At 38.0% G+C, this 288,358-nt stretch overlaps 6 protein-coding genes across 8 annotated transcripts; 4 read left to right on the top strand and 2 right to left on the bottom strand.

The window, feature by feature from the left end:
• Positions 1-2,962: 2,962 nt before the first annotated feature.
• On the bottom strand, positions 2,963-46,489 carry TK2 (thymidine kinase 2). Its single transcript, XM_003758387.4, has 10 exons — positions 46,066-46,489; positions 41,398-41,435; positions 35,189-35,263; positions 26,220-26,273; positions 21,083-21,172; positions 18,699-18,772; positions 11,713-11,801; positions 10,899-10,978; positions 7,144-7,224; positions 2,963-3,473 (listed from the first exon to the last, which is right to left on the bottom strand). Exons 1-10 carry the CDS (start codon positions 46,259-46,261, stop codon positions 3,375-3,377), a joined length of 876 nt encoding a protein of 291 aa, XP_003758435.1. The 5' UTR covers positions 46,262-46,489; the 3' UTR covers positions 2,963-3,374.
• Positions 46,490-55,701: 9,212 nt separating this feature from the next.
• On the top strand, positions 55,702-71,097 carry LOC100922176 (chemokine-like factor). 2 transcript variants are annotated; one of them, XM_012540875.2, is made up of 4 exons: positions 55,702-55,909; positions 64,295-64,453; positions 68,248-68,343; positions 70,375-71,097. In XM_012540875.2, the coding sequence occupies exons 1-4, from the start codon at positions 55,820-55,822 to the stop codon at positions 70,612-70,614; spliced, it is 585 nt and encodes a 194-aa protein (XP_012396329.1). In that variant the 5' UTR covers positions 55,702-55,819; the 3' UTR covers positions 70,615-71,097. The 2 variants fall into 2 exon arrangements, with proteins under 2 accessions (XP_012396329.1, XP_003759139.1); XM_003759091.3 differs by having other exon boundaries at positions 70,338-71,097.
• Positions 71,098-76,763: 5,666 nt separating this feature from the next.
• On the top strand, positions 76,764-98,195 carry LOC100921916 (CKLF-like MARVEL transmembrane domain-containing protein 1). Its single transcript, XM_031950330.1, has 4 exons — positions 76,764-77,022; positions 79,630-79,788; positions 87,072-87,170; positions 97,867-98,195. The coding sequence occupies exons 1-4, from the start codon at positions 76,885-76,887 to the stop codon at positions 98,110-98,112; spliced, it is 642 nt and encodes a 213-aa protein (XP_031806190.1). The 5' UTR covers positions 76,764-76,884; the 3' UTR covers positions 98,113-98,195.
• Positions 98,196-101,968: 3,773 nt separating this feature from the next.
• On the top strand, positions 101,969-112,730 carry CMTM2 (CKLF like MARVEL transmembrane domain containing 2). Its single transcript, XM_031950329.1, has 4 exons — positions 101,969-102,247; positions 105,740-105,901; positions 109,036-109,140; positions 112,056-112,730. Exons 1-4 carry the CDS (start codon positions 102,101-102,103, stop codon positions 112,191-112,193), a joined length of 552 nt encoding a protein of 183 aa, XP_031806189.1. The 5' UTR covers positions 101,969-102,100; the 3' UTR covers positions 112,194-112,730.
• Positions 112,731-131,154: 18,424 nt separating this feature from the next.
• On the top strand, positions 131,155-166,016 carry CMTM3 (CKLF like MARVEL transmembrane domain containing 3). Its single transcript, XM_003758982.4, has 5 exons — positions 131,155-131,336; positions 154,063-154,218; positions 159,806-159,901; positions 162,395-162,515; positions 163,705-166,016. Exons 1-5 carry the CDS (start codon positions 131,208-131,210, stop codon positions 163,731-163,733), a joined length of 531 nt encoding a protein of 176 aa, XP_003759030.1. The 5' UTR covers positions 131,155-131,207; the 3' UTR covers positions 163,734-166,016.
• Positions 166,017-167,728: 1,712 nt separating this feature from the next.
• CMTM4 (CKLF like MARVEL transmembrane domain containing 4) lies at positions 167,729-252,184 on the bottom strand. 2 transcript variants are annotated; one of them, XR_004231660.1, is made up of 5 exons: positions 251,665-252,184; positions 200,469-200,645; positions 180,572-180,670; positions 176,977-177,921; positions 167,729-170,460 (listed from the first exon to the last, which is right to left on the bottom strand). XR_004231660.1 is itself a non-coding variant. In XM_031950328.1 (4 exons), the coding sequence occupies exons 1-4, from the start codon at positions 251,848-251,850 to the stop codon at positions 177,757-177,759; spliced, it is 627 nt and encodes a 208-aa protein (XP_031806188.1). In that variant the 5' UTR covers positions 251,851-252,184; the 3' UTR covers positions 167,863-177,756. The 2 variants fall into 2 exon arrangements, 1 of the variants encoding a protein (XP_031806188.1); XM_031950328.1 differs by having other exon boundaries at positions 167,863-177,921.
• Positions 252,185-288,358: the final 36,174 nt, after the last annotated feature.

Genomic DNA, 288,358 nt, shown 5'->3' with positions numbered 1-288,358 from the left:
CCTAACAAGAAAACAGGCCCATGGAAGATAAGATCCCACAGATGACCTTGGTGCACTTAAGTCCAGAACTATCCTAACTACCAGGGTCCTTAGGACCAGACTGTTGTTACATGTTATGTTAAGAGAAAACATGTCTTCTCCAACAGGATTTTTAAAAACATATGGGCTCATTACACTTTCCAAAACAGCTTCTTACTTTGCCATTACATTGGGGGAAAAAAAAAGCCATCATAATAATAGCTTGCATTTGCATAGCACTATATTCCTCAAGTCCTTTGGTCCTCACAAGTTGTCAGGTACACAGTAGGATAGTTCTTATTCACCACTTTAAAGATAAAGGGGTAGATGAGGCTGACATAAAAAGTAACTTTCATCCCACGTTCCAATTGAGATGTGACAGAACCAGATGATGTTGCCAGGTCTCTCGAGGTGCCAGATCCAATGCTGTTACAACTATGACCCCGCCAACTTTCACGTGGAGATGAAATCTTAAGTGTTTTATTATGATTTATTTCCTGTGGTCCTGCAACAGAAGATTAGTGCAGTACAAGACAGCCTGGAGAAGGGAAAACTCTAGAGGCATGAGAAGTGCCTTCAAGCTCATTTGAGATCCTGTCATGGGGAAGAGAGATTAAACTTACTCTGTTTGGCCCCAGAGACAGAAGCAGGAGCAAGAGGTGGACATTTCAGAGAAGCAAATTTCTGAACCTGAGCTCAGGAAAAATCCCTAATGAGGAGAGCCATCCAAAAGTGGAGTGAATTGCCTGGGAGGTAGTGGGTTCCCCTTCACTTGAGAGCGACAAAGAGACTTGCTGAGTGTGTTACAGAGGGAATTTGTTTTTTCAGATGTAGACTAGACTACATGGGCCTCCGAGATCCTTTCCAACTCTGAAATTCTATAATTCTCAATTTGTAACCCAAACTTTTGGGTTTTACAGATAAGAAACTGAGACCTGGAGAGGGAAAATTACTTTCCTCAAGTCAGAAAGTGAGTTAGTGGTAGGGTCAAAGCTCCTGATTCCTGTCCCAATCCTCTTTCCAAAGTCATCCCTCTAGAATAAAGAAAAGAACAAATCATTTGAACAAGCTCAAAGCCATTTAAAAGCAGTGGAGGAATACAAGTTGAAACAAGCCTGAGGTTTCACTTCACACCTTGCAAATTGGTAAAGATGACAAAAGGTGGGAAGATAGGAAGGCTAATACTTTGTTGGTGAAGCTGTAAATCAGTACAATCATTTTAGAAAATGATTGATCTAGAGATTCTCTTACTAAGTTTATTCTTCAAGGAAGATATGGATAAGAAGGAAGTTCCCACAAAATATTTACAGCAGCATTTTCTGTAAGAATTGGAAACAAACTAGATGCTCAATAACTGGGGAAAAGAAATTGTGGCACATGAATGTCATAAAATATGACTATTCTCTAAGAAATGATGAATGTAATGAATACAAAGAAGCGTGAAAAAACCTAAATGGCTGCTGGGTGAAATAAGCAGAGCCAAAAAAAAAAAAAAAAAAATACTTACAATATAAATAAAAATAACTTTCACAAAAGTGAAAGTTGTAAAATTACAAAAAATAAATAACCCAAGAGAAGACACCTTCAACTCAAGTTATTTGCAAAGAAAGCTACCGTATTGTACATTGCACATATTTTCTGATTTTTTTTCATTATACGGCTCAATTATGCTGAAGTTTTTCCTACTTTTTTCTTTGAAGAAATGCTATTTTGTGGGAAGACTCTGGGGTGGGAGGAACTAGGGGAGGGCTCCTAGAAATTACAGTAATGTAAAAAAAGACATTAATAAAAATATATTTTTAAAAATATAAGCAATGGAGCAAGGGATTCCTTAGAGGTCATGGAGTCTTGTGGTATTGCTCCCAACTTTAGGCTTGAGGTAAGACCTAAAAGGATACAAGGTAGTCAATAAGAGGGGAATGAAGTCCCAGCTATCCTGTTCTTTCCTCAACATTTAATATACCCAAATGAAAAGAGTAATTTTTCTCAAAATGAAAAATAACATGTTTGAATATCACAGAAAATTTGCAATGGCATCACAGAGACAGTACTAGAAAGGCCCTCAGAAACCAATTGGTCTAATTTCCTGTCTGTCAGTTAAAAACAGTGACTTCAGACTCAAATGTCTATATGAAGTATGTATCCATTCCTATTTGCTAACATTCTAAGTCTTTTTCTCTTCACTGAGGATCCTAAAACCAATTCCAATTCCATTTATTTGAGCCAAAAAGCCAAATGGCTTGCGTCCAAGTATAATGGGGTACAAGCAGTCCAAAGGGCAGGCCTGTGGATTTGAGATCTATGCTTTAGGGCACCCCAGACTGTCATCTCTTCTCTCCTTGAACATGAGCTGTAAGAAAGGCTGCCATTCAGAAAATAAAGCCTTCGCGCTCATAAAAGTTACATGATTTCACGCCAATACAAGTAAGCTGCATTTCAGACCCAGACCCTTGATGGAGTTCAAAACAGGATATAACACCATTAATATTTAATGAGACCAAACACAACATTGATTTGCAGAAACAACAAAAAAATCCAACAATTGTTTATTCCCTTCAATAACTTGGCAAACAAAATTACCAGACAACAATGACACTTGGCTCCATTCAGTCTCCGACTTTCTTTCTATAAATACAAGCTCCCATTCCCATGCTCACAACAAAAGGCTGGACTATCCAGTTGTCAGGAGGATCTGACTCTACCACTGCAGCTATTCCTAGGTCATCAAAAGTTTGGATTTGGACAGTAAAGGACAGAAAGTCAACTATTATACCTCCTACAATTGAGCTACGCAGCAGAAAAAAATCATTCCAAATCTTCAATAATGGCAATGACTATATATGCTTGTGGAGGCTGATGAATTTAATTAGATGATGAATGACATTCAACTTCAATTAGGATTAATTGGTCCAAATTTGCTAGCGCAGCACTCGTCAGCAGTCAGTTAAATGGCCTGCCACATAGTTATGCTAAGTGATTTTTTTTTTTTTTTTTTTTTTTTTTGCTAAAAAGCTCAGGCAGGTCACATCGAAAAATCAGATGGATCACATCAATAGGCTCCATGGTAGACACTCGAGTAATAGAAGAACACCATCAAATGTACTGAAGACATACATATATACACAAACCTGTGTATCTATGTATACTCCAATAATTAGTATATTGAAGACATATATACATATACATGTACATGCATTTCATGTATGTTATAGCATGTTGAATGTGTATGTATATACATTTACTTTAATAATTTGTGATAGAAAATTCACTTGAGTGTACCTTAAAAAGTTATTCCTCATGGCTAAACTGACAGACCCTGATAGGCTACTACTACAATCACATAAGTTTTCCTGATTCTATAAGTGATGTTTCATATCCCCTGCAGTTAATATTTGGTCCCGGTTTTTCTCATAGAGTTCCAGCATCGTCTGTGTGTCCTGGTTGGCCTCAATTACCTAAAAAAGAAGCAAAAAAGAAGGTAGTTGATGAAATTCATTTCTATAATTAGCCAGAGGACCACTCTTCGAAAGAGGAAGAGGTGGATTGTTGCTTTACCACTGAGATTCAAATAAAGGAAGTGGTCAGACCCATCCCAGCACGCAGGAGTAAATTCTATGGATCCCAGAAGGACAAAGCTAGAAGGGACTTCTGAGACTATCTCAGCCAATCCTTATATTTTATAGATGATGTTATAACATTAGACTGTGAGCTCCTCAAGAGCAGGGATTGTCTTTTGTCTTTATTCGTATCCCCAGCACTCAGCCTGATGCCTGACATCATTAGTGCTTAATAAATATTTACAGACTGAATGAGCAACTGACAGAATGGTTCCCAAACTTGGGTCCATTCTCTACCCTCTTTTAGGCCCTGCTCACTAATCCTAGAATTGTGGCTCTTAGGTTTTTTCCGTGGCATAGACTCAGCACCTAACCCTGTGACAATCCAGTGAAATCTATGGACCCACTCCCAGAATAGTGTTTTTAAATGCATAAGAAAACTATGTAAGATTACAAAAGAGAACAATTATATTGGAATAGTTATTAAAGTGTATGTGTGTGTATGTACATATATATATGTATATATATATATGTACATACACACACACACACACATATATATGTAGGTATATTTAAAGTTCATGGGCTCCAAGTTAAGAATTCTTGCTCTAGAGTCAAATATAATATCTCACTTATCTGGAAGTAATTTAATTTAGCAACCTCATCCACATAGAATGTACTGTTTTTTCAGTCATTTCAATCATATCTGATTCTCCACGACTCCATTTGGAGTTTTCTTGGCAAAGATACTGGAATTGTTTTCCATTTCCTTTTCCAGCCCATTTTACAGATGAGGAAACTGAGGCAAACAGGGTAAAGTGATTTGCTCAGGATCACACAGATACGAAGTATCTGAGGCCAGATTTGAACTCATGAGTCCTCAGTTTTTCCCCAGCACTCTGTGAACTATGACACCCCATTGTGGTCCATGAAATATATAGCCAGGAGCAAAAAGGGCCCCCTGAGGCGTCTAATCAGATGTCTCCAAGAATGTAAATTAAGTTCATGCAATTCACAGAAGAATTTTTCTGGCCCTTGTCCAATCTACTGGCTTGTTTTAGAAAGGACTCTAACAAGTTAGGATAAAACTAGCATCTTCAGTCACAGGGGATGGCAGATACACACTTGTGAGGAAGACAACTGGAAGAAATGGAGAGTGGCCAAAAATGACCAGGAACAGCTGCCATTCGTGTTATTCTTGACATATTAAAGGCTGAGATGTGAAGGGGACACACACAGCTTGACAGCTCCTATGACCATCACTGGACATGCCCCAGAACAGTAACTAATGCTCCTTATGATGGCAGGAATCTTCAAAAAAAGTATGAATTTTGTTTTGTGTCCTCTGGGCTTTACAGGAAGCCTGCCATTCTCAGGGTTAAAATAAAAAGTGTTTTTGTTATCTGGACAATTCACTTTAGCATGGTGAGTGCTGCAGGTACATCTGAAGAGAGAGAACCTGGGTTCAAATCCCAGTTCTGACATTTACTTCCACTTATAGTGAAGGAAACAGACCTTCATTTCCTTAACTTGAGAAAAAGCAGGGCTGGATTAAAGGACTTTCTAGGTCCTTTACAGATCTATTAGCTCTAGTTATCATTTCCTGGAAAAGCTGAATAAAATACCATCAGTACTTTTCTTCCATGAGTTTAAAAGTATAATTATTTCAGCTTTCTCCCTCCTGCCTACACACAAAAAGAAGAACTACTAGTAGTAATGGTGGTGGTTAGTACTAGAATAGGAGTACTAGGTAGTGGTGGTGGTGGTAGAAGTAATAGTAGTAAAGGTGATGTCAGTAGTAATAATATTAATGATAGTAGTAGAAGTAGTGATGGTGGTGATAGTGGTAGTAGTAGTAATAGTGGTGGTGGTGGTTAGTACTAGAGTAATTGTACTAGGTAGTAGTAATAGTACCAGGTCATCATAATAGTAGTAGTAGTAATAATGCTGTGGTAGTAATAGTAACAGTTAGTAGCAGTAGTAGTAGTACAGGTAGTAGTTGTAATGGTGCTTAGTAGTAGTGTAGTAGTGGTAATGGTAGTAGTGATGATGATCAGTAGTAGAGTAATAGTACTAGATAGTAGTAGCTGATCATCATAATGTACTAGTAGTAGTACTAGTAGTGGTTAGTAGTAGTAGTGTGTTGGTAATAATAGTAATCACAGTGACGGTGGTGGTAATGGTAGTAGTGATGGTGGTTAGTAATAGAGTAGTAGTACTGAGTAAGAGTAGTAGTTGATCATCATAATGTACTAATAGTAATACTAGTAGTAGTTAATTATAGTAGTTGTGTTGGTAATAACAGTAATAGTAATTGTGGGGGTAGGGATGGTAATGGTAGTAGTGGTAGTAGTGGTGATGGTTAAGTAGTAGAGTAATAGCACTAGGTAGGAGTAGTAGCTGATCATCATAATGTACTCGTAGTAGTACTAGTGGTGATTAGTAGTAGTTGTTGTGTTGGAAATAATAGTAACAGTAGTGGTGATGGTGGTGGTAATAGTAGTAGTTGTGGTAACAGCAGTAGTAATAAACACTTATAGAGAACCTTAAGGTTTGCAAAGCATTCTTCACACTTTATCATATCTATTCACACAACAATCCTGGAAGGCAAGTGTTATTATTATTCTCATTTTACAGAAGAGGAAACAGAGGGAGATATAGATTAAATATCTCGTCCAGGATCACATAGATTGTGCCTGAGGCAGAATTTGAACTGATCCCCAATCTGGTGCTTTATCCACAGAAGCACCTCACTTAGATGCCTGTGCTTCTCTCTGGGCTTTTTTCTTCTCTTTCTCTATTTTCCTCTCTATTCCTTCCCTTCCCCCTCTCCTCCTTTTTCTTCTTTCTTCCCTTTTCTGTGTGTGTGTGTATATACGTAATGTGTAGATACATACAAACACACCACACACACACACCTCTCTGGGTTTCCATTTTTTCAGGCATCAAACGGGCATAGTATTTGTCCTACCTCCCTAACAAGGCTGCTGTGAGAACCAGACATATTTAATATCATGGATGTAAGGCTGGAAGGGACCTTAGAAGTCTTGAAAAACAATATCCTAATTTTTAGAGATAAGGAAGTTGAGCCCCAGAGAGGGTACGTGATTTTTCCCAAGAACATACAACGATGCTGAGATTTAAACACAGATTTTCTAATTCCAAATCCAGTGTTCCGAAGTGTTTTGTAACTCCAAAAAGCACTACAGAAATGCCTGCTGTCACCACCTTTCTCCTCATCCGTAAAATGTGGATGGTCACACCTGTACCATTTACATCAAGAGACAAGCACCCGGAAGGTCCTTTAAGAATGTTAGAAATGTGAGTTACTGCTACTATTACCCTCCCGGAAGAATCCAGCCATGTTCCCCTGAGAAGAAAGTTGAGGAGTCCTGTTTAGAACCAGGTAATGTTAACTCCTCTTGTAAACTAACTCTTGAGGTTCCACGACTTCCCAGCCCCTAACAGATGGCTAGTGCCTCATTCCAGCTCATAGCATGATGAGTGTCTTTCTGGAAAGCCCCAGACAGCCTGCTGTTCTTGTGAGGACTGGGGTAAACATACTTACCAGAACAGGAGAGGGCACTTTGAAAAGGGTTTGCTTAATGAGCCACTCCTCATACAGCTGGTGGATGGCTTCCAAATATTCCTGTAAAGTCATTCAAACACACAGAGCTATGGTGAAATCTCTACATCAACAAAATCTCCTTCAGCACTCCAACTCTGGCCATCAAAGGGGACGGTCAAATACAGCTACCAGGCTTGGAACTAAGGCTTGTAACGAAAAATGGCAGATTCACAACTGAGAAGTTTGGCCAGCAGAACAACATACAGAAGTCATTGTACTGTGGGCATCTGGAAACGCTCCCAGATCCTCAGCCCATCTATACCTTCCCCTCAAGGCTTCACCTAAGCACTTGGTTGTGCAACAATCTGATGCATCTATCACATGTTATTGTAAATTAGTTACTAGTTACATGCATTGAATCTCCATGGGCCAAGACTTGGTATAACAGAAAGTAGCTGGAAGTGGAGTCAGAAAACCCATGTCTGAATCCCAGATCTGTCACTTAGTGCCTATGAGACTTTCAAAAAATCAGTTAATTCCTCTGGGTCTCAGTTTCCTCATCTGTAGACTGTGAGGGATTCAATTAGATGGTTCTTAAGGTATCGTCATCTTTAAATGTTTAATCTGTCAGATCTCAACTTTGTATTTCTCTATCCTAACATAATTCTCTAAACACAGTAGCTGCTTTAAAAAGGTTTGTTGAATGAATGATAAAAAAAAAGAACACTTTACTTGAAGTCAGAAAAATGGGATGGCAGCCTCACTATTTACTTAGTAGCTGTGTGACCTTGGATTTCATTCTCTGAAACTGAGGGCGGCTCCCTCTCGGAGCCTCAGTATATTCCTCTGATCAGAGATTTTGTAGCTGAAAAGGATCTCAGAGGAAATGTATTCTGACTCCCTCATTTTACAGATATGGAGACTGAGACCCAAAGATCATAGAGGGAGATCACATAGACATCACATCCTGGTGTTTTAACTTCAAACCCAATGCTCCTCTCTCCACATGTGATGCTGCTTCTTGAAGTCCCGACCTCCTTCCCCACCCACCTTCTGAAGATCAATTCAGTCTAATCCAGTAAGCCTTTATTAAGCTTATGCTGTTTTCAAGGAATTGTGCTTGTTGTTTGGGATTCAGAGACAAGATGGGAAAGAGATTCTCAAAGATCCTTTTGGAAGGATATAACATAAAGACAGAGAAGTATGCAAGTGGCCGTTTGAGGAGAGAGAAGGATTACTGACAACTCAATGGATCAGGAAACTGATTTATGAGCTATATCTGGAAGGAGGTTAAGAATTCTAAGAGGCAAAGACAGGAAGAAAGAACATTTTGTACTTAGAGGCAGCTTGTGCAAGAACATGGAGGTGGGAGATGAAATCTCGCTGAAACGAGAATATGTGCAAGGATCAGGCAGAACCACGTGTGCAAATTTCTCTGCAAACATAAAGCACTAGATAAATGTAGGCCACATTTATTATGCGCTGTATTAAGTTACACCGATACATCAAGTTAGATATTTTTCCACCAAGCATCTTGATCTCATTTCATTAGCGCAAACTTCTGCTTCCCTAGCTGTCGCAATTCAGTTTCAAGCCAGAATGACATGAGACTCCCATCTGTCTTGCAGCTTTGACTCTTACCTCTCCAGCAGCAGCTGGTCTCCTGCCTGGCCTCTCCTCTCTCCCAGAAGACCACTGCCTCTCTGTGGCCAGCTCACCCCAACCCTTCATCCTTCCTGCCAGCAAACCAGTCACCTTCACGGCGACTCTCACGGAGGCAAAGAAGGAAGCTCTCCTGCATTCCATTAGGCCTCTGAATGTTTGGCAGCCGTGGCAATTTCCTAACCAGAATCTTGGAACAGGACCACTACAAGAGCCCATACGATCGCTGTTTCTGTTGTTCGCACGACTAATTATTTTCCTAATGTTGAACCAGCCTTTTATCCCTGGAATGAATCCAACTGGGTCACAGCAAGTAATTTGGGGGCCATATTGCTAAAGTCTCTTTATTAGGATATTAGCTGAAATTTTTACTTCAGTGTAGAAGAATCATCAAGCCTCAGAGCTAGGTAAAACTTAGAATCTAATCTAATTGTCTGCCTGAGGCATCAATCCCCTCCCTAGCCATCCCTTTCTTTTCTGAACATCCAAAAAGACAGATACCACTCTGTTCCTTCATTGTTGTAATAAGGAATATGTTGAGAAACCATAAAACCTTGATTTTTAATCACTAGATGGCATAATAAAAATTGCCTTTTCGTTCACTCTTAATAGCAATAGCTAGTTTTTATATAACACTTAAAGCTGCAAAATGCTTTACATTCTACCATGTCATTTGATTCTTAGAATAACCCTGTAATGTAGGCACTGCTATTGTCCTCAGGCAGAGAAATGACGTGCCTTGGCCAAGATCACCCCCGAGGCAGAATGAGAGCTTGGACCCCAAGTCCAGGGCTCCGTTCATTCATTCCAGAGTAACTGGCTTCTTTCTTGAACCAACTTTCAGGAATGGTAACTGATCTCCCAGAGGGAAGTGCCAGATCTTGGGTTTTCAGACACATGAACAGCTAAGAAAATGCCCGCTATAAGCCTACAGGAGAGTTGGACTCTGCAGGTGCAGCTCTACTTTATAATATGATACCACTATGATCAAAATTCATGGTGATTGCACTTAACTGTCTTCCTGTACAGTGTGTCTGTGTTAGGGCCTTACTATTCTTGTAAACCATAGAGCCCCATAAAGGCAGAATCCATCATAATAACCCTTTAACCAGCCCCCAGTACAGAGCAGGGATCCCTGCACACAGCAGAAGTCTAATAAGCATTTGCTGCTGGATTGGTCTCTAATAGCAATAGTTTCTCCTTCAAGAAGTGACCTTTCCTTACTGAGTCCTACAGACCCAGGAGAAATTAAGGGTTGACAGCAGCAGTGACACTGGTTTAGCTAAACCAATGTTCTTATATATAAAGTTCCCACTTCATAATTAGTAGGGGTAGTAAAGAGACAGCAAATTAATTTGATAATTATTGAGCACTTACTGTGTGCAGAGCACCATGCTAGCACTGGGGAAGGAATAGTGCTTTGTCAGACATGATTCCTGCCCTCAGGGGATTTGGAATCTAGGGAGAGGTCTAGAGGAAGGAATTGCATAAATATGCAAGACATTAATTTTGCAATCATTATAGTGCAAAACAAGCTCTAAAAAGGAAATAAGAACAGAGAAGAAAAGCAGAGCTTTCTTCCCATGTCTCATCACGATGGGAGTTCTCAAAAGTGATGTAAGGAGAGGGGAAGTTCTAGAAGGGCCAACAACCAACATCTCTCAGGCACGTAAGCATACTGGGAGCTAGGCAGGAAGAGGCACAAAGTTGAGGTAAGACACAGAAGGAAAGAGAGATAAGACTAGAATGGCAGGTCGGCATGTCGGACTGTAGAATGTGTTGAAAACCAGGAAGAAGAAAGGCTTTTGTAGATCCACTAACAGACTGGATAACTCGGTTAGGGGACCAGTCTTGGTAAGTCTGGAGATGCACAGTGATTAATTTTTTTCTAGCCACAGCAACTGCTGAAGACTCTCTATGAAGGCAAGCAGGGACAGGAATCTCCATGCATGGACAGTAATCTGCACCACAAACTCTCTGATCCTTGAATTATTACAGTAAAGGGGGAGAAGAAGGGGAAGCAGCAAAGGCACAAATAATAAGGCTGGAGGAAAGAAGGGGCTTGACTCTGAATACAGAAAGGGTTTCCTTACCAGTGGAATGATTTTTTCCTCCTCCCTGCATCTCATCTTCAATCTTTCGTAACAAATCTCAGGAGAGGTCCGGAGATAAACTGCCATTAGGAAACAATATTTGAATGTGCAATCACTGGGAAGAGTTTTACAACACAGTTATTGAAAAACTGCCTTTGACTTCTGTATGCAAAAGCTGATTAGTGAATGGCAAAAAACTAAAGAAATGGGAGCTAGAATAATCATCACTAAAATTCCTACATTATGGGGCTGACTTTGTCCACAAGCTTAATAAGAAGCAGCACTTTAAGGTTTGCAAAGTGCTTTGCAAAATATGATCTAAATTTGACCTTCTCAAGGCAGACAAAGCTTTAAATTACTTGCCCAGGGCATAGATAAATGTAAATATTTGCTTATACAATTAGGTCCTAATCAGTGTGAATAATGAATGCTCTGAAGTATATATTTAATTGTATATATTCAAATTCAACTATGTGAAGTTATAATTATATAAAATATGGTCTCTGGTTCCAGAACTCATTGCTCCATAGCTATTCTTTTATCTTCCTCCTATTAACTTTCTATCAAATTCAGTGTTTTTTCTACTCTACTAACTCTAAGCTCTTCCATTAGATCATGAGCTTCTCAAAGGGAGAGGGATGTCTTTTGTCTTTTTTTCTATTCCCACAGTGTCAGGCATCCAGGAGGAAAATAATAAATGCTAACTATCTCTAGCCAACACCTCTCTCCAAGAGCTTCAGCATGGAAAAAGAAATTTCAAAGCAATAAAGATTTTATTTAGGCTAGCCACAGGTCAGGTAGACACACTGCTTACCTATCAAATCGACTGAAACATCGATGTTCTTCACAATCCAGTCAAACCATTCAGATAAGACCACGTAATCCACTTCAGGCATCTTGCCACTGAAAGGAGAAAAGCAATCGTCACTGTTCTCCTCCTCCATGCCACAAGGTGCCCCATAATACCCCAAGTATCAAAAACCATTGGGGCTGGCCAGTCCATGCCAGCTCTTTGCATCAGTTGACCTTCTCTCTCACCTGCCTCTTCATCAAGCAATCTTTTGTCTCCTTCAGGACTCAATTCAAACATCATGGCCTACATGATGAACTTCCCCAATCCCCCTCCCTGCTGCTGCCTCCCTCTCAATTTTAATTTCTATATATTCCATATATACTTCCTCTATTTACATGTCATCTCTCTAGTCAGAACAAAAGCTCCTGAGGAAGAACTATTTCATTTATTTTCCTTGTGTACCCAGAATCTTCCAAGATGTTTGACATATAGTAGGTGTTTAATGAATGTTTCTTGATTGATTGTATTGAGAGAGAGAGAGAGACAGACAGACAGAGACAAAGACAGACACAGAGATAGAGAGACAGAGAGTGGGGAGGGAGGGAGGGAGAGATAAAGAGAGTGGGGAGGGAAAGAGGGGGAGAGAGACAGAGACAGAGTAGGGAGGGAGGGAGACAGAGAGACAGAGGGGGGGAGGGAAGAAGGGAGAGAGAGAGAGAACATGTACATGCCTTGGGTATCCCCTCAGAAGTTCCTATGGTGATGGAATGGCACTATCTACCATTTCTCTGGGACAACTTTTGTTTCTCTGATCCTATGTACTTCTGTCTCCTTGTTCTTTCTCTTTTCTCTGCAATCTTTGATCTTGTGAATCATCATTTTTGCAATATCTTTATAAGAGGTCATATCCTCCATCAGTGAATGTTCCCCAAGACTCTGTCCTGAACCCTTTTCTCTATACTGTTTTACTAGGTGATTCCACTGGCTTCCACAAGTTCAATTATCTCTATAATGATTCCCAGATCTAGAGACCCAAATTTGGTCTCTTTCCTGAATTATAGGATTATACCATCAACTACCCACCTTTTGGACATGCTCTGTAAGCATCATAAACTCAATATTAGCAAAACAGAACTCATATCTTTCTTTCCAACCCTCCCAACTTCCCCTAGTATTATCAAAGATAGCACTATCCTGATATCCCCAGTCACCAAGCTCACAGCCCTGTTGTCATCCTTAATACCCCACTCCCATTCACCCAATATAACTGGTGAGTTGACAGGTTTTGTTATTTCTATCCCCTCCTCTCTACTCACACAACTGGATACATCCTTTTCACTATTATAATAGCCTTCTATCTGGTCTCTTTGCCTCAATTCTCTGCCCGTTCAACTCCATTCACCACAAAATGAGCAAAGTGATTATTTCCCTGCTCATTTCCCTGCTTATTCCCCTGCTCAAGGAGCTTAGGTGGCTCACTATTATCTCTTGGATTGATTATAGAAAAAAAAATAAATAAAAATTAAGTCCCTTGTTTGGTATATGAGGCTCTTCACAATCTGGACTAATCTTACATCTTTTTCCTCTCCATGAACTCTACCATTCAGTGACACTGGCCTAATTATTATTCCTTATACAAAACACTCTTATCTCCCATATTTATGCCTTTGTAATGACTGATCCTCAGCCCTAGAATGCTATATCTCCTTCCCTCTACTCTGGCCCTGCTGCAGCTACTGCCTTCACGTTTAAGATTATCCCTCTATCTACTCTGTACATTTCTTGAATGTATCCAGGTATTTATGTTATCTCAATAAATCACCATTTAGATAGTGAGTTCCCTAAGAGCTGAGGCAATTTTTGCCTTTCCTTGTATCCCCAATAGCTTAGCATAGTGCCTGGCACATAGCCAATGCTTAATAAGTATTTGATTGACAGATTATTAGAAAATTGAACCACAGGATGACAAAAGTAAAAGGGACCTTTGAACATAAAATGTCAAGAGTTAGAAAAGGGCCTTAGAACAGAAAATATCAGAACATAAAATCACAAAATGTCAAAACCAAAAGAGACCTCAGAAAACAAATGTGGGAGCAGGAAGGAATCATAGAAGCAGAATGTCAAGACGTACAGTAAAACACAGTATGTCAGAGCTAGACAAACCTTACAACAAAAGATGTTGAAACACAGAACCATAGAATATCAGAGCTAGAGAGAACCTTGGAGGTTATGTAACCTATCCCCCCTTCATTTTACAGAAGAGAAAATGTGGCCCAGGAGAGGAGTGACTCCCCCGTGGTTGCAAAGCTTTGAAATGGTACATTCGAATCTCCCGGCTCCTTGAAATCAAAGGTCAACCCTATGGTGATTAGCAGAAAGTCAGCACTTGGCATCTTAAAAGAGTTTTCCTAATCATTTTATCTGAGAATGCTTTTCCCCAAAGCAAGGACAGAAATGGAGGGGAAACACAAAAATCACTGATGTACCACATATGCCATCTTGTGGCTACTAACAAGTCACTGTTTTCCTAGAATAGATGTTAACTAAAAAAAAAATAATAATCTAATGACGAGAAAAAAGATTTAAATCAAACTAAATTTATGTCACATTGGTTTGCCCTTAACACTTCACTCTCCTCCACCAAGAAAAAAATTCTGAGAAGATATAAAACCATTCTGAACTAGAGAAACTATTATCGTAAGCTCTTATTTTCTTAGGTCTTATTCCTCGTTCAGCAAAAAAGATACATTTATTAAAAGAACTGAACATCTGAACCAATATTTTCAATATTACTATGATTACAATTAAATTACAACTGACTCAAAAGCATCCATGTTCCAATAGGTTTCTATTGATAGACCAACAGGTCTATCAGATATGGATTAGCCAAAAGCCTCTGTCATTCAACAGATATTCCTTAAGTGTTTGTTCTATGCAGAACAGAGAAATACAAAAATGATGTACAACATAGTCCTTTATGGACTTAAGGAAATTATAATCTAGTAAGGGGACCTGGATTGTACACAAGGATAAGACAAGGTAGAATATGAAGGGGACAAAGGAGAATGCAGACAAAGGAAAATCTGAGCAGGGAGGAAGCCAAGAAATTTCATGAAGGAGGTAGCACCTGAGTAGAGCCTTAGTATCCTATGAAGAGGTCTTACAGATCCCCTCATTGTAAGAACAAAGATTTAGGACAATAGATTTAGAGCTAGAAGGAACTTTAATCCAAACCCTTTGTTCTATAGATGAGGAAACTGAGACCAAAATAGATTAAGTTGCTGGTTCAAGGTTACACAGACAACAGAGTGGCAAAGAACCATAGAGATCATCTAATCCAATCCCTACATTTTGCAAATAAGTAAACTGAGGTCCATAAAGAAGGAACTGCTCCTTTACTCATAATTACCTGGCTCCTAAATTGCAGAGCCCAGATTAAAACTCAAGTCCTCCAAATCTCAAAATCCAATTTTCTTTTCATTGAGCGGCATCCATAACCAATGTTGGAACAAAACCAGTCTTTAATAAATGTAATTAATTCCCTCTTCCAGACTGAGTTGTCATTTAATAATCAGGTTCATCAAAAAGAAAAGATAAAAACCAATTATTATAAGTAACATGGATGGATTATTGTCCATGTTTTCTAAGATTACAAATCCTAACCACTATCAAATCCTGTTGCATGAACTCAAAAAAGCAAACAGAAGGTCCCCAAAATCAGAAGGAAAAAAAAAGTAACCTCAGTATTTTTGTTATTTTCAGTCATATCTGACTCTCAGTGACCCTTTTGGAGGTTTCCTGGGCAAAGACACTGGAGTGGTTTGCCATTTCCTTCTCCAGCTCATTTTATAGATGAAGAAAGTGAGACAAACAGGGTGAACCCCAGGGACCCACAGCTAGAAGTGTCTGAGGCTGAATTTGAATTCAGGAAAATGAATCTTCCCAACTCCACTTATCTGTCCAACCTTGGTATGCTACAATCCAAAAAACTGCATTGGATAAGGTGTCATTTTCAAATGCCCTGGACTGATACCCAAAATACCAAAGCTTCAAGAAAATGATCATTTATCTTGGGTTAAAAGATTATTTTTAGTTGTCACCGAATGGCAAACATGGAGAGCCTGAATCAAAGGAATTAATCAATAATCCAAAAATGTTACTGCAGTCAATAGGTTCAGCCTTCCAATCTAGCAAAACTCAAACCAGAGCCATGAGTGAATAGCAAAATGCATTCGTTGACATTTTAGGTCTTTTCTTTTCTATGTCATGAAAAAGAATGAGACAGTCAAAAGACAGCCGCAGCAAGCTGCTGGGAAGAAAAGCAGAATGAGAATTAGGAGAAGTGAGCTCTCATTCTGACTGACAATAATAAGCTGGTGACAGTGGGTAAAGCACTCTCCCAGGTTGGGTCTCAGCTTCCTCCTATCTGAAATGAGATGATTTACAAGATCTCCTTCAACTCCAACAAGAGCCAATGCATTAAGGATCTCTTCTAAGCCCGGAAGTCTACAATTCTATGATTCTAAATGTAAAGTCTTACATAATCTACAGCTAGACATCCTAAGTGAACAAGAATAAACAATGAAGATTGTGTCTAATGATAATAACAATTGACACTGCAATGCCACTTTTAAGAAATAACACACTCTCCTCATGATAAATCCTCTGAAGTAGATTTGTATTATTACCATTTTATAGCTGAAAGAACTAAGCCTCTGAGACATTAAGGAATTTTCCCACATTCACAAAGATGCTTAATAAACCATCTGAGGTGGGATATGAATCCAGTTCTCCTGACTATAAGTCTAAGGATCTATCCACTAGGATTTCATGATGTGCTAGATGACAGAAGTTGATAGACTGAGTCTAACATGATGTAACTTAATAAAGGTGATAAAGTCTGAAGGGCTTATGGGGAAGAAAGATAGGACTGGTTCTATTTGGACCCAAACGGTGGTCCTGTGACTAGAAGTTACAGGGTGACAGACTGTGGCTCAGAAAATAAAAAATTCTGAGTTGAAAGGAAGCTTGGAGGCCATCTGGTCCTACCTGCTCCTGGAGAAGACAAGACCCCACCACCCCATTCCCGACCTCCCCCCCAAACCCCATCCAATCCTCCAGGAGGTAACTGATAAATTGGTTAACTTGCCTTTGCTTAAAGTAAGATGGCCCTCACCATCCCTCCAGGAAGCTATCATTTGGAGCCAGACCTTAGAAAGTCCATTCTGACATCCAGCCAAAATTTTCTGGACTGTAATTTCCTCCTAATCCTAACTTCTGAGGTCAAATAGACCAAGACAAATCCTCCTCTTTGTTCCTGCTTTTAAAGTCCTTTTCTGTTCTCTGTCTCCTCTGCAAGAGGTTTGATCAAGGAGGAAGTTTCTATCCACTAGAGCTATTTGTTCAGCAGAGAATGGACTTCCTAAGAAAGAAAGTGGAGATCCCCGATTTCACTAAGAACTTCAGGTAGAAAGGAAGCAGCTGCCCATCATAGATGGCACTGAAGGGCTCTTGCTCCAGGCTGACGCTGGTCTCAGTGACTTTGGTGGGACTTTACAAATCGAAGAACCTAGATCTAAGTTGAATACTAGCCTGTTTTGAGAACTGCTCTCTTTTCTTCAAGAATTGATTAGCAATTTCAGGGAATCACATGGTCCATGAAAACAGGTTATTAATCAGGCAACAAGGATTTATTTATTAAGCACTTACTACATTCCAGGTACGATGCTAAGTCCTAGGGATGCAAGAAAGATGGAAACAAAATAACTACTCTCCAGGAGCTCTCATTCAAATGGGAGAGATAATATACACATTATGGATACAAGTAAGGGAGATGCAGGGCAATTAATCTCAGAGGGCAATGACTAGCATTAAGGAAAGACTAGGAAAGACTTCCTGGAGAAGGTGGGATGTTGGCCGAGGCATCAAGAAAGCCAGGAAGCAAAGATGAGAAGGGAGAGGATTCCGAGTATGGAGGACTATAATTAGAAGGGACCTTTAAGATTATCAATCTCTCATCTTAAAAAAGAGGAAACATGGGTCCAAATGAGGGAAGTATTTTCAAAGTTCATAGGATCCTAGTATTTCAGAGTTGGAAGGATTCTTATAGGTGACCTAGTCCAAGAGTTCTTAACTTGGGGACCAGAGACTGACCCTCCAAGGATAGAAAGATTTCATGGAGTCCATGAAACTGTATGGGTTTAAAAAAAAGCAAAAAAAAAAAAAACTCATACCATATTTCTTTTTACTCACCTCTAACTAAATTCAACAAATCCTTCAATTATTTAAAAATATGAATCTGAGAAGTCCACAGGCTTTGCCAGACTGCCAATTTTGGTCCATGATCCCAAAAAAGTAAAGAACCCCTTATCTAGTTCAACCTCTTACTTTATAGAGGGAAAGAAGTCCAGGAGCTAGATGTTGCTGAACCAGGATCACCCAGGTTTGATAGGTGGAAAAATCTGGGATTTGGACATAAGTTTTAGGATTCTACAGTCAAAGTTCTTTAGAATATATCATGGAAGTATAGGGATTAAAACACTAGGGCTTTAACGTTGTCATCTCTTGTCTTAGATTTTGAGGTTAAAGAAGTTCCACCAGCCTTTCCAAAGCAAATTAACTTAATGTTAGAGATCACCCTTAATTCTACATATGAAGAATGTGAAGGTCAGAGATGGGAAGTGGGTTTCCTATGATGATAGAGTGAGTAAGTAGCAGAATAGGGGTTGGAACATAGCACTTCTGACTTCAAATACAGATTTTTACTTGACCAAAGTCTCACAGACAAGTAAACAGCCCAGGTAGGATTTGAACCCAGATCTTCTGATAATAAAAAAAGTTCTCTTTCCACTATAGCTAAGACAAATCATTGTTTTAGATGAAAATTATAGTCAGAACCACACATCCCATAGATACTCAATAAATTTGTTGAATTAATGAAGAGGAAAACAGTTTAACAAAAATTACTCAATGGTTATTTTTAAAAATCAGTAAGCCAAGAACTATACCTTTTATACAAATTTTCTACAAAAATATACTTGGCACTGTGAATTGACCGCTCCATCATCCGCAGTGATGAAATCTACAGGGGAAAAAAAAGTGGCTCACTAGTTTGTATTTGATGTGGACAAATACTATGAAACACATAGAAATCATTTCTCTTCATTCTCTATTCTATATGTCCCACTGTTATATTTGGAAGTTAAGGTAAAATGAGAGACAATCATCCTAGCACGATCAATTTATTAGTTAAACTAGCAATAATTAATAAATAGGGCCTCGCATTGATCAAATACCTCAAAGTCAAACTTCTTACTAGCCTTCACACTATTTGGAGGAATACAGAGAGGTAGGAAGGTGGGGAAGACAATAAAATTGGCTATAAGGTAGACAGCATCTATGCCCAGAAAAAGAACTCTGGGAGATGACTAAAAACCATTACATTGAATTCCCAATCCCTATATTTATGCACACCTGCATTTTTGATTTCCTTCACAAGCTAATTGTACAATATTTCAGAGTCTGATTCTTTTTGTACAGCAAAATAACGTTTTGGTCATGTATACTTATTGTGTATCTAATTTATATTTTAATATATTTAACATCTACTGGTCATCCTGCCATCTAGGGAAGGGGGTGGGGAGGTAAGAGGTGAAAAATTGGAACAAGAGGTTTGGCAATTGTTAATGCTGTAAAGTTACCCATGCATATATCCTGTAAATAAAAGGCTATTAAATTAAAAAAATAAATAAATAAATAAATAAAAATTTAAAAAAAAAAAAAAAAAAAGGTAGACAGCATCAACTGGCTAGTACCCACATAGAACTCATAACCACCTCTCTCCAATAATTAAGAAATGTTCACTATTTTATGGGATACATCTGCCTGTCTCTTGTAATCTATGCTAAGAAATCAGAACTACCAGACTTGTCTCCTTGGAAGAGATAAAAATTCCCCTAATTGCACAAGGTCAGGCAAGGACAGACATCTTTTGGGGATGGTAACAAGTTAACTTGCAATTTTAAATTAACTCAGAGGGCAAGTTGAATTCCTGAACTCAACTGAAAGACATAGAAAAGTAGCTTTATGCAGATGCAGACTCAATCATAAAATTAATACATCATAAAATCAATTACAATATTGTTTGCTACTTTGTACAAATTGTACAAACAATATAGTAGAAATTTGAGATAATATCAACTTTGATCTTTTCACACCTCTGAGCAAGACCCTTATTGTCTCCACCCTCTTGTCTCTGGATGGTAATTTTCTCTTCATCAACATCAGATTTCCCCAAGATGGTAGTTAATGACGTAATGGGTTTCCCAAGGATTTCCATTTTCATGGTTGAAGAAACTGACTTCAATGGAAACCACCTTTCATACTCCATAGAGGAAGTGGAGGAGGTGATTTCCTTTCCTACTTCTAGCTTTCTCTGTAACCTTAGATCCACTGCAGCTCAGTGTTCCAATATACTGCTCAGCTCTGACATTTCCTGCTCAAACGAACGTTCCAACTCTGTCATTTTATGTTCTAAGGTTCCCTCCAGGTCTGACTTTCTCTGTCTTTTGACCCCTTCCAAAAACATTATCTATATTAATTAATAAATGTGAAAGACAGAGAAATCACCTCCTTCTACTTTCTCCAAGGACTATCTTTGAGTTTTTCTTCTTCAACATTCCTGGAACTTTAAGAAATATTACTTGAGAAAAGTGAAATTCAGATTTGCAAAAACAAATAAAGGATTTATTTTCCAAGGACACATATATGAGCCTGTACCTTACTACTCTAAGTATTAATTATTATAAAGGAGCAATTAACCCAACCATGGGAAGAATCATTCACATTCATTCTTTAGCATGGATAATGTTCTTCAACAGGGTCAAAAGACAGAGAAAGTCAAAGCTGAAGGGGACCTTAGAACACAGAATGTCAAAACTGGAAAGTTCCTTTGATCAGAAAATGTCAGAACTGAGCAGTAGAAGAGATAAAAAAGGACTCTAAGATAAGGGAGAAAGCTAGAAGTAGGAAAAGAAATCACCTCCCTCCACTTTCTCATTTTTCAGATGAGGAAACTGAGGCCCCCCCCAAAAAAAGATAGGACCTGGCTTAATATAACTAATAGGACCAGAACTAGAACTAAGATCTTCTTTCCAGTCTAATGGGCAGACTTTCTATTATACTTTGGTGTAACCCAACCAACTACATGTAAAAATTTCTTTCTCCTTAAAAAAAAAAATGAAAATAAAAGTTCCCTAAAAGCTTATTCTTAAAGAGTTCTACTTAAATTTATAGGGAAAAAAAGCAAATAAAAGAAATAAAGAAAGAGAAGGGACGGAGGGAGAGAAAGAAAGAAGAGGGATGGAGGGAAAATTAAGCATGTGAAAACCACCTGAGGCCTGGTATGCTGGTCCAGCATGGTAAGCTGCACATAAGTCTGAAAGGTTATTCCCCATCTTGAGGCATCCTGATACATCAAGCCCTAGAAGAGAAAGGAAGACAAAGATTTCAATTGTATTATGGGTTAAAAAAAAAAAAAAAAAAAAAAAAAAGACAAGTCCCCAGAATCTAGGGCAGAACAGAACCACACTCCCTTGAGATTTTACAAGGAAGGAAACTAAAATAGGAGAAATGTGTCCACCAAAGTCATATAGCCAGCAAGGAAGAGAGCTAGAAAATAAAGCCATATCCTGACTCCAAATCCAAAGCTCATCCCATGGCTGTAGATGAGTCTTTCCTCTCCTGAGAGAGGTAAAAATGACCTAATAACTGTGGTTTTTCCAACTTTTTGTTCTCCTCCCTTTTTACGTTCTTATCCACCTAAATAAGCTGTTGTATGTGTGAGTGATATGGAAAGAGCACCAGGCTTGGAATTAGGAAGGCTCTTGTTCATGAGTTCAAATCTAGCCTTAGACAATTATTAGCTGTGTGACCCTGGACAAGTCACTTAACATTATTTTGTCTCAATTTCCTCATCTGTCAAACAAACTGGAGGAGAAAATGGCAAACCACTCTAGTATCTTTCCCAAGTAGGATCACAAAGAGTTGGACATAACCAAACAACAATCTACTTATACTTACTATAAGAAATTAAAACTGATAAAAATGTATTGATTCATCAAAAATTATAATAAACGCAATATGTTAATATAACTAACTTGTTAATGAAAAACAAGTATACTTTCCAAAATAAAAAGGTTGGTGAGAAGACTGATATTCTTTTTACATATTTTTGTAAATTTACTTGCAATCTATTTTAATGGAAGACAGCTGAATTCTCAAACTGCTTCTGCATTCAATCTGTTGCGATATGCTGTTTTGGTCGGAATATGCAAAGAAAATCCAGCCTCACACAGACAAGCAATCAGAAAAAGGAATATTTTAATAGACAATTAATGTCTTAATAATATCATGATGATAATTTTTGAACTAGAAGCCCCCAAAAGGATCCTGAGGACTTCCAGGGGGTCTGTAGACCATGCTTTGAGAATCACTGTGATAGGAAGAGAAGAGCCAGAGCCAGAGAATTCTGCAGCAGAAGACACACAGGCATACTGTTGCATATGAAAGAAAAGATAAGATCTTCTTTGGGGGAGATCTATAACAAACAGATCCAAATATTGGAATAGACTTGAATCCTCTTCTTGTTATTGTTCAGTCCTGTCGCTTCATAATCCCATTTGGGGATTTCTTGGCAAAGATACTACAGTGGTTTACCATTTCCTTCTCCAGCTCATTTTATAGATGAAGAAACTGAGGAAAATGGGGAAATGATATGCCCAGGGTTACACAGCTAGGAAGTTTTTAAGGCTGGATTTGAATTGAGGAAAATGAATTTTCCTGACTCCTAGTCTAGATTCTATACACTGCACCTAGATCTGATGTTCATAAATATACCCCCTCCCTCTCTCCCTACATATACCTCTTTAAAATCAACTACACAAACAAGAGAACTTTACGGATCTGCACACATACATTGTATCTAGGATATACTATAACATATTTAACATGTATAAGACTGCCTGCCATCTAGGGGAGGGGGTGGAGGAAAGGATGGGAAAAATTGGAATAGAAGTGAGTGCAAGGGATAATATTGCAAAAAAATTACTCATGCATATGTACTGTCATTAAAAAGTTATAATTTTAAAAGTGGGGAAGAAAAAAAATGGAAGGAATACTGCCCTATCCAAGTTATATAACTTGTGTTCTACTGTTGCATATGTCACTTACTGAACTATGATCTTGGGCAGAGTACTTATGCTTAGTTTTCCCATCTAGAAAACAGAACATTGGGTGAGGATGATCTTTAATTGGGTCAAGCTCCTATAATATTATTCTATGACTAAACTATAATGTAACATTAAAATTATTTTAATGCAAAGAAAAAAAAAATCAACTGCACAAGACTGATGTATAAAATCAACTGTAAGCCCCTAGCAGTGAACTCCTGACTTCTCTGGAAACTTCCTGGAGTACTGCTTTTAATTTTTTTGTCTAGGACTTTTAATCATCTTGGAAACTGCTTTTACCTGACGTATTTGAATATAATGAATATATTTTTATTACAGAGAATTTTTTAAAACAATTGCATATAAACAAGATGGGAGAGTTAGGGTTGGATAGGCATTAACAATAACAACAATAATAATAACAGTTAATATTTACATGACCTTTTAAGACTTGCGAGTTGCCTTACATAGACAATGATAGCCAACATTTATATAGCAAACACTTTACAAAGTGCTTTACCTATTTTACTCTATTTGCTCTCCTCATAATAGTCTTGTGAGGTGGGTGCTATTATTTCCATTTTACGGATGAGGAAACCAAGAATGACAGGAGTTAAGTGACTTACTCAGGTTCACACAACTAGTCTCTGAGGCAGAACATGAACTCGGGTCCATTACTCCTCCTCGCCCCCCACCCCCACCCCAGCATAATTTGTCCATCTATAAAATGAGAGGTCCCATTCAGCTCAAAGATCTCATGACTTTATATTGTATTTTCTTCAGAGGCCATATGCTAAGGGGGCCACTGGCTACTTTTAGAATATCCAAAAGAAGATAATAAAACAAAGAAGTGACTCTAAACCATGATATAAATATGAGGTAGAGCTAGCAAGCTATTAGAACTGAGAACAGTGAGAAGAGTATAGGAATAAGCAGGCTTCTGCTCCATACAAAGGAAAATAATAATGACAGTTGCCCAAAACAGAATGGATCACCTCAAAAAGCAGTGACTCCCCCATCACTGAAGGTCATCAAGCAGGGGTTTAATGAATGTTTTTTTCAGGGCTTCTGTAAAGAAGCTTCTTGATCAAGGAGGGGATGGACAATATTGTGGATTCTTAACCTGCAGACTATGAGCTAGTTTTTTTTAAAAAATATATATTTTGATAACTGTATTTCAATACAATTAGTTTTTCTTGCAATCTATACTTAGTTGTATACATTTAAAAATGGAAAAAGGGCCAATGGGTTTTCTCATATATTGCTAAAGGGGTCTAGGATACAAGCAAGGAGAAGAACATCCCACTTCAAATGATCTCTCAAGACCTATCCAAATCTAAGATTCTATTACTATTCAAACCCTAACTTAATAATAATAAAGGCCCACATTTCTATCATATTTTAAAATAGATTTTTCTCAAGACAACTCAGGGACTCCCATTTTCAGATGAGAAAATTCAAATTAAGTGACTAGCCCAAGTCACTCAGCTATAAAGCAGTGATACATTTCTGTAATAGGTTGAGGGTCAGACTAGACGATCCCTGAGGATCCTTTTGATTCTACAATTCTAATTGCACAGCAACAGTCATCAGATACAATATTCTATGATGATTCTTGATTATATAAAACAAGGTGGGGAAGGATCTGAAAATGAAAATAACCTTTCCCCAAACACCATAGGACCAAGACTATTCAGTGACTAGAAAATACTTAACTGGGCTGAAAGGAATAGACAGGGCAGAAGTCAGAGAAAGAAAGACTTGGTGAATTCAATTAGAGAGACAATCTTCCCTTCGTAATTGCCAGCCAGTAACCATCCAATGGTTTTCTGGTAGTAAGCCCAAAGGAAGAAAGTCTGCGAGTCTCTGTCTCTCTCTCTGTCCCAGTTCTTCAGCTCCCTGTCACCAAGGCAACACAGGAAGGATTGGTTCTGGCTTCCTTGGAAAAATTTTCCCTCTACATAGCCCTCTCAGAGACTCCAACTGTTAGAGCCAACCACGGGATCAGAGAATTTTAAAGCTAAAAGAGATCTAAGAATACTAGAGTTATATGGTACCTTATATAAAACCTGAGAACCACAAGGTACTTTTAAAACAGAATATTGGAATTAAAAGGGTCTTAAGGGCTCCAAGGCACATTTGAACACAGAACTTTGGAGCTATAAGGGACTTCAGAACACAGAATGTTCAAGCCCAAAGGGCTTTTAGAAAATAAAATGTCATGAGCAATATCAGAACAAGAATTTCTTTTGTTTTCCATGGGGAGGGGGGAGGCAAGGAGGGAAAGAAGGAAGATTTTTGGTCATTAAAAAAAATTTAAATAAAAAACTGTCAAAGCTGAAAGTGATATTAGAATATAGCATGTCAGTGCTAGCCCATATCTCAGTGATTATCCATCTTATCATCTTGCTGTACAGATAAGACTAGGTCCATAGAGATGACTGAACTTGCTCAAAGTTTTACAGAAAAATGTTAAAATCTCCTTCATTTAAAAAAAAATAATAATAAAAACCTAAGCCTCGGAGTTTTGAACTTCACCTTCTTCAGGCCAGCAATCTCCCACAAAATCCATGATTCTCTATTAAGAAAGATGAATTGGGAGGCAGCTAGATCACATAGTAGGTAAAGCACCAGCCTGGAGACAAGAGGACCTGAGTTCAAATCCAACCTCGGACACTTGATACTTACTAGCTATACGACCCAGAACAAGTCACTTAACCCCAACTGCCTCACCCCCCATATCCCCCCAAAAAAGACAATTATGGATTCTAACTCACATTATCTCTTAATAAGCAACTAATAACAGCTGTAAAAGTTTTGCAAAGTAACTGGGTTTTGTTGGGGGTTTGGGGGAGTTGTTTGTTTTTTTAATAAATATGATCTCATTTTATCCTCACAACAACCCTGCAAAGGAGAGTGACTATTATTATTGCCATTTCACAGAGGAGGCAACTGAAGCAGAGAAAGGTTAAGTGACCTGCCCAGGATCACACAACTAGTTAAGTGCCCGAGGCCAGATCTAACCTGATTCTAGGTCCAGTGTTCAAACTGACTTGCTGCCACCTAATTGCAAACAGGAAACCACGGTCTTCCAAAGTGTGCAGCTAATTTCACTTCCTGCCCTTCCCATCACTCCTGACATCCCCAAATTAATCATGGGTAGAATCTTGCCTCTATATGATTCCACTGATATTTTCATTCAGACATCTTCATAGTGTCTTGAGGCACAGCCATGAAAAATGACTATGACCGAGATGCTCCAGCCTCCAGGCTAGCAGGCACCCCCCACAGTTCACTCACCAGAGGATTGTGGCCACGGACATTTCTCCATTTAGACACGGGCTCTGTCAAAACCTGGAAAATGAAAAACAGAAATCAAGGATCACCAAAAAAAAAAAAAAAAAAAAAAATCACAGATCTGAAAAGGCATGACAGAATATTAAGTATATTATATATATGTAATAATATATATTAAGTAAGTATATATTTTATATATGCTTGTGCATTAAGGTCTATGGGTTTTAGTACAAGAAATGTTCACACCCAGAGCAAAGAATATTAGAGCCAGTAGGGACTTTAGGGACTCAACCCCTCATTTTAGAAGAGGAAGAACTGAGACCCAGAGAAGGGAAGAGGAAGAATGAGTAGCCAAATCCAGGCTCTTCCTCTCATACAGTCTTTCCTTTCAGTGTATCTGGGCTTCTGTATCTTCATTTTGTCCATCTATGCCATACAAGAGCAGACATCCACTTGGGAAGGATGCCCTGAGTGCCCTGTCCTGGCTAGGCGCCAATCAAGACAGAGGAGAAATGGTCTCAAGGAGTTTACCACCTTAGCAGGGGTGCATCTGATCCCCACAGAAACAGACTACAACTGTAGAGTCAGTTAACACCATTTCATTCACCAAGCAGTCAGCCAATGCGTTTGATACTCAAGGAATTATCATAATAATCCTAGAGATATAAACAAAACAGTGCCTGACCTCAAGGAGCTTATATTGTCCTGGAGTAATAATTCTTCCTCCCGATGAGCAGAACTGGCATGTTCCCACTCCCAGCTGACCACACTAGAGACTTCAGGGAATTTCCAGTGAGAGACTCTTACTTCAGTCTCAATGGGACAGCTCCTTCACACTGTATTGTCTGGTCTCTGTCATCCTATGGACACATTCTCTCGTTCTAGTTTTGTTATTGACTCGGAGAAATAGATTTCTTTGCTTAGAAAACACCACATTAAGATTTTTGGAACACCTTGTATATCGTGCTACAGTATCTCTACCTTCAATCATGTAGCACCAATTTGGATTACATCATATATAATAGACACACAGATCTGCAGCTGGGAAGAATCAGAAAGGACATGAGACCAAGCCCTACTCTTTCCCTCTTGAATTTAGTACAGAAGAGGAGCAGTTTGCACATCTCTGGTTCTCTTTGAGAATGAATGTCAATAACTGTCCACTAGTCTCCCTATAAATGTTAAAGTGAAACATTTACAAAACAGAATTCAAATTCTCTCTCTCTCTCTAAAGTTTCCCCCATTTCTAAATTTTTCCTGTCTCAGATTCAACAATTCAGTGTAATCTTTGATCCTTCACACTCCCTCACTCTCCATATTCAATCAATTGTCCAATCTGTGAATCAGTTACATCAAACTCAAATGGAAATGAATTCCTATGGCACCATATTGTTTTTTGTTGTTATTCAGGCATGTCCTTCATGATCTTCATGATAGACCAGAGGCCCATTTATCCTCTACTAACTCTTCAAGTCTCTTCAAGTTCATGTTAAACGTTTCCATGATCCCATCTATCCATCTTATCCTCTGCCATCCCTTTCTCCTTTTGCCTTCAATCTTTCCCATCAGTCTTTTCCAATCAGTCCTATCTTGTCATTATGAGGAGAAGTAAGTAATGTCCATCCAACTTGACTAGAAAGATAAATTTGGGCCAGTTATTGAGAAAATTTAATATACTATTATATTAATAACTAATTATTAATTCTGATACACCCTTTTATCCCTCACATGCTCCCTACCTAACCAGAAAATCTAATTTCTGTTTCAAGCATAAACAGAATCTATTCTAGATAAGCCTTTGCTTGAGGGAAGAACCCTCCTCTTCTTGATCCCCTCCCATAGAGTTTCTTGCAATCCAGGAAAAAACTAGCCAGTAAGGTCTGGATGGAAATAGTTTCCCCTATACAGAAGCCTTTAGGCTGCTGAGTCTCATGATCAAGCCATATTCTCACTAGGAAGAGCTGAAGACTTTTAGCTCATCTTTATTAAATCTTTAACAATTAGGGCTGAGTTAATTTCTCTTGTCAGAGGATTTCCCTTTTAGAAGGTACACATTTGATTTAAGGCATTTCAAGGAGAATCTTGATAACCTTGGTTATAGAGTAAACTGATCATCAGTTTACTGATTATTAGCTAGTCTAATTAATAAACTGATTATCAGTTACCCAGAAACTCTGTCTCTTGGGGGATTTTATTCATCACATTATGAAGGCTAAATAGAGGAGTTTAAATTTTTTCCTTGAGACAACAGGGAACCCCCTGGGAGGGGAAATACATGATTAAATGTATATTTAAAGAAAATAAATCTGACAGTACATAGAAGAGACTATGGTGGTGAGACAACTGTGACAGGGAGACCGATCCAGAAACTGATTTCGTAATCCAAGTGAGGTGAAGTAATGAGGTCCTAAACTAAGTTGGTAGCTATGTGTGTGAGTAGGGATAACGACTCACATACAAGGGAAGTCATGGAAATAGAAACAGAAAAACTTGAAAATTAACTGAACATATATGGTGAGGGGGAATGTGCAGTCAAAAATAGAGGGAAAGCTACAAACCTAAGGAAGCATAATGACGTTGGGAAGAAATTTGACTTAGGGGAAAAAATGAGTTCCATTTAAGATACATAAAGTTTAAGATTTTGAAATGTCTAATAGGCAATGGGTTTTGATTTGAAATGTCCAATAGGTAATCCAGCTTGAAGGTAATCCACCATAGACAATTGGTGACACAAGACTGAAGCTCAAAAAAGAGACTGCAATTATAGATACAAACATACATATATACACTGATAAATAGATATAGATGACAGGGAGATGGTAGAGAGATAAGTAACGGAGATAGAGGTTCTATCTCCCTATATAAATATATAGATACTACACACATATTCACATATACATAATGTATCTATATTTATCATCTATATCTATTGCATATATAGCTATATCTGTGAGTTATATGAAACCCATTAAACATTAAACAGATGTACTGAGAGAAGGCCCAGCTCAAAATCATAGGACATACCTATAGTTAGGATGCATGATATGGATAGTGAGCCAGCAAAGAAGATGAAGAAGGAATACTGACAGGTAGGAAAATTAGGAGAAACCAGTGTCAGAGAAACCTAGAGAGGAGAGAATATCCAGAAGGCACGGAATATCAACAATGTCAAATGAAATCAGTAAATTGAGATGAACAATGACTGAGAAAATGCCATCAAATTTAGCAATCAAGAGACTGCTGAAGCAATTTTTCATATGACGATTGATAGCTTTGCCTTCTTTAACAACTTCCCGTTCATATCCTTTGACCATTTATCAATTGGGGAATTGATTTGATAGAGTTGAGAAATGAAGCCTTTATCCAAGATATTTATTGCAAATTTCCCCTCTAGTTTTGTGCTTTCCTTTTAATTTGGGCATTTGTTTTGTTAGTGCAAAACCTTTTTAATTTTACATAATCAAAGTTACCTATTTTATATTTTGTAATGTCCTCTATATTTTCTTTGGTCCTAAATTCTTCCCTTATCCATAGATCCAACAAATAAACAATTCCATGCTCTTCTTTACTTTGTATGTTTTGTATCGACTTATTTGTGTACTTATTTGTACTCCACACCCCCCTCCAGTAAGTTCCTTGAGAGTTGGGACAGCTGTACCTTTGCTCTTGTATGCCCAATACCAAGCACAGTGCCTGACTCACCACTGAAACATACATACATTAATGAATTTTACAAATTAGAAAACTGAAGCCCATTAACTTGTTCAAAGTTCTAAAATAAGCTGTAACATAATTCAAGCTCCTCCCACTCTAAACCTGCTGTGCCCAGAGCACAACAGATAGCAATGTGAATGATTAGGCTGCCATTATGCCTCCCCTAAGGGGATGGAATTCATCTTCAAGTTTTCCTTCCTTTCCTCCTTTAGTATTTTACTGGGCACGACATACACCTACTGAGATCAGAAATATTGTGAGTCAATGACTATTTATCCCATTAGGATACAGTGCCTTTTAAAGTACCAGTTACTGTAGTCATACTCAGGAATATTTCTTGGGAATGGCCTCAGGCTTTGCCATTAATATATCTCCCAGGAGAACTCTGCCTCTCACTGTGCTCTAGTCTCAGTGTAGCACAAGGAGAGTTGACTAGCTGAATTGTAGCTGGCAGCAATCTTTAGCAACAGGTTTTCTAGCTCCTTTCCCCTGGGGAATAATGAATAAATAAAGTACTTTTTATTTTTTCTAGTGTCTATCAAATAGGGCTGGAATAGAGTAGAAATGGAGATAGCAAGGAAAGAACAGTCTACAAGCATCTGTTCATTAAGGCTTACTATGTGCCAAGCAGCGTACAAAAAGAAGTAAATGGTCCCTGCCCTCAAGGAGTTTACAATTTAGCAAGGGAGACAACATGCAGACAAACATGATCAAAGCAAACTATATAGAAAATAATTAACAGAGGGAAGGTACTGGAATCAGAAGGGCTCCTACAGAAAGCGAGTAGAAGATGGGATTTTAGGGAGGACTTGAAGGAAGTCAGAGAGGTCAGTACTCAGAGGGGAGAAGGGGGAGTGTTCCAGGCATGGAGGACAACCAGAGAAAATGCTTGGAGTGGAAGGATGGGGGAGACTGGAAGCAGGAGGACCACTGTGAATAATCCATATAATACATAAAAAACTGAACTTTTTAGCAGCGATGTGAGTGGAGCAGGAAACATATACCAAGGATGTTTTCAAGGTTTAAAAAAAAAAGAAAGAAAGAAAAAGAAAATGAGACAACAAATTGGCCAGGAGGAATGAGTGTGGATTCAAACTCCCAGAGTTTGAATTTCTCTGGATAACTGGAAAGATTGGAGTCCCTCACACTAAAAGTGAAGGACTAGGGAGAGCAAGAAGAAGATGATGAGTTCTGGAACATGGGTTTGAATACCAGCTCGTGAGGCTATTACATATTACTCTTGGCTTTCAAGGGTCTCAGTTTCTTTATAGTAATACTACTGAGGTTAAAATGGATAGAATGCTGAACCTGGAGGCAGGAAAGCCCAAGTTCAAATATGGCTTCAGACTCTTACAAGCTGTCTGACCCTGAGAAAGTTAGCCTCTGTTCTGCTTGTTTCTTCTTTTGGAAAATGAGGATAATATGGGGTTAGGTACACTGCACCTCCGTGATGTGGAAAATCTGCATCAAATGTTTTGACTCTCCCTTCGTACCAGAAAAGAAGTCTGAATTTTTTCCTTTTTCTTTTGTTTACAGTACCTTATTATAAAATTCAGATTAAGTATTTGGTCATATTTTAACTTTTAAAAAAGAGATTGTGCATTTTTATGGTATTAAAAGATAAAATATGTTGATACTATGAAAAACTCTGCAACTATTTTGTGCATTTCTGAGTTTTAAAAATTTTTATATGTCATCAGCAGGCCTTCAAGTGTCATCTGTGGCTTCCACAAAACTCCTAAAAACTTCCCCTTTAATTTCTTATGCTGACCTATGATATATTAAAATCTAGATGGTCAAATCATGATGTGGAAAAGATAACCCTGTCTCCCAGAAATGTCCATGAGTATAAAAAAAGAAATTTTATAAAGTATTCTGAAAATCTTAAACCACCAAGAGATATTAGCTATTATCTGTAAAATGAGGGGGTTTGACTCATTGGCTTTTGAGATCCCTGCCAGTTCTAGATCTGTGATCCTACAAATTCCTCAAGCAAAGCAAGAAGTGAGAGCAGAGATTAAACATCCTTGTTTTTCAATAGTTTGGGGATATTTTTTTTGGAGAGAGTAAAGTTCTGGAGCTGTAATTTCATCCATGGGGAGAATTCCTCTGACACAAAAGAACAATTCACTAGTAGACTGGGGCCTTAAAGGACTAACTGCTTTGTGAGTCAGAGGGGTCTACCCTGGCTTGAACTCAGGGCTTCCTGATGCTGAAAGCTGGCTCTCTATTCCCTACATATCCCAGATTCTTAGCCCACAGCCCCAGAAAAAATTCACATTTACTGTTACATTCACAAAGCAGAGCCAGAGAATTCTCTCCTTCGAGTGTCAGGGTGGCCATCATTGGGGTTTTACAAGGTACAGTATTGTCCAGTTGGGAGGGAGGAGGATGGGTAGAGCTCAGGATCTAAATTCTTCTACTTACTATCTGTGTAACTCTGGGCAATAACTTCCTCCTACTAGGTCTCAGTTTCCCTCATTTTCTAAGTAAAGTTGTGGGGGCTAGTGAATTGATATCTAAAATTCTTCCAGCTCTACTGTTCTATAATCCCACAGCCAAGAATAACAAAAAGCCCACTGGATGAGAGTGTGGAGGGAATTTATTTTGTGCTGGGGAAGAAAAGTATCCATATTGAAGAAATCACAGATCCACTGAAGTCTTCAAAGAATGTAAGTCACTTCACCACCATTTGCCTTAGTTTCCTCAACTGTAAAATGGGGATGATAAATAGCACCTGTATGCCAAGAATGTTGTGAAGATCAAATGAGATAATTGTAAAACACTCATCATAGTAAATAGTAAAGTACATAGTAAACTAGTTATATGCATACATATATATATATTACATAGTTTACTATATAGTTTCTATAAACATGTAAACATCCTATATAATTTATATAAACACATAAACTATGTAGTTATACCTACTATAGTTATATATACTACATAGTTTTGATGTAAACTGTCCCCCGATTTTGGGGTGTTATAAAGGCCCTGAATCAAAACCCCTCCCAGCCTTTGGGAGGGGCCCCACCCTTCTGTTTATAGGAGAAACTCCCAGATAAGTAATCTCCTCCTCAGGGGCATAATCACCATCCTCGGTTGAAAGGTCCCCAGCTCTGGGACAAAAAAAAACCCAAATAAAATCAAATGCTGTGTGCCCAAACCTTTGCAAATAATCCTAACAGAATTTTGCCCACTAAGAAAACTGTTTTCTTACTGTAATAAACCCACTTTTTGCCACAAACCTCACACCTGCATTCACTGGGCTTTGCAAATTCTTTCACAAAACCTGAGGACTGGCTAGGGCAAGAGTTCTCAAACTATGGCCCGCGGGACAGATAGGCAGCTGAGGACGATGATCCCCCTCACCCAGGGCTATGAAGTTTCTTTATTTAAAGGCCCTCAAAACAAAGTTTTTGTTTTTACTGTAGTCCGGCCCTCCAACAGTCTGAGGGACAGTGAACTGGCCCCCTATTTTAAAAGTTTGAGGACCCCTGGTCTAGAGGATCTTTCAACCCTCATTTCTCACACCTCAATAGTTTAACTATATAGTGTCTATAAACATGTAAATATCTCCTATATCGTTTCTATAAACATGTAAAAATGTCCTATATAATTTATATAAACTAAATTATTATACCTACTATATAGTTATATATACTACATACTTTACTATATATCTATAAACATGTAAATATTTCCTATATAATTTATATAAACATATAAACTATGTAGTTACAGGTACCTCATAGTTTACTATATAGTTCTATATAGTTTCTATAAACATGTCCTAAATAATTTATATAAACTATGTAGTATATATAAACCATAGTAGTTATACATACTATAGTTATATATACTACATAGTTTACAATAGTTTCTACACACATGTAAATATTTCCTATATAATTTATATGAACATATAAACCATGTAGTGATACATGCTATATGGTTTATAAATAATCTATATTTATATAGTAAAATATAGAAACATTAGTTATTATAATTGTTATTAAAATAACACCACCTACCCTCCTTGGATTGTTGTAAGGATCTGATGAGGTTAATATTTATAAGTACTTTGCAAAACCTTAAAACACTACATAAATTCTAGTTACTGTTATGTCATTTTTTCCCTTCCAAGGTGACAGATCCCTTGAAATTTACACACAAACCCTTTGGAGATTCATGGACCCAAAATTAAGAACTCCTGATTTAGACAAAGTGCTATTAGAAATCTGAGGACGGAGAAATTACATTCACCTGTGGGGAATGGGGAAAGGGTCAGGAAGGCTTCATAGAAGAGGAGCCTCAAAGAAAAGGAGGGAAACCAACAGGTGGAGATGGAGGAGAGCCTAATCCAGCTTTTGGGAAGAAGGTACAAGCAAAAACCAAGAGGCAGGAGACAGTGAGATAAGAATGGGGACAGGAAGCAGCATAGTTTGACTAGAATGCAGAATGTCTCGAGATTTCAATGATGATTATAATAATAAAAGCCTTCAAGACAGAGCCCTAGCAGAAAAGATCTAGGAAACAGGCCAAGGCAGCTTTCATCCCTGTTGCTTTGTCTGCTGTTGGACTAAAGATTATTTCAGCAAACCTACAGAAGATGAATTCCTGTTTTAATGCTTTGTGGCTGATTACAAAAACAAATTATTTTATCCATCTATAGAACAGTCCATAGAATGTTAAACATTTTTTAAATAGCAGGAGACTTGTCCCAAGACATATTTCTATCTGAACCTTTGAACATGATAAAAATGAGATAACAAAATAATAATGATAAAATAACCAACGATTTAGTCCCAGCTAAAATCCCATCTTCTACAGGAAGCCTTTCCCAAGTTCTCTTGAATCTAATACCTTCAATTTGTTAATTATTTTGTCTTATATTGTATAAATTGTTTGTACATATTGGTTTTCTTGTTGTCTCCACCATTATATTGAAAGCTCTTTGAAGGCAGGGGTTGTCTGTTGTCTCTTTTTGTATTCCCAGGGCTCAGCACAGTGCCAGTCCGGTAGTAGGTACTTAATAAATGCTTACTGACTAATTATAATGCTAACAACAGTAGTTCACATTTATGGGGCTTGAAGGGTTTTTTTGGAAAAGTTCTATGAAAGACCCTGAATGCTAGATCCTAACTAGACCTTGGAAAACCAGGATGCTTTCCCAGTTGCCTCATCCCATTAGACTCTCTCAGCTCTCTCTAATACTTCTTATACAACTTGACACAGTATTTCTGAATCAATACCTCAATGTCGGTCATCTTAGAAAAGTAGTCCAGGCATGTTGTTTTTCCACTCGCGATATTACCTTCGATACAGATCTGATGAGAGATAAATTGTTATTAGATATTAGACCCAGAAACCATCATGGGGACGGATGGGAAATAGAACCATGGGGTCAACTCTAACTATAAATAACAACTTTAACTTCAGTCGTTTAAGAATTCCTGATTTCCTCAGGGTTCCTACTCTTTCCATGGAAGCAGACAGAAATCCTTTCAGGGTTCAGAGATTGCCATGAGCTGATGTTAAAAATTGTCCACTTGTGGCCAGCCCTTTAGTGATGAGCCTTCCCGTTCTTAGACAGTCTGGTCCTCAGATCAAAGACATACCTGGTCCATCCATGGGCTTTTCCCACGTGGTAGTGATGCGGGAAAGATTCCAATCTTTGATTCCCAACCCCCCTAGCTAATGTAAATTACCCTTTGACTCACAAATCCTAGTCCCTTTGAATTCCAATAGAAGGTCCGGACCTATCCCAGCCCCACCCGGATCTGAGCCAACTTTGGGGCTACACCCCAAAGCCCCTCGAACTAAGTCTCCGACTTAAAAGGACCACACTGGGAACCCCTCTTTGCAGAGATTGCAAACATGGTCGCCATGTGAGGACCCTCTGTCCACTGGACCCTCTGTCCAGTGCCCTCCTTATCTCTACCTTCACCTATCTCCTACTTCTAAACTCAATAATAAACCTCTTTTATTAATCTAGTTCTCTGGGCTAATAAATGCTTTTATTGGGAATCCGCGCCGCTTCTAGACCTCATGTACCGCCGATCCTTGCGCCGAATCTAAGGGGGTTGCAGGGGAACTCTGTTTGACTCCCTGTACCCCAAACCTGCCACTAGACCTAACTAAACCCTAATTTCATTTAGGTATCCCAAATGTAGGCCTCAACACATGTGGTCTACACCTCAACATTTGGTTCCCTGACCGGGAACACCGGAAGCTAGATAATTTGGCAACCAAACCGAACCCCAACCTTTTTGGGGCACTCAGAACCAATCTGGGTTTTGAGCTGTTCAGGCAATATTCTTCTGGGAAAAATCTGTGTTCTTTCTTTCGTCTCTCTCTCTCTCTCTCTCTAAAGATAGTGGGGAGAATATCTGCGTTCCGTCTCACCCTATTTGACTTTCAGGTGAAAAAGGCCTCTATTCTTACCAGGCAATCCGGAACTCTGGATAAGGTAAAAGACTTTTTTCTTTCCTAATCTTGCAGTGGACGCCCAACGCCCTCGGGTCGGGCTTGGGTCGTTGGTGGGAGCTCTAAGCTCTGGCACAATTCTTGAGGGATTGCTGCGGTTTGACAAAAGGCTTCTTTTGTTCTCTCTCTGTCTCTAAGAGATAGGAGAGAGGCTGCAAGGATTTGGAAAACTAAAAGTTTTTTTCCTGCCCACAATCTAGACACTCCCCTGCCTCTAAAATCTTTCCTGGAGCAGATTCTTTACTTGAGGAAACTCCCTCTGTCCAAATCCTTTAGGAAAGAAGTCTGTCTTTCCTGTCTGTGCTTTTCTCAACCTCTCTAGACTTGTAACCTGTGTCCCTCAGGCTCAGGGAACCCGGGGGCTATAGAATATGCATACTGTCTAGAGTTAAGTGAGGAGCTATTGAAGTGGAGATCACACCCACTCCTATTACACCACACCCGCTCCTAGCACACTTCTCCTCTACCTTGCCCTTAATGATGGTGACCCTCTGAGGAGGTTTTTCACCTAGGCAAGCCCACCACATCACCCTTCTATCACGGGGGACGGCTCAAAGTCTCGAGCTAATTTGAGCTTGCTGGCACACTCCGGGAGTCTTGGGGAAATTAGTTGCCTACGAGACGTCGTAGGGACGAAATCCTGGTTTTTCTTTGGCAAACGGCCTTCTAGGAGGCCCTTTGTGACACCTTCTAGAGACGTCTAGGAAAAAGTCTTGGGGTTTGCAATGAATTGGCTTCCCTCCCTCATCCTTGGAGATTTTAAGCTGTGTCAATGCACTAGGTTTGAGAAAAATGCCTTAATCTCAATACCTGAATTCTGAATAGATTAGCTGAATTCCAATCTCTCTAGGGACAAGTCCATCCTTTAAAGTGCTTTTTTCTTTCTAATCCTGGGACTGATTAACACTTGTGCCCTCAGGCAAAAGCGGTGAGCCAAAACACACCCAGCACACTTGTCTCTTAAAGTTGAAAAACTGAACCTATTGAAACCTAGGATCCACCCACCACCTCAACTTTTTCGAGGTCCAAAACTCATGTTTCTTCCACTCTGCTGCTAAAACCTGTTTGTTGGTTTCCCTTTACCTCCAACCTGAGACTCTCAGCTCTTTTCTTCTCAGGGCAACTTCTGCCTCATCGGAGCAGAAGCGCCTTTTAATACAAATCTCTCCCAGACTTAGGCCTGTAGGTGCCCCGGAAACTGTCCGAGGAGACCCCAGTCTCTGTCCTGAGTTCGAGCAGGAGGAACACTGGAGAAACTGCGTCACACCACAGGGGCTGAATTGATCTCCGGCATCCTGCTCCCCGGTAGGGAACTGGGGTCTGGCCCTGTTTCCCCTTTTATCCCAGGACAATCCCAACACCTCAGGGGCCGGTAAACTGGGTTGGCAGTGCTGAGATACCTTACACTCCCTCTGACCCCTTCTACCCCTCCCCCATAAGAGTGGGAAAAGTGGGGGGAAGGCTCAAGGTCTTTGCTTATTAAGGAACCAACTCTTTTAAGGCAGCACAGTTAAAAGATTTCTAAGAGCTTAAATTGCATTCTTATCTTGACTAGAGATATAGGCCTCTAGCCTACCTTGACTTCTTAGTCCACATCCTTTAATACCAACCCCAGGAGAAATTAGCTTTCCTGGAAATTAAGAATGAAAGGGCTAAACTCTAGGCTACTTAACACTTTTACTATAGACAAATAATCTTTTGCTCCCAGCATTTTCTCCTACTTCTCCTTGTTAGATGGGTTCTTACAGGCAGCCTGATGCATTTCCTGCTGCATCTCCATCCTGGATGACACCCCGGTTTTAACCTGCTCCAGAGATCTGGGCTTCAATCTTTGGACTCACAACTGCCCTTCAGCCTGGAGAACATGGGACAACTGACTGGGAACAACTGACCGGGACAAGCACCCCTTAAATGCCCTGCTGTCATCCCCAAGTCCCATACCTCACGCCTCACCTCCTGGCATGAACCCCAAATCTCTACGACCCTTGCCAGCTCGAAGCAGTTAAGAGATCAGCGGCCCTTTTCCCACATGCCTTTGGAGGTGACTGCTTGAGGGGGGGATGAAGAGGGGACCCCTGAACTTGGAAAATCCTGGAAGGAGAAAATCTTCAATTCTGTCTCAATAACTGACTTTGCCCCATGTCTTTTTCCTTAAATGAATTTAAGTTCCAACTGCTTGAGGAATGATGCGGGAAAGATTCAATCTTTGATTCCCAACCCCAGCTAATGTAAATTACCCTTTGACTCACAAATCCTGGTCCTTTGAATTCCAATAGAAGGTCCGGACCTATCCAGCCCACCGGATCTAGAGCCAACTTTGGGGCTATACCCCAAAGCCCCTCGAACTAAGTCTCTGACTTAAAAGGACCACACTGGAAACCCTCTTTGCAGAGATTGCAAACATGGTCACCATGTGAGGACCCTCTGTCCACTGGACCCTCTGTCCAGTGCCCTCCTTATCTCTACCTTCACCTATCTCCTACTTCTAAACTCATAAATAAACCTCTTTTATTAATCTAGCTCTCTGGGCTAATAAATGCTTTTATTGGGAATCCGCGCCGCTTCTAGACCTCATATACCGCCGAATCTAAGGGGGTTGCAGGGGAACTCTGTTTGACTCCCTGTACCCCAAACCTGCCACTAGACCTAACTAAACCCTAATTTCATTTAGGTATCCCAAATGTAGACCTCAACACATGTGGTCTACACCTCAACAGTAGGACGGACCCAAGCTAGTGCTGTGCTACCGTGGCCTTCTTGCACCCAGGGTCAGAATGGGAGAGGGGCTTACAAGAGTAACAATAACTATCATGCAATGAATATACTGTCACTGAAATATTAGTAAGCAAATAATGCATTTGTTTTCACAGACAAACATAAGCAAACAACAACCCTGGGAGATAGTTGCTGTTATTTTAATAATGATAAGCAAACCCAGGTTTGTATTTACATTGATTTATTCATGGGTTTAAATCCTCAGAATGCCCCCTGGGAAAGAGTTAGGAGAGAAATAGGATGATAATGCTGCTGCAGATGTTAACTGTTAATAACTCCCAGAGATTTTAAAGCCCTTTATCACCTGGTAGCTTCCATTCTTCTTCGACTTTACTCTCCTCCATGTGCCTTAGTAACAGTAACAATGACACTGGCCTCTTTCTAATTTTTTTACACAAGACATTCCATCTCCTGACTGCATTTTCACTGGCTGTCTCCCGGGCCAAAAACGCTTCCCCCTCCCCCCTCACCTCTTTCTGCCTCCAGGTTTTCTACTAGTCCTTCCTAAAATCGTATCTTGTACCAAAAAAACCTTTCCCAGTCTCCCTTAATCAACCCAATTGCTTCAAATTTAAATTAAATTTTTTCAAAATGGAAAAATCGCTAAAGCACCAGCATCAGGAGGATCCGAGTTTAAATCTGATCTCAGACACTTAAATCTTAGACCCTAGTTAAATTACTTAATCCTAATTGTCTCCAAACTTGGAAAAAAAAAAAAAAGGGAGGCGGGGCAGGGCAATTCTTTACCCCTCTGTGATTATCCCAATTTATCCTATTTCTCTCTTGTTTACACTTAGTTATATGAATGTTGTTTCCTCCATTAAATTATAGACTCTTAAAATCAGGAGAGTCTTTGCCTTGCTGTGTAATCCCAATGCTAATCCCATTATTTGGCAAACAGTAGGAATTTAATAAATGCTTATTGACCTGACTTAACCTACAAGACTTAAGGTTACAAGATATTTTCTTCATAACAACCCTGACAGGCAGACAGTGTGAAAGGATTATGACCTCCATTTTTGAAAATGGAGAAATTGGGGCTCAAAGGGGAGTAAGGATCCTATAGGATCACAGATTTCAAGCTAAAAGAGTTCCTAGTCCAACCCTTTCATTTTTCTGGATGAGCCTCAATGTCAGTTTGTCATCAGCAGATCAAGGCTTATTGCCAGGGTGTACTGCTTCCCAACCCTTATGTGCTTTCTGCCTTTTGAGAAAGACAAAGGTGAAAAATAACTCAAGTATCAAAGCAGCTCTGCTATAAGGTCAGAATATGAGGGTATTAGTAGTGGCAATAATAATCCTGGCTAGGATTTATGTATCACTATGAGGTTTGCAAAGTGTTTTACAAATACCTCACTATTCTCACAACTCTGTAAGGCAGATGCCCATTTGGCAAATGGGGAAATTGAGGCTTAGGTCAAATTAACTTGACCAGAACCACATAGTTAATAAGATTCATTCTCTCTCTCTCTCTTTTTTTTTTTTTTGGAGGAAATCAGAGTTGTGATCTGCCAAGGGTCATACAACTAGTAAGTATCAAAGGATGGATTTGAATTCAGGTCCTCCCCACTCTGTTATATTACCTAGCTGCCTCACTAGTAAACTTTAGAGAGAAGATCTGACCTCTGGACTTCCTCAATTCAAGTCTTACTGTTCTAATCAACTGCCTCTAATACAAGATGTCAATTCCACAAAGTCTTAAAAAGTAAATCTCGTGCTTCATCAAATATTTTTATAATCTTTTTCATGAGCATGACATTTAAACTTGGACAATCTGGTTCCTGCTCACATTTCTAAGCTCATTTTACATTATTATGCTCCAGACAAATTGACACAAACAGTTCACTTCTCCTTGCATGGTCTCCTGTTTGGAATGTATTCTCTGTTCACCTCCACCTTTGAGAATCCTTCAGAGCTTCCTAAGGGAAGTTGGACCCCAATTCCTACCCAACCTCTGCCCTCATTAAAGTTCTCCCCCCTCCTTAAATTCTCTAGGATTTACTTCTCAGTGTTTACTTTGTATTTCCTTCAATATAATTACAAGGTCCTGGATGGCAAAGCCTTTCTTGTTTGTATCTCTGCATCTCTTCTACACAGTGGACGAGTAATAAATGTATGTTACCTTGAATTACAGTCGTAAAAATCTCAAGATAAAACACAGACCTTACCATAGAAGGTGTGCATATAAATAAGTACTTACCAGTGACTTTCGGTCCCTTTCATTTTTCTCATGTTTATCTAAAAAAGAAAAAAAAAGGGGGGGGGGGCCATTATTGAAATAGTTATTTCAAGGAGGCTAAATATCACTGTATTGGGGTTTATCCTATTATTTCATGAACTAACTCTACATGAAATGAGATAGCTAAGTGATGCAGTGGTTAGAGCACTGGTACTGGATTCAGGAGAACCTGAGTTTAAATACAGCCTTAAACACCCACAGCCTTGTAGTCATGCTTGTCTCAATTTCCTTATCTATAAAATGAGCTAGAGAAGGAAAAAGCAAACCATTCTAGTAATTTTGCCAAGAAAATCCCAAATGGGGTTAATAAATGACTGATTGAAATGGGGACTGAAATAACTGAACAACACAAAAAAGAATATGGGAATTTTATATCCGAAGACCCTTATTCAAATCCAGGCTCTGCCACTGTATGAATGCAATCAAATCACTTAGAATCCCTCAGAGTCACTGTTTCCTCATTGTAAAATTTGTAAAAATGTGTGCCCTCGCTCACAAAAAAAACCAACTGCTGAAAGCAGAGAGAATATTTTATAAACTTTAAAATGCAATGGAGCTATCGTAAAGAACTCTGGGCTGGAAGTCAAAAGATTAGGGACCAAATCAGCCTATGTGCCTGTGAGCAAGCCATTTAACACTCGTGGATCTCAGTTTCTTTATCTGAAAAATGAGTATAATATTTGCCATCAGGAAAATGCTCTGCAAGTTGCAAAGATCTTCATAAGTCAACATGAACTATTATTATCATGTATTATGGAAATATTAGACTTTGAAAGACAGTGGAGGATAGAAGGGCCTACAGTGCCATGGTCCTTGGGTCACAGAGAGTTGGACATGACAACAACAAATTATGAAAGTAATAATAACAAAATTCACTTCCCTAACCAAAATCTTGGAAAAAATAGGTAAAACTATATATGGCCTTCCATGTTCCAGCATGGCCTTCTTGTTTTTGTTTGACTCTGTCACCCCATTTGGAGTTTTCTGGGCAGAGATACCACAGTGATTTGCCATTTCCTTCTCCAGCTCATTTTACAGATGAGGAAACTGAGGCAAACAGGGTGAAGTGACTCACCGGGGTCACACAGCTAAGAAGTGTCTGAAGCTGGCACTCTTAAGTACTATGCCACCAAGTACTTTGCAATGCTTAGCAGCTTAGGAGGAAAGGTTACTTCTGAGGACTCCCTGACCCATGGAAAACTTTTGAAGCCAGAATTTAAACAGACCAGTGACTGAAGCAAAAAAAATGCTTGAAAAGAAAGAGAAGCATGGAAATAATCCTAAAAGACTGCCAAATGGTGATTAATTACAATCCATCTGGCTCCAGGAATACTGGACCATGAAACACAGCTTAATGGAAATAACAGTGATTTGGATTCCCAGAACTCAGACTCAAATGTTGGTTCTACTACTTACTAGCTGTGTGTTGGGCAAGTCATTTGATCTCCCTCAATCTCATTTTCTTCACAGATAAAATGAAGGTGTTAGACTATATGAGACCAAAATCCCCTCCTCTCTCCCCACTTAGAGGCTGAGGATCATGGATATAGAATGTCATTATCAATATTCTTTTTGGGGGTAATTTTGCTTAGCTGTTTTTCTTAAGTATAAAGGAGAGTTCAATGGAGTCTTTGTATTAGGAAATAACTAGACTGCAAAAAATATAAGACATCCAAAAAGCTTTTTAAAAAAATACAAATAAACTAAGGAGAGTTTTACGATTCAATAAACATTTATTAAGTACTTACTGTGTGCAAGGACCCATTCTAGGCACTGGAAATACAAAACTATATATTCAAGCTATATTACTCTTCTCTTCAAATTAGATAGTATTTGGAAAGTGCTTAGTACAGTGCCTGGCACACCTTCACCCAATTCGATTCAATAAGTGAACTTTTGAGTGGAGAAAACAAAACAAAAAAAAAAAAGTAATTATGCTTATATTTACGTGATTTTAATTTTTACAAAAAGCTTTACATACATCATATCATAAAAAAATTAAGTAGATAAAACAGTTATTATATTATTATCCCCATTTTATAGATGGGGAAAATGAGGCTCAGAGAGGAAAAATAACAGCCAAAATAATATAAATAGCATATAAAAGAGTTGGGACTCAAGCTCAGCAGTCACACTGTAAATACTGTATAGTGTCATGTGTACCACACAGTAGTCATTTTAAACCAAAGTGAAATTTGTTTAAGATAGGAAAGTCATCTTCAAGCTTGTGACTACTTAGGCAAGCAATGAGATATATTCAAAAGGGCACTGGGACAAAAATCAGATAATTGGGCTACCAGCCCCATCTTTACCACTTAGAACTTTGGAAAACTGAACCACATTTTGTCATCTGTGAAGTCTGCTTTACAATTAGAAGAAAACAAAAACAGAAGAAGGCATCAGGTATATCTAATAAATTTTTTCTGAAATATTTAGAGAAGGTATGGACAAGAATTGAGGAGGATAAAAAGACAAGGAAGGATGGCTATGTACACTCAAAAGGGTGCATCCTGACCAATGGAACTACTATAATCTAAGTAATTTGGCCTAGATACAACAGGAAATGGGTTCTATGTTAGGCATCAGACACTTAGGAATTGTGTGATTCTGGGAAAATAACTTAACCTCTGCTTGCCTCAGTCTTTTCAACCGTAATATAGGAATTACAAATGCATCTACCTCCCAGAATTGTTCTAAGAGTCAAATGAAATAATATTTGTAAACTTAGCAGAGCACCTGGCACATAACAAACACCATATAAATGCATATTTTCTTCTTTCTCTCTCTGTAACCATGGACAAATCATAAAACCTCAGCCTCCTATCACCATCAATAAAAACAGGAAGAAAGGATTGCACGTTCCCTAAGGTTCCTTGCAACACTAAGATTTTACATTCATCATAATACTAATGGCTACTATTTTCATAGTGCTTTAAGATTTGTGAACCACTTTCTGATGGGGTACAGCTTCTAGGCAAAATATAGCAGTAATCCTGAGTCCCCTGACCTTAGAGTTCTATTGTTCTTATAATCTGTCTGTCAATGATTCTAAAATCTCCTAGCTTTAGGAAAACTATAGTATAGTCCTACAAACATTGCTGACTGTCAGCTAAACAAGGAGGTGGTCAGTGATAACCAAGCTCCTGAGATAATAGTAAATAGACTACCCTTCAAACCTACCTGTAAACCAGGGGTCCTCAAACTACGGCCTGGGCCAGATGTGGCAGCTGAGGACAATTATGCCCCTCACCCAGGGTTATGAAGTTTAAGGCCCACAAAACAATAGTTTTTGTTTTTACTATAGTCCGGCCCTCCAACAGTCTGAGGGACAGTGAACTGACCCCCTATTTAAAAAGTTTGAGGACCCCTGCTGTAAGCCATAAAATTAGCAAATAAGTAACATAAAGCTTTGGTCTCTATAACTTCTATAAATTTTTCTTCTTGCTCCTGGTTCTTTGCTAAATCTTTTTGGAACTTAGCCCACTTCAATTAGTTTTACTTTTGTGTTTTTTCCCCCCCATTCTCCATGCTTTGTGGTGTCTCCCCTAACTTTTCCTCCTTACAGCTAACTTTTAGGGTGCAAAGTCCCTTTCAGGATTTAGCCTGCCAGCTAAAGATACACCCCAACCTCATGGGGTGCTCCCTTTCTACTGGGTAATTGTAAGTTCCACTGAGGAGCTTGTCTTTCATATGCTCTTCCACTCGATTTCATATTTACTATTCCCGGTGTCTGTTATATCCCTTCCTTTGGTCCGTAACCTATTCCCAATAACCTAATAAAATCTACTTTTAGCCAAAGACAATAGCCATTGTGAATTCTTCACATGACCGGACTCCAACTTTAGGTGCCTACCATCATCTGGTGCCAAACCCTACATCAGAGATCACATCACGTTCTATATTCTTTTCATCCAAATAAAAGCGCCCTTAAGTAGGTTTCTACAAACTATAGCCCAGGTTAAACGACTTTTCTGAATTAGACGTCTCAAGGAGGATTGGAACTCTTTCATTCTAAGGGTGCTTTCACCTCTGGCACGCTACACTCCCACTCAAAGGATGCCCGTCCTAGCGTTTCTTATAACACTAACATTCTATTTGCTGCCGATTTATATTCCAATGTCCTTTTACATCTGTGTACCAAGTACTACATCACATATCCTAAGGGCCCTTCAAGCTCTAACAAGCCTCGTTTCCAGTTTTTTTACAGCTCCAACATTCCGTGTTCTAACACTGGATTTCCAAGTGCCTTCTCCCTGAGACAACCCTAGATGTTTTAAGGGCCCTCCCAGCTCCAACCAGGCATGTTCTACAGTTTCTCACAGCGCTAACGTTCTACATCCTGACCTCTCTTATACCCGACACTCTGCTGTTGTAACGACTTAACAATCGGCGTTTCCAGGTTCCTTACGTCTCTAATATTCTCTATTGTAACGTCTCTTATATCTGTGACACTCTAATCCTGCTTCCCGTGCGCTCATTTCTTACAGCTCTATGACGTTCTACGTTCTAACAATGTGTTCGACTGGCCCTCTCCACCTCCAAATCCCCAAAGCAGAGAAAGCCTGGCTTCTTCCTTAGGCCAGAAGGGGGAAGGAAGGTTACAAAGAGCAAAACAAACAGGGGGTTTACCCATGGGCCAACCCCGGGACGGAGCGGGCTGCAGCTGCCCCTCGGAGCCCGAAGCCATTGTCAGCCCCGGGGGACGGAGGTGCTGATGCCGGACCAGAGAGGCCAGGAGGCAGAGCCTTCCGCCGCCCGGAGCAGGTGCCAGTCCGGGTCCACGGGGCTTCAGCAGTAAGCGGACCCACGCGCGCACCGGCACCATGGGGCCCTGGCAGTGCGGCCAGCACCGCGGAGACAAGCTGCCGGCCTTCGGTGCTTCTGCAACCGTCTCCTGACGCCGGCTTGGCTTCCTGCGAGGGGCTGGCGGCGGATGCCGCAAAGGACCCAGCCCTCGAATGGCAGTGGCCCTCCGGCCGAGAGGCGGGCCTTTAAGGCCGCACCTCCCTATTTCATCAGCTGGAGAAAATCAAGCCCAGACTTGCCTGCCACCCGGAACTCTATAGTTGCTTTTTTTTTTTATTCCCACCTAAAAATCACGGGAGATGCTTAGCTCCTTACGGTTATACCTGGTTATGTAAATTCAATAGAAAAAGCCAAAGACAGAGAATTAAAGGAACGCATTTAGGATCCTAACTCCTCTACTCACTGCCCCGCCCCCGGCGGAGTTTTGCTGCGTCTTTCAGGGCTGAACTACATCCGACGTTTTTAAACGTAATTACGTTACGGATCCCTTCTGCAGCCTGACGCAGAATATGGATTCCTTTTTAGGCTCCTAATAAATGCTTGTTCACTATGAAGAACACTGTTTTTAAATGCATAAAATAAAAGAGAGCATTGCAAAGGAGAATCGAGTCAACAAACATGTATTAAGTTCTTTCCATACAAAGCAGGCATTGTGCTAAACCCTGGGGATACGAAGAAAGGCAAAACAGTCCCTGTCTCACATAATGGGGGCGGGGGTGAGAATAAAGTGGGAAAGATTATAATAAAATATAGTTATCAATTTTTTTAAGCCACCCAAGCTCGGGGCAGTTAGGTGGCGCAGTGGATAGAGCACCAGTCCTGAAGTCAGGACAGACGCTTAATTCTGCCTAGCTGTGTGACCCTGAGCAAGTCACTTAACCCCAATTGCCTCAGGGGAAAAAAACAACAACAACAACAACAACAACAACAACAAAAATACCCAAGTTCAAGTTCTAGAGATCTTTGATTCTTTTATCCTAAGAGGTAGGATTTCCAAAGACAGAAGTAGGACTGAAGCCCAGCCTTCTGACTTAGAATAAACCAATCTGATAAAATTAGTCACTCCCAAAACATTTACGAATAGGAACTTTTCACAAGTTGGCACAGTCAAAATAAGCATGCATTTGTATGCAAAGTCCTGTGCTAGACATTAAGAATTCCAAAGTTTAAATAGAACACAGTCCCAATTTTATAGTAGTTCTTTTCCAAGCAAAGAACTAGGGGTACCTGTCAACTGAGAAGCAGCTGATCAACTTGTGAGATGTGAATGTAAACGGAATATTGTTGTGCTATAAGAAATGAGGAAATTGACAGTTTCGTAGAACTCTAGGAAATATGAAATGATGCAAAGTGAAATCAACAGAACTAGGAGAATAAGCTATTCAATTAAAGCAACATTATAAAGAAAAACAACTTTGAAATACGTGAGGGCTTTCAACAATATAAATGACTGGACAGAGATCTGATAATGAAGTAAGTTACTTGCTGACAGAGAGGTGATGGACCCAAGTTGCAAAATGAGACATAACATTTTTGGACCTGGCAAATATGGGCATCTATTTTGCTTTGTGATGCTTATATGTTACAAAGGCTTTGTTCTTTTGATGGGGAAGAGAGAGAAAAATCATTTGAGTATTCTTTTTAAAGAATTAAATAAGATTTTCCTCATTGGTAGAGAATATTAAATGCTCTGTCCCTGCATTAAGGCCAACATTGTCTAAAGCTAAGGAGAAAAGATATCCTTTTGATTTTGGATTCCTGTTTCAAGATATCCAAGTCCATATTTTCCTCAGAAAGCTCTTTAAAGACAGAGAAAGACTCTGGGAAGAATCTAACGTGTAGATGGCCTAATACTTTTCTAATTTCCTTATTATCCCCAGATTACCCTACTAGAGAATTGGAATCTGTCTGCCATGTAGAAATAGATTCCAAAAATAGATCTATTCATATCTTCAAACTACATTTAAACAAAACTATACAGGTACACATAACCTACAGGGCCGTCTTACACACATACACATACACACATATCTACACACACACACCCTGCCCTTAAAAAGAAAAGCAAGTTATATATAATAGAGTTCGACAGTTTCATATATTATGACACTTTACATAGTAGGTAACAGCTACCAAAGTAAATCTACCACAATGCAGAAATGATGGAGATAACAAAAATTTAGGTTTTATTATGCCTAAGCATAGGTTCAAGATTCAGAAAACAAAGATTAGAATTCTAAAAATGCTTTTGAGAAAAAATTACATCAGAATGGCAAAAAAGTATTCCTTTACATATTGCAGTCTCATACATTCTCTTTGGCAATAAAAGTTTTTAAAAATAGATTTATAATGCCATGCTCCTTTAATGTAAAAGTTGAACAAACCTAGTTAAGCAGAGTTGTGATCTCATATATCCCTAAAGGAAACAAACATAGTTAAATAGATTCTATAGTCAGTTATAGAAATAAATAAATTAAGTCAGGATAGAGATTAAACTACTTGCAGGGGTCCTCAAACTATGGCCCGCCGGCCAGATGCAGCAGCTGAGGACGATTATCCCCCTTACTCAGGGATATGAAGTTTCTTTATTTAAAGGCCCACAAAACAAAGTTTTTGTTGTTACTATAGTCCGGCCCTCCAACAGTCTGAGGGACAGTGAACTGGCCCCCTATTTAAAAAGTTTGAGGACCCCTGAATCTTTTAGAGGGATCATAATGGGATGATTAAGGGGGAAGAATGAATTGTCATGTCAACAAGATAACTAAGAAATTGGGGACAGTTGAGATTCTTTTTCAAAGAATATATTTTGAGAAGGTCAAACTTCCCTTTGGCTTCTATCTGAGGAATAACAGTCTTTCCCTAATACTATTATTCCATCTGTGGGATTTTAGTTAGGTGAAATTTAAAAAAAAACAAGTTTTCAATTAACCAAAAGTCAAAGGAGAAGTAGCCTTAACCCCATAATAAATGTTAATAATAAAAACTAATAAAAGGAAACAAAAAATCAAAAATTCTTATCACACTTATACAATCTTCTTGACTTTTCAAAGCAGAATTAGGTCTGGCGAGTCTTCTAGATCTTTGTCAAGAAAATGCAGACTCTAATGCTTCCCCTTTGCCATCTTGACTCCCACCCCCCAATCCTCTTCTTCTCTTCCACTATGCATGTTGGTTAAATTCAGAATAATTCAGAAAATTAAATAAATTTTAAAAGAGAAAAAGAAAATTATCTGTGAAATATAAGAACTCTAATCAATGCAATAACCAACCAGAACTTTAAAGTTTTGATAAGGATGTTATCTACTGACAGAGGGGTGATGATCCAAACGTGCAGAATAAAACATACATTTTTGGACAGGACAAATATTTGAGTGTATTTTGCTTGAATATTATTATTTGTTAAGAGACTTGTGGGTTGTTATTTTTCCCCTGCATTTTGAGAGAGCAGGGTTTGGGAAATAGGAAAACTAGACAAAACAAACAAAAAACATGGGATGTTAGTTATACTCTAGTGTGTTGGCAATAAAGGAGGGGAGGGTTATCACTGAACTATTTAAAATGTTCAGAAGGAAACACTGACAAGCAGAAAAAAATTTTAAATTTGATAAATTTATTCACTTAAAAATAAATTATTGTTCCTGGGTTTTGCACTTTCATAATTTTCCCTAGTATCCCTCCCTACCTTTGGAAAAACAACCCATATAAGAAAAAGTATTTTTTAAATTGAGAGAGAGGGGGGAGTGACAAGGGAAATCAGCATATCAATCAACATAGTGAAAAAGTTGGGGTTTTGGCCTAAGAGAAAGATGGCCAAATGACAATTCTTTTATTAAAATATTGGCATCATAGCTGTACCAGACCTAAAACTATTTTATAAAGTAGCAGTCATCAAAATCATTTGGTACTGGCTTAGAAACAGAGACTGGGGCAGCTAGGTGGTGCAGTGGATAGAGCACCAGCCCTGAAGTCAGGAGGACCTGAGTTCAAATTTGGCCTCAGACGCTTAACACTGCTTAGCTGTATGACCCTGGGCAAGTCACTTAACCCTAATTGCTTCAGAAAAAAAAAAAAACACAAAAAAACAGGGTAGCTGATTAGTGGAATAGGTTAGTTTATAAGGCACATAGTCAAACACTATAGTAACTCCAAAGATCCCAGCTTCTATTTCACAAAAATTGCTGGCAAAATTGGAAACTAGTATAGCAGAAATTAGGTACTGACCAACACCTAATACTCTTTAACAAGATAAGGTCAAAATGGGTTTATGATTTGGACATAAAGCATGATACTATAAGCAAATTAGAAGAACCAACACATCTGTAGAGAAGAAAGGAATTTATAGTCAAAGAAGAACTAGAGAACATTATGAAATGCAAAATGGATAATTTTGATTATATTAAGTTAAAAAGGTTTTGTATAAACAGAACCAATGCAGACAAGATGGGGAAAGAATTCTGATAAAGGCCTCATTTCTCAAATATATAGAGAATTGACTCATATTTATAAGAATACAAGACATTCTCCAGTTGATAAATGATCAAAGGATATGAACAGACAATTTTCAGATGAAGAAATTAAAACCATTCCTAGTCATATGAAAAAATGCTCTATATCACTATTGATAAAAGAAATGCAAATTAAGACAACTCTGAGGTACCACTACACACCCCTCAGATGGGCTAAATTGGCAGGAAAAGATAATGATAAATGTTGGAAGGGATGTGGGAAAATTGGGACAGTTGGTGAAGTTATGAATTGATCCAATCAATCTGGAGAAAATTTTGAAACTATGCCCAAAAGTCTATTGAAATGTGCATACCCTTTGATCCAGCAATATCTCATCTGGGACTGTATTCCAAAGAGATCATTAAAAAGGGAAAAAAACTCACATGTGCCAAAATGTTTATAGCAGCCCTTTTTGTAGTGGCAAGGAATTGGAAATTGAGTTGATGCCCATCAGTTGGAGAATGACTGAATAAATCATGATATATGAATGTTATGGAATATTATTGTTCTATAAGAAATGATCACCAGGATGATTTCAGAAAGGCCTGGAGAGACTTACATGAACTGAGTGAGTGGGGGAAGGGAGGGAGAAAATTTTTTCAACACAAGGTTTTGTAAAAATGAATGTTGAAAACTATCTTTGAATATATTTTGAAATAAAAAGTTATTTTTAAATGGCATTATTAATAAAGCAATTTATTGAGAAAAAAAATAAAAAGTTGGAAAGCATATACAATATTCAACATCAACAATAAATCAGCCTGACAGGAGTCTTTCTTCTAAACTAAAGCCCAAGGAGGACAATGACTTCCTTGGAATCATGGAGCAAGTTTTGGGAGAAGTAACATGTATGCACAGAAAAAGATACAAAATGTATACAATTTAATTACAATGTTATCTCCTACACATAAACTTACTTAGTGTGTCATGATCAAATAGTTTTTAATGATATGGAATAAAATACAAAATAAATGCATTAAAGTCCTGTCAGTTGTATCCATCTTCTTCCAAGTTATTTGATGGGTAAATTTTCTCCTAAGCATATACTAAAGTTGATAAAGAAAAGGAATCTGGAGAGGGCAATCCATTTTATTTATATTAGTCTCATAAATTAAAAACAAAATAAGGAATATGGATTCCCTTCCCACCTTACAAGATGCCAGATTTCAATTAGTACTGGGCAGTGCTGATGTGGGTCCAATTCTCCCAGTCTGCATTGGCCTGAATACTCCAGCATCCTGCCTGAACCTGCTGCTCAGGTCACAAAAGCCTTGGGTCAATCTTAACCTCCTTTACTGAAAACTTCCTCTTGCTCTTCTTAGAGGAAGAGTTAAAAAAAGAAAAAAGAGAGACCCCCAAAGCACAGCCATCACTTTTTTTTACCCTATTGTGTTGGTTTTCGATTCTGCTGGTAGGAAGGAACAAAGGAAGGGAGGGAGGGAAGAAGGGAAGGAGTGAGGGAGGGAGAAAGGGAAGGAAGGAAGGAGGGAGGGAGGAAGAAAAAGAGGAAGGAAGGAAGGAAGGAAGGAAGGAAGGAAGGAAGGAAGGAAGAAAGAAGGAAGGAAGGAAGGAAGGAAGAAGGAAGGAAGGAAGGAGGGAGGGAGGGAAGGAAGGAGGGAAGGAAGGAAGGAAGGAGGGAGGGAAGGAGGGAGGGAAGGAAGGAAGGAAGGAGGGAGGGAAGGAGGGAGGGAAGGAGGGAGGGAGGGAAGGAGGGAGGAAGGAAGGAGGGAGGGAAGGAGGGAGGGAGGGAAGGAGGGAGGGAAGGAGGGAAGGAGGGAAGGAAGGAGGGAAGGAGGAGGAAGGAAGGAGGGAAGGAGGGAGGAAGGAGGGAAGGAAGGAGGGAAGGAAGGAGGGAAGGAAGGAAGGAGGGAGGAAGGCGAAGGAGGGAGGGAATGAGGGAAGGAAGGAGGGAAGGAAGGAGGAGGGAAGGAGGGAGGGAAGGAGGAAGAGGAGGGAGGGAAGGAGGGAGGGAAGAAGGGAGGGAAGGAGGGAGGGAAGGAGGAGGGAAGGAAGGAAGGGAAGGAGGGAGGGAAGGAAGGAGGGAAGGAAGGAAGGAAGGAGGGAGGGAAGGAAGGAAGGAAGGAAGGAAGGAGGGAAGGAAGGAGGGAGGAAGGAAGGGAAGGAAGGAAGGAAGGAAAAAGAGATCTTGAGGATAATTGGGGGCGACAAGCAATTTTCTTCCTCAACTGAGATCATCAAGAGTTGTTCTATCAGTTTCTATATACCTTTTTCTTGAGTCTAGAGAATCTCCACAAAAGAAGAGGTTAATGTAGCTTCTCCCAATTATACAAAAAGGTTTACTAACAAGGAAAATAATGGAGAAAAGAAGTAGAAAGAAGGTGAACTGGTACTACCAGTTACACTGAACTACAAGTTAAATTATATGTAAAGATGTATATGTGTTTTTCACGTCCATGGAAGGTATTCCCAATGTCAACTAAATAAAAATTCTTCTGTAATGGCTAAGGAAGCAACTTAGAAATGACGGGCATATTGAAGTACCTCCTTCTTTATAATATCCCAAGTTCTTGTATTTTTAGAAGTTATTTTCCTTTACATTATTGTGTTCATTTAGCATCTTGTTCTCTTGATACTACTTACTTCATTTTTGCAACAGTTCATAAAAATCTCAAATTTCTCTGAATTTCTTATAATCACTACTTTATAATATTGCATTATAGTCACATTCTGCAATTTGTTTAGACATTTCTCAGTCATAGGCTCTTTTTTTTTTTTTCAGATCTTTGGTAGCACTAGAAATATTTTAGCATATATGTTTTGACTTTCTTGTGGTATATATCTAGTAGTGGTGAATCAAATTTAGTGATTTTAAGCAATTTTACATTGTTTTCCACAATGATTAGCTTAATTTAGAGTTCCAATCATACTGTATTAGCATGCCTATATTTTCAGAGCCTTGCCAATGACTACTTCTTTCATCATTTTTTTCCAATTTACCAGATTTGAAGTAAAATCATAGGGTTTTTCAAAATTGTATTTTTCTTATAATTAGTGATTTGACTAATTTTTTTTATAAGATTGGTGATTATTTGCATTTCTTCTTTGAAAATTACTCATGTTCTATAACCGTTTTTCTTTTGGGAATGCTCTTGGGTCAATTCCCTCTCTATCTTGGTTATTAGATCTTCCTCAGGAGATTTGCATGTTAAAAAATTTTTCTTAATCAAGAGTATTTTTCTTTTAATACTAACTAAATTGCTTTTTTATGCAAAAGATTTTAATTTTACACAACCAAATTGCTTTATATTTCATGGCTGTTTCAATGCCTGGTTTATTTAAGAATACTTTTTATAATCAGTTTTGACAAGATACATGACATGAAAGCTTATCTTTAAGTCAAATTGGAACTTAGAATTTTATTTGCTTTAATATAGTGAGCTACTAAACTGTCTTCCCATTTTCCCAGCAGCTGTTGTTGAACAGAACAATTGTGTTCCTGGGTTTAATGAACACTGAGTTACTATGTTCAAGAATCATGTTTATCTAGTCTTCTATTCTTGATGATATAAATCCTGTTCCTGATGATTTAATTCTCTTTTTAAACAATTACCAAATAGTTCTGATGATTATTGATTTGTAATATTGTTTGAGATTTGTTCATGATAAGCCCACTTGAATTCAGATTTTTTTTTGAAATTTTTTCATTTGAGAATCTAAGCCTTTTTTCTCCAAATTAATTTAATTAATTCTGTTATTTTTTTTTATTTCTATAAAATAATTCCTTTGTGATTTAAATAGCTGTTATAGGAGCTCTAAATGTAACACAGTGGAGCTTTTACAAAAGCATATTTAATTCCAAAGACATAACTATAAATATGCAAATATATTCCCTCCCATACATGAGAGACATAATCTCCCTTGCCTTTTTGTACCATCTTAGTCTCTGGTGTTATTAGTGAAATCTGTAATGATTGGGGGGGAAAAAGCCCATCCAAGATATATTAACAATTAACATATGCAGAGGTATGTGAGTGTCTACAAACCAAAGCTATTCCCCAATGTCCATCAGTCGGGGAATGGCTGAAGAAATTGTGGTCTATAAATGTAATGGAATTCTATTGTACTTTAAGAAATGAGAAACAGGCTGATTTCAGAAAATCTGGAAAGATTTACAGGAATTGATGTTCATTTCACAAAAGTGAAGTGAGCAGAACCAAGAGCACATTGTATACTGTGTATACCAGTTATGATAGATTTAACTCTTCTCAGCAATTGATCCAAGACAATTCCAAAAGACATGGAATGAAAAATGCGAATCCATATTCAGAGAAAGAACTATACAGTCAGAATGTAGATTGAAGCAAACTATTTTCATTAAATAAATTTTATTTTTCTTTCTAGTGGCTTTCCCCTTTTATCTGATTCTTCTTTCATAACAAAACCAATATGGAAATATGCTTAATATGATCACATGTTATAGGCTATATAGGATTGCTTGCTGTCTTGGGGGGGAGGTAGAAGAGAGGGAGAAAAACTGGACCTCAGAATCTTGCAAAAATGAACGTTAAACCCTATTTTGATATGGAATTATGGGAGAAATGAAATACTATTAAATGAGGGCGGGATTATTTCCCAATAAACAATTGGTCAAGATGGTCGACGGGAAGCCCTCAATAGTGTGTGGTGAAACAGGGGAGACAGCTCTCAAGAGGACTTGGAGGAAAACACGAGGCAGGACCGAGACCATGGGAAGCAAGCGCTAGCGTAGGGAGTGAGACAGGGAGAGAAAGGTTTGAGGGAGTCTCGAGACAGGCCCGCGTGGGCAGTGAGGTCAGGGAAGCGGTCCTCCATAGTTCTGAAGCTCCCGGCGGCATCACGAGGCAAGGAAGGCGGGAGTCTCTAGGCGGTAAGCGTGCGCAGTGAGGCTCTGGGAGGCAGTGTCCTGAGGCGGGAAAGGTGGGCACGCGGCGGTTTAGAGTGGGGGGTACGGAGGGGCAGCGCGCGGCTATTGCCGTTAACTAAAGCGAAAAGCGGGTGGGGTGCCCCGGAGCAGAGTCGGAGGAAGCCTAGGAGGGGGAGCTGGCCGAGCTGGCTAGTGCTCGCTTGGGTCATGGAATCCCAGATTAACTCCGACGAGGAGAGGAGGACTGTGTGGGGCTTCTTGGTCTCCATCAAGGGCATAGTGAAGATGATACGGCTGGTGAGGGGGAAGCCTGGCCTGGGGAGAGGGTGGCCAGAAGTCGGACACTTGGGTGAGGGGCCTCGGGGCAGGTACATTCCACCCTTAGTTCTGGGGCTAGATTAGACCAGGCCCAGGTGTATTGGAAAATGGACCGAAACGGTGTGGATGATTAGAATGTTTTGAGTCAGTAAGATGATGGTTGTACAATTTGAGATTAACTTGAAATATCCTGAAAATAGTCTTATATTTAAGGAAGTTGAGACCTTAAGATGTTAATAATAATCAGGTGTGACTATGAAGTATTATAACAGATTTTCTGCTTTTCATTAGACAGATTTTACTGAGCACTTGTCACGTGCTAGACAATGTGGGTGTTACAAAAATGAGACCAAGCCCCTGACCTCTGGGAATTTCCAATCCAGTAGGAAGCATCTATCCAGATTATATAAATATTTAAGATAGAATTAATAAGTACCATTGGGAAGTAAAAAGTGCTGTGGGACTTCCAAAGAAGAGGTCATCAGCTCCAGCTGGGGGCACCAGGAAAGGCATCATGGAGTCTTGAAGTAATATTAATACTAATCTAAGCTCACCTTTTTTAATTCTAATGTTTACAAAGCCTTTTTTCCCCATATCTCTGTATGTTAGGTTCATCAAATATTATCTGCATTTTGTAGACGAGAAAGCTGAAGCTCATAGTTGAAGTGATTTGCTCATATTCATAAAGATAGTAAATAGCAGAGATAACATTCAGACCCTTTGGAGAGAGTTGTCTTGAGAATTCTGGTTTGAGGTGATGAGGAAAGTGGAAATAGAAAATGGAAAGGAATATGATTGGTAGGAGAGGGATGAAAGACTATTCTAAGGCCTCCCACAAAATCAAGGGAGAATGATGGTGCTGTTGATGACCTAAAGAAGTCAAAAGGAAGATGTAAGGAAGGGAAGGGAAGAAACTAAAAATAATGAGTTGTCTTTGAAAATGTTGGATTTGAGATTTTGGTGCCATGATCCTATATTTTATGTTTTGTTATTTACTGTACATGAACAGATTTTTCTATTGTGAACCTGGATTCTAGTAAACCACTCCCTGAAGGGATGAGTCTTGGGAAATTGATCATTGACCTGAACACTAAAAGAAGGCAGGGAGAACCTGTTGGGCCCGAGAAAGGTATCTTTTGTTGTTGTTGTTGTTGTTGTTGGCCCCAGAGTATTTGTTTTTTCACCCAAGCCATTGAAATGGAAGCCAAGAAAAATCATAGAAAGAAGTCCTTGGAAGGCATCTAGAAGGGTCTCTGTTGAACAGCTAAAGGAAACAAGTTTTGGGGAACTCGTGCTCATAGTTTCTTTGAGCTATACTAGTCCCTCACCAACACTTAGCAGAGATCCAATTAATTTGCATTTACATAAATTACTAATTACCATGTTCTGTATTAAGTATAGGAGATACTAAGAAAAAAAAATAGTCCCTGACCTCAAGGAGTTTACATTTTAATGAGGGAGACCACAAAGCAGTGTATGGAGAAAACATCCTGGAAGCCAAAAATGAGCCAGAGCAAGTCATACTCTTTCTGTGTTTTAGAGGAAATTTCCTTATCCAGAAGCTCCATGTATCAATGAAATTGCACATCCCATTCTTTTCTCCATTACAGAGTAATTGGACTTGTGTGGAACAGGTGTAAGACTCCCTTTCCCAAATTAACTAATCAGAGACATCTTCAGGTACAAAGAGAAAGCATTTATTTAATCCCTGCAGGGAAAGACCCAAACACACAGCTGGGAGCCATTCCAGCTCCTGGAACCTGGCCAGTTTCCAGCTTGCCAAGATTTAAAAAGTAAAAGACCCCCAGCCTTTTCATTGAATAGACTAAAAGGACATAACCATCCTTGACCACTGGTCACTAATGTTGTCTGCTTCCTGTGGGTCACGTAACTTCACTAACTTTCTGCATCCCAGAGTTCAAGGCTGGGAATAGGGATCATATGACTTAGGCCTAGTCTCATAAACTTGAGAAAACTTCATCCAATCAATCCCATTCTGAAGGTAACCTTAAAAAAGAAGATGCTAAGACTAGGGGAAGCAGGAAAGGCCTTGTAGAGAAGGTGGCACTTGAGGTAAATCTTGAAGGAAGTCAAGGATTCTAAGAGGAGGAATAGAGAGTGAGTATTCCAAGCATAGAGGATAGCCAGTGCAAAGGGGAGAAGTCTGTGAGAAGCAAAAGTATGTCTGTACCTTTGACTGCATGGAGAGGAATAATGTGTAAGAACACTAAAAAGAAAAAAAGATTCCCTCCTTGTGGCTAGCTTAAATGTGAAGCAGTGGAATTTCTATTTGATCCTAAAGATTCTACATTCTAATGCAGAAGACCAAACAGTTGTAAATTTATAGATCATAAATATAAAATAATTTTAATCACAGTAGTTAAATAGATAGTAGGAGAGGCTAAGAGGTAATAGATATTTTTAAAAAAGAATGCCCATACTGATGGGAACTCTAAACCAGATTATTCACAGGAATAGCTAAAACAAGCCCATTCTTGTTCCTATTATCAGTCATCATCAGGTCAGTTTTCTCAGACTTGTCTTGTTGGCATATTTAAGACAATCTCAATATCTCATTATATTCTCTAAGCCTTATCCTCTCCTCCTCCTCTCTTTGAGTCTCTTTTAAAAGTCATCACACACACACACACACACACACACACACACACACACACACACACGAGCCAGTTGCTTAATCAATATGACTCTGCCTTACTAAATTGTATTTGGTTAATGGCAAACCTTTGTAATCTGTGATGGATGTCTATGTGTCATTCATGGTTGTTCTATGTCACTAACCACTATCCTCTCCCAAATCCTCATTGTGTTTTATGAGAACATTTACTGCTGAGGGGTGATTATAGTACAGTATTACAAGGTTTTCAATTGTGACATCAGATTTAGAAAGAAGCCTCCGATTCTGCTGAGCTTCAGGCAATTTGGTGCATTTTCCTAAAGACTATACAACCATTTGCTGGAAAAAACTTATTTCTAGATTTCCCATTAAATACAAAATAGATGTTGAGTTTAACTTTTCATTGGATTGTAATGGTCCCAGGTAACTTGAAAGAATAGTCTGTTGTTCTTTAGAATATTCATTTTGTGTTTCTAAAATATTCTATAGCACCACATTAAGCTTTTGTTAATTGCAGATGTATCAAAACCTTTACCAAGGCTTTTCAATGCTCCTAACTTGGGAGACACTGGCTTTTCTGATTATGATTGATAATAGGAACAGGATGGGCTCATTTTAGCAATTCCTGAGAATAAGCTGGTTTACAATTCTCATTAATGCCAACTGAAGTTTTTTAAGTTGGAGAAGGAGTAGTGTTAGTATCAGACCTGTGCTTTAGAATATCACTTTGGCATCTATGTGGAGGATGGATTGGAATGGAGAGAGACCTGAAGGCTTTTGAAACAGCTAATTAGATCACCAGGTGAAATAATAAAAAAAAAAAAGAAAGAAAGAAAACCCAGGACAGAGCCATGGACAGAGGACAAGAAAACCCAGGACAAAACCAGGACAGAGATACTCAGGCATAACATGGCCAATGATCCAGCAGAAGAGAAAGAATAGTTGTCAAGAAAAGTGCTAAAAATGAACAGTCACAGAAACCTGAAATGAAAGAGTATCTAGGACATAACAGTCTCATATGATAATTAAGAAAAGGCCATTACATCTGGCAATCAAGATATAATTGATAAATTTGGAAAGATGGAGTCAGAAGCCAGACTGCACAGGCTTTAGAAACATGAGAGGAGAGGAAGTGGATACACCTTTTTTCTGCTTTTTTCAGAGTTTAACTGAGGAGAAACAATCACCAAAATATATCTAGTGTGTTTGTTGTTATTTTAGGATTAGAGAGACATGGGCATGCTTTTAGGAGAATAAAAGAAACCAGGAGATGGGGAAAGTTTAAAGATTAAAGAAGGGATGATTAGCGAGAGCAATAGGCTAAAGAGGTTAAGAAGAAATGTTATCGAAGTTGGATGTAATAGGAGTTAGCTTTGGCTAGCATGAGAGCTACTTCTCCCATCAGAGACTGGATGATGTCAGGAAAATGTGAGGAAACATCTTAGTGAATGTCCTCAGTTTAAAAGGTTTGTGAGATAAGCAGTCCTTAAACTCTCAGTTAGGTTTGAGGCAAGTCATTTAACTTCTCGGAGCCTCAGCTTCCTTAGTTTTAAAATGAGGGATTTGAACTAGATAGCCTCTAAGATCTCTTAAGTTATAAATCTAAGATGCAGTAATCTTAAATTACAGAAGTGAAAATTGAACCTATAAGGAGATGGGATCACCAAGAGAATTTGGAGAGAAAGTGAGTTTACAGGACTTGGGGTACAGCAGAAAGATGATCTTTCAAAAGAGAAGAGACCAAGATCCTAGATTATCTGTTTAACATGTTTGTAACATTCCTCTCATCTGGCTTGTTATTTTAATGCTTTGTAGGTTTCCTTGTAGTGCTTAACAGTTAAAACACCAGAAAGAAATCCAGAGAATTTTAATTATTTTTACACACACACACACACACACACACAATTTTTAGAAAGCAGGACAGAGAAGGGGGAAAGCCTTAATCTAAAACCAATCTATGTTTTCTCCTACACCAAAGGAAAGGTGACAGCATCAAGAAACTAGAGAAGGAAACCATTGGGCCAAGTCCAGGGCTGACAGACGCAAGAGATATATTAGTCTTAAAGACCCATAGTCCCACAGTGATGATGAAAAGAGGCAAATGTAAATGTCAAACAAGCAGTTGAGGTAGCAAGTCTGGAGCTTTGGATTAGAGAAGCAGATTTTGAGGAATTGTAAGAGAGCCAGAATTGTGGGTCCAGAAGCCAGATTAAGCATTTAAAGTAGTTGAGTTCTAGAATGCAAATGTGTAGTATTTTTAAAGGATTTTGACTCTCTACATAGTTCTAAGGGATATCCATTAGTGTTAAAAGAATAGAAAAATTATCAGTGTGTTTTTAGGATAGTAATTTATAACACTTGACAGGTACTTCCATAATGCTATAGTGAAGCAGATAGTATAACTATAACCACCATTTTACAGCTTTATAGTCTAATCATCTTACTCATGGTCACAGGTAACTAGAAGTACATGTTGAAAACAGAAGCCAAACTCAATTCTCTTTGACACAAGCCCAAATGTACTAGCTTCCATGATACCATAATAGTGATAATATATCTAAAAATAATAATGAGCATCTTTATATTAAATAAGTGTAGCATTTCTCAAATTATTTGGTCTCAGAACCCCTTTATACTGTCAAAATTTTATTACTGAGGACTCATATAGGTGATAGCTATTTGCCATATTAGAAATTAAAATGGAAAGTTTGTAATTTTTATTAATTCATTTAAAATAATATTGATGACCCATTATATGTTAGCAAAAATAACATTTTATGAAAAAATACTCTCTTCCAAAACAAAATTTAGTGAAAATTTCAGCTTTACATTTTTATAAATTTCTTTGCTATCTTAATAAATAGCTGTATTCTCTAATCTGCATTGTCTGTTGTAATATGTTGTCAGACATGCATGAAGAAAATCCAATCTCACATAAATACATAATTGAAAAAGGGAGATGTATTTTAATAATTTTTTCAGGTAATTGTAGATACTCTCCTTTGATGCTAATTGATCAAAACTTGATAAGTGTCAGTTATTTAAAGATTAGTTGCAATATGGAAGATGAAATCTTAGTGTATTTTTCATATCTTACATTAAACTTCATTGATTTATCTTGAACTTTAATGAATTATTTACTCATGCATAATTCTGAAACATCTTGCATTGGTTATTTGTAAAAAAAAAAAAAAAGAAAAAAAAAAAAGAAAGAAAGAAAGAAAAAAGAAAAAAAGAAAGAAAAATTGTCCACTGAGTTTTTAAGATTTCCCAAATAATGACACATTTCATTATATCACATGTATATCACATTTGTTACAATCACTACCAATCTCTTCAAAAAAGTCTTTTTAAGTACAGTGGCACCTCAGCACTTCTTTGTCCCAAAACTCATTGAATTTATATACTACACAGTTTGATGGAAAAAAAAAACGGGGGGTAGCTTCAGCATTTGACAGTTGCTCAGCATTCATCCACACTTGGTGGTTGTCTTGGTTGAGCAGTGGGGATCTGAGGTTGTACAAGCATACTGCCCAAACACCCCTACTGCCTTCAGCTGTGGGCATCTCCTCCCCAGGGAATGCAGTGGTGTGTAGGCCCATCAGGTTAGAGCCCCCGATATTGAAGTTGGCAGGTTCTGGGACAGTTCTGCAGGATGATGTGCCTGAAGCATATAGTATCCTAACTGCCAAAACAGTAGTACTGGAAGGGTCATCGAATGGCCAGTGTGTTCAGCAGGGAGAGAAATAGCCGCAGCAGCAGTGATGGTGCAAGTAGCTGCAGTGGAGCCCAGGTAGAAGCAACAGGAGGGGACCCCGGACTCCTGGCAGTCCTAAGCCTGGGCAGAGGCCAGAGCCCTGAGCAGGGCAGGGTGTGGGACCATAGTTTCTGCCTCCATATCCAGGCCTCCTCTTTCCTTATCCCATCCTACCTGGAAAAGAAGCTTGGAGGATTTGAGAGGGAAAAGAGTATAAAGGAAGTGGCTCCTCAGAAAATGAGTAGTTAAGAAGGGAAGAGCTTGGATGAGTTGGGCTGGACTTTTTTCTACAATTGGAAACCCCACTTTTCCTTTGGGGCATTGGATGGGGAGAAATGTTAGGCTACAAGCTGGAGATTTATTCCTCATGGGAAAAATTCGCTTGACACTTGTTTTTGCCATTTATTGTGCTTTCTTGAACCAATTAACAATGAGAGTACTGAGATACCAATTATTTAGGAAACTCAAGTTTATGATGATGCATCCAAGTTTTCTAAAATTCCAGTTTTTTCTTGAAAGCTCAAATTTTGTCATTGGCAACAAATTCTCTCAATTTTTTTCTTTGAAGTGACAGGTGTACTTCATTTCTGAGAAAATATCTACCAGATAGCAAAAGTCTGAATAACTAAAGTTTATCTCAGCACTTCTTTGTCCCAAAACTCATTGAATTCATATACTACACGGTTTGATGAAAAAAAAAGGGGGGGAGGAGCTTCAGCATTTGACAGTTGCTCAGCATTCATCCACACTTGGTGGTTGTCTTGGTTGAGCAGTGGGGATCTGAGATTGTACAGGGATACTGCCCAAACACCCCTACTGCCTTCAGCTGTGGGCATCTCCTCCCCAGGGAATGCAGTGGTGTGTAGGCCCATCAGGTTAGAGCCCCCGATATTGAGGTTGGCAGGTTCTGGGACAGTTCTGCAGGATGATGTGCCTGAAGCATATAGTATCCTAGCTGCCAAAACAGTAGTACTGGAAGAGTCATCGAATGGCCAGTATGTTCAGCAGGGAGAGAAATAACCACAGTGGATAGAGCACTGTGCCTACTGTCAGCAAGACCTGAGTTCACATCCAGTCTCAAGACACTTAGTAGCTGTGTAACCCCAAGCAAATCACTCTAATCTCTGTTTGCTTCAGTTTCCTCAACTGTATAATGGGGAAAATAACAGTACCTACTTTGCAGAGAAGTATTTGTTACTGCTGAGCACATAGTACATGTTAATACTTTTCCTCACCTCCATCCCTCCATTTACATGTCTGCACATTTCTCCATTTGTAAGGCAAAAGTACAATTCTTCAGATTAAAAAGTAATTCAGTCTCTGTGTTCCCAGCTAAATCTAATACATAGGTCATGTTGCCTCTGAAAACACTATATGCTTATAGAAGAATGAGATTGAAAAAAGCAAATCATATCTTATTATTATAAAAAATTTTTACTTCACAGACCCCTGGAGAAGTCTGAGATCATACTCTGAAAACTGCTGGCATAATAACTAGAGATGTGACCTTAGAAAACCTGAATTCAAGCAGCGCCTCAAACCCTGGGTAAATCACTTAATCAGTGTTCCAGGCAATCTGCTTTGTCCGAGTTTCCACATTGAGAGGTTCCCACATAAATGAAAGAAAGGTCAGTGTTTCCCCACACTCCCACTCCCAATGTACATGTGTGTTTAAATTTATAAAAATTTATAGTGTAGCAGGAATTTCCCCATTGGGGAATGGGTGTGAGTGTTGTAGATTAAAGAGAGGAAGAAGAATTGAGGAAGCAAAGAGCTGGGGAGGAAAAAAAGGAAAAAATTATAAAGGGCACAGATACTAGAGGACTTTGCCTCATCAAGGAAAAGAAGAAATAAATCTTAATACTTCATAATCACACCTCTTGCTTATGTATTTAGAAAGCAATCATAGTTAGAAATGTTTGCAACTTGAAACAAAATTATATTGAAGTAAATCCTTTTTTTTTTCTTACAGGTTTTGATTATAGTAGCCTTGATCATATATATTGTTGCTCAAGCCCCTGAAACATACATAGTAATCACAACTTTGGAAGCCATCACTGTGTTTTTTTTCGTAATATTATATTTACTAAGACTTGACCTAGTGTTGAAATTTTTGTTTTGGCCTTTGCTCGTAAGTGTGCATTTTTTATAATGAATTTTTTTTCTATATAAGGTCTTTATTGTATAATCCCCATTCTTTAATATTAAAGCCTTTTTTAGCCCAGGCCAGTGGATTACTCTCTCTACTTTCTTTCATAAAGTTCTATTACACAGCTATGCTATATATACTCTTTAACCTATTCATAGAATGGTCTTGGGAGAATTGGCCAGTAGGAGTACCTCTAACCTGGTTCCTCTGGGTCTTATCCCACTTAGTATCCGGGTTGGCTTCAGGTAACTCTGCACTTATTTTCAGAGATGCATAATTCAAGTGTAGCATATGATAGATATTTGGCCAGAGAAGAGAACACAGGCAATTCTGTAAAATTCTTATCTTAAACTCAGAGGCAAAAAAAAAAAAAAAAAAAAATAGTCCTAATGGAATACAATATAGCACAAAATGCTAGTTAAAATAGGAAGAAAAGGGGCAGCTAAATGGTGCAGTGGATAGAGTACTAGCCCTGAAGTCAGTAAAACAAATCATGCATTGATCATATCTCAAAATACATATCTGTACATCAAGTCTTATCACATCTCTTGTCAGGAATAGGGTAGCAACTGGTGTGAAGATCGCGTATTTTAAAATCAGCCAGAGTCAGGAATTCAGGTTAGGGGGAAATCGTCAGTCTTTATTCTCAGTGAAGAAAGATTGGAAGTGGAAGGGAATCGGCAATAGCAATGTGTGCAGCTGAGTCAAGAAGCTAGCTAGACCAGCAGCCACACAACCAGCAGCTAGGAGTATGGAACCCAGGCTCAATCTCTCCCAGCTTCTCTTCCTGTCTCTCTCTGCCTCCACCCACCAAAATCATCATTTCCTATACAATACATCAGGACTTGCATGGAGAGTGGGCGGGGCCATTCTTTATCCAATCATGTATATTAATAGAGTATAGCCCAATTACTATTTAGCCTCACGTAAATGGGACCTCAGTGCATCAACTCAAACCTCAGCCCATTACAACTGGAATTGGTCCTCCAGAGTTATATAGCTCATCATTGCATTGAATAGTAATCTCAGTGTTTTTCTTTACACTGTTATAGTTTTGTATAAATTGTTCAGTTCTACACATTTCATACACATCTTCCCAGTTTCTCTGACTCCATCCCTCTTGACACTTTTTAAACAATTCCAAAATATTGGTAGGCAAAGGCAAGAACCAAAATGTTTTATTATATTCATCATAATTTTTTTTCATCTAGCCCCCTGTTGATGGACATCAACCATATTCTTTAAAAAGTATTTTCTTCTATGATGTCACTCTACCTAGTATATAACTCCTACAGATTTGTGTAGCCGTAGAAAGAGAAAAACTGTAGTAGAGAAGCCTATTCTAAAAGATGACAATTAACTCCATTGGTCAAGCTGATCTATGAGTGAACCTCAGACACTCAAGAACCCAGATAACTTATGATGCAGATTAGCCTCAAGCAGACCTGACCTAGGTAAAGTTATTTTTTAATATCGCCTTCACCTTTTGAGCACCCAAACTTCAGATCCTGTTTCTGCACCCCTACTCGTGCTTATTTTAGACAGCAGTATCACCACAGTAACATGTTCTGATCTCTTTTCTGCAATCTAATCTGATAATTGCTGAGGGCAAGGAGCTGCACCCAGATATAGAAACAGATTTTAAAAGGGCCAGGGCCACTTGGCAGCAAAGAGTAAGCATTTGTCTTGTATTTGCATTTCTTGCCAGTTCAAAGGAGAAATTATTAAGCACTGCTGATGGTCTTGTGGAACTACAGGGATCTGATAGGGCCTGATAAGGCCACCGAAGAGCTGACTCTTGGTGGGACAGCTGAAGAAGTCAATTGCACAAACGTCCCATTTCTTTTTTTTCTTTTTTTTAATAACTATAACTTTTTATTGACAGAACCCATGCCTGGGTAATTTTTTACAACATTATCCCTTGTATTCACTTCTGTTCCGACTTTTCCCCTCCTTCCCTCCATCCCCTCCCCCAGATGGCAAGCAGTCCTATACATGTTAAATATGACACAGTATATCCTAGATACAATAGATATGTGCAGAACCAAAGAGTTCTCTTGTTGCACAGGGAGAATTGGATTCAGAAGGTAAAAATAACCCGGGAAGAAGAACCAAAATGCAAACAGTTTACATTCATTTTTCAGTGTTCTTTCTTTGGGTGTAGCTGCTTCTGTCCATCATTGATCAATTGAAACTGATTTAGATCTTCTCTTTGTCAAAGAAAATCCACTTCCATCAGAATACATCCTCATACAGTATCGTTGTTGAGGTATATAATATCCTGGTTCTGTTCCTTTCACTTAGCATCAGTCCATGTAAGTCTTTCCAGGCCTCTCTGTATTCATCCTGCTGGTCATTTCTTACAGAACAATACCATTCCATAGCATTCATATACCACAATTTATCCAACCATTCTCCAATTGATGGGCATCCATTCATTTTCCAGCTTCTGGCCACTACAAACAGGGCTGCCACAAACGTTTTGGCACATACGGGTCCCTTTCCCTTCTTTAGTATCTCCTTGGGGTATAAGCTATAGTAGCACTTCTGGGTCAAAGGGTATGCACAGTTTGATAACTTTTTGGGCATAATTCCAGATTGCTCTCCAGAATGGTTGGATTCATTCACAATTCCATCAACAATGCATCAGTGTCTCAGTTTTCCCACATCCCCTCCAACATTCATCATTATTTTTTCCTGTCATCTTAGCCAATCTGACAGGTGTGGAGTGGTATCTCAGAGTTGTCTTAATTTGCATTTCTTTGATTAATAATGACAAAAGTCCCATTTCTTGAAATTTACATTCACTGAAACCAAATATTATAGTTCATATCACATTGGGTTGTTGTTTATCCAAATGTCATGACTTGCAATCTTACCAGGAATAATGGCATATATGACAATTCAGTTATTGCATTTGGCAGGATGAATATTGACTGAGGATTTTGTTTTGTGCAAATTGTCCCACAGCAAAATAATTCAGAGGATCCTAGATGTAGGACTGGAGGGGCCTTTAAAGCCAAGAAGTACTTATTAAATACCTAACATAGGCCCAGCAGTACTATGGTAAGCCCCAGCTTTAAAAGCCAGCTAGGCCAACCCTTCATTATTGGTGAGGAGAACCTCAGGAGGTCATGCAGGGCAGGTGGCAATAATGAGATTTGAACTCACACCCTCTGGCTAACTCTACATGCTCTTTCCACTAAACCATCTTACCTCATTATTTAAGTTAGAACATATGTCATTCATGAGTATTTCCCTGCACCTACAGTACCTAAATACTGAGCATTGCTGACGTACCCCCAGAGCCTCTCTGTCCTATCTAAAATATCTCACCCATGGTTTGTGCTCAGGATTAGTAACTGACTCAACTATGGTAGAGAAAAATAAGGACCTCCGGGTGTCAATCTGAGCCACAGATAAAGGGCACCTCATTTCTCATCACTGACATTTCTACAACACAGCAGGATTGAAGTACACTTTAAGATTAGCAAAGCACTTCATACATATCTCATTTGACCTTCACAATGATCTCATAAAGTAACTAGTTAGGGTTTTGTCATCCCCAGTCCACAAGTGAAGAAACTTGAGCCTTGGAGAAGTGACTTGCAAATAGTTGCCTAGTTAAACCATGGAGGTTCAACCCAATTCTGACACCCAAATTTCTTTCCATATTGCCTTTCTTTCTTAGACTTTATTATATTGATTCTAAAGACTTATTTTTTTGCCAGCCTCAGTTTTCAGGAAAATCTGACTTCTCTATGTTGTGTTTTCAGGACATTATAAACTCACTAATGACCATAGTGTTCCTTATGATCGTGTCTGTTTTGTCATTGATACCAGAAACTAAAATACAGATTGCTGTTGCAGGGGTAAGTAGAAGTCTTGTTAGCTTCACTCCCTAAGTGAATTGATGTCAATAAAATTCTGATTGAATAGGTAATGGTATCAGTTGTGTGCCCAGAATTGGAGTATCATTTTACACTAAAACTGGAGGACCATTTACTTGTGAAAGTATACTATAAATGGATTCCTTCACATTAATGTAGGAATTCCATATCTGTAAGGGCCATATAGCTGAACTGTCTTAATAGTTCTTATGTTATGATATATATTTCTCTCAAGATTTGCACAGAAATAAGGTCATAGAATCTCACATTTAGAAGGAACCCACAGAAGTCATCTGATCTAACCCTTATCCTGAACTTAACTGCTATCATTTCCAGTGAGTGGTCACCCAATTTATGCTTAAACATTCCCAGTGATATGAACCCATACCTTATCTTCCACAATCAAAAAATCTGCTTCCCTATTACCTCATTAGCTAGTCCTAATGCCACTTTTATATGTTAACTTTTTAGACATTTGAGGGCAATCTGCATGTATCTCCTAAACTACTATTTTTCCAGTCTTCTTCTCAAGTTAAAAATCCCCAATTCTTTCATAGGCCTGGAAAATCAACTTCTGGAATGGAAAGAACACAGAATGTATAGTCACTGTGATTGGATTTTAATTCTATCTGTGCCATTTACTAGCACAGTTTCCTCATCTTTTAAATGAAAGGAGTAGGACTTGATGACTAATAAAAGTCCCTTCCAACTCTTTAGGTCTATTATCCTGTAATCACTCATCTCTCACTTATCAATCTCTAATTTAGAGGAAGAAATAAAAGTTTTTCACATTTTTAGTCCAAAAAAAAGTCTGCAGAGTTTTTGCATGGAACCATTTTTGTCCTCTTCAAAAAGCTATGGTGAGCCAGGTTAGGAAGTTTGCCTGTCCTCATTGCAAACCCAAGTATTCCAATTACTTAGAATGGCATCATGTTCAGAAGAAAGAATAGAATATGGAGGATAGAGAGAGGAGTGATTTTTCTTTGTTAAAATAAACTCTCAGGAGTATTTTTAACAGTATCCTCCTCTATATAGATTTGATCCTTTGCTTGGTCTTTATGGCATCTTTAGTCTTAAAGGTTTTTCATTAAGACACTAGTTGCCATCAGCTTGTTCCTCAAGAGCATTCTGGACAACATTAAAATATTTAATATAAATAAATTATATTTTTCAGGAACCTTAAAAGGAATCCTAAAAATGTTATTTCCCCTGAGTAGATGCAACTCAGTTTGTGACATCTATAGCTCAATATGTATATACATTCCATGCAACTTCCCTAGATTGAGCTGGTTTCCTTTTACCCATCTCATTAAAAGAATGGTGTCTCTGGAGGAAGTACCAGACTGGATGGTAGGAACCTGGATTATATTTTAGCTCAACCACAAATATACTGTGTGAATTTGAGTAAATCATTTTCCTTTTATGGAACTTAGTTTCCCCATTTGTCAAATGAGGCTAGATGTTAAGCGTCCTTCCTGCTTTAATATTTCATGATTCCACTACAATCAAGATGTTAAGCAATAAACACAATCATACGATGCTAAGCACTCATGAATTTATACAATGCTCTATAGAAATAGACTCCTTGGCTCTAATATACAGGTAACACATGGAAGACAGGTAAATATTTTTTCAGGCCTTTTCTGAATAACTAGCCCTTCTCTCATTTTCCAAATAGTTACTAGAGAAAGTTTTTTGAAAATAACTTTGTTTTTCATTTGCCAGCATTTATTTTCTCTTCCTATGTACTGGAAAAACTTTGGACAAAAGGGAGGTCTTTGACAGAGATGACAATAAGGAGAAAGAGGGGTTAGATTAAGCTTTATTTAAGCTCTCTACCAGTATACATTTAAGCAAAGGAGTTAACCTAAAGATCTAGATTGTGATTATGAAGATTTTGTTAAAAATTACAAGGGGGAATGGGAAATTATTTTCTTCCATGAATGATTAAAAGTAATAACTTTTTTTTAAAACAGATCCTTGGAATTGTGGCAACTGTGTTTACTGTTGCAGATGCTGCTCTCATCTACAGAAAGCTCATGTTTAATCCAAGTGGTCCCTATGAGAAAAGGCGCACTCACGAAAAAAAGCGACGTTCTCGTCACTCTCGCCACTCTCATCATAGCTATCACCCTCGTCTTTCTCAGGAAAAAGATGAAGACTTGTAATTTTGTTTCTTCTAAGTTCAAATATATTTCTGTGTCTTTCATATTTTCTCTAAAGTGTGAAATTGGGAAAAGGGGGAAAAAGTAAAATAAGGAAGAATTTCTAGTGGACAAATTCTGGAAACAGAGGAAGATTGGTAATGTGTCTGCCTTTAGAGGTGGAAGAACAGGATGGACTCAATTCTGTGATCCTGGTTCCATCTGAATGGCAGATGGCTTGGCCTTGATAGTTGGCTGCTTTCCTCTATAAAACCAAGGAGTTGGATTAAGTCATCACTAAGATCCTTACTTGCTTTGAACCCTGTAAATTGCCAGTCTCTTCCCAGTCTAGGGTATTGGGTTGTCTAAAAACTATTAGAATCCAAAATTGGATAAGGCAAGGTTTAAGAATTGCATTAAACTTTTGCAGCTTATTCGACATGATGAACCATAGAGTCTTCCAACTGGAAGGAACCTTAGTGGTCATCTATACAACACTCCTGTTATATAGGAAAAAAATAGGCCTGTCAAAAAAAATCCCTGCCTACTGTGAAAGTTTTCTTGCATTAAAAATAAATGCATTTATAAAAAAGAGTCTTGAAAATTCTTGGGTAGTACCCTATCTTTTCTATCCCTAGTCCTGCTTCTGTACTACACAGATGTGCTTATACTCTCCTTGCAAATACTGAATTGGTAAAGTTTTTTTATGCAGATAGTAACAGAAGACATATAGCAGTTTAAAGTCTGCAAATCAGTTTACATACATTGTTACAAGATCTTGGGTCAAGTTAGAGAATGTAGCTGTAGGAAAGAGTAAAGAATTGATAAAGGGGGAATATAAAATCTATGGGAGTTGGGGAAAGCAGAGAATCACATGGTCTCAACAGGCTGATTTCAAGGCAGCAACTCTGCAGTTGCCCATAGCTAGAGGAATTCAACTTCCACAGGTCTAAAACTATAGTTACTGAAGCTGACCCTCATGACCACAGAGGAGAATAGGATCATGAAGAAAAGCAGATGATGAAGTGGACAGAAAAAAGTCCCCCTCTCCCATCCTGTTATCCCCTGAAGGTTCTGGAGCTGTTGGGAATGTTAAAAAGAGAAATATGGCAGAAACCTCAGTGGCTTCTGATGACTGAAGATACCACAGTTTATCTTATGAAGAAGAGCAGGCCTGAGGTAACGCGTCTAATTGGAAAGGAGAAGAAACAGAGACTTAAGTGCCCAGTACAGCTCTCTCTTGGACAAGCACCCAGGGCATTCTGCTAAGTGCTGGGGACACAGAGACAAAAACATCCCCCGAAGACTTGTGTGAACTGATGAAGAATGAAGTGAGCTGAACCAAGGAAATAATTTATGCAGCAACTACATTCTCATAAAGGAAAACAACTTGGAAAGACTTAGAATTCTAATCCATGCAGTATCAGGTTACCAATCCAAAAATGATGAGCATGCTCACAACTTGCTTAAGTTCTAGGTATAGAAAGAGATGTCTTCATACTACCATGTTTGAATTTGTTTTGTTTGGGTACTTTGAGGGAGAGGAGAGAGCAAACGGGCACAGAGGGAGTGAGAGAGATGGGGGAAAAGCCTAAGTGAAATATTTTAACATAGATACAAAAGACATTTCAGAAAGGGACAGACGAGCAAGGCAGAGATGGTTAAATCTGATATATGCTTTTTAAAAACCAAGTTAATACAGAATTCCAAGAATACAGATTTATAATTTCATAGATAAGCCCCCTTTTTTATTTGTGTATTGAAACATTTGTATGTAGTATTCGTCAAATTCACAAAGTATTTTTTAAAGAACAGTCACTTCAGGTAGTGTACTCTACTACTAGTTAAATCAGCAATTCCATGTGTGTAAAAAAGCAACAGGTTCAGCCTGTTTAGCTTATTTATACAAGGTTGTGTATATGTATGTGTGTGTATAATGAATGAAATGTGAAAAGAATTAGATGACTATAAAATGCTATTAAAAAGCAAGGTATTATTAACCAGTCTATTAATCATTCAAAAAGCCAAAAATTAATTCAAAATCAAATATTTAATGAATTCAAGGTGTAGTGCTTGCTTGTGTTATATTGTGTGACTTCACTGCAGCCTTGGTTCTGAATATACAACATGCACACTTTGTACTGCATATGCGTGAACACTGCCAGAAACACCTTGGCTTAGATTTAAGATGAGGATACATAAAAATTTCTTGGACAGAAAGGGGTCATAAATGGGAAAAGTTTTAAAAGTCCTGAAATAGATTAGGTACACAAGATACAGTAGTAAATGATCTTAGTAACCTAGTGTTTGATAAACTCAAAGACTCCAGTTCTTTGAGATAAGAATTCACTATTTGACAAAAACTGCTAGGAAAACTGGAAAACAATAAGACATAAACTCTCACACCAGTACCAAGCTAAGGTCAAAATGGATGCACGATTTAAAGGATGACCCTGGAAGCAAATTAGAATAAGGAATAATCTACCTATTAGATCTATGAGGAAGGAAAGAATTCATGACCAAATAAAAAAAAGTATTAAGAAATGGAAACTAGATAATTTTGATTATATTAAAAAAGTTTTGTATAAAAACCAATGTAGCTGAGATTAGAAGAAAAGCAAAAAGCTAGGAAACAATATTTACCGCAAATGACAAAGACTTCATTTCTCAAATATAGAGAAATGAGTTAAATTTATAAGGAGTATATGTCTTCTCCCAATAGATTAAGATCAAAGGATGTGAACAGGCAATTTTCAGAAGAAATCGAAGTTATCTATAGGCATTTAAAGATGTGCTCTAAATCACTTCTGATTAAAGAAATGCAAATTAAAACAACTCAGGTACTACATCTATTGGGTTGGCTAATATGATAAAAAGAAAGAAAATTATAAATGTTGGAAAGGATGTGAGAAATACATTTATGGAGTTGTGGGCTGATCCAACCATTATGGAGAATAATTTAGAACTATGCCCAAGGGCAACCAAACTGCATATTTTTTGATTCAGCAATGCCACTACTAGTCTGTATCCCAAAGAGATCATAAAAAAGGGAAAAGGATCTATATGTACAAAAATATTTTTAGCAACTCTTCTTGTAGTGGCAAAATATTGGAAATTGAGAGGATGCCCATCAGTTGGGGAGTGAGTGAACATTATGTAGTATGAATGTAATGGAACACTATTGTGCAATAAGAAATGAACAAATTTCAGAAAAACCTGTACAAACTGATGCAAAGTGAAATGAGCTGAACTAGGAAAACACTACTCAGTATCAGCAACATTGTATGAAGACCAGCTATGAGTGACTTGGATCTTATCAGCAACACAGTGATGCAAGATAAGTACAAAAACTCATGAAGAAAAATGCTATCCATATCCAGATAAAAACTGATGGCTTCTGAATTCAGATTAAAGCATATTATTTTCAAAGGGATTTTCCCTTTTGATCTGTTTCTGCTTTTATAACTGTGAATAATATGGAAATATTTTTACATGATCACACATGTATAATCTTTATCAAATTGCTTACTATTCTCAGAAGCAGAGGGAAGGGGAGTGAGGAAAGGAGAAAAATTTAGAATCTAAAAATCTTGTAAAAATGAATGCTAAGGGGCAGTTAGATGGGTCAGTAGATAGAGCACCAGCCCTGAAATCAGGAGGACTTGAGTTCAAATCTGACCTCAGACACTTAATACTTCCTTGCTGTGTGACTCTGGGCAAGTCACTTAACCCCAGTTCCTTCAGGGGGGAAAAAATGAATGCTAAAAATTGCCCTGACATGTAATTGGGAGAAAAATAAAATATTTTTTTAAAAGAGACTATTGAAATATTTCAGGTTAAAAGGTAATGAGGGCCTACATCAGGTGACATCTATGTGTCTCCAGGATAAGCCATATACAAGAAAGATATTTAAAAACAGGAGGAAAAATAAGATTTGGCCACACCAATGACTTACCAATAGGATCAAATATAAATTTCCTTATTTGACACTTAAAGGCCTTCCTAACCCATCAACTTCCAATCCTTCCAGCCTTCTTACAACTTCCTTTCTATGAATTCTAGGATCAAGCCACACTGCACTACTTAGAACTCAAATATGACACTTCATCTTCCATTGTTCTGCCTTTGCACTGACTGCCTTCTGTCTTGAAAGGTTCCACCCTCTCAGCTCCATCTGTTAAGTTTCCCTGTCTTTCTTCAAGACTCAGCTCAATAGAACCCAAGAGAACCTTGTACACAGTAATAAGATTTTGTGATGATCAACTATGATGGACTTGACTCTTCTCACCAATGTGATGATTCAAGGCAATTCCAATAGACTTGGGATAGAAAATGCCATCTTCATGTAAAGAGAGAACTATGGAGACTGAACATGGATCAAAACATAATATTTTCACTTTTTGTTTCTCATCATTTTTTCCCTTTGGGTTTGATTTTTCTTGCACAACAAGACAAATATGGAAATATGATTAAAAGAATTGCAATATATTGGTCTACCTGCCATCTAGGGGAGGGGTGGGGGGACGGAGGGGAAAAATTGGAACCAAAGGTTTTCCAACTGTCAATGCTGAAAAATTACCCATGTAATATCTTGTAAATAAAAAGCTATAATAAAAAAAAATAAAAAAAGAATTGCAAATATTTAACCTATATCAGATTATTTTATGTCCTGGAAAAGAGGGAGGTAAGGGAGAAAATTTAGAACGTAGTCTTTTAGAAAAAAAATAGTTTTTTTTATTTTTCAAAATACATGAAAATATAGTTTTCAACATTCACCCTTACAAAACTTTGTGTTCCAAAATTTTCTCTGTCTCTCTTCCTCCCCCCCTCACCTAGACATCAAGAAATCCCATATAGCTTATACATGTGCAATTCTTCTAAACACTGGAATATAAAGTCTTACAAAAATAAATGTTAAAAACTATCTTTACATATATTTGGAAAATAAAATACTATTGAAAAAGGTTTAAAAGACTCAGCTCAAATCCCATTTATGCCAAAAGCCTTTCCTGCTCAGCTTCCTAAGGCCTTTTCCCTTCACATTACCCTGAGATGCTCTATATATGTATCCTACTTACCTAGGTCTTTACATAGCATCTCCACTATTAGAATGTGAGCTCCTTGAAAATAGGCTTTTTTTTAAATTTTACTTCTATTTGGAAGGGGGAGGACTTTATGTTCCTAAAGCTTAGTACGATGCCAGGTGCATTTGTTGTTCATTCATTCAGTTGTGTCCAACATTATGTGATCCCATGGACTTTTGTCCATGAGATTTTTTTTTTTTTTTGACAAGAATACTGGAATAGTCTGTCCCTTTCTCCAGTTGTCCCCATTTTACAGAGGAAAAACTGATGTAATGAGGAGTTAAGTGATTTGCTCGGGATGACACAGCTATAGTAAATCATTGAAGCCAGATTTGAACTCAGATTTTTTTCTGACTCTAACCCAATTGCTCTATCCACTGCACCACTTAACTGGACTACTTGGCAGATAAAAGGTGCTTTATAAACGTTTGTTGACTGGCCAATTGAAACATAATCCTGGCTGTGTGAACTTGGTCAAGTAAAAATCTCTCAGTGTTCTTAGTATCTCTATAAATCTCAGAGATCTTTACAGAGCTGTCAACCTGCCTTTGAAGTTTCTGCATGTGAGAATTTCCTATACCAATGAAATCAAAGATCAGAGTTCCATTCCTGATTTAGACACTGTTATGACTTTGAACAATCATTTAATTACTTGGGCCTCAGTTTCCTGCTCTGTAAATTTCAGAATTGGGTTTCAAAGCTTCTAAGATCCCTTCCAGCTCTTAAAACTCAGGTCTCACAGTAATATATAAATCTCCAGATGTGGAAAGACCCTTAAAAATCTAGTATGAAAGAAAAAACAAACAAATTAATTAATTTTTAAAAAAACATTTAAAAAAAAACCTGAAAAAGCAATATGGTAGGTAGTTTGAGGGTCTGAGTTCTAGTCTCATCTCTGACATACATATATATGTGTATGTGTGTGTGTGTGTATGAACTTATCCCCTATTACCTTGGGCTATTCATATCTCAGTTACTTTGAGTCTAAATACATCCTTAATGTTGTATACACATGAGTATACACAAATACACAGTGATCAAATCACTGAGCCAGTTCTGGGTTTTATGGAAGCCTAGGTGAGTTCTAGGGGTTGCATTAGGGGCAGTGGGAAGAAGCAGTCCGAAAGCACCGAGATGAGAGAGCGAGGCAGGGGTGACGCGGCCAGTGCCAGGATGCAGCCGTTAGTGGGGCGCGGGGAAGAGTGCTGCTGCTGGGGGGACCCAGTGCCTCTCACTCATTACGGCTCCCGGACTGGTGGCCCCAAGCTGGGCCCGACTCCACTCCCACCGCCACCATGGACAAACTCAAATGGTCCAAGGGACTCAGGATAAGACTGCGGGCCGAGGGGCGACTGAAAGTGCACCCCAAGATGGCCATAGAGGCAGTCCATTACCTAGTTTCCGGGTCCGGCATGTTGAAGATCAGCAGGCTGGTGAGTGCCCGACTCTAGGAGTCCATCGGCTCCACCCTGCCCCGCCCCGCTCCGCCCTGAGGCGCCCCGGCTGGGATAGGTAGGGGGGGTGAGGGTGGGGGGCGCTGAGGCGAGGAAAGATAGAGGAGGATGGGGAAAAAGAGGGAGCGGATCAGACAGCACTAGATACTAGAAGATCTGCAAAAGGAAATTATCGATCAATTTTGAGAGTAAGAACTAGGGGGGGACATCATAGATCATCTGATCCGGTCGCCCCATTTTGTAAATGGGGAAATCAAGACCCTGAGAAGGAAAGGACTGGCTTCCGATTCCATAGCTAGTAAACTAGTGGCTGAGTCTTTGAGGTGCTGATGGGATATCCAGGTGGAGCTGTCCAGCAGGAAGGTGGAAATAATGGGCTGATCTCTGGGGAGATTAAAGCTGTATATGTATATTTCCACTTGTCATCTCTTTCTTTGAATGAATATTAGCATCCTCTTTCATGGGTCCAAATTAATCCATCATTTCCTACAAGACAGCAATATTTCAATTCAATCACATCCCATCTAAGAGATTGTCTATAAAAACTCCCCACCACCACCATCAACGTTGTGCATTCTTTCTATTCTTGGCTATGTTGGTTTTACTTATACAAGAAAAATTTAATTTAATATTATGTATATAATATCATTTTATACTTCAATAATGCTTTCACCTTATAATATAGTTTAAGGTCTGATACTGAGGAATCTCCTTCCTTTACATCTTTTTTCTCTAGTTTCTTTGAAATTTCTGACCTTGTGGGGGGGGGGGGGGGAAGAGGTGAAAAATTGGAACAAGAGGTTTGGCAATTGTTAATGCTGTAAAGTTACCCATGTATATATCCTGTAAATAAAAGGCTATTAAATAAAAAATATATATATATATAAAAAAGAAATTTCTGACCTTTTCTTCTTCCAAATAACCTTTGTTATTATTTTTCATAACATAGTAAGATAATTTTCTGGTAACTTAAATAGGATGTCATTGAACAAATTAAATAAAATTGTCATGTTTATTGACACATTTATTTATTGCCTTTACCTACCCATAAACAATAAATAGTATTCTAGTTATTTAGATTTGACTTTATTTGTCATAAAAAGTGTTTTATATTTATGTTCATATATTTCCTGTGTTTGTTTGGACAGGTATACTGTCAGGTATTTTACTTGTCTAGTTATGTTAAATGATCGAAAACAATATTGAATGATATTGCTGACCCATAGTGTAGTTTCTCTTTTTTTCTCTTTTGATTAGATCTATTTTAGCTTTAATTTTGCCTGAGATCATGATAACTACTATCCCTGCTTTTTTTTAACATAATAAATTCTTTTTCTGCCTTTTATTTTATCTTTTTGTATTTCCTAAAAGCAACATGTTGTGGAATTCATATTTTCTGTTATGGGTAAATTCATCCCATTCACATTCTAAGCTATAATTGTTCGTTATATCTATTTCTCCTTATTTTTCTTTACCATCCTTCTCATTCTACTTACCCTATCCCTCCTCACTCTTCTACCTTACTTCTTTCTATGGACTACTTTGACCTATTCTTAACCTATTCTCCCCCCAACCTCATCACCTTGCCCTCATTTTTTTCCAAATTTAGAAGATTTTTATACCCATTTAGATTTATATGTTGTTCTCTCTTTAATCCATTTCCAATGAGAGTAAGTGTCCATGAAATTCTTGAAAAATAAGGAAGATAAAAGAACATAGTTCATTTTAAATTTTGCTAGCATTAAAAATGATAAATTCTTATTTTATGCCCACTTTGAAGAAAGAATGAGTTCACTGAACATATTTGAAGGAAACCAATAGACTACTAAACACTATATATATAATTTATGCACAATAACCAAAGAACCATGTAGCCACAAACTCTTAAGCTGGAAAAAGAGTCTTAGAACAGACTATAAAATATCGTAACAGAAAGGAATCTTATTGAGCCTCTCAAGTCATAAGGCACAGTAGGAAGAACTGTGGACTTAGAAATGGGCATATACAGGGCTGAGTCCAGACATGTATAAATTGTGATCCTGGGCAGTCACTTCATTTCTCCTTCATCTCATTTTTTTATTCTGGGCTAAAGAACAGCATTTGTCTAATGGGACCATGGTCCCATGGTCAAATGAGGTCATATAGATCAAGTGCTTTTCAAATCTTCAAGCATAACCAAAAGGTCAACTGCTGGCATAGAATCCAACCACCTCATGTTGTCAGTGAAGAAACTGAGGTCCCAGAGGTAAAGAGACTTGCTCAAGTTTTTGCCATAAGGTTTTATTATGATTGAATTGGCGTAAATTAAGTTAATTTAATTTAAATTCTGGGAGGAAAACAGTACAAGTGTTGTGACACTATTTTACAAATGAAGACATCATAGAGAGGTGAAGGAAAGGGCCCAAGCTGGGAAATTTGGCCCTTCAGGTTAAAGCCAAAGGCTTTTCATCAGTCCCATGTTCCATCCACTTCCCAATGGCACCCAAACTATTAACTGTGTTTGGAGACAATTTTGATTCAATCCCACATGTCAGATTGGGGCTGTTGGTAACAATAAGTTTAAATGAAATCTCTCTTCTCTTACAGCTTTTTGTCCTGGGAGCAGCCATCAGCTTTATCATCGCACCAGCCCATGAATCCTACATAGCCATCCTGCTACTGGAATGCTGCATAGTTCTGTCATTCATTATAATATATGTGTTAGGTCTACACCACTTGTTAGTGTGCATATTATGGCCGGCATTTGTAAGTGTTCGTTATCTATAGTTAAAATGTAAAGTCTACAATTCAATAAGGCTTTGACTATTAATTGAGCCCTATTCTCAGGAGGTCCTACCACTGTCTCTCTGTGTCCCTTTTGTTGTGCTTTGTCCTTTCTCTCCTGTCCCTCAAAGATGCAAGACTCAGCTAGAGTTTCTAAGGGAGTCTCCTCTAGAATCTAGGAGAGGTTATAACAGGATACATAGGAAGGTTCTTATGTCCAAGATGAACATATCCAAACTCACTTAGGACATGGAGGAAGTGGAAAAAATCAAATATCATAGGAGGAAAAGTGATAAAGTTGAAGTTAGATGTTCTGGGTTAAAATACTGACTTAATCATTGCATTGACTCTATGACAACAGGAAAATTGTTTTTCCTAAGCTTTAGCTTCCTGTTATATGAAGTGGGGATAATTATATTTGCCCTGTTAATCATGCTGATTTAACATATCAGCATTTGATTTAACAAATATGTGGCAAACATGTACAATGAACAAGGCTTTATACTCAGGTCAGGAAATACTCATCTTTCAATATATTATATCAATATTCTACATCAATGGAAATTGTGATCTTACTGATAGAGGGTATTCCCTCCATGGTTTCAAATTGCAAATCATACAATCATTCTCATCTTATGTGATTCCAGTTAAGTCAAGAAACTTTTATCAAGTGCTTCCTGTGTATCAGACATTGAACTAAACACTGGGTATTTAAAGAAAGGCAAGAGAGTGCTCTCAAGAATTCTTATTTATAAGTCAGGAGATGATATGCAAACAGCTCTCTGTACAAACAAGGATAAATTGAAAGTAACCTCAAAGACAAAATACTCAACATTAAACATAATTTAGGAAAATAATTTTATTAAAGAAAATAACAACATACCAAAATTTGGGTGATGCAGCCAAAGCAGTATTTGGAGGGAAATTTATATTTTTAAACTCTTCCATCAAGAAAAGAGAGAAAGAAGAGATTGAAGACTTAGATATGCTTTGACTGCATGCAACTCAAAAAAAAACTTAGAAAAGCAACAAATTAAAAATGTTTTGCATAAATAAAATTAATGTAACTAAAAGTAGAAAGAAAATAAGTAGGGAGGGAAATTGTCATAGCAAGTTTCTCTGATAATGATTTCATTTTTAAGATGTATTGGTTACAAATTTACAAGAATAAAAGCTATTTCCCCAATTGATAAATGGTCAAAGAATATGAATAGGCAGTTCAGAGGAAGAAATCCAAACTATCAATAGCCCTATTGAAAAAAATGCTCTAAATTACTAATAGTTAGAGAAATGCAAATTAGATACATGAAATTGACTGAAATGACAAAAAAGGAAAATGACAAATGCTAGAGAGGTTGTCAGAAAGCAGATATACTAAAGTACTGTTGGTGAGCTGTGAACTAGTCCAACCATTCTAGAAAGCAAAAATCTATAAAATTGTGCATACCTTTTGATCCAGAAATGTCCTATTCGGTCTATGGCTCAAAAACAGAAAGCAAAAAAGGACTCATATGTACAAAAATATTTATAACAGCTCTTTTTGTGGCAGCAAAGAATTGGAAACAGAGGCTGCCTATCAACACAAACCAATAGTCCTCCAAACAACTTTAAAATAACGCTTCAAATAAAATTTTGGAATAGCCAAGTCAACAAAACTTCAGGGTGAGACATTTCTCCAGTCTAAGATAACTTAAGAAGTCAGTAAGTCTGTGGCTTCAAGGTAGAGGCTTGTCCATAGCCGCCGCCACCTCTGCAACAACAGCAGCTTCAATATCTCTCAATCCAGAGACAGTATGGGAGTCAAATAACTGGTCAGAAAGAAATTACAGGGTATCCTTTGCTGGCACTGAGTTTTAGCTATTGCTTCTTGCAGTTCTGAGGAGGAGAGGACTGATAGTCATTCATAAGAGAGCAGGGGCCCTAGGGTCCTTCATGGGTAAAGACCAGAGTACAAATCATTAAAGCAATAACCATACCTCTCCCAGGATCGCACCACCTTGAAAACATCAAAGGTGTTGATCAAAGGTTTGCTTGCAGACCACCCAAAACTAATTGCAAAGATAGAAGTACCAAAAAAATCTTGAAGTTAAGGATTGCCATCCCAAAGTAAGCAGAGCCCACCTTTAAAATAAAGTCAAAGGTAGCTTGGAAAAAATGAGCAGACAACAAAAAAAGGGACCATAAAATCTGGTGGTGAGGAAGACCAAGATATTCACAAGAGGATGACAAGATAAAAAAAGTTACAAAGCCTCAAAAATTGATGCTAATTGGACCCAAATCCAAAAAGTTTCCTGAAAGAGTTAAGAGATAAAAATGGTAAACAATTGGGAAAAGAAATGAGAATGATGCAAGAAAATAATGAAAAGAAAATTAACAGCTTAATCAAAGAGACACACACACATAATACACAAAGGTACTGAGGAAAATAATATCTTAAACAACTGGCCAAATGGGAAAAAAAGAGGCATAAAATCTGACTGAAGAAAATAATTCCTTAAAAAACAGAACTGGGCAAGTGGAAGCTAATGACTCCATGAGAAAACAAGAAACAAAACAAAGTAAAAAGAATCCTCATCAGAAAAACAACCAACCTGGAAAATAGATAAGGAGAGATAAATGAAAGTCTTGACCAAAGAAAGAACCTGAACATCATCTTTCAAGAAATTATCAAGGAAAACTTCCCTGATAACACAGAACTAGATGATTAAACAGATATTGAAAGAATCCACCAATCAGCTCCCAGAAGAAATATCAAAAATTCCCAGGAATATTATAGCCAAATTTCAGAGCTCCCAAATAAAGAAGAAAATATTGTAAGCAACCAGAAAGAAACAAGTCATATATCACAAGATCATACAACATCTTGTGGCTTCCAAGTTAAATGATTAGAAGCCTTGAAACATATTCTAGAAAACAAAGGAGCTAGGATTACAAGCTAAAATAATTTACCCAGCAAAACAAAGGGGGAAATGGATATATAATTGAATAGAGTGCTTTCAAGAATTTTTAAAATTCATTTGAAAAAACAGAAAAAAAAGAATAGAAAAAGAATACAAAACAAAATAAAGCAAAGCCAAAGAGAAGATGTCATGTGCCCCCAGAACATCAGAGAGGATTCAAAATATATTACAAGTTACCAGATCAAGAAAATATATGTATTAGTAGAAGAAATTATATTCATAAATGTCCATTTTTCTTTACTTCCTTGTAAATTGTTCTCTTGTCCTCTGTTGTGCACTTTATTTACTTTATTCTTTTTTCCCCCTTTCAACTCCCTCAACTACCCCCAAGCAAGTTACAATTAAGAAAAGATATATTTATATATATGTAGATATATACATACATACACCCTCCCACACACACACACACACACATATCTTTGCTATTCCTGCTGACTGCTTTAATTCTGCTCCTTAACTTGCCTTGCTATTACTTCACCTCCCTCCCACCCATAGATCCCTTCTTTGTCTTCTTCCCTCATCCTTTGCTTCCCCATCCACTAATCTCGCCTTATTTCTTTATAGATTGTGGAGGGTACTATACCCTTCGTGATATATATCTAGATATATATCATTGCCTATTGAAGCCATTTCCCAATGTGAGTAGGTTTTTATAACTTTGAGCCCTTCTTCCCCCTCTAATGCCTCTGTTTATTCTTCCTCTGCACCTCATTTGCATAACATGATTACTATTTTTACCTTAAATCTGCTAGTTTTTCTTTTGAGCTAACCTCTTGTTGATATGAATTTCAAACATATAATATCCATTTCCCATGTTAAAAAAACATAAACAATTAAACAGTTTGTCCATGTTGAGTTCCTTAAAACTGATCTTTGATATTGTCTCTTATGTGTTAAATTTTCTGTTAAGTTCAGGTTTGGTTGAAAGAAAGTCCTGAAAATCTGCAAGTTCATTAAATGTCCATTTTTCTCATTTAAAATTATACATAATTTTGCTGGATGTGATATTTTTGACCCCAGGCTTAGTCATTTTAATTGTTAGATATGATTCCTGAACCTGCGATCTTTTATTGTAGCTCCTCATAAGTCTTATACAATGCTAATTGTAGCTCCAGCATATTTGAATTGGTTTTTTTTTCTTATTTCTTGCAAAATTTTCTCTTTGATTTGGAGGTTTTGAAATTTGGTAATGATATTCTGTGTTTTCTACAAAGGATCTCTATGAGGTAGTAATCAGTGGGTTTTTGTCTTTCTACTTTCCCTTCTTGTCTATCACTCCAGGACAGTTTTCTTGGATTATTTTCTATATTATTGTGTCAAGATTCTTTTTTTGGTCAGAACTTTCTGGCAATTCAATTATCTGATGTTTTCTCTTCTTGATCTGTTCTCTAGATCTGTCATTTTTATGTTTCATATTCTGTTCTATTTTCTCATACTTTTTACTCTGTTTTGTTATTTCGTGGTCTTTCATAGCTTTTGTGGCTTCTCCTTGTCCAATTCTCATTTTCAAAGAATTATTTTCATCTCTGAGACTCTATAATTCATCTTGGTTTTCTTGGATGGTTTTTATTTTATTTTATTTTATTAATTTTTCCTCAATGTCTCTCATTTGATTTTTAAATTCTTTTTTGGGTTCTTCTATAAATTCTCTTTGGGCAGGCAGCCATTTCATATTACTCTTTGGGGCAGAAGCTTTTTTATTCACTTCAGTGTCCTCCTCTGAAGACGAATTCCAGTCTTCCCTGTTCCCATAATATATATTAATGGTGGGGTTCTTTCTTCTTTGCAGGTTCATTTTTTCAATAAGATGTATTAATGTAATTGTGGGGTAGGAAATGGTGCCTCAAGCTTCTCTTCAGTTCTCCACTCTGACCAGGAGCCCCAAAGCAAGAGCTCCATCCTCCTGCAAGTGCCCACAGTCAGCAGCATCCCTGCCGCACTGCTTCTGCACTCACTGGGTGCTGGTTCCTTCTTTCTTCAGCTGCATCTCAGCAGCACAGCTGAGCCTGGCATTACCAATTAGCTGAGGTTTGGAAGTTCACTCCATCTTCCCAGACTCAAACTCCAACTGGACAAAATAGTCTAGGAGATGAAAGTATCTGTGGTTCCTGCTGAGGCCCCAGCCACACCCTGCTAGCCCAAGCGTTCCCAGTTGGTGTTTCTGCAGAGCTAACCCAGAGGTATTTGAACTTCAGACAGGTTAATCCCCAGGCTGGGGTCTTCCTTCAGATATTCTTGGGTTGTATCAGGACCCAAAGGTTCTGTCTCAAGTCTTCTTGATTTTTCACCGGTCTATGTTTGCCCTGAGGCACAAATTTGTTCTATTTGTAAGGGAAATTAGGAGAGCTTGAAATTTATCAACCTATATCTTATATATGAAATTTATCAACCTATATCAACCATCTTCCCAGAATCCACTTTCAAGAATTTCTGATAAAAAGATCAGAGCTGGACAGAAAATTTTACATGAAAGTATAATCATGAAGGACTTATAAAGTTAAACTATTTATTTATATTTTTATGTGGGAAGATGATACATGTAACTCCCAAGAACTTTATCATTATTAGGATAGTTAAAAGGAATTTATGTAGAGTTTGTAAGTATGAATCCATTATTAAAATGCTCTCCAAAAAATAAAGGTACAAGAAGGAGGGATGTACTGGGAGAAGGGGAAGGGAGAGGCAGAATGGGAAAACTTTTCCCATATAAAAGAAGCATGCAAAGAAAACTTTTTACAATAAAGGAGAAAAGAAAGAGAGGCAATGCTTGAACCTTAGTCTTATCAGAATTGGTTCAAAGAGAGAATACACACAGAGAACTGTGTATAGAAATATTGCAAGGGGATAAAGGAAAGGGGGAAGAGGATGATAAAAGGCAGGACAGATTAAGGGAGGCAGTGGTTAAAAGCAAAACAGACTTTTCCGGAAGGACAGGATTAAAAAAAGAGAAGAAACAGAAGAAAATAATATAGAAGGAAATAGTAATCAAAATTGTGAATGTGAATGTGATGAACTCATCCATAAAACACAGGCAGATAGAGGAATGGATTAGAAACCAAAATCCAACAATAGATTGTTCACAAAAGACAGATATGAAATAGATGAACACACACAGTTAACATAAAAGGACTGAAGCAGAATCTAATATGCTTCAGTTGAAATATAAAAGGCAAGGGTAGCAAGCAGTCATGATCTTAGGCAAAGAAAAAGCAAAAGTAGACAAAACACAAGGTAAGTCACTTTTTGATAAAATGTACCATAAACAATGAAGTAATAACAATGTTGAAAGCACTTTTCTTAGATAGAAGGTTTAATTTCTCAAATATGTAGGGAACTGAGTCAAATTTTAAAACTTGACATTCCCCAAATGAAAAATGGTCAAAAAAAATATAAACAGGCAGTTTTCAGAAGAAATCAAAGCTACCTATGGTCATATAAAAATGCTCTAAATTATTATTGGAGAAATGCAAATTAAAGCAACTAAGATTACTACTTCCATACCCATCAGAAATGATAAACACTAGAAGGGATGAGAGAAAAAATAGGTACACTAATGAATTGTTGCTGGAGTAGTCAACTGGTCCAACCATTCTAGAGAATAATTTGTGTATGCCCTTTGACCCAGAAATACTACTTACAGGTGTATTCCAAAGAATGAAAGAAAAAGAAAGACATATATACAAAAATATAGTAGTTCTTTTTGTGGTGACAAAGAATTAGAAATTGAGGGGATGCTCATAAATTGTGGAATGTGTAATGGTGAAGACTGAAGGAATATTATTGTGCTATAAGAAATAATGAGGGGGGTGATTTCAGAAAAACAGGGCAAGACCTATATGCACTATACAAAATGAAGTGAGAAGAATCAGGAAATCATTTTGCAAAAGTAACAGCTATATTGTAATGATCAACTGTTGTGAAAGACTAGACTATCAATATAATGATATAAAACAATTCCAAAATACTTGTTAAAAAAATTCTATCTATCTCTAGAGAACAAATTGATGAAACTGAAGTATAATTTTCTCTATTCTTGCTTTTTTGAAATATGGCTAAAACAGAAATATATTTTGTATGATTTCACATGTATAATTGACATCACATCATTTGCCTTCCCAGTGGATGGGAAAGGGAGGGAGAGAATTTGGAATTCAATTTTTAAAAAAATTTAAAATAAATAAAATTGGAGGAAAACTACCAAAGTGACTCTCAGGTGGTGAATCTGAGTGATTGGAATGATGGTAGTGTCCAGTAATAGATCTTTACCTACCTAGTAAAAAGTCTGTTATCTTCTTTGCATTGCAGGATATTTTGAACTGTTTACTTACTGCGGGTTTCCTTATAATTGTTGGCATCCTGGTTCTCTGGGAAGAGGGAACAGATGAGTACATCATAAGTGGAGCAGTAAGTAGAGAACTCCTGACTTTCTCTATATTCGATGAGAATTCAAATCATTTTGGGGGAAAAAGTTAATACTAATCTTTTATCTTTAATCTTTGTCACTTTTTCTAAATAAGCTAAATTCTGGGAGGCATATTGAATGGAAATGTAGCCTCAATCAATCATGTAACAAGTACAAAGAAGTACTCTACTCACAAGGAATTGGGGTTCTAATGCGAGAAACAAGTACTTATAAAATATAAATAGGTGAATAATATAAATATATACTATGTTGTTAAAACATAATGTGGTTTGGGAGCAGGGGTTTAGGGTGTATTCAGAGAAGACCAGTACCTCTGGTATGAGGGCTGCTGAGCCATTACAAGGCTACTTTTCCCCTTGGTGTCCAGCTAACTCACCCAACACTCACCTGTGGCTCCAAAAGCTATAGGGTCATCATCTCACTGGAAACAGCAGTAGAATAAGATAGTTCCATGAGTATCTGAACAGCCCTTTTTAAGGATGGCACTTTCTAGAAGGGGCTAGGAAAAATGCCCTAAAAATTGTCTGTTTTACCCAATCTTGGCTTGCTTACCATAGCAGGTGTAGATCCCACCCTGTAGTCAACACACACACACTGAGTCAGAGAGAGAGAGAGAGAGAGAGAGAGAGAGAGAGAGAGAGAGAGAGAAGGAGAAGAAGGAGGGAGGAGGAGGAGGAGGAGGAGGAGCAGGAAGAGGGAAGAGGAGGAGCAAGAGAAAGGGGAGGAGGAGGGAGAGGAAGGAGAGGAGGAGGATGAGGAGGAGAGAGGAGGAGAGAGAGAGAGAGAGAGAACAAAAAGTTTTGCAAGGATGACTTCATTTTCACCATGAGAACATGGAATATGTATATGCTTATAGACAACATGAAATCCAGCAAACCTAATACAATAAAACTTTGTGAATGTACCCTCACAGCTAACATTGGTATTTAATAGATTATGTATGTCATTGTAAGAAGAAGGGATAGACAGAATGTGAAAGTGATGAAGGCAATGAAGCAGAGTGCTGGACTGATCATACACTTATCCTCTCCAAGTGAAACATTCACATTCAACAAAAGAAGTAACCCCAAGACAAGACTACCAGGAGAGTTAATGACAACAGATTTGAGCACTTCTCTGAGGGAGAATAGTTTGTTACTAAGTTGGAAGGAAAACTGAGGCAACACATGGTTGGAAACAGTAGAGCAGAAAAGGAGTGGGTAGCTTTCAGAGATCTGATGTTGTACAGTACTCCATTTACTTCTCTGGGTCAGGACATTCACAAACATCAAGATTGGTTTGATGAAAATGACAGGGAAATTCAGAAGTTGTGAAACAGAGAGAGACAGACAGACAGAAACAGAAACAGAGACAGAGACAGAACTTCACAGGATTTACCAACAGTGTAGTTCCTCAATCTCAGTCCTCATTTATAAAATGAATTAGAAAAGAAAATGGCAAACACTCCAGTATTTTTGCCAAGAAAACCTCATATAAGCTCAAGAAGAGTTAAGACTGGACTGAACAACAATAGCACAATGACAAGACCTGGAGGAAAATTACTTTGACAGTACTGTGTGGTTTGAGCTAGAGAGATGAGGGACCTGAGCCAGATAGATCAGTCCAGAGAGTGTTGTAAGGGCAGAGGAGATGAGAACATGAACTTAGATGGTGGAAGAATTATGTGTGGTAACTGAATATCTACAATGAAAACTGAGTGAGGAGCTGAAGATAATGCCAGAGTTACCAGCCTAAAAGGCTTGACTCATCTCTTTATATCTCAGTTTCTTCAACTACAAAATGGGGATAATATCACCATCCCAAGAATGGTTATGAGAATGAAATAGGATAATATTTCTAAAATGTTTAGCACAGTGCCTGGAATGTGGTAGTTACTTAATAAATGCTTATTCTTTTCCTCTTCCCTTCCCCCTTCAATAGAAATAGGAAAGTTTGGAGGAAGGAGGATTTTGAGGAAAAGAGAATGAGTTCAGCTTTGGACTTGTTGGATTTGAGATGTCACAAGGACATCTAGTCTGAAATGCCTTAGAACTCAAGGAAGAGACTTGATATTGATATATATATCGGTATATTTCTACACACAGAAATATAATTTTGTGTATGTGTTTAAATATGAATTATCTGCATAGAGATGATAGTTAAACCCATGGGGACTGATGAACAAGGTTACTAAGAGAATGTAGAAAGGGAAAAGGAGGACCCAAATATACTTGGGAGAACATTCACTCCTTTAGAATGATAAACCAGCAAAAGAGATTAGTAATAAAACCAGGTCAGAGACCCAGGAAAGAGAATTTTCACAGGAACCCAGAGAGTGGAGGGTGTATCAAAAGAGAACATGGTCAAGAGTGCCAAATGCAACAAATTATTTAAGAAGCATAAAAATTGAGAAAAGACCATCAGATTTGGAAATCAAGAAATCATTGATAACTGTGTAGACAGTAATTTCAATTGAGCAATAAGGCAAAAAGTCATATTGCAAAGAATTGAGGTATGAATGAGAGCTTAACAAGTGGAGGCAATGGATATAGAAGGCTTTTTTAAGGAGTTTGACTAAGAGAGGAAAGAGTTTAGAGAAATAGTTTGAAGTCAGTCAATTAGTATTTAATTTTTATTCAATATTTCATTTTTCCCTTATATGTAAAACAAATTTTAAAAAATTTTTTAAACTTTTCAAATTCTAAATTCTCTCTTTCCCTTCTTTTCCTCCTTTTCCCCACGGAAAAGACAAACAATTTGATATAAGTTATACATGTACAGTTTTGCAAAACATATTTCCATTCATCTAGTATTTATTAAATGTCTGCTAAGGGCCAAACATTATAATAAGCACTGGAGACAAAAAGCATAAAATTATCCCTATTTTCAAGAGTGGGGAGACAACACATAAATAGTTATGTACAAACAGGATATAAACAAGGTAAGTTGAAGGTAATATTGGAGGGAAGGCATTAAGATTAAAAAGGGCTGGGAAAGGCTTCAATTGAGACTTAAAGGAAGTCAGAGAAGTTATGATGAGGAGAAAAGGAGGAAGAAAAAGAGTTTCAGAAAGCTTGAGAGACAATCAGTAAAAATACTTGGAGTTGGGAAGAGTGGCTTGTTGAAGGAAGACAGTGTCATTGGCTCACAGAGCACATGGCAAGAAGAGTGTCAGGGTATAAGAGGAATGAAAAGAGAGGAAAAAGTCTAGTCATGGAAGATTTTGAAAGTCATGGAGGTCTGGACTTCTCAAAATTCACAGCACTTCCAAAACTGAATATGTCCTACCTAAGATCAGGGAAAAAAACAAACACAAATGAGGGAACTCAAATGCAGAGTGCTCATCGAAAAGAAGGATGACATAGTAAGTTTTGTGTTTAAGGAGGATCAGTTTGACAGCTAAATGAAAGATAGACTGAAGTGGTTAGAAACAAGGCAGGGATACCAAAGAGCAGAATGATATAATAGCCCAAGTGTGAGGTGAAGAGGGCATGCAGCAGGGTGGTGATAGTGTGAGAGGAAAGAAGGGGGCTGATTCAGAAGGGTTACAGAAGCAGAAATGATAGGACTTCACAGTTCATTGAATATGTGAGGTAAAAGAGAGTAAAAAGGATGATATCTAGGTTTCTAGACTGGGAGATATGTGGTATGCTCCACATTAATGAGAAAATTAAGATGTCTATGAAACATCCAGTTCAAAATGTCTAATGGGGCACTGGAGATACAAGACTGGGGGCCAGGTTAAAGATTAGCTGGACAAATCTAAGAATTATATGCATAGAGATGAGAGTTGAATTCGTGAGAACTGATGAGATCACCAAGTGAAATAGGATAAAGGGATAAGAGAAGAGAAAGAAAACAGAGCACTTTGAAACAACCACAGTTAGTGGATGTGAACTGGATGAAGACCCAGTAAAAGTGAAAGAGAAGTGGTCAGATAGGTAGGAGGAGAACGAAGAAAAAGCTGTATCATAAAAACCTAGAAAGCTGAGAATGTGAAAGAGATGAGGGTGATCAAAAGTGTCACATCCTTCCAAAAGGCCAAGATGAACAAGATTAGGGGGAAAAGTAGATTGGGCAACTAGATTTTAACACTGTAATATTTGTAACATTGGAGGAAATGGCTAAAGTTGAATATCCAAGTTGGTAGCAGATTGTAGAAAATTAAAGAGTTGTAAGAAAACAAAATGAAAGCACTATTCAAGGCAGTGTTCTCAAGGAGTTTAGACCAAAAGGAAGGATATTAGATGATGGCTGCATCAAATGAAGGATTTTTGAGGATGGGAAGACATTAGTGTGTTGGTAGATAATAGGAAAGCAATCATTAGATAAGGAGAGATCAAAGTTAAATAAAAGAGTGAGAATGATAATGCAATCTACTAGAGAAATGAGATGGACTAAGATCATATATGTATGTAGAGGGACTTACCTTGGAAAGGGAAAAGGACATCGCATTATGTGAGACAGGGATGAAGGAAGAGACACTAGTGAATAATGTGAGATAAAAAGAATGGGACAATTGTCTCAATTTTTTCAAGCAAGGTCTACAGTTGAGAGGATTGAGAGCCATGAGAGATTTGAGAATGAATGAAAAGGTTTTGAAAAAGACTCTGTGGTGAATGAAAGTGCATCAATTAGAGAAATATTAAAAGGCCCATTTTCTTTTATATTTTCAGTCTTTTGACACTGCTTTAATAATTCTTGTTGCTTCATGGAATCCTTGACTTCTATTTGGTTCATTCTGATTTTCAAGAAAATTGTTGCTTGAGCAAGACTTTATATTCCTTATTCCAAGCTATTGTTCCCTTTTTCAAGTTTTTCTCCCATAGTTCTCATTTCTTTTCCAATTTGTTTCCTTCAAGCACTTTCATTTCATTTAGAAAAAAAAAACATTTCTTAACTTCTTTGTAAATTTTTCATCTCTTCTAGGTATTCTAGATGAATTTTTGTCCAAGCTCTATTTTTTCTCTAAGGTTCATTTGGAGTCATCTTGGGGGGGAGAGGGAGGCTTGTTTCTTGAGTGGCTCTGTAGCCATGATAGTCCATTATAGTGTGGTGCTTTATTTTTTTAATTTGTTCATTCTTCTAACCTATTTCCTGCTCAGGTTGGATGTTAGGGTGAGACTTGACCTCACTTTTTTGGTGAAAGTCTGAGCTAGTTAGTCCTGATGCTGTCTTCATGGAGTGTTGTGTTGTATTATTCCAGAATCTCAGTGATAAGATGGATACGTGCAAGTTTTCAGTGTTGTCAAAGTAGTCTGATGTAGGGTAAAAAATCTAATTGCTGCCCCTCTGGTCTTAACTTTGCAAGTTCCTGACCTAGCTTTGGGTCTAAAGAAGAGCAGACAACCTCTATTAACCAGCTGGAAATCTGTTGGTTCATTCAGAGTGGCAAAATTCTAGACTTCTTTTGGCCTGGGATTCCTGTCCTCTGTAGTGATTCCTGTCCTCTGTAGTCTGGGTTTGATGCTAGAAATGACACTCTAATCTATGCATGGAGTCTGAGCCATACCAATGACAGTTTATAAACATTCTTCTTTCTTGTGCAGCAAACCCCATGCGATTCAAGAGCTATCCCCCAACATGTGATAATAGTATGTTACTGTGTGACTTGAAAGAAGATAGAATAAACATTTCTAGCTTCTTCATCTTTCTCCAGTGGAGATTTTAATTCCTGATAGAAAGGGAATCAGGAAGTTGAGACCAGAAATTGATCCCTGTGAAGATAGCACAGGTAGAAAGTTAGAACTATATCTATCTGTTCCTTTAAATAAAAAAATAAAAAAGCCAAGGCAAGCCTTCTTAAACTTTTTCCACTCACAACCCATTTTTACCCCAGAAATTTTCATACTATCCTAGAAAATATAGATATATAAAACAGATATACAAATCAGACATTTAATGATAATGACAAAGAAATTTATTTTAAAACAATTCTTTAGTATACATATAATTTTACCATTTATTAAAGATAATCAAATTTGCATACTAATGAGATGGATGTGCTTGTTTATTTTTACATAAATAATTAAAAGTTGGCAGAATATTTGATACTGCAAGGCATAGAACATTTAGAAAACTTTTACTGCAGTCAAATTTTTTGCAATCCCCATGTTCAGTTATATGAACTCCATATGAGGTTGCAACCCATAGTTTAAGAAGCTTTGATCTAAGGGATATAATTTTCTGGTTCAATCTATAGTCTGATAACTGTTTTATTAATAGAGAAGAAGCAGGACCCCAATATTTATAAATCTCAATCATTATCCAAGAAGCTTATTAATTCAAATTGAATCATTTTGGCAATCAAATTGATGGCAAAACAGAAATCTGAGAAAGTATATATAGAATATATACCAGACAATACAGAATGAAGGAGCTTTTCCACTAAGAAGAGGCAACTTAGCTCAACTGAGAAAGAGTCCTAGATCTCATTTAAAGGGAATTTTCCCAAAGTGTCTAGTCTAACAAGCTGGAGACAGGCTCAGGTGGGAACTACTAGCTCCTCTCATGGCTTCTTTCCAGTCTCTTCCTTCAGTAACCTGAAGTGGAATGAGTTTCTTTCATCTTCTCTGTCAAAGCTGATATCTGAAGAAATCAAAATGACTTTTGAGCATGAAGAAGAATGAAGATCTCCTTCTATCCCAATCTCTCCAACTCTGCATGGCATCTGGTGCAGATGTAAGGCATTGACCTCCAAAGCCAATGGGCTCTGGTACTGAGGCTACACTTGGTACCCCACCCAGGACCTCCTTGGTACACCCCCCCCCCAGGGTCTCCTTTCTCCCTAACACTAGCACTGTGCTCAGGGTCCCTTCTCTCTCTGCCATGGATCTGGGATTCAGAGGTGATAAAGCTTCTAGTTTGCACCTGTCCCCATTACACTGTCCCCTTTTGGCTCTTCTTGCCCTACAGCACATAGATCCCTAGATGGTAGAACACTTACAGGTATTGAGCTCTTAGCCTGACCTGGTTCCCAGTGTCCATAGACCTCTCTTGTCTATGTTCCTATGCTGAAGTAGATTTGACAAATGATTCATGGTGACGTTTTCAGGATTTTCCCTTTTGGATTCAGTCTGGTTGCCTTTTCTAGATGGGAAAGAGTTTTGGAGCCTGGAGAAATTTTGTGGATATATTATTTCCACCCATTCTGTCATCCCTCTGCCTCCCTCAGTGTGGGCCCATTTGAAGGGATGATCTAGTAAAGGATTTGGAGGGTTTTTTTGTTTGTTTGTTTTTAAGGATGGGAGAGATTCAGAGGTGTCTAAATGTAATAGGGAAACAAATCAGTAGCTAAGGAGAAGTTATAGGTTAGAAAACAAGAAGATTGCAATTGAGGCTGCAATCTGCTAGAAAAGACAAAAAGGTATGTAATCAAGAACATATGTAGCTATATTGGCCCAGGAACAAACTTGAGTCTGTTTTCCAAAAACCAGCCCAGCTACATATGGAGAGTTTCATATGTTGAGGGCTGGCTACTTGGTAGATTAATCAGGAATGGAATGCTATATCCCAGAAAAAGGGGTAGAGGGCACTGAGTCACACCATTTTTAGACAATCTATGAAACTTCACTTGACTGCTGATAATCTAAATGTGAGAGCCTTGTCCAAGGACCATGATAGACATCTTACTAGAGGACCTCAATCGTGTCTTTCTTGACCTGATACAAATGAAACCAGTAAGTAGGAGGAAGTTGCAGCTAAATGGAAGAATGAATGAATGAATGAATGAAGCATTAAGCACTTACTATATGCAAAACACTGTGCTAAGTATAAGGGAATATAGACAGAAAAGTAAAATAGTGCATGCTGTCATAGAGCATGTAATCCTTCCCCTGACTCTAAAGGTTAGAGACTCTCTTGAGGAGTAAGAAGGCAGCTATTTATCATCAGGATAACATTTAAAAAAAAAAAAAAAAAAAGGTCTGTGGTATGCTGGGAGGTTTGAATCCAAGATATAATAGAAAACTTCCAAAGACCTGTCAAAATGAATGACTGCCACACTCTTGGCTGGTAATCCATAAAATCAATCATAAAAGATAGCCAGAAAGGACATAGAAAGCAATGGAAAAGATTATCAAGTCACCTTCTCTAATTTCTGTTTATCAGTTTGAATAAATAGTTTATTTTGCTGAATAAATGGCTGTATCTGATGGTCTTCATAAAACTGGAATTTGTGGGAAAGATGTCATACTTTTGGGTATATTGCTTAGAGTCTTTTTCCTCCTGTTCAAGGAATATAATCAGAAGAGAGGCTTGCACTAAAAATTAATTTCCCTAGACTACTAATATTTAGATAAGTAGCTAGATATAATTCTAGCCAGAGGAAAGCAGATTAGACAGTGTCTTGGGACCAAACTACTGCTCCCTTCATAGCAGGAATGATGTCTTTCTTAGAAAAGGGTGACTGAAGAAGGCTCTAGTGATATCTATTCTTGCCTCTCTGAAAGCCATCTTTAGAGAGAACAGTGTTGAAACATATAACCTATGTGGGGCCCACACATTTATGCTACACAAAGTAAAAATCATGATTCCTGCCCTCAAGAAGTTTAAAGTCTAATGAGAGATAGCATGAGAATATTTATGTACATACACAGTATAAATGGAAGGTAATCTCAAAGGGGATGCTCTAGAACTAAGGGAGACCAAGAAAGGCCTCAATCAGAATTCAATTAATGTCTAATTGTATGTAAAGAACTATATACCAGGTACTGGAGTGCAAGCATGAATGAATGAATGAAATTGTATATACTGGCAATGAGCCATTCCTCCATAAGGTAAGATTAAGTATGAGTGTAATCTTTTGCACTATATAAACCAATGCACCCAAATAAAGGAAAGAAATAGATGAAAAACGCTGAATCACTTACTTCCCTGATAAAAAGTCTGACATTCAGAATATAGAGAGAGTCAAAAAAATGCAAAAGCTATCTCCAGTGGTCAAATATGGACAAATCATACATTATCAGCTATCTCCTAAAAATTTAGATTTTCTAATTTAAAAAAAGTTGAAATATTTTGAGATTCTACCTGATGGCCATCAAATTGGCAAAGGCAATCCCCTTTCTACCACTTACTAGGTATATTCCTTTGGAAAAGTTATTGAATTTTTTTTTCCTTTAATCTCAATTTTTTTTTGGGGGGGGGGGGGAGGGGGCTGAGGCATTTGGCAGCTAGGAAGTGTTAAGTGTCTGAGGTCACATTTGAATTCAGATTCTCCTGATTTCAGGGCTAGTGCTCTATCCACTGCGCCACCTAGCTGTCCTAATCTTAGTTTTCTTAACGGTAAAGGGATGATTTAAAAATGTCCCTTCTACCTCTTAAATCTCCTATGAGCCTCATAGGACATAATTCAGTGCTTCTACATCTGTTGCTAAACAGTCATACCACTGCTGGAGGTGTAATTTAGAACATCCCTTTGGAAAAGTAATGTGGAATGATAGAATAAGAGAGTCAAAAATGCAAATATCTTTTGAACTAATGATCCCAGTACTAACACTATGGCCTAAAGAGATTATTACCTAGAAAAACAGACTACTCATACAAAAACATTACTAGCAATCCTATTTATAATGATTCCAAACTGGAAATAAACTAGTTGTCCATAAAATGGCTCAGTGTTAAATAAATTTGTGTGTGTGTGTGCATCATGTAACTATTCCCAATGACAACCAATTTGTTTCTACTTTGAGATTGTTACAAATATGTAATTATGTGTGTGTATGTGTATATATGTATGTGTACGCATATACACGTCTGTATATGCATGTGTGTATCTAAATAAGCACATGCACAATACATATACACTCATTTGTGAGAGGCAACATGGTGGATTTGAAGTCAGAAAACTGCTACTGTGTAATCAAGGGCAGAAAAGTAATTTTTCTAATTCTCAGTTTCTTCATATATATAAAAAAATGATGAGAAATATGAGAAGATTAACATGAAGTAATGCTCTATGAAGAAAGCATAATCAAAACAAAAACACATTGACTGAAACAATATAGCAATGAATACAGGTTATATAAATGTAGAGAAAGTCCAAGGACCATGAAATAAAGACAAAATCGGATGCTTGGTTTTAAAGCCAATATGCAAATCTTTTGGGATTGTAACTAGTTTCTAGACAAATGTACAATGATTTTCATTATTGAGGTTCTTTTGTTTAATCATTTTCATTATTCCATTTTCTTTGTTTAGGTTCTGGTTTGCATATGTAAATATCAACACTTATAGCCAATCCCAATATATTTCCTATTGATTATTTCATTTCTTCCAATGTCCAGTTGCATTTTGGTCTTTCAAACTAGTTTCCTACCCAGTTTAATACCTTTGATTGATTAAATAAGGGTATTGTCACCTGATAAAAGTGTCAGGATATAAAATGTCTATTTACTTTAAGTGGGGATGGAATAGGGTATTTGATTCAATTAATACTCATCCTTACAACAAGAAAAATAATTAATATAAATAAAGATGAGGGGATTAAAAAAGAAGATTCTAAGATCTCTGCCAATTCCCAAAATCTTAAATCTCTGAAATGCCAAATCCAGTGATCTTCCTAACTTTCTATATTAAAGTTTTCATCTCAGAAGTATGGTTTCCATCAAGTGCTTATATTCCACAAGATTCCAAATGTTACCTGAGTCACTTAGCAATATACAGCAATACCTTCTTTTTGTCTTTTTCCTCTTCCAGGCTTGCTGTTTTATGGCCGCGGGTCTATGTATCCTTGAGGTGTCTTGCCAGGGAGGCAGCATATGGTATAAGAGATGGAAGGAAGCGGTGAAAGAGAAGATGTTAGCAGTAAACGATGTAAAAAAAGAGTCTTCCGAGTTAGCCAAAGAGAAGGCAGTGGCAGAAGAATTAGTGGCAAAGGCAGTGGCGGAGGCAGCAGCAACAGTCAGGCAAACACCACCAAAAAAACCTGCATCAGCAAAGTGAACAGAGCAGCCCTCCAAGATTGTCAATTTTCAGAACTCTGGTTCATTACGCTTAATAATCAGTGCTCACAAAGCATAAGAACATTTTTGTCCTTGATTCTTTCTTTCTTTCCAGAAAGATTTCCACTTGATTCTAGAAAGAATAGTTTCTGATTAGGGAAGAGTTTTCAGTAGGTGGAAAGAAGAGAGGGGAAATGAAAATATTTGCAGTATAGTGGATAGACTATATTGATTTTAGGAATCAGAAGATTGGTGTGGCTCTTGAACTTAACTATTTGAGGGGCTTAGAACCAACTGCTTAATTTTTCTGGACTTTGGTTTCCTCATTTGCAAAATGGCAAAACGAAGAGGGATGGTCAGCTAAAAAGCAGCTGAATGTCTTCTATTTAGGGCCATAAAAAGCTACAGGATACCTCAAAAGAGTATCTGGTACACTCTGTTCATTTTGTTGATGGAAAAACTGAGAGCCGGAGATAGGAAATGACTGTGTACAGAAAAAGATTTTGAACCCGGGTCCTCCCATCCCAAATTCAGGGAACTTCTACTACAAGGCCTTTCCAAATCATCATCTATTAGTACAGAGCAGAAGGGTAGTATGAATAAGACCACAAGAATATGCTGATAGTTTGTATTAAGATTTTTGCATAGCTTTTTACAGTTTATCCCATCCTTACAATAAATACAAATTCAACTATAATTTCCCCCACTTGACATAGACCCAGAGAAATAAAATCCTTATAGTCACACAGCTATTTAGTATCAAGAAAGCAGAATTTGTATTCACATCTCCCTTGAGTCTTAAGTCCAGAACTCTTTTAACAGCACGATATCATAGTCACATCGATGGGATTAATGAAAAATCAACTACGAAATTCTAAGACTAAATCTGGAGGACCCCTTGTAAGGATGAAAGATTCTGCTCTGATTATAACAATATGGGATGGAAGAATGTCTGAGAGAATACTGATATTGAAGAAAAAGGGGCTGTCCATGCATGTCAGCATGGGTGTATATGTATAGATTTATTAGAGTTCACTGGGTTAATTCGTCTTTGGCAGCAAGAGGACTGAATAGTAGATCCTTGTTTACCAGGTATAGAAGAAAAAATAATACATAGTGTAAGAGATGACCTAGGATCACAGGCAGATTTCCTTTTGTTTTTCCTTCAGTAGTATTTTATTTTTCCAAATACATATAAAACTAGTTTTCAACATTCATTTTTGTAAGATTTTGTGTCCCAAATTTTTCTCCCTTCCCCTAGCCCCAAGACATTTAGCAATCTGATATAGGTTAAACATGTGATGGATCTCTTTTAAACATATTTCCCATATTTGTTATATTGCATGTGCAGATTTTCTGATAAGATGGGAATTTTTTTTTCTGTTTACATGAATTCAAGATAACATATTTAACTGTAGAATCCTAAATTGAGACTGACATACATACCTTTTAAAGGCTCAAATACCCTCTAGGCTGTGCTTTTTAGATATTCCAAGCAATAAAATCTAGTGAAATCAATAAGCTTTTACTATTACTATGTGCCAGGCACTTTGCTAAGCACTGGGGATACAGAGGCAAAGAAATCAGCCTCTCTTCCCTACAGGTCACATAATGCAAGAGACAATGTGCAGACAAGCTAGATTGTAAATGGGAGAAATGGGAGGCACTTTAAGGGGAATCAGGAAATGCTTTTTACAAAGAGGATTTTGGCAGGCATCTGAAGGAAGTCAGAGAAGCTAGAAGGAAGCAAATGCAGTCAGACTGTGCTTTAAGAAAAGCAAGCTGATAAGTGAAATGATCAGAACCAGGAAATCATTACACACAGCAACAGCAAAATTATATGATGATCAATTCTGATGGACGTGGCTCTCAACAAATGATTCAGGCCAATTCCAATGGTCTTGTGATGAAGAGAGCCATCTACACCCAGAGAGAGAACTGTGGGGACTGAGGGGTGGATCACAATATGGTATTTTCACTCATTTTGTTATTGTTTGCACTTGGTTTTCTTATTTTTTTTTTCTTTTTGAGCTGATTTTTCTTGTGCACTGTGATATTTGTGGAAATATAGAAAGGAATTGCGCATGTTTAAAAAGATATAGCTGGACATCAGCTTGAAGAGAGGCTGCTAGTAGAAAAAAATTTTAAAAAACAAGCTGAGTGAAGAATGAACCTGAGAAAAGCAGGCAGATCAACAATGAACTAAAAACTCCAAGGGAAACAAATATCCTCCTGACTTAGCTCCTCCTAGATAAAGCAGCTAAGAATGAGGGAACTTGCCACTGAAAAGCCTATGCAGGCACCAAAAAAGCATCAGAGAAAAGGGCCACGGGTACTGAGGGTAATGCAAAGCTGCTGCCTCCTGGCCATTTGTGGTGGCTGAGACTTATTCCTCTGCTCACACCCCGTTAAGGAAGTTAAGATGAGCAAACAAGAGCAAAAGGCATTTTGTAAAGCATTTGAAAAAGGGTATGTAGTATGAGTGAGACTATTCTGGGGGGTTCTGCATCTCTGTCTCCCCCCACATGAGGCAGCACTGCTTGGGGATGGGGTGGGTAGTAGACCCAAAACAGGAGGATGAAGCCCACAGGACTAGGAGCTGAAAGGGATTCATTTCAGTCCCTTTGAAGAAACACGAGGCAGTTTGGTGTCTCCTCCTCCCCCCACCCCCATTTCACAGATCAATCAAATACTAAATAAGCTTGTGTCAAGCCTTGCACTAGATCCTGGGGAAACACAAAAGTGAAACTGCTGCTTCCATTAAGGGCATGGACCCGCTCAGTCCCACTCCTCATGATCCCGTCTGGGGGTTTTCTTGGCGAAGATTGGAGCGGTTTTCCATTTCCTCCTCCGGCGCATCTGACAGATGAGAAAACGGAGGCAAGCAGGGTTAAGCGTCCGGGGGCACACAGCCAGTGTGCGGCAGGATTTGCCCTCTGGGTTCCTGACTCTAGGTCTGACTCTATCCCCTGCCGCTGGAGCTATGGGGGGAGCCGCCTAGACCACATACGCAGTCAGGGAAACCCGTGTGATGACAGCAGTTATAAAGCGCCTTCAACTTTTCCAAGTTTACAAATGTTACTTGTTTTTCACAACCGTGTGAGGGAGGTGCCGGGCTACTTCTGTTTCACTGCGGAGGAACGGTGACTCGCCCAGGATGGCAAAGCTAGTAAGGGCAGAGGGGCTGGTGTCGCCTCGCAAAGGAGGGACCCCAACAGCTGGGGGGCGGTCCCTGCGCCCTGGGAAGCAGGGGAGGCTTGGGGCTCCAAGGAAGGGTTCCAAGAGGCACAAGGGAGGACGGCAGTCAAGAAGTCTGGGGGAGAGGAGGCGGTGACAGCCCCAAGGTCAGGCGGCATGCCTGGGGCAGAGCCCAGGGTTCCAGGGCTGGCCACAGGAAGGGACCCCTTCCAAGTCCCAGGCTCCGAGTGGTGAGGCCCCGAGGCCGGGGCGGGCTGTGGGAATGAAGGGCCCCAGAAGGGACCCCGGGTAGCTTTCACGGAGAAACACAAGGGCCCCCCCGGGGGCGGGGGGGGGGGGGGGGGGGGTCTGCACCGAGGAGCACGGTGGGGGGTTGGGGGAGGGGTAACATTGCACAAAGGCGCACTGACGCCCCAGGGTTAGGGAATGCATTGCACGGAGGCACATCTCAGGGTTGGGGGGACTTTGAATGGAGGAGCATGGGGGTCTCAAGGTTGGACGGGAACGTTGCCCAGAGGCGCACCAGGGTTCCCGTGAGGGGGAGGGGTTGCTGAGGCGCTCGGAGGTCCGAGGCCGGGTGGGGGGAGCCTTGAACGGAGGCGCGCGGGAGGCCCAGGGCAGGGGGCGCGCAGGGGATGCCGGGCAGCAAGCGTTTCCACGGAGACGCGCCCCGCGACCACAGAACGGAATGGCGCGGGGGCAGCAGGCCGTTGGGGGCCCGACTCCGCAAAGAAGGCGTCTTGGGACGGGGCCGCTAGCGGCCCGGAGTCCGGCCCCGCCCGCCGCTCGTAATGTCGACCCCGGAGATAAACGCCTCGGAGCCTCCTTCGGCTCCAACGCATAAAGTGGGCTTCGCCAAATACAGATGGGAATGCAAGCAAAGCTCCTACAACTACTTCATCAAAACCGGTTCCGGGGATTTAAAAGTGCTGTCTGTGGTGAGACCCGGCCCAGAGCTGGGGGCCAGGGGCCGAGGGGCTGGGAACCCCGGCCTGAGGGAGTCAAGCCAGAGGCCTCAGGAGACGGGGAGGCAGGCCCTCCAAATCCGGGGACTCTGTGGACAGGCCTGGGGGCGGGGCCTCGCAACCTTGGCAGTCTGTGGATAGGTGTGAGGGAGGGGCCTCTGCCCTGGAGGCGGAGCCGATCAATCTGGGAAGGTACGGATAGGACTGGGGGCGGGGCCTCGCAACCTTGGCAGTCTGTGGATAGGTGTGAGGGAGGGGCCTCTGCTCTGGAGGCGGAGCCTATCAATCTGGGAAGCTACGGATAGGACTGGGGGCGGGGACTCCGGGGACTCTGTAGATAGGTATGGAGGCGGGGCCTCGCAACCTTAGCAGCTGTCTGTGGATAGGTGCGAGGGAGGGGCCTCTGCCCTGGAGGCGGAGCCGATCAGTCTGGGAAGGTACGGATAGGACTGGGGGCGGGGCCTCGCAACCTTGGGAGTCTGTGGATAGGTGCGAAGGAGGGACCTCTGGCCTGGAGGCGGAGCCGATCAATTTGGGAGGGTGTGTAGAGGCGGGGAGTGGGGGAGGGAGGGACTCTGGTCTTGGGGCGGGGCTTCTCAGCCTAGGGACTCTATAGATAGGTCTGGAGGCGGGGCCGCTCAACCTGAGGAGTCTGTGGTTGGGACCACAGCCTGGGCATCACCGCCTTGGGAGTGTCTGCAGCCGGATGGGAAAAGAGAAGCTGCGGTGGGGGTGACAGATCCTGTGCAGGAGCCAGAAGAGACGGCTCCAGCTCCAGATCATCCCCTGGGAGAATCATTTAGGGACCTGGCTCTTTCCACTCTCTCAGACATGGGCCCCAGCTGAGAGAAATGCAAATAATCTGTCCTACTCATAACAGTTGTGGCTCCAAAACAGGATGTCGGCCTCCAGATGTGGCCTGGCTATGCAAGAGAACATGAGGATCCCTCATCCTAATGCCCCAAATAGCATTAGCTTCTCCCCTCCCTTTACTCCCAAGACAAATCTCTCCACAAACATCTTTTTCTACTGAAAGTACTACCACGGTTCTGGTTGTGAGGGATGTAGAAGACCCTTACCCAAAATGACTACTCAGAGATCACTCAGTAGAAGGCAGAAAAGTTATTTATTGAAAACCTCTGGAGGATGAGCCGTCCCATCGCAAGATAAGAAAGAGAAAGCTCGCGGTAGGAGGGCTAAAGAAGTAGTAAAGATACATAGCTTTTATACAAGAAATTACATCACAAGTAAAAGAGCATTGAGAAGGGGAGGGGGAGGCATCTAATTGGTTGTTGCTATTTGGGGAGATTGGAATGGAAGGTTTCTGTTTCCCCGAAATCTCCTGATTTCGGGGAAACAGAAAGTCAGGCTTAATCAAGCAGACAGTGGTCCAGCTAATAGAGTAAATATCGATAAATGGCAAATACCAATAAATGTCATCAGCTCAGGTTAAGTAAACATGTTTCTAGCTGGCCAAGGCTCAAGTAGATATGAGCCTGCACATATTATACAGGTCATAGGGTAAACACAGAAATAATAAAAATAAAATACAGAAAAAGAATTCATACATCCCTCTAAGTTCTTCACCTTATCTCTTTCTATTCCATACATGGTCATCTGGGTGCAACACCTGGGAGTCATCCTTGATTCCTTCCTGCAGTATCCAATCAGCTTTGTAAAGACCGCCTCACCATCTTGGATGGGTGTCCCTTTCCCTTCCCTCATACAACTCAAGTCACCTAGACTCCTAGTGTCACTCCCCCATGATTCCTTTTGTGGCTATTGCAACAACCTGCTGATGGGCTTGCCTGCTTCCCACTTCAACCATCCTCCCCTAGAGTTGTCAAAATGGTCCGAGGATGTCATCTACCTCCTCGTCCCCCTTCAGTAAACACCAGTAACTCCTTATGTCCTTCAGGGTCAAATCTAAATTCTCTGTTTGGCTTTCAGAGCCCTTAATAACCCTCTCTTCTCCCTCTCCCCCCTTTTCCAATTTCCTTACACCATACATAGACTCTTACTCTGTGATCCAGTGACACTAGCCTCCTCGATGTTCCTAGCATAAGATACTCCATTTATTTGGTGAGGGAGGGCAGGGAGAGGAGGGAAGCAATCAGGGTTTAGTGACTTACTCAGGATCACACAGCTAATAAGTGTCTGAGCTTGGATTTGAACTCAAGTCCTTCCTGCATTAAATGCTTATTTATGGGATTAAGACAAAGTCTTGAACAAGTAAATCCCATGTTGGAACATCTTCAGTGTTAACCTCGTGTCAACCTCGTGACAACCTCATGAACTCCAAATTAAGTAAAACAGACCCGTCAAAAAGGCCCTGCAAGGGCAGCTCCATGTTAGAAATGGGCATGCCCAGAGAAATCCAGGAGACACTACGATAAAACACAATATCCAAGCCACCCAATCTATCACTGAAAGTTCCATAATGTCGTTCTCACTAATCTAGCTAGACAGATTTTGATTCTCCTCCCTTCCTGTATCTTATTTTCTAGTGCACTAATTGTTCCCTGTACTCAATTGGTCAGCTGCCCCAGGCTATCCCCTATGTCTGAAATGCATTCTTGCCTCACTTACACCTCTTAGAATCTCTTCATTTCTTCAAGAGTTCACTAAGATGCCATATCCTACCTTACAAGCTTTACAAGCCCTTCCCTAGCTCTCCAAATTAAGTACTCTCTTCCTCCAGAAATTATTTTGCATTTATTTACCCACACTGTATCCCCCAGAAGAATGTAAACTCCTTGAGAGCAAAACCTATCTTTTTTCCATCTTTGTATCCTTAGCCACCAGCATCAAGCTCTGCAGATCATAAGTGAATAATAAACATTTATTGGATTAAACTGGATGTCACTCTGTAGGCTCATTTTAAGCTTGCAGTCTATTAAAAATCTTAGCTTTTTTTCTGACAATTTATCTGGCAAGCCTCTCTTTTTTTCTTGAGCAACTGATTTTTTTAAAATATATAAGATGTGCACTTTATTCCTAATAGCTTTTTGTTGTTGAATTGAATCAAAATTGATCTTGATTAAAATTCTACTCCAAAATTTCCTTATGGAGTTAGGATCCCAGAATTCTACTCCAAAATTTCCTTATGGAGTTAGGATTCCAAGGGGTGCCAAAGGAAGTGCAAGTTCTAAAAGAATCCACCAAGTGACAGACCTTTGAGGACCAGCCTAGTTAATTGTGAAGATAATCACTGCTTTGTTAGTTCCTGGATGATGAGGAGGAGAGGGGAAGAAACATTCCAACTATGGAAAAAGATGTGTTGAGGTTGTGTCAGAGAAGGGAGGGGCCAGAGGAATGAAATTACAATTGCTTGGAATATTGAAGTAAATGTCACTCCAATTTAGATTAGGACTCTATTGTCCACCATATTCCATATTTTTTGATGACTGGATAAAATCTTGACAAATTGGTAACTAAATGATGCTCTATTATTTTATATTTCAGATATTATTGATAGTGTCATTTATCTTGATGAAAGAAACCCAAACAGCCAATGTGTTCGTTCCAGTGGTCTTAATGATAGAGTCCTTCCTCTTTTTTTTCTTCATTTTTGCTAATGTCCTGGCATTCCCAAGATATTTAACAAAGCTGATCTGGCCCATTTTTGTAAGTGTTTATTTTTGTAATTTCAATTTAAGTCTTTGTGGATACATATACATAACAGACATGTAAACTTTGGGAAAATGTTCACTGAATTGAATTCAGAGGGTAATAGAACATAGGGGATGGTACTTCATCTTTTTGGTGTCCTGGGCCCCTTTGGCAGTTTGGACTACAGATTCCTTTTAAGAATAATATTTTTAAATGCACAAAATAAAGTTCTTAATTATATTGAACAATAGTTCTCAAAATGGTGTTTTTAAAAAAGTAAGAGTCATGTTAAGAACACCTGATTTAGTTCTGGGATCCCTTTTCACCTGATAAATTTTTATGTAACTCCTGAGTATTTAAGTATATAAAATAGATATATAAATCAAACATTTACTGATAACAAATTATAATTTCATGACTTCCACATTCAGTTGTGAGACTCCATATGGAGTCAAGACCCGCATCTTAAGTTGGGATCTAGTCAAATGCTCTCATTTAACAGATGAGGAAACTAGTCCCAGTTTTCTGGGTCAGTGAGTTGCCAACAGTCAAACAGGTAGTTAAATAGCAAAATGGGATTAAAAGCCAAGATTCCAAATGTGATAGTCTTACCACTATGCCATAGATTGAATTAGATCCTCTACTGTTCTATGATCTATATTGGGTTTGCTGTCCAATTTCCTTGGCTCTCTTTTCTCTATTAGAGTTGAACTCTATATGCTTTACCTATTTGTGCCCACTATACACCTCTATTCTTTTGCCCCCTGGTCATTTACTATTTTGATTCCATGTTTTAATATTTATGCCAAATGGAAAAATCCCAGAGGAAAAAGCCATAGACTGATGGATCATGAAATCATAGGTTTATATCTGGAAGGGACTAAATCTAACCTCCCTTTACAGGAAACAAAACTAATAATAATGATAATATCAAGTCTCAGGGTTTGCAACACACTTTACAAATATTATTTCAAAAGAAATTGAGTGACTTGCCTAGTTTCACATGGCTAATAAGTGCCTAAGGCAGTATTTGAACTCAAGTCTTCCTATTTCCAAGTCCAATACTATGTGGTGTTATCTACTTGCCTCAAAAGAAGGGATTTTACCAACTTTACTCTAGAGGTAAGCAGCAGAGTCAGCTAAAACTATTCACTCTTCCTTTCAGCTCAATTCTCCATCTGTTCTATTGTTCCAGTTTTACACCTAATTAGCCATGGAACTCTGTGCAAATGGGAAGCCATAAGGGTTTTAATTTTGCTCCCTATGTTCCCCTATTCTAAACTTCTTTGTTACTATTGAAGGCACCACCATCCTCCCAGTTTAAAATCTGTCATCCTTGACTCTTCACTATCTCTATCCCCCATATCCAAGCTTTGGCCAAGGATTGGCCATTCTACCTTTGTAGCTTTCCTTCTCTCCTCTTACTTTGCTCCCACCCTGGTATAGGCCCACGTCATTTCACACCTGGACTACTGCAATAGTCTGCTACCTCAAATATCTTTCCCCCATCACATCCTTGATTCAGTTGTCATATTATCTTAAAACAGATCTGACAACATCCATCTCTGTGTCTTTCTGTCGTTGTCTGTCTGTCTGTCTGTCTCTCTCTCTCTCTCTCTCTCACACACACACACACACACACACACACACACATTCGCAGAACAAAACATTTCATCTCCCAACTCTGGGCATTTTCCCTGGTTGTGTCCCTCCTCATCTCTGCTTGTTTTCCTTTAGATCCCAGCTCAAATCTCACAGGACAACTTTCTAGATCTTCCTTAATTTTGATGGAATCTATTCATCACAATGCTTGAAACTTAGTAGGTACTTTAATCAATGCTTACTGATTGAATGACTTGTATAATGGAAGAATCACTGACTTTGATTTAATAGACTATATGTGTAATTACTGACTCTACTAACAACTAGTGATATGGACAAGCCCCTTAATCCATGCGTGCCTCTGTTTATTTGTCAAATTGGAGGTTCAATTAAGTGATTTCTATAATTCAGTAGAAAGTTACCTGATCATTAAAAGTGGGATAATAATCCTTGTATTATCTATCTACTTAATAGGAATATTGTGAGAAAAGCATTTTGTAAAGTAAGTTATGATTACTAAAAAACAACAACTTTGCTTTTGGGGGGAAAATGGATTTGATTAAGAAAACAAAAGTTTTCATGAAGATAAATTAGAGGTAATATCCAATGAAAAGCTCTGGGTGGAGAGGCGATCTCCTACAGAAGGTGACATTTGAGCTATATTGAAGAAAATCAGAAGGTAGAGGTGAGGAGGGAGAATATTCCAAGAATGAGTTGGGACATGGACAGTCATGTTCAAGGAACTAAAAACAGACCAGTGTATCTAGATCAGACAGTAATTGGAGGGGAATGAATTGTAAAGAGAAAAAGGAAGGAGTCAGATTGTGAAGAGTTTTTAAATTCACACCAAACTTTTTATATGTGATCTTGGAGGTAATATAAAGCAACTAGTTATTATTGAGTTAGAGAGATGAGAAAATCAGATCTGCACTTTAGGAAAAAATATATCCGAAGATGAGCAGAGGATAGACTGGAGTAGAGAGCCCAGATATGAGATGATGAAAGGCTACAGCAGTGATGGCTGAATGAGTGGAGAGAATGGGATGTACAAGAGAGATGTCTGTCAAGGTAGAAACAAGCCTCAAAACTGACTAAAAATGTGAAGTGATTATAAAAGAGCAATCAAGGATGACCTCAAGACTAGGAGCCTGAGTGATTGGAAGATAATGGCCTCAAAGGCAAATAGGGAAACTGGAAAGAGAAATGTAGTTTGGGGAAAGATAAGTTCAATTTTGAGCCTATCAAGTTCAAGATGTCGAATCATCATTCAGTTGGAAGAACATTTACTATGGACTTACCATGAGAATTAATTCACAGAAGTTGATAATACCAAATTAGGAAGTATGGTGGAGAAGAAAAGAGGGACCAGGACAAACCCTTAAGAGAAACCCATAGTTTTAATTTTGCCTTTGTATGCTCAGTGTGTAGCTTGGTGCCCAACACATAGTTATTGAGTTGCATTGCAATCAATCCTTAGTCAACCATAGTATTTTTATGATACTCCGTCAGCATTCAGTGTTGATTATTTTTCTATTCTGCTTTTTTAGGACATGCTCAATGACTTTTTTGCATTTATATACCTTGCATATGTTGGTTTCTATTCAATAATTTACCCACCAGCCACCTTGGAGAAATTATACTGGCAAGTAGTTGTAAGTAAATTATTTTTAAGCTTCATTTCTACATTAAATTTGTATTTCAGTCCTATGGGAAAATGTCTACATTCTGTCCTGTTGTAGGAGAAGTAGCTATTTTTTGAATGGGCAGTGTGATGTTAAATTAGTGCCACTCATTTCAGCCATGTGAATAAGTTTTAAAATAAGTAAACTGTACCAGTTTCTCCTGCCCATTTCAGACCTGATAATTGGCTTCTCCAAGTGAGTTTAGGTGTTAACTCTGCATTCTTGCTAGAGAGGGGACAAAAGAAAGAAACTGATGCACATGGTAAATAGGTCCCAAAGAGATTTGTTAAAGAATTGTATTAATAACTAGCTAAAGACAGGTATAATGCTATGGACCTTCAGGAGTGGTAGGATGGCAGCTCCAAAAATGGCTTCCTAGCTTCCTTTTTTAGAAGGAAAAGCCTCATGTCTGATATGTGCCCTTCTTCGTGAGGGCTCTAGGATCCTAATTGGTGGGGAGCAAAGTGTTATCTATTGTTTCTGATGCTAGCCTACCCTTTGGGATCTTTGGCTGGAATAATTGATTGGCTGAGATAAGAATATAGAATTAGAATGTTTGCCAATTTACTATTGGTTGGCTACCTAGGGAATATAGCTGTCTTATCTATGATCCTAAGCAACGTGGGACCATTTGGGTCTAGATACTCTAATTTGTTTTTTGTTTTTTGTTGTTGTTTGTTGTTTTTTAATTATTTTTTTATATAGCTTTTTATTTACAAGATATATGCATGGGTAATTTTTTAGCATTGACAATTGCAAAACCTTTTGTTACAATTTTTCCCCTCCTTCCCTCCACTCCCTCCCCCAGATGGCAGGTTGACCAATACATGTTATATATGTTAAAGTATATGTTAAATACAATATATGTATACATATCCATACAGTTATTTTGCTGTACAAAAAGAATCAGACTTTGGTAGACTCTAATTGGTAAAATTATTATTGGAAGCTCAGGAATAAATCTCAAATGGTTTTTAGGGCAAAAGCAAAATAAAATAGGAAGTCATAAAACTACCTCAGCCCATAGAAAAGTAGATAATATGGTCCCAAGTCTTCCTAAGGAGTTCTGGAAGTATCCAGGGTACATTCTTCCATCATTGTCTCAAATGGGAATAAAAGACCTTCAAAGAAGAGAGCTCTTTTCTTTGAGATCCAATCTATAAATGATTACTCATATTTTATAGGGTAACTTAAATACACTTTCATTATATAAGGAGAAAAAATTATTAATATAGCTAGCTATAGGGGATTTAGTGTAGGGTAGAACCAAGATGGTAGAATAGTATCAGCCAAACTCTACCCCAGAACTGCTCCACACAGATAAAATGCAGCAGATCATATTCTGATCAGAAATCCAAGAAGAGAAAATTACAGCAAATCATTTTTCTAAGCCAGATTAATAAAGGGAGACAGAGGGGTCTATAGACATTGGGGACAAAGGTCTATTCAAGAACAAGGAGGGGCCCTGCTGCAAAGCCTTAGGAAGCTTAGGAAGCACAAGAGGCTTGACCTCGTACAGCATCCAGGAAAAAACAGATGCCAACTGGCAGCTCTGTCACTTACTGTGAAGTCTAAGTCCCAGATTCAAAATGAAGAGGGGACTTGTACCTACAGAGTAGCACCCCAGGGTGAGAAGTGAGCCAGTCACCAGTACCCTAGATCATGTACTGATCAAGGAACAAGCTTGGAAGCAAGCAGCAGCTGCATGGCTGGGACCCCAGGAGTAGAGTAGCATCTCATTTCCAGTCTCTTCTTTACTCCAAAGTCTGTATTGGAATAATCAGAGCAGAAATCCCAGACCAAAGAGAAGTCTGCAGTTCTGTTCCTTTGAATCAGCAGAGCTTCCTGGATATCTAAAAGTGTTTTGAGTCCAGCAACAATCTTACTAAAACACCAAATGGAGTAGGCCCACAGACTCAATTCCAGGTCAATAACTCTCAGAGCTGAAACTAAGGCCATTCAGGAGCACTGAAAGCTTACAGGGCCTGCAAGGACATTCTGAATTTCTGAAATAACACAACACTCAATTCAGGAAAAGAGAAAGCAGCAAGACTCTCAGGGACACAAGCTTGGCCCAGACATTACCTCTGGAAGGGAGCATTGACTGGCCCTAATATAAAGTACTAAGTTAGGAAATGTACTAGAAGAATTAGAAAACTGAAAAATAATCCCATCATAAAAAGCAAAACAAAAAACAAAAACTTACTCCCAAAACCTACCCAAAAAATGCTTCAAAAACAAAAAGTGAAAAAAGAAAAGCTTCAAAGTAAAACACAGATTGGCTACAAGTTCAACTAGAGTTCCTAGATGTGATTACATATTTTTTCTAATTTAAAAAGAATTTTAAGTGTTTTTATAAATAAAATGAGGGTTTTAGAAGAAAAAGTAGGAAAGGAAATGAGAGTTATGGAAGAAAGAATTGGAAACAGACTTAAGAACTTGGCATAATAGGTATAAAACTTCTTCCAAGCAAGAAACTCCCTGAAAATTAGAAAAGACATAAGATAATGAGTTCCCGAGAAGGCAAGAAGTTTTAAAACAAAGTTTAAAAGACAAGAAGAAAAAAGATCAGAAGAAAATGTAGCATAACCATAGCAGAATCAAATAATTTACATATAACAATGATATTGTAAAAAAAAAAAAAAAACTGTGGAAGATATAACTATGATCAACAAAACGACCAACTACAATTTCAAAAAACTTATAACACAAGCTATCCCCTTTCAGACACTTCCCCCCATTGCCTTACCAAAAAATACTTATAGGGTTATATCAGTTTTGGGGGGCTAATAGACATGGATGCTTCTAAATGTCAAGAAATGGGAGGGGAAATATGTTGGTACCACTGTGAATGACTAAAATAACGGCAGTACTTTTCTTTGCAGGGACTCATACTTTCTGTTGCCTTCTTGTCTATACTAGATGTTATTTTACAAGGCCGGCATTTTTTGGATTGGAGGACAAAAACTGGAATAAAGTACAAAAGTGACTCTGCAACCAGATCGAAGTCTCTGGACACTTAAAATCTCATAAAAAGCACAAATATGTATCATTTTTCTTTTTACTAGGATGATTTTCTTTTCCACTAAAATTCCCATTTTGACATTTTCATGGCAAAGCGCTTTCCCAAAAAATAAAGAATGTATAAAAGTCTTTCCCAGAGGAATACCAATTTTAGCCTTACCAAATACAGTTCTCTTCTAATACCTCACCTTGGCATAGACAGGAATAGTCCTGGGTTCTCTGAGGCCAAAACAGCAGAATTCATTTTAAGTGCTTTATAAATGATTCTTGTCTACCTGCCTGCAGGCTCTACCAGATTGAGGCAGTCTTGAATTTGGGCCTGGTAATACCACATCTGTCATCAAGACACAAGACCTGCTGTTCAGAAGTACGTAACACTATGATAGCTTCAGGATAACAGAAATTTGGTTCACAGTAATTCACTGGAACATTTGCCGAGTCAAAAATTGTGACCTGTATTAGGGGATGGGAGGCCTAAACTCAAGGGATCAGATCCTTGAAGAACTGAAATATCAAATAAAAAAATTCAGCTGGAAGAATCTTTTGGTTTCTTATAGGACATATTTTGTACTCATTTATTAACCTTAATTGTCAGACCTTGGAAGGGATCTTAGAATATAGAACACAAACCATTAAGATAGATAAACCATTGGTTAATTTGATTTTTTAAAAAGACCAAAGTATCAGAAGTATCAGATGAAAAGGGTGAATTTACAAAGAAACTATCATTAGGAAATTGTCCCTAATTACATGCCAATATATCTGAATCTAAGCAAAATTGACAAATATTTACAAAAATATAACTTGTTCAGATTAATAGAAGAAATAGAATATATAACTTCATATGGAATCTACAGCTAGTATTTAAATTTTTTTGCATTATTTGGGGAACATGGTTTATTTTTGCTGTTTTAGTTCTTCCTGGTTTAGGTAACACCATATTTGTGGCCCAAAAGTAATTTGGAAGGACTCATTCACCTATTTTTTCAAATAGTTTCTATAGTATTGGAATTGTTCTTTAAATGTTTGGAGTTCATTTGTGAACCTAGCTGATCCTGGAAATTTTTTCTGACGAGTTTATTGATGGCTTGTTCAATTTTTTTTTTTCTAAGATGAAGTTATACCAAGATAAGACCAAAATGAGTACATGATTTACACACAAAGGGTGAATAAGAAAATGAGGAGAGCAAGGAATAGTTTACCTGTCAGATCAATGGTAAAGGGAGGAATTTAAGATGAAACAAGAGAGCATTACAAAATGTAAAATGGATAATTTTGAATTGTTAAATTTAAAAGGTTTTGCATCAAGTCAATGCAGCCAAGATTAGAAGGGAAGCAGAAATGTGAGAAAAAATTTTTATAGCCAGTGTCTCTGATAAAGGCCTCATTTCTCAACTATATAGAGATTTGAATCAAATTTATAAGAATATGAATCATTCCCCAGTTGATAAATGGTCAAAGGATAAGTACAGGCAGTTTTCTGATTAAAAAATCAAAGCTGTCTATAGATACATTTTTTAAAATGCTATAAATCATTGATCAGAGAAATGCAAATTAATACAACCATTTTAGAGAAAAAGAGGTAGAAGGGAAAGAAAATTTGGAACTCAAAATTATTACCAAAATGTATGTTAGAATATCTAAAACAATGTTAGAACTGGGGGGGGTGGGGAACTTTAGAACACTGAATATTTGGTCATAGAATATAGAAATAGAAGGAATTTTAGAACAACACAAAATGGCAGAAAATTAGAATAGTAGACCACATACAGAACATAGAATGGTAGAATTTGAAAGGATTTTGGGACTACATAAAATGTTAGGACATAGAACACACACAGAATGGTAAAACATAGAATGATGGACAGAGAATTCTATGTTCTCTAAAACATAGAATCTTTTAGAGTAGATTGTAAAGTGTAAATGGATCTTAAAATACAGAATATTAGATTATAAGATATAAAATGTTAGAACATAGGATGGTAAAGCACAGAATATTAGAGAAAGAATCTGGAAAAACATTCAACCAAATAAATGTAGAGCCACAAAAAGACATTAGAACATAAGATATATTATTAACACAACATGGAAATTCATAAAGAGAAAGAACCTAAGACTGCCCTTAAAATGTTATTTAAAAAAAAAAAAAAAAAAACTCCGAGAAATCATTTAGTCCAATGTCACACATTTTATAGAAAAGGAAACTGAGACTCAAGGAAAGGAATTTAACCTAGTGCAATGTTATCCAGGCAGAACCAAGGGTAAATTTTAAATCTGACTCTTTGAGAAGTCACCATTCAGTAAACTGTGATCTATGTCCAAATAACAATAGTAAAACTTATATCAGGACAGCTAATTGGTATAGTGGATAGAGCACCAGCCCTGAAGTCAGGAAGACCTGAGTTCAAATCTGACCTCAGACATTTACTACTTCCTAACTCTGTGACCCTGGGCAAATCACTTACCCCAATTGCATTAGCCAAAAAAAAAAAAAAAAAAATCAATTTAATTGACAAAGTTCTAACGAAAGACTTTGAGGTTGTAAGTCAGGCACTTCACTTGAAGTATTTCCCAAATATTCTGATAACTGACCATCATTCATTAATTCTACAAATATTTATCTAGTTCAACTAAAGTGCATTAACACCATGCTAATTACTGTGTGAGAGATGTAAACAAAATATAATTCTTGGGCTCACAATCTAGTAAATTTATGAACATTTTGAGACTTCCCAAGGTCTTCCTCTCTGCCACATTTTCTATCTTCTTCCATGTCCCCACATTCCTTATTACAATAACAGGCAACTGAGTGTCTATAAGACTTAGAATCAAGAATATTTAACTTCTTCTGGAAAGTCCTCCATGAACTCAAGCAAAATGAAATGTGTACAAAGTAATAGCAATTTTATAGAATGGTCAACTGGGAATTTGCTGTTCTCAGCAGTGCAATGATCCATGACTATTCTGAAGGGCTTATCCATATTATCCATACCCAGGGAAAGAACTGATTGTCTCTGAAAACAGATTGAAGTATACTTTTAAAAATTTTATTTTCGAGGGGTTTTTGAGGAAAATCTATATTTTCTTTCACAACATGACTTTTATAGAAATGTTTTATATAATGTTTTTGTATATTCACAGGTGTCTTAATGGAGGGTGGGAGTGAGGAGGACGAGAGAGAATCGAAAACTCAAAGTTTAAAAACAAATGTAAAAGAATTGTTTTTCATATAACTGAGGAAAATAAAAATATTAAATATTTTAATGCCTAGGCTTTGAATCTAGCCTCAGATGCTTACAAGTTAAGTGACCCTAAGCCCAAGTCACCTATCCTCTTGAAGCCTGTTTCCTTGCCTGTAATTTTTGTTTTTTAAATCAGGTTTTCTTTGTAATTCTATGTCTTAAAAACATGACTCTGAGAATGGCTTCTCCAGACTGTCAAAAAGTCCAGGATGTTAAAGTTTTAGGATCTTAGGTGTAGACAATATTGTCTACATATTTTAAAACCCTAATCATGTCTGTTAAATGACATATTGAAATAGAAGTATTTACTTCCCTTATTCATGTTGAAATAGGATAGGGAAAGATATGAGATTTATATATTGATGTGCAGAGGTTCAAATTTCCAGATTACCATATTGAAGTTTGGAGGGAGACTTTAGGTGGGGATGAGATGAGAGAAATGATTGTCATTGGAGCTGGACTTGTTTGATCACTATATGAAAAATTGGAAGTTGACTTTGGAATTAAAACTTATAGGCTCCCATGAGATACCCCTGAGCTTTGCTACAGTGAAGTGATGTAGTAGAGAGAGCTGGGTCTGGAACTCAGGAAGTTGTGAGTTCAAATCTGGTCTCAAACATTTATTAGCAAGTCACTTAACCACTGTCTGCCTCAGCTTCAATTATAAAATAAAGGTAATAATAGCACCCACCTACATCCCTAAGATGAATATGAGGATTAAATGAAATGATATTTGTAAAATGTTTAGCACAGTTCCTGGCACATAGTAGATGCTGAATCAATGTTTATTTCTTTTTCTCTATTCCTGTACCAGGAGGTAAACCTGATTGGCTGAAATGGCAGCTGTGGGCAATGCTGTTGAACAGACCAGCAACAGACACTGCCAAACTCTTTTCAGCAATGAGATGATTCAGGCCAATTCCAAAAGATTTGTGATATAGAGAACCATGGAGACTTCTGTCTATGGGGGCTGAATATAGTCACAACATAGTATTTCTACCTTTTTTGTTGTTTGCCACAAAGTGGGGAAGATTTATTCCCCCCCCCCCCATTTCTTTTTCCCTGCTTTTTTTGTCATGGTCCTTAATCCAAATGTGGCATCCTCCCTCCTCTTCCCTTCCCTCTCCCCCTTCCTGCCATGCACACTGAGCACACATGTGTCCATTCAATTCTTTTCCAAAGATCTGTGGGTATGGTGATTCAGGAATTTCCTTCCATTTCCATCCCCATCAAAAAGAAAAACAAATCTAAAGTTAAGATTTTCACCCAGTTACAAGTACATGAAAAGAATTAATCAACAAGCAAAATGAAATGGAACATTACTCAAAATGTCTAATATAAGGAGCAGGTAGGTGGCTCAGTGGATAGAATGCCAGCTCAGGAGTTCAAATCCAACCTCAAACCTTTGACATGTATTAGCTGTTAACCCTGATTTCCTTACCCCCTAAAAAAAAGTTTTATGTAAACTGTCATCTACAAATAGCTTTAGAGCCCCATTCCTCTCTCTGGTCACAACTCCTGTTATTCACAAGATGCTCAGACAGAGGAGCTGGGTTAAATCCTGTCTTATATACTTTGGGAGAGATACTAAGCAAGTCACTTGTTATTTTGGGGAGGTAGAGTTTCCTAATTTTAAAACATAAATTATTCCTACTAGGAGTTTTCTAATCCAAGGCATTTCCTAACCTCTTTGGTGACCTATGGGGAAACCTTAAGATTTTAAGGAGGTTATGCTATGTATGCAACAGAAAAGCTGAGGCTGAGAAGAAGGGGCTCATGGACAGATCACTAGACTGGAGTTGGGAAGACCTGTAATGGGCTGAGTCTTGAGTTGATGCACTGAGGTCCCAAGCACATGAGGCTAAATAGTAATTGGACTATACTCTATTAATATACATGATTGGATAAAGAATGGTCCCTGCCCACTCTCTGTGCAAGTCCTGATGTGTTGTATAGGAAATGATAATTTTGGTGGGTGGAGGCACAGGGGCAAGAAGAGAGGCTGGGAGAGATTGCTGGCTGGGTTCTATTCTGGTGGCTGCTGGTCTCATAGCTTCTGGTCTAGCTAGCTTCTTGACTCAGTTCTCTTTTACCTCTGATCCCCTTCTACCTCTGATTCTTCATCATCTCTGCTAAGAATAAAGATTGACGATCTTCCCCTAACCTGAATTCCTGACTCCAGATGATTTTAAAATACGCGGTCATCACAAAGACCTAAGAAAAGCCTCAGACTTTTCCTAGCTGTATGATCCTGAACAAGTCACTTAATCTCTATCTGCCTCAGTTTCCATGGAGATAAATATAGCACAACAGTTTGTTATGATAAAATGTCTACAAATTGCTTAGCATGGTTTCTGGCACCTAGAAGGCATGTAATATGTGCTTGTTGCTCACCTTGTGGGCAATTTACCCTTTCACTGTCATCCCAGGCACAGGAAATGGTTCAGACTGTCATTATTTAAGCAACCCATATGTCGTTCCTCTGAAAACTATTCCACATCCTGCCTACCTGCCTGGTCCCCAGATCTGAACACATTCCCTCCTCACCTTTGCTTATAGAAACCCTAATTTCTCTCAAGTCCTAGCTTAACTGACATGTCTACACAAGGGCTACACTTGATTTGTCTCTATTGATAATGTCCTCCTCTCTCCTCATATACACATCAGAAATTACCTTAGACACCTTATACCTTATACACTTAGAAATTACCTTATTTTCTGTATATTTTACATTTATTTCTCTGTTCACAAATGATTCCCTCCAATAGAATATAGGCTCTAGAAGGACAGATGTAGAGGGCTGGAACTATGCCCTGAGATAGGGACTGCGGAGAACTTGAGGCTAACTATTGATTGGACAATACTCTATGGGCATATGCTTGGAAAATGGTCCTTTCCACTATCCTGTGCTGGCTCAATGATTGGTGTATAGAGGATTGTAGGAGAGACTAGGGGGTGGAGAAAAGCTAGCCAGGGACACACTCTCAGAGGGAGATAAGGGAGAAGGCCCTTGTGGAGATTCTGCCTCCATCCTCTTCATTTCTACCCCTAAAGACCAAGAATAAAGACAGACTTTTGCTTATCCTGACTCTGGCTGATTCTAAGGTATCCTGGGTGCTGGCGCAGTCGTTACATTTGGCACTCAAGTGGGGGAACTAAGGACCCTAATTTCACTAAAGAAGTCTCCGGTGACCAGGAAACAGGGTGAATATGTAAATAGACAAACAGGGAACTTAACTTTATTAAGGGCTAAACTAGTAACCTTTTCTAGCTACAATGGAGCAGATATTGGGAAAAGATCCAGCCCCAGTCCCAGCCCCAGCCCCAGCCCCATACCCACCCCTGCCCCAAGCAGACACTATAGAAAGCATGCTTAAGCTGATCAAGGGACAAAGATTAATTGTAACTTGGTTGCAGATGGCTAGATTGTTATGTACATTAGAATGCATGTCCCCTTGGTTCTTAAAGGAAGAAGAGATAGGACTGGATAATTGGAAGCTGGTAGGAGAGCAATTATGCAAATACTACAATGATTCAATTTCCAAGGAGACATTCTATACATACAACATAATACAATTGGCCTTTAAAAATTCTGCTAGTTATGGAAGAAAGAAAAATTCTAAAAATGGCCAGATGAGGAAGTGTGAGGAAAATGAGGAGGACAAAGGAGGGATTAACAGTGATATCACCAGAGGACATGAGGAGTTGAATGAGAATGAAGGGCATGGTGAAGGGAGTGGTGATTCTCACTCTCACAGAGCAGCTTCAACCCCACCTACACCAGAACTGGTTCTTGACATGCCCCCATCAACTTCACCTTCCTGGGTGGAGGGGGAAGGAGTAGTGGGAGGAGCTGTGACACCACCAGCACCACCCCCCCCTCCCCCCCAGCAATCACCCCCTCCTATAACTAGATTGCAAAAGGTAGTAGTTAAAGCCAGGGAAGAAGGTCAGAATTTAAGTGACTTGCAAATGGAAATGTATCCAGTGATTCAAGAGTTTGACTCTTCAGATCAAGAAAGTAGAAGACACGCTCCTTTTGATATAGAAATCCTCAAATACCTGAAAAAGGCTTGCACTCTTTATGGGGCTACATTAGCTTATGTTAAGGTGTTACTACAAAATTTGGCTTATGAAGTCTTAACCCCTAGGGACTGGAAATCTATAGCAAGGACATGCTTAGAACCTGGACAAAACTTGTGGCTTTCTGAATATAGTGAGCTCTGTAGGATACAAGCCCAACAAAATAGTCAAAGTGGACTTAATCCTCCAATCACCTATGACCAACTAACAGGTGTAGGTTTTTATGCAGAAATTTCAGTACAGATTAATTACCCCTTAGCAGCAAATGGGCAAATTGCTGCTGCTGCTATCAAAGCATGGACTTCACTTCCCAAAAAGAATGACAAGGGTGAAGCCTTCACAAAATTAACACAAGGGCCAAATGAACCCTTTGCTGATTTTGTGGGACGTCTGTAGACTGCTATCGTACAAACTAATGGTGAAAATGCAGTAACAGACATTATGATAAGGCAACTTGCTAAGGAAAATGCTAATGAGTTTTGCAGAAGAATTATACTAGGACTGCGCAAGGATGCTCTGTTAGAGGAGTTCATAAGATTCTATGCCACAATGGGCACAAATGCCTTTTATAGCCAGGCTATGGTGCAGACTTCCCAAGATCCCAACATGGGAAGACAGGGTCCCTTCTTGCAAGGGACTTCCAGAGAGACTCGTCAATGCTTTCAGTGTGGTAAAGTAGGGCATCTGAAAGTTCAATGTTGGCTCTAAAACAGGGTGGGAGAACAAACATCTTTCATGTCCAAAATGCAACAGAGGCTTCCATTGGGCTGCAGAATGTAGACTGATTCAGGGAATGGGATGAGGGGCTCAGCCCCAGGGCCCCAGGCAGAAAACACTTGGGGCATGATGGCAGCCAATGGTGCACCCAGAGAGTGCCTAGAAGTCCAGTACCCAGACATGACCAATCAGGCAGGAAGCCATATGATGGGAGAAGGGGATTACACAATCAATCAGTCAGGAAGCAATCTGATGGGAGAAAGGGATTACAATTGGGGAGAATACAGTTGTATGCAGCTGGGACAACTGAGATACCCCCTGGAGAGGTGAAATCTGTTCCTCTCCAGCCTATGGATCCCTTGCCTCCAGGCACAGTAGGCTTGACCATTTCACCTCCTTTTTGTACGTACAAAACAGTGTCCATCCACACACTGATGTGGGAAACTGGGAAATGTGTAGATAATATCCCAGTCACTAATACAGGTAGACAATGTGTGACTTATCACCCAGGAGAAGTAGTAGCATCAGGTTTACTCATACAGAATCCTAATAAGCAACCTGGTGATAGTCACCCAGATTCTGACTCCAGACCACAAAATCCAGGAATATACCGGACAGCAGCTGTGACAGCTGACCATCCTATACTCATTATCTATATAAATGGCCTACCATTAGAAGGATTGGTAGACACTGGTGCAAATCATACAGTCATTAGAGGTGCCAGTTGGCCTAGTCACTGGCCAAAGATTAAGGCAGACACTTACATGTGTGGTGTAGGATGATCAATAGCAGCTGAAGTTAGTGCTACTCCTATGAGATGGACTTTTGAAGGTGAAATAGGAGTTTTTACTCCTTTTATAGTTGAAAATATTCCCATCAACGTGTAGGGAAGAGATATTTTACAACAATTAGGATTAAAAATGAGTACTTCAGTTTTTTAGGCAGAGCTGCTGTTGAAGACCTGCCAACACTTTCACCTGTTCATATCCAATGGAAAACTGATACACCAGTGTAGATAGAACAGTGGCCCTTAACTAGCGATAAAATTCAGGCCTTATTAGATATAGTACAGGAGCAACTTGACCAAGGACACTTACAACCTTCTCTAAGTCCTTGGAATTCCCCTGTATTTGTTGTAAAAAAAAAAAAAAAAGAAAAGAAAAGAAAGAAAGAAAGAAAGAAAGAAAGAAAGAAAGAAAGAAAGAAAGAAAGAAAGAAAAAGAAATCTGGAAAATGGAGGATTTTGACTGATTTAAGAAAGGTAAAAGAACATATAGAAACTATGGGAACTCTTCAGCCTGGGTTCCATCTCCTACTCATTTGCCTAGAGAATGGCCTCTTTGCGTTATAGACATTAGGGATTGTTTCTATTCTATCCCTCTGGATAAGGAGGATATGAAAAGATTTGCCTTTTCAGTGCCCAGCGTTAACTTAGCTGAACCTTATAAATGATATGAATGGGCAGTTTTGCCACAGGGAATGAAAAACAGCCCCACATGTGTCAAATGTATGTTGCTGCTGCTCTTGCTTCAGTAAGAAAAACATTTCCAAAAGTTATGTTGTTACATTACATGGATGATATATTAGGATGTGCACCTGAGGAGCAAATGTTAGAAACATGTCTACAAAAGACCATAGAAACACTAAAGAATTACAAATTGTACATAGCTCCAGAAAAAAATTCAAAGGCATGCTCCTTTTCAATATTTAGGATATGAAGTATACCCTAAGGTGCTTATAGTACAAAAACTGTCCTTAAGAACAGAGAAGCTAAACACCTTAAATGACTTTCAGAAAGTGATAGGAGATATCCAATGAATGCGTCCAGTGTTAGGCTTAACTACCTATCATTTGCAACCATTATATGACATTTTAAGGGGAGACAGTGCTTTAAACTCACCACGCCTGCTAAAAAAAAAAAAAAAAAAAAAAAAAAAAAAAGCTAAAAAGGCTTTGAGAGAAGTTGAACTGGCTTTATCTAATGTAGTTGAAAGAAACACTCAAAAACCCTTGGAAATATCAGTTTTTGCTACAAAAGAGGCACCCATAGCAGTCCTTCATCAAGGAGACAGTGTGATAGAGTAGGTGAACCTCCCAGCACAACCAGAGCAAAGCTTTACTCCTTACCCAGTGCTTGTGGCTAGAATTTTATTAAAGGCCATTAGGCAAGCAGTACAATTATCTGGGATAAGACCTGACAAGATATACACCTTTTATACTAATGCACAAATTAATGTATGCTGTGAAACCATCCCAGATTGGCAAATTTTATTGGCTATGGCTCCAAATTTTACACATGGGTCTTCATTAAAGATAACCAGACTATTACATAATTGGCAATGGATTCTTGAAGAGAAGGTTTCTAAAGTTCCTCTTAAAGGACCAACTATCTTTACAGATGCATCCAAACATAATATTTGTGCTATATACTCTTGTGACTTAACTATAAAGAGAGTAGGCAAAACTGAGTCAGTCCATTCAGCAGAATAAATTGTATGCAATCATTCTAGCTCTTACTTATTATCCAGGAGATGTAAATATAATATCTGATTCAGCCTATTCAGTAGGTGTGGTACAAAGAATTGCCACAGCTCAAATAAAATTTGTAGCCTCTAATATATATCACTTCTTCAAGGAACTTCAAGAGCAAGTGAGAAAGCATCCAGGTAAGATTTATATTTTGCATGTCCTCTCTCATAGTGAACTTCCAGGTCCCATTTTTGATGGTAATTCAAAGGCAGATCACCTTCTAACTATGCTGGCCAATACTCCTTTATTTCAAGAAGCCCAAGACTCTCATTCTAAATATCATCAGGCTGCTTGAGCTTTACTTTTGCAATTTGGAATAACAAGAGAGGAAGCTAGGAGCATAGTAAAAGCCTGTACAGCTTGCCTTCCTTTCCATGTGACCCATTATAAATCTTTTGGTCGTCTGTCTTTTATCCATGTTGTGGTAGATACTTTTTCAGGATTCACTTTTGCAATACCAGCAGCAAAAGAGATGGCCCAAGTGGTCACTGAATTCCTTATACAAGCATTTGCAATTATGGGTGTGCCACAAGCCATAAAAACAGACAATGGCCCTGCTTATACTTCTAAACATTTTGCACACTTTTGTGCACAGTATAAGATTTTACACACCACCAGCATACCCTTTAATCCTCAAGGGCAGGCAACAGTAGAGAGGAGAAACAGAGACATTAAGAGGCTCCTCCAAAAACAAAAGAAAGGGGGAGCCACAGGTAACCCTTGAGAACTTCTAAATTTAGCTCTTTATACAATTAATTTCTTGATTTTTGACAAAGATGCACTGGCTCCGGCAGACAGGTTTTATAACCTACCGGAAGGGCAGTGTCCAGTGCGAGCAGCTCCACTATCTTTAGATAATCGCCAGGTGATGTGGAGAGATCTAGAAAGTGGTGACTGGAAGGGACCAGATAGGCTAACTGCTTGGGGGAGAGGGTTTGCTTGTATCTCTACAGGTAGAGAAGGAATCAGATGGGTGCCAACGAGCCGTATTCACCTTGTCCATTGCAGAGAGAGGGAGCAGACCCTTGAAACAAAGGAGAAGACCCAAGAAATATCAGGTGGTTCTGTTGCTGATTGTGCTCACCACTGAAAGAACGTGGCAGTTATGGCATTTGACTCATGGACATCAAAGATTGTTGGACTTCAAAACCCTCAGGAATCATTGGATTCTCTGAGACATGATAAAATTGTTGTAGGACTTGAAAACTCTCAGGAATCATTGGATTCTCTGAGACATGATAAGATTGTTGTCAGACTTCAAAACCCTCAGGAATCATTGGATTCTCTGAGATATGATAAGACTGTTGTAGGACTTCATCATTGGATTTTCTGAGAAATGATAAGACTGTTGCAGGACCTCAAAATCTGCAGGAATCATTGGATTCCCCTAAGACATGAAAAGACTGTTGCAGGACTTCAAAAACTTATGGGGATCATTGGATTCTCTAACATATAAAAAGACAGTTGCAGGACTTCAAAATTTGCAGCAATCATTGGATTCCCTAACACATAAAAAGACTTGTTGCAGGACTTCAAAAACTTGCGGGGATCATTGGATTCCCTGACACATGAAGTAATGGACAATAGATTGGTTTTGGACTATTTCTTGGCTGCTAAAGAAGGTGTATGTGTGACTGTTGTTTACATATCTTCCTTCTAGGACTTCTGGAAATCTTTTATAATACCATATTGATTTATATTGTTTGTTATATCACTACTTGCATGTACAATTCATGTCTGTTGCACCACATCGAGCCTGCACTGAATGAGGGGAAAGTCATCACTAATAGCCTGTGCGTTATTGCTATGTGCTTGTGATACCTCCCATGCTGATGGGTTTGTGCATAATAAGACCCTTCAGCGCAGAAACCCGCTAGCAACCCCCACTTCCCTTTGGTGCTTTTCATCTCCCTTCCTGAGATGTCAGGGAGGGTGTGATCATCTCCTTTTTAGTGCTTTCACCTTCCTTCCCTGAGAAGTCAGGGGGGTCGTGATCACCTCCTTTTTGGTGTTTTCACCTCTTTTCCTGAGAAGTCAAGGAGGGCATGATCACCTCCTTTTGGGGGCTCTCACCTCCCTGAGAAGTCAGGGATGGCATGACCACCTGTGTTTTAAAACAAAAAAAGCAGGAGATGTAGAGGGCTGGAACTATGCACTGAGATAGGAACTGCGGAGCGCTTGAGGCTAACTACTGATTGGACAATACTCTGTGGGCATATGCTTGGAAAATAGTCCTTTCCACTATCCGTACTGGCTCAATGATTGGTGTATAGAGGATTGTAGGAGGGACTAGGAGGTGGAGAAAAGCTAGCCAGGGACACACTCTCGGCAGTAGATGAGGGAGAAGGTGGTCGCAGAGATTCTCTTCCATCCCCTTCACTCTTACCCCTAAAGATCAAGAATAAAGACGGACTTTTCCTTATCCTGACTCCGGCTGATTCTGAAGTATCCTGGGTGCTGGCACAGTCGTTACAGACAGGAATTATTTTATTTTTTGGTCTTCATCCTCAAACTCCTTGCATTATTTGATAGTTATCTCCCCCCTCCTATTAAGACAATCCCTTCTCTCTGAATTTTCATGATGGTGCTCTCTTGATTTTTCACTTACTTTGCTTGACTTCTCATGCTTCTTTGTCAAATCAATATCTTTCTTATACCCCTTGTGAATGTATTCCAATTCTCTGTTCTGGATCTTCTTCTCTCTGCACTTTATCTTGTTGACCTCATCAACTAGCATAGGTTTAAGGATCATTTCTGTTTATGGATCCCCAATCTACATATTCAGCATTTGCGTATTGGTCATTTCCATTCAATTGTCCCAATAGGCATCTCAGCTTAACATGGCCAACACAGAATATCTATCTTTTCATTCTAATTTCTGAACTTCCCTATTTTTGTGGAGGGCATCATTTTCCTTCCAGTCACCCATATTGGCAACCTCAGAGTTATTCCCAACTCCGCATTTAACATAATCCCAGTCTCCTTGATTTTACTCCCATCACATCTTTCTACTCATGTTTACCATACCAGACTCTCACCACTTCTCACCAAGACTACGGCAGTAGCCTCCTAATTTATCTCCCTGCCTCCTTGTTCCAATCCATCTTCCACATAGCTGCCAAAGTGATATTCCAAAATCATAAGTCTGTGTCACTCCACTACTCATTAAACTCCACTAGCTCCCTATTACCCACAAATAAAAAGCCAGTATTTGACATTTAAAGCTCTTTACAACCTGGATCCAACTTATCATTTTATTATAATAAAGATTTAATATGTATTATATTTATTGGAAATTATTCCTCTTTATTATAAGTTACTCCTCTTCATGAATGCTATAGTTCAGATAAATGACCTTCTTATCATTCATTACACATGGTATTCTGTTTCCCATTTCTATGCTTTTGCCTAGTCTGTTCACTATGTCTAGAATTCATTACTGTCTGCCTCCAAGAATCCCCAGATTCCTTCACAGATGAGTACAAACACTACCTCCAAGAAAGCTTTTCTGAGCTCCTCAAGTTCTATTTTCCCCCATTCTTCCCCTTCTGCCAAAATGATATTGATTTTGTATATTCATATTTAGCAGAGAGTAGCAGACTTGGCTGAGATCACAGTGCTCGTGACCTGTGCCACCCGATGCCATTGTGGTTTATCCTCCACAAATCTATCATGGTTTGTCCAGATCTGCTGTCCCAGTTCAGACTTTTATTACCCCTTCCCTGGAATATTGCAATGGTCTAGAGTTTACTGTCTTCCTAATAGGGGAATTAAGCTCCCTCATGCTTCATTTCACTCCCTGCCTCAGATTGCCAAGGAAAAGTGCCATGTATATAAATAGTCTCAAAGTTTAGAGTTCTCCCTAGCAAGAGGTGGAGAGGGAAGGAGAGGGAAGTAGCCAATGTACAAATATGAATCAGTTATAGAACAAAAGAGTTCACTCCCACACAGAAAACAAAACTCAAAGTAGTAAAGAATCACAAAATGACTTGAACATAATCCAGAACTTCTCATTTTTCCAATCAGTTGTGAGCATAATATTCAAATCCCTTTGGTTTGAAATCTTTACAAGATTTCCAATTAACTATTTTACATCTAACCTCTACCCAGCATAATCCGATCAGACTTCAAGCAGGTTTTTCTCTCCAGAAGTCTTACTTTCTCTCTGATGAAGACAAGAGTCTCTCCAAGTTGCTGCATGGCCCTGTGATTTTCTGCTCTGAGGATTTTTTAGGGCTCAAGAAATCAATGCTATAGAAACAATCAAATCAGACCAGCAAAGACCAGCAGGATTCCCAGCATCAGTCTGGCTAATGGAGTCCCCATCCCACATAGAGAATGATGGCCCCTTCATCATCAGGCTGGGGTAGAGAAAGGGCCTCCTTTTCCACTCCTGGCGGAAATTCCATTTTCCTTTCTGGAGAGCAAAAGGCAATCCAGATTTTTCATCAGTTTTTTTTTTTCTGGTCCAGCAACTAAATAATCAACCTACTGGTAGTTATACCTATCCAGAAGCAGGTATAGTTATGTCAATTAGAGAATGATCAAGTTTCTATGTGGTTCCCCATGGGCAGTTCTTAAGTCCTGTTATGCTCATGCTGCCTTCCTTGAGCAAATATGAGCTTCTTAAACACAGAAAATGTTTCGGTTTCATTTTTATATTGCTAATACTTTGCACAAAGTTAATATTGAATCAACAAGTATTTATCAAATACCTACTATGTGCCAGGTCCTGGAATATAGTAGATGCTTATTAAATACTTGTTGACTGTTGAGTGGATGATAGAAGACATAAAAGGAAGTTGTTGTGGACCAGACTTGAGTCAGAACCAGGTTCTGGTTCTGAATTAGAAAGAAGTAAGACACAAACACAAAAGGAAGTTTGCTTAGTCACAGTATGGAAAAGCTGATATTCAGTAAGAATATAGAGCTGAATCTGAGAGAGACAGCCCCTTTCATCTCCATCTGAAAATAAGCCTAGTTAGGAGAGTGTGTTGATTTACAAAGAAATGGGGTCAGCTCAATTTTCATAAGTCCAACAAGGAATTCCCCTTTCTCAGATCCATCTACCTTATCGGGCCCTGTGTATCTCATTTTAACTGGACATTTCCATTCATCCAGAGTGAAGATGAACTGGGGGTTTGGAGATAGGATGGGAAAAAGAATTTGTTTCTAAGATAAATTTTATGGATGATTATAAAAGTCTTTCTCTTCCCTACCCTGGAAAAGTTGAAAATTGAAGCCCTGTGCTTTAAAACTCCACACCTACCTCATCTTTATCTGTCAAAATTCTTCATCTTTTAAGGTCTATCTCAAATACCATCTACTCTTCCAGGAAGCCTTTCTGATCCCCCTTCCCCTCCGGGAAGTATTACTGTCTCATCTGAATTCAGTACTTTGCTAATAATTTTCTTTTCATTTATCACGTTTTTTGGTATTATAGTTATTATATATCCATTAGCCTTACCTTACTAAACTACTTGAGGCCAAGGATTCTATTTTACTTATTGTTGTACCTCATATAAAAATAGCCACTTAATAGCTGTTGAATGAATCCACAAGACTCAGTTATCTTTCAGGTAAGATGAAGAAGCAATTATGCCCTACCTCTATCCTCCTTTTTTTTCTGTTGTTCTAAGAAACTCAACTTTGTTGTTACATTAGCACAGTAGTTTCTAGTTAGTGGTTTGGGGTTTTCAACAATGATTCAAGAGACTTGATCTAAAAATCCTTGAAGAGCACCTTAAGTAGTACATAATTGTTCAAGTATATAGCAAATATATATTTTTAATATTTATTTATTTATTTTATTATAATAACTTTTTATTGACAGAACCCATGCCAGGGTAATTTTTTTACAACATTATCTCTTGCACTCACTTCTGTTCCGATTTTTCCCCTCCCACCCTTCACCCCCTCCCCTAGATGGCAAGCAGTCCTATATATGTTGAATATATCGTAGTATATCCTAGATACAATGTATGTGTGCAGAACCAGTTTTCTTGTTGTACAGGGAGAATTGGATTCAGAAGGTAAAAATAACCCAGGAAGAAAAACAAAAATAGCAAATATATTTTTCCTTGGTGACAAGTATACACGTGTTTTATAATTCTATAATGTAAATTTTAATTTGGCTCTTTCATGGGTACAACTTATTATTGTTATTATGAACACTTGATGAATACTAAAATGAGATAAACAAAAAATAAGCTTTAAAAAAATCTTGAATATTAGGGGCCAATCAGTCAATATGTATTAATTAAGCATATACTATATGGCAGACATTGTGCTAAGTGCTGGGGGCACAAATACACACAAAAAAGACATCTGCTCTCAAAGAACTTATAATCAAATGGAGGAGACAACAACACATACACAGAAGCTTTAAAAGAGTGAAGAGGGGGAAAAAATGGTACAGAGTAAAAGAGAATGAGGAAGAAGCAGAAAGGAGTGCAACCAACTAGAAAATAAAGAGATGACTAGGCAACCTCCTTAAACAGAAGTTTTGGCAAAAGCTGTCCACTTTGCCAAAGGATTGAGTAATCCTTTATTTAGAGGGGTCCCTGGAGCAGAGGGGATTGATGAGTTGATTCCTAAGGCTGAAGTGAGCTTGCAGGGGGATGAGGTTCTTTATAAATATATATTAAATTACTCCAGGCAGGGGGAAGAGTCACCATATTTTTATTGTTGAAAGAACACATAGAACAAAAAACATTCAATATCATTGCATTAGTATAATTTAAAAAAAAAAAAAAAAGGATATAAACTCTTTGAAGAAAGGGAGTACTTTTTCTCCTATCTTTTTGGCCCTAACCTGGATACTACCTGACACATAGTAGGCACTTAATAAATGATCATTGACCACCTAAGGATAGGATCAAACTCTGAGGATGTGATGCTCTATTGGCTTGGGTGGGCTATAAGTTTTAAAAGATGGGTAGGAATTTGGCCAGCAGACAGGTAGAGAAGGGTCATGCATAAAGACAATGAAGTTAGAAAGCATTGGATAAGCTTTGGGGAGGATGGATGGAGAATATGTGAAATTATAAGATCATAGGATGGTTGGATTTAGAGTTGGAAAGCATTTATATATTTTTCAGATGAGAAAAATGAGATTTATAGCTGGGAAGTGACTTGCCCTCAGGCTACACAGATAGTAAGTAGCAAAGTCAGAATTTAAAACTATGTCTGTTGACTTTAAATCCTAGGCTTTAGTAATCCTTACAAGTAGAATAATGTAAGAGTTTGAATTTTCCTGGGTAGGTAACAGGAAGTCACTCAGCAAAGGAATAACATGACCAGATATATACATAAAGTTCATCTGCCAACAGAATGAAGGGTGTGAGCAGGGTACAAGATGAAGGCACAGAGTAAAAGTTATAGGTGATAAATGGGAGCTTATTGCAAGGTGAGGGTGTCCCAGAGGAGAGGACAGGTGGGAGAGATATCCCCGAAGGGGGGGGAAGACAAACAGAGACAGAGAGAGAGACAAACACATACAGACACAGAGAAACACAGAGAGACAGAGACACACACACAGAGTCAAACCCACAGAGAAACACATCGAAAGAGACAGAGACAGAGACAGTATCAGAGACAGACACACAGAGATGGACACACACAGAGAGATAGAAAGAGACAGGGAGAGAGATAGAGACAGAGGCAGAGAGACAGACACAGAGAAACACACAAAGACAGAGACAGACACACAGAGATACAGATAGACACAGAGAAACACAAAGAGGAACAAGACAGAGACAGACACAGAGAAACACAGACAGAGACAGACACACAGAGATACAGACAGACACAGAGAAACACATACAAAGAGGGACAAGACAGAAACAGACACACAGAGAAACAGTATCAGACACAGATACTATCAGAGACAGTATCAGAGACAGAAAGACAGAGACAGACATACACAGAGATAGAAAGAGACAGGGAGAGAGATAGAGACAGACACCCAGAGACAGACACAGACACACAGAGACGCACACACAAAGATAGAGACAGAGAGAGACACAGAGAAACACACACGAAGAGGAACAAGAGACAGACACACAGAGAAATAGAGACAGACAGACAAACCTACACAGAGAAGCGGAGAGAAAAGACAAGGAGACAAAGACCGAGCCAGACAGACAGAGCAGTCCCTCAACCTAACAGTCCATTGAAGATTAAAGGAGCCAAAAGAGACGGCGGTCGGGAGAGAAGAGGGGAGGACGAGTGGGGATGGGGGTCTGGGAAGAGGGCGGGAGCCTCGGCCCCTGAGGGCTCTCCTCCCACTTGTAGTGGAACTCTTAGATCTCTCTCCCTTCTCGCTTTTCTCCCCCCCTCCCTCCTCCTCGCGTTTCCGCAGTGTCATGATTTCCGTTTCCCTCAAAGAAAGAAGGGTAAGGGGGACGAGAAGGAGAGAGGGCTCCCAATCCTGCAGCTTCCATGTGGCCCCCAGCCGACCCCGAGCCCGCCGGCGCCCCGGATGGCCCCCAAACCCAGAGCCTGAGAGCTCTGCTCCCTACGCGGGAGTTCTTGTGCTCCCGTAAGGGCCGGCTTCTGCTGGGAGAATCGGTAAGTAAGGAGGCGCTCCCCACCCCGCACCCCAGAGGGGTTCTGGGGCCTCCCACACAGGACCTGAACAGAGACACTCTGGTGAGTCTGGCACAGCGCCAGAGCAGCCGCGCCTACCTCGCCCCATCCCGAGTCCCGCACCCGGCCGGGATGACCTGAATGAACCCACACCGGGGTTCGGAGACCGGGAGCGGGGAGGCGGTTAGCCGGGAGCTCAGGGGGCTGGGGTTCGGATGCATCCCTAGAATCCACAGGCCAGCCTGGCAAGTCTGGGGCTGATCCACACTGGCGGCCAGATCCCGGACTTCTGCTCAAAGTCTGGCAACTGACATCAGGGCTCCAAAGTGCTGGGGAAGTCCGGGTCTGGCAGCTCCTGGACCTTCAGAACTTCTACCCGTCGGAGAACATAGACTGTCAGTGTTGGTTAGGAACTTTGGTCCCTAGAGTGCTAGAGCTGGGAGGATCCTTAGAACATAAGATACTCTCCTTAGAAAGAAGATAGTCGCATTGGTAGCCAAGGTAGGGCTAGAATTCAGGTCTCAGCTTTTAGAATGGTTCTGCGACAGGTCATCAGCCATTAACTGTCCATGGCTGAACCTACTCTTTTATAGATGCCAGTAGCATCCTGAACTAGGACCGGAAAAATGCATCCAATGGCCTTAGGGCTGGAGGTCTGGGGGAAGCCAATATTATAGTGTTCCTAGAGATCTGATCCAAGTAACTCTCCCCATTCACATTGACCCTAGGAGACTGAAGATTTCCTGCATAAGACAGAAATATATGTCTGATGTCTACTCCCTTTGTGAAATAAATCCGGGATAGAATGGGGAGAGTGAAAGGTAAAGACTGAGAGAAGGTAGTCTTTTGTCAATAGCAGCCTCTCTGGTTTGAGACCCTGCGCTGGATCAGAGTGGGGATCAAAAATCTCTCTCAGGTATGACATTTCATGAGTGTAAACTGCAAAGTCGAACATAGCCCAATCCTCATTCCTAGCTTCTACTCATTTGTCAAAAAAAGTCTGTGCTTGGGAGGGACCTGCTTGTTCTCTTTTTAATCAATCTTAAAGGTGATCTTAGGGGGTAGCAAGATAGCATAGTGGAGAGAGCACTGGCCTTGCAATCAGAAGGACCTGAACTCAAATGTGGCCTCAGATACTTACTAGCTATGTGACTGAGCAAGTCACTTAAGCCTGATAGCTTCAAAAGGAAAAAAAAAAAGCGACTCTAGTAACCACGACACTGCCTCCAAAAGATCTGTCCCAATCCTCCCAGAAAATCATTTTCACAAGAGGCATTGTGCAGCACTGGTGAGAAAGTTGGCTTCACCCCCAGGAAAATCAGGATTTAAATACCACCTTTGAACATTTTTGCTGTGTGACTCTCACTTGACCTCTCAGAGATCTAGGCAATTCTCTAAATTCCTAAATTTCTGAGAAGATGCTGACCTGCACTAGTGGAGTGAGTGATGTCATCCAGGAGTTTCTTTCACCAGGAAATCATAGGTCCAGTCTCTACTTCTATCCTTATGTTTTCATAGAATCCTAAAATTTCAAGGACATGAGGGCATTTAGTTCAATCTCTGAACAGAAATCTCATGGATAGCATCCCTAATAATAAAGATTCTGTCTAATAATCTTACTAAAGATAGTAAGAACTTAACCATCTTCGAAGGCAGACCATCCGACTTTTGGACTCCTCTGGCCAAGAAAGAGGATCTGCAGTAGAAAGAATACTGGTTTTAGACAAGGTGACTTGGGTTTAAATCACTGTCTTGTTCTACTTTGTGGAGTAATTTGGGGATTATTTTTTCATCTGTAAAAACAGGGGCTTTGGACTCAATTCTCTCAAAGATCTCTTCCACACCTGAAAATTTATGACTAATTTTCTAAAAGGGTAACCCCTTTAGCAGAGAACCCCTCTTTTGCCCACGACTTCTGAAGCTGTGGTCCTCCCCAGTCCTTCCAGTTATATTGTTCCTCTACTTCCTAGACTTAGCTCCATGCCTTTGATGTTCCAGCTGTACCTGATGAAGTCTTTTGCAATTGATAAAGGGCAAGGCTCTTCTTTGCTGCTGTACACAATTTAACTTTATCACCAGATCCTATCCATCCACACTTCAGAAATGACTAGATTGTGCCCTTTCAGGCATTTAAGATTATATTTCCTGTAATGTCAAATGAGCACTCCCCTCCTCCCTCCTGCCACCTTCCCTCTTGCTACATACTCTTTTGCCACTTTCCTCCTTGTCTCCCCCTTTATTACCCTCCCCCCTTTGCCATCCTCCCCTCCTGCTACCCACCCCTTTGCCACTTTCCTTCTTGTTAGTTCCATCCCTTGCCAGGCTTTCTCCTTGCTTACCCTTCCCTCCCCTGTCACACACACACACACACACACACACACACACACACACACACAGCCTAGTTCCATAAAGGTGAAATGTGGGCTCACATCCCTCCTCCCTTCCTCCCTCCTCTCCCAGGGCTTTGAAAGAAGAACTGCTGCCAAATTTCTCCTCCTTAACACATCTGGTTTTTGTTCAGTGAAGTCACCATAAGCCACTATACTTCTCCGCCTGCTAGAGCCACCCCTTCCCCACCCCCTTTAGAAGGCAGCACATGTCCCACAATCCCTATGGAGGAAAAGCAGAAATGCTAAGGCAACTGTTTCCTTTATGGGACAACTGCCTGTCATTCTATGACTATCAGAGAGGAACTGTGGTACGGAGCAAAGAACTTTAGCTGAGAATGGCAAATCTGGGTTCAGATCTGCACTTAGCCCTGCCTGGACTCCTGTGAGAGGGTCGCCTCCATCATTGGAACTCAGTTTTCTCCTTGTGAGTTGAGGTGAAGTGGGAGGGGGCTAAATTGGTCAAGGGTACAGAGCACCTTCCAAACATTTCTTATTGAATCCCCACTTTCTGCATAAGTATTATCATTTTCATCTTGTAGATGGGGAAACTGAGGTGCAAAAAAGTTAAATGAGTGACCTAAGGTCATCCTTCTAGGTGGCAGCAGTGTTGGGATACAGTCCAGGTTTTCTGACTCCAAACCCAATGATCTTTTTCCACATCTGCCCAGGACAAGGGCTGGGTGGGTTTCAACATCTGGCTGTAGTTCATACCAAAGAACCACAGTTCAAACTTTCCCTACAGTGGAGCCAAATTTTTTTCTTCCACTAATGCAATCTATATGAAGCCAGAGTGAATTTAGCTCAAAAATCATTTTTAAAGTATCTAATATGTTCTGGCTGCTGGAGTATTTGTAAAATTTAAAGAAGACATTCTAATAGTGGGGAAAGTAACTAAAAGGTACCTGTAATTAGTCATACATAAGTACACTTAAAATGATGCAAAATGGAGTCCCATGTGAGCTCTGAAAACGAAAACATCAATAGCATAAGGACAGGAAAAGGTGTCACTCATTATTCAATCAACACTTGCTAATTACCTGCTATAGGACCCTAGGGATATAAAAGCAGAAATGAAACAGTCCCTGCTCCCATATTTGTCTATGGGAAGACAAAATACACATCTAGAAAGAAATATAAAACATTATCAAAACCAGATATAAACTTTAATGAGGAGGAGGTTAGGAAGGAAGAGGTGTGCAGGAAAGGTGAAAGACTGAATCTTGAAGAAAACCAGGAATTCTAAGGAGAAGTGAGAAGAGGGTAAATTCAATAGTCTGTGCAAAGGCAAGTCGAGCTAGAAGATAAAGCATCATGGAAAAGAATAGCAAGACCAGTTTGGCAGAACCTTTGAATTCTTAGAGGAGAGTAATGTGTAATAAGACTGAAAAGTTAGGTTGGAACAAGGCTGTGAAGTGTTTTAAATACTTACCAGAGGACCTTTTATCTGCTTCTATAGGTAAGTGGGAGTCATCAGAGTTTATTGAGAAGTGGAGTGAATTCAGAAATTTACTGTGGCAGTTTTGTAGAAGATGGACTGGTGTGAGGGAAAAAATGCATAAAAAGGAACCAATTAGGAGGCTAATAGTCCAGATGAGAAATAATAGAGCCTGAACTGGGATGGCAGTTGTAAGGAGGCAACAGACTTGGGAGATCTCGTGGAAGTGAAAATCACCAAGACTTGGCCATTGTCCAGAGATGTGGAAGGGAAAAGTCAGAAGTGATGGGAGTTTTGAACCAAGGTGATTGATTACAAAGGTAGAGGTGCCCTCAACAGAAATAGGGAAGTTCCGAAGTTCTCTCTTGGATGTATTGAATTTGAGATGCCTAAGAGACATTCAGTTCAAAATATTCAGTAGATGGAAATAGAGTTCAGGAGGAAAACTAGAGTTGGATATCAAGATCTGGACATCACCTGAAAAACTATGGGAATGAAACTCATGAGAGCTGATATACCTGTCGCCAAGACTGAAAGTATAGAGATAGGAAGGGAGAGAGCCCAGGACAGAACTTGGACCAGGTACAGCCATGGGTTGGGGGGATACCGAAGACTATGCTGCAATGGAGATTAGAAGGACCATTCGGACAGATTGGCAAAGAGCTCAGAAAGAGAGCTGTGTCGTAAAAATCTAGTTGAGGAAAGAGTATCCAGAGAGGAGTGTCAGCAGTGTTGAAGGCTTCAGAGAGGGTGGAAAAGATAAGGATTGAGAAAAGGTCAGAAGTTTTGGCAATGAGAGAGAAATTATTGCTATCTTTGAAAAGTTGCTTTAAATGAGTGAATGAAGCCAGATGACAGAGCTCTGAAGAGAAAGAGGAGAGAGGAATGCAACGATGGTAGACAACTTTTTCTATGAATGTGGTTGAGAAAGGAAGGGAAACTATCGAATAAGAAGATATTAGAATCTAGTGTGGATTTCTTAAGGGAAAGGGAAAGGATGGGCATATTTGTAAGCATTAATGGACTTCGAGGAGAAGAGAAATAGATTAGAGAGAGGGAATAAGACTGGAAGCCAAACTGCTAGAGGTTGGAAATGATGAGAGGTAATGGGATCCAGAGTACACATAGAATGCTGGGTTTCTTAACCTAAAATACAGGAACTTGTGTTTTTAAAAATGAATAATCTTTTAATCACAGCATTTCAGCAAAATTGGCTTCTTTTTCAATTTTATATACTTTAATAAACATTATATATATTAATAATAGTGTTAATAAAATATATGATATTACAATATATAATATTTAAAAATAGTATTGCAAAAAGGTACAGAGATTCCATCAAATGGGTTCAGGACTCAGAAAAGACTGAAGATAAGATAAGGGTATAAAAGACTGAAGTAAAGGAATAGACAATGGGGAATGGTGGTACTAATATCAAGATGTATAAGATGTGGAGAAGAATAATATGTAGAGACATGAATAGCCTCATTTTCTAGTGAAAATATGAGGTGAGGGAGTTATGAGTATGAGTGTTATGGGAGGCTTGAGGAGAGAAGAGAAGGTATGGAATATTTAAGATGTGTAATTAAAGACTATATGAAGAAAAGGAAGGTAGAATACAATAGGCATAAGGAACACTGTGAGCAAAGGCAAGGAAGGGGGAGAGAACAGGGCAGATTTGGAGTCCTCTGTACTCCTTAATTTTTGATTCCAGTTTTTCTGCAGGCTAGCCTAGTGGAAAATGATGGAACTTGACTGAGATGGGGAGGGAAGGTCATTTGAGATTCTGATTGGCTTCATACCAATCAGAGATCAGACTATTGTCCCCATTTGGGTCTATGGTCTCATCACAGTGGAATGGAAAGATTGTTGGATTTGGGGTCCAGAAATCTGGATTAGAGAATCCTGACTGTGTGATCTTAAGCGATTCATTTCACACTCTTGAGCTTTATCTTCCTCCTCTGGAAAATGGAAATAACTCCTACATGACCTAAGTCATAGGGCCACCCATAGTAAAGAAAGCATCACAAACCTTAAATCATTCTAACAATAGGGCCTCCTTCAATAACTTATCCTGCAAAGTCAAAATGAGAAAGCTATGGTACTAGTCTACAATTTCTTCCTGAGTCTGGCTGGCTGGGAATCGCCGCTCTGTCCACAGGGAGGTGAAGGGAGGGGAGCTGTAAGGTTGATAAAATCCGTCTTGGGAAACAAAGCTAGTACTCAGGCCTGCTGCCTGAGCAGCACTGACCCCCCCCCCAACCCCGGTCAATGACATCATCGTTTCTCTACTGAAGGAACTTAGTCACAGCCCTTCCCCATCCACAGCTTCTATTCCTCAATTTGTCTTTCTCCCTGGCCTTGAGACCACAATCTGCCATTGTTTACTTCCTTCTTCCTATTAGCCATTATCTTTTTCTTTAAAAAAAAATGTCCTACTTAGAATTTTGGGTTTTTTGCCACTGTCACCAACCAATAATCATCTCATCCTCCCCTCTGTCCCTTTGGAACCCTTTTTTATGTTAAAAGCATCACAGTGACTGACAGCAAGCTGCTCCTCCCAACCAGGTCAACTTAGAAAATTCTTCAGGGAACAGCTTCCCAGAGCATGTGGGTGTAGCTAGCATGGTATGGGGGGAATAAGGAGGCCTGGTTTTAAATGTCAGTATTCTCTGCATTACTTTGGGTGAGTCATAGCTCCTACAATGGACCTCAATTTTCTCATTAATAAAATGAAAGGGCAGGACTAAATGATCCTTAAAGTTTCTCCCGGTTCTTAATTTTATGATCCAATGATATCATTCATATGGGCATCCATGATGTCATTGGTTTTCTTCAAAAGCTAAAGGAAGAACAACAACAGTGCATGGGACTGGAAATTAAAGCAGTTCCACTCTATTACACACACACACACACACACACACACACACACACACACTGACTAATGCTACAGTTCCATTTAAAATCAATTAACTTTTAGAAATCTATGTTTAAAGTTATAGCAAAAATTAAGCAATAAATATTTGCTCCCAAGTCCTTGGAAGGACATGTTGCCCCACCCCACCTTGATTTCTAGGGAAAGCAGACTCAGACTTTGCCAGAACAGTTCTTAAATAGCACTAGTGCTGCTAAACTCTTTCCCAAAGATGATGTCACAGGTATCTCAGGGATGGCCAGCCCATCAGAGGGACGATCAAGCCCAGTTACTCTTAGCCACTCACAATATTCTTTTTGTCATTCAGTTGTTTGTCATATGACCCCATGGGACTCTTCATGACCCCCTTTGGGGTCTTCTTGGCAAAGGTAAAGAAGTAGTTTGTTATTTTCTTCTCCAGCTCGTTTTACAGATGAGGAAATTCAGGCAGACAGGATTATGTGACCTGCCCAGAGTCACATAGCTAACAAATATTAGAAGCCACATTTGAACTCAGATCTTCCTGACTCCAGGCCTGGCACTCTATCCACTATATCACTTACCTACCTTCAACTTCTGATAGGTCCTACCAAACTGGAAAAGACTTAAAGTACAGGCCCAGCAGTTAATCATCATTTTGTACCTACTATGTGACAGATACTATGCAAAATGCTAGAGATACAAGGGAGGAAGGGGAAGGAAATAAGCACCTACTATGTGCCAGGCACTGGGCTAAGTACTTTTTACAAATATAATCTCCTTTGATCGTCACAGCAACCCTGAGAAGTAGATGTGGTTGTTCTCCTTGTTTTACAGTTAAGGAAGCTGAGGCAGAGATTGAGTGACTTGCTCAGGGTGACAAAGCTAGTAAGTGACTGAGTATTTGAACTAGGGTCTTCCTGACACCAAGCCCAGCACTCTGCCCACTGAGCCACCAGCTGCCTCCTAATACAATGTCAACAAAACTAAACAGTCTGTTCTCAATCCACAAGCACTTATTGTTTTGTTGCTGTTGTTTGTCCTTCATTTTCGAAGAAAACCATGACATCAGGGAAGTGATGCTATGACATGTAAGTAAATTGGATTTAAATGAGGGAGGAAAGGAGGCTGCCTCACTTTTCCCTCCAGAGCCATCTGTGTCCAGTAACCAGATATAGAGGAAGATGAGTGGAGATGGCCACAGGGCAGTCCTGAATACTGGGAATACAAAGATATAAACAAAAACACGGTCCCTGGCCTCTAGGACATCACATTCTAAAGCAGAGTCAGCATGCAAACAACTGCACATAGAAATATATATCAGTGTGAGTGGGATGGACTCTCAGAAAGAAGGGGGCAGGAGGAGGGTCATGCACAAGACCTTTCTCAGAAGGTGGGATTTGAGCTGAGTCTTGAAGTAAGTTAGGGAAGAGGCAGAGGTAAGAAGGGGGAGTCTTCTGGACAGTCAACAAAAAGACTCCAAGTTAGGAGATGTCCCTGTGTGAGGGACAGCAAGGAGGCCAGAGTCACTGCATTGTCAGGTTCGTGGGCAGTAGCAAAGCATAAGAAAGAAAGGGCAGGAGGTAGGCAGGTGATGAAGACCTTTATATGTCAAACGAAAGGCTTTATGTGTGATCCTGAGGTCTTTGGAATTTACTGAGTAAAGGGGTGACATGATCATATTGATCAGTTTAACATCTGAACAGAGGATGGACTAGACTGGATGAAAAATTGAGGCAAGGAGACCAACCAGCAGGCCACTGAAATAGGCATGAGACAATGAAGGCTAATAATACTTGGGTAATGGTTGTATTGGAGGAGAAAGGGAAGCTTATATGAGTTATATTACAAAAATAAAAATGACAGGACTTGGCAACTCATTGGAAGGGAAGAGAATAGGGATTCAAAGATAATACCTTATGTTTTAAGCCTGAGTGACTAAGATTCAGGTACTCTCCATAGTAATAGGGAATTTGGGAAGAAGGAAGGGTTTGGAGAAAAAAAGATAATGAATTCTGTTTTGGACTTAATGACTTTGAAATGTCACTGCAAATCCAGTTCAATGTGTCCAATAATCAGTTGATGAAGCAAAACTGATGATCACGAGAGAGGTTAAAGCTGAATAAATAGATCTGACAGTCAACTACATAGAGATTATTAAACACTGGAAGATGGTAGGATCATGAAATAAAATGTTAGAGGGGGAAAATATGGCCAAGAAACTTCCATTCTAATGGAAGGGACATATTTGAGTCTATACAAGATACACACAAATTTAACACGTGGTAACCATGAAATGAAAGGCAAAGAAAAGATGGAGGGCAAAGGAATGTCTTCAACCTAGTGCATGAGCTGAATCTTGAAAGAAAGAGGCATCCCAGAAGGTGGTGGAAAAGGAGTGTGTTCCAGATGCAGGGGATATCGAACGCAAAAGCAATACAGAAAATGGTGCAAACTGTGAGGAGTAATAGATCAGGATGATTGGATTTCAGAGAACAAAGGGAGCAGTGTATAAGGAAACAGGAAAAGTAGGAAAAGTCCAGGTTGTGTTCCTTTTTTATTTTAGATGGAATAGTTGATTGCACTGGGGAATGACATGAAAAGAACTGAACTCTAGAAAAAGCACTTTGTGACTGTGAGGACAGATCGGAATGAGGAGAGAATTGTGTCAGAAAAAAAAATAGAGCCTATTGAAAAGTCTAGGCAAGATGTAATAAGATAAAACTTATTAGTGTGGTGACTATATGGGTGGAAGGAAAGGAAGCATATCCAAAAGATGTCGGTGGAGAGATTGGGTATATAGAGGTGAGAGAAATCAAAAATGACCCAAAGATCTTGTGTGACTTGATGAATTGTGGCACTCTCAATAATAACAGAGAAGTTTGGAAGAGTGGATTTGGGGGGAAGGATCATAAGTTCTGTTTTAGACACGTTGAGTTGGAGATGTCTAGAGGACATTCAATTCAAAATGCCAGACTGCAACTGGAGTTGGTATACATTGATCTGGTAGTCATGTGCATAGCAATGCTAACTAAACCCATTCCCAGGAACTAGGGTTATCTGGAGGGAGAGTGTAGAGAGAGAAGGCAGCCCAAAACAGAACATTATGATTTGGCTAAGGAGGCTGAAAAGGAGGAGTCAGAAAGATAAGAAAAGGCCCAAGAGGAGAGGAGTGATTGACAAAGAGGCTGCTGTAAGATCAAGAAAAATGAGAATTAAAAAAGAGCCATTAAATTTGGCAATTAAGAGATTCTTGGTGACGCTGGCAATGTACTTAGATTCTCTCACCACCAGCCTCAGTTCATTCTGAGCTTTAGCAATCCTCACAGGACTTTTACAGGGCCATGTCACACTCTTACATTCATTTTGTAACCAGACTTTGCTTCCATTTTCTTTATTTAATATCTAGGTTGGTTGATGAGTTTATTTATATCAATCTCTTCAGATAAATCCTATATTTCCTTCTCATTGAAAGTTTCCCTTCTTCAGAATATCATTCTCATTGCTTTCGGGCTGATGTTTCCTGAAACATTTAGATGTACACTGAAGCACAGGATCCTAGTTATCCTCCCTCTGAACCTTTAGAAATCTTGTTTGTCAAAATCTAGGGGACATGTCAGCTATGCCCAGATTTCCTCAACTTCTCTATCACAAACTCTCGGATGAAGTGGTCAGCTTCCTCCAAAGCTCCCATCATCTATATCCATAAAATCATTTCCTCTCTGTTAGTGAGAATCAGATCCAGAATTGTTGGTCAGTCACTCAACTGACAGTACTTATTATGTGCCAGGAATTATGCAAAGAAAACCAAAAACACAGTCCCTCAAGGAGCTTACATTCTAATGGGGGACACAACAAATACTTGTACTTACATGATAAGTACACTGTTAATGGAAAGTAATCTAAAAGGAAGACACTAGCAGGGTGGAGAGGAAGAGGAGGAGGAGACAGGAGGTGGCAGGAGACAGGAAAGGCCTCCTGCAGGTGCTGGGATTTGAGCTCTTTTTTTTTTTTTTTTTTTGAGCTAACTCTTGAAGGAAGCCAGAAGGCAGAGGGGAGGATGGAGAGGAAATTGAATTTCCTCTTGTTAGTTCTTTTACCTTTGAAAGAATAAAATGATAACAAAGGCAAGTAAAGAAGTAATTAACTATTCTGATTTTTTTATTTATAAAAATAAAATTTTTATTTTATTTAATATTAAATATCTATATATAAATGCTGAAAGTTCATACATAACAAGAAAGTAGCCACTAGTATCTATCTACCTATATTTATCTAGACAGACAGACAGATAGATAGATAGATAAATAGATAGATAGATAGATACTAGTGGCTACTTTCTTGTTTCCTATGAATTTCTCAAGTTTCTCAACTATTTATTCTTCTTACTTTTTTGTGGTTACTATCTACAGTATCTAACTTTTGGGATGCCCATAGGCAGTCCTGGCACATAACATTAATAAATGCTTGTTCCCTCTCCCCCCTTATTACTTTAAAGTTATTTTGATTAGATTTGCAAGATACCTGGCAAATGCATTTGAAGCAGCCTTTGTTTGAGTATAGTCCATCTCTGGCTGGGAATTTGTCAAACCCATTTTCAGATGCCACATTTTTAACCAGCTGTGCTTTTCCCAAACTGATTTTTCTCTCCTGCATCCCTTTCCCCCAGTGGGCAACAGTGAGGAAAACATAAGCTGTGCCCCTCTGGTCTTGTCCAAAGCTTAATCATCATTGGGAAAACTTTTTCATTTTCCTTCTGGAAGTGCCATGTAAATCACCAGAAAGGGAGAATTGTCATCTTGGAAAGTTCTGTGTTATGTCTTGGCTACGTTGTACCCTAAGAAAAAAAAAGATAGATTATTAGGACAACAAATAGCCACCTCAGTATCCCTGATCGGAGAATCACCAATGACGACTCCTCCTCCTTCCTTCTTCCTGTGTTTCTAACTGGATGATCACTTACCAACAGTTCCCAAGACTCCTCCAACATTCCTAGGAGGGCATGTGGCTTCTTACTTCTCAGAACATCTATTATATCCTCTTTAAGAAAAACCTCAAATCTATTTCAGCTCCAGTTATACAAATGTCCTTTTCCTCCTCTTTCTCCATTCCCCATCATTCTAGAAAGGGTTTTCTCCCCTTCTCCACATTAGATCACTTCCCCATCCCACAACGAAGCCTTGCTTCTGTTACCTGTAGAAACCCTGTCTTGGAAACAACCTAGAATGGAGAGAGGTGTTAAGTCCCTTTCCCTTCTCCTCCAGGGAAACACCTGCAACATAGATAATGGCTTTTGGAAGACAACATTGCTGTTGTTGTTGTTAGAAAAGATGCAAACCTCAGCATCTCCAGAGAAGTCACCGCATAGATTCCCTTACATTTCTTTGGTTGAGATTTTCAGCCTAGTTTCTTGAAAGAACTGGTAAGCGCTTGTTTACACCATAACATTCGGCCTCTGGCGAAAACTCGTTATGGTCTATGATCGTTTCAAGAGAACCTGACAACATTATTCAAATTCCTTTCCTTGTCTCCACCACAGGAGCCAGCCACAGCTGTCACATCCACTTCCCCTTGAGTCTTCCACCCATCTCCGATCCTCTTTATTCAGTCTACTCCATCAATCTGCTTCTCTGCTTTAATTTTTCAGTTAGTCAATAAACATTGATTAAGTGAAAATTATTGCCAGATTGCCTAATTGTCTACAATCTTTTTATAGACTGCTCATTCCCCTTGATTTTGCTTCTCTTACAAACCGGAGGGAGAATCAAAATCATTTCCTAGGCCTAGGAAATCTAGGTCTAGAAATTGTTCTTCAAATTACCTTCAATTTAATCCCAAATGTTATCAAATTTCTTTTCTTCAAATTCAATTTTCAACCTAAAATAGTAATAATAATAAAACTAACCTGTGTTTCAAGGGTCAGAAAATGCTTTACAAATATTATTTCACCTGATTCTCATAACAACCCTGGATTGTTATTCTATGATTGTGCCCATTTTATAGATGAGGAAACTTAGGCAAGCAGAAGTGAGTTGCCCAGGATCATGTCTTCCTGACTTCAGGTTCAGTAATCTATCCACCACACTCCCTAACTGCCTAGTACAAACCCCTTCATTATATGATCTCTTCGTATTCTGCTCAAGGCCTTCCTCTCTTTTTCTTTCCCTGCTCCTCTTCCCACAGAATCAGGCACTTCCAGAAGGAAAATGAAAAAGTTTTCCCAATGATGATAATATGTGATAATAATATGTGAAATACATTGTCTTTGCACCAGATAAATGTTAGTATTAAGTAGTGCACACTCTCAGTGATGGAACTTGAATCCTTCAATTATTAAAGCATAGATAAGGCCATATTATGTTAGACATTACCACCACTAATAATAACTCACTTTTCATTTAATAACTCGATTTTTCCACCATTAATGCTTTAAAGTTGAGGAGGTTTTTTCTTCACTACAACTCTAAGAGGGAAATAGGGAGTTGCAAGTATTATTCACTTCTTTTTACAAAAGAGTAAACTGATGCTTAGATAAGTTTAATGATTTGTCCCACATCTTATAGCTAGTAAATATTTGACTAGTAAATGACCTTACAGATAGTCAGGTCATTTGGCTCTAAGATCAGTACCAGTTTTTACTAGACCACACTTTCAGGTCTAAGTGGAGACAACAAAACTGTCCAGAGATTATTATAAGACAAATCAACATTATTTCTATGTGAAATTATTATAGACTTACATAGAGAGAGGTAGTATATTATAATGGATACCTTGAATTTAGGAAGACCTAGCTTCAAAGCTCACCTTTGACATTGATCATATGGCCTCAGGCAACTCATTTAATATATGTGCATAATTCTCAAAAATTTACCTACTAAGTCACAGCTGTTTTATAGTCTCCTAGCCTGATGGAGGGAAGGACTTTATATAAGTTAAGAATAATAATATAAGCTAAAGTTTACAAAGCACTCTTCTAGCATCAGTCCTATAGGATTACCAATGGAATGTGTTGGAACTAGGATTCATATTCAGGTCTTTTGACTATAAGACCAGTGTCCTATATCACCATTACTTCTGGGACTTTCAGTCCACCCTGACCTGGCTGGGAGGCTACCATGAACCAATCCTACTAAAGATCACTGGACATAAAGGATTGGGCCTTGGACAGGGGTGTTATCAAGCTGATACAGGTTGGAATGACAAAAGCTGGACACATTGTGAGAAAACAGGCACATGAATTCACTTAATGGATCTGTGAAGTGGTCCAGCCTTTCAGAAAAACAATTTGGAAGTATGCTTACCCAGTTAATAAATTGTGAAATACCCTTTGAGACAGCAATACCTGAGGTAGAAAACTACCTCAAAGAGATCAAAGAAAGAGACTCATCTATCTGGCTATCTGTCTGTCTGTCCAACTATCCAAGTATTTATCTTACCCATGGCCACTCTGCTTACTTTGGCAAAGAATTGTAAACTGCCCATCAACATATGATGTTGATATGAACGACATATGAACGTCATATGAACGACAGAGTACTCTTTGTACTCTAAGAAATGATGGGGGACATTCTTTCAGAAATACTTGGAAGACTTGGATGAACCAATACAGAATGAAAGAAGTGAAACCATAACAATTTATACAATGGCCATACTATTGTAAAGACTAACAACTATGAGATACAATGACTCCTGATAGAGAGATCATGAACACGACGTACAGATGGAGTTTTTTGGATATAGCTAGTGCAGGAATTTGTTTTGCTTGACTCCATATATTTGGAACAGAGGTTTCCTTTTTTCTTTTTCATTTAAGGAAAAGGAAAGGAGAGAGGAGGCTGATTTTTGGTCACTGAAAAAATAAAATTTAGTTGAAATAAATATAAAAAGAACCACAACAGAAGCCATGTGGAGCTTCAGAGAAGCAGTGAAAGTGTCTGAACATCTCTTCCTATAAGCTTCCCCCTATCCTGCTGCCCAGGCTTCCAGTGGTCCTCCCCCATGCAGCTGTGAAGAGGAGGATGTGAGAGAAAAGTTGGTAGCTCGAGCTTCAGATGCTGCTGACACACATCCTGTTGCTTGTGTCAAAAGTGTAGAGAAGCAGGTGATCTCCCCTCCCCCTTCCCCAGCCTCTTACCGACTGCCCCCAAATGTCAGCCTCCTCCAGCTGGTAACACTCCAGGGAGAGAACTGCTGAGTGGGGCAATGGATAGAATATTGGACCTGGATTTAGGATGAGCTGAGTTCAAATTCAGCCTCAAACCCTTACAAGTTGTGATCCTGGAGAAGTCACAACCTCAGTCTGTAAAATGGGGATAATCACAGCACCTAGTTCCCAGAATTGTTGTAAGAATGGAATGAGATCACATATGTAAAAGACTTTGCAATCATTTTAAAAGCTAATTTTTTTACAATGCTAACTTTTAAAAAATTATTATCCCTACGTTTCCTTCCTAACTCCTAGACTTCCTTATTAAGTTCTTCTGGCAAAGTCACCGTCATTTGACATATCATCTCTGGAACAGCAGGGTTCCAAGCTCTTTAACAGTATTTGTGTAGGAGTCAGAAGACTTGAGCCTGGAGCAAAGGATTGAGTTTATTGAGTGTTCAAATGTGAGGGCTGGGCTGGGATGACTTCTAAGGTCATTCTGTTCCTCTGACATCATTGTTCCCTAGAGAAACCTGAATTCAACTGCACATCTTCTTAGTTTTTCTAAATGAGCAGAAGATACCAGGCAGCCATTCCTTAACTCATTTTTTCTGGGGAAGGAGGGTCGGCAAATCAATCCATCACATTTATTAAGTACGAGACACAAGTATGCGCTTCCAGCTGGGGAGCAAGGGGAAATGGGGTTCAAGTGGGAGTTTATTCTGGACAAGTATGAGGAGAGCCTCTCTGTTACTAGTCAGAAGAGATGCTATCACTAAACCCAATGGGAAATGTCATTTATCTTGGGGGTTGGGAACAGGAAGGTTTTGTGTTTTTTGTTTGTTTGGTTGGTTTTGTTTTTTTTTTTTTTTGCTGAGACAACTGGGATTAAGTGACTTGGCCAAGGTCACACAGCTAGGGAGTGTTGAGTGTCTGAGGCCACATTTCAACTCAGGTCCTCCTGACTTCAGGGCTAATTCTCTATCCACTGCACCACCTAGCTGCCCTGGTTTTGGTTGTTTTTAAGAATATTGGAACATAGAACCAGCTACACCTAGTGAAAGAATTCTGGGAAATGAGTGTGAACCACTACATAGCATTTCCAATCCCTCTGTTTTTGTCCACCTGCATTTTTGATTTCCTTCACAGGTTAATTGTACCTTATTTCAAAGTCCGATTCTTCTTGTGCAGCAAAATAACTGTATGGATATGTATACATATATTGTTTTTAACATATACTTTAACATATTTAACATGTATTGGTCTACCCGCCATATCGGGGAGGGGGTGAGGAGAAGGAGGAGAAAAAAATGGAACAAAAGGTTTGGCAGTTGTCAATGCTGAAAAATTACCCATGCATATAACTTGTAAATAAAAAGCTATAATTTAAAAAAATTGGAACATAGAATCTTAGACCTCAAAAAAAAAATTAAAATAATCTCCAAGTCCTCATTTCACAGAGGAGTAAGCAGGGAACGGTGAAAGTTTCCCCCCAGTCACACAGTGTTTTAAATGTCTTTTTCTGGTGTCCAGACTCTCTCCAGGTAACCAGATATTTTGAGTATGACTTGGTCCTGGCACTGCCCAAGAAACTTATCCCCCACCTAAGGATGGGCAGGCCTAACTCCCAGCTAGAGGGGAAATCCAGCGAGTCATGGCCTAGAAATCAGAGCTATAATCCTAGTTTTGCTGGCTAGCTAGGTGACCACAGGCTTCTCCCTCTGGGCCTCTGTGTTCTGAAATAAGGACTGGACTGGTCATCTCTAAGATCCTTCTAGCACCCTCTGACTAGATCAGACAAGAAGAGGACCCATGTGGCTGACTTGTAGGATCATTCTATGACAGCCATAATAACATTAGCCTTTAAGTAGCTATTTAACTTGGCAAAATGCTTTATAGACATTATCTCATTTGATCCTTGTAACAACCTTGCAGTATCATTATCCCCATTTGACAGAAAGAGGTTACATGACTTACCCAAGATTCTACAGCTAGTGATTAGTCTGAGACAGTTTTAAAACTCAGATCTTTCAGACTACAAATACTCTATTTTCTACACCTCCTAACTGGAAGAGATTTTAATCCAAATTCCTCTTCTCTCTCCCCATTTTACATATGAGAAAACAGAATCAGATCACACAGAAAGTAATAGAGACACATCTTTCCCAAGAGAGTGCCACTGGGAGGCTTCTTTCTCTACCCTCTCACTGTTGACTACACAGACAAAAGACAGAAAAATCACTCTAGGGTCTGTGCCAGTAACTGATTTAGTACCTGGATCCACATCATGCCCTACCATTATGGAAATACACACTAGGAATAATGCATAGGCTAAATGGTTCTTATAGACTGATTATATACTATATATAATATCGTCTTATAGGCTATATATAAAGCTTATAGACTATATGTAACATAATCAGATATTATCATATAACATATCTATAATATATCATAATGTTACATATTATGATATATAATGGAATAAATATATAATAATATAATGTATTATAAACAAACTATTACATATTATAATGTGCTAATAGAATAAATAAAATATATATTACATATTATATAATGGAATAAATATGTTACTAAAAGTTATTTTACTATAACATAGAAAATGTAATAAAATATATACAAACAAATTTATAGACTCTCTTAGCCAGAGGAGATAAGGATCACAGTATCTAGTGCTGGAAAGTACATTCCCTGATTCAACCCTATCATTTTTCAGAGGAAATTAAGACAGGGGAAGTATCTTGCTCACCCATGAAGGAAATACTAGTGCTAGGACTTAAAATTTTTAGTCCCTGACTCCTTCCTTGCTACCTATAAATGTGCTTGATTATTCTCATACATCAAAAACCTTGATGCAAAAATTTCCTCTATATATCATCCTCTATCTTTCCTTCTTTTCAAGCCAAACTCTCCAAAAAAGTTATGTACAAACACTGCCTCAACTTTCTCACTTTTCACCCACTTCCAGTCTGGCTTCCATCTTGCTGCTCAATGGGAAACTGATTTCTCCCAGGTCACCAGGGATCTTTTCTAAGTCTTGGCCTTTTTTGACATTGATGATCACCCCTATTCTCTCCTCATGGGTTTTTGTGATGGTGCTCTTTCCTTGGCAACAGACTGTCCACACCCTGTGCTCTGGAAAACCCTGATGTCCCTGGAACTGTGATGTCCAAATCCCCTTCATGCAGTAGCTGAGTCAGCTGTTGCTCCCCTCTTCCTCCTCCTCCACTTGAGACAAACTTTCAGAAAGTGTCATGGATCATTCCACAACAAGGGAAGGGATAGTAGCAAAGGGAGAGGCAGGAGAAGGAACATGTATGTAGTTCCTGCCTTCCAGGAATCACACCCAAAACACATAGAGAATAAATAACTCATTTCCAAAGCACTTGAATATTAACAAGATGCTTTCCTCATGACAACATGCATTGAACAGTTCTGGGAAGGGGCTAAAGAACGTTAGACTCCTGGGCAGAAAAGGAAGGACTTGGACTGGGACATTTCTTTGCTGCTCTCTGTCCGGGCAGGAGGATGCAGCTCCTGAGCCAGGAGGATACAGGGAAAGAGCTCTGTGCCCTTCACCATATGGCTCATGGGTAGCAGGCAAAGTTTGCAGTGAAGAGGAAAAAGTATTGCTGTAAGTCTAAAGACTCAGATTCTTGGTAATTACTCCTGCTATGACTGGGCAAGCTTCCTTCTCTGACCTCAGTTCCTCTTCTGTAAAACTCAGATGATCTCTCAGGTCCTTTATGGACCTAAATCCTATGACTCTGATGAGTCTGAAGGGGGTCACTTGGAGGAAGGAAATGTACTTGTCCAAGCACATACAGCTCCTTTATTTTAACACCTTCCACTGCTTACTCCAGAGATTACACAACCAGAGACCAATGTCTGCTGTGTCAGAGGAAATTGAAGGAAGAATCACATTTGTGAAATCAGTAGGGAGCCCTGTAACACAATCATTTTTTATGTTTTTACACATTCAAGACTTACAGAGAACCTGAGGTACATTTTCTTGTCTTATCCTACCAATTGTCTGGTGAGGGAGGCAGTACAAATGTGATTTTACATAGGGGGAAACTGAGGCTGAGAGATGTTTCTGACTCCAGACCAACACTCTACCTGTTACATTCTGCCAAAAAGGGAATGTTCTAATGTGTTCAGCTGCCTTTAAGAAAATGGAAGCTTTAGGGTCCTATAAGAAAGTTAAATTATTGTTCTACATTGGGTTTACTAAACACCAAAGGAAGGAAATTGAGGACTGGTGCTTATCCTCCAAAAGGGAGAAATTACCAAGAAAATCACATACATAAAAACAGGCATATATATGGATATCTGTGTTTTTATATATAAATATACTTATGTATACGTGAAGCAAAAAATTTGCACATATTAATTTATCTATATTCAACAAGCAGTTCTGTATTATAATAATAGCTAGCATTTACACAGTGCTTTAGGATTTGCATAACACTTTAAAAATATCTTGATTCTCACAAGAATCCTGTGTGGTAGGTGCTATTATTATCCCCATTATACAGTTGAGGAAACTGAGCCTTTTGAGAAGTTTTTAATGGTTTGCCTAGAGTCCCACAGGCAGTATTTGAACTCAGGTTTGCTGAGTCCAGGTCAAGGGCACTATTCACCTCCACCAGCTCCCCAACCCCCACACCTAAGTGCTTCTGCATCTACTATGTAGAGATGCTACTGAGACACTATAGAAGTAAAAGTGGTCTTTGCTTTCATGGATTTTCCCAATACCTAATTTGTCATCTGGTTACATTATTTACTCTTGATGGGCCTCTTGGTTTTTAATGTTATTTCTACATTCTATGTTATAGGAGTCTTCGAGTCAAAGCTATTTTTATAGTGGCTAGGAGATGCAGAGATTGAAAGCTAAACCTGAATTCAGATCTCACCTCAGATACTTAGTTGTGTGAACATGGACATCTTATTTGACTTCTGTCTGCCTCAGTCTGTTCATCTGTCAAAGAGGAATAATACTAGTACCTACCTCTCAGGTTGGTGAGGATCAGATGAGATAATAATTGTAAAGTGCTTAGCATAGTACCTGGCACATATCTGACATTATATAAATGAGAGCTATTAATATTGTTATTTACAATAATACCAACATGTAATTTGTCTATTAAAATACAGTAGTCCTCTCTTTTCTAGTTACGTGATAAGGCACTATCTTCTTTATATACTTTGATCAAAGTCACAAATGACAAGAGAATGAAAATCTAGCTGTTTTTTATTAAGCCAAACATTAAAGAGATTTGCAAAAAAATATGTGATTTTGCAGGGTCTCCACCTCATATTTGTACAATTGCAGTAGTCATTGATTGGTGTCTTCTGCCATGTCTCTACCCACTCCAGTCTGTCCTGACCTCAGCTTTCCAAGTGAACTTCCTCAAGCACAAGTCTAACTATGTTATACCTCTGGCATTCAATAAATTCCGGTGGCCCCCTTTCACCTCCAGGATCAAATAAAAAAGTCTTCTATTTGGCATTCAAAGTTGTTCAACATCTGGGCACTTCCTTTTCCATTCTTACACCTTTTTCAATTAGCAAGCATTTGTTTTTCTATTTTCCTACTTCGACTCCAACTGAAAAAAAAATAGCAAAACCCTCATAACAAATATAGTCAAAGCAAATTACCACATTGGCCATGTTGTTTATTCTAGTGCCTTCCCTCTATTGACTATTATTAATCTTTTATATACTTTGTGCACAATTATTTGTATGTTGTTTCCCCTCATGCCCCTTTAAGCTTGGAGCTCCTTGAGAGTAAAATAGTCTTTCACATTTCCCTGGATACATCCAGGGAACTTAGCACCAGGTTTGACACATAGTAGGTGCTTAATAAATGTTTAATAATAAACTAGAAATAATGCCAGTCTTTTTTTCTGTTTTGGAAAACGTTTTTTTCATAAAAATATATTAACTAATGGGTTTATTATTTTTAAATGCTTTTAATTTCTCCATACACTAAATATTGATAGATATTATCCACACAAAAGCTCTTTGGAGTCCTCAATAATCTTTACAAGTGTAAAGGGATCTAGATATCAAAAAAATTGAGAAATGCTATTTTAAAATATTTTCCAGCTCTAATAAGTCCCTTCTAATGGCTCTTCCTGATGATATTGTTTGGTTTCTAAATACAAGATGCTGTATTTGACCATATGATTTCTTCCTCTTTCTTTTTCCTCCATTATATTATAGCTTTGGAAAAAGTGGAAACTCTGAAGTGCTGTGTAAATATGGGATACCAATACAAGATATCATTGGTTCAGAGACATTCCCATTGACTTTCATTAATTTTTAAGCCTCTGGCCATTTAGAAGAGAACCCAGACTTATTCAACCATCAACAAAACATTAATTAAACCCTAGGAGTAATTTCCGGGTAATCAAATGGAATGCACTGCACTGAGTGTCAGGAGGGCTAGGTTCTAGCTGTTGCTTTGGCACTATAGTCTGGTCTAAATCCTAACCTTAGCTCTGGCACTGTGGTCTAGTCTAGATTCTAGCCTCAAGTTTGGCATGAATTCACTGGGTAACTCTGGCATGGCACTTCACTCCTCATGACAAATATGCATGGTCAAGCAAAATAAATCCCCCATCTGGTCTTGTCCAAAAATGTGCCTCATTTTGCACTTTTAGTCTATCACTTCCAAGAATAGGGTAGAATGTGTCATTACTAGTTTTCTGGAATCACATCTAGTCATTGCGTCAATCAGAATTCTTAAATCTTTCAAAGTTGATCATTTTCACAATGTTATGTTATTATATAAATTATTCTCCTGGTTCTGCTCTCTTTACATCTAGTTCATAAAAGACTTCCCAGGTTTCTCTGAAACTTACATCATTTTATACATCACAACAATATTTCATTACATTCACATACCATAATTTGTTTAACCATTCCGCAATTGATGGATTTCCTATCCATTTCCAGTTTTTTGCCAAAAAAAAAAAAAAAAAAACTGTACAAACGTACAAACAGATCCTTTTCCTTTTTCTTTTAGCTGTTTGGAGTATAAGCTTAGTAGTATAATTATTGCTGGGTCAAAGTGACATTTGCAGTTTAGAAATTTTTTGGTCATAGTTCCAAATTGCTCTCCAGAATGGCTGGACCAACTCTACCAGCTCTACCAGCAATACATTTATGGGCCTGTTTTCCTACAGATCCTGCAACATTTGTCATTTTCCCAGTTTTTGTCATCTTCAACAGACTGATAATCATGAGGTACAAGAACCCTAGAGGAGTGTTTCCAATTGAGGGTCCCTTCCCTTTGATGTTTTTATAGATTGTAAGCTCCTTCAGGGCAGAGACTTTATCCCCAGTGCTTAGCAGAGTATCTGGCTTAGTATACTTAGTATAGTGCTTAATATATGTTTATTAATTGATTGATCTTTTGGGGCACAAGTACTTTGGGGGAGGCAATTTGATAATTTTACTAAGAAGGTCAAGAGGTTATTAAAAATTTGAAATTAAATTAAAAATTAAAAATTTTAAAACAAAGACAAACATTTCATCAAGTTTCTTAGGACCTATGAAGGAAGACAATGTGAAAGGAAAAATAGATCACAAGCACAATTTGATGCAGTTATAATGGAACCCTGTAACTGTTACAGCCCCATCACACTGTGGTTATTTTTTGCCCTTTCTCACTTCAGCCAGCGGGCAGAGGGAAGGAGGCACCAATGGGAGGAGAAAGGTGTGGGATGCCTAAGGCCAGGGATAGAGAAGCAAATTCAGCTTTTCCTTAGGCATGGGTCATCCTCAGAGGAAGCTGAGACTCATCTCCCTGGCAGGTCCTCTCTTTCATCATCTTTATCTGCTACATCGCGTCCACGGCAGCGTCCTTCCTGACCGTGCCCCTCCTGAAATTCCTGCTGGCCCTCTGCTTCTTCTTCGGCTACTTCATGAAGATCAACGAGAAGTTCCCAGGGATCTGTTGGCCCCTCTCGGTAAGCAAGCCGGGGAGTCAGGGTGAACGGGGAGGGAGGTTTGTTTTAGGGGACCTTGGATTGCTGAAAGATAAGAGCTGGAAGGGAACTTATAAGATTGAAAACTGAGGCTCAGTGAGGTAACTTTCCAAAGGCCATAAAAGTAGAAGAGTTAGAATCCAAGCTCAGGTCTTCTCACTCTAAACTTAGTACTCTTACATTGCCCTCCCCCATGCATAATGTTCTTTCCCCTCATCTCTGCCTCTTAACTTCAAGAGTAGCATCAGATCCCACCTGCTACGGGAAGCCTTCCCTGGTTCCCCTGCCACTAGTGCCTCCCCATCTGAGGAGGCTACTTTCCATCTATCCTGTATATATTTTTCATGAACCTAGTTATTTATCTTCCCCAACTAAAATGTAAGCTCCTTGAGGGCAGGGTCTGTTTTTGCATTATCTAGCATATGTTAAGTATTTAATAAATGCTTATTGATGTATTGATTATAATATGCAGTTTCTTAGGACATTACATGTCTGATCTTACTTAAATGGAATGGGCCCAGTTTGATGAGAGTGAAAAAGTGGAATTGGGAGCTTTATTCATTCCCCAAAAGAATGGAGGATTGGGGCAAGGGAGTGCTCACTGACATATTGAGCGTTTAACTAGCTAACTCCATCAACACAAGGAGATATTCCTGGAAGTCTGGCAGCATGGAAATGTCCATGGGACAATCCCTCTCCATGATCTTATTGGACTATATGCGGCCTAAGGACAAGGATCATTTCTTATCTAGGCTCTGCATCATCCAAAGCTTTTTCTGCTGAGTTCACTAGTGCAATACTGACACCATTTACTTAACAGAGTTTTAAAGAAAGCACCAAATCAATTATAACAAGCATTGTCTTAAGCGTTTTATGTGCCAGCCATTGTGCTTAGTGCTGAGGATAGAAACAAAAGTAAAATCATTCCTGTCATCTGGGGTTTGCTATCCCAGCAAAGGGACGCAACATGTACCTACCTAAGTATATACAAAAATAAATCAAAGGTAACAGGGATAGGAGAAGCAGAGCTCAGTAGCACAGAGATTTTCAATACTCTGAATTATAGGGAATCTAACATTTGCAATGATACCCAAATGCTTGAGCACAAAGGTAATGAGCTTCACACTCAGGAATAATCCTTTGCCAAGGGCAGAAAATTTTTCAGAGTCACTCCACTAAAAGCTGGAATGAGAAGAAAAGACCTCATGGAAATGATGGCATGAGGGCACCTGACATGAGTCTTGAAGGAAACTTGGGCTTTCTAGGAGGCAGAGATGAGAGGGAAATGTTTGACTGATAAAGTGTGCAAAGGCAACGATATGGAAAAGGGAGAGTCAGGTCAAGCACTGTGAGAATACAGCCAGTCAAAGGGAATGCTGCATGAGAAGGCTAAAAAGGCAAGCTACAGCTAGATTGCTAAGGGAATACATTATAATTGTAATCATTAACATTACAGTTATATTTGTGCTGCTATTTAAAGTAATTTACTTATCTGAGAGTCAAATAAGGTGCAAAATACTTCATAATCATAAATTACTAAACAAGCATATTTTTGTTATCTCTACCTTGATTGGAGAATCTTCCCCTCTATGTTTGGACACTTTAAAAAAAAGAGTGATTTAAAGAAAAAAAGCAACCACCAGACTGATCTAACACAGAACACATGATTAGGGGGGAGCCCGAGCAGAGCCCAAGGAGCCTGAGAATGGGCTGACTGAGTTTCTGTAAAGTAAATCTTTTTTTCCCTAGTAGTCAAGAAATTTCAGGATCATATTTCTTTTATTCACCACCAAGTGTCGCTGTTGTTCTATAATGATTAAAGCTAATTAAAGAATTATGTAAAGGAATTTGAGGGTTTTCAAGAAAAGTTATATCTTGATATATATCTGTAATATATGTGTGTGTGTATGTAACTGTATATTTATAACAATCATATATATATCAGAGCTTCCTAATTTTTTTCTATTTGCAATCCCTTTTCACTTGAGAAATTTTAACATGTCCCCAGGTATATAGGTATACAAATCAAACATTTACTGATAACAAATTATAACTTCACGACCCCCACATTCAGTTACACAATCCTATATGGGGTTATAACTCACAGTTTAAGAAACTTTGACATATGAATATTATATGAGTATGTGTATGTCAATAAATATGTATACATATGTATGTATATGTGTATATGTAAAAAAAATACATATGTGTGTATGTAAATGCTATAAAGACCCTCAATGTGAGTTAGGTTCATCTAGTCTAAGTGAGGTTCAATCAAATTAAGTGATTCAGTCACTCAAGAACATAGAATTAATGAAAAAGATGGGGCTAAAACTGATCATTCCCAGATCTACTTATCCAGCTCTAACCTCTTCTAACCTCTGATTTTGAATCTCCAGCTGCCTCTTGGATATCTTGAACAGGATGTCTTGAAATCTTAAACACCACCTATCCAAAACTTATAATCTTTCTTCCCAAAATCTTCTTTCCTCTTAGCATTCCTATTACTGGGGAGCATACCAACATCCTCTCAGAACCTCAGGCTCCCAACCTTGATTCCTCCCTCTCTCACACCCAACATATCCAATCAATTGTCAAGTCCTATGAATTCTGTCTTCCAAGCATGATTCATATTTGTCTCTTCAGGGTATCCTGTACTCGGCTGCCAAAGAGATTTTCCCAAAGTGCAAGTCTGACCACGTCACTCCACCCTATCAACTTCCAGAATCAAATAGGATTTAGAATCCTTTATTTGGCATCAAAAACTCTTCAAAGCCTGTTTGCTCCTACTTTTCCGGTCTTTTTCTACTTTCCTCCTTTCTACATACTCTGCAATGTAATCACACTGGCCTCCTATCTGTACTTTGAGCAAGACCCTTCATCTCCTGCTCTGGACATTTCCTCTGGCTGTCCTCCATGCTTGGAGTAGTACCCCTTCCACCTCTACCTCGTGGCTTCCCTGATATCCTTCAAGTTCTAGTTAAAATTCTGCCTTCTAAAAAAATAATAAATAAAAATAAAAAATAAAATTCTGCCTTCTACAAGAAAGGCTTTCCTGGTTACTCCTTGCTACTAGTGTCTTCCCTCTGCTGACCAACCCCAATTTATCCTGGATAGAACTTGTTTGTACATAGTTGTTTGCATGTTGTCTTGCCCATTGAGTTCTGAGCTTCTCAAGGGCAGATACTCTTTTGCCTTCTTTGTATCCCCAATGCTTAGTATGGTGCCTGGCTCATAATGGGTACTAAATAAATGCCTATTGACTAACTGTTTATTGACTGACAAAAACCAGATTTTCTCCATAGTTTCCCCATCCATAGTATATCTGAACTGAAAGGGACATTAGAGGTTACAAGTCCGTTCCCTTCATTTCTAGATGAGGGACTTGAGACCCAGAGGAGGTACATGAATAATAATTTGCAGGATCAGGATCCAAATCCAAGTCCTCTGATTATGCACTGCATCCCATTACCTCCTAAAAGCAAGAGAATTGTCATTATGATTCTGATGACTCATGGAGAAGGAGGTTCAAAGCCATATGTCATCTCTTCCTTCTCTGATACTAAGTCCACAGTGGCCTGAGAGACCTGAGTTTTAGTCTCAGATTTCTACTAACTCCACATAAGATCTTTCTTTCCCCTTGGTTTGAATAAGAAAATAACTTAACAATCCTACAGCCTGTCATTCAGGCTTACAAAGCACACTAGATTCCCAATATTCTTGAGAGATTCTAAAAGAGGGCTAAGATGGCAGAGGACCTTGAGTATATAAAGAACACCTAGTTAAAGGAACTGAGTGCATTTAGCCTACAGAAAAGATTCAGGGGCTACATGATAGCTTTCTCCATGTACCTGAAGTGCTTTTAGGCGGGATTAAATTTGTTCTGTTTAGGTTCCAAGGGCAGAACCAGGATTTATGGATGGAAGTTGCAAAAAGTCAGATTTACACTTCATATCAGGAAAAACTTTCTAGCTATTAAAGGTGTCTAAAAGTACAACTGGCTGCCATAGGAGATAGTGAGTTCCCCATCATTGGTGGTTTTCAAGCAAAGGCTTTATGATCACTTGGTATGTTACAGTGGGGGTTTCTTTTTCAGGTCTAAGCAAGATAGCCACCAAGATCTCTTTCAACTCTAAATTTCTGAAGTTCTCTGAGGTGGGATAAGTATTGTTAGCTCCATTTAATAGATATGGAACAAAAATAAATAAATAAATCTTGAGACATATGAATAAGGACCTGCCCAACTAGTAAATGCCAAATCCAATACCAGAACCTATGCTACCTGCCCATTTGTGTGAGAACTAGATGCTAAAGCCTGAACTCGAACTTACTCTTTCTTCCTTAAGGTAAAGTATCTTGAGATTTGGGGACTAGATTTTTTTTTCTTCCTCATTTACTTATTCTTTTTTTTTTTTTAATTGGGACAATTAGCTTTTTTGTCTCATATAGTTTTCATTTATGATCTCTTAAAATATAGCTGTGGTAAACCAGGCTTTGATAAAGCTCATTGGGATTCAAATGGAGCTACCTGATTATGCCTTTAAACTCAAAACTCTAGCTTTCACTGATTGGCCAATAATAGACCACAGCCCAAACCTCACTGGCTCATTGTTTGGATTTTGATGGTTTAGGGTAAATGTAAATAGCAGTAGTTTCTGTTCTGGCCAGAAACTCTGAGAGTCTTCCCCTCCCTGATATCGTCTTTTTTTTTTTTAAAGGAAAATTAGGCCACCTTTAACTCACTTCTTACCAAGTCTTAAATCACTGAATGGGTGTTGCCTCAGACAAAGAGAGCTCAGCTTGAAAACTTCCCTGTCCCAAAATAAACCCAATTATCTCCAAACAGGCCTGTGTTGGTTCCTGAAATTCCCATTAAACCACTCCTGTGTTGTTAAATGCATTGATCCTTAAAGATTCTTGGAACCAAAGTTTCAGCTCTGGGGGGGAAGGGGGAGAGGAGGGGAGGAAGAGAAGAGTAACTCTGGGTACTTCACACATACATTATCAAACATAAATGTATCTAAAAGGTCTTTGTAACAATTAGTTCACTGCAATTTGTTCTGGCTGTTATTATTACCTGATGAAAAAAAAAAAAAACCCAACTCCATTAGCACCTAAGCAGAAATTTATATATGAGTTCAGTAGCAATAAGCAGACCTTGAGGAAACTGAGAAGAGACAGGCACCCTTTAATGGGAGGTAGGGGAAGAAAAGTCATAAATGGAAAAAGATTTGTCAGATTAGAGGGCTGGACTGAAGGGTCTCCTAATATTCCATGTCCTAAGGGCCTTTGAAACTCTGATACAGAACATTTTGCAAGGTTCTTTTCATCTCTAATTCTGTGAAATGTGGAGGAAGAGTCTTCCCAAGAAAGGTTTCAGTAAACCACCTTACTGAATCTCTTGGCCCATTTGACTGCCGATCATTGGCTTCTAGCTCAGATTCTATTTTGGTCTTTCTAAGCCTCCCAGTGTCAGTAGCTACAATCCTGAAATGAGATTAGATAAGGAAGCTGCCCTGTTCTTCTCAGAATACTTCATCCAGTTCTCTGCAATTGTGCTCCCTTCCAGGACTTCCTTCGATGTGTCACAGCTGCCATCATCTACTTTGCCATATCCATCACTGCCATTTCCAAATATTCAGATGGGGCTGCCAAAGCAGCTGGGGTAAGTAGCTGATAACCAGGTTTTGGGGTGAGAAACTGTGAAGTTCCACCTATTTCTTAGTGGCACCAGTTAGGAGTGTTAAGTTTTAGATTTGTCTCTTGCTTAGCTAAGTGATCCTGTGTGAGTCACTTCCCACTTTCTCACTCTCAGGTCCTTCTCTGAGGAATAGGGACATAATCATATGTAGACTCACAGGGCTGGGGATCAAAGAAAGTGACACAAATTAAGTCTTATATGCAAGGGTGACCTTTAATCATCATTGTTTAATGCCCTTCCAGTTGTGACATTTTATAATTGTTTAGCTGATCAAGGGGGCAAAAAGACATTTATCTGCCCAGTTACTTTCTTAATCTTGTTATGTTACCTTAAGTCTGCACAGACATTTTCCCACTGATGGTCCAAATCCTAGTAGCTCACACTAACAGAATATATGTGCTTTAGAGATGTGCATGTCTCATTGCCCATTAAATTATAAACATACTGAGGGGAAGCTGTCCTCTCAGCCTTGTAGCATTTTTTTTTTTTTTTGCATACAAGGCATTCAGTTTGACTCGGTGAACACCAAATACAACTATCTGAAAGCAAATACTTCAAAGACCTATGATTTCACTAGTTTAGGTGATTGTCCACCAACACAGAACAATTTTTATGCCCTAGTATAATTGTCAAAAACAAACAACCCATCATCCCCTGGTGGCCCACCTTCTACTTCTCTGCACTCATCTAGGCTGGTCCTTTGATAACAATTTTTCTCTAGGTTTCTACTTAAAACCTTTCCAATATAAGCCCTTCCAGAACTCATGGGCCACCCTCATCCCACAATGAGGCCCTAGAAGATGGAGGGAAATTTAAAGTATTTCTGAAAGGAGTGTGCATTACAGGAAAGTCAGTGTGGGCTATAGGGTTTAACAGGTGCTCATTGTCATTATCACTCAACAGTGTAGGTGTCATTCTCATCCCCTTATTTGTAAGATCATCCCTATATCCTATTAATTGTCAAATCCTGTTGTTTCCTTGTAACACCTCTTCCATACTTGTCTTTATCTCTTGACACTGTCCCCACCTTAGCAAAGGCTCTCATCACCTCATATTTGTATGACTACAATAGCCTGCTGGTTGATCTGTCTTCCACAGGTCTTTCTCCACATTCCCCACAACTATACTTAGCTGTCAAAAGTGATCTTCCTTAAGGGTAGGGCAGGCACATGTCACTCACCTATTCAGTAACCTTCAATAGCTTCCTATCACCTCCAGAGTCAAAACCAAAATCTTTCACTTGACATTTAAAGCCTTTCATAAACTGACCCCTTTCTACTTTCCCAATCCTCCAATGCCATATACACCGCAATTCAGAAACACTGGACTTTTTTCTGTTTCTCAAAAAACAGTCCATTCAAAAAGACTATACGAAGATCAATTCTGAAGGACGTGGCTCTCTTTAACAATGAGATGATTCAAACCAGTTGCAATTGTTCAGTGATGAAGAGTCATCTACACCCAGAGAGAGAACTATGGGAAATGAGTGTGGACCACAACATAGCATTTCTACTCTTTCCGTTATGGTTTGCTTGTATTTTTGTTTTCCTTCTCAGGTTTTTTTCTTTCTTTCTAGATCTGATTTTTTTTGTGCAGCAAGATGATTGTATAAATATGTATGCATATATTGGATTTAACATACTTTAACATATTTAACATGTATTGGACTACTTGCCATCTAGGGGAGGGGGTGGGAGAAAGAAGGGGAAAATATGGAACAGAAGATTTTGCAAGAGTCAATGTTAAAAAAATTACCCATGAGTATCTTTTGTCAATAAAAAGCTATAATAATTATTTTTTTTAAAAGACAGTCCATTTCCTGACTCTAATCATTTTCATGGAGCTCATACATGGAACACTTACCTTTCTTCCTTATCCCCATTTCCTGGTATCTCTGGCTTTCTTTAAGTCCTAGTGAAAGCCCCATTACAAGAAGCCTTTTCAAGTCCTCCTTAATCTTTTTTTTTTTTTAATAGCTTTTTATTTACAAGTTATATGCATGGGTAATTTTACAGCATTGATAACTGTCAAACCTTTTCCAATTTTTCCCCTCCTTCCTCCCATCCCCTCCCCTAGATGGCAGGATGACCAGTAGATGTTAAATATATTAGAGTATAAATTAAATACAAAATAAGTATACATGTCCAAACCATTATTTTGCTGTAAAAAAAGAATCCTTAATCTTAATGTCTTCCTTCTGAGAATATCTTCACATTATCGTGTATTTATCTTATTTGTATGTATGTAGTTGTTTGCATGTTGTCTCCCCCATTACAATTAAGCATTCCTTGAGACCAAGACTTGTGTTTGGATGGTCTTGGGGCTGTTTTTTTGGCCTGTCTTTGTATCCCCAGCTCCCAGCATAATGCCTGGCAAGTAGCAGATACTTTATAAACACTAACCAACTCTACCACTCTATGTTGCCTATGTTGTGATCCCTGCTGTTGTGTCCTATAGGTCTTTGGCTTCATTGCCACAATCGTGTACGCCTTGGATTTCTACATCATCTTTAACGATCTATCCAAATTTCTTAAACAAGGAAATTCTGCCAGTGACCCAGAAGCTGAAAAATCAGAAGGTAGGTGGATGCATCCATTTCAAGATACTAAAAAATTCTCCTAACATACATCGCTGAACAATACTTAGAAGTTCTTTGGCCAAAACCCCACGCCGCCATCAGAGATGGGATCTGTGCTCCTCCATCTTCACCTCAGAGAGCAAAGGTAGTGAAATATATCATTAGGAATTTCCATAGGGATCCATTTGGGGAAGGGTGTGTATATGTACACATCCCAAGAAATAATTTTAAAGCAATTGTGCTAAAAATAAGACATAGGAAACACTTTGTTTTGTCCCCCTTCTGCAGTCTGCCTTTTAATATTTTATAGAATTAGAGCATATTAGAAACATCTTCAGAAGAGAAAACTGTGCTGATGGCCATATCTGGCAAAGTAGAAAGAACTTGAGGCTTGTGGTTCCAACAGAAGAATTCAGTTTGAATTTCTAAGTTGGCTGCTCATGAGTAACGTGACCTTAGACAAGTCACAACCTCTCAAAGCTTTAAGTTCTTCCCATGAAAGTTATACAGATGGTTCCCAAGACTCATATTCTATGACTGTGACCTCAGAACAGATTAGAGCAGAGAACACAATACTTGAGCCAGAAGGGATGTTAGTGCATGATATAGAAAGTTGGAACATAAAGAGACAAAAGGGAGAAAGGATTTTAGGAATCTTCCAGTCCAGATGCCCTCATTTTATGGAAGAAGGCTTGGAGAAAGAAAACATTTACCCAAGGGTAATGAGTCACAAAAGTATTGGATCTCGGGTTTGGAAGAAAACTTTTCAAAGGTATCTAATCTAACCCATACCTGATCTGAAATCTTCCTAAAGTATTTGTGGGAAATGGTTATTGAAAAGAAAGCCAAAAGGTGGTTATCTGGTGTCTACTTGGAAGAACTCTACTGAGGAAGAACTCACTACCACCTGAAGCAACCCATTTCACTTTTGGACTGCTCTTGTTTAGAAGTTTTTCCTTATATCAAGATAAACTGTGACTCTTCTGAAGGTTTTACACATCAGCAGGGTGGCACAGTGGGTAGAACACTAGACCTGAGGCAGGAACACCTGGTTCAAATGTAACCTTATTAGCTGTGTGACCAAGGGCAGGCGTTTGTGGCTATTCTAAGAGGAGCCTTTGAAGCTGCTGGCCCGTCATTAGCTAAAGAACAATCTATTTCTGAAGAGATTTTTTTCCTTTCATTTCAGAGGAAGACTCCAATTCTGATTCTGACTGATGACTGGCCGGTTGGATGATATTACTGTGCAAGCCACAGAGGGAATCTCAGTGGGTGCTTTAATTTTTTAGCCTCAAAGTACACTGCCAGCTGGGAATGAGGCTTTTCCTCTTACGCTGGACGTTGCCTCTCATTCCTTCTACATTACTGTTTGTTTCCTAGCTGGCTGTGGCTGCAGAGAACAACACAGCTCTTAACTCTCATCCTTCTCCACTCTGTCCTCTACAGAAATCCTAAGCGGTTGTTGCAGTCTGCACACCTTCCCCATGATCAAATGTCTTTTCCATATCAGATTTCCTTGCCAGCCTTTGGTTAGTGAAGTTAACTCAACAATCCCAAGATTTAAACTTATAATAATGGAGAACTTACTTAACACAAATGTCTCTCCCAAACCAATGAGCCAGTTAGACTTCTGTGTCAGAGGTGAATGCAATGCAATGGAGGCCTTAAGTCTTTGAGGTGCCGCAATGCGATCTAAGTCTTGCTACCTCGGTTTTTACCACACATTATATATGATAGTATCTATAGGGGAAAAAGTATCCTTGTACCCCTTGTGGCTTGACTGTCTCCAGGAATCTTTATTGCAACACATGCAACCTTGCTCCTCAAAAGATTAATATTTACAAGAAGAGTTCCATTTTCTGCTATCAAAAAACTCTTACCTCCTATTGTCCCCTTGAGACAGAGGAGGAAAACTGAGGCTTAGGGCGCTTACCCAAGATCACAAGGGGAGTCACTTTACAGAGTATCTATCTCTTTTTTTCTTTTTTCCCCCTGAGGCACTTGGGGTTAAGTGACTTGCCCAGAGTCACACAGCCAGGAAGTGCTAAGTGTCTAAGGCCAGATTTGAACTCAGGTCTTCCTAACTTTAGGGCACCACCTCACTACCCCATGGAGTCACATTTGTTAAAAGATTTTTTTTTTAGATGCCCATCTGCCTTTTAGACTTGCTCAATCACAATCGACAAAACTTAACTTTTCAATGCCTCCAAGCAACTCTAAGACTCTATGTTGCTAATGAATTATTAATCTGCTTCAGTGGACAACTCCCACCAAGTGAGAGGCACACACTTAATTAAGTCACAGGTTTATTTTTCACTCTGACATAGCAATCAAGAACTATTATAAAGCACCTACAGTGTATCCCAAACTGCTACATGGATAGACCTCTCTCTGTCTCTGTGTGTATCTGGCTCTCTCTCTCTTTCTCTCTCTCTCTCCTCCTCCTCTCTCTCACTTTCTCTTTCTCTCTCTCTCTCTCTCTCTCTCTCTCTCTCTCTCTCTCTCTCTCTCTCTCTTTCTCCATCTCTGTCTCTTTCACTTTCTCTGTCTCTGTCTCTCTCTCTCTCTCTGTCTCTCCCCCACCATGAGAACACATCGCATGTGTACGCACACACGCACACATGCACGCACACACACAGACACAGCTTTGAAGCAATACCCACTTGAGGCATTTGACATTCTGAATAATAGTTGTCCAAGAATCTATTACTAGACAGTTGCTTCTTTTCTTCTTGGTCTCGGTACATAAGGACAATTCTGACATCTTTCATTTAAAACAGTAAATACTCATCACTCCATTGGGACCTGAATGAATACACCTAATTCCAGATGTGAGGGTAACTAGGATGTAGTTCTAATAGACTAACCTAGAGAAGTGAGCAATCCCCCTTTGAGAGGAAAGGACAGCATTCAGCCTTGTATAAAACAGATGACCCAAATATCAAAGACTTTTCAGAGCAGGAAGGGCCTTCAGAGACAAGGTGATGATAAAATCTACCAGCAGTTTGCATTTCTTTAAGACTCTAAGGTCTTTCTCCCAACAGCCCAGGGAATGAGGTGATAACAAGTATATATTATCCCCATTTGACAGATAAAGAAACAAACTCAGGGGAAAGAAAATCAGCAACAGAGTCACACGATGGCTGTTGGTAGCCAAACCCTTGTACCCTTGTTCCAAATGGGTGCTTGCTAGCAGGCTAGGGGCACTCAGGGGCATTCAGAGAAGACCAAAGTACTGTGGAAGCTACAACATAGCCAATAACCTTCTCCAAGGATGAGAAGGACTGTCTTTAAGCATTTCAGGAAACTGTGATATTGTATGTATCTCTCTCAAACAAGATGTAATCTTTCAATACATTTTATATAAAATTTAAACCTAAAAGCTTTGCAATTAATATGAATGTTTAAGTGCCTCTGATTTATAAAATTTTTCACTTGTTAATATACTGCATGTCAGTCCATGAAAAGTCAAGATAGATTAAACTATAGTGATTACTTGGTTTTGCCTGTGTGTGTACAATTTATAAATAGATATATACATATATATAGTATATACGTATACATGTATGTTTATATATAGATATATGTATGTTCCTCCCCCTCTTTGAAAATGAAGTGTACTCTCCTTGCTCCCCAGGAATAAATGTTGCCTGGAACTGGCAGTAGATTCTGTAGTTAACGTCTAACCACAACAACTTGTTTTTTCAGCTTTTCTTTGTTTCTGGACAGCATACCTTTTTAGCCAGTTACATGAAAAAATGTCCATAATTGATACTTTCTTGAAGAATATGCTTCATGTAATGTCATCGAGCTTAGTCCCGTTCCAAGAAACGGGACTATCCAAGGATAAAGTGTATCCTATGTGATCCATAACTTCCTACCTTAGCCCTTTGGGCTGGTGCCAGTGGTTCATCATTAGGAAATCATAGGATTTAGTGCTAGAAAGGATTTCATATCAAACAAAGGCTGGACAAAAGCAGCAGCTGCTGGTTGGACTTCCTGCCACAAGTATCTCTCCACTCCAATCCATCTTCCACTCTCTCGTTAAAGTGATTCCTAAAACACAGGTGTGACATCATCAACCCCCACTTCCACTTAATAAACTGTATTGACTTCCTATAGCTTCCAGGATCCAATATAAAAATCCATTTTAATGTTCAAAACCCTTCATAAACTGGCTCCTTCTTACCCTTCCAGTGTTCCTCATACCTATCTCCTCTCCACATAATTTATAATTTGCAATGAATTGGCCTCCTGCCTGTTTCTGATTCTAGGCATTTTCACTGGCTATGCTCCATACCTAGAACTCTCTCCCTTCTGTCTGCCTCCTAGCTTTTCTGCTTTCCTTTAAGCCTCAGCTAAAGTCTCATTTTTGTAAGATGCCTTTCCCAGTCCTCCTTAATCTTAAGTATCTTTTCCATGAGTAACCCCAATTTATTTAGTATCTAATTTATGCATAATTCTATTTTTCTCATTAGACTTTCAGATCTTTAGGAACAAGAACTATTTCCATCTTTTTTTTTTTTTTCATCCCTAGCACTTAGTACATTGCCTGGCACATAAAAGGTACTTATCAAATGCTAGTTATCACTCTGACAAGTGACATTAACTATAAACGTCAATCAATTTCTATCCATCAGCCCATGTGACTATGTCAATCAAGAAATAAATGACTTAGAATCTTATATCCCAGAACTACTCACAATTTGATAGTTTCTGAGGCATACATGCAATCATATTTACCATATGCTATTGATGTTTGCACCATTATTCAGGATTATAACCATAAACCAAGAGCATGATCAAACTTGCAGTGGCTAATAAGGTATTCCAAGAAAGAAATATAGCCTCATATGATTTAGTGAGTACCTAAATACTTTAACCAATATGGGTTAGCTGGGGTCTCAAAAGAATTATAATATTTGTAATATGTATCTTCAAAAACACAGAATCTTTGAGGTGTTCCTCAAGAGTTCCATCTAGCCCAACTTTCCTAGTATTCACAGATAGAGAAAGGCTTATTCAAGATCTTGCTGTATTAGAGAGAACCAGAATTCAAACTCAGGTTTTCTGATTGTTAGTACAGTATTCCACATTAGGCAATTGTGTCACCACCTGAAATAAGTGTATCTTATGTAAATTCCAACTTGCCCAATTTTTTTCCTGGGCAGTGTCAGTTTAATCAACAGCTATGGCAGGCACATGTGGTGCCCTTCTTCTCCTTTCTATGTTCTAGATAAGTTTATTTTTCAAGCATCAAATAGCCTTTCAATTTCAGGAAATGGACTTGCACCCTTTAAGGAGGTGCAGGACGAAGAGTAGATTAAAAGGAGAGGATAAACATTAGTTTCTTTAGCCATATCCATTTATTCAACAAGAAATTCTTCACAACAATTTCATACAATACTTATCAGAGATTAGTGTTCAGAAAATTATCTCCCCCTACATACAAAAATACAGATTTTACCACTATGAAAATGATCAAGACAAGGACCATGAAAACTCATGAAGTTCGGCATCTTCATATATCAAAAGGAAGAGAGTAAAAATGTGGGTGGGGAGAGCAAAAAAAAAAAAAAAAGAAAGAAAAAATCAATAAACATAATACTTCATTTGAAATCAGGAAATTACAAAAAAAAAACCCTTCATATTGTGCCCTTTTAAAAATATATAACAAGCGAAACATATTTTTATTTTAGAATATCACATACTAAAAACATTCAGAATTAAAAGTAAATTTGAATTCACTTTTTATTATATCATTATGAAATTACAATCCTTCAACTTCAGCTGTAAAACCAGGAAAAAAATACAGCCTACAACAGGTTACACTCAGAAAATCAAGTTCATAAAATGAATATTGTATTGGAAATGTAGGATGCTTGTACCTTTAAACTGTTCTGAGAGAGAATCAAAGAAATGTATTATTTGCAGAAAATAGAAACTACATCAAAATTAATTTTGATCCAGCTAATAATTTCTAGAGGAAAATATATAACACGGGCTTAAACCTGGCTAAGTAGCTATGGAAAAACTATGATGATTAATTCACCATTTGACTTGACACTTTACCTGCTATAAAAAAATACCTACAATTAATTAACTTTGACCCTTCTCTTTCTTGTTCCCTCCAAAAGGAGAAAAAAATTGATACTTGAGGAAAGAAAGATTTAAAATATTTTTTCTATAATATATTTGTGATATTTCTGAAAAAATTATTAGCATTGCTTTGCAATGGCTTGGCTATATCTCTAAAAATTTTCCATGGTTAGGCAAATGATCCCACACAGAAAAGGAAAAAAGGATTCTCCAGCAATTCATCTTCTCTTGGGAAGATACAAAAACAACCAAGCAACTTATTTTACCTACAAATTCAAAGCCATTAAACCCTTCCATTCCATTCCATAAACTAAATTGACTTCAAATGGTATGTTAGAATCTCCAACTGGTTAGAATTTCCATACTTTTCTCATTGGAGGGGATGGGGATAGCACTGACAAGTAGAAAATCTGATGAACTGGAAGGAAAGGAATCTTCAGAGTTCTTGTTTTAGTTCTGCTACAAACTTGCTATATGAGCTAAGCAAGTCATTTTATGGAATCTTGAATTTTGAAGAAGCCCTAGAAGGCATCTAAACCAACTCTTCACTGAAGCAGGAGTCCTCTACACTGAAAATCATGTAGTGTTCATTTGGTGGTACCACCACCACCCCACACCCAGCAATGATAGGCAACTCACTAGCAAATGAGACAAGCTCTGGACCTTGCTTTTCATTACCTTCATGAAGCAGCTCTCTAGGACTTGATTCCCCCTCCTCTATACAATGAAGGATTTAGACTAAATAGCTCTAGACTTCCTCAGCTCTACCATCCTATGATATAAACAGTGGAGATGAAAAGGGCTAGATTTGACTCTTAAGAATAAGCATTGCTTTCTAGCATGACTTAGTTGAGTGAGAACTTTAAATCCTGAAAAAGATATAGATATGTGTGAAAATCAGCAGTTGTCCTTTTATAAACACACATTAGGAAGAACAGCTCTATGTGTGGATTTCAAACATGGTTCCAAAAAAATCTAATTGAACTGATAATTATTTCACATAAAAATGTTCTTACCCTTAGTCTTATTTAAACAAAGTGAGGGAAGGGGATTGAGAAGAAGCAGGGAAAAGGGTCAGTCCTTCTAAACTAATATAGGAGGAGTGGGGGAGGGGGAAGGAGCAGTCTAGCTAACTAATTCACAAAAGGAAAATTGGTTAAATATTACAATTGGCATCAGTGAAAGCAATATTAAAAAGACAAGATCATAGGACCATGCTACAAAAATAGTGTTTACTGACAATAAATTTACATCTTTTTCATCTTCATGATCAACAAGTGCTTATCCGACAACTTGGAAGGCACCAAAGGTGAAGTAGTTACTTTATATTTGTTTAAAAAAACATGAAAAGACAGAACAGTTATCAAATTTTCAAATCAAAACACAATGAGTAATAAATAGTTTATTATTTTTGTATGGGTTCCTGAACCCTTATAAACCTCAACATATACAAATAGTTTCACTTCTTACCATTTTAATCAGAGGAAAAACTGGGCCCAGATGGACATAATCTAGATGATAACAAGCCTGATTCCCTCTATGGTGTACAAAGAAATTTGTTTTCAACAAAGGGGAGGATTTGAAAATGCATTTCAAAATGGGTCACAGTCCGAAACAAGAATGAAACAACTTATTTCTTTGGAACTAGACGAAGCTTACAAAGTAACAGTAATGAGAAGCAGCTTCACAGGGTTTCCATCTAGCCTCGCTCAAGTTGGATTGGGATCTAGATTGGGGGAGGCTGCTACAACCATCTTCCTTCCCCCTGAGAAGCATGGCCACCACCGCTGACTTTGGACTAACCAGTTCACGTTTGTAAGCAGTGATCATTTGCAGTTGTCTCAGGCTGCAGAAAGGAATAAAGTCACTTTTGGAAAACTTTTTTTATGCAAAAGTAAGAAAGACAAAAAAATCAAGGCAAAGACACAAAGAAAGCAGAAATAGAAAATTTATTCTTTATAGAGATACTAGGATTAAAGTACCTCTTTTCCTCCCTCATCTGAGCTTCTCACTTTCCAAAATAAAATTGGGGTAAGATGTCTTTGGGGTTGTTTAAAATATTAAAACATTAATTAATAATTATGAAGATCTATTTCCCCCATGCCTAAACCAATGAGATTTTGCTATTTCTTGATAAAATTAGATTCTCCTCTCTACCTCCAAAGGAAAAAAAAAATTCATTTATCCTCTCATATTTTGAGTGAAGTTATCTTGAGAAATTTTAGGAACCAGCCCTAATTCCAAAATACATATACACAAACTGCTATTTAAAATGAGTCTCTCTAGTGTTAAATAAATTCAATACTTTTGATAACCCATTGTTTTCTTTCAACAAAATCTAGAAAATAGAGTGATTATCATATCTATATCCTAAGATTCCTTGACTTGTCTCTATAACTCACAATTTACAAATGGTACCAACCCAGGGAATATTGAGCTAGCAAATTATCATTGAACATAAGGTATATTTCCCATCAAAGAAGTGTAAACAACAATCAAAAAATAATATAAAGTCCATATACTACCCAAACTCATATAAGTTAAATTTTATTGTAGACAGCTAATTACTGGTTCAGAAATTGTATCCAAATGGGAGGTGGGGTGAGAAGCATTTTCCATCCCCCCCCAAAAAAAAAGAAGAAAGGAAAAGATGAAGGGAAGAAGGGAGGAAAGGAACGAAAGGACAAAAAGAGGAAGGCTCAGAATGAGAAAAATTAAACAGAGTATACTCATTTACTATCCAATCCTGCTAAATCATTCAAGCAAATTAAATTTGTCATCCAAACTCCCAGATTTAAAATAGGAGTACAGTGCTCATAGCTTTTGTAAATTATACCATTTAGTATATTTGAGCAACTAAATACTGTGACTATTTCTAAAGCAGTTTCTAAAAAATGTAAATATATTTTCTCAGTGAGGCAGTTTTTATCATTCTAACAATTTGAACCTTACCGAGAAGAGAAGTTGTATCCAAAATCAGAGGAATTCAGTCTTAGGTATGGCCCGTAAAGCATTCAAAAAAGGCACAGAAATCATTCCTGATGATACCCTTCTAAAAGGTGTAGGTGCCCAATCTGGTCATGGTTGTAGTCTGTCAATAACTTTCTAGTATAGAATTATCTCATGTAAAGTTGATTGCTTCTGAGGAAACACAACGTTTGAGCAGAAGGATGTTCAGGGGAGCAGTAATTTCATAAGAACATTTCGAATGGCAGATTGGCCGAGGGCATTTAGTTACTCTAGAGTTTCCTCAGATCACAATGGCATTTGGTAGCAATATTTTACCTGGGTTCCTTTTATTGACACGAAACCATAGTTCAGGCAACATAGAGCTAAATCTGTCTGTACTAAGCTTTGTTGTGATGGCTTACCTGGAAACTGATCCTACAAACAAGTTAATAATATATAAAGATTTGAGGCATTTATTTCTTTCTTGTCTCCCTGCTTAGCTTCCAAGAGCACATATAGGCTGCTTTCATTTAAAAGGGTAACACAAAGTAGAGGCAGCAATCTAGAGTGGTAAGAAAGCTGGTTTCAAGTCCTAGATCCAATGGTCAATGGAAAGGTAAAACATATATTAAGCACTTAGGATGTGCCAGGAACTGTGGCCTTAAGCAAGGCACTTCACCTCTCTCTGGTCTTAATTTCCTCATCATATAAAATGGGAATAGTAATTTATCAATTTATCAATCCTTCCTTACCAGGTTATCTTAAAGAAAATTCTTTGTAAAACCTTCATGGGTTCCACGGCGAAAAGGGACCTAAGAGGGCATCTGATCCTATTTTCTCATTGAACAGAAGAAAAGGAAGTCATTTGTCCAAAGTAAGAGATAATAAGGAGCTCCTCAGCTCATCTGATCTTAAATCCTTTCCACTATGTATTTGTGGTAAAGAAATTTGAGTTATTAATATTGAATAGGGAGAGATATAGTTTCTTTGTATTTAATAAAGGAAAAGGAGTTAATAGCCTTGGATAGCAGGAAATCACATTAAAATGTCCATGTCCAAGTACCATACTTAAGTACTACCAAAGTATCTAGAACAAATGAAACAACAGGACTACTGACAAGGTGCAGAATCACTTAATCCTGTTACCTCTTTTAACCTATTGCTCTTATCTATTTAATGTCATTTTCTTTCTATGAGATAATTCTGCTGCAACAGTTGCCACAACAGTTTAATTTCAAGGCCTCTTTTTATTTCTCACGAGAGAAGGAGAAATGGCAAAACAGGGTTACCAAGTGGAAAGTTATCAAAATTGGTCCAAAGTCACATGCATTTTTTATTCTGCTACCTGAGATAAAATCATAGACAATAATGGAAATTCTGAATCTCCTGAGATGGGACAAGAGCAATTTTGATCTATTCTTCTAGAAAATGTGAAGATCTAGGAACTCTTCCTCAACAAAACAACTTAGGCTCTAGTATACCAGAGTACATAGAAATTTTAGCCTGTGAGACTTAGTAATTATTCAAGGCTCATAAAAAAATTAAAAAAAAAAAAAAAAAAAAAAAAAAGGACTAACCAGTTCCCTTTCTTTACGGCTGATTCATTGTAAATGAGACTTCACATATTTGTACAGACAAAACACTTCATGCTTCATCTCCACAGAAACCATCTGTGGTTGAACCTAAGTCTGAATCACACAGGAAGATGGAATGAAACTCCAGTCTTTGAGACCATGAAGCAGTTCCTAAATGAACCAAAGTTATATTCAAAGCATCCCATGCAGTCTAACATAGAGGGGCAAACAGGCATCTGTTTAGAAGATGAAAAACATCAGCCAAGGATGAGAAAGGATGGGCATTAGCCGATGTTAGATTGTTTGTCTCCTTTGGAACTCTTCAAGGTTAAACATATCTAAATTGAACAAATCCACAGAGAAGTGGGTATTTAGGAATGCCATTTCCCTCCTCACTTCTTCTCAACAACAGAGATGTTTTGGTTGAAGATGTACCATTGACCAATAATGATGGTAACTTATCTGTACACAGTTCTTTCAGAAAACAGAAACTTTCCTGTTGTTGTTTTTTAAAAAGAAAATTCATTTAACTTATTTTGGATTGTACCCAGTTTAAGTGATTTTATCTACAAAAGTATTTGTATTTCCCTAACTTTATTTGGAGCCAAGAATAATCCAACATGTTTATGAGACCATTATGATGTGTCTAGAACAACAAGAGAAAGGGCATTCTTCCCATCCTGCAACAATCTAAAGAAAGACCAAAAGGAAAAGTTATGCAGTGTCATTTGGAGAGGGGAAAGAACTAGAAGAAGACATCATTCCCATGAGGGAAAAGGAAAAAAGTATCTTCTCCATTTTTGCCATGAAAATAAAAGTATTTTTATAAATGACATCTCTAATGACCAATCATAGTTTGTCACTTCTAAAGCTATGTAAAGTCCCACATTCAGAATGCCAGTACACTGTTGAGTCAATTGCAGCTGAGAAACTATTAAAGAAACTGCAGACTATTAAAACTGAACCTATCCTCTGATGCCACATTTGTCATCTCAGGAGACAAAAAAGCATAAGCAAAGCTTCCTTCAACCTTTTAACACCATAACAAAAATAAGTTCAATCTATAATTTGTGGAAATAATAAATTTAAGTAGGTATCATTATTAAGATTAAGATTTATTCAAATGCAGGATTTCAATCAGCAAAATATTGATTTTCATTTTCAAATTTACATATGGCCTTCATTATGTTTATGAGAATTATAAGGAGTACTAGTGTGTTACCTTCACCCCAAGTTAAATCTACTTTATTGACCACATGCTCCATATGTAAATTATTATGCATTATGCTGCATTTGAAATTTGTTTTATTCTTTCTATTCACTAGTCAATTACAAGAAAATACATACACAAAAGCCATTTAAGTTTATTCCATGGCAAAATGGATTTTCAAAATAATTGTTAAGAAAATAAATACTTCTAAAAATTTGTTCACTGGTGGTATGTAATTACATACTTAATAAGTTCTAATTCTGTTATCTATCAAAATATCAAGACTTTCCATGGACTGTATTCATATTTGTAATGTATCTACACTCTATTTGCAATTTACTTCATAATCAACTCTCTCCCTTCCTCAAATATAAAAAAGGGACATCATCCTGCTTTTCCTCATGGTAAACTGTATATTTTCAAATCACTTGAAAAAATTCTAGTAATAGTCTTGTCTGGTATTTTCTCTACATTGATTTCAAAGATAGCTTTCTAAAGAATATACTTAATAGAAGAAACTTGAAAATAAACCCTAATTAATGAAAAGCAACAGGTCGGAATGGTTTTTTAAATGAATTTGAAGCTAAGTAATGGATAAAGAGGCACGATTCTATTCTTCTAAAAAATTAAAAACCAAACAAACTGATAGAGGACTTAAGCATATGGGAGTCCAGTTACTAGTTGCTTTCTCTGCAGGTTTGCAGTCAAGGTGAAATCAACTTGTGGAACTAAAAGATCAGATCAAGATGTCACCCTCTTCCTAAAGTCATTGTTAAGAAAATTAAATCAAAAGTTGTCAAGCAAACATTAATACTACTGAGGTGAGTTCACATTAGAATGGAGATACCAAGAGTTCTTCAGGTATGGAAGACAACACAATTGTCCCCAAGGTTAGATGTGATGATTTTGAAACACTGCATGTACTCCTTAAGCACAGGATACACAATAAATGCTTATTCATTTCAAATAGAACATCAAAACTGAAGCTAAATGTCATATGAGGTCCTGAAAGTTAACATTAAATGGACATACTTTTAAATACAGGAAAGCCAGACTTGGTATTTCATATGCCAAAAATGGGCAATTTTATCAATCTCACACAATAAAGTCGTACTAAACAAAATAGGCAATGAATGAAATGCATTTAAATCATGCAGGCAAACAGTGTATATATGCTGTACACAGGTATATATGCTAATGCAACACCTGCTAATACAATAGTACACAGGTGAAGCTATGCACTAAATCTTTCAGTAAATGAATGCCAGAGATAACCCATATTTTAGGGAAAATTCAGATTCTCTGACAAGCAGTAAATGTTCTTTTCCTTGGCAAGTACCAACTGTCAAACTGGAGAGAGATTTGTAAACATTTAAAGCAATCCAAATTATGACAATACAGCAAATTAAATGACATCCTCCCCACTCCAAAGATATAATCTTTAAGAGAAGACCCAATACCCTGCATCAACTTCTCTGTAAATTCCAGAATCTAAACAACAAACAAAACTTCAATAGAACTTTCTGACAGCATTGTATGATAGTAACTTCTCTTCATAACATACGATCTAAGGCCTGTGATAAACTGTAGTGACTTTTGAATCAAAGAAAGAATATCCTTGAGGATAAGAATGTATCTTTGTACCTCCCCAAGTGTAAAGCATAATGCAGTGAAATTAATAAATAGTGGATGAATGAAAGAATGAACACGGTATGGCTTAGTTCTTTGAGAACTGATAGTCTATGTACGTCCTGATGTCCTAGTCTGACTCCTGGTGGAATGAAGGCAAACCTGAGCTCTTCAAATCCAAGCAAGCAGGGCACAATTTGGCAGGTTCTATAGCAAATCAAAATCTTTTTGATTTTGACTGCAGGCTCAGAGTCAGGCTGTACACCTGCTGTCTGAGAACCAGTCAAATGAAGCAGATAGATGAAGATTCATCACCAGAAGGAAAACCACAAGGAAATGAACTTTTTTCAGCCACAGAAACTTATGAAGACAGGTTAAGGCATAGGATGGGTTGCAATTTGCAATCAATTAGAGGAAGGACCTATACAGATGCAAAATCATGCATCCCAGCAGTGTTGAAAAGGCATAATATGTAAGAGAAATCTCCATTTAAATCTGAATATTAAATTAACTGGATATCCTCAAGTCTTTCTGAATGAGTGGGAGCATTTTTTTTCAACCATATTTGGTCAAATGGTCATGCACAATATTTGTGATCAAAAGAAAATATATGTCACCATATGTTAAAGTTTTTTTTAGTACCATCATATACTCCTATAACCTGAAAGACCTTTTTTGGATATAGCACATAAGGAAAGAACTGATTCTGGTGTGGTATAGAGATGACATATATGCAGTGTATATGATATTGTGATGTATGTGTACATACACTTACAGAGAAATATACAAACATCCCAACTATAATTAATGGGATACATTAATGTGTTTTGGCTAGGGGATTGCATTATAAATTTATGTGAAAATTCTCCAAATTCAGCCTCATAGCATTCAGGTTAGTAGAAATGTGAGGATTACATACCCCACTCAGACTCAAGATAGTTGTTTATAGAAAATGTTACAGTAACTTTCTGTCACAGCCAGAAATAAAACGTAGCCTTACCAATATAGAGTTCATTGTCCCAACGGCCAGGTGCTTTTTATGCTCATGATATTACCACTGTTTCATATCTGTACAGTCCAAACCCAACAGACACTGCCTGATTTCTGTCCATGCTAACCAGTTTTCAGTTCCACAGTTTGCTTCACAATTTGTCTCAGCATCCACAGGTCGCAAAAATGGAGGACAAGAATTAAGGAGTTATGTTGGCAGTCAAACATAAGCATGGGCTGTGAGCAACTATAATAGTTCTCTGTCCATAGTGGTCACCCCATGAAGGCTGACTGACTTAAAACTGGTGCCATTCACCCCTTAATTTATTTTCTTGGTAATCACATTTAATTTAAACTTGAGTTACATTTTTTACCTGCCCTCAAATTCCTGACCTTATCATGAAGCTATCTGACTGAATGTTAGTTTATAATTAAATCACGCACAACTTGTATACAAAATTAAGGTTAAAAGTTGAAAAAACAACCATCATAATACTATGGTCACTTCAGAGCACTTCCATCTTAAGAGCTGTTGAGATCTCTGGATTTTTAGCTGGGACATCTGATGGATTAAGTGAAGCTTCTTACCAATATTGCTGTGAATGTCTTTGCCAAGGCCAACTATTTTCTTAAAAAGGATAAAATTTAAAAATGTATGAAAGTTTGACATGATGAAATAATGAAAAACGATGGCAGGAACTTGGGGGGAATCAGGAAAGGGACGAGAGAGGAGTAAGTTTTTTGTTGGTGACTTCTCTCTCAGCCCACAGTCCTACTCAGATGCTCCTTCTCATGTATCTAAACGCTGTATCTCAGGACGGCTATCCACTTCTCGCGATTCTGTCCGTGCACGAATGTATTCATTGGTGCTCTGCTGTCGAATGTTCATTCTCCATTTCTGCACAGCTAAGAAGGTATTTGCAGCATACACTGCTGTTGCCAAGAAGCCAAAAACCTAAAAGAAATACCTACTGTAAGTTCCCCAAAGCATATCAACTGCATATCAATTCTTTGGACATGATCATGTCAAAGGGTACAAGGTACTGTACAAATGAATTTTGTGCAGGCTCTCCTAAAGACCCAGTTCAATGATGAATGGTGCTACCTGTCAATGTGCATTATTGTCAATGTAACTGTAATGTCAATTACATTATTACTTTTAGACGTCTCAGAGCAAAAGGAAGTGGCAGCTTTGATTAGATTGTGAATGGACTGTCTTCTGCCTTTTTTGTTATCCCCAATGCTTAAGACAGTATTTGATTAACATGAGCTATTACTATGTTAAGGAGAGGAAATACAAAAATAGAAACAAGATGGCCCTATATATAGGAACTTGGTATCTATTTTTTACTGTAGTCGTTCTATAATGTATCATGTTAAAGAGTTTCCTGTGCACTGACAGGTTAAACAATTCATGGTGAGTTCTAAAGCTATACTATGTGCTGGAAGTGAAGCTTGAACCCAGATCTTCCTGACTCTAAGACCAGTAAACCCCTTAGAGTTTAAAAGACATTTTATTTCTACCAGATTAAATGCTGCATAAGAATTTCTTTTTATTGGATCTTTCAAAGAAAAGGATAACAGTTATATCCTTCAGTATTAACATAGCACTGTATCTCAGAGGAACAAGTTGTCAGGTGGCTGGGGTATTAGCCCAAATTCTACCACTTACCATGAACTCTCTACCATGAACTCTCTTTGGCCCAAATTTCCTTATCTTTAAAATGACTGAGTTACTTTAGAAAGAAAGGATTCCTAAGGCTCCTCTTCCACCTCTTTTCTGAAATGCCGAGGTCTCTTCAAGTGCCAACATTTTATGTTCTTGGGGCTCTTCTGGCTATAAAATTCTGTGACTCAGGATTCTAATATGAACTTGGGCAAAAGTCACAACTAAAATATATAACCACGATATGAATGAAAATCTTTATAGATTTGATGCTTTTAATTACTAACCTAGACCCTCCCTGTTTTTCTGCTGTTTCCATAATGTGTGATGGACAAAGGTCATCCCATGCAGTAGAGGGGAACAATTTCTGGATTTTAAATAAGAAGCCCCGAATCACTGATCCAGCTTCATCACTCACTATTTATGAAACACTGGGAAATTCATTAACATCTCTGACTCTTAGGTTATTCATCAGTAAATGAAGATGGCAGTATCTACACTACTTATTTCAAAAATGGTTGTGAAGAAAACATTACATAAAGATGAACTATATTACCAAGTTCACACAAAGATTCCCTTAAGATACAGCTAAGCGCTTAAGGTACCCAACTCCTACCAATTCATCTTAAATTTTGGGGAATTACTTAAAATTTTGGGAAACTTCTTTTCTCTAATGTTACTAATTAAGTCTTTCTTATCTTCTGCTTGACTGACAAAATCTTGGAAGGAAGGGGAGCAAACTCCAGTCCTAGAGCTAAGGATCAGCATGTACTTCATAAAGACAGTGTCAAACCCAAAGTAACTCACTTGCTTAACTGCAGTTGAAATAAAAGAATGTGAAATACATTTTACAAACAACACACATTATTTGACTTGTTCAGTTGTTTTAGGCATATCCAACTCTTCATGACCCCATTTGGCATTTTTTTGGCAAAGATACTAGGGACATTTGCCAATTCCTTCTCCAGTTCATTTTATAGATGAGGAACAAATAAGTGAGGCAAATAGATTAAGTGAATTGCCCAGAATCACAAAGCTAGTAAGTGTCTGAGATCAGATGTGAACTCATGAGCCTGAGTCCAATGAAATATATATATATATTTCATTCTTGTGAAATGTGTGAATGTGTTTTTCACATTCACATATATGTTACATTCTTTCATTCCAAATGTATTAAGCAAGTGAGTATATATGTCTATCTATATACATACCTAAATTCTAGAATTAGGCAGATTGAGTCTGTACCCATATAACTGCAATCTACTCAGGGGAGGGGAGCAGTAACAAATCTAGCTTAGGAATCCATATAACTGACTTTCAGCTACAAACTTATGCTTGTTGCAATGTTTACAAATCTCTAAAACCTTTCCTTCTGGAGCTTTGAATTTGGAACTGTATTCTATAATCCTCTACTGGACTCTAAAACTCATTAGGAAGGGTCCAGGAAGAACTACTTCATTATTTTAAAACTCTGTCTCCCCCTATATTTGTTGAATTCTTATTCATCCATTTTAAAAATCATTGTTAAAAGCCCAGCTCAAAAGCTACCTCTTTCATTAATTCTTCCCCTGAGCGGTAATAGGCCCTTGAGATTTCAAATAGCACTCACATACAATCTCTCATGAATTACTGTGTAGCAAAGCTTTTCATGCATGGATCTTACTAGAATATAAATCTCCTGAGGAACAGAACCTTATCATAGTTAAACTTTATATCTATTCTAGTACATAACTCAGAACTCTGAATACAGTAGGGATGTAATGAATGTTTGTGGTAGCTATTCCACAATGCCAACTGGAATCTCTACAGTTCAAATGACAGCATCATTTTTTGTGGGATTTTTTAAAAAATCAGTTACAAGAAAAATAAAACAAAATATTCTGGGGTGGGGATACAAACCAGGATGAATCATTCTGTTTTAACTACTTTGTTCTCTTACCACAGCAGCAATTTCTGCTCCAGCTTTATGGTTCAAAGCAGCAAGTACTATAGAAGCAATAAAGAAGAAGAAGGTGCTGAGTCCAGTGTTGACCAAATCCTAAAAAAAGGGAAAATGGTAGCATTACTTGAAAAGGATTCTCCCAGTTTTTGCTCCTAAACAGAAAACATCCAAAATAAGAACCACTATATTCCATTTTCTGGATTGTTATATATTTTGTACAATTATGGATGGCTTCTTAAATTTTTTCTACTTATGACCCCTTTTTGTCTGAGAAATTTTTACATGATCCCAGATATAATGATATATAAAACAGTAAACAAACCAGATATTTACTGATAATAAATCATAAGTTCATGGCCCACATTCAGTTACAAGACTCATATGAGGTTGAGAACCACAGTTTAAAAAGCTAGGTTTTATGTAACAAAAGCAAGGGTCAATACAGATCAGGTCATATGCCCAACATTCAGGATATTTAACAACAGCCTCACTTATATCCTTAAGTTCTAACTCTGTTGTTGTTGCTGTTTCATCATTTCAGTCATGTCCAACACTTCATGATCCTATTTGGAGTTTTCTTAGCAAAGATACTAGAGTTGTTTGCCATTTCCTCTGCCAGTTCCTTTTAGTTTCAAACAATGTTAAATAACCTGTCCAGGGTAACAGAGCTTAAGTGTCAAAGGCCAGAGCTGAACTCACGAAAAGGAATCTTACCGACTCAAACAGTAGAATCCCTGGGTAGTATCCTCCATAATACAGTAGTACAGGTCCTTGGGTCTTCTATCTCCCTCTCTTCCCTTCTTTCCTAATCTAACAAATATTAAATTGTTCTTAAAGGACTTTTGTCAGCTATAGCTGGATAACCATGATTGCCAACAGAACCTGGTGCTAGAATCTTCCTCAAGGAAATTCACCCACTTATTCATCACCAGTTATTCTCCAAGCTCACTCTCAGAGCCCAGAAACTAATGAGTGAATATCAGTCTCTGTATCTATTCTCTCTCTCTCTCTCTCTCTCTCTCTCTCTCTCTCTCTCTCTCTCTCTCTCTCTCTCTCACACACACACACACACACACACACACACACACACCCCTAAAACACCTTTATTTGCTTCCTACAAAAAGATGTCTCATGTGAGGACAGAGTCCATGTTTTTGCTTTTGCCTCCTCAGTGGTTAAACGTAGCCTGACACAATATAAGCACTTAAAAAATACTGTTGATTGGCATCAAGAAGCATAAAAGGACAGGAATTTGATATCCTCATGCATACAGAGGCCATCTAGGTCTCCAACTTTGTTTCAGTCGTGAAACATCCTAATCATAGTACAATATAACAACTCTCCCAGACCACCATTACATTGGCCTTTCTTTTGCCCTTAATCACTTTCTTGGGGCTGTAATTGTAGACAGTTAACTAATATTGGTGTAAGCTTACTGAAAGGGCCTAAGCTATCATAGAGATATGATTACCCCTGCTCCCCAGTGAGATACACAAACAGCTTCATAAATGAATTTGACCCATAAGATGGTTTCTCAAGAGGGACAGATTCTAGATCGTATTTTTATTTCATATTAGAAAACATATAAAAGACAGAAACAAAAAGACATCACTGATTATCTGAATCTTTTATATGTACTTCTTAAACTTCCCAATACTTTCAATTGTTTATTCAATGACCATTTATCATCAATATTGATAATTAGTAATGATAATGCTCCAATGGATCAGGGATCTTATTGGTGTAAGCACTGCTTCAAACAGCAGAAAGCACAAGCTGTCCACTTTTTTATCTTTTATCACTTTTTAATGATTCCTATGCCTTTCTAATATCTCATCCATACCAAAAGAGACATTAAACAGGGTAAGTTGTCAGGGATATTTTTCCACTGGCTTAGAGATGTCCTGTATAGAGTCCAATTGGAAAAGAGAGTACCTAGAAATCTTCTAGATTAACCCCTCATCTGTGAACTTTTTACATATGCCTCATCTGACTGCCAAAGGGGTCAAAGAAATAAAAATAGGTCAAAACCTCTGCTCTCAATGTTTCTGTGGGTAGATGAGTTTACTTGTTGCATCAAGTTCAGAATTTTGCAGTCTCAGCAGGATTCATGAAAACTCAAAAGAAAATATCCTAACAATCCATATAGAAAAACAATTTATAAATCCCCAGGATCAGATCTGATTCAAAACTGCTCATGTGTAGGCCAAGCTAATATAATAAAAATTAATTTAATTATTCGGTGCCATACCAATCAAACTACCCAAAAAATTATTTGATAAAGCTAGAAAAAATAACAAAATTCATTTGGAAGAACAGAAAGTTAAGAATATTAATTAATTGAAAAAATTATTAATGGAATTAATGGGGAAAAAATTGCAAAGGAAAGTGGCTTAGCCATAGTAGTTCAAAAACTGTTATCATAAAGTGGCAATCATTAATTCTATTTGGTACTGGCTAAGAAATAAATTGGTGGATCAGTGGAATAGGTTGAATATACAAAAACACAGTAGTAAATAATTATAGTAATCTAGTATATTATAAACCCAGACTCCATCTTCTGTGGAGAAAACAGTAAATAGTATGACAGAAAATAGACATAGACTAACATTTCACACCCTATACCCAGACAATCAAAATGGATACATAATTTAGACATAAAAAGTGATACCATTAGGAAATTAGGAAAGCAAGGAATAGTTTACCTGTCAGATCTGTAGAGCAGGAAAAGACTTTATGACCAAACAAGGGATAGAGAACATGATGAGATGCAAAATGGAAAATTGATTACATTAAAGTAGGTAGTTTTTGCACAAATGAAATGAATGCAACCAAGACTAAAAGGAAAGCAGGAATCTGAGAAACAATCTTAATAGCCAGTATTTCTGATAAAGCCCTTCATTTCTCAAAATATATAGATAAGAGTTAAATTTATAAAAATACAAGCCATTCCCCAATTGATATTAAATGATCAAAGGATACATGCTATTTTCAGATGAAGAAATCAAATCTACCTATAGTCATATGAAAAGATGCTCTAAAATTTACTACCGATTAAAGAAATACACATTAAAACAACTCTGAGGTACCACCTTGTAGAAAGTCACAAGTCAGTGGGGAAACTCTGGGTAAGGCATAAGACCCTTCAGCCCAGAGGGAACCTGTTAACAATTTCTGGTTCGATTCCCCATTTCCCCTAAGGACTCTAGGCCTTCCTGAGAAGTCAGGGGGAGGTGACAAGCTGTGTTGAGATTGAAGTAGAGTGATACCAGGTGGCAAACTATGTACAATAGCAAGTTGTTTATGTGGTCCCACATGCACAATGTTGTTTTTGTTACATCATATAAAGGGGAAAGCCCTTGAAATAAATGGACTCCCTTTTTCCATTATCCTCAGGAGTCCCATCTTATCACTTCTCCTCTAGGAAGATATATTTTAATCACCCCAACTTGGGGAATCTAGAAAACAAGATATTTTAATCACCCCAGTGTGGGGCCTCTAGAAAGCAGGACACAACACCACCTCACACCTCACACCTCACACCTGTTAGATTAGCTAACATGACACAAAAGGAAAATGATAATTGTTGCAGAAGATACAGCAATACCACTAGTAGGTCTTTATCCCAAAGACATCCAAAAAAAAGAGGAAAGGACCTGATGAGGTTTAGGTTTTGGGGTTCCCTTTAATAGGGAACCAAGTGATAAGGTCTAGATTTAGGGAACCAAAATGAGATTAGAGTTTCTGGTGCTCAGGCAGTTAAATGATAAGGTCTAATGTAGGTTTGGGGTTCAGGGAGCCAAATGGAGAGGTTTGGCTCCCCTGCACCTTCTTAGGATTTGGCACAAGGGTAGAGAGTTTTGGGGAACCCCCTTCTGGCGGCACAGAGATTCTCTGTAAAGGAATTTACAAACCTGAAAACCTAGATTGATAAAAGAGGCTTATTATAGGAATTGAGAAGTAAGGTTATAAATCCTGACAGAGAGGCATAAAGTCTGGTTAGGGAAATAGGTAAGGATAAAGAGAGGGTAACACTGGAAAAGAATATTATCCAGTGGGCAGAGGCTCCTTGGCATAGCAAGCATGGCATAGCATGGCATGTTTAGAACCTCTGCAAAGAGGATTTTAGATTGGCTCTTTTATAATAGGAACTTTGGCTACAAGTTGAAGGGGGCTCATGGGTAGAGTTCTACAAGCTGGGTTTCAGCTTGGGCTGGAATAGAATTCAATGAGTTTCTTCAGTTCAATAGGATTGGAATTCCTTTTGCTAGATAGCAGAATGTTTGCTTTCCCTCGGGCAGGGTCCCTCACTGAGGCAGAGTTGAAGTCTCCTTCAAGGATTTTTAGAGTTTTGGGGTCCCTTCTTCAGACCTACTTGTATAAAAATATTTAGAGCAGCTTTTTTTTGTGGTGGCAAAGAACTGGATATCAAAGGGATGCCCCTCAAATGGTGAATGCCTAAACAAATTGTAGTACATGGTTGTAATGGAATATTACTATGCTATAAAAAATGATTTCAGAAAAACCTGGAAAGACTTATATGAAATGATGCATAATGAAATGAATAGCACTAGGAGAATGTTATGCACAGTAACAGCAATATATTTATTTTAATTTTTAATAGCTTTTTATTTACAAGTTATATGCATGGATAATTTTACAGCATTGACAATTGCCAATCTTTTGTTCAAATTTTTCCCCTCCTTCCCTCCACCCCGTCCCCTAGATGGCAGGATGACCAATACATGTTAAATATATTAAAGTATAAATTAAATACAAAATAAGTATACATGTCCAAACCATTATTATGAACAGCAATATTTTTCAAAGAACTGTGAATAACACATTCTCAGCAATATAATCCAAAATAATCCCAAAGGACTAATGATGAAGCATACTATCTACCTCCAGAGAAAGAACTGATATTGTTTGAATACAGATTGAAGCATGCTATTTTAAACTTATTTTCATTTTTTCCCTTTTATTCGAGTCTTCTTGTATATAATGATTAATATGGCAATGTACAAAATTGAATATGTAAGACCTATATCTGATTTCTTACCATCTTATGGGTGGAAGAAGGGAGGAAAGATATAGAATTTGGAACTCAAAATCTAAATTAAAATGTTAAAAAAAAATTTTAACAAAAAACATTTTGAAGAATTGCTATTGTATAAGCATTATTAATTATGTGCCAGGCACTGTCCTAGGCACTGCTAGGAATACAAAAAACGGTAAAAACCAGTCCTTGCTTTAAGGAGTTCATAATCTAGTGGAGGAGATAATACACAAACATGCTATTTATAGGATAAATAGGAAATAATCAGTCAAGAGAAGGCTGGATTAAGAAAAGCTTCTTGTAGAAAGTAGGATTCAGTGGACACTTGAAAGAAGTGCTACCAGGAGGCAAAAATGAGGAGAGAGAGAGAGAGCACTGGAGGGAGGGAAACAGCCAGTGAAAATGCTCCCTTCATCCTAGTATCATAGAAGACAGAGTATCATGGGAATGGTACATTCCAATGGGAATGGGTGGTTAAGGTGTAAAAAGAGTAGAAAGATGAAAAGGTAATAAATTATGAATTTGAGGTTTCAAACACCAAACAAATGATTTTATATTTGCTTCTGGAGGTGATAAGAAGCTACTAGAATCTATTGAGTTGAGGCAGACAATGAGAGAGAGGGAGAAGAGGGAAAGAGAGAGAAAAGGAGAGGGAAAGGGAGAAGGAAAGGGATAAGGAGGAGAGGGAGAGGCAGACAACACATACATACACACATGCACATAGACACAGAGAGAAAGAGACAGACAGACACGGCCAGTCCTTTAAAAAGATTCCTTTGGAATTTGTGACCAAAGAATAACTAGAGATCATTATTGATCACAAAATGGATAATTTTGATTAGGTTAAAAAAATTTTATACAAACAAAACTAAGGCAGACAAGATTAGAAGGGAAGCAATAAACTGGGAAAACATTTTTACACCCACAGGAACTGATAAAGGCCTCATTTCTAAAATATATAGAGAATTGACTCAAATTTATAATAGTTCAAGCTATTCTCCAATTGATAAATTGTAAAGGGCTGAAACTTTGAATAGGTGCTGGTGCTGGTGAATCAGGGGACAGAGCCTTTAAAGCTAATTAGCTATTCAAAATAAGACAATGACTGTATTAGCATAAATTTGAAAAGATGCTCTTCTCACCATTGGTGCAGACTCAATGTTTGGTGTATACAGATAATCATAGGCAAGGATTAGAGGGTGGGATGAGAGGCTGCCAGAACTCACTTGGTAGCAGGAGGAGGAGGAGAAAGGTGGAGATTCCAGACTATAGAATTGCGGAGAGATCCTTGGCAAAACTCCAGACAGGCAGTTTTGTCTGTCTCCTTCATTTCTTCCCCTAAAGACCAAGGACTTTTGCTTATCCTGACTTTGGCTGATCCTGAGACCACCAAGGAGCTAACCCGGACTTTACAATAAATGGTCAAAGGATATGAACAGTCAAATTTTCAGATGAAGAAATTGAAACTATTTGTAGTCACATGAAAAGGTGCTACAAATCACTATTGATCAAAGAAATGCAAATTAAGACAACTCTGAGACACCACTACACACCTGTCAGATTAGCTAAAATGACAGGAAACAATAATGACCAATGTTGGAGGGGATGTGGGAAAACTGGGACGCTGATACATTGTTGGTGGAACAATAAATAGATCCAGCCATTCTGGAAAATAATTTGGAAATATGCTCAAAAAGTTATCAAACTGTGCATACCCTTTGATCCAGCAATGTTTCTACTGGGATTATATCCCAAAGGAGAGCAAGGGACCCAAATGTGCAAAAATGTTTGTGGCAGCCCTCTTTGTAGTGGCAAGAAACTGGAAACTGAGTGGATGCCCATCAATTGGAGAATGGCGTAACTTATATGAATGCTATGGAATATTGTTCTATAAGAAACAACCAGCAAGATGATTTCAGAGAGGCTTGGAGAGACCCACATGAACTGATGCTGAGTGAAATGCGCAGAACCAGGAGATCATTGTACACAGCAACAAGATTATATGATGATCAACTCTGATGGACATGGCTCTCTTCAACAATGAGATGATTCAAATCAGTTCCACTTGTTTAGTGATGAAAAGTGACATCTACACCCAGAGAGAGGACTGTGGGAACTGAGTGTGAAACACAACATAACATTCTCATTCTCTCTGTTGTTATGTGCTTACATTTTGTTTTCTTTCTCAGTTTTTCTTTTTCTTCCTTCTTGATCTGATTATTCTTTTGCAGCAAGATAATTGTATAAATATGTATACATATATTAGATTTAACATGTATTTTAAGATTTAACATGTATTGGACTACCTGCCAGCTAGGGGATGGGATGGGGAGAAAATTTGGAACAAAAGGTTTTGCAAGAGTCATTGTTGGAAAAATTACCCATGCATATGTTTTGTAAATAAAAAGCTTTAATTAAAAAAAAAAAAAAAAAAGATTCCTTTGACACTGAATAAAGGATGGTAGGGAATAGGAGGTTTGTGATAAGGAGACCAGCAAACTGCATGAGCAGAGGTATGAAGCAATGAGAGCTCTTACCAGAGTGGTGACATTATCAGGAGAGAAGTGTTGGAGAAAAACAATCTCAGACAAGAGGATGAAGGGTGTAGCTTTAGCCCTTTGACACCAAGGGAGTCAAATAAGGATGATAAAAGAATGTAGCTAATACAGGGATAATGCCCCAGGAAAGAACTGAGGAATGAAGTGATCAGAGATCAGTGTAGATGAAGAAAAGAAGTTAGGGGTTATAAGGGAGAGGCAAAGGTAAAACAGTAATAAATTGTAATCAGATAAAAGAATTTCAGACTTCATGAATATGGAAGTGATTTGTTTGTTGTTTACAGCATGATTGAGGGTATCTTTATTTGGCTGATGTGGGATGGAGTAAGATATAAAAAATGATTAACCTGAGAGATAAGGGAATATTAATTACATTTCTTGAACTTCTCTAGTGTGAGGGCAAGATATGAGGAAAGCAAAACTGTGGGCCAGACACTAAATTCACTGGGGAAAAAAGGGGTATCCTAGAAATCTGTTGATAATAGCTATTATGATTTTGATTCAAAGAGGAAGAGTAGACATGAATTGCATGAACCTCAAAGGAAAAGAGGGTACTCAATGATGGAAGTAGAGGGAGAACCTGGTCATGGAAATGGAGAGCAAAGAGTATTTTGATTTCTCCACATCAACCAGCAAATCAGGGAAAACAAGTAAAAGTTTTAGCCAATGCTGGAAAGAGAGGCTTTGTCACCACATTTCAATAGGAATAAGAAGATGACAGGAGTAGAAAAGGAAAAGATTTAAGATAAAAGTATGTTGCTTTCCTATAGGCCAGGAATTCCAGAGAGCACAGAGGAAGAGCCTCAGATTGGGATATTGAGGAGTTAGGGGTAGAGTATGACATGAGAGAAAACAAAATACAGTATGTGTTCCCGAAGGCACTACAGATAGACAATGAACTAGGCCCAGAAGAAAACAAGGAAAGAGTAAGATTATGTTTGGATTATGTTTTATGTTCACAAAAACACATCTTTCAACAAGAATAATGTTCTGGTGATGCCATTAAGTTGGAAAATTACTATTAGCTATTATTATTATGAGAAATAATAATTACAGCTCAATTTCTGAAGTCCTCGACTTTATAATAACCCAGTGAGGTCCAAAGTGCATTATTTTCATTTTACAAATGAGAATAAAGTAAAACTAAAATAGTGCTTTAAAAAAAAAGTGCTTCACATATATTGTATCTAGGATATACTATAATATATTTAACATGTATAAGACTGCCTGCCATCTACGGGAGGGGGTTGGGGGAAGAAGGGAAAAGTCGGAACAGAAATGAGTGCAAAGGATAATGTTGTAAAAAATCACCCATGCATATGTACTGTCAATAAAAAGTTATTTTTTAAAAAAAGTGCTTGTCCAAGGTTACACGTAGCTGATGTTAATTTTTTTAAGGTTTTCAATGCACTCAAGACTTTATTTCACTTAGCCCTGACAACCACTTTGTAAGGAAACTTACTTTGTAAATGAAGAAACTCAAAGATAAAGTTACTGCCCATGGCCATAAAACTAACAATAAAGGTAAAATCTGGATTCTGATTTCTATATCCAAGTCCTTGATCTTTTCACTACACCATCTCCAGTTATCAAGTACTGATCACATGCAATACACCATTTTAAGAACTGGAGATACAAGGGTAGAAAAAAAGGGCAAAAAACAAAGAGTTTACCCTTATGCTAAGTCCTCAGCCTTCACTGTTGGAGGGCCTACATAACTATGTACCTATTGGACATTTCTATTTATATGTCCCATAGGAATCTCAAAGTCAACATATCTAAAACAAAACTCACCATTTTCCCCTTTCTAAATTCCATATTTTTAAAAGAACGACCACACTTCTGATGTAATATAGCAATGATTTTGTGGACCCCTGATTTTAGGGGGGCTTCCATTCTAACAAATCAGTAAATTGTAAATCTTCTGGTTTTGGAATATGCCAAGAAACTCCCACACCCAATCTGTCTGATAGTGAATAGACCACTCTTCAGTTCATTGCTGAATGTCAGATAGATAATCTGTTGGTTAATGATAACCAAATTCCAGAGATCTCTCCTCAAAGGGGTCTCCTCTCTCTTAGGACTTTCTAATTTCTTTTGGAATTCAGCTTACTTTGTAATGGTGTTACAATTGCAATAAACTTTGCCCCTTGATTAGGAAATGGGTTCAAGCGTGCAAATTCTTTTGAGACACTTTAAAATACTGGTCTGTGACCCCAAACTTTTGGGGTCCCTTACCAATTCAACCCTTCTAACAAATCCCCAACTTCCACTATCTTTCTTCACAATTCACTCTTTCACAATGTTTGTGAAAGAGTACTCTGTTTTTTAGGCACAAACCTACCACAAACAATTTTTTAATTAAATTAGATTTTTCTAATTTAAGTGTTTCTTTACTCAGGAAACTAAAAAATCCCAACTGGCAGAATCTCCCTATGCCTCTGGAAATCTCTCTAACACAAGCCACTTTGGAGTTACAACATTCCAGAAAATATTTCAGTCAAGAAAGAACAAAGGTTCAAATTCAAACCAATCATTAAACCATCAGCACAGCTTGAAGATTTTATATACCTAAAGTCATTGATCACTCCTCCTATGTGGAATCTCTTTTCTAGCTGGTCAGAGATGAACTCAAGAGACAATTCCATTAACTGAGGTAATCAAAGAGTTCCTTCTCTTGGGCAAATTATGACCCTAATCTGATTGAGGCCTGAGAAGGAGGTCCTTACCTACGTTGATCAGCCCAGTCATGGATCACTGCCTTACTTCTATCCCTCAATAGTTAGCCCAGTTTTATCAAAGAAAGTAATTAGACTTTTGATGTGGGTGAGGGGACTAAGTGCAAGACATTGTTTCTGAATTGATAACTAAAGGTATCTCTTTCAGATTAGTCCTAAGGCTTCAAATTAGGAAACTGAAAAAAATGTTTTCATAATAAATGAATGTTTTCTTTAAAAGAGCAGTCAGGAGGTGGGTGAGGGAAACCAACTCCTACCCGTAAATAGCTAATTGTCTCACTCTTACCAAGTCTACCTCCATAATATGTCTTGCATCCATCCCCTTTCTCTCCACTCATACAGAGAATATGAGGTCCTAATTTAGGCCCCAATTACTTGTCATCTCCTCCATACTTGTCTCCTTGCCTCCAGACTTTACCATCCCACAACTGTAAATGGATTCCCAAAGCATAAGTTGAATCGATCTGTCACTTCCTCACTCAAGAAGCTGCAGTGACTCGAGACTCTTTATTTGGCACTCATTGCCCTTCAAAAGCTGTCTTGAAACAACGTCCTCAGATTTAATACATATTATTCTCCTTCATATCCTACATTTCAGCTAAACCATCCTTCGTACTATTCCTCACACATGATGCACCATTGCCCACCTCTCCATACTTTTGTAGCAGCTATCTTCATCTCTGCCTCCTCCTTCAAAACTCAACTTAAGTGATAATTCCAAAACAAGGCCCATAATGAGCCTCTCCCCTGCAAGAACCGACTCTAAAATTACTTTGTATTGATTTTGTGTGTGTGTGTGTGTGTGCTGACTAATCTGAATCCATGCTATTCTTTGGTACAGAAGCAACCTGCTAGTGGCTTCTGGAGATCCAAGTATAGTTCTCCACCTCACCTCCCCAAAGAATATAAGTTCCATGAAGGCAGGAAGTCTCTTTCACTTTTGTCTCTGTATACAGAGTATGACATAAACAGCAGATAACAAGGAGACTTACCCAATTGCAATAAAAGGTTTAATTTGGGAAAAGACAAAATAGGGCCACATTATGGGAAAAACCTTCAGTGGCAGCACTCCAGGGCCTTGTGAATACAAGATGACTTCCTAACCTTGACGTTCATGGCCCTTCATAACCTGGTTCTCACCTTATTTCGTACTTTTCCTTTTCACATTCCCTACATTTCAGCCCCACCATATTGTGCTTATTCATTTCCTCCACCATTGGCTATATCTTTGCCTTTCTTGACTCTTTCTTCCAAGACTAGAATTTCACTTATCTTCATCCTTTGAAGCTTTTCCATTCCTCCAAATCTCAATTCAGATGACACCTATCTCTCCCTGCCAAGTAAAAGTCATCTCCCACTCTTCAAACTTTTCATGTTTTCATGCTTGGCTCTGATCTTCTCTCAACACATTCTTTCTTATATCATCCTGATCAACACCTCACAGTCCTATCCCATGCACCCCCCAATTAGACTGCAAGTTCCTTGAGGAGGAAGCCCTGAGCCAAGTATATTTTACACTTTTTAATGTCATTTTTTTACATCATTTACATTTACTAATGCATCATCATCTCTTCCAGATAATCATTTTTCATGCTACAGAAAAAATTCAGCAAAACTAACGGATATATTAAAAAAAAAAAAGTCTGTTGTTATATAAGTATTCTGTACCCTTACTTCCCCACTTCCACAAAGAAGTGCAAAGAGGTGACAAATAATATACTTTATTAATAACGTTTGACATTCATTGCTTGGCACAGCATCTGGCATATAGTAAGAATTTAATAAATGCTTGTTGACTTATTTTGTGGGGTTTTTTCTATTTATATTGTTGTAGTCATTGTGTATATTGATTTCTTGACTGTTTATTTGACAATAACAGTTCACGTAAACTTTTCCATGTTCCTCTGTATTTATGTCCACTGTTTTACACAGTGCAACAATATTTTAGTATATTTGTGCACTATGTATTCATTCTCCAATTGATGGGCATTTACTTTGTTTCCAGTTCTTGACTATTACAAAAAGTACTGCTATAAATATTTTGATGTATACAGGTACTTTTTAACTGTTACTTCTTTGGAGCATATGCCTAACAGGGGAATGAATGGGTCAAAGGATATAGATATTCTGGTCATTTTATTTGCACCGTTCCAAAGTGCTTTCTAAAATGTTTATACTAATTAATAGCTCACTCACTATGTATTAGTGCATGCTTATCTTTCTATAGTCTCTCCCCCAACACTATTTCTGTCTTTTGCCATCTTTGCCAACTTCTGACAACAATCACAGAAAAAGTAAGATGAAAGGTTATTGTTTTGACTTTAATTTTTCTTACTATTGGTGATTTGAAGCATCTTTCCCATGATAAAAATTAAATTAAAATAGTTTACAATTAAAAAAAATGTTTGACATTGAATTGAAGGGTTTCAACTGTTGGTGACACTGAAGGTGCTATTGGGACACAATCCCATAATCAAGAAAAAGACAACATGAAAGAGTGCTTAACAAGAGATGGTTCAATGTACCCCCTCCAAAAAAAAAAAAAAAAAAACCCACAATTTTATTTCAAGATTTTCATCTTACTATTTCAATTTTCCTTACATTATAGATTTTTTTAAAATGCACTGCACCAATTGATGCAACTTGATCCAAACAGTGTTAAAGTGAGGCAAGTTAGTCTGGCAGTAGGAAACAGGATGGACTGAACACCTGTTTGAGAAAATTTATAATAATCCAGGTAAGGTATTACTGAAGTCACAGACTACAATGGGAGTAGTAGAAAAATAAAGGAAGGATGAATTTAGGAAATTTCATAATTAGCTGGAAAAAGGAGGGGTGAATCAAAAGACAAAGATTATAAATCACAGATTGTAGAAATAGAAAGACCTCCCTATCATTTTCCAAATGAAGAAAGAGGACAAGAAAAGTGAATTAACTTGTTCAAAGTAATATAGCTATTACATAGAAAAGCCAAGGCATGCACTCAAGTCTTTGAGCCATAGGTCTTAGTGTTTTTCCATTACTCCACACTACCTTTCTGTTTCTAAGGTTTTAAGATGACAACAATGAGGACTGAGTTTCAGCATCAAATCATCATACCCTTCTCAGCATTGATTATATTCTGGAATCAAAAATGTGAGGATTCATTAAAAGAAAAGTGAAATATCAAAAAATAATCTAAGGAAGTTCACTTTACCAGAAGAAAAAAAAAATTTTTTTCCAATGCAAACTCAAGTGTCTCTCTCCTTAATGCACCACAGAAAAAGGCCAACCAGCATAAGTTACCTAACCGAGGATCCCCTGACAAGTTCATCATCCATTTTCCAAAAAGTAAAAAGTTAAGAGACTAAGAAGAAAAGCCATAAATAAATAAATTCATTATTTATGAATAAATAAATTCTGAGTTTTAACATTTCTTCTAAGAAACCTGAAGGATGACAATAATCGAGGTTGCTTTAGGAAAACATCAAGCATTATAATAATCTTGACCCACAAGATTCATTGACAAACATTCATTTATCTAATATTCATCAACATATATCATATTTTACACTTAAGACTAATTCTGACAATAGTACAGAAATATGTTTTAACTTTAAATGCATAATATATCATATTGCTTGCCTTCTCAATGAGTTGAAGAAGAGCTAGAGAGAGAAAATTTAGAACTCAAAATTTGTTTTAAGAGACTTAAAAAAAAAAAATGTACAATTTTTTAAAGGCTCATTCTGCCATACAACATTTCTTAATGTAAAAAAAGGGGGAGGGTTGTGTCTCTTTGTAGGTTTTATGTACTACACTGGAAAGCCATACTTCTTAAAGGGCCAAGATAACAGAGATGGATTGTCACATTAAGCACCTAGTATGAATCATTCCATTCCATTTAATTCTATTATTGCTCAGAGCACATAGAATCACCAATATAAAAATTGGTTTCTTAGTCATTAATTATTTGTGGTAGATCATTTAGTTGATGGTCTTCAATAAAGCTTTACGTTGTTGAAAAGCCAAAAGATCTTCTTGCTATCTTGCCAGGTATTTTTGTTTAGTTTAGCAACTGGCCATTCCACCCCTGCCTCCCTACATCTCCCCCCACCCCCGCCCCCATCCTGCTTTAAGAAAGAACTAGGAGAGTGCTAAACTTTCGATCATAGCAATTTTTACCACCACAAGGGCAAGCCAAGTCAGATGCCATATATTTAGTCACATATATTAGGATGCCTTAACAATTCCAGCTATAATAAATACTTGCAAATCCAATTTAATTCAAGAATGAGGGATTTCCAGTTTTGGATTAGAGAAATTTATTTATTTATTTGTTTGTTTGTTTGTTTTTGCTGAGGCAATTGGGGTTAAGTGACTTGCCCAGGGTCACATAGCAAGGACGTATTAAGTGTCTTAGACCAGATTTGAACTCAGTCCTCCTGACTTCAGGATGCCACCTAGCTGCCCCAAGAAATTTAAATTAAGAAAACTCTGAAGTACTACTACTCATCTCTCAGATTAGCTAAAATGACAGGAAAAGATAATGATAAATGCTGGAGGGGATGTGGGAAAACTGGGACACCTTTACATGATGAGTTGTGAAGTGACCCAGTCATTCTGGGGAGCAGTTTGGAGCCATGCCTAAAGAGCTATCAAACTATATATTTGATTCAGCAGTGTCTCTCCTGGGTCTGTATCCCAAAGAGATCATTTAAAAAGGGAAAAGGACCTATATGTGCAAAAATATTTGTAGCAGCTTTTTTGTAGTGGCCAAAAACTGGAAACTGAGTGGATGCCCATCAGATAGAGAACAGCTGAATAAATGATGACACATGAATGTTATGGAATATTATTATTCTATAAGAAATGATCAGCAGGATGATTTCAGAGAGGCCTGGAGAGACTTACATTACCTGGTACTAAGTGAAGTGACTAGAACCAGGAGAACACTGTATACAGAAACAAGTTTATGGGATGATCACCTGTGATGGGCTGGTCTTTTCAACAATGAGGTGATTTAGACCAATTTCAATAGATTTGTCATGTCTTTTTTGAGTTCATCTTAAGGAGATAGAATAGATAGACTCTGTGGAGGACCATTCTGAAGATCCTCAGTCTGATAACCTGAACCCAGTTAGATCCAGACAGACAAGACTTCATATTCCTGACCATGGTGAGGGCAATCCAGGAGCTGTGGACTGAAAATCCAGGTCAGCCTGGTTTTCATTATTTGAAAGCAGAACAAGTCAGGAGAGATGGTGTAGTATTTGGCTTTGGCATCTATAGTGGGGAATAATAGATTGTGAGTTCTAGGTTAGAAAAGTTCTTTACTTTCTGACTTTTAAGTTTTTTTCCTTTATGGTTAAAGATTAGATGGGAACATCTCACATCTTAGACTAAATTGGAGCTTATTAGAAAACAGGAACTTGGTATTCTTCATCATAGCAGGGAAAAAGAAGTAGAGGAAGAATTTTTTGCTTCCATAAGGAAGAAAAATAGTGGAGGACACATTGTTTTCTTTTCCTTCCCCTACCTCAGGATTGACCTTATTAAGGGAGTTACTAGCTCCTAAATGACTCTCTGCATTTTGCCTGAACTATTGTTAATTAAAGATTTATTTAGGTCAATAAATACTCCAAAAGATGGAGAGGCCAGACTATCAGTCATTATCATAACTCAATGAGAGTTAGCTCAGTTTGTATGTCAGTAAAACTAGAGAGTAGAAAGCTGCTCCCCTAAGATGAAATATGGGGGTAAACTCTAGAAATTGGGAACTTGGCTCTCCCCTTTTTTCCTTATCTCCTTGTTTTACCACTCCTGGCAGAGGATTGAGGAAGCAGAAATTTGATAAGTATTAATTATATTTAAACCTTGAGGAATGGATAGAGAGACAACAGTGAATTGCAATAGTTTTCTATTTCTCATTGAGTCCATTGGGTGCAGGTTATCAGACTGAGGATCTTCAGAATGGTCCTCCACAGAGTCTATCTATTCTATCTCCTTAAGATGAACTCAAAAAAGTTTGACCTATTATGTAAAAGTAATATAAATCACAGCTATTTAGAATACCTCTACTAAATGACACCATCCAAGGTATAATCCAGACATACAACTCTATGCAGTGTTTGAAGAGAGATAAAGCATGAGTAGAATAAAAATCACTACAGTAAACCAATGTGCTTTGAGGTACCTCTGGAGATCTACTCTCTTTTATACAAAACAAATTACACTTATTTTTATTAAATTAAGCAACATTATTAGGGGGATGTACCTTTAAATGGAGTACAATAAGTATACTGTTATTTGGATTGCAATTCAAAGGAAAGGAGACTACTCCAGAATAGGGTAAGGTTGAGAACAGAGCATACAACAAATAAGAGCTAGCACTTAAATAGCACTTCAAAGGACAGTCAAGTGCTGTACATATCTTGTTTGATCCTCACTACAATCTTCTGAGGTAATGTTATTATCCCCAACTTATTATTATATTAATTATATATATATTATATAATTATTACTAAATTATTATATAAATTCAAAACATTACTATTAAATAATGTTATTATCCTCAATTTATGGATGAGGAAACAGAGGCTGAAAGAGTTTATATAAAAGTATCATGTCTGAGTAATTGTCTGAGATGGGATTTGAAATTGCATCTTCCTGATTCCAAGTCCAGTACTCTTTATTTTCTGGGCCACTTCAGTGCCTGGGTGAGACAGGGCTTTGTCAAAAGCCCTGGGTTTGAGTCTCAATTCTATTATTTACTAATAATCACCTCCCTGTACTTCACTTTGCTTTCTCTAGCTTGGGGATAATCATTCTTGCTGACTTTTCTCATAGGACTTTTTGAGAAAAGCACATTGTACATCATACAACACTACAAAAATGTGGGTTGTGGTTTATTTGTTTTTCCAGGAATTATCTCAGAGTGGAAAGGAAGGCAGTGAATAGCGGACAAGAGCAAATTAATCTAATGGAGTAGTGAATTAAAAAGAAAGGGAAGGACAAAAGTGTGTTATACAAGAGAGATCAGGATAGGACCTAGATTTTTAAGCTCATGGATTTGGGGAATTCCCAGGGGAAGAATCACCTTCTACCAATACCAGCCAACTTAGGTCTTAGAGAGTTGTTCTGAGAGGAGCATCAAGCCTGAATGGAATAAGAGCCACTCATACATATATGAGGATCCCTAGGGGCTGTGGAGTGACTTAGCTTTAAAAAGTCATATATCATCCATGCTTTACTATATTTTTATTTCTTTTGTTCATTATGTCCCAATGACATTTTAAACTGGTTCAAGCCACAATAAGGAGGTTGCAGGCACTGAGTGACTTGGCCAGAGGAGTGCCACTACTAGCTAGGTGTTATAAAAATTAGAAAAATTGGGCCTCATAACTGAAAGACTAAGGAGAGCTAAATTAATGTAATTCAGAAAATTGACTGATAATTGGGAGATCTGGGGGAGAACAACATAGTATATTTTATTCCCACCATTTCCTACCTTCCTTTCTATTTACATGCTACTGAATGAAACCAGAGAAAAATCACAAAATCATGATAACTGGGTCCAGTACAGATTTCTGTAATACAATTCCAAGGGGATATAGCCTATAAAATTTATAAGATCATTTCAAGCTCTAAATCTTATGATTCAATGATAAATAAATACAATTTTATTGTAGAGAAATACTGATGAAAAAACTACAAAAAAAAAAAATACTGAAATAAACACATTATAAGAAACCATAGGACTGCAATACTTTATCTTAGAAATGTTTAAAGCATATAATCTATGAACTGTCACAAAGTCACAGCCAAAATAATAGAAGTATCTTGAAGTTGCCAAGTGCCAGGCACACATTTATTTTTCTGTCAAACCAAAGCCAAGATAACCACACAAAAAAATGACAACTGTTCTAATTAACTCAGCAATTTGCTTCTTTTCCAATCAACTCCTTAAAGGCAACAACAGTCTCTACAGAGGGAGGATAGACATTAAATTTAATAGAGATTTAAATTTAATAGAAATAAAGTCTCACGCTAAGGTTAAAAAAATTAATCCGCTGTACTAATAGAAGGTGAAAAGATTAAAACTAAAAAGCAATCCATATGAAAAATGCCTGGAAATCTTTGGGCCTGAATTTTCATCGGGACATCAGCATGCTTTGGAATTTGGGGCTTCATTAATAAGAGTAGCATAAGAGCTAACAGTTCCACTTATCCAAGGACAAGGGATGAAGATGCTACTATGTTGGGAAGACTGGGAAATGGAACTGTTGCTAATAACCTAAAGGGAGCACCAGCTTCTCCGTATTCTGTGGTTGCCAGACTGAATTAAAAGTAAGGAGATCCCTGGACTCTGAGCTGCTGCTGAGACTAAGCCTGTAGATGAGGTCACTTCACAGCAGGGCACTGCAGCTGTGGGCACTTGGTTTATCTGCACGAAGCTCCCAGTGTCTATGCTCCTTTGTTTTCTGAGACAATGAGGAAATTTTGTGCATTGGGTTGTACTAGACTAAAAATTGCCTAAGGCCTTTGGCAAAAAACAAGCTCAGAAAGTAGTGATGACTAAATCATGTGGTCAGCAACAGCAACAACACCTCCATGATCTCTTCTGGACCCTCCCCCTCCCCTTTGTTCATTTATGCTATAGATCCTGGAAGTACGTAATCAAGGAACCAAGACTGTTGAGAGCAGAAAAGAGAAGCCCCAACTCATGCTCTGAAACTCACTCAGCCCATGGTTTGCATATACCTAGTTATTTACTCCTCCATAAGAAGATGAGTTTTGTGAAAGCAAGCACTATTCTACCTCTTTTGTATCCCTAGCTCTCAATATGACACCTGACATATAGGTGCTTAATAAATGCTTGCTGACTGAGTCAGTGAATTGGGCATGTGACTTTCCCTCTTTAGACCTGTCTCCTATGTCAAATAAGGAGATTGGACTATATAACCTCTTAAGATTCTCTCCAATTCTGAAATTCTATAATCTCTAATGAGCTAAATAAATAAATCAAAAACAAGATTACAGATACACCCAAAATCAATGCTAATGAAAACTTCAGATATTATTTAAAAACAGAACATTCTTTTTGCAAAGCTCTCAATTGGGGAATGGCTGAACAAGTTGTGGTATATAAAGTTAATGGAATATTATTTTAGAAAGGTCTGGAAAGATTTGCATGAACTGATCCTGAGTGAAAGAAGCAGAACCAGGAATAATATACTGTACACAATAACAATAAAAATGTGCAATGATCAATTATGAAAGGCTTGGTTCTTTCTCAGTGGTCCAATGATCCAAAGCAATCTCAATAAGACAACAGAAAGTTCCATCTGTATCCAGAAAAAGAACTAAGGAGACTGAATGGAAATCAACACATGCTATGTTCACTTCTTTTTTCTGTTTTTTTTTTTAAATAGCTCCCATGAATTTTCCTTTTTACTCTGATTTTTCTCTCCCAAAATGATTAATAAAGCAATACGTGTCATAAATAAATGAATGAATGAACAAATGCAGAACATTTTTCAACTAATCCTTATACTTACTGTAATATTCCAGTTGATCTGTGGTATCCTTGTGTGAAGATTAAGACTGAACATAAGCAGCAAAACTCCAGTAATCACAAATGCACTGCAGCTCACAAATTCAAAGAAATAAAGTCCTTCACATGGGGAACATTCCATGATAGTCTCGATGCAGATGAACGCAATCAGTGCCAAAACCTAAAAAGAGAAACAGAAAGATCCCCAGAATATAAATATATCTATGCATGCTTGTTCAGCAAATCAAGAGATACACTGAATGGAGAGAAGCTTGTATTTCTCCTATAGGCACAGAGGGGCCATTCAAGCTTCTGAACATGTTCAGTATATCCTAGAAACATCAACTTGGCTCCTGTGTCCATGATGGACTGGAATAAGAAAGATTGGAGGCCACTGGGTCTTAAGTAAGAGTTTACAAGAGACTGAGACAGACAGTGTCGGTGAAGAAGTGATGAATGCCATAGATATTAGCGACTGAGTGCAAAGTCTGTGTCATATGTTATCATTTTATGACAGTGTACACAGTAAGGACTTCATAACTAATACTTTTATAGTTTTGAGGGTTGCGAAGAACTTTACATTTACTCATGTAAGCCTCAAAGCAATCCCATGAGATAGATAATGCAAGTATTTTAAAGCCCATTTCACAAATGGATCATCAGAAAGTTTAAGTGACTTATCCCTGAATCTCAGCTAGTAAAGTGTCCTAATTAGAATTTGAATGCAGACCCTCTTGATTTCAAGTTCACTTGGTCTTGATGAATTAATTAACATAGGGAATACAAACAGAACCTACACTGAGATCAGAAAGCCTCAAGTGGACTAGGGATGGTTCACTTATAAGTATCAGAATTACATGCCATAAAAAGTTCAAAGGTTCCTACCAATACTTTGTGAGTATGATGTCTAAAATGTAATTTTTCCAATTGCGTATGTTTAACATATATTGGATGGCTTGCTGTCTAGGGGAGGGAAGTAGGGAAAAGGGAGGGAGAAAAACTTGGAACACAGGATTTTGCAAGAATGAATGCTGAAAACTATCTTTGAATGTATTTTGAAAATAGTTTGTTTTTTTTTTAATGAACTCTTCCTCTCCTCCCTACAGCCCAAACCAGCTCCTCATTCTGACTTTTCTATTTCCGTTCTTGCTTAATCCATTCTAATTATAACTCTACCATGAAACTCTTAAAATGCATCTGTACACTAAGAGCAAAGTTAATACCTTGTTGCATTTCTATCCCAAACTAGTAATGATTCAAATTTGATCTCCTAAGTCCAAAAACTCAAATGCTTCTCTAGATGTCCTTCCCAAAGTTACTCTACATAAAACTACATAAATTCCCCAACTAGATGACAACATATCTACAGTCAGCTGAGAAGGGACCACATATGGGAAAACTTTTTTTTTTTTAATTCTCTGTAACAAGATCTAGTAATCTTTGGTAAGAAATAACATACTGTACTGATGAGTTGCAAATGCCTCTGGTATGCTAGCTTCAAGCTGGTACGCCAACTTATTTTAATACAAGGAACTGCAATTTCATCAGTAAAGGTCCCCTTCACCTTCCTGAACCAATGCAGACTAAAGTCACTCCACATCTTAGTCAATTGTTCACTTAGAGGCAGGTCCTGAAACAAACAGGTTGTCACAAAGCATGTATTCAAGCCCTTTCCAGCTTAGATATCTGTTTATATTCTCTGGAATAGCCTTGGAAATGCCAAAGTCATACTATTCCAATAAGACAGGAATAGGACTTTCTTTTAACAGCAGGACATTATAAAAATGTAAAAGCCCAGACTGATCCTTAAAAAGAAGTCTGTACCACATGGAGTCTTGTTCTTGTCCTCAGCTTGTCTACCTCAAGATTTTGACACTAGACAGTATGAATTCTTTTAATATAATGTGCTCATCTCAAGCACATAAAAAGGATAAAAGTAAACAGTGAACTATGGAAATTCTTTGTAAAATGTCAGTTTTCTATTCTTAAATTTTATTAAATTAGCAAATAATGTAGAAAGCTATTCCAGCCACACTACATACTTTATGAAAATATCAACAATGACAGTTGAACTGGCTACCAAAACAAGTGAGAATATTTGAATGGGAAAAAACATAGCTCTCTATCACCTTAATCACCTTAAAGTATGACTTAAATTTCTCCCATTGTTTCTAATTTAAAAAAAAAAATACTAGTTTATGGTAATCATTTTAAATGAGTATCTCAAGAAAAACTTGCAAAATCACTCACAAAATCACAACATTTAAGAATTAAAGTCATTATCTCCATTTCCCTGACCACGGCAAAAGTGAGGCAGAAAAAAATTTAAGTCAAAAATCAAGAAATACAAAGTTAAAACCATCCATATTAGTTGGAATATAGCACATAAAATGTCTTTCTAGATTTTTTTTTTTTTGGTTAATGGGAACTCTCAATTACTAAAGACTATCTCTAAAGTAAGCCACTTAACAAAACTCAAAAATCTTTAAGCATGTGTACAGCAAGGAGGGAATGTAGCATTTATAGTGGATTGGAGAAGAAACTACATTTGGAATCAGTAAGCTCTGGGTTCAACCAAAGATCCAACAACATAAGTCTGGGCAAATCTCTTTGTACTTAATCTCTATGTACCTCTGATTTTATCTACTAGGATGAGCGCCAGGACGCCAGTCTGCAGCTTCCATACTGAGAAAGAGCTGGTAAAATCAGAAATCTTTGAATATATGTATGTGTGTATGTATGCATTTGTGTATATGCACAAGACACAGAGGGTGCAAAGGGGGGAGGAGGGCAGAAATCACACACTCTCCCCCTGTAGGGAACTTGTAACATAGCCAGAATGGTAAAAGGGTGATGATACAGATGCAAGGAAATAGGATTAAAGATGGAGCTGAGCCCCAGAAGCCTCCCACTGCCACCATTCTAGATACACAAAAGCAGGCTCTGGCTCCTGAAGCAGTGCGGGCTTTCGCACCAATGCTCTTCCGTGTATGGTAGAAACCGCAGTAGCAGCCAAGAAGTAACCAGACTGGCCAGTGAGTATCAAGCGGAAGGGAGGGCGAGGTGGACATATCATTTAAGTCATCCCAGCATTACCGGACTCTAAGTCACTAAGAATGTAACTCTTCCGCGCCTCAGGAGCATCTTCAGGAGGACATGAGTGTAGGTTGAGAGATGGACCCCATATGACTCCTTCACTTTACAGAGGAGACTATAAGTCCAAAAAGACTGAGCGCTGCCCACATTCACACAAGGAAGACGTGGCAGATACTAGGATTTTAATGTAGCTCCTCTGACTCCCCATCTAGCACCGTCCATTGACCACACATTGATTGTGGCTGAAAAATGCACCCCTTGGTAACTGAACTTCTTAGTGCAGTTGGTGGCGCCATAGTCCACAAAGTGCTAAACCCTAAGGCGGGCAAACTCATCCTCGGGAGTTCAAATGGGCCACAGAAACTAGCTGGATGAGCCCGGCCGTCCCCTAACCCCGTGGGTCTCAATTTCCTCATCTGTCAAATGAGCTGGAGAAGGAAAAGGCAAGCCAGCTGATTCATGAAAAGTTGGACATGACTGAAATAACTGAGCAACAACAAACACCTTCCAAGGGCAAATCGGGGCAGTGAAACTACCTGGCCCGGTGGGCTTTGAGTTAAAACAGAAAGGACCGAACCCTCTCTCTGGCATCTCCTTATTTTGAGTAACTATAACTAGCCCATTCTCAAAGTCTCCACTACCTTATCTATAAAGGGAGAATAATAATCTCTTCCACCTGCCATACATACTTGTTTTAAAAAGACACATTACACATTTGAAGGCAATGTATAATGAAAATTACAGTGTAAGCCTGAAAAGTAATTAGTGGGGCTGCTAGTCTAGCCCTTGGGCTATACCGGTATACCTCTAGGTCAGGCCTTCCACCACACTGAGGCACCAGCACAAGTGGAGAGGAGGTCCTGGGCACTCCTGCCATTACATCTGTCATAGCATCTTCGGGTTAGGTTTCACACATATCTCTATGTGTGTATATATGTATGTATGTGTATATGTATGTATGTATATCAAGCAAAATAAAATAAACTGGTAGAAACGCTTTGTTTTGGAAGAGATGAAGCACTATACTCTACTGCCTAGAGAAAATTCTCCAGTTAATTATGCAGAACTAAATGGAAACACTAATTTAATGATCCAAAAATCAGTCATTGCTCAAAATGCTTTCAAGAGCCCTGGCTTATCATGAATTAAATAGTTGGGACTAAGAACAAACCCTCATTCCATTTTGAAACTAATTCATGAATATTTTAAGATGAAACTGAAAACTTAGTGGAAAACTAAAACCACTCTGCCAAGGTGGGAGCCACCTCTTTCCTCCAGCTGGCGCCACAGCTCGATGCCTTCTCCATAAGGAAAGAAGGGAAGTTTGGAACCAATAGAGAGGTATTAGGAGTACAGACCTGGAGTCAAGAAAGCCTGAGTTCAAATCCTATTTCAGACACTAGCTGTGTTGCCATAAGGACTTAATTTCTGTCTGCCTCAGTTTCCTTAACTGTCAAATGGGCATAATAATGGCACCTTTCTTCCAGAGTTGCTGTGAGGATCAAATGAGGCAATATTTATTTTTTGCAAGGTAACTGGTGTTAAGTGGCTTGCCTAGGGTCCCACAGCTAGGAACAAGTTTCTGAGGCCAGATTTGACTCCTGGGCTGGTGGTCTAATCATTGCATCATCTAGCTGCCCATGAGACTATATTTGTATCTAGCATGTAGTAAACATTGCATAAATCTTGGCTATTATTAATATATAATGTTTGTAAAACACTTTGCAAAGCCCTATATGCCATCACTGTTACTGTAATTGTTCTAGAACATACACTTCCTGGTAAGCAAAAGGAGAAGTTGCACCTTTACAATCCACACCCAACAAATTGTTACTGCCCTACAGCTCACTTTCCAATTTGTGCTTTCTTCCCTAATAGAAACAGAATAATAGAAATAGCAAAAGCTATTTTCCTTTTTTCTATTTATATCCCTAGTGGTTTAGCACAGGGGTAGCCACTTAATTAGCACTTTATTTTTTTATTCATGCATTTATTTGAAGAGTTCATTTTCTATGACAGCCTCAACCATAATGCAAGCACAATATCAAAATGATTATTTGTGAATTGTTATAAAGCATGAGCATTATACAACAAATCTAATTAATATGTGCTAATAGTGGAGTCTTTCATAGGCAATAAAATCCCTAAAAATATGGAATTTTAAAACAAAGAATGACAAATACATTATTGACAATTGTTTGCCACAATATAAAGCAATCTAAAAGAACAGAACTGTTATATTTCTGTTGGCCCAGTGGCCCAGAATAGGCCACTGCTCACGATCAAATGAATCTGTGATCTTACTCATTCAAAACCCACAGTATTTGAGATAACACCACCCATGCCCATTCATCCACCGTGACTCTAGCCTATGAATCTCAAAAGTTCACCACAGGAAGTCCACCCTACTAGCTAGAGGTAGTCCTTTCTTTCTCCCAACATATTTTTCAAATAGATAGTCAATAAGCATTTCCTACATGTCTACTATTTGCTAAATGTCTACCTTCTGCTAAGCACTAGGGATACAAAGAAAGCCAAAAGTTGGCCCTGCCCTCAAGAATTTCAGATTAGTGGGAAAGACAAGCATGCAAACAACTATAAACAAGTTAAGATATAAACAGCATAAATTGGGAATAATTTTAAAAGAAAGCAGTAAAGATTAAAGAGGTCTAGAAAAGGCCTCTGCCAAAAGATGGGATTTGAGCTTAAGATTTAAGAGTGCCTTATCATTATTATTCATTGTGTCACAGAAGAAAGACTGGCTCTCAAAAGCTATATTAATGTTGCACAGGCTCTGGCAAGTTCAAATCAAAATGGAAAAACTTTGAGTACAAAGCCTAATTGAGAGAAACTGATCACTGAAGACTTCATACAACTCACAAGAAATATTTAAAGTAAAGAGGCATAAAGGGGAGCAACTGGCATGGGCTGCCAGTGTTCTTATGAATGAAATTGTGAATCCTTGCCCTCAAGGTCCCTTCCAAATCTAAATCAGTACTGAATAATTTTTATTGATAAGAATTACTTAAATTCATTAGGCTTTAAATAAATATTTGGTGACTGCTTCAAATTTAGTACTAACCTATGAGTCCTTCAAATATTCCAGTGTTTGAGTGGAACAAGCCAATGTAAGTACTAAGTGATTTGTATGCCTTATCAAATTCCAGCTAGGTATTTCTAGAAATAGTCCCACCCACCTGTGAAGACCATATCTGAAGGCCACATTTTACAACCAAAGCTAAAATGCAAATCACAAACTCATGTTAACAAGCAACCTAACAAAGCATAAAAAAGTGGAAATTGGATTTTTCTAATCATTTTGTAGGATTATCAATATCAAGAAAATATTTTAGAACATAAACAAACTAGAAAATTGACTTGAAAGGCAGAAGTTTAATAATGGGAATTTTTCCCTTGCTAATCACAGCGTTATGATATAGATGGAGGGGAGAGGGAGAGAAAGAGGGAGAGGGAGAGAGATCATGAAGCTTTGGACACTATTTTTTCTTGACTAAGCTACCTCCCTTCCTCAGTCTCTTACTTGCTCATCATCTGCATCATTCTCCCTAAACTTAATTGTTCCCTAAAATTTATGCTAACTTCTCTTTTTTAGGTTATCTATTATCCCTCCCTTTCTAGCCCCTCTCCTCCCTCCTCTTCTTCTCCCTTTCTTTTTTAATTATCAGTTCTAAATAAATGTACCTCAGATACTGATAAATCATTATTTCTTATGTTAATAACCAATTATTTTTCCTCTTTTCTATTTCCTCATTCAGAAATCATCCCCTTTAAGTTATCCAACCAGTCTTTGAAGTGCCCAGATGATAATGAGATAAAATCTTGGAACAAAAGATTAAGAAATTCTAGTTTAGATAAATCAGTACATTCCAGCCCATTGTATATTAATCAGATAGGTCTGAATGGAAGTGGATTCCCCATTCGCCTAGGTTACACCTAGACAGGGTGGTAAGAGTATCAATGAAGTCTATCTGTCCAAGACTGAATGATCAAAATTGCAGCATCTCCACAGACCCTCATTTGAATAAGCCCATCTCTCATTATAAGTCATCCTTTCATTACCTGTTAACTAATCAGAGCTGATTGCCACCATCAGGAACAGTACCACTTCCAAGGATATATAAGCACTGAGTGGATTACATGAATGGTCTCTGGTTAAGGAAAGAGCCAAACAACCTTCCTCTTATTAGTTCTTCACTAGCATACTAATAAAATGATTAACTACCCAGAAACTATATCCCTTGAACTTTTTATAGATCATAGTATCAACCTCCAATTCCACAAGAAATTCAATCCTATATCACCTGTGATCTCTCAAACATTTCAGACTAGATGTCTGAGAGATCTTTCCCCCAACCCTTTTTTCTCTTCCAATATTCTTACGTTTGTTGAAGAGACCACCATTCTTTCAGTCTTCCAAAATCTCTAACTTTGGCATCATCTCCAACTCCTCACTTTCCCCTACCACCCTACATATCCAATCAATTGTCAAATCTGGCAATTTCTTTGTAACAACTCTCTTCACCCCTTCTCTACAGCCACTGCCTCATTCAGGCCCTCATTACTTCTCACCTAGATTAAAAGCCTTCCAACTCATCTCCCTATTTTGTCCCTCCAATGCAAGCATTGCTGTCAAATTAATTTTCCTTAAATTAATTAAACCCTTAACATGGATCTGGCCATATAACTCCTCTATTCAATTCCCTATTTTCCAATTCCTATTTTCTCTAAAATAAAATATAATTCTTTTTAACTTCAACCTGGTTATAACTTATCTTTCCAGCCTTGTTGGGTATTACTTTCCCTCCCACAATCTTCCAAAAAAAGACTCCTCACCTCTGACCTAGACTTCTTTTCCTTTAAAATACAGATTAGGAACCATCTTCTGCAAGACACTTTTCCTTTTTCTCCCAAATGCTAGTGCCCTCCTTCCCTAATTACCCTGTATTTAACCACTATGTATATATTTATATTAACTTTATGCTTATACTGTATGCATTTTTATGCATGTGTGCCTCCTCCACTTGAACACAGAAGGGTCATTTATTTCACTAATTCTTGTATCTCTAGCACCTAGAATACACTGCACTTAGCATTTAATAACTACTTGCTGATTTGTTTATTAAAGATGCTTATACTCAAATGGGGGAGACAATCTATGAAAAAGTTTTGGAAAAAGGAGGTCAGAGTTAGAAGGCACTGACACTAGAAGAGGAGATGACAAGAAATCAAAGCCCCAGAGACCTCCAGGGCATGCTTTTCAAGTGGCAGGGGAAGGGAGATGAGAATGATTGCCCAAAGTTTTTGGATTTAAAAAAAGCAATCCTCATCCATCATTAACATCAACTTCCTAACAATCAGAATTGTCTAAAACTAGGATGAGCTGACTTAGGAGCCACTAAATTCCTCATCTCTGTCAAAAGGAATCTTTAAGCACACCATAACAGGACTGCTACAGAGGGAGTTTTCACTCACAAACAGGTAGAATTAATACGACTGATGCAGTCTATGGTTAATAGGATTAAAATAGGAATAGAAATTAGAAATCAAAAAGTTCAAACTACCACCCTGCCCAAACCCCTTTTCACAAGAGAAAAATGGTACTCCAGTGGAGCTGGGATTTGCCCAGTCGTCCATAAGTTATAAATTACAGAGCCAATATCCAAATCCAGACCTTGGACACTATATTAAAAAAAAAAAAATTAAATGAGGACCCAGAGGATCTAGATTTGAATCATAACTGTGCTACTACTTGTTTGACTTTGGATAAATTAGGCTTTGTGAACAGAGTTTTCTTTATCCTTCAGTTAAAAGGAGTTTGGGGGAAAACACATAAACTGATACAGAGTAAAGAAAGCAAGGGAACAAAATACACAATGATTCAACAGAAATGAAAACATTATTAAAAGGAATCTAGTCTCCAATTAAAAACAATAATCTAAAAGAAAAAGACCCAAGGATACCAATGCTACATATACTGTCATTAATAAGATTAGATTTCATTCATATTTCTCTTACTAGAAAAGGTTTTATGACTAGGGCAGGAAATATCCAGAAATATTTTCTTTTCTTTGTATTCCCAATACTACAATGACAGTGACCTGGGCATAACAAAAGCTTCATAAGTACTTGAAATAAACGTAATTGAAACCATGGATCCAAAGAATAGCTGCCAGAAGACATCTGTATCTCACTGCTTAGCAAATGAGGGAAGCCCATGGGAACACTACAAAAATTTCCAATCACTATTTTTCCTCAAATATTGATTGATATTGCTCTTTTTTCCCCTCCCTTCTTTTCCTTAAAAAAAAATGTCCTTTGGTCAACCTGCCATATGAGGGAGGGGGAAAAGGAGGGGAAAAATTAGAACAAAAGGTTTGGCAATTGTCAATGCTGTAAAATTACCCATGCATATATCTTGTAAATAAAAAACTATAATTAAAAAAAAATGTCCTTTGAGGGGCAGCTAGGTGGCACAGTGGATTGAGCACCAGCCCTGAAGTCAGGAGGACCTGAATTCAAATATGACTTCAGACACTTAACACTTCCTAGCTGTGTGACCCTGGGGCAAGTCACTTAAACTCAAACGCTTCAGAAAAAAAAAAAGTCCTTTGTTATATGAGATGACCCACTAGTAAGGATGGGGGGGGGGGGGGGGGGGAAGAGATAATTAGGACAATTTTTGTGATATAAAAACAAAAGATGTCATTGAAATTTTCTTTAAAAAGAAATAAATGTCTTTTGGCTGACCCCAAGTCTGTGGGGTAAGCAGTAGCAAATAGACTCAAAAGTCAAAAATATGCAGTGAAATTGAAATCTATGTCTTCTGAATACAAAGTCAAAGTTCATTTTATTACATACTATGTAACAACTAAAATAGCTCCAAGTAGCCAGGTTATCAGTAAGATGTGTGAATGCATCCATATTCACATACATACAGATATAAGTATACACAAACACAGAGGAATCAAGAACTGCATTGGCAAAGGGAATACCTGCACCAACAAATTCATGAATTTCAAAATACTGAAGTATAGAATATAGATTCTTTCATAAATGAAAAGCATTATCAATGCAGCACCATGTTTTATTAGAGGCTTTTGAATTAATGAAAGATATTCACATTCATATCTACACTAAAACAAATACATACATGTATCTGTCCCCCAACTCCCTTCCTAAATTGTAGACTAGGAAAGTTCAGATCTATGCCCTAGTTATACCTGTTCTGTGGATGCTATGGCCAGCACATTGGACTTCAAGGTGGAAGCCCAGGGATTAATTCCAAGCTTTCCTCTTTTTGGCTGGGTGCTCTTGGACAAACCATTTCCCTCATTTGAACCTCCATTTCCATCTCTATAACAAGGAGCTATTTGTGCTCCTCATCTGATAAGGTCACTTTTGCTCTTGAGTTTAGCAGACTTACTGAGTGTCTGAAGGGGGTGTCTCTGAGGGGGGAGGCGAGCAGAAATTGCCACCTTCTAGCCACCACTACTGGTAATAAATTGGTTCTTGAACAAAGCCAAACAACATGCCCCTAGACTTCATTGTGAAGCAGTTCTAGCTGGAGTTTGCCTCTGTTGACAAGGTCTGAAAATCAATTTCACTAATTGCACATGTTTAACATATGTTAGATTACTAGCCATCTAGGGGAAAGGGTGGGGAGGAAGGGAAGGGAAAAAATTCTGGAAGACAAGGTTTTGCAAAGGTAAATGTTGAAAATTATCTCTGCCTATTTTGAAAATAAAAAAATTTAATTTAAAAAAAAATCATCTTCACTTCTAGGACATAAGGACTTCAGGGAAGCTTTTCTAATACTTAAAAGAATTTTCAACTATCAATTCACTGTGCTACATATGATTCCTGTAACATGAAATCTCTCTAGAGAGGATATTGGGTAAAGGAGGTCAATTCACACTATGTTCTCCTGGGGAAAGATAGAATTAGCCTCTCCCACTAAAATAACGTGGTTATTTACCTTTTTTTGTTCCTGTGCTTAAAGAGAAGATTATACAGGTAAATTATTTACCAGATAGTCAAATGTTTCTTATATAATCTTATCTTTCTTTGTTTTCCATTTGCTAAATAGGAGTAGGGCTAGAAATGTGACTATTGCCTCAGGAGTTAAAGAAAAATGATCTATTACTAAAAGGAGACTGGGTTAAGGTCCACTAAACCGAGATTAAGATAAAGCCTGATAAGAGAAAGTAAGAAGGGTAGATAAAATTAAATTCGTTTGAGAGTCAACAGCACTGAAACATTCAAGCAAGGAAGAACAAGGGCCAAGAAGCAAAAAATAAAGGCTCTCTGGGCAATTTCCACATTTATTGACAGTACCTGGAAACATTAAAACATTTGTGCAGCATTCTGTCCCATTCTGAGAGGGAGAGCAGTCTCATATAAATGGACAGAACAGAGGCCCAGTGTTACTTCCTGCTGCCTGTTCCTGGGCACTCTGCTGAGGAAGGGAAGCCAAGAGTGAGCTCAGCCACTATAATTCAGATGTGCAGCACTAGGCTAGATATGTACATAGATTCATTGTGAGTTAAGCCTACAATTCTAGCAAGCAGGGATCAGACTTTGGAATGACATAAAACTCAACTATTGACCACTGACATCCCTGTGCATAGTAAATCCCCACAATAAAGACACCAGGGGGAAAAGACCAGGCCCTCATACTAAGGGCTGTATTGCTATATAATTTTTCCATTCTCAATCAGACTCCATCCTAGCATCACTCTTATTCCACACCATTTATATAGAATTGTCTGATGGTCCTTTTCATATGTTTTGACTGCCTGAGACAGTCGGGCAGAAATGCTGTAGCATGATTCCCCCAGCTGCTCTTGGGACCCCAGCACCATGGGAGCATCCCAGGAAAATTTTCCAAGAACCATGAAGTTGCCACTTGTGTTCTCTTCTACCTCTATATCCTAATATGCCCCATGTTCCCTACCATACTGATATAGGAATCAGAAGACCTGGACTGTGATCCTAATTTTTCCATTATTATTTTTTCCAATTCAATAAATTTATAATAAGTGCCTGCTATATATAAAGCATCATTTTAGGAGCTAGGGATACAAAGGCAAAAAGAAAATGGTCCCTGCCCTCAGGAATCTTACATACTGGAGAAATAAGAGTTAAATTATCAATCCTCTTATCTTACAAATGAGGAAACCCAGGCCAGAGAATTTAAGTGACCATCTCAAAGTCACACACATAGTGACAGATTGGGGGAAAGGTAGAGGGGGAGGGGGGAAGGGGAAGGGATGAGTAGAGATTTGAATACAGGTGTTCCCGATTTCAATTTCTTTCCTTTATCTTGTCATGCATTATCTATGAAACCAGATAAATAGAAACAAATTAAATACAAAATAATTTCAAGAGGGAATTTGTACAAACCAGGGTAATCAGAAAAGGCATAAGCCTTACTTATACAAATAAATAGGAGGTGGCATCTGAGCACTATATCAAAGACTGATTTTTACATGGTAGAAGTATGGAAAACTACATTCTACCCATGGATAACCAATTCCCTGTACAAAGAGCTGAGGTAGGAGATGGCATGTGAAATTCAAGTAACAGCTACTGGTCAATTTGAAAAAGACAATGCATCTGGGAGAAGTGAGATGACATAAGACTAGAAAAGTAGGTGGGAAGAAGATATTAGCTTTAAATCCAAGGCTGATTCAGATTTTGTATTTTGTCCTAAAGGCAATAGAAAGGTACTGGGTAAGGAGGAGAATATTAGTAGAGGAATAATATGATCAGATCTTATCTTAAATATTAATTTTGCAACTATCAGTAAGCCAACAAGCATATATCAAATGCTTACTATGTGCCAGCACTGAGGTTTACTTATGGGGATTCAAAACTATGTTCCCTCCCATGAGGAGTTCCACGCTAAGGTGGGAGACAACATGCAAACATCTGGACTTCCAAGATGTATACATATAGAACGTAGATAACCTTAGAGGGAAGGAAAGAACAAAAAAGGTCTCCTGCAAAAAGAATATTTAAACTGTCTTTAAGAAAGTCAATGAAGTGGAGATAAGAGAATGGGAATATCCCTGACATGGGAGAGAATCAGTGAAAAGATGCAGAGTCAGGAGAGAAATGGATTGTTCTGTGCTATGGAAAAAATGAATGGGAGAAAGAGACTGGAATCAGAGGGATCAAATAGAATGCCACTTCAATAGTCTAAGCAAGAATGATGATGGTGTGAACTAAAGTAGAAGTTGTGTGAGAGGAGGAAAAGGGAATGCATGCCAAAGATGTCATATAGATAGAATCGATGAGATTTAGTAATGTACTTGGTAATCATTTGGATACAGTACTGAGGGAGAAAGAGACAAGACTTTAAAACTGCTAATCTCAGTTACTGCAAAGATGGTGGTACCAAAAGAAAGAAAAAAAGAAATTTGGAGAAGACATGGGTTATGGGGAAAATGTAATTTCTATTTTGGATATGATCAGTTTGCAATTGCAATTACAATTGTTATCTAGTAGGCAATTGGTAATGTGATACTAGGGTGTGAGTGTATTATATTAGAGACACCTGCTGTAGAGATGATAATTGAACCCATGGGTACTAACTAATTATTATGACCCTAAACTTATCAATTCTCAAGGGATTAGACCAGATAATCTCTATGATCCTTCATGTTTTAATCACTTAGAATGCTAATATCTTGCTCAAAAAAAAATTTTTTTTTAAACAAACATTTGTTTTTTGTTGAGAATGGTTCTGGTTCATGCTATATTATGAAGTTGTCAGCCTGTCTTAGTCTTAGTTTTGCTTGTGCCACAGCCCAGCTGTGATTTCCCCATACTTTTCAAGCTGCTTTTAACTATGTAAATATTTTTTTCTATTTCAGAATTCCCTAAACCCCAAAATGAGTAAAGGTAATACTTAGTGGAACTGGGACCTGCCCTATGGCTATGCAAATGACTTAAATTTCAATTCTGCCTTGGAAACACTTCTATGTTTACCATAAATTCTGCTTTCAGGATTTTACTAACTTAGAAGTTACTTTCCATAGGCTACACATGGTATTTAACAAGAGAAATATAACTGGGTCATCTTTTGATATCCAACAACTTGAACATGCATGCATAAATGCACACTCAAGATAAAGTAATTCAATAAGTTAAGTGGAAAATCATCCTTATTGTACACATTTCACTGACAAGCAAATAGACATAGAAAGGGGACAGACTGGAAACAAGAGACCAATTAGGGAGCTTCTGAAATAATCCACGGAAAAGATGAAGAAAGCCTATGTAAAAAGATGGATACAAGAAGTAGAGTTGACAAGACTTACTTATTAGAAGTGAGGGATGAGAAAGGAAGAAACAGTCAAGGATGTCTGCAAGACTGCACACTTTAGGGATAGGGGAGATAATCACACCATTCTCAACTATAATAGTAAAGTTAAGAAGGAGAGAGATAAAGCTATTAAAAGCACTACCAAAAAAAAAAATGAAAAAAAAAGAAAGAAAGAACTGTAACTGTCATGATCAAGTTTAGAATCAAAGTAGAGATTAGAAAATACAACTCCTTTCTTTGAATGGGTAGCAAGCTTTGGATGTGAAACTTCATATGTAATATAAAATTTGTTTAATGTTTTGCTGCACTGTTATTTTTAAAAATTTTCTGCTACACAATTCTCTACTAATAAAGTCAGTACAAAGTAAGGTGAAGGAAAGGTACTAACAACGAGGTGGATCCTGAGGCTTTGCTACTGTTCGTAGCACTGGAACTGAATCTTGAAAAAGACTAGTAATTCTAGAAAGTGAGAAGATACATTCAGCAATGGAAGCAATGTAAGAACAAAAGATCATCAGTTAATCTTTACATATACATACATACATATTCAAAAATGTGTATATGTATGTATGTGTGAATATATTTAAAAAGCACTACAGAAAGTGTTCTTTGTGTGGTTTAATGACAGAATGGCACCTAATTTCTAGAACAATGGGTTGAAAGTGAGAGGAAATGGGTTTGAAATCCAGTCACTTTTGTGACCTCAGTCAGGTCCTCCCTTCTCTGAGCTGCTGTTTCCTCATGTGTAAAGAGAAATCTCTGCAGCTCAAAGTCCTAAGATCCTATAAAAACCACAAAATGGTCAGCATTTTCCCTGCCAGGAAGAATGCCCACAGAACTTGAGTATAAATGCCACCCTCCCCAAATGGCTGCATACCCAGACTGTTTAAATTAGTACTAAAGAACAAACAATACATGCATAGAATATACAGGAAACCAGCTGCCTTCAACCACATCCATCTGAAGATGTTTAGCCATACTATGGATATTCCAATATGATTTCCCCCATCCCCTTTCATTTTCAGGGTCCAAGCTCCATGAATAAAACTTCCCTAGTATTTTTTCACTCCTTGCAAACTACATGTTTCTCATATATTCCAAGGAGTCTCATTTCAGTGTTATGGGAATTGCTTTGCACTGATAAAGACTATAGTTCTTTTTCTTTATTGTTTTCCTGAGTTCAAATCTGGCCTAAGACACTTAACTAGCTGTGTGAGGTGGGCAAACCCTGTTTGCTTCAATGAGTTAGTCCATCTATAAAATGAGATGGAAAAGGAAATGGCATATGACCCCAGTACATCTGCCAGAAAACAAACAAATAAATAAATAATGAAATCATGAAGAGTTGAACATGACTGAAATAACTGAACTGTAATAAAGTGATCTATATATAGTTGAAGCTTTCCAAATTTAACTAGAGGGTTACTTACACAGCCAATCACTGGGCCTATACACAAAGTCTTCAAAGTTTCTTTTGTAACTTTTTTTAAACAAAATAAATGTTAACAAATAATCAATTTTTTGTTATTGTTAGTGTAGGCAATGTGAAGAGATTGAGAACAGGAGTCCTGGGTTCTAATAGTGTCTATCATTTAATTGTCTATCTGTCATTGGCACATTATTTCCCTTCTCTGTTTTCATATCTGTAAAATGAGGGGTTTGGAAAAAATAGATTTCATTAAAAATCCTTATAACTCTAACATTCCATGAAGTTATTATTCTAGAACATTTCCCAATGAGAACATTTCTGTAAATAGAGAGGATACTTCTGTCTTTCTGCTTTATTGGAATAAAACAAAGTAAAATTCCAGGAAATAATTGTTTCCTTCTAGAGGAGTAAAGATCTCTGGAAGCAGAACATGGCAAAGCCTTCAAGAAGCATTGGTAGAGGATGTAGAACCAGAATAACATATATCATATCAATATAAATATAATTTTAAAAAATTTTAAGACATTATACTGGTCCTGAAGTCAGGAGAAGATGAGTTCAAATACAACCTCTAACATTTACTAGCTGCCAAGTCACTTAACTCTTGCTTCAATAACAAGAACAAAAATATTGTGGAGGGGTCTCTTTAGATGTTTGGTAGGTGGCTGTTATGTTAAAATGTATAAATAAGAAAACAAATCAATAATAATGATTATAATTCAAAGGTCTACAAGGAACACTAAGCTGACTAAGCCTTTTATCCCCACTACTGAATCAAAGAAGAGTGGAAGATCTCTTTTTTCAGGAAATGAGCTATCACTTATAGAAAAATCAACTTCCTGGTAAGTCAAGGAAGTAGAAGAAGCTCAAGGAAAAGTTTGAAAACAAAAATCTTCAAAAGAGAATTTGTCAAGGAAGCAACCAGATGGGAACAGGACATAGTAAAAGGAGAGCAGTTAAGGGTTACAGCTTTAGGAAAACAGGGTTGTGAAGAGGTAAAACTAAACCAAACTGGAAGGAGAGTCCCAGAGAATTTAATAGGAAAGAGCTGGAATCAGTTCAAATATAACTGAAAAACAACTGAACAGCAACAAAATTTGTTAGCAAAGCCACTTTGTAAAGCTATTTAAATAAAACCTAAAGAGCTATAGAAACATCAACTACTAGATTTCCTTTAAATCTCTTTTCAAATCTTCAGAGACAAGAAATAATTAATAGGGCCATTAAAGTTTCCAGGATAAGTTTAGGAAGGAAGGAAGAAGGAAGGAAGGAAATTATTTCTAGAAAGCTGTTCTACCTGGATTTTGAGCAGAATAACTTAAAAGTAATATAAATATTTAAAGTTACTAATCCTCATACACCTTTACACTGCACTATGATTTCCTCATTTAAAACCCATGGCACACCAGTATTCAAAAATTCAAAGAGGTAACTAATTATTAAACATTCACTCTGTGTGGATAGGACTTTTCTGAACTCAGGTAGAAGGAAAAATAAAGATTCTGATAAGACAGTTCCTGCTTTCATAAAGACTAGTCTAGTTGAAATAAAAGAAACCTTTTCAAACTATACTTCAATTGAGAGGATAATTCATCAACATTGAACAACCCCTTTTCACACCTTCTCATCCTATTCAGCTTTTGTCCATGTGTTTCTGGAAACCAACAACACAGACTCCATCCTTCTAGTTCTTGAATCAAGCACTAGAGCTACATTATTGGCCTATCTCCAGTAATATATACTGCCAATGATATATTTAATACTATTTCTTACAAATGTCATCACCAGTAATTAAATGCAGCATACTTATACCCAATGTTCTTTAGGCATCAAAATACAGGTAACTATTAATACATAATAAATGTATTAGTGAGAAGTTCAGCTATGTTAATTAAAAGAAAATCCAACTCTCTTAATTATAACACTTAAAATAGGAACTATTATACTACTCCAATATCTAGGTGTCATACTAGATTGAGCACCGGGTCTGGAATTAGAAAGACCTAAATTCAAATCCAACCTAAAGACATTCACTAGCTATCTGACACTGGACTGTTCAAGCTGTTCAATCTGTCTGCCTCAGTTTCCTCATTTGTAAACTGAGTATAATAACATCTACTTCCCAAAGTTTCTTGAGAGGCTCAAGAGATATTTGTAAAGTACTTTGCAAATCTTAAAGTTCTAAGCATTATTGATTTTTATTATCAATTAAAGAAATTTAAGAGCATGCTTTGCATACTGAACAAACAGACTATTTTTCTGAAAACTATTTTAGTTCTGATGAAAGCAGGATCAACTACTGCTCAATATGCCCCTACAATTATCCAGCTAATGAGTAGTTTCTTCTGCTTATTCTGTAATTAACCAAGGGTAAGAAGGCACTTTCGGACATTTTTGCTTGGAACCCCAGATTGGAACAGTCTCACTAAAGACTTTCAGGAAAGAGAGAACCAATAACTTTTATTTTTAACTCTCTTTTGAAGTTGGTTCAATAACTTTAACATCTCTTTTATGAGGCTTAAACTCTAACTCAAGTTGTAAAGGGGCTGTTGTACCAGCTTCAAAAGGAAGATGTCCACAAGCCAACTTTGCCTGGAATAACTGATTAACAATGAAATACAGAAAGCAAAGTGAAAATAATATTACAGATTATCAAAAAATTTCTCCAGTAATTTATTTGAGGGGTTGCAGGAAAACTGGAACACTGTGTTGGTGAGAGAGCTGTGGAATGGTCAAATTATTCAGGAAAGCAATTTAGAACTATGTCTAAAAAGTTACTAAGTTGTGACTTAGAGACTGATACCTCAAGGAGATCAAGGAAAGATTAAAAAAGATCCATTTGTTAAAAAAAAAAAAAATTCATAGAAACTCTTTTGGTGGTGGTCAAAAAATGGAAATTAGGGGTTTCTCCATTAGTTGAGGAATAGTTGAATAAATTATAATTCATGCTTGTAATAGAATAATATTGTTCTGTAAGAAAAAATGAAAGAGATGGTTTTAGAAAAAAACTGGAAATTTGAATGAACTGATTTAGAGTGAAGTAAGCAGAACCAGGAGAACAATTTAATACATGTTAATATACTGTAAAAACAATGAATTTTTTTAAAACTTAAGAACTCATCATCACAATAACAAATCAAAATCCCAGAGAACATGATGAAAAATACTATCAACTTCCTCTCAAAAAGAGATGGACTCAGGGTACAGATCGGGGCATATATTTATTGGACGCCAATGCAATTATGCTTTTGCTTCACTATGAATATTTGTTGCAAGGTGTATGGGAGGAGAGGGAGGTCCTGAATTATACAAGGGAAGAGGGGAACAAGGATTTGGATTAGCTGGGGGAAAATAAATTTTTCAAAAGAATAGTAGAGAAGGAAATGATACTCTAGCAGGAGATTTGAATGAACTAAAATTTATCACATAACACCAATTTTTTTTTAAAGTAGACTAAAATAAAATACTATTCATCATTAAAACCAAACTGAATTCACATTTCTATGGTACTTTTAAATTTACAAAATACTTCCTTTATAACACAACGGGTAGTTCAAAAATTATTGTTTACAAATGAGAAAAATTGAGGCTCAGTGAGGTAGAATGATGTACAGTCAGTCACACAACCAGAGTCAAGGTTCATATTCATGTTTCCTTACTCCAAGTTAGGAGCCTTTTACTAACACTATATTCTCTAAATCAACCTTTCTTATTAGTTTTACATATCAAACTTTTCTTTATGGAATACAATCAATAAAACATTATTTAAGCTAAAGAGAGACTATATTATAGTGAGTTTTTTGGTTTTTTGAATATTAAATAATAATAGCTAATAATTAAGGGTTTTTTTTGTAATTAAATTTTATTTTCAGATTCACATTTTCTCCTACCCATCCCTTCTCTCCTCTTCCCAGCTGAGAAAGCAAGAAAAACAAAACCTCTATTACAAATAAATATAATTACATAAAATAACTTCCTATGTTGGCCATTTCAAAAAATTATGTTTCAATCATTCCTCTGAAATCATCAACTCTTCTCTATTAAGAGATTCATAGCAAGCTTCCACTTGAATTATCTGGAATTGCAGTTGATGATTATTCCCTTCATTATTTCTCACAGCATAATAGTATTCTATTGTAGGCCCCCTTCCTTCCCACTTTTTTTTCACTTATTCCCTTCTTGATCATTTATTCTACTAGATGAATTCTGTTATTTTTAGTCTAGTTCTATAAAGTAATGTTTAGGAAAATAAGTAAATTAACAGGTAATATTATCATCTTTATCATACTAATGATTAGCCTTGTTGTCACTCAATTGTCCCATATAACTCTTTTTGACCCCATATGGGCTTTTTTTGGCAAAGATACTGGAGTGGTTTACCATTTCCTTCTCTATCTCATTTTACAGATGAAAAACTGAGACAAACAGGGTTAAGTGACTCATTTAAGATCATACAGCCAGTAAGTGTCTGAGACTGGATTTGAACTCAGAAAGATTTACTGACTCTAGAATGGGCATTCTATCCACTGAGCCATGTAGTTGTCTTGGCTATGCATAATTAATTCAGGAAAGCAATTTAGAACTATGTCCAAAATCTCCAATTACTTAAAATCTGTCTTATTTGTGCAAAGAGGGTTTTGTAATTGTGTTCATAAAGCTCTTTTGTGTGGAGGAAACAGGCAAACTACTAAATATTTTATACTTTCTTCTTGAATATTTTTTGTTTTATATACAGAAGTGCTAATGATGTGTGTCAATTTATTCCATATTCTACAATTTTGCTGAAATTGTTAATTGTTTGAATTACCAGGATAATTTGAATTACTCACCAGGATTTTTGATGTAAACCATATCATCATGTTATCTGCAAAAAGTGATGATTCCTTTTTACCTAGGCTTATTCATTCAATTTCTTTTTCTTGTCTTACTGCTAAAGTATAACTTCCAAAGAGTCAACAACCATGTATTAAGTGCCTATTACTGCAAAAAACAGTACCTGCTCTCAAGGAGCTCATAGTCTAATGGAAACGACAAAATGCAAACAAGTACTGACAAGCAAGATGTGTACAGTTTAAACTGGGGGCAGTCTCAGAAGGAAGGCACCATGATTAAGGAAGACTGGGACAGGCTTTTTGTAGAAGGTGGACTTTAGCTGAAACTTAAAAGGTGGGCTTGAGGAGGAATGGTGCTATAAGTATGGAAGGATAGCCAGTAAAAATCCATGTAGTCCAGATATGGAATTATGTTAAAGCAGGGGTCCTCAAACTTTTTAGATGGGGGCCAGTTCACTGTCCCTCATACTGTTGCCCAACAGTCAGATGTGAAGGATGAGGTAGAATGAGGGACTCCTGATTCCAATTGAGTTCCATCTTCTTTCACTTGCCATTGCTTTCATCTTGCAACTACAGGGGGAGTAACTTCAGGGCAGAAGAAGGACAAATGGCAAGATAAAGCACAAACATCAGTTGGAGGGGAGGGAGGAAGGCCTAATTTCTAGTCCTGGTTCTGCCATGGACTTCACTGTAGGCCTCAATTTCCTCATTTCTATAATTAGGAGTTGAAACCAGGGGATCTCTTAGGTTCCCTCTAGTTCGATTTTTTGTGATTCTATGATTTAACATTCTATGTTCTGAGGTATTCCAAGGTCTCTTCCTTCTCTGGCCATCTATGACTGAGATTCTAAAAGTAAAATATATTACAGTAAAAACCAACCAAGAATTAAAAACCAACCAAGAATAAGTATGTGAAGGCAGCTCATGCAAGGCTAGATTTTTTCAGAACCAGGATGTACTGAAATTTGCAGATTACAGCTTTCTGTCTCCTCCAAAACACACAAAATTCTCCTGCCCATTCCACACACTCCTTTAAATATAACCAAGTCTTTAAAAAAAAAAAAAATGAGGGGGAGAAGATTGGGAAAAAAATTCTGAATGACTCATCATTAAGTAAGACTATGATTTCAAAATTGCTTATAATTTCAATGCAGAATTATGGTAGGTTTTTAGATAGAGTTATGTGGATAGAGAAAGCTGAATGACCAATTTTGATTTTTTTTTTTAAACTAGCTATGGAAAATGGAAGTAAAAGCAGGTAAAAGAAGATGAAATGGAAAAGATCTTAAAACTGAAAATGAGTTGAGGCTGGAAAGAAAAGAGCAAAAGAAAAAAAAAGGAAGAGGAGGCTCTGGGGATTTGTTGTTTCTTTTCATCTATATCAGGAGAAAAGAGTATTTAAAAATACAGTATCACTGTTTAGAGCGGACGGGAAAATGATAACTAAGAGCAGAGAAAAGGCAGAAATGTTGATTTGTATTCTGATTGTGTCTTGTTTTATCTTCTTGATTAGTTTTCTTCCAAAGAGAAAGAACTGAAAAGGATAGAACAAAAATGGCTAAAACAAAGTTAATGCTCAAGATAAATAATGTTAGAAAGTACCCAGATGTTCTTGATGAATTCAAGTCACTTAAGTCCAAATGAACTGTTGAATCTGACTGCCAAATCATTATCAGTGAGATCTGAAAAATTGTGGGAAATGGGAGAGGAAGCTCAGGACTGGTGAAAGGCAGATATGAAGATAGCCTACAAATGGTAAGCAGTGAGCTTGATGTTAGAATTTAGTTCAAATTTTAGAAATATAGAAATGTTCAAATCAAAAGAATCTCTGAACATAGAAAAGAAAACAGTAACCACAAAGAGCCTCCTCTACCAAGAAGATTCAAGAATACTAGGGGCAGCTAGATAGCACAGTGGATAGAGCACCAACCCTGAAGTCAGGATGGACCTGAGTTCAAATGTGACCTCAGACACTTAACACTTCCTGGGCAAGTCACTTTATCCCAATTGCCTCAGGAAAAAAAAAAGGGAGGGGGAGGGAGCAGGGAGAAATTAGAATAGTGGACTAAACTGATTAAGCAAGGATTCAATAGGAAAACATTTAGGTTCAAAAATTCAGCTTTCCAAAAGTAAGAGAAGGAGATGAGCCAGCAGTCAGGGCTGGATGTTTTAATGCAGGGTTTCTTAAACTTTTTCCACCCAAGAAATTTTAACATGACTGCAAGCATATAGGTAAGTAAAAAAGGTATATAAATCAAGTATTTCCTGAGAATAAATCATAATTTCATAACTTCTACATTCAATTATGAGACCTCATATGGAATCACGAACCACAGAAACTGGGTTTTAATAGATTACAAGCTTAACAAATTTACTCTGATAATAGAAGCCAAAAAAGCTCCCAAGAACTTGAGATGCATAAATAGTCATCACAACAAGGACAAAAAAGATGATGGTTCCACTGTACTTCCATCCTTATCAGAGCCTATCTGGAATCCTGTGTTTATTTAGCTCTTGTCTCCACATTTTAACAATAACATTACTAAGTGGGAGAGGGTCTAGAGCAAGAATGGGGGTCCTTTTTTCTGCCAAAGACCATTTGGATATTTATAACATTGTAACTTAAAAACTCAAGCAATGGGAAGTTGTTGTACCTAACTTTCAGGTCATCATGCCTGCAGTTGACTTGGCAGGGCCAGACTTGATTTCTGGGGTCTTACAGAGCCCATTAGACATTCTTCCCCCTAGAGGAGGACAACAAGGATAGTGAATAGACTTGAATCCATGTTTTATGAGGATCAGTTGGGAGTTCTAGGATGCTCAAAGGGATATGCTACTTGTCTTCAAGTTCCTGAAGGACTATTATAGTCAAAAGGGATTGGACTTGCTCTACTTAGCCTCAAAAGAGAATTAGATAGGATGTATAGAAGTTGAGTTATAAAGAAGCCAATTAAAGGTGCATGTCAGGAAAAAAACTTGTTAATAAAGTTATTCAAATGTGGAATAACCTGCATCAAAAGGCAGGTTTACTGAACCTTTACTGAAGGTCTTCACCAAAGATTTACTGTGTGTTTTATAGTGGGGATTTCTTTTCAGATATCAGAAGGATCAGATAAATAATTTCTAGTGTCTCTTTTCACTGAAATTCTATGATTTTCTAAACAGATATGAAAAAGCAATTATGCAGGATAATAAAAGCTACTTTATCTAGACATATTTAATGCTCTAAATCACTACTGATCAGAGAAATGCAAATTAAGACAACTCTGAGATACCACTACACACCTGTCAGATTGGCTAAGATGACAGGAAAAGATAATGATGAATGTTGGAGGGGATGTGGGAAAACTGGGACACTGATGCATTGTTGGTGGAGTTGTGAACGGATCCAGCCATTCAGGAGAGCAATCTGGAATCATGCCCCAAAAGTTATCAAACTGTGTATACCCTTTGATCCAACAGTGTCTCTACTGGGCCTGTATCACAAAGAGAGCATGAAAAAGGAAGAAGGACTCACATGTGCAAAAATGTTTGTAGCAGCCTTTTGTGTAGTTGTAAAGAACTGGAAACTGAGTGTACGCCCATCAATTGGAGAATGGTTGGGTATATTGTGGTATATGGATATTATGGAATATTATTGTTCTGTAAGAAATGACCAGCAGGATGATTTCAGAAAGGCCTGGAGAGCCTTACATGAACTGATGCTGAGTGAAGTGAGCAGAAGCAGGAAATGATTGTACACAGCAACAATAAGATTATATGATGATCAGTTCTGATGAATGTGGGTCTTTTTCAACAATGAGGTGATTCAGGCCTGTTCCAATGGACAGGTGATGGAGACAACCATCTACACCCTGAGAAAGGACTATGGAGACTGAGATCCCTACATAATGGGATCACAACATAGAATTTTCACTTTTGTTGTTGTTGTTTGCTTCCATTTTGCTTTCTTTCTCTTTTTTTCCTTCTTGATCTGATTTTTGATAACTTGTAGAAATACATATAGAAGAATTGTAAATGTTTAACATATATTGGATTACTTGCCATCTAGGGGAAGGGGTGGGAGAACAGGGAGAGAAAAAATTTTGGAACACAAGGGTTTTACAAGGGTGAATGTTGAAAACTATGCATATGTTTTTTTTTTTTAAAAAAAAAAAAGCTATAAAAATAAAATTTAAAAAAAGAGATATTTAAAATTAAAATGTCATAGGCAAGATTAAATATACCATCTATTATATACCAGTCAGCTAGCTCTTATAAATCATCCACCATATGCTAGTCACTGAACTAAGTACTGGGAATACTAAGAAAAGTAAAAAACAGTCCCTGCTCTCAAGGAGCTTATAGTCTATTGGTGGGGGAGAAAGGGGAGGGAAGGAGAGAAGAGTCATGCAGAGACAATATGCAAACAATTATATATAAGCAAGATAGACACAGGATAAATTTGGGGTAGGCACTAAGATTAAGGTGAAAAGGGAAAGGTTTCTTGCACAAAATAAGACCTTAACTGAGACTCAAGGAAAGCTAGCAGGTAGAGATGAGGAGGGCCAGTGTTGCAAGTATAGGGGGATACCAGCAAAGCTATTCAGAATCCAGAGATGGAGCATTGTGTACAAGGAACAGCAAGGCCAATTACAGGGAATCTGAAGGTATGTGGAGGGGAGCAAAGTACAAGAATAGAAAGGTAGGAAGGAGTCAGGTCATAAAAGGCTTTAAAAGCCAGTGAATTTTAAGTATTAGTAAAAAGACCATTGGACTTTAAAGTTAGAAGATCTTGGTCTGAACCCTGGCTGTGACACTTATTAACTAGTTGACTTGCTTGCTGCAAGTCTTTCTACCATCTAATATTAACAATATTTAATTATCAATCTTAAAAGAGTGCTTTAAACAGTTTTCAAACCTTAAAATATCAGATGTAAATTATTATTATAATACAAGCTCCCTGAGGACAGAAACCTCAAACAAGAGGCTTCTTTGTCAAACTTGTAGTTAGAAGTTACTTCCATATAGTCAAGAATTAATGAATCAATAAGTATTGAGTATATTATACTATATATAGTACGTATACACGCATTATATATGCATGCATACATTATATGTATATATACACATTTATATCTATATGCATATATATTTCAGTAATTGTATTTCAATATAATTGATCTTTTGTAATCTGATGTATTTTATTTTGTGAATTTTAAAACATTATTCTGAGAAGAGATGCACAGGCTTTATCCAACTGCCAGAGGGATCCAAGACATACAAAAAAGTTAAGAATTCCAGAACAAGGGGAAACAAGGATAGATTTCAAGAAATATTTGAATAAAAGACATGTGAAAGGAGCAGTAGTCAATTGTTCTCACAACAATAAGGAGGCTGTTTAACATCTTCCAGGAATGAATATTCAAGACACAACAGAAAACCTCCCAAGACTTATCAAACCAGACTGCTACACACTTTGGGAAATCATGTGGGCAAAAATAGTAAGGCTAGAAGAAACCCCCCCCTCCCAAAAAAATTGTAAAATAGTATGAAGTCTTGGTCAATAAGTTAAAGACCAAAAGAATGTAGGTTTTGTTTTCCTCATTAATGACTACTGGAAGCTAAGTATATAGGAGGAAAAAAATAATTTGGGAAGTGAACAATTAAGAAAATTATGTCTAAGAATGGGATTTGAACTTCTGGACAATGGCTTAAAATATAAGGGAGCAGATTCTCAGCCAAGAGGTGGTATACACCTAACAAAAAATTTATTTGCTGGATACTGAATCAACCCCATCTTTGTTATAAATGTTTAAATGAAGGGGCAGGGAAAAAATTGTCCACAAAGCTAAATCCTGGAGAAGTAATATAAGTTGAGATATCCATAAGTTTACAACTGATATCAAAGAAAGGACACAATAGAAAATTCATGGCTTGAAATATCTACATACAAATGCACCAAGTTTAGGCACAAGGAGCTAAAGGCCTAAAATATGGCGGCAAATTTAAATATCAGTAGGGCTTTGTGGGAGGAAACTCATGACTGAAATATAGCTTTAGATGGCTGTAATTTGTTAGAAAAATAGAATGGGTAAAAGAATGTAGGTGGAGTAGGATTGTTTATTTTTAAAATATATTTATGTGAGCAAATCCAGAAAGCATAAGTGGGCAGCATGATGGAGAGCATTTGTGTGGAAATCAACTGAAAGAGAAACAGTCTTGCCAAAATTAGACAATGGACTCCCTGGATTTCTAAAAAGAAGAACTAAATAAAGAATTCTGGAATACAGAGGGGAACAACTTCCTTTCTTGCCTTAATAATTTCATCCTTCAAAAAGTAGAGGAACCAATAAAAGAAAATTGTATATTGCATCTTATCTATCTAACTAGATAACTAGTGCAGATTGTTGGCAGGCAATGATGGGAACCTTGAGAAGTAAGATTCACTGCCTCCTAGAATTTGTGATGAGGACAGGAAAGCTGTGTGTGGTTCTGACATGGATTCTAGATGGGGAGAAAGTATATTTTTCAAAAGAGTCAGAAGGAATATAGGGGTTAGATCTCAATTTCTAAAGGGGAAGCAAGTACAGGAAAGGTAGGAGGCAAGAAAAAATTCTGAAGACACAAAGGAAAACATTTCTGGGGGGGAAATAATAAAGAATTTGTCTAAAGAGACCAATGTGAATGCACAGAAAAAACTCATCAACTAATTTAAATTTGAAAATATATATGGAAAATGGAAACATAGGGAGGTAAAGGAAAATGAATACGAGTGTTGTATAACATTGTTTTTTAAAAAGTCAGAATTGTAAGCCAAACAAGGGTAAGAATGATTTAAGGCTAGCTAGAGAAATGAAGAGCAAAAAGTTTTTTAAAGCTCAATCTGAAAAAGGAAGAGGAATAAAAAAGGAATACCACTACTGCTCACCAGAGAAAGGACCATGATCCCTAAAAACAGAAAAATGTTAAACAATCCCTAGATTGCTTTTGTTTTTCCCCTATACATTTGCATCTTTGCAACAAAAATGTCAGAAGAAAAACGACTTTGCATGGGTTGAAAACCAAGATAAGAGAATATAATAAGAGAACTTGGTTACCTTTAATGAATTCTTATCACCTGGTTTAAATCTATACCCAGCTTTGTATACTCTTAAGAACTTGCAGGTGTGCATTTTGGAGAGCAATTTGGAACTATGCCCAAAGAGCTATCAAACTGTGAATACCCTTTGATCCAGCAGTGTTTCTACTGGGCTTATATCCCAAAGAGATCTTAAAGAAAGGAAAGGGACCTGTATGTGCAAGAATGTTTGTGACAGCCCTCTTAGTAATGGCCAGAAACTGGAAACTGAGTGGATGCCCATCAAGTGGAGAATGGCTAAATAAATTATGGTATATGAATATTATGGAATATTATTGTTCTATAAGAAACAATTAGCAGGATGATTTCAGAGAGACCTGGAAAGACTTACATGAACCGATGATAAATGAAGTGAGCAGAACCAGGAAATGATTGTACACAGCAACAACAAGATTATACGACGATCAATTCTGATGGACTTGGCTCTTTTTAACCATGAGATGATTCAGGCCTGTTCCAATGATCTTGTGATGATGAGAGTCATCTACACCCTGAGAAAGCACTATGGAAACTGAGGATGGATTACAACATAGCATTTCACTCTTTTTGTTGCTTGAATTTTCTTTTCTTTTCTTTTCTTTTTTTATTTTTTGATCTGATTTTTCTTGTGCAGCAATATAACTATATAAATATGTATGCCTATTTTGGATTTAACATATATTTTAACCATGTTTAACATATTTTAGATTACATGCCATCTAACAGAGAGGGTGGTGGAAAGGGGGAGGGAAAATTGGAACACAAGGTTTTGAAGGGTCAATGTTGAAAAAATTATCCTTGCATATATTTTGAAAATAAAAAACTTGGGGCAGCTAGGTGGTGCAGTGTATAGAGCACTAGTCCTGACAGGAGGATCTGAGTTCAAATTTGGCCTCAGACACTTACCACTTTCTAGCTGTGTGATCTTGGACAAGTCCAGTCATTTAACCTTAATAGCCTCAGCAATAAATAAATAAATAGCTTGAATTTAAAAGAAAAAAAAAAAAGAATTAGCAAGTGTGATAGCTAAAACAATTATCAGTGGCACCTCAAAAGATGTGAACAACAGGAGATGGCTGCAGAAGGATGGGAAAGAGTAAATGTGGTCCTGACTTTCAAAAGAGGGAAGAACAACCTACAACCAATGATCCAAACACCAATTCCTGGCAAAATTTTAGAGAGATCATTAAAATAAAAAAGGAAGTAGCAATTACAAAGAATCAGCATGAATCAACAACAAATAATACCCCAAACATATTTAACAAAATAATCACAAAAAAGTTACAGTAATGTATTTAGCTTTTTTTTTTTTTTTTTTTTTTTTGCTGAGGAAACTGGGTTAAGTGATTTGCCCAGGATTACACAGCTAGGAAGTGTTAAGTATCTGAGGTCAGATTTGAACTCAGGTTCTCCTGACTTCAGGGCTGTGCTCTACCTACTGCACCACCTAAGTCCCCCTCAATAACGCATCAAAAAGATTATATATTTTGGCCAACTTTTATTTGGAACAAAGATGAGAGAGATAAAATGAGAAATTCTATTCAAAATAACTACAAAATATGTAAAATACTGGAAAGTTGACCTACCAACACATATAGCAATCAAATGAATACAACTACAAAACTCTACAGAAATCAATAAACATCAAATAAATGGTAATATAGTCATTCTTCATTATGTGCTGTGCCAATAAAATAAAAATCACAATGACACCTAAATTAATTTTGTCAGTGTCCTACCAATTAAACTAACAAAGGATTACTTTAAAGGACTAGAAAAAATAAAATCAGGAGGCACTAAGGATCAAGACTCTCAAGAGAAACAGTGGGGGAGAGGAGGGAAGAGAGAACAAGAAAGGAAGGGACCTAGTAGCACCAGATCTCAAACTATATTACAAAGCAGTAGTCCTTAAAATCATTTGGAACTAGTTAAGATCTAAAAAAGTAGAATAATCAGTATTACAGGTTACAGATTTATAAAAATCATAGATTAAGAACTGGAAGACTCTTGAGGTCTCATTTTACAGATGAGGACACTGCAGTTTAAAAGTGAAATGACTTGGCTGGGGTCATATAGCTAAGTATCTCAGACAGAACTCAGGTCTTCTTGACTCTGAGCCTAGAACTCTGTTCACTATGCCAGCTGCCTCATTTACTAAATATACAACATTTAGAAGTAAATTATTGTAGTAGTCTAAAATATGAAGAAGATTTGCAGGATCTGCTGAATGAATTGAGAAGAACCAGGAGAACAATATACAGAATTACTTCAATATTGTCAAGACAGACTTAGAAACTCTGATAGTCACTATGATCCATCACAATTCCTGAGGACACAAAATGAAACATGCTACTTACTGCCTAAGAAACAAATGGTAAACAAAGAACAATTAGAGAATTTTTTTTTTTTGATATGGTCAATGAAGAAATGTGTTTTATCTGACTAAATCTACTTGTGATGGAACGGGCCTTCCACATCCAGAGAAAGAACTATAGAAACTGAATGTGGATCAAAAAATAGTATTTTCAACTTTTTGTTCTTGTTTGTTTGCTTGGATTTTTTTCCTTTCTTGTGTTCTTTTTCCTTTTGATCTGATTTTTTTGTTCAGCATGACAAATATAGAAATATATTTAGAAGAACTGCACATGTTTAACCTATATCACATTGCCTGCTATCTTGGGAGGAGGTATGACAAGGAGAGAGAAAATTCTGGAACACAAGGTTTTGCAAAAGTGAATGTGGAAACTTATCATTGCATGTATTTGAAAAAAACAAAATACTATTAAAATTTTAAAAAAACAATACTTTTTATCATGATGTCTATCAATTAAGGAATGGCTGAACAAATAATGATCTATGAATGTAATGGACTTGTTCCATAAGAAATGACAAGAGGGATGGATCAGAGAAATCAGGGAAGATTTCATATGAATTGATGCACAATGAAGTAAACAGAACCAGAACAATAATTTCTACAAAAACTTTAATGTTGTAAAGAAAAATAATTTTTAAAACATATAATATACATATATATACATACTTAATATAATAATATACTTTATAATATTAAGAGTAAAACATCAGTTAAGTATATTTCACAAAGTGAAACCAAAAAAAGCAAGAAAAGCATTTGTCTAGTTAAAAACGAAAAACAATTTTGAAATCCTTAGCAACTATAGCCAATTCAATGATCAACTAGTGCTTTAAAGCACCAATGGTGGAACATGTTAACCACCATCTTAACAGAGATGAGGGATTCTTAAGACAGCTGAGATATACACTTTTGGATGCCAATACATGGATTCACTTAAGAGAATTTTTGTAATTTTTTTTTTAATTTGAGGAGGATGTGAGTAGGATGTGAGATAAAGAAGCCAAAAAAGAATATGTAGTAGTATTTTTTATACACATAAGTGAACAGAAGTTCACTAAGTACACACTAAGTACAGCTTTGAAATTAACATGTTGAATTTTTTTTTTTTTTATGAAAGCCATATGTAATAAAAGAGATTCATGGTTTTATCTACAATTTTCTCTATCTGCTCTTCTATATATATGGAAATGTTTACATTTGAGGATGTTTATAAAATACAAAACAAAAAAAAAATTAAAGAAAGACAATAGGGTTATACCAGACTAGTCTTATCTGACTAATTAAATTAGTACATTAGAAGAATGTAGCACAGTAACAAGAGTATATGATGACCAACTATGATAGACTTGGCTCTTCTCAACAATGCGGGGATTCAAGGCAATTCCAATAGACTTAGATTGGAAAATGCCATCCACATCCAGAGAGAACTATGAAGAAGCAATATGGATCAAAGCATAGTACTTTTCACCTTTTTTTCCTTGTTTGTTTTTTCAAGGTTTTTTCCCTTTTGTCCCATATGACAAATACGGAAATATGGTTGCACATATTTAACCTTAAAAAATGTAACAAATATAGTTTGCCTAGAATTAATAACGTATCTCATTCTTATGGAGAAGATAACCAGATTTAGACTAGAAAGTAATGTAATTAGAGGATTTGGAACTGGATGGATGATACAAATCAAAAAATAGTTCAATACAAACTTGGGAGGAGAGGTCCCATGGAACGTAATTAAGATCTTTCTTGGCACTCTTGGTTATCAATAACTGGGATAAAAGCATAGATGTTATGCTCATCAAGAATGAAGATGACACAAAGCTAGGAGCTAATACAGTGGGATGGCAGTCAGGATCTAAAAGATCTTGGCCAGAGCACAGGCTAAATCTAATTAGATGCAACTGAATAGGGATGAATGTAAAGGCTTACAACAGAGCTCAAAATCCACTCTCACAAAGACAGTATGGGGGAAGACTTGTCCAACAGGAAGAAGGATGTAGGTAAGAGTCAGCAGTTGTGATGTGACCATCCAAAAAGCTAATGGGATCTGGGCTGCTTTAAGAGGCCTGGCTTCCAAAGGACTATGGATGGAAATGATGGTCCCTCTGGACCATCACTAAGTTTTAGCCAGACTTTATCTGGAGTACTGTGTTCAGGTCTAGATGTCACTTTAGGGACAATTTTGATAACAGAAAGCAGACCTAGGCTTTACCACTTAGGCTTTACCACTTACTAGCAAGTAAATCTGCCTTCTCTATGCTGCAGTTTGGCCCCACAAGAGGTTCAATTTGATCATTTAAATCTAAGACCCATCCAATCCTAACATTCTATGATCCTTGATCTCTGATGGTTTGTATTGTGACAGGACTAAGGAACATGCAAGGAATTTGGGGAAGATAAATTTAGGGAGAAGAGGAAAGAGGGAGATTGAAAAAAAAGGTAAGAATTTTTGCTTAGATGTACAGAATAGCAGAATAACTTGAAGAGAGTGGGGGATGACATGAAATAAGTGGCTATGAAGAAGTGACAGCACTTGACTGTAGAAGAATTAAGTTGATTAGAAAGAAATTAGTGAAATTCCTAGATAGAGCTTAAATAAATTATTCCCCTCTCTGGGATTATTTCCTCCTCCATAAAATTATAGGGTTAAGTTAGAAGATCTTTAAGGATCCTCTTGAGTTTAAATCATATTTTTCCATCCCACACCCACCATGGTTTTTCATTCCATGATTGTGAACTCCTATAAGAAAAGTAGCCTAATTATCTGCCCTGTGCCATGGCAGATCACCTACAACCAACTGCTTGATAGGTGATTTAATAACAAAAACTAAATTAAACAAATAGGGCTAAAAGCTTTTAATTTAAACCTGTGCAACTCTTAACAGATTTATTGCAGCTTAACTGTATGTCTATAAAAAAAAAAAATGTGACTGTTTACTTACTACATATCACCAATGGAATGTTTACAAAGTCCCAGAGTTCCTTGCCCACAAATTCATGACTAGATTCCCTCCTTCAAAATTGACGAAATTATTTTTAGACACTTAAATCAAGAAAAAAAAAATTGGGGGGTTTGTTTTTGTGCTTTATTTGGGAATGCCTTGCTTTAAAATATACTCTCACTCCCAACCTAAGATTATAGCTATAATAATTATAAAATAAATCTCCAGTGTCAAAACAGTCAAGAAATAAGAAATTTATAACAGGTAGTCAGAGACTTTCTATGCAGTGATCTGGAAACTTGTTGCATTAAAACTTAAAATCATGTGACCAAGGACTATACTTAATAATTCCAGCTTTAAACCACCTAGTGGAATGCCCAATATTTTAAGAGGCTTGCTATTATAAAAGAGCTACAAACAAAAGGCATTTTTACATTTTAATCTCTAAAAATCTTTAAACAATCATAAATTTAATTTAAAACACATAAAACAGAGCATTCCTCCTAAGGAACAAAACAAGAACTCATGATTTTTCAAGTGTTTTCTTCACATAGGACCTATGACAAAGGTATTATGAAGTAGTACAATTTTCCCTGAATGGAAGAAATTAGAAAAGTTACATGTCAATTTGGGATGTCAATATGGGAGATGGGCCTGGAACACAAATCTTGTGACTCTGGACTAATGGAGATTTCCACCACCACCACCACCCCACCCCCCTGTGACAAGTACACAAAGAGCTTTATGACTATTGAGTGTTATGTCAGGTGACCAGAAGGAGCTCCCAGAGAAGGATCCCTGGGATCACTACCAATGATTCTGGCCACTGGGGGTTAAGGAGAAAGGCAAGAAGGCCAGCTTATCATTATGCAAGCTGGCTCAGTGACTAGGGAATGGAAAACAAGGCCAAAAAGCAAGATCCTGGTCTAAGCCAAAGCAAAGCTTGGATGGTATCAGGGTGGAGTGTCCTGAAGCTTCCCAGACTGCGGTCTAAATTTGGGAGAATGATTAGAAAAGGCCCATGAAGGATTGGAGAGGAAGGATGTACACTGCAGAGCTCTCCAGCCTGGGCTAGTAGGAAAGAGAAGAGAGATGATTGGTGCTGGTCCAAGGCACAAAAAGTCAAACAGTTAGTGCTGCCCTGTAAGCCTAGAAAAGGTGTCCTGAAGACTAAGTCCCCAGCCTGCCTTACTTGGGGAGCCTCAGCTGGTTTTGGTTTTGTTTGGGGTTTTTTTGCATCTGCCTGTTCTCTATGAGCTGTATATTATGAAAAAAAAATGATATCACTGTCCAAGAAGGGCTTATTTTCCTCCAAATAAAAATCAAGAGAAAGTAGCATGGCAAAATGAATGTATGAAAAACATTATGTATAATAATTATTATATGTACTACATTCTGAGAATACAAACCGAAAAAGCAAAACATTCTCTCAAGAGCACAGTCTAATAAAGAATATAGCAAGCAAACAACAATGTACAAAAACTTTAGCCATTGTAAGTAGAAATAATCAACAGAGAAAAGAAAAGACACTTGGATTTAAGAGGATCAGCTTCCTGATGTGGAATTTTAGCTGGGCCTTGAAGGAAGCCAAGGAAACCAAAGGAAGCCAGGAGACAGAGCTGAGAAGGGAAAGCATTCCAGGCATGGGAAAAGCCAGTGAAAATACACTGTCTGGCAGTAGAAGGTCAGCAAGGAGGCCGGGCAGCACTGAACAGGAGGGGTAGAAGGTGGAGAGAAGGTTATGAAGGGTTTTATATTTGATCTTGGTTGTGAGGAAAATTCTTTACTGTTTACAAAACACCATATACATGTGACTAACAACCAAATCATAGGGAAACACAAAGTGGGGAAAGTAAACTCTGTATTATTGCCAAGATTGGCTTCTTGAGTTCAGTAGGCATATCCAGGCAAGTCCGAAGAGTTAGAAAGAGCCCTCCATTTCCTCAAAGTGTAAATTCTTTGACAAAGTATGAATTCACTTAGGTCCCCTTTTTACCAAGTTCCTTTGTTCTGGTATTGACTTGGAATTAAGGACCAATGAGTTGATAATATATAGCTGATGAAGTTCTCACACTGGTGCTATCCCTTTGTCAGGACTGAGCCTTTAAAATGAGCCATAACCATGCCCAAAGGTCTGATAGAGAAAGCAAAAAGGCTCCACAAAGTTCCAAATGTCCTGAGAGAGGCCTGTGCATACAAAATAGATGCCCCCTAACCCTAGGAGAGGAAGAATCAGTGCCAGATGAAGGGACACACCATTGCAAAGAGAAAGATCAACAGGGAGGTGGAGATCCAGGAGAAATGCCACCAAGACATGTGAGAAAGAAAAGCAGCATCCTACACTCAGGAGCCCTAATATGTGCAAGCAAGTAGAATCATAATCAGTGACCCTTTCAAAATTACACACTTTTAGATTACATATTAAATGCGTTCTCTTCAGCTAAAAATAGTATTTCTTGATTTTCCATTGTACCCCAATTGAAGTCACTAGAAATATTCCTGGAACAGATGAAGATGACTGACCTTAGGAATTCCTCACCGATAATCAGAAGGACTTAGAAAAGTTCCAAGTTTTCACCTTAAAAGAAAACAACTCAATCTCCCCCTCCCCCCAAAAAAACCAATGCATGTTTCACACAATAAGATGGGGGAAAAAGAGAATGAGTAACAAAGAAAAAAGGTAAAGCTGGAGCCCAAGTCTCCAAAGTAGCTTTATTATCTCATTTATAGAGTTATAAACAATTATCTTAACTGACCAGTCATTTATCTAATGGCTGTCCCTTCCTCTCCTAAAAGGATTTCCTCACCTTCATTTCTTAGAATCCTCTCACTTCCCACAAGGTTCAGCTACTCTGGAGCACTTCCTCCCACCCAGATCAGTGATCTCCCTCCCAAAGTCCCTTTGGTATTGCTTACTTGTTTACATAATGTTTTGCCCCCAGGAGAATACAAATCCCTTGAGGGATTTTATTTTCACTTGCCTAGTACACTACCTAATGCCTAGGACAGTGCCTTGCACATAGTAGATAATAAAAGGAATATTTACTGAATTAAATATCATAAATATAATGAGAGTCCATAGGAAGAAGCTGAAAAAGTTAATGTTCAACAAAAGTCATCAACCTAATTGATAAATGGACAAAGAATATCAACAGAAAATTTTCAGATGAAGAAATTGAAGTTATTTCTAATCATATAGAAATGATCAAAATCATTATTCATGGATGGGGTGAAGCCAAGATGGCAGGGTAGAGTATCATTTCACACCTCTCAGTTTGGCTAAGATGACAGAAGAAGAAAACGATAATTGTTGGAGGGGATGTAGGAAACTGAGACACTAATGCATCATTGGTAGAGCTGTAAAATGATCCAACTATTTTGGTAAACAATTTGGAACTGTGCCTAAAAAGGTTATAAAACAACATATCCTTTGATCCAGACTCTTTTGGGTCTGTATTCCAAAGAGATCACAAAAGAGAGAAAAGAACCCACATGTGCATTATTTGTAGCAGCCCTTTTTGTAGTGGTGAGAAACTGAAAATTGAGTAGAAGCCCATCAGTTGGACAATAGCTGAATAAGATATGGTATATGGTATTTCTTATATATAAGAAATGAGGAGAAGCCTTGTTTCAAAAAAGCCTGAAAAGATTTACCTTAACTGTTGCTGACTGAAGTGAGCAGAACCAAAAAACCATTGTACACAATAACAAGATTATATGATGATCAGCTGTGATGAATTTGGCTCTTCTCATCAATGTGGTGATTCAAGGCATTTCCAATTGACTGGGGAGGGAAAATGCCATCCACAACCAGAAAGAAGACTATAGAAACTGAATGTGGATCAAAGCATAGTACTTACATCTTTTTTGTTTATTTTCTTTCTAATGTTTTTTTTCTCTTTTCCTTAGAATTTTTTTTTTTTGCATAACATGACAAATATGAAAATACGTTTAAAAGAATTATACACATTTAATCTATATCAGATTGCTTGCTATCTTGGGAAGGAAGAGATAGGGAGAAAATGGTGAAACACAGTCTTATAAAAATGAATGAATGATGAAAACTATCTCTACATGTATTTGGAGAAAAAATGCTACTGAATATTAAAAAACTTATCCTCACACACAAAAAAAGTCAATATTCAGGAATAACTTTAGTGGTCCTTAATAGAGCGAGGCTGGTTTTAGCCTTCACCTTATCCTGGCTTTTTTTCACCATCATATCAAATCCAGTGTCCTTGCTTTACATTCAAGATACTCAACTGCTTTCTCCTCCTTTTCCAACCTCAGCTTTCACTCCCACAAGACAGTCCCTGTTTCAAGCAGACCAACTGTTTGTCATCCCACACACGTCTAACTAATTCTTTACTGCATTTACTGTCTGTACCGCTGCTTTTGGCACTTAATCACATACTGCCTTGGTTTTTTTTTTTTTTTTTTTAACCACTTCATGACTGCATATTACATCCCCCTTGATGCATTTCTAAGACATTTTGATATCAGAACTGAAACTACAATTATATCTATAATATCCCCAACAAGTGATTATCTAGTCTGCCTCAGCATTCGTGACAAAAGCTCACTCAGTTACAATGATAAACTCACAAGGCAACCCAATTTTGGACAGATTTAATCTTCCTTTAGGGTTCCCAGGCCATTTCTATCCCCTAGCTTTGTTCCCCCTAAGAACCACCGAGCCTTATCAGATGTCCTGAAGCTGAACCCTCCTATATGAATTAATTCTTCCTATTGGAATATAAGGTTCTTGAGAGAAGAGACTACCTCCATCTTCTGTTTGTACCACTAATATGTAACACAGACCTTGGCACACAGTAAGAGTTTAATAACTTCAATCAAAAAATATTATTACATACCAGACACTGAAATAAGTAGGAGTGATACAAAAAGAGGCAAATTCTCTGCACTCAAAGAATTATCATATATATATATATAATATGTAGAATATATGTATATATAAGATATATACAAAATAGTCTAATAATCTATACTAATATTTCCCATTTATCCCAAATAGGAAATATTAAAAGCAAGAAGATACTGTAAGTGAGTTTGAAGAAGACTTCTCATAAAAGGTAGAATTTTTGTTAGGATTTGACAGAATCCAGGGAGGCCAATAGTTGGAAACAGGAAGAAGAGTGTTCTAGATATGGAGAATAGCCAGAGAGAAAAATTCCCATAGCCAAAGGATGGATGTGTCTTGTTCATGGAACAACTAGGAGGCCAGTGTCACTGTATCAAAAAAGTCTATGTTGTGGAGTAAAGTGTAAGATAGAAGAGAGCTTATGAAGAGCTTTGAATGCCACTGAGAGCATTTTATATTTGCTCCTGGTGGCATTAGGCAGCCACAGGAGTTTACCAAATAGGGAGAAGGGCAGGATGATGGTGATGTGTTCAGACCTTTTGTTTTGCAAAAATCACTTTAGTGACTGGAGAATGGATGGAAATGGGGAAAGACTTGCAGACAGATTCACCAGCAGAGTATGGTAGTAATCAAAGTGTGATTCCTAGGTTGTGAGCCCAAGGAATGGGAGATGCTGTTGCCCTCTACAGTAACGGGGAAGGTAAGAGGTGAAAGAAAAATAATGAGCACTGTCTGGGGCACACTGAGTTTGAGAACTCTACTGGACATCCTAAACTGATAGAGATCTTAAAGACAGAGAGATCCTAAACTGGATGTCTGAAAGGCAGTTGGAGGAGTGAGAGGGAAGGTGAGCAGAGAGTTTGGGGCAGATTTGACTTGAGAATCATCAGCATGGAGATAGGAATTAAATCCATGAAATAACCAAGTGAAGAAGAATAAAGGGAGAAAAGAAGAAAGTCTAGGACAGAACCCTGAGGGATAGCTATGATTAGAGGGTATGATCCAAAGAATCCAGCAAAGGAGTGATCAGATGGATAAGAAGGAAAAGCAGGAAAGAGTGATGTCCCACAAACCTAGAGAGAAGAGTATCAACCCAGGGATCAAAGACTGCAAAGAGGTCCTGGAGAAAGAAATGGGAAGAGGCCATTGGATTTAGCAACTAGAAAATTGTTAGTATTTTGTAGAGAACAGTTTTGTTGGAATAATAAGGAATAATTCATGCCTTTTCTTTCATTCATTTATAGAACCAAAATCTGCCTTAATAGTTTTCATACATCTGGCTTGCTGTTTTTCATCTTTCATTGTAGAGAGGACCAATGATGTTATGAATTGGATTTAAGTGAAGCAGAGCTGTGCAAAGTCATCAGCTTCACTCTCTCCTCCAAGTCCAGCAGCAAGACAAAAGTTAAAGGCCTTATTCCCTGAGTATACTCCTTATCCCCCAACCCCAGAGTTACACTTCTCATAGAGAACATTTTAATTCCTATCTCAGTACCTTAGCATATTGCTTTCTCTATCTGAGGTGTCCACTCTGTTTTCATCGACTCACTTCTACTTCCATTAAGATTCAGCACAAATCTAAGCTCCTCCAAAGTATTATTCCCTGAATAATACCAAAAATCATCTGTACATGTACATATGTTGTTTTCTAACTGGTCCATCTGTCTATGGTTTTCCTTGCCCAATTATAAACTTCTCAAGAGTGGGGATAGCATTTCCCCTTTAAGTTCATCATCCATATTCTGCTCCTCTTGTGTCGGTTTACCCCAGAATGCTAACTTGGTTCCTTCTCTTCTGCTCCCTTTACATCCTCTTACTGAACTCATTACTTCCTATGAATTTAACTACTATCTCTATGTACATGACTCCTAACATTTTTTTCTCTCAGGACACTTCCACCTGAATATCTCCTAGGATCTCAAATTCAACATATCCCAAACAGAAATACACTCATCTTTTCTTTTAATGTCCCTACTTCTGTCAAGGTCATCACTATTCTTCTAGTTACTCAGGTCCACAATCTAGAACTCATCCTCAATTCCTCAGGCTCCTTCACCCCTATTTACAATAAGTTACCAAGCCTTGTCAATTTTACCTCCTCAACATTTCTCAAATCCTTTCTCTTCCTTCTATTCATATAAATACCCTTATATGGGCCCTCATGGCCTCTTCTCTGAAACACTGTAATTGTTTCCTCCTAATTGAGATGCATGCATTCAGTATGACTACAAACTAGCACTTCCTTCAAGAAGCTTTTCTTGATTTCTTCTAGTTTTGTGTGTGTGTGTGTGTGTGTGTGTGTGTGTGTACACGAAGTTTTAGAATTTAAGCTCCCTGAGGGCGGGGACCATCTCCAGATTCTGAAAGGTTCAAAATTAATATTACCTCCCATTTTTACTATTTTGACTTTACAATTTAATTGGCTTTATGCTGTATGCATTTTTATAACTGAATTAGTATCTGACTAAAAGTACTTTTCTATGTCCTTGAGTTAAATTCAGGAATTTAGCTTTCTGCCTGCATTAAGTTAAAAGTATTCTTTTTTACAAGTTGTTATCTCTTATAATGATAGCTTCTCAGTTATCTGCTTGTTATCTTTAAACACCAACAAGTTAACCTGGTGTTATCCCCGAAAAGATATGTCATCTGTCTTTGTACAATTAGGGGAGATTTTATCTCTTCCAAGAGGACAGCAAATCTGACAATACTGGTTCCCTATTAAAGCAGATAAATTCTATAAAACAATTAACATTCTTTAACTGTCAGGTAATTAGCTTCACATGAATGCCAGCTTACTTTTCTTAATACAGCCAGTTGAGTTTTCCAGTTGAGATGAAGACATCCTTCTTATCTACCTGCAAATAAAGTCCCCCTGCCCCCTTCTCATTGAGGCTGCCAGTCTGACCTGCTTTGTTAACAATTAGACATGTTACTGTTAATAAACTGATCTTGTTTAAAGCCTATACCTCAGTCAGCCTTTCTTAAATTTACTTGGAAACAGTTCCCTATGTGCTTGACATATAGTAGTTTTTACAGAAATGATTTATTTACTGATTGGTTGGTCGTAGAGCAGGAAGATACAGAATCATAAATTTAGAATTGGGGCAGCTAAGTGATGAAGTGGATAGAGAATTGGACCTGGAGTCACAAAAACTCACCTTTCTGACTTCATACCTGACCTCAGATAATAACGAGTTGTATGACTCTGGACAAGTCACTTCTCCCTGTTTGCCTCAGTTTCTCATCTACATATAAAATGAACTGGAGAAGGAAATGGCAAACTACTCCAGTATTTTTGCCAAGGAAATCCCAAAAAGGTCCCAAAAATCTGAACATGACTAAAAACTACTGAACAACAATACAAATTCAAAATTGGAAGAGACCTTCGATACCATCTAACCCAACCTCCTTGTTTTATAGATTAGAAATTGAGGTCCAAAGAAGCAAAGTAAGTTAACAAGTCACATAGGAGCAGAGTCGGCCCTTGAACCTAGACCCTTGGACTCCCCCTCCAGGACTCATTCCATGTTGCCATCATGCCTGAGGGGGGAAGGAGAGAGAAGACAAGTTCTGACCATGGGAGACAAGATCAGTGTTTACATCCTAGTTCTACTACTTACCTGGTCATGTGACTTGGGTAACTTGAAATGATCTCCTTCTCTTGGTTTCTTCCTTTTCAAAATGAAAAGAACAGTCTGTGCCCCATGTACTTAATAAAACAATGCTGGGAGGGACCTCAGATATTATCTAGTCAAAGCCATTTCCAGAAGAAACAGAAATATAGCTTTCAAGTGTTTGTCCCTGGGCTCTCCAATCCACTCCTTGGGAGTCTCACTGAGCAATCCACCTAATGGAACAGCTCTGTAGCTAATGAATCCTGCTCACATGATCTGCAGAAAAAAGTCCAAACTCTTTAGCCTACACTCAGGGTCTTCAGTAATCCAATTCCAACTATCATTCTTTACCCTATATCACACACTCTGCCTATCCCTCATGTATTCTTTGGTTGACCTAGCTTCTCATGGCTGGGATTCCACTCCCCAACCAACCCCCCAAACTCCAATCTCAGGTTGCTGAAATCCTACCCCTTCCTTTAAGGCCCAGTTCAGGGGCCATCTTCCTCATGAAACCATGCCTTCTCACCGCTGTATATACCCACTGCCATCTTAATCCACCGAATCTCTTAAACCACTCTGGCTGAATCTTGCCAATGCATTTAGATTTGCATTATAATGACTTACAGGCATGTCTTAGTAACTCTACTAACATTCTTAAGGTGACTATCTTTTTTCAAAGAAGCAATATGCTAGACTAAAAATCTCTGAAGTCAGGAAAATCTAGGTTCAGATCTGAGTCTAACATTTGCTCATTGTGCAATCCTGGATCAACATTTAATCTCACTGAGCCTCACATTCCTAATCTATAAAAATGAGGATAAATACAAATGGTGATAATTATATTCAAAAGGTTCTTAGAAGGAAAGTTTTTACTAAATATTAAAATGCTACATAAATGCTAATTGTCTTATTTTCCCAGCACCTAGTGCAGTGTAGTTATAACAGCCAGCATTTATATATAGTTTTAAGTTGTACAAAATGCATTAAAGGATTTTATCCTCAAAATAGATGAAGAAACTGAAGTAGGCAGCAGTTAAATAACTTGCTCTAACTCATACAGCTAATAAGTGTAGAGGGCAGGAACTCTGAAAAGGTGTACTTAAATCTAGGACAACATGGTATTTGTAGTTAAGTACCTACTTAATGTGAGATAATAATTCTCTCTAAGAACATACTTAATGTTCTATTCTATGTTCAATCTAGTGGGCATATTCTTAGGGTAATATGGTGATTTAATGTTCTACAATACACATGCTCAGTGTGAGGTAGTAATGTAATCCTACTGGAGTATTTAAAGGGGGTCTCAGGCTCAGAAGGTTATCTCAGCAGCAGCTCTCTCAGCCACAGACACAAGAGAAGACACCAGATTCCAGACTCCATCTTTGACCAGCCTCATGGTGGCCCTCCTGCCTCCTTCACTCCACTAAAACTAAAGACTCGGGCTAATTCGAGGTCCTCCAGAGAGCTAGTCTGGACTTTACAAATAAGTTTCCAAGGCTAGATTTGAATTCAAATATTCTTGACTACATTTCCAATACTATATGTATTATACCTTTTGTTTTACACAGAATTGAACATACATCTATTTCAAAAAACTTAACTGAAAAGGTAGCCTGGTGATGAGTGTGATAATTCCTTTGCAAAATGCAGTCAATGTATAATTTCAACAACACAATTCCCATTTTTTATTGTCTTTACTGAGTATAATGCCAGGTAAAGCCAGCAAACCCTCTCCCTTTCAATGGAAAAAGCTGCTTTCTCAGCAAAAATTGCTATTTCCTATTACAACCATTCTTTTTAAATATAGTTTACTAAAAAGGAACACTGTTTCTAGTTTCTTTTCTATTTTTCAGCATTTTCAGTTCATGTTATAAACATAATTTATTATTTGCACAGGAACATAATAAAACGATAAAAGTATTTAAGAACTAAGTGTCAAAGCTGAGACCCGAACCCAGGCTTCCTGATTCCAACACAAAGGTTTTTTCCACTCTCTTAAGTAGTCTCATTAGATTATTACATTTGGCTCTTGCCTTTAATATACAAGCTATTGCTCAGCCATATAAACCCTGAATCCCCTTTCCCATCTTTCAAAGCCCTGCCCTTTCATGAACCCTTCTCCAACTATTCTAATCCCCATTGATTTTTCTTTTAAGATGTAATATATACTGTAATATATACATATCCCAAAGAAATCATAAAAGAGGGAAAAGGATCCACATGTGCAAAAATATTTATAGCAGCTCTTTTTGAAGTAACAAAGAATTGGAAAATGAGTTGATGCCCCTCAATTGGAGAATGGCTGAATAAGTTGTGGTATATGAAGATAATAAAATATTATTGTTCTATAAAACATGAACAAGCTGAATGATGCCCCTCAATTGGGGAATGGCTGAATAAGTTGCAGTATGTGAAGATAATAGAATATTATTGTTCTATAAAAGATGAACAAGATGCTTTTAGAAATGCCTGGAAAGATTTACATGAATTGATTGATGCTGAGCAAAACAAACAGAATCAGGAATACATTGCACACAATAACAGCAAGAATGTGTGATGATCAACTATGAAAGATCTGGTTCTTCTCAGTGGTTCAGTGATCCAAAGCAATCCCAATAAACTTTGGACAGAAAACGCCATCTGCATCTAAAAAAAAAAGAACTATGGAGATTGAATGTAAATCAATACATGCTTCTTTTTTCTGTTTTTTTTTTTCTCTTCCACAGTTTTTCCCTTTTGCTCTGATTTTTCTCTTCCAACATGATTCATAAAGCAATTTGTATTAAAAATAAATATATTTTTTAAAATAGGTAGCATATAATTTAACATTTGGTTACATATTGCCTTTTATTTAACTATTTCACAAGTAGCTTTGAGGTTAGGGACTATGTTTATGTCTTATATAACCATTCCCATTTATCACCATCCCAGATTTCTTTCAAGCTCTTCAGACAAATGAAGCAAGATCACTATAGTCAGGATGCTTTATGACTGTCTTAGCACTTCTGTATCACATTTTGAAGTTCCTTCTCATGTGTCCCTAATACAATTCATAAAAGATTGGCAGGATCATTGGGGACATTTCACTCTAATTATTCTATTTTATGAATGAGGAAGCCAAGCCCTTGAAAAGAAATGATGTACCCTTAGTGGCTGAGCTGGTACTATTCAACATTTATTTAGCTATGTATGTGTGCAGAACAGATGATGATCTGGTCATTATTTCTATATTTCCTGATAACTTGTATGAAATGATCTGAATACTATCAACAGAGTAACAAGCAGACCTGGGAGACAGACTTAAAAGCATTGTTTCTTAGTAACCTTGATAAGGTTAATGGTTACATAACTTTGTATAAACTAAAACCTTATTAAGAAGATAAATGTTAGCTTAATTAACTTTTCAATTCTTCTCAAGTAGCAGAAACATGATCAACATCAACAAACATTCATCAAATAAGCATTTATTAAATGCCTATTGTGTACCAAGAACTACTCTAGCTACTGGAGAAACAAATTCAAAATTGAAACCATACCTCTGTTCCCACTGGAAGAAAGGGAACAAAGAACACGGACATAAACAAGCACAAAATAAATACAAAATAATTTAGAAACAGAGGAAGAGATTCACAACCAGGGGGACTTGTGCTGAAATAACACTGGAAGATACATGGCCACCAAAATCCAAACCTTAATTCTTAATACCATTGACTATCATTCTCAACATCCCCCCTCTTCTTCAGAAGCCTACCTGGCTTCCTCTTAGCTGCTTTTTGGTTAAAATACCAAATGCCAAACTTATTAGGCATTTAAAGACCTTCACAAGTCTGGATCCAGACCATTAGTCAAGTCTAATAAGACATCACTGCCTTTGAGGTTCTGGCTCCTCCTTCACCCAGTTAGGAAGGTGATCTCTCTAAAGTACAAGCCTGACATCCTCATGCAATAAATAAACTCTGGTGCTTCGCTATTACCTCAAGTATCCGTATCTTGTTTGGCTCTGGGAGCCCTCCAAAACCTATCCCTCCTATATTTCCAGTCTTACATATCACTCCCCTGTCAAGATCCCCCATACATATGAGCACTCTACTTTCAACTGGTTGGCCATGCCTGCAATCCTGGCTTCCCTGGTGTCCTTCAAGACTCAGCTAAAATCACATTCTGCAAGAAACTTCTTTGTCCTTCCTTAATGCTAGAACTTTCAATTTGAAATTATCTTATGGTCTCTTTACTGAAATCTTATATTTTTAATAACTTGAAATTGCATTAAGACTTTTAGAAGACTTTGTATATCTGGTTTGTATGTAATTATTTGCATGTTATCTCCCCCATTAGAGAGTTCCTTGACACAAGGCTGGTTTTTGCTTTTCTTTGCATTTAGCACAATGTCTGGCACATAGTAGGCCCTTAAATGCCTGTTTGTTTGATCTGACATTACATATTACATCCTACATTCCAATCAAGCATCTAAGGCTTTGCGTGGACAGTCAGTCCCTCTCCCAAGCTACAATACTTCCCTTTTCATATCAACTTTCAGTAATATTTGTGCTGTCTTGGCTTTTCCTATAAGAATCCCTTTTCCCCACATACCAATAACTGTATCTGTTTTTATCAATATTATTCTACCTTTATTTAGCTGTGGATATATTGTATCTCTCCAGTAGAAATGAATTTATTTATATCCCCCAGATACAATGGATAAATGGGGGTGGGAGTTGTTTCATTGTCTCTGATTTAAAGTGAAAGCTGTCAAAACAACAGCATTCAAAAATCCTTTCCAAAACCATGGGAATGAGGTGCAGCCCACCTACCATTAAGTTTGACAGTGCAACAGCCTTAGATTTGTAAGGGACCCCAAAGGGTATCTAATCCAACCCTTGCCAGCAATGAGTGTGTGTGTATGCCTCTAAATATTTCAGTATAAAGAAGACAGTTCTTTCACACCATCAATTTATTTTCCTGGGGGCAAAAAAAGATAAGATTCTTTTTCTCCCCTAAAGGCAACTTGTAACATTGTTGGTAAAAGTTAGGATAAGCAGTAGCCAGATGGCCCAAAGGACACAGCTACCCTCCCCAGGAGATCATTCATGCCTTTTCGGGGAGCCTTCCAATGAGGAACCTGGAAGTAATGGCAAGGTTCTCTCTCTTGGCTGAGGAACCCCATTCCAAGTGCACAGACTGCCAACACTGCTAGAAATCAATCTTGATCTCTCCCTACTTCCCCTCTTCTCCTCCTCTCTTGTCTGTGTGTCTGTCAGTTCCATTCTTTCACAAAGCCAAATTGTGCTCTCCTTTACAATACCTCTCCCCAATCTCTGGAGGACCACAAAATAAATTTGCTCCCTCTTTCATTCCAGTCCTGTTTTAAAAACTCAGTCAAAATTTACATCTTGGTTTCTTGTTTCTGCCTTTAACACTGAAATGTGAGTTTGAGAGTATTGGGGCAAGATGTTGGAGGCCAACATCATGGCTCATTTGCAACTAAAGCCTGATGAGTGAGTCTACCAATATGAAGAATGTGATCTGAAGAGAGTGAATGGCTTGGTTTGATCAATTTAGAAGCTTCCCTAAAAAGGCTAGAAATATCATACAATGTATAGTTTTCATTACTATGCTGTGATGATCGTGATTGAGTTTTAACTACATATGGAGTTGGTTTGTTTTCCCAAAAACATTCAAGGCTCCCCACAACTTGGCTTCCACCTCAAATACCTTTTCAACCTGATCACTGACTATTCCCCTTCACATTTTTCTCCCCAGCAAACCTATTAATAGCTGTTCTCCATCATGTTCTCTCCTGTATCCCATTCATGCCATCACCCACACCTGGCACTGACCCACCTACTCAATTTGGTCCCTTCCAGGCCTAGCTTGAATACCACCTCCTCCATAAAGTCTTCCCACATAACTCAGCTTCAAGTCAACCTTCCTCTATCAAGTCTCAAAGTATTTTACTAGACCTTTTACATTTCGATCTTTATTATAATTATATAATCTTTATCACGTATAATCTTTATTATAATTATAAACTAACAACAATAATAGATAGCATTTATATATTGCTTTAAGGGTTACAAAGGGCTTTGTAATAATTAGCTCATTAAACAATCCCAGGAGGTAGACACTACAATTATTTCCATTTTACAGATAAGGAAGCAAAGACAGAAATTAAATGACTTGCGTTACATTAAAAACTAGTAAATATCTAAATCTGGATTTGAACTTGGGCCTTCCTATTCTGCCAGGTCCAGCACTGTGTCCATTGTGCCACCTGGCTACTGCTTATCCTAACTTTTACCAACAATATTACAAGTTGCCTGGGGGGGAGGGAGGAGAGTAGATGGATTAGAACCTTATCCTTTTTATACCCCAAGAAGATAAACTGATGGTGTGAAAGAACTGTCTTCTTTACACTGAAATATTTAGAGAAATACACATGTGTTTATGTGTATGTATGTATGTGTGTCTTAAATACTTAGAGGTTATCTAATCCAATCCCTTCAATTTACAAATGGTAAAACTGAGGCCACCAAGAAGTTGATTAAATTGTCTAAAGTCACAAAACTAGTAAGAAGCAAAACCATTATGATCCCCAGGACACAGCAAGATATTTTGCATATAATAAATATTCAAATATTCACAGAAACAGAATTGAGAGACAGAAAGAATTTAAGGCAGTAAGTAGTTCAATCTTTTCTTTTTATGTAGGAGAAAACAGAGCCAAAATTCAAACCTAGGTTTCCTTACTCCCAATTCTAGGTTCTTGTCACTATACAACAGTTATTTGTTAAATTGAACTTGTTGAGTGAAATCTGAGATATCTAAACTTTTCTAATTGCCTGTCCCTTCCATCCCATCATCCATATTTTCCTGTGTCCCTACTGCAGAAATCAGACAAATAACTATAAAGCTGCATGTCAAAGAATTCAATTCTCTATGGCCAAAACAAAACAAATCTCCGACCTATCTACTGATACAGAGCAACATTACCTTACAAAAAGCAAAAATATAATATTATTAGTTTCAATTTCCAGTCTTAGGTAATTTTTTAAATTAAAATTATTTTTTTAAATGAACTCAGGAGTAAGGTGATAATGAGGATCATTTTAATCAAGCTATTTATGATGGCCAGTTCAGGTTTTCCACTTGTAGGCTAATTTATTTGCAAAAATCCATAGGGCAAATAATCCAAGTCATTTAATATTGTTCATGTATTCCAACTGCCCTGGCACTGGGTTACTTTATTAACTTCTGCTCATGCACTAATACTAATTTAAGGCTTTTCAAAAGGAATGCATCTCTTATCTTCCTTCCCTCTTCCTAATCCAAGCTTATCAACAATATAGCTACTAAATCTTGGTAAACATTTCAACCTTTACCAAATAAAATCTATCCTAAATTCAAAGGCAGCCCCATTTTCTTTCTTTAAAACCTTTCAAATATTTCTCCAGAACTCAATAGAATATGTTTTTTCACACAGGGGAGATAATCATTACTCTTTAACTATGCTATCTACAATCCTGAGATCTTTATTTAAAGATACAATCAAACTGTATTATTCCCAAGGAATGTTTATGTCCTCTGTAAAGTGCAAGGAGGGAAACAGAAAAAACAAAATGCTAGGTATACTTAAATATCCTATTCTGAAAACAGATTCTTTTGTCACTATCACAAATAGTCATTACTGTCACAGGATTTGAGGGCAGGGGAAGAGGGAAGAGAAAAACAAAATTTTAGAGATCCCCAGCCCTCTCATTTTATAAATGAGGAAACTGAGGCATGGAAAAGTGTACATCTAGACCAAAGCCACACAGATAGGCCATAGAACCAGAATTCAAAGTAGATGCCAAATTCTGGGCTCTTTCCATTACACCACAGCTCCCTTTCCGGCAAATGCACCAAACAACAGAACAATTCAAAAGTGCAGAAATTCAAGGTAATAGAAGTATTCTTATGAGCTGGGAAGGCTTCCCGAAAGAGAAGGTAGAGCTTAATCAAGATCATGCCATGAGTATAGGATCTGGACTATCCATGAGCCAGTGAGAAACTGGCACCTGGAAGGGGTTGGGATATATGGAAATAGAAGAAAAAACAGAACTAAGGAAAAAGCAAGGTAGTGAAGAAAGATATGTTTGTGCCTAGGAGGAGGCTAAAAGAAAAAGAAGCTTCCTTTACTGTGTGTTTACTTCACAGGCTGGGCTGAAGTCTGACCCTGGAGACTGTTAATGAGTGGGAAGCAAGAGTGCTTAAAACGCAGATGAAAACTGCAGCTGAAAACTGATCCCTGCTGTCAGTAGGAGTAGTATCTGTTGTGGAAGCATGAGGAAGAACAGATCTAGGAACCAGGCAGAGAGGGACAGAATAGCAAAGGACAAGGTGGCTCGCCACTAGGACTTTAAGCCTAGCTACTCCACTTCAGGTTGTTTTGAAACTCCTTGCAAAGAAGAAAAGAACAGGCCGAGAGAAGGCAGAGTGGGCCTGGTGCCCATTGGAAGGAGGAGAGAAGGAAGAGGACTGGGTGTGCCCTGCCTGGACCCAGATGTGAAGAAAGTACAAAAGGCACCGCCAATAAAGAGTCTTCTTAGAGGCTCCCCTGAATGAAAATTCAAAGGTACTAGGGTTAAGGGAGACACCACAATAGTAAAGTCTGGACACCCAGTCCTGCCAACGATTTACAGTGTGGCTTTCAAGCAATCATTTCACCCATCGGACTCAATTCCCTTATTTGTGACACCCGGGGATGGGCACTGGAAATGGGAAGTCAGGCACCAGTACCTGAGGGAGAACGGAAGGAAGGTGGGGCCCAAGGGGGACGGGAAAGGAGAGCCAGGAACAGCACACAAGCTAGGAAAACAACCTGAAGCAATACCCAGATGCCTTGAAGGGCAAGGCAAGACTTAAGGGACTGGAAGGAAAGGATCTCTCCTCTGGGATGAGGGAGGGGGAACTACTCCTGGGGAGTAGGGAAGGAGACCTTACTCTAGTGGTCTGCGGTGAAAAGGAAGTGAAAACCGAGGTCTTGGGGAAGAAAAGAGGGATTTGATGGGAGGACACCATTTGACCAAATGGGGACCACTTGCAGGAGAAAAGGGATGCTTCTCCCATGTTTGGGGGGGGAAATCCCCTGATTGGCTGGGGGAGAGGGAGAATTTTGGCCCGGACAGTGCAAGAAGAGGAACCCTTTGCCTCAGCTGGGGATAACGACCGGGTTGAAGGGGCTCCCTAGACTTAGACAGGTCTGGAGAGAAAGAGGTCCCCTTGCTCGTGCGGGGTTAGGGGGAGATGAATCTCTTGGCTTGGGGGAAATCTTGCTGGCCCGGGGGCCTCCCTCTAGCCCTGGGGATCGTGCTCGGGAAGCGCTGGCTAGGGAGGATCTCCCGGGGTCGGGAAGCGGGGATGACCGGCGGGGATCCTCCCGGGAAGGAGAGCGGGACTGGCTGAGGCGAGCCCCGGCAGGGAGCGGTGCCGGCTGGAGGGACCCCCAAGACGGGGAGCAGGGCTGGTCCCGGGGGATCCTCGGGTCAGGAAGCAGGCGGGGCGGGGATGGGGGTCCCCCCTGGAGCCCCCAGTCGCGGTACGTACCACTTGGGCGAGCTTGAAGCGGCCGGGGGCGCGGCGCAGGTAGTCGGGGTGGCAGCGGAGGCCGCCGAGTCCGCGACGCTGGCTCACGGGCTCCGTGGTCGGCTGGTAGGGGCTGCTGGCCCCCGAGATCATGGAGGTGCTCGAGGCCTCGCCCTCGAAGCCGTCCAGCTCCTCGCCGCTCCGCATGCTTGCTCCTGGGGCGGGCGGCCTCTCTCAGCGGGGCCGCGCCGGCTGCATCGCGGGCCCGGCCCGGCCCGGCCTGGGCGGAGGGACCCGGAGCCGATGCCGCGAGGCCGCAGCCGCCGTTGCCGCCTCCTCGGGCTCCCGGGGCTCCTGGCGCTCGGGCGCCGCCTCCTCTCGGCAGCGGAAAGGGAGAGAGGGGCGGGAGGGGCGGGAGGAGCGGGAGGAGCGAGGGAGGGGCGGGAGGGACGGGAGGGAGAGAAGGGGGAAGGGGCGTCCGCTCCGCGGTCGCCGCGGGATCCCTCCCTCCCCCGCCCGCTCACCTGCCGCGGGCGCCCCGCCTCCAGCCCCCGCCCCGCGAGACCTGGGCCCGCCCATCCCGAGCCAGCGCGCGGAGGTGGGAGGGGGAAGGAAAGGGGCGCCCCGGACCCTTCCCTCGCCAGCTCCGGAGGGTGGAGGAAGAAAGGGGGCTGCGGGGAGCCAGAAGAGGTGGAGCCGTACCTAGGAGGGGTGGGGACTGACGGAGGCCTGTGCCTCGGGGCTGCGGGAGCGGGGAAGGGGCTGGAGTTAGCGGAGAAGGGGCGCTCTCGGACGCGCTTCGGAGAAGAGCTGAGGGGGGGGCGGCTGCCCTCCGGGAGGGGGCTGAGGAGAGGCTGGCTCCTACTCTCGGGGAACCAGACGGGAAGAAATTTGCTGGGGTCGGGACCTGCTGGGCTGAGGGGGGGTGGCGGCAAGGAGCCGAGGGGGCTGCTCCCTGAGCAGAGCGGTAGCAGGACGGGAGGCCTGAAACCGAGCGGGGCTTGTTAGGGAGGAAAGGAGACCTCCGTTCAAATTCTGCCCCAGCACCAGCTGTGCGAGGACAGTCGCGCCCGCTTCTTCCTGCCCTCCACGCCAGGTCCTCCTGCGCTATTTCTCTGAGTTTGCTCAAGTTCGTGTTCCCTGTTTCTCCGACACTTTCTCCTCATCTCATCCTCTGTGTGACCTCTGTGTGTCACTTTTCTCTCGGCCTCAGTTTCCTCAAGTGTAAAACTTGGATAATGACACCTCCCAGGATTGTTGTGAAGATGTAATGAGTTGATTTTTTTTTTTTTGTAATGTTTGCAAACTCTATATAGTTAATGAATTCTTACTAAACTGATGCTTGTGTACTGAGTCAGGTTCGGCCTCTTGAGAGCAAAGGGAGCTTGTAATGGTTTGAGGGAATTTGACTTAAGAAATTCGGTAACTTCCCGTACTGACAATGAATCAGCTCCGTTTGGGGTAGGAGGCGAAGAAGTGGAAATGGGAGCATTTGTTTGGCTTGGGACATTAGTGGTCGGAGGGATAGTGATAACAATACTTCCGAGTGGGAAGAATTTGGGCTGGACCTGGAGTAGCTGGGTTTCATCTTTTCTAGGAATTCTAGTTGAGCTTATGCCCAAGCTATGGTTTTCTCTGTGACTTTGCTTACAGGTGTTTTGGAATCATTCTCTTCGTATTTTGGGTCTTGAGCTTCCCTGTTACTATCATAGCTTTTTATGGGTGGAATTCTTTTTGAGGATTAATTAGATCGTTCTTCCAGCCTGTTTCCCTTCGGTTTCTGTTGGGTTAGGTTTTTTTTGTTTGTTTGTTTGTTTTGTTTTTGTTTTTTGATTAAGGCCAGTGTCTACTTCTTGAGGAAATGCCTGAGTTGGTTGTGCTTTTGCCTGCTTGAGATACAAAGTATTGTGTTAATTCAGGGTCAATAAATAAGACCTGAAAGTTTCCATGCTTTCAAAGTGATCTGTTGCAGGACAGTATCTGATCATTGCTCACTCTGATCTGAGCTCTGAAAATTATGTGGGTTTTGGTCTAAGCAACAAGATTGTTGGCCCATTCTCTTTGAGTTTCAGTAGACTATTGCTGCAGGGGAACTGTCAGCCAGCTGGAAAGCTCTACTGGTTCAATATCAGAACTATAGGCTTTCCTCGGTCTGGAGTTTCTGCTCCGGTGATTTATCTGCAGACTTAAGACTGGCCTTATAGACTGGAATAACTGTTTACATCTAAACATCCTATTTGCTTGAGACTCAACCTACAGCTGGCAACCACTCTTCACTCTGGAACATCACTACTAGGCTCAGGTCCCCTCCTTATTCCACCCTGGATCTGTGACTTGGAATTGGGTAGTAGGAAATTGGAATTTGGTACTAAAATGTACAAGTTTAAGCCTCTTTGAGCTGGGTCTGGTGTTCTTGCCCTGGTACACAGCCCTTCCCTTCCCAGAATGCTTCTGGCAGGACCCTGTCCCTAGTCTCAATAAACCTCTCTGTTTCCCTATGCTGACTTGGCCTGGAAAAATGACTCACTGTGATTTTTTTTTCCCCTTGGATTTCCTTATAAGGATTTAATCTGATGTGTCTTCTAGATATGATTAGAGGAGTTAGGGGAGCTAGGGGTGCTCCCTTTTTGCTATTCTGCCATCTTGGCTCCACCTCAGCCCCAGATCTTTTTCAAACTGTCATTCCATTTTAATGTAAGTTATTTGAGGACAAGGGCTGTTTCATTTTTATTTTTGTGGCTCCGGTACCTAGAATGTAGTAAGTGCTTGTTGAATTGGACTGAATGTCTTCCCCATCTTGTACTAATGAAGTTGATTTTTTTGACCTCAAGAAAAGACTTCACAATAATCCCTAATTTCATCTCATTGGTTTGTTGTGAGAAAAGTGCTTTTCAAAGTATTGCATATGAAGGTGAGCCATAAAATTTTCAATTTTTTCTGATGCTTTTTTGTTTTTCTTCCATTAGTAATTTCCCCTTAAACTATTTCCCCTATCAGTCTTGCCTTCTAAGAAGGATAAATATTTAAGACACAACTGAACATGTTGTACACAATATTCTACATTCATCAGTTCCCCTATTGAGGGAAGAAAAGTATATTTCATCATCAGTTCTCTGCAACTGAGATTGGTCATTAAAGTTACTGAGATTGATTGCTTTTTAGCATTGTTTTCTTTCGTGTAATTGCAATGATATTTTTCTGGTTCTATTTACTTTTCTCATTCTGCTTCAATTCATACAAGTCTTTTCATGCTTCTCTTGAAGAAGCATATTCCAAATCTCTCTTTAAATTCAACTGACAATATTAATAAATAAATATTTCTCTAGCCTAACTGGATTATCCTGCTTTCTCTTAGATATAATTCTTCTCTTAAGAAAGTGTGTGAAAGGTCAAGAATGAAAGCTAAGGCCGGAGGAAATGGTATTAAGAATGGTTAGCAGACTTAGAACTAGAAATTCTTCTTGTTTAGTTAAGATCATAGCCTTCCCTATCTCCTGAAATGATGAGATTTGGAATCTTCCCCCATTCTGAAGGTATCTCTAGGATATTGACAAGAGATCATAGTCAAAAAGGGATATGTGGTTTAGAAAATGAATCTCAAGAAGGAGCTGGAGACTATTATTCCATTAAATGGAGTAGAATCTTAACCCAAAACTGTTCTTTATCCTATGGTAACATTTTTCTTGTTGATTCCTATAAATTCCTCTGTCTCTGTGTCTTTATCTCTCTGTTGGAAATTCTTGGATTGCTTCAATGTGGAAGCATGATCAATTTTTAAAAATTATTTCTGTCATACTTGTGCCTAAAACCCAGAATACCATTATTGATATTTTTCCAACACTCTGAATTTCTCATTCATTATTTCTAATGGTAAAACTAATATTATTATGAAGCAATTGACCCTATATTCAGACTCTTCAGGAGAAAATTCATAAGGGTAACCCAGGTTTTTGAAGGTTGACTTGTTCTCTCTTGGTCTTCTTTCACAGGATCTTAATCTATCTCCTAAATCCCTTAGTATAGGTATCTGCCAGGGTTCTAACCCTAGTCTTCCTTTTTTCTTTCTTTAAATACTTTTCCTCATACATCTCATTAACTCCCACAAGTTCAAGTATCACCTGTACATGGATAATCCCCAGAGCTACAAATCTAATTCTAGGCATGCAATATCAACTGCCTGTTAGAAATCTCCTTCTGGAAATCACATAGGCACCTCAGACTCAATATGCCCAAAACATGATCTTCCTCCACTAAATTTGCCTGTCCTATAAAATTCCCAATTTCTGCCACAATCCTAGTTCAGTGCCTTATCACCTCTGACCTCTGCAATTGCAATAAGCTTCTAAATAATATTCTTGCTTCCAGTCTCTCTGCCAATCAAGCATCCAAACTACTGCCAAAAGTAATCTTCCTAAGATCATAAGCCTATGAATGACATAAAATGCAAATCCTCCCCCCAAAAAAAAAACCTGATCCACACCTACTTTTCCCAGACCTCAACATTCCATCTTCCATGCATTAGCATAAGCTGTCCTCCAGGTTCTGAATGCAGGACTTCTACACACTGCTTCTCAGAATCCTTCTCTTCCTTCAAGGCTTACCTCAGGTGATTACTTACATGAAGCCTTCTCTGATCACCCAAATTGCTAGCATTCTCTTCTTCCTCAATTTTTCTTCAACTACACTTATTTATATATACAGTATACTTACTACCTCTTCCTCTCACCCCCACGCAAATAGAATATATGTTCTTGAAAGTATGTATATGTTTCCTGTAAGTCCTGTTCTCCCCAGTATCTAATAAACAGAGTGCCTTTGCACAGAAGGTACCTAATACACATTTGTTGAATTGAACTGAATTTGGGGAGATGGTTGATATAGTGATTTATATATGGTTGGTGCTCAATAAATGTTTATTATTATTTTTTAAATCCTTGAGGAATTTACTACAAATTCCAAGCATAGAAATTCCCTGGCAGATTTGAAATTGTTTTGTCATCTCTCCCTAAACAGTCTGCCAAAGCTAATTAAAAACATTAATCAGGGTCCTATTTGTAATTCTGTTGTGATAGATGCTTATACATTAATTTCCTAGAAAGGGGGACTTAACATTTTGAAAAACCTTATAATCTTAAAATTATTTTTTGCCTCTAAATTGTCTGTTTGTAAACAACAAAGTCTTCTCAGTCTCTTCATTAAATCTATAGGCAACCTAAACTTAACTCTTCCTAAAGAAAAGAGCTTATTCCTATAATCAAACTAAAAATAAATCAAAAATACCTGATTTCTTTTTCACACAAAGGTATTCAATATACAAAATGGATGTCAGATAATGGAACAGCTCTTATTTCAACCAACCAATGTGGGAAATACATAAGATACAAAGTCCTTTTGATGAGGTTTGTATCCCCTCAATTCCCAGTAGTGATGAGGTTAGTGGCAATAAGAGAGTTGTTAAAAATCCCCTTTTAATTGGCCAAGGTTTAAAATGAAAGAATTCATTTATCCCGAATTATTAATAGCAAAATGAAAGTTTATTGTTGGATAGTAATCAGTTTGCTAAGAGACTGACTTCTATAGTGGCAAAGACCTATTAGGGAAATGGATTCTTGCGCTGAGAAGAAAATGCCTTCTCAGCAGGCAGGGTCCTAGCAAATTGCTTGGGCCTCTGCAAAGAGTGAGTCCAGAAAATGCTCTTTAAAAGGGAGTCTTGAGACCAGGAATCAGGTTCCCAGGTTTAGATGCTTATCAGTATCCAGCCCAGATCTCCTATTGGAATTAACAACACTTCAAAGGGGTGCTTTTGGACCAAGATTTCTAATTGAATCAAAGGCTCTGGCATCCCAGAAAGATAACTTATCTGGGAGGATATGTCTTCCCTAGGAGGGGCTGAGACTCCAAAAGGGATCACAGATCAAAAGGAAATACAGTTTCAGAGTAACAATCTTAAAGGGAATACAGTTAACACAGTTTCAGAGTGATAATCTTAAGGAGAACACAGCTTCAATAAAGGGAACAGTTTCCCTCCCCCTTCGCTTACAGGAACCCATAAATTCAGAAACAAAAAAAATTCAAATAATCCAACATGCAAGCAGCTATGTACAAATATATATGTAAATTGAAGATAATCAAACAAGAAAAGGAAATAGAATTAAAGGTTTTGAGAAATGCTTCTTGTAGAAAAGGGATTTTAGCTGGGATTTCAAGGAATGCTTGGAAGCCTAGAAACTGGGAATAAAGTATCTAGTGCAAGGAATAGTAAGTAAACCCATGTTAACTGGATTGCAGTGAACATGGAGTAAAAGGCCAGGGGGTGGAGAGCACTTAAAAAAGATGGAAGATTGGAGAAGAGGGAGAGAAGCATGTAATGAAGGGTTTTGAATGCCAAACATAGGGTTTGTATTTGCCCCCGGAGATGATAGAAAGCCAATGAAACTTACTTTGTAAGGAGGTGAAATAGTCAGACCTGGGCTTTAGAAAGATCACTTTGACATTCAATTAGAGGATGGGGAGGAGATGAAAGGGGGGTTATGAGAGGGAAAGTATTGAAGTGTGCAGGTTTGAGGTGATGAAGTTTTGCAGAAAGGTGTTGGCAATGCCAGAGGGAAAAAGGAAGCATATATACAATTGTTATAAGAGTAATTCTTGGGCTTATTTCTAACAAATCAATTTTTAGGGACTGAGAGAAAAGATTCATAAATCCTTTATTTTCTGGAACCCCCAGCAGAAACCCCCAGTCTTTCAAAGTTTAAAGGCATTGTATTCTAGGCAGGTTCTCAAGCACAAGCAATATTCACAGCAGAGAAATACTGTGTACCTTCCAGGTCAAACTGTACTTTATATGTTAGGGTGGAGTTGAATGAATAAATCAAGAGTTACCCTACCCTCTTAAAGTAAAGAATAAGATGCCCTGATATGGCAACAATTTAAGAACAAGAGAGCAGAGGGAATATTTATATAGTGCCTGCTATGTGCCAAGCACTGTGCTAAATGCTTTACAAATATTATTTCATTCAATCAAGAACAAGTCTCAACCAAAGACTTCAGGTTGTGGGAAAAGTCTTTGAATGAACTACAATGGTTGAGGAAATTTAGCCATACCTCAGGGAAGGGTAAGGTCATATGTAAAATAGAATACTAATTCAGAAATGAAGTAATTTGAGCATCTAGTATTATTCAGATTTGATTCAGAGGTGAATGAGGAGAAGACATTAAGCTATATTCCCTAAGATTATTTTCCTTGGGGAAAGGGAAGTATATCAATTTTGGCCTTAAATTCTACATCTGCCCTTTGGTCAAAATTGGTGGATTTTGAACTTCCTATGTTCCCATCAGCATCTCAGCACGGCTCCTGCTCCTTCTCCAGTAGAATTTGTATCAGAAACCAAGGGCAACACTACTTTCTTCTTGTGCATCCCACAAAGAGGAGAAAAGACTTTCCAACTCTCTGATTTTAGTCTAGGAGGGATGGAGGTGTCATACCAAATGTTCTTACTGGTCCCACTTAGCACATACCCATGTCTAAAAACTACCAAGTCTGGCTGACTAAATGATGGTCAACTGATAATCATGGTGGAAAGCAGAGATGTAGAAGTTTATGAGCTGCAGCATTACACACTCCCTGATCACCACCACCACTCCCCATTCCAATCATTTAAGTGAGGGGTAATGGACAGTTGGAATGATACTCTGATATTCATGAAATAATAAAGTAACTAGAAGATTCCCAGTGTTCTAGGAAAATCTTCCCTGAAGGATTTATAGAAGGTTTAAAGGAGGACATGGACAAGAATTACATAGGATAAGAAGCATTTGGCTCTAATGGAGACATTAGACTGTAAGCACCATGAGGACAGGTGATGAGGGACTATCCCTACATATAGTAGTAGGGTGTCATATGGCTCAGAAGCAAGCAAAAGAGACAACTATAGTCTCTTCTTCTCCCTCCCCCCACCCCTTTGACTTTCATTCCCCTCAGAAGGAAAAGCAAGAGATTGAGGTCAGACATGGACTCTGCTATCCTCAGAGACAAGGGACACTGAACTAGAATTATAACTACCTGGTCCTTTAAATATTGTTGGTCTAGGGAATATGATTTTTGAGTTCAAGCTAAGCTCTGATCACTGTTTCATTATTGGGAGAAACAGAACCCTAAGCTTTATAGCCAAGATTCGATTTCCTTCATACCAAATATCAATTTCACAATAAACACACATAGCACTTAGCAAAGAAACCCATTTGTCCAACTTGATAGCAAAACATAAATCAGAGAATGCATACCAGATGATATAGAATGAAAGAACTCTGCCATTGGGAATAAAAGAAAATCAGCTCAGGAGAAAGAAAGAATTTAGGGAAGAAAGAGGTGGGGGAGGGAGGGAAAGAGACTCTAGGCTCAAAGTCTTTGGTATAGCAAGTTTGGATAGAGACGTGATAGACTGTCTATTCCTCTCTTCTCAGCCTCCTCCCAAACAGTCTTTTACTTTCAGCAACTTGAAGTGGGGTTAGCATCATTCATATTCTCTCTTTCTCTCTCTCTCTCTCTCTCTCTCTCTCTCTCTCTCTCTCTCTCTCTCTGCTGAGACAATTATGGTTAAGTGACTTACCCAAGGTCACACAGCTAGGACATGTTAAGTGTCTGAGGCTACATTTGAACTCAGGTCCTCCTGACTTCCGGGCTGTTGCTCTATCCATTACACCATCTAGCTGCCCCATTCATATTCTCTTTTGAAGCTGGAAGTCAGACAGTAACGACAGAGCCCAAAGAGACTTGAAGAGACCTGAAGAAAAGAAGTTTGAAAAAAAAATGAAGACCTCTCTTCTACTCTTGCCAATGAAGTTGCATCCCTCATGCAGATGTAGAGCACTATTCTCCCATACTTTTACTCAAATAAGGAGTCCCATACCAATAGGCATTGGAACTGGGATTACATTCCTTCCCTGGGCTGAAACTCCTTATAATCCCTTGCAAACATCAGCTGGGATAAATCCAGAACCTATAAATGTATGGAATAAACACAAGTATCAATGCTTAAAAATACTAAGGATGATTTTCCTGGCATCCTAAGTAACCAACTTTTGTTAACATTGAAACTTAAATAAAACATATATATTGACAGTACAATATGCGTTCACATGAACAAAAAGATGGCAGACTAAACATTTTTTCCAATCCCCATGACCTTTTACTCCTCTCCAAAATGAAATTATATGCCAAAGATAAAGCAATTTCAGTTGCTTCTGAGGGTTAGGATACCCAGAATCCAAAAGAAGGTTTAAAAAAAAATCCAGGAATGAACATTTACTGACTGAGCTCGCTCAGCATCTCTCCCTCACTTTGCACACTATTGGAAGCAAGCACTAACACACTCAAGAACACAACACAAACTTACATGAAAATCCCCAATAGCCTCTCTTCTCTCCTCCCAGTGCAGTGGAGACTCCAGATCCAGGCTACAGGTTTACTCAAGCCTCAACAGCCAGATTAGCCATAACCATTTTGGAGCAAAAACCTGACAGAGACTGCAACCCAGAAGTACCAGTGCTACAAAGCTCTGATTAAAGAACTGGAGAATAGAGGGAGTGGGACAGGTCATAAGATAGAATACCATTTGGAGAGGACAGGAAAGTAGGCAGATTGCAGTACTCCACCAAGCCTAAGGGAAAGAACACAGCATCCAACTGAAGTTAGTTCTGACCATCCAAAAGTTTCTTGGGGCAGAGATACAGGTTGAACCATAAATGACAAGAATGGAAAAAGACTGTGATGATGCTTTGACACAAAGCTCCCAAAGAAACTACAGAGAAGAGAGTGTTAGAAAGTGAATAGTAAGGGGGAAAGAAGGTTTGAAAGTAGCAAAGATTTCAGGAAGAAGAAAACATAAATACTTTGAAAATAAATAGATAAATCAATAGGAACAGCAACAACAACAGAATTCCTCCAGAATAAGTAAATGGGCTCAGGCATCTATGAATAGATACTACAAAATAAAGGAAAATGATCCAAGACAAAGAACACTGTAGAATCTGAGAACATGTTTTTCCTGATTAATTTAAAAAAGAAATGAGAATTATTAGAGCAGAATTTACATTCTGTACAGCAAAAATAATTAACAAAATAGAAAAACTTGCATCTTCAATGGTAAGCCCTATCAGAAAACAATAGATTGGTAATCAAATACACAGAAGTGAAGGACAACTTGGAAAAAAGGATGTACAATAATATTAAAAGAAAATGTTTTTATTATGAAAGCAAAATACACTGAACTTAAAGACAGGAGACTTGGACTCCCATAAAAGGAATCAACAAGAAAAACATGACAGGACAAAGAATCTTAATATCATAATGAAAGAAATAATAGAAAGGAACTACCCAGAATTTCTAAATCTAGAAGATGAAATTCCAGTTGAAAGAATTCACATATTAAGTCTAGGGAAAAAAAAAAAAAAAGAAGGTTGCAAACTCCAAGACACATAGTAGTTAAGTTTGATATTTCAACTCAGAAACATCAAATTCTTAAAGTGATAAAGAGAAAGACCTTCAAATACAAAGGAAAGAATATTCAAATACTGCAAAACTATTCACCATCCACTACAAAAAGGAGGAGGAAATACAATGTCTTATAAAAAGCAATGGAGCTTAGAATGCAGCCCAGGGTGACCTATCCTACAAATCTGAGCTTAACCATGCAAGACAGAAGATGATAGTTCAATAACAAAAAATTTGAAATACTTTTAAAAATAAAACCAAAATATTAAGAGATTATTTGCCCTTTAATCATCTCCAAACAACAGAAATGTAGGAGAAATGAATAAATACAGCAGACAAGGAGTTGTAACAGCAGTGAACTGAGATAAAAGAGTCCGGTAAGAGAATTCTTTATAAATGTACACAAGCATACAGGGGTGAAGGTGAAATTTTGGTAGAAGTAATAGTGAAGAGACAGAAGGAGGTATTATGGAGAGACACTAGCAGTACCCTACTTCTATGTGAATTAATGCTTCTTTTGTGGGATTCTAATTACAACATGAGAGGTACATAAAAGTAGGGAGGGGAGCAGAAGGATAGAGAGGAGTGATTGATTCACTGTAGTCAGAACAAGGACTAACAATGAAGAAAAAGAAACATTTGTGGAATCAGAAAGAGAAGCATCTACAGGAGAGTGTGTAAGGAATCTGGGTAAAGATTTAAAAATGGATAGAAGATTCCATTGATGAATGAAGAGTGAAGGTTGTTGAAGGGAGATAAGGACTTTACATTGGATGGGGCCTGCATTATTTCGTGAATTTAAACTATTTGAAGAACTCTTCTCCTGGGAGGGTTTTTTCTTTGGGGAGGGAAGGGATTTGGAAACCCTAGGGGCAACTGGGACCTGGAGTAGTGGGCAAGCATGGACACAAGGAGGAGACTTCCAAGAACATGTAGAAAAGAAGACCAACAAGAGAGGTTATAGATCAGTGGTGGGCTGAATAATCAGGGATATGGTGAAAAAGGTGCCCTACCATGGGACATGACAGCTGCAACAGTTGACATTGTCCTGGAAATGAGTTGTAATAGAAAAAAGGAATCTATGAGGGAAACCCTACAGGGCAGTAACAGAAAACACCTAGAGGGGAGAGCCTAAAATAAATACTTTGGAAGATTTGATTATATGAAGAAAACAGAGAAAAGAAAAAGACCAGATAATTGTATGAGATAATAAATCAGAGAAGATGGGTAATAAAGAGTTGAAGAGAAATCCTTTTTGGAAAAAAAATACAAAAAATGAAATTTAAAAACTAAAGAATAGGATTGGTTGAAGTGAGTAGAGAGAAAGGGGAAATATCAAATGAAAAGAGGAATTCAAGGGTAAAGGAAAGAAAGCCAGTGGGAATAGGTCCACCTTAAAAAAAAGATTAATGTAATTGAAGAAACATAATACTTTCTTTATAGCAGAAGAGGGAATTGGAACTCTTCTGTACAACAATATTAATGCATTTAGGACAAGAAGACAAGTGGTCAAATATGAAAGAATTTTGTATCAAATTTCTCTGATAAAGGCTTGGTATCCAAGATAAATAGTATGTGTGTGTAAAACTAAGAATCATTCCCCAATAGATAAATGGTCAAATAATATGAATAAATAATTCTCAAAAGAACTACAAAGTATTCACGACCACATTTTCAAAATCCTCCAAATCCTTTATATGAGAAATGCAAATCAAAACAATTCTCACAGTTCACCTCCCACTTTCAACAGTCAATGTTGGAGGGGTTATTGAAATATAAGCATTATACATTGTTGGGGCAATGAAATGTTAAAACCATTTTGGAAATCTGAAAATACAGTGATGAAAATGTCCATCCCCTTTTACCAAAGACTCCATTACCGAGTTTATACCCCAAAGAAGCCAATATAGTGAAAAGTCCCCATATATTCTAAAATATTTATAGCAACAGTTTTTGTGATAGCTAAAAATTGGAAACAAAGTAGAAGTCCATCAGTTGAAGAATGGCTAAATAAACTGTGATATATGAATGTAACGGAATATTACTGTGCTATAAGAAATGATGAGGATAGTGAAAACAGAGAATCATAGGAAAATTTACATGAGCTATGATGCAGAGTGAAGTAAGCAGAACAAATGAAACAACATATACTCAAAATGCAAATAAAAAGAACAATACACCAAAAAAGTTAAAAGTAAATAGGACAAAATTGTAAAAATCAAATGAAACTCAAATGAAAAGACAGAGGATATTTCCCAACCTATTCCTTTGTAGAGATGGGAGCTCCACAGGTGTTACACATTATATATATCTTTCTATTTTTTCAATGTAACCATTAAGTGTGCTACCTAATTTTTTTTCTTTAAAAAATATTTATCAGGGTCAGCTGGGTGGTGCAGTAGCTGGGTGGTGCAGCTCCAGCCCTGAAGTCAGGAGGACCTAAGCTCAAATCTGGTCTCAGACACTTAACACTTGCTGGCTGTGTAACCCTGGACAAGTTACAACCCCAATTGCCTCAGCAAAAACAAATAAATAAATATGTTAAGGGACAGGTCAGTTCTCCGAGAGCCTCCACAGCTGTGGATCATAACATCTGAAGGAGTTGCAAGGCAGCCTTTGCTGACACAGATGTTTCGGACTGGGAATGAGATAAATTGGAGGCAGAGGGAAGAGGAGAAGGGTCAGACAATGCAAGGGCCTAGCAACAGAGAACAGCAACTGCCTCTCAGTTTCCTTGCATCATCTTCTCACAAGAGGAGGTCCGTTCTTCAGGTCTGGGTTGGATCTCCAGCAGTCATTGTCAGGTGGCTTCTGTATGCCAATATAAATAAAATAAAAATGAAAATATTTGTCACATAGAATGGCTTTCTAGGAGGGAGAGAGGGAAATGCATGCTCTACTATGTTGCTATAAGAAAGAGAAAATATCAACAAAAACTTACCTTTAAAATTAAGAAACAAAAAACTTTAAAAATCAGTACATTCCTTAGACATAGCTCCAGATAGAATGTCCACCTAGAAGAATACTACAGTGACAATATGCCTAACTATGTACAAGAAATATAATACATGCACATTTAAGTCCATGCATATCTGGACTGCACAGTAATCAATTAAAAGCAATAAGAATGACTATCAAAGGAAAGCCAGCTAGGAGTAACAATAACACCATAAATGGGTCTATATACAAGTGACTTGGAGTCCCCAGTCCTTAGCACTTTAACACAGTGCCTGGCATAGAATAGGTTAATAAATGTTTATTGACTCTTGCCTAGCACTCAGGCAAAAGATGGTTGTGTTGAAACATCGAAGTACAATTTAGAGTAATTTAACAGTGATTTTAAGTACAGGCAACAAACTTCAACAAGGAAACACAGAAAATGAATATTCCTATTGATTTTAACATTTAGATATTGAAAACTGTGGTTTCTAACAACAACTTGTATTTCTGAAATGTCCCTCTTGAGAGGATACCAAATAAAAGTCAAGGCAATCAGGATGTAACTGGAATAAATACAAATGTACTTCAGGGTTTAAAAGAGCAGCGACTTAGCAAAAATGCCCCGCCTGACTTCCTCTTCCAGGGTTTTCCATATGACCTACTGAGGAAAAGGGCCTCTAGTTCTCAATCAAATTCCAAGGCATAGCTGAGCAATGATTATAGTTAACAGTACCTTAAGAAAGAATGTGCCCTTTCCATATCCTCCCTTGGAAATGCACTGGAAATTGCCTCCAAAAAAACCCTCGGTCAGTTGGGATTTTCCAGTTTGACATTCTTTCACTTTCTTATGATTAGGGACACACTCAACCAACATTTTCACCACAGCAGTCCCTATGGAAATCCCACCAGTCTATGTAAAATTCATAGTTTCTTACTCACTTGGGTTAGAGCCAGCTCTTGGTTATTCAAGCTCTGATTATTTTTTTTTTTTTATTCAGGCTCCTTCCTTCTTCACTATGTCTGGTAGAGACTACTTTTTGCCTTCATTTTTTTTTAAATCACAAAGAAAAGGAAAAGAATATGGATAAAATACTAGAGTTAGAAAAAACTGAGTTCAAATCTATCCTCAAACATTTGTTAGCTCTGTGATGTTAGACAAGTCATTTAACTTCTCTGTTTCAGTTTCTGTATCTGTATGATGATAATAATAATAATAGCACCTATCTCCTAAAGTTGATTTGAGGATAAAATGAACATACTTATGAAGTGCTCTGCAAATCACAGAGTGTTATATAAATGCTATTATAATCAAAAGAATGATTAAAAAATTGGCCATACAGTTTGGGGATTTTCAGTAGGCTTCATTCAGTAGGCTTGTGCTCCTCATGCTAATCATGATTATCTTGGTGATGTAGTAGAGAATGGTTATTGTTCAGTCATGTCCAATTCTTTGGACATGATACCATTTGGGTTTTCTTGGCAGAAATACTGGAGCTGTTTGCCACTTCCTTCTCCAGCTCGTTTTACAAATGAGGAAACCAAGACAAACAATAAAGTGACTTGTGCAGGGTCACACAGCCAGTAAATATCTAAGGCAAGTTTTAAATTCAGACCTTCCTGATTCCAGGCCCTGAGTTCTAAGTGCTGCCCTACCTAGTTGCCTATTAGAGGAAACATTCATTATTTTTGAAACAGAAGACTTCTGCCAAACATGGAGGAATGGAAAGAAAGCTGAACATGGAATCATAGGATCATAAGCTTGGAGCTGGAAGGAACCTCAGCCTTCTAATCTGCAGATGAGGAAACTGAGGCTCACAGAAATTAATTGACATTGACTTGCGCACTCAGGCCATAAGCATGAGAAATGAGATTTGAATCCAGGTTTTTTAATGCAGGAAGTAGTGTCACCTAACTTGAGACTCGGTTCTCATAAAAAAAAAAAAAATGAGTATGCTAGTCCTTGTAGAAAACAAAATTGAGAAGGTGCCAGAGCTCGTATTGTTAGAGGGAATTCCTACCCTACATTTATATAGTCCCATTAAGTTTTGTAAAACACTCTCCCTATAATATGTGGTTTGTATATATATATATACTGGGTTATTATGAGGAAAGTCTTTTGTATGCACTAAAGCACAAAAGAAATCTGAGTCATTCTTCCCCCACTGAAATACCTCTTCTCATGCTTCCTGGTGATATAGACTGTAACCTGAGTTCTTGAAGGCTGTGTCAACTCTAGCAGCTCTAACTAATCTAGAAATTCAACAAATTCCATTCACAATTATGTGTAAGGCATTGTACTAAATGCCTTACATCCCTATTTTGGTGATTTCCCAAGTCTATACCTCAACATTATTCTAGAATCTTCACTTTCTCACCCAAATATATCCAGTCAGTTGCCAAATCTTGTCATTTCTACCTTCATGACATCCCTCTTGTTTGACATGTTCCTTCTCACACAGCTAACACCTTAGTCTACCAGGGGTCCTCAAACTATGGCCTGCGTGCCAGATGCGTTTATCCCCCTCACCCAGGGCTATGAAGTTTCTTTATTTAAAGGCCCACAAAACAAAGTTTTTGTTTTTACTATAGTCCAGCCCTCCAGCAGTCTGAGGGACAGTGAACTGGCCCCCTATTTAAAAACTTTGAGGACCCCTGATCTAAGGTCTTCCTCTGACTTTCCAGTCTTTATCATCATACTGTTTTTAGTTGCTAGAATTTCCCTCAAAACCTGGGGCATCCTCACCCTGAATATCCCTCTGCTATGTTTGCCCTCTTCTTCCAGTGGTGAGACCAATGGGGAAAATGCCCAGGCCAGATTATGTTCATTCTCATCTCAGTCCTACTTTGGACTTTCTAATCTTTGACTACATGCCCCACTTGGATATCTTTTCTCCACCCTATCTCCTCCAACATTTCATTTCCCTTTTATGTGCTGTCTAACCCTATTAGAATGCAAACTCCTTGAAGTCAAGAAGAGGCTTTCTTCTTTCTTTTTTGGCCTATATGTGTATTCCCTATGCTTAGTACCATGCTAAGCAGGGAATACAAATACAAGTATTTGGCACATAGTAAACCCTTAATAGTGTAGCTAGGTAGACTTAGCTAACCCTGGAATCAAGAAAACTCATGTTCAAATCTGACTTCAGACACTTACTATGTGACCCTGGGCAAGTCACTTAATCTTGTTTGCCTTCATCTACTGGGAAAGGAAATGGCAAACTACCCTAGTATCTTTGCCAAGAAAACTCCATGGACAGTATTAGTATGCTATTGTCCATGGGTCACAAAGAGTTGGATATGACTGAACAACAAGTACTTAATAAATGCTTTTTTCCTTACTAAATGTTTGGTTGGGGACATTATTATATGCTACCTGGAAGGCTTTGGATATTAGCCCAGAATTGTACCATGTGTTTTGTTGTTGTAGGACCAATCTAGTGAAATTCAGAAGACATTGCCAGTCTGGCCATTTGATCACATTTTTTGGCTGCAGAAGCTGTCAAGGATGATTCTCTAAGTTATAGAGGAGTTGTAATCTGTCTCAGTGGGAAGGAAGACCAATACCATCCTTAATTTAAACATGACCTAACTAGCCATATATGAGCCTGGTCAAGTCAAAAAAATTTTGTTTTCTCCCCTATAAAATGGGCTTGTGCAGGCAAAAGGTTTAATTATAAAGTGTAGATAAAACTGAGTTATTCTCAAGAGCAAACATTTGTAAAAACAAGCTTCAAAACTCATTAGTATGGGATTCTTTCACTGGTAGAGATCGATGCTTTGTGCCATCATTAGGAGGTGGATTTGGTGAACGTGGAAGAAAAGAACTCACTAATTTCTTGAATCTCTTCAAGCTCTGCAGTCACTTTGGGTCCTTCTGGTTTTGAAGGAGAATATGGAAGATGCTCAAAACCATTTAGGTTGCTCCTAATAGGAGGAGATGACTCTGGAAAAAAGCTGACAGTGAGAAGAGTTGGTAGTCTTTATTGTATCCCTCTCCCTAACTTGCTATATACACTAGAGACTTCTGGGAATTTTTCCTTTGGGTAAGATATGGGACTCTCTCTTGGAAGAGCTCCCATATCTCATGCAGAGAGAAAATTTGGTTTTTGGGATTTGGAATGTGGCTTACACATATGTATGTTTAGCTGATTTTTATAAAGTATTTTGAAGTATATAAAAAGCATTATAGAAATTATTTCAGTCTAACTTCATAGCAAACCTATGAGGCATTTGGTAATAGGGATTGTACCTGTAATTTAATGGCTAAAAGGAGTTCCTAAATGTGGAGCATCAGAGACTTCCCCCCCTCCTACATTCCTCCCTCTCCTCATTTCCCTTTATCTCTTTAGATTTCATATTATAAAATAATTTTAATACTGTGCAGTCATTTCAGTTGTGTCCAACTCCTCATGACCCCATTTGGGGTTTTCTTAGTAAAGATTGCTCTCTCTCCACCATATTGTCTAGCTACCTATTCTTGCTCTTAGAAGGAATAATTGAATTCTTCAGTTACAGAAAACGAGCTCACCTTTGATCAAGTGTAAAGGAGAATCCTTAGAAATAATGGTCAAAAGAAAGGATTGATAGGTTTTAGTAGGTTTTAGTCTAACATGTCAGTGTGCTTCAGGACATGCTGACATTTTGAGTTACTTATTGTTCTGAAAATTCTGATCCCTTACTAATCTTGACAGTGGACTTTTGTCCTTTGTTTGAGAATATTACAAATTGCTATTCTAAAATGACTTGTTTTAGATTTTTCAAAGGCATATAGAAACTATGGTCCCTTCCCCCTCCCTCTTTTTTTCCTAGAAATGTTTAGAATTTGTTGTCATTTTCTAGTCGGGTCTAACCTTTGTGATTCTATTTGGGGTTTTTTTGGACAGAGAGTTCACATTTCCTTCTCTGGCTTATTTTACAGTTGAGGAAAGTGAGGGAAACAGAATTAAATGACTTGTCCAGGATCACAGTCTAAGGACACATTTGAACTAAGGACATAGGGTCTCCTGACTCCAGCCCAGAGCTTTATCCACTGTGTCATGTAATTGCCAGCATTTAGGATTCTTTTAATTTAAATGAATAAAATTGTTTCTAGTAAACTCTAGCATAAAATTATCTTCTACAAAGATGATGAAGTTCTCTCTACTGATGCTAATTGATACATTTTCTCAAACGTTTTAGAAAGCTGTCTAGACCAGAGATGTCAGATATGTGATCAGCATGTGGTTTGAACCAGATTAAAGTATAACTGGGAAATATCTAACAAATAAAATACAAAAAGACATAAAAACGTTAATATGTGGTTTTCTAAGTCGATATGTCACCCACAGGGATTCTCAAGTTCAATTTTGCTGTTTCTTTTTCTATTTGAGTTTGACCCTGACTTATACCATTGACCAGGATTATATAGTCATTAAGTCAGAGGCAGTACTTGAATCCAGTCTTTCTGACTTTGAGACTGACTCTCTTATTATATAACACTCTATACTGCTTTTATTGGGATTGTTATTCCCATTTTAAGAAAAAGAATAGGCAGGTAGATTCATAACATGTTTATGGTCACATAGCTGTGAGAGTCAGGGGTGAAATTCTAACTTCCAGGATTCATTTTCTATCTTTTCTAACATTCTTAACCTTTTATAATGAGAACCTACTATGTGCAAATAGGGGCAGTCTAGCAGTGGACAGAATGCCAGGCCTACAGTCAGGAAGATTCATCTTGAATTAAAATCCAGCTTCAGGCATATTGTAGCTATGTGACTCTGGACAAGCCACTTCAAGGCACTGCTTGCCTCAGTTTTCTCATTTGTAAAATAGGCTAGAGAAGGAAATGGTAAAGCATTCCAGGACCTTTGCTAAGAAAACCCCAAATGGGTCACAAAGAGTCAAACAAGACTGAAATGACTGAACAACCACCACCGTATGTGAAAATTATTATGCCTAAGGTCCTGGATACAAATAGCTGCTTTTGCTCTCAAGGACCTTGGCCTGGACTTGAGGCCTAGTTCTTTTATGGACTATTTGTGTGGTCTGAAATAAATCACTTGCTTTCTCTGAATCTCGGTTCATTCATCTTTAAAATGGGGACTATTTTATGTATTCCCTGTCTCCCAGGACTGAAGAAAGATATCACTTTCAAAGTGCTCTTAAAAAGTTAAGTAAAATAGTAAGGAGAGGATAAATCCTCCACTTGAATATGCCCTGGAAACCATCACTAAAAATAGTTTGCTGGGATTTCCCAGTTTGACATTCTTTCACTTTCTTATGACTCACAACAAAATCAGCCAATCTGCTTTTGTACTATAGACACTCTGGAGGAGTCCCATGACTTTGTGGGTAACATCCTATCCACTGTGGCTGGAATGCCTTCTTCCTCTTTTTTCCTGTTTTTAAAAATCTTTCTCTTCCTTCAGGGCTTAGCTTAGGTGCTATATAGATTCTATATAAAGCACACCTACTTTAATAACCTGAAAATGTCTTTCTACTTGTCATATTGTACTAGAGCATTTAATTTTTTAAAAAAAAATTTTTTAAAGAGAATTATATATGAAACCATAAATCTTCATTTGTGGCTTTTAAATTAGCATATATTAAATTTAAATGAAAAACCAACAGTGTTCTGCTTGTGTCCCTGTCTGAACTTCCTTTTGCTATTTTGTTTTCATTTAAACTTTCTTTTTTCTTCCTCCTTCCTTTCTTCCTTTCTTCTCCTTTTACTACTATAACTAACTACTACTACTACCACCACCACCACTACTACCACCACCACCACTACTACCACCACCACCACTACTACTACTACTACTTACTACTATTACCATCACAACTACTACTACTATTTTTGCATCATTTACAATTTTTCTTTCCTTCTATTCATATAAAAGCCCTCCATTGTAACAAGTTAATATAATCAAACAAAACAATTCACATCTCAATCATTTCTGGAAAATGGATGTCTCAGTTTTAGCTCTCTAGTCCATCACTTCTCTGCAGAGAAGTGGAAGCATGACATCACTGGTGTTCTGGAATTCTATATTGTGTATATATATATATACAATCAGCCATTGTATCCATCCAGAGTTCTCAAGTCCTTCAGAGTTGCTTTCTTTACATTGTTGTAGTCATAATATAATTTTGTTATCTGGTTCTGTCCAGTCCAGTTTATGCAATATTGGTTCAAACAAGTCCTCTCACTTTTCTCTGAATCTATCCCTTTTATCACTTCATAATTAACATTCCATTCCATTCATATACAGATGGAGGATAACTTCTAGTTTCCAGTTCTATTACTCCCCCCCCCCCAAAAAAAAGTGCTATTTTGCATGTTTTTGTAAAGATGGATCTTTTCCTTTCTCTTTGACTTCTTTGGAATATATTCCTAGCACTAGTATCACAATATAGTATGCTCAGGTTAAACTTCTGGGATATAGTTCCAAATTGCTTTCTAGAGTGGTTAGATCAATTCACAGTTTCACAACCCTACTTAAACATGCTTGTCTTTCCTAAGCCCTTCCAACAGTTTCTTGGCAGGGAAAGGTCATCTTTAACAATTATCTAATGGGTGTGAGATACAACCTCAGAGTTGCTTTGATTTTATCTTTCACTATTGTTCTTTTTGCACCTCTTTCTCTGTGTCTTTTATCATATCTATCTGTATGGATGATGTATTTTTACCTTCTAATGAAATTCTCCCTAAGAAAATGTAAGCTCCCAAGACCAGGGACTGATGTTTTTTTTAAATTTTTGTATCTCCAGCACCCAAGATTTGATAAATATTTGTTAGAATTATGTAAATGTCCAATTAAGAGCATCTCAGTCCTGTTTGATAGAAGCAGAAGTAGGAATATTTGTAAGTGCTCACAGGACAGTGAGCTCAATTTGGTTGGAGGGAAGTTAGGATAATAAAAGAAATAAACTTGAGAATGCAGATTGGGGTTAGACAATTGAGAGCCTAAGATTCCAAACTAAGAAGTAACCACTGGGGGAGTCAGTGAATGGAGTGGCATTCATGATACAGTGTTTAATAAGGTTAATTTGTAGAATTTGCAGAGAGAGGTAAGTTAGAAGGTTCAGACTTAACAGTATAACTTATCCAAGTTCTTTTCTGGCCTGAATAACTGTGAGCTAATAATACTGGGAAATGAGGCAGCGCAGAGTGGAGATGTCACTTCCTCCAAGAATAATTCTTTCACCATTATCTCTCTGAATGTGAAAATGATTTTTTGCTCCTCAAGTTTCCCATAATTCTTTGGCTCTCTCCTTTGCTTTTATCTCATTTCTCCTTGTTCAACAGTTATTTGCAGTTCTCATCTCCATATTAATTTGTAAACTCCTAGAGGGCAGAGTCTATGATATGTCTATTTTCCTATCCCATTTTTAGTAGTGTACAGTCAATTAAATAAAGATTTACATGTATCACATTGTGCTAAGTGGCAGAGATACAAAGTTTAAAAAAAATAGTTCCTGCCTTCAAGTAGCTTATGTTCTTCCAAAAAAATTTTTTTTTCATCTGAACCTTGTGAAATATAAGTTATGGATATTATTTTTCCTACTTTACATAAAAGGAAACTGAGGTTGTGAGTGAAATATCATATTATTATATTAATAACTAATTAATTTGGGATTCACCCTTTTCCCTCTTCTTTTAAAAACTTATCTCCAGAAAGGGTCAAAGAGCTTCTGAAGGGCTTAGCAGAGTGATAAGATTTTGCTCCTAGCCCTCAAGATACATGCTTGTTAGTTGGGCAGGACCCCACCCAATTGAGCTAATTTCACTTTAAAAGTATAAACAGAATCCAGTCTGGGCCAGCCTTTGCTGGAAGAGGAACTCCCTGTCCTTGGTCCCTTCCTTTGAAGTTTAGGGCATCTCTGCTTATGAAGGAAAAAACTAGCTAGAGAGGTTCTAATGGAGATGACTTCCCTTTGTCCAAATATCTTGAGGCTTCTGAGTTTCCCAATCAAGCCATATCCTCAAATGGAGGAGCTGAAGATTTTTAGCACATTTGTTTTACTTACTACTTGTCCAGGGAGTTCCCTTTCAGATGTAATTTAAGTTATTTCAGCATCTACCTATATAGTTTTGGTTACTGAAATTGCTAGCCATCAATTTATGCATTGCCAGTTAGGAAATTAATAAATTCATTATTAATTACCTAGAAACTCTTATTGCTTAGGATTTTCATTTGTCACTGTAGAAGGAGGTCACAAACAAGCAAATGGATGAGGATTGTTTTGAATGCATTTTTCTCTTGCCTCGAGTTCTTTTACTAAGTTGCTTTGTATAAGAATTGAAAGTGTTTATTGAATTAATGAGATTGGAGGAAAGCTGAATGGTCTCTTTTCCTTGGAATAAGTTCCCCAACCAGTTGGCTGGTCATTGGACCCAACATTCTACCATTTTACATCTGGCCATTGGGCTGATGCCACGATCTCTCCAAACATCCTATTTTAAAATAAAAAGCCTGGGAAAAAATAACCTTTGCTTCTCCTTCCAGTTCTGTCACTAATTTTATCACTTCATCATTACTTGGAGTAAAGAATAAAATTCCTTCTAAGCTTGATATCCTGAATCATCTTTAATGCTAAGATTCCATTGAAACATCTCTGTAATCAACTTGTCTGATGATTCCCTGCCAAGGTCCTAAAACAAATAGGATTAAACTGGCATATTTTATGCATGAGAAGCCAAAAAAAGTTTTCCTGAGAGTTTACAAGGCAATGAATCAACAAACATTAAGAAAAAGACCAATAGTTGGAGATGTCCCTTTATTTCATTCTTAACATAGACAGCTATAGTTGTAGATCTTGTGCTAGGCTGCTACTTCATGCTTTCAATAATGCTTCAAAGTTGTGAGTCAACCAATTAGCAGCTCCTAAGAATTCTAAACTCAGTCCCTGCTCTCAAGAAGTTTACACTCTAGTTAGAATATCAGGTGATTTAGAGTTTCAAGATCCCAGGGTTTTACCTACCATTCCATGTCATCAATAAAGATGAATTGAAATCTTTGCATATGTAAATATGGAATATGAAAGTGAGAATAGAACAGAAAAGGCACTATCTCACATTTACCGGGAGTTTCTTCACACTGATCTAATTAGATATATATTGTGCATATTCTTCTCCCCATTTAACATCTAACAAAAAGAGCCCACTGCTGGGCTCAATGGCACTTTATCATTTCCTTTTCATGTTAAAGACCCATCTATTTTGTACTCAGCTGCAGATGAGTCAGTCCTCTTTTCTCACACCATTTGACTCTGGGGGGAATTTGCTTATGGCTCAGGTTTCCATTCATGTCTAGAGTCTCTCCAAAGTTAAACAAAATGGGGGTTCAGTATGAATCAAGTTTTACACATAAAAGAAACACTAAACAAGAAACAATTGCTCACTGACAAAAAGACTTTAAAAAAAGGTTTATGACCTATGATTTATGACTACAGTCAAACTCTCTAAAGAGATTAAATATCAGTAAAACATAATGCACTTTGTAGGACTGCTGAATTTATATTTTCTTTTGGCTTTACACTGTCCCCTCAAAATCCATTTCTTCAAGACTTGGGGTCTTTCTCTTGGTAATTTTCTTCTTTGATGCTACCAGTCACCTCTACTTGATGGGCTCAGGGCTACTGAGTGACTTCTCAAACTCATAAGATCTCTTCCAAATCTGTATACATCCATCAGTATATGGTCACCTACTCAGGAAAGGAAACATAAGAACTGAAAGAGTAACAGGGGCTCAGGCTTAAATTTGCCCCTTAAAGTCCATCTGTTCTAGTTGCTCTTTGGGAACAATTGTCATGATGTTGGGATAGAAAATTGGAATGAAATTCACAAGTAGTAAATAAAATTTTTAATATGAATGGGATGTTTATAGCAGCTCTCTTTGTGGTAGCAAAAAACTGGAAATTGCAGGCATTCCTCTCAATTGAGAAATGGCTGAACAAGTTGGGGTGTATGATGTATGGTACTACTATAAGAAATGATGAGCTTAATGATCTTAGAAAGGTATGGAATGATTTGAATGAAATGATGAAGAGTAAAGTAAGCAGAATGAGAACATTGTATACAGTAACAGCAATATTGTTTTAAGAATGACTTTGCAACACAAATGAAAAATAAAGACCATATGAAGAAAGATGCTATTTGCATCTGGAAAAAGAACTGATAAATATTAGTATGTATAGGCTAATTTTTACACATATATACCTATTTGTGCCTAATTGGTAGCCATCTCTAGAGCAGGGTGAGGGAAGGGAAGAAAAAAAGGAAAAAAAAAAGATGTATGTGATAGATTTGTTGTATATTTGCAGGGAATAGCAAGCTGTATATGGAAGATTTGCAGTTTCATGTGCAATTTTTTTTTATTGTATTATGTTGTGGAAATATTTGTTTTGTTCCATGAATTGAAAATGAAATAATTTTTTTAAAATGATGTTGGGATAGGGAAAGGGCACTCACCCTGTAGCAAGACACTCAGTGAGTATCCATATACTCTGTAGCCAGGAGAAAAAGAATAACTGGTCAATTCCTTTAAAATTCCATTTTTTCTTGTTCAGTGACTAATAAAGGGATTGCTTTTTCTAGATCAAAATAGCATTTAGCAAGGATTAATACACAATTGACAACTTCATCATTCCTAGAGTACCTAAATGCTGAACTAGCACATCTGGTCAGTCAGAATCTAGCAGCTCAGCTTTGCACAATTCCCAGTTACAAATAAAGAAGGAAACAGGCATAGCCAAACAGGTTAAGTTAATTGCCTAAGTTTAAAAAAATGGAATAATTTAGGATCCAAAATTCAAACTCGGATATCCTGATTCCCAAAACCAAAATAATTTTTCAGCATTCTCATACATCATGCTACCTTTCTGATAATACAGTACAGTAAAAAAGACCCTCATTCTGGCTCAGGGATCTCACTATTAGGCATATACTCCGATCCCATATAAATCAACATATTCAACAAAGGTACTTTTTAGGACAGCAATAAATTGGAAATAAAGTTGGTGCTGATCAATTTGGGAATGGCCTTTTAAAAAAAATGCTATTATGTGAACATAAAAAGACTATTACTGTTTTATAAGAATTGATAAATATGAAAAATCCAGAAAGATGTGAGAGGGCTGAAATGAACTGATACAAAGTAAAATACAGTAGAACCAGGAAATAACAGGATGATTTTAATGATGCAGATGGAAAGAACATAAAAAGATGCTGAATTCTGAGTCATTATAATAAATAAATATGGCCCCAAGAAGAGACAAGTCAAGAAACACGAGACAGCCACTTCCTTAACTGAGTCCTGTGAAGAACTGGTATATATAATGTTGCATCTAATATCAGAAAGGGTCAACATTGGGTGTTTTTGTTGTTGTTTGTTTTTTTAAGGAAGCTGTATGTAATGATATTTCTGTCTTTACATATAATCCTCTTTTTCTGTTCTATTTTGTTTGTGGAAATGTTCTGTTTTTTGGACATTCATTAAATTTAAAATAAAATAAACTAGAAAAAAAAGTGGGAGGTATAGTTAACACATAGTAACACAATTTCAAAAGATATCAAAAAGCTAATATGATGGCCAAATTTTAAAAAATAATCTTGTAAATATAGGATTTTGGAAGCATAACTGCATAACTGTTCATGTGAAAGAAACATGTGGGTAAAGTACCACAGACAGAAATCCTTCATATATACCAGAATAGACAAAGCAGCACTTTCTATTTTTTTATTATTTTGTTGCCAGGCAATTGGGAGCATCAAATGTCTGAGGTCATACTTGAATCCTCCTGACTCCAGTACTATCCACTGTGCCACCTAACTTCCCCATATCATAGGAAGACTTCTTTGAATTCTACCTCAAAAAAAATTCAGAGGCAAAATAGGTGCTGGATGATTGGGAAGGACTGAATAAATGGAATGGAATGACATGCTGCCTGTTACTACATAAGAAAAGAATATGAGGAATTTAGAGAAATGTGGGAAGTCTGATATGAATTAATGTACAGTAAAGTGAGCAGACCCAGGAAAACAATATATAGAGTAAATAATGTAAACAAAACCAACACTAAAATGCAGCTGAACGTTGATTAATTATAATGATTAAATTTGGTCCAAGAGAAGAGGTAATGAAACACACATCTTTCCACTTGGAAGAAGTGGAAGGTCAGAGGAGCTGTGGGAGGAGAATCTACATACCCATCAATTGGCTTTGATTTAGCTATTTTTGGTTTGCTACAGGGAAGGATCTGATGTGGGGACACTGATGTGAAAATCAAAAGCATTTGTTTCTGTTTTAAAAAAAGATATCTGGTGAACCAAATCAGTTCCAATAGAGCAATAATGAATTGAACCAGCTACACCCAGCGAAAGAACTCTGGGAAATTAATATGAACCATTTCATAGAATTCCCAATCCCTCTATTTTTGTCTGCCTGCATTTTTGATTTCCTTCACAGGTTAATTGTACACTATTTCAAAGTCTGATTCTTTTTGTACAGCAAAATAACTATGGACATGTATACATATATTGTATTTAACTTATACTTTAACATATTTAACATGTATTGGTCAACCTGCCATTTGGGGGAGGAAGTGGAGGGAAGGAGGGGAAGAATTAGAACAAAAGGTTGTGCAATTGTCAATGCTGAAAAAATTACCCATGCATATATCTTGTAAATAAAAAGCTATAATAAAAATTTTTAAAATGACATTTATATTGAAAAAAAAGATATCTGGGAATTATAGTGAACCCTTAGTTCAAAAAAAGTTAAAATTGTGACATGGTAGCCAAAAAAAGTTAACTTGATAAAGGACGTGTTGTGAAGAGAACTGAAATTGGAGGATCAGGATGCAAATCCTGTCTGTGATGTTTACCTGGGTGACCTTAAACTCCATATATAAATGAGATGATAATAGTTCAAATTTATATAATGTTTTAAGACTTGCAAGTGCTTTAATAAATATTATCTCATTTGATTCTCACAACAACCCTGGGAGGTAAGTGCCATAAGTATAAACATTTTATAAATGAGGAAATTTAGGATAGGAGAGATTAAATGTTACACAACTATTAGGTATCTAAGACTCATTTAGAACTCAGGATTATTCTGGCTCTAATTCCAGCGTTCTGCCACCTAGCTATCCAGGAATTAGAATAGAGGTTCTCCAAAGTCTCTTCCAGCTCTGTCCTTTCATTCTATGTCCTAGCTTGCATTAAGAGAGATGTTTGTGACTGACTGCCAGAGCATTGGAACTGTGGTGCTTTGTTTAGGATGCTACATTTGAGGAAGGACAAGCTGATATGTTGGAGTTTGTCTAAGGGGATGGCCACAATAACAAAGGAGATGGAGAATATGTCATTTGAAGAATAGGAAAGAGATGGAGAATTGTAGCCTACAGAAGAGACTTAGTTGGCTAAGGAGGAGGATGATAATTATGCTCTTCAAATATCTGAATATCTGCTCCACGTTGAAAATGTCATATCTGGCTTGATACAAGGAAAACTCAACAACTTCCTAATAATTTTATTGAGACCAAAGTAGAATGAATTGTTTCCAGAGGTGGTGAATTCCCCATCCTTAACAGTCCTCAGGAAGATTACTGGATGACTATCATTTGGTGAAAAATGAGAGAGGAGATTGATGTTTGCTCAGGTATAGACAAATTGACCTAGTGGAATTCTGGGACTTCTTTCTATTTTGTGAATCTGACAACATTGGATTTAAAAGTAATAGGATATTGGTTCCAGTGCCAGCTCCAACGTTAGTTAAACATTTGACCTTGGGCATTCTACCTTCTTGGAGCTTAAGTTTTCTCTTCCATCAAGAAAAGAAAACAAAGCCTCCCCAAAATATGTAGAGGAGGACTCAGTATATTTGAGGTTCTCTGAAATAGTCACATTCTATGTTCACATATCTAAAGCCTCCTCTTCATTTTATAGATGAGGAAATTGAGGTCAAGCAGTGTGACCCTTCCAAAGTCACACAGTTAGTACGTGGCAGAGACTGGATCTGAACTCAAGTCCTAAATTTACCACTGTGGCATTCAGGGATTCTGTAACTGCCTCTTAATTCTCATTTGTATCTACTGGTGAAGTTTAAATATAGTTTAAGGCATATTTGTTTTCCCACATATTCCAGAGCTTAATTCCAGGCTAGTATTTAATACATGACTCAAAGTTTGTGGGGGGAAAAAGTTCTCCATTAAGCTGGGCCAAATATTTGAAATATCAAGGACAGATGTAACATACCACAGGCTGCTAACAGTTCTACCAAAGCAACAGCAGGATTTAAAAATGAACTACTGCTCACAAAAAGCACAAACACACAGTGGGAAATTGTTGAACTCTTCCCAAAACACAAAATTAAGATGCTTATAATAATCCGAGTTTAGCACTCAGTTTGCCTTTGGAAGCCAAGCTTTAAATAGTTCTTTAAACAGGCAAGTTGTTTTTTTCCAGTGTGGGTTGATAGTCTTTGTGATTAAAAGGTTTGTTCTGATCAATGTCAGGAATATGTACTTTCAAATGTAACAAATAAAGAACACTTTCAAAGACTCTTCTCTCAGGAAGTGGAATAGATTATTAATCTCATTCTTATTTACAACAACAAAGTAAAATATCTTAAGTTTTAGGGCTTTGTGTCAATCAACAAACAATGAATATCAACAAGCCAGGCATAAAGAATGGCAAAAATAGTCCTTCACATTCTAGCTAAGGGACACAATATGTAAATAACCAAATATATACAGGATACTTATACAAAAAAAGGCTCTATAAGCTGCAAGAGTCAGGTGTTTTAGGGAAGCCAGAGAGTAAGAGAAGGTTAGAACTGAAGGAGAGCCTTCCAGGTACAAGGAGTAATTCAGTATCTCTGAATGAAAGGGAACTTGGATAGCAATAAAGTCTACAAAGATTGGAAAGATAGGAAGGTTATAAAGAGGTTCAAATGTCAAACAGAAGATTTGATCCTAGATGTCATAGGAAGAGACTGGAGTTTATTGAAGGAGGAAAAAAAGATTGACATGGTCAGACATATACGTTAGCAACTGAGTAGAATATAGATGATAGTGGGGAAAGACAGAAGTACGGAGACAGGTTGGGGTGCTATTAAAATTGTCCAGGTTAGACATGATAAAGGCCAGAACTGGAATAGGGAGAAGGGAGTATAAGAAATGTTAGGAAGACAACAACAATAAGAATTCTGATTAGATTTTGTGGGATGTGTGAGAGGAAATAATGACCCAAGCATTGCTAGTTTGAGTGAATGGGAGGATGATGTCACCCTCAAAAGTAATTGGGAAATTTGGAAAAGGAAAAAGTTAAAGAGTGGTTGGGAAAGAATATAGTCTATTTACCACATGTTGAATGTGATGTCTACAGGATAATTAGTTTTAGATATCCAAAAAATACTCACTTTGGAGCTCAGGAGAGAGGTTAGGGCTGGATATATGTATTTAGGAATCCTCTAGGGAGATATAACTGAACATAGAAGCTGGTAAGACCATCAAGGAAGGCAGAAGAAGATTTTAAAAGTTCATCTGATCAAGTAGACAAGGATTTATTAAAGGCCTCCAATGTGCCAGGCACTCTGCTAAGTGCTAAGGATAAAAAGCCAAAAGCAAGCAGTTCATGTTCTCAAGAAACTCCCAGTCTAATGAGGGGAGGGAAGAGTGAGGGCAACAATATACAACCACATAAAAATAAGATATATATAGGATAAACTGAAGATTATCAACAGAGGGAAGTCACTAGCATTAAGGGGATATAGGAAAGATTTTAGACGAGATTTTAGCTGAAACTTATAGAAGTCAGGAAAACCAGTTGGCAAAGGTGACAAGGGAGAATATTCCAAGTATGGGGGACAGCAAAAATGCCTGGAGTCAAAAGATAGTGTGGGTGTCTTGCTGGAGAAACAGCCAGGCCAGGTCCAATTAATTTTGACAGATGAGGAAACTGAAGCCCAAATAAGGTAGTGCTTTGACCCCTGGGCATTTATCATGCAGCAGTAGAAAAAAGCTTTGGGCCTGGAGTAAAAAACAGGTTATCTGAGTCCTAGATGTGTTATTGACCACCTATGTAACCTGGGAAAAACACAACTTCCCTGAGTCTCAATATATTTCATTTTCAAAACAGGGCTTGGACCACACCATCTATATCTAAGACCTCTTAACTGTGATCTAAATTTATGGCAGAGAAAGAATTAGGAGCATTAGAAGCTGGCTGGCTCAATGTCCTCCCAAGATATTCTAAGGTGCCTTTCAGAAAGGAACCGACAGAGAGGATCAGGTAACATTAGCAATGACTATTCCCCAAAAATATGTAGGAGGGAAACAACTTCTTAAAAAATGGGTTTGATTCACATCATTTTAACTGTCTCTTGGCCAGAACACAGATAAATTATAAGTCTCTCAAGACCCTCCAATAATTCTTCTGCCTAATTTGGAATTTATATAGTTTTCCCTCACAGTAGATGACACATCATTATCTCCATTTTACAGGTAAAGAAATTGGGAGTCAGAGGTTAAGTGATGTGCACCTCCCCAGACTTGCAGCTAGGTGGAGCAGTGGTGCTTAACGTGCAAGTCAGGATGACCTGAATTCAAATATTGCTTCTGATGCTTAATAATTATGTGAACTTGGCAAGTGGTTTAATTTCTGTCAGTCTCAATTTCCTCATCTGTAAAAGGGAACTAGTGATAGCACCTAACTCACAAGGTTGTCAGGAAGTCCAAATGTAGTATGTATAAAGTACTTTATAAATGAAAGCATTGTTGGCTATTACTAATATCCAAGCTTGGATTTTAATGTTTATCTTCAGAATTCTAAGACCAACCATGTCCTATGCTTTTCTAATCACAACTTTTTTCCCCAAAAAAGATTCTTTTCCCCTAACAACTCTGCGAGATAGGTTATACACCATTTTATCAATGAAATAACAAAAACTCATGTACCAGAGTGATTTGTCATGGTCACAGGCCTCTCTGCTGGGACTAAAAACCCAGGTTGAACTCCAAAGTCTAACGTTCTTTCAATACCCGTTCCTTTCCCCCACCTCTCTTGGATAAAGTGGCGACAGCTTCCATTGTAGTTCTCATTTTTCATTCCAATTACTTAATGCTTTCATTGAATTCTTCTCAACTTTATCGATTGCCTAAGCCCTACCCCTTCAACCCCCATGCAAAATGTCCCATTCCATAAGCTTGTTTTCATCCTGAATGTTTTCTCATTCCCTCCATTTTCTGCCTTTCACCAAGACCTGGCTCTCTCCTGATGATTGCTGCTCACCTGGTTGCACTTCTCAACTCGCTGGTCATGAAAGACAGAGGGAGTCAGAATACTCTTTGCTCCTTAATGACATTTGCAGACTTTTCCTCTATCAGCATCACTCAGTAACCTCTTTTGTGAGTTTTGATCCATTTAAATATATCAATCAATCCAGATCCTGATGGTCACTATTACCACCCAGGATGCACTTCTTCCTTCCTCAATGAGTTCAGCACTTGGCTCCCTGTCTCTCCACCCAAACTCCTGCCCTGATATTAGGAGTCTTCAACATACATATTTGATGTTCTCTCAAATATCTTAACTTCCCAATTCCTTAATCTACTTAATTCCCATGACCACTTATCCTCGTTTTCCCTCAGCTAAACAGATGGTGATTTCACTACCACAAGTATTCACTATTCCTACTTTTCTTGTTCTTGAACTCTGAAATTCTTTTATCATGTCATTTTCTTCTATGCCTTATGAACCCTAACACTGTCCTCATTCTATTTCTTTTTGTTGTTGTTGTTAAGGAAATTGGGGTTAAGTGACTTGCCTAGGGTCACACAGCTTGGAAGTGTCTGAGGTCACATTTGAACTCAGGTCCTCTTGATTTCAGGACTGGTACTCTATCCACTGCACCACCTAACTGCCCCTCTCATTCCATTTCTAACCCATTTTTCTCCAGACTATCACCCCTGCAATGACTACATTCTGGTCTCCCTCTATGCTATCTGTGACACTCAAGACTTTTGCCCCTTTATGCCTTGCTATTCCCATCATCTGCCTCCTTCATTTCTATTTATATGCTGCTGAATGAAGCTCAAGAAAATCAAGAGCTTGTGTAAAGAATATCTTATAAGCATTTATTTGACAAGGGATTAGGGCACCAGGATGACAAAGAAGCAACTATTTCCCAGCTCAGTATCTTTGGGGAAATATCTTTGTACAAAACAATGTGATAATAATGTTTAAACTGCACTTTAAGGTTTACAAAGAATTTTATGCATATTTAAATTTCTTAATTTTGTGGAGTATGTGCTGTTATGATCCTCATTTTACAGATATGGAAACTCTTGATAAGTAAGGTTGTGACTTACCCAGGGCCTCCCTCCAATACTAAGTTTGAAGTAACATCTTAACTCAGGTCTTCCTGACTCCATCTACTGACCTAGCTGCCTATCTGAAAAATAATGTCATGCAATTAGGTCACATCGTAAGTAAAGAAATATGTCAGGCGATATTAGTGACATTTCCTTGGAAATATTTTGAGTTGGGTATTGAAGTCGAGGGCTACGAACTGACCAAGGATGGGGACAGGATGGCGTTGGTGAGGAATAGTATGGTATTGTTTCACCTCATTTCTCCAAAATAAATAGATAATTTATTCTCCCTTCCAAGCAGTTGTCCTTTGTAGTACTGACTTAACCAGGAGATCAAAGGAAATCATGTATAGAAATACATACAAAATAGTTCATTAAAGCACTATTTAAACATTATTAAGAGGCTGAGTTAAAGAATATTAGATGTGGAAGGAAATGTGGAGAAAGCTGACCATTCCCTAATCCCTGGACCATTTCTAGATCCCTTAATCCAGATTCTTACTAAATCTGTAGTTAAGTCAAGAAGCCCTGGGAAAACAAAGAAAGCAAAATACAGTCTTTACCTGAAAATTGAAGGAATGTCCATAAAATGGGAAATAGCTGAACAAGTTGAACAATAAGACTGTAAAGGAACACAATTATGCTATAAGAAATGATGAGCAGGATGATTTCAGAAAAACCTGGACTTACATGATACAGAGTGAAATGAGCAGATCCAAGAGAACATTGAACATAATAACATAATAGCAATATTATATGATCAACAATGAATAACTTAACTATTCTTGGCAAAACTGAATCCAAGATAATTCCAAAGGTCTCAAGGTCTCAGGATGAAAAAAATGCCATCCACTTCCAGAGTAAAAATGAGGCTAAATGCAGAGGGAAGAACACTTTTTAAAATTTTATTTTTTTGGGGGTAGGGGGTTAAGGTTATTTTTGTTTTCTTTCACATGATTAGCATGAAAATGTTCTATAGGACTGCACATGTAAAACCTATGTAAAATTGTTTGCTTTTTCAAGAGGTAGGGAATTTGGAACTAAAAATTAAGAAAAAAAGTTTCAAATTTGGTTTACATGTTAATTTTTTAAATAAAAAATCCATAGACTTCTCTAGACAGACAGAAGGAAATAGGATACAAAAAAAAGATTTGAGAATCTCCACCAAAACTCCAAGAATCCTAAGAAGTAAATTGATCAATCCCTTTGGGTTCTGATTCTATTAAACAATTATTAAGTACATTCTGTGTGCAGAGTCCTGGATGGGGTGGGGCTAGAATACTCATTTAGGTTAAGTTTACATATATTCCTGCCATTTCTGAACTTTAGGTCTGGTAAGGAAATATACCCATAGATACTAGGCTATGCAACAATATCCAAGTGGTTTGTTGAGAGTGAAGCAAATAGCTGAAAGATGGTGGATATAAAGGCATCTGAACTTCTACAAATAAGGGGCACATTAAGGCTCATAAAATGCTTTCAATGCAAGTTTTATAAGATAGCTAACACAGGAGGTATTCCCATTGTATTGATGAGAGACTACACATGATCACACAGCTAAGTCTCAGGGCTGGGATTTGAATTCAGGATTCTAAACTTAACATGATTAATATGTCTCATGACACGAAGTGCTAGTCAGTGATGGTTACTGGAGATTTCTATATATATGGGGGAGGGATTAATCAACATTAGTCCAAAAAAGTTGTATTAATGTCAATACCATAATTACACAAGGAAGATATTATTAGTAATTATTAATAAGAGGTGGCAGATGAACACATTTAAAAAAAAAAAAGGTGATTCAGGTATCTTTCCAAAGCAGGGAGTACCTGCAGAATATTCTTACCTTCAATCTTCCAATTTATGCCTCTACTTATAGGTTCACTTCAAATATCACCTTCACTTTTGAAACTATAAGTCCTCTAATCAATAAGTGATTTTTCATCACTATCCTTCTCTTAGGGATTTCCTTCATTTTCCCTAACAAAATTAATGAGGGGCAGCTAGGTGGTGCAGTGGATAGAGCACCAGCCCCGAAGTCAGGAGGACCTAAGTTCAAATATAGCCTCAGACACTTAATAGTTCCTAGCTGTGTGATCCTGGGCAAGTCACTTAATCCCAATTGCCTCAGGGGGAAAAATTAATGTAATCACAAGAAAAGGAGTCAAATTGAAAAAAAATCTTTTTATCAAACTCCTCAGATAAGGGTTTGATAATATTGTTTGTGTGTATGCGCGTGCATTTGTATACATCTAAGACTGAGAACAGTTTTCAAAAGAATTGCAAACTATTAATAATCAAATAAAAGACTTTTAAATCAATAGGAGAAATATAATCAAAAGAACACCAAGCAATACCACAAAACTCAACACTCAGAAAATTGGGAAAGGTGACAAAATAATTTGTAGGAAAAGGTGCACCAGGGCACTGCTGGAGGAGCTGTGAATGAATACAACTGTTATAGAAACAATTTGGAATTAAGTAAATAGAGTGACTAATAAAATGTCCATATTCTTTGACCATACCCTTGATCTTGCTACTGAGCTTATACCCCAAGGAAGTTATTGATAAAAGTCCTTAAGAAACATTTACAAGTAGCACTTTTTGTAGTAACAAAGATGTCCATTGACTGGGGAAAGACTAAATAAATTGTGGCATATGAATGTAATGGAATATTACCATGCTGTTAAGAACTACAAATAGAATGCCTACAGAGAAGTATGAAAAGATTTTCCTGATGCAGAATAAAACATGCAGAGCCCATCTCCAAAATTATACACCATCACAATATAAATGGAAAGAAGCACAAAACAAAAGTGAATCATGGTAAAATTACAAGTATTGATCCAAATTAGAGATGCCATCTCCATCTTATTTCTTTGCTAAAGAGGCACACAATATGGTATATTGCATTTATTTTCAGTTTTTTGATGTATTGATCAGTTATTTTTTTCCCCTTTAAATATAATTTATTATATGGGATGCTTCTCTGGAAGGGAGGTGAAAAACAGTGGTTATGTTAAAAAATAAAATATTGATAAAAATAGTATTTCAATAAAAATTTGAAAAATTTTTTACAAGATGAGGACTAAAAAAAGTCAGCAATTTAGCCTGCTTATAACCTTGGATGATGTTTTTAGAACCTATCCAGGTTGAAGGCAAAGGGATTGAGAAGTCATCAGTAGACAGCTTCTTCTAGGAATGACAGTAAAAATGGAGGTATAAAACCACAATTTTAGGGAATGGCATTATCAAGGGAAGATAAAAGACGGCAGAGATAAAGTATGATGGAAAACAGGAAAGTGGCTCATGGACGAAGAGACTAGAAATTAGAGAAATGACTGTTCAAGAGGCAAGCTAACCAGGAAAATGGAAACAGGTAGAAATGATGAGTTTTAAGACAGGAGAGGGAGCTTCAAACAGGTTCTTTTCCACTAGAAAACTTGGAGACAAGATCTTTTCTTGTGACAGGATAGAGGAGAGAATATAAATAGTTTGTGGATAGCTTTGTAGCAGACATGAGGCAATTGGGAAGAATAAATAAATGGATCACAACAATAACCAATTTGTGATGGATCTGGAGAACAAGCTGTATGACTTCCTCTTCTGCAAGGGTATGGCATGTAGAATGCATGTAGGACTGAAGGTGAATAATGAGATTAAGGATTGAAAGGGGAGTGGTGACAGTCAGGATATAACTGCAACCGGAATCTGTTGGACAGAGCAATGTATCTAGATGGAGTGAACCTTTGAGAAGACATTGCTAAGGGTGGTAGGGACAATGAGTGGGTGTGGGCACCAAGTACCAGGCCATGAGTAAGAAGGAGAAGAGACTTCCAACTCTGAAGGGGGAAGCCAGATTTCTTGCCTTAGGAAGAAGGGATGTGACAAGATGGATGGAAGGTGAAAATTATATTTGGCCAA

This window comes from Sarcophilus harrisii, chromosome 2, assembly GCF_902635505.1.
Source record: "Sarcophilus harrisii chromosome 2, mSarHar1.11, whole genome shotgun sequence".
NCBI classification, from domain to species: domain Eukaryota; kingdom Metazoa; phylum Chordata; class Mammalia; order Dasyuromorphia; family Dasyuridae; genus Sarcophilus; species Sarcophilus harrisii.
The sequence above is the reverse complement of the archived record's forward strand: the minus strand, read 5'-3'. Positions and strand labels throughout refer to the sequence as shown.

Bases quoted from the DNA above. Each gene is read 5' to 3' on its own strand.
- CMTM4 (XM_031950328.1), bottom strand. From the start codon at position 251,850: ATGCGGAGCGGCGAGGAGCTGGACGGCTTCGAGGGCGAGGCCTCGAGC. The intron at 200,646-251,664 runs GTACGTACCGCG...TTCTCTTTTTAG, and splicing joins GCTTCAAGCTCGCCCAAGTG to GTTTTGGCACTGATTGCGTT. The intron at 177,922-180,571 runs GTAAGAGAACAA...TATTTCTTTTAG, and splicing joins GAGCAGAAATTGCTGCTGTG to GTTTTTGGCTTCTTGGCAAC.
- TK2 (XM_003758387.4), bottom strand. From the start codon at position 46,261: ATGGTGCCGGTGCGCGCGTGGGTCCGCTTACTGCTGAAGCCCCGTGGA. The intron at 35,264-41,397 runs GTAAGTACTTAT...ATCTCTCATCAG, and splicing joins AAAGGGACCGAAAGTCACTG to ATCTGTATCGAAGGTAATAT. The intron at 26,274-35,188 runs GTATTGATTCAG...TTCATTTTCCAG, and splicing joins CTAAGATGACCGACATTGAG to GTTTTGACAGAGCCCGTGTC.
- LOC100922176 (XM_012540875.2), top strand. From the start codon at position 55,820: ATGGAATCCCAGATTAACTCCGACGAGGAGAGGAGGACTGTGTGGGGC. The intron at 64,454-68,247 runs GTAAGTGTGCAT...TTGTGTTTTCAG, and splicing joins TTTTGTTTTGGCCTTTGCTC to GACATTATAAACTCACTAAT. The intron at 68,344-70,374 runs GTAAGTAGAAGT...TTACTGTTGCAG, and splicing joins TACAGATTGCTGTTGCAGGG to ATGCTGCTCTCATCTACAGA.
- CMTM3 (XM_003758982.4), top strand. From the start codon at position 131,208: ATGTGGCCCCCAGCCGACCCCGAGCCCGCCGGCGCCCCGGATGGCCCC. The intron at 131,337-154,062 runs GTAAGTAAGGAG...TCTCCCTGGCAG, and splicing joins GGCTTCTGCTGGGAGAATCG to GTCCTCTCTTTCATCATCTT. The intron at 159,902-162,394 runs GTAAGTAGCTGA...TGTGTCCTATAG, and splicing joins GGGCTGCCAAAGCAGCTGGG to GTCTTTGGCTTCATTGCCAC.
- CMTM2 (XM_031950329.1), top strand. From the start codon at position 102,101: ATGTCGACCCCGGAGATAAACGCCTCGGAGCCTCCTTCGGCTCCAACG. The intron at 105,902-109,035 runs GTAAGTGTTTAT...CTGCTTTTTTAG, and splicing joins AGCTGATCTGGCCCATTTTT to GACATGCTCAATGACTTTTT. The intron at 109,141-112,055 runs GTAAGTAAATTA...TTTTCTTTGCAG, and splicing joins AATTATACTGGCAAGTAGTT to GGACTCATACTTTCTGTTGC.
- LOC100921916 (XM_031950330.1), top strand. From the start codon at position 76,885: ATGGACAAACTCAAATGGTCCAAGGGACTCAGGATAAGACTGCGGGCC. The intron at 79,789-87,071 runs GTAAGTGTTCGT...TTTGCATTGCAG, and splicing joins GCATATTATGGCCGGCATTT to GATATTTTGAACTGTTTACT. The intron at 87,171-97,866 runs GTAAGTAGAGAA...TTCCTCTTCCAG, and splicing joins AGTACATCATAAGTGGAGCA to GCTTGCTGTTTTATGGCCGC.